The 288,358-nt window shown below is 44.5% G+C and overlaps 5 protein-coding genes, 1 long non-coding RNA gene and 2 pseudogenes across 8 annotated transcripts; 3 read left to right on the top strand and 5 right to left on the bottom strand.

The window, feature by feature from the left end:
• Nucleotides 1-18,213: 18,213 nt before the first annotated feature.
• Nucleotides 18,214-19,886, bottom strand: LOC122440481. The gene is made up of 3 exons (XR_006269113.1): nucleotides 19,499-19,886; nucleotides 18,876-19,000; nucleotides 18,214-18,518 (listed from the first exon to the last, which is right to left on the bottom strand). It is a non-coding gene; the product is annotated as an uncharacterized LOC122440481 (long non-coding RNA).
• A 705-nt stretch (nucleotides 19,887-20,591) lies between these two features.
• Nucleotides 20,592-21,474, bottom strand: LOC122440480 (60S ribosomal protein L17-like). 2 transcript variants are annotated; one of them, XM_043466780.1, is made up of 2 exons: nucleotides 21,133-21,178; nucleotides 20,592-21,094 (listed from the first exon to the last, which is right to left on the bottom strand). In XM_043466780.1, the coding sequence occupies exon 2, from the start codon at nucleotides 21,059-21,061 to the stop codon at nucleotides 20,621-20,623; it is 441 nt and encodes a 146-aa protein (XP_043322715.1). In that variant the 5' UTR covers nucleotides 21,062-21,094; nucleotides 21,133-21,178; the 3' UTR covers nucleotides 20,592-20,620. The 2 variants fall into 2 exon arrangements, with proteins under 2 accessions (XP_043322715.1, XP_043322714.1); XM_043466779.1 differs by having other exon boundaries at nucleotides 20,592-21,474.
• An 11,818-nt stretch (nucleotides 21,475-33,292) lies between these two features.
• Nucleotides 33,293-45,265, bottom strand: LOC122440466 (zinc finger protein 709-like). 2 transcript variants are annotated; one of them, XM_043466763.1, is made up of 4 exons: nucleotides 45,104-45,265; nucleotides 36,884-37,010; nucleotides 36,491-36,551; nucleotides 33,293-36,113 (listed from the first exon to the last, which is right to left on the bottom strand). In XM_043466763.1, exons 1-4 carry the CDS (start codon nucleotides 45,248-45,250, stop codon nucleotides 35,144-35,146), a joined length of 1,305 nt encoding a protein of 434 aa, XP_043322698.1. In that variant the 5' UTR covers nucleotides 45,251-45,265; the 3' UTR covers nucleotides 33,293-35,143. The 2 variants fall into 2 exon arrangements, with proteins under 2 accessions (XP_043322698.1, XP_043322699.1); XM_043466764.1 differs by lacking the exon at nucleotides 45,104-45,265 and adding an exon at nucleotides 42,990-43,196.
• Nucleotides 45,266-45,534: 269 nt separating this feature from the next.
• LOC122440951 lies at nucleotides 45,535-48,600 on the top strand (annotated as a pseudogene).
• A 9,495-nt stretch (nucleotides 48,601-58,095) lies between these two features.
• On the top strand, nucleotides 58,096-72,222 carry LOC122440479 (zinc finger protein 564-like). Its single transcript, XM_043466778.1, has 4 exons — nucleotides 58,096-58,270; nucleotides 68,472-68,598; nucleotides 68,799-68,859; nucleotides 70,474-72,222. The coding sequence occupies exons 1-4, from the start codon at nucleotides 58,268-58,270 to the stop codon at nucleotides 70,532-70,534; spliced, it is 252 nt and encodes an 83-aa protein (XP_043322713.1). The 5' UTR covers nucleotides 58,096-58,267; the 3' UTR covers nucleotides 70,535-72,222.
• On the top strand, nucleotides 71,425-72,215 carry LOC122440473 (annotated as a pseudogene).
• Nucleotides 72,223-76,493: 4,271 nt separating the features above from the next.
• On the bottom strand, nucleotides 76,494-191,571 carry LOC122440464 (mucin-16-like). Its single transcript, XM_043466761.1, is given in 53 exon segments — nucleotides 76,494-78,115; nucleotides 80,988-81,067; nucleotides 81,288-81,329; nucleotides 84,069-84,235; nucleotides 85,711-85,778; nucleotides 86,716-86,879; nucleotides 89,611-89,759; nucleotides 90,772-90,839; nucleotides 91,560-91,690; nucleotides 93,794-93,966; nucleotides 94,127-94,194; nucleotides 94,296-94,417; nucleotides 95,527-95,592; nucleotides 96,531-96,566; nucleotides 98,396-98,568; nucleotides 101,597-101,664; nucleotides 101,759-101,883; nucleotides 104,620-104,655; nucleotides 106,280-106,452; nucleotides 107,340-107,407; nucleotides 107,499-107,623; nucleotides 111,060-111,095; nucleotides 112,300-112,472; nucleotides 113,204-113,271; nucleotides 113,425-113,549; nucleotides 115,148-115,183; nucleotides 116,701-116,873; nucleotides 118,120-118,190; nucleotides 118,368-118,492; nucleotides 123,090-123,155; nucleotides 123,378-123,413; nucleotides 126,625-126,797; nucleotides 128,743-128,810; nucleotides 128,893-129,017; nucleotides 131,373-131,438; nucleotides 132,089-132,124; nucleotides 135,259-135,431; nucleotides 136,520-136,587; nucleotides 136,683-136,813; nucleotides 139,020-139,085; nucleotides 139,307-139,342; nucleotides 141,810-141,982; nucleotides 144,366-144,433; nucleotides 144,530-144,654; nucleotides 146,297-148,732; nucleotides 148,735-150,234; nucleotides 150,237-151,745; nucleotides 153,837-153,941; nucleotides 155,901-163,643; nucleotides 165,035-165,145; nucleotides 170,400-170,498; nucleotides 175,229-179,128; nucleotides 191,441-191,571. Coding segments are annotated over 53 exon segments (21,921 nt in total). The 5' UTR covers nucleotides 191,532-191,571; the 3' UTR covers nucleotides 76,494-78,007.
• Nucleotides 191,572-283,314: 91,743 nt separating this feature from the next.
• LOC122440468 (olfactory receptor 24) lies at nucleotides 283,315-284,256 on the bottom strand. The gene has a single exon (XM_043466766.1). It carries the CDS (start codon nucleotides 284,254-284,256, stop codon nucleotides 283,315-283,317), a length of 942 nt encoding a protein of 313 aa, XP_043322701.1.
• Between the last annotated feature and the right edge of the window lie 4,102 nt (nucleotides 284,257-288,358).

Genomic DNA, 288,358 nt, shown 5'->3' with positions numbered 1-288,358 from the left:
CTGTCCATCACCAACTCCCGGAGTTTACTCAAATCTGTGTCCATCGAGTCGGTGATGCCATCCAGCCATCTCATCCTCTGTAGTCCCCTTCTCCTCCTGCCCCCAATCCCTCCCAGCATCAGGGTCTTTTCCAATGAGTCAACTCATCACATGAGGTGGCCAAAGTATTGGAGTTTCAGCCTCAGCATCAGTCCTTCCAGTGAGCACCCAGGACTGATCTCCTTTAGGATGGACTGGTTGGATCTCCTTGCAGTCCAAGGGACTCTCAAGAGTCTTCTCCAACACCTCAGTTCAAAAGCATCAATTTTTTGGTGTTCAGCTTTCTTCACAGTCCAACTCTCACATCCATACATGACCACTGGAAAAACCATAGCCTTGACTAGACAGACCTTTGTTGGCAAAGTAATGTCTCTGCTTTTTAATATGCTGTCTAGGTTGGTCATAACTTTCCTTCCAAGGAGTAAGCATCTTTGAATTTCATGGCTGCAGTCACCATCTTCAGTGATTTTGGAGCCCCAAAAAATAAAGTCTGACACTGTTTCCCCTGTCTCCCCATCTATTTCCCATGAAGTGATGGGACCAGATGCCATGATCTTAGTTTTCTGAATGTTAAGCTTTAAGCCAACTTTTTCACTCTCCTCTTTCACTTTCATCAAGAGACTTTTTAATTCATCTTCACTTTCTGCCATAATGGTGGTGTCATCTGCATATCTGAGGTTATTGATATTTCTCCTGGCAATCTTGATTCCAGATTGTGCTTCTTCCAGCCCAGCGTTTCTCATGATGTACTCTGCATAGAAGTTAAATAAGCAAGGTGACAATATACAGCCTTGGCATACTCCTTTTCCTATTTGGAACCAGTCTGTTTTTCCATGTCCAGTTCTAACGGTTGCTTCCTGACCTGCACACAGGTTTCTCAAGAGGCGGTCAGGTGGTCTGGTATTCCCATCTCTTTCAGAATTTTCCACAGTTTATTGTGATCCACACAGTTGAAGGCTTTGACGTAGTCAATAAAGCAGAAATAGATGTTTTTCTGGAACTTTCTTGCTTTTTCAATGATCCAGCAGATGTTGGCAATTTGATCTCTGGTTCCTCGCCTTTTCTACAACCAGCTTGAACATCTGGAAGTTCACGGTTCACGTATTGCTGAAGCCTGGCTTGGAGAATTTTGAGCAATACTTAACTAGCGTATGAGATGAGTGCAATTGTGCGGTAGTTTGAGCATTCTTTGGGATTGCCTTTCTTTGGCATTGGAATGAAAACTGACCTTTTCCAGTTCTGTGGCCACTGCTGAGTTTTCCAGATTTGCTACATATTCTTAATTCACCATACAAGTTCTGGATTCACAGTACAGGGGGAATAGGCTTCATTAAAATAGTGCAAGGACTCAGTGAACAAATAAATAAGCACATAACAATAAAAATCCCTAGAAGGAATGGGCCCAGTGTATACAGTTGCTACTTAGATGTCCTAAGATGTCTAGTTTATAACCAAAATATGAGACATGTGAACAAACAGGAAGGTGGAAACCATAGGGTTATAATAAACAGCAATTGAAAAGTGAACCAACTCTTACAGTAAAACCACAGTAAAATTACCAGATTATGCCTCAGGAAGCCAGAAGGGAAACATTCAAAATGCACCAGGAAAAAAAAAACAAAACGCTGTGAACCAACAAACCTATACTCACCAAAACTAGCTTCTGAGAATTGAATTCAAAAATAAAGACTCAGATCAACAAAAAGTGAAAGAATATACTGATAGCCGATTACCTAACAGGAATTACTAGAGGATTTCTTCAGGCTAACAGCATGGGATTCCAGATGAGAATTCATGGTAATGTTTTTTAAAAAATGATAAATTCTGGAGATTTAAGCCAAGAACCTACTAGGCAAGAAATGGAATAAAATGTATGCAGATTGGTCAGGAAGCTATAAGTGTCTCGGCTTGCAATCTGGTATGTTATATACAGAAAACTCTAGGGGCCAGTAGGAAAACCAAAGAAACTGATAATTGAATTCACCAAGGTTGAAAAGAAATACAAATTATAACCAATGAATTCTATTTCTGTACACTTGTAATGAACATTGTTATATTGAAATGAAGAAAAGAAATGCATTTATAATAGAATCCAATGCCAGCAAGCAGGAATATATGTCGTAAAGTATAAAGCGAATACTCTGAAAACTACAAACATGTTCAAAAGAAATTAAATGTGTGTAAACCAATGGGAAACATGCTAGTTTCACAGATCAGAAGACATATTATAGATGTGGCACTACTGCCAGTAATGATCTAAGATATAATGTAATATTATAATGCCAATTGTAAGTTTCATTGGCAAAACGTTTTATCAACTTTTCAGGAATTGCAAGGAAGCCAGAATGGACAAACCATTCTTGCAGAAGAAAAAAATTAGTGAGACTAACATGACTTGATTTCAAAACTTTGTACTAAGGAAAAGTAGTCAAGACATTGTGGTACTTACAGCAAGACAGACAATGTTTTTAAGTCAGTGATAACCTCAAAAAGTGGGTAGGGGAGGGAGAAGAGTTTCCAGGTGAATCCCAATTTATAGAAAGATTGAATGTGTTACTTCTACCAGAAAAAAAACAGGAATCAATTTCCTTAGAGACACTATAATCATTTATTATAGTGTCAGTTTTCACTAGGGTTTGAAACAAAACATGACCCAAAATAAATTTCCTTCCAGTATGAAATGTACTCGAGTGTTTAATGAAATGTCTCATACCGTGTTTGAGGAGAACCCTTGCATCCATCTGGGGCTACAGGGTTCAAACTTCTCACCAGGGTGAAGTGTTTTCAGATTTTTACCTTAAGTACCAAATGAGTGAGGATTGGGAAGGGATGAGGAAAGGCTCAAACCTGGGAAAGATTGAAACGGATTTAGACTGGGATTTCCCTGGTGGTCTAGTGTTTTAAAATGCACACTTCCAAATCAGGGGGCACAGGTTCTATCCCTTGTCAGGGAAGGTCTGTATGCTGCATGGCAATGCAAAAAAAAACAAAAACAAAAACAAAAAAAGATGATTCAGGTGTGGAATGGAGTGGGGGGTGGGAGGAGGTCAAGAGGCAAGGGACATATGTATACCTATGACTGATTCATGTTGATATATGGCAGAAACCCCCACAACATCGTAAAGCAATTTCCCTCCAATGAAACTAAATTTTAAAAATTAGGATTCAGACTGTGTTATGGATAATGGAGAGGTCTCAAGTATGGTGTTGGGGCTACAGCATCTGAGGAATGTATGTCTTCTTTGCATTTACTTTTAAATCACATCAAGTGAGCTATTTTTGAATGCTGAAATGGAACCAGAAAGGGAATAGATTCTAGAAAATCTATGTCTAATACACACACAGGCAGGATATTTTCAGCTAGAATTTTTTGTATTATCACGTCTCATAGTCTATTCAACAAATACCAGTCAGAAGGAAAGGCAAATCATATTTTCCATAACAGTATACACTTTGATATCCTTGCCAAAGGTAAAATATATTCCAAGTATTTAATAGAATGGAAAATGAAAAAAGGCTCCCATACTTATCACAGCCAAAATGTATCTTTCTCAATGAAAAGGGTATTTATATATATATATAAACACACACACACACACACACACACATATATATATAAACACACACACACATATATATATATATATATATATATATAAACACACACACACACATATACACAAAGCTACTAGGAAAATCCCATTAAATACCAAACTGCCCGAACTTCCCTGGTGGTCCAGTGGCTAAGACTCGGGGCTCCCAGTGCAGAGGGTTCCTGTTCCATCCTTGGTCAGGGAACTAGAAATATCAAACTGTAATGTTTTCAATGGCCCATTAACTGATAATGAATAGAACATTATAAACCTTTCATTTCACTCTAATTTCACTTAACCCCACTCCAGGATCCAACAGGCTTCAAACAGGAAGAGAAAAAAACTCATTATCTGATTAAAAGAAAAAATAACTACCTTTAAGTCTTAAGTTGAATGCCTCCTAGTGTTGAAGACCTCCAGGTGGCAGCGGTAAAGGATCTGCCTGCCAATGCAGGAGATGCAAGCGACATGGATTCCCTGGCTGTGGAAGATTCGCTGATGTAGGAAATGGCAACCCACTCCAGTATTCTTGCCTGGAAAACCCCATGGACAGAGGGGCCTGGTGGGCTACAGTCCATGGGGTCACAAAGACTCAGATAAAAGTGAGCCACTGAACACACACACACACACACACACACTTTAGTGTTGAAAGTCAGCTTATAGAATTTGCTCATTTTAGTATTAATTTCTAAAATTTCTAAAACTAGTAGAATTCCAGCATTCAAGGATGCACTTGAAGAAAGATCCTTAGTAAACACAACATAATTGTAAACTTTAAAAACAACTCTTTCATATTGAAGGTTTCCTGTAACATGAGGCATCAATTACTTTCCACCAAATTATCTAATGTTGGGAATTCCCTGTGGTCCAGGGGCTAAGACACTGAGCCTCCCAATGCAGAGGACCCGTTCCTGTTCGGGTCCATCCCACATTGTGCAACTAAGTGTTCCCGTGCCACAAGTAAGACCTGACTCAGCCAAATAAATAAATCTTTTTTAAACAATTATTTTTTGAAATGTTGATTTGGCTACATCTGGTAGTCGTTGTGGCACACTCTCTTGCAGCATAGCAGGATTTGCACCCCATAGGCTTCTCTCTAGTTGTGGTGGGAGGGCTTAGTTCCCCTAGGAGTAGGTAGGATCTTAGTTCACAGACCAGGAACTGAACCCTAGCCACCTGCTTTGGAATTGTAATGTTCAGTCACTAAGTCATGTTGACTCTTTGTGACCCTGTGAACTGCACCACACCAGGCTTCCCTGTCCTGCACTATCTCCCATACTTTGGTCCAAGTCATGTCCATTGAGTCAGTGATGCCATCCAACTATCTCTTCTTCTGTTGCCACCTTCTCCTTCTGCCCTCCATCTTCTGCATTGGAACTGGATTCTTAACCTGTAGACCACAAGAGAAGTCCCTAAGTAAATATTTTTTTTAAATTGACTGTGATGATGATTGCATGTACCTATAAATATCCTTAAATTTATAAAATGTACTCTTCATGAGAGCCTTCTGCATTATGTGTGATACACATCAATAAAGCTGTTCAAATAAACTAATGCATTGAAGTGTTTTTTACAATGGAAAAGAGTTTTTCAATGCAGTCTTTTGGGCACTTAAGGTTACTTAATACTACTGCCTCTCTACTTGAAAGTGAAAGTGTTAGTCACTCAGCTGGGTGTCCTACTTTTTGCAACCCCAGGGGCTGTAGCCCATCTGGCTCCTCTGTCCATGGAATTTTCAAGGCAAGAATACTGGAGTGGTTTGCCATTCCCTTCTCCAGGGGATCTTCCTGACCCAGGGTTTGAACACGGATCTCTTGCATTCCAGGCAGATTCTTTACTGTCTGAACCACCAGGGAAGCCCAAAACTACACTGAGGTACCCACCTCAGTGGCCATGGTCAGAATGGCCATTGTTAAAAGTCTGCAAATAACATACTGGGGAGGGTGTGGAAAAGGAGAACACTTTTATATTGTTAGTGGGCATGTAAATTGGTTATCCACTTTGGAAAACAGTATGGAGGTTCCCCAACATCTAGAGTTGACATATGATCCACCAGTCCCACTCCTGGTATATATACAGAAAAAACTCATACTCGAAATATTCTAGGCACCCCTCTGTTCATAGCAGCACTATCAATAATACCACCAAGGCATGGAAACAAAAAACATGTTAATTGACAGATAAAGGGATTTAAAAAATGCAGCACATATATACATTGGAATATTACTGAGACATAAAACATGAAATAATACTCTTTGCAACAACGAAGGTTGGCTTTCAGATTACCATCACTTATATGTGGTATCTAAAATATGACAGGAAACGAGGTGGGGAGGGATAAATTAGAAGTTGTACATTAGCAGATACAAACTACTGTACATAAAATAAAGGACAAGGTCCTTGTGTATACCACGGGATAATGTAATCAACATCTTCTAAAAAACCATATTGGAAAATAAAGTAAAAAAGGATACATGTGTATGTATATATACTTAAGGGCTTCCCTGGTGGCTCAGATGGTAAAGAATCTGCCTGCAGTGTGGGAGACCCGGGTTCAATCCCTGGGTTGGGAAGATCCCCTGGAGGAGGGCATGGCAACCCATTCCAGTATTCTTGCCTGGTAAATCCCATGGACAGAGGAGCCTGGAGAGCTACAGTCCATGAGGTCGCAAAGAGTCGGACACGACTGAGCGATACTTACAGGCTTCCCTGGTGGCTTAGTGGTAAAGAATCCACCTGCCAATGCAGGAGACATGGGTTTGATGCCTGGGTCGACAAGATCCCCTGGAGAAAGAAATGGCAACCCACTCATGTATTCTTGCCTGGTAAATCCCATGGACAGTGGAGCCTGGAGAGCTACAGTTCATGGGGTCTCAAAGAGTCAGACACAACTTAGCAACGGAGCGTGCACCAATATATACATATATACATAACTGAGTAACTTTTCTGTATACCAGAACCTAATGATAGCTTATGGTGAATGATGTTGGATTCGTGATCTTCGAAGATTTAGCTTCCGGACCAGGGACCGGGCTTGATCACTCACGAGCTTTTGTGTAGCAGAGTTTTATTAAAGTAAGAAAAGGGACAAAGCTTCTGACACAGATATCAGAAGGGAGACAGAGTGCCCCCCTCACTAGTGTTAGCAAGGGAGTTATATACTTTTTTAGTTATTACAATAAATCAAAAGAATGTCTCAAGTTTGGAAATTTTACCAGACCCTCTCCTACAATTTACATTTTAGGGTAACAGGATTAGAATTTAACAATAGAAAGATCCTACCAGACCCACTCTCATAATATGCATTCTAAGATGTCAGGATTAGTCAGAAGGTTTTCAGGAAGGAGAAACTGTCCTCAAGCAGGATACATTGTTGTTATATAACTCCTAGTACAGAGTTTAAACTGAGTTGTGTAATCATCAGTTCCAGGCTTAAAGATAAAAACCGTTTTATGTGACTAAGGAATGTAGCGGGAAAAAGTTTATACTCTCCCTCTCCTTGAGAACCCCAGACCCCTCTCTCCTCCTTGGGGACCATGGACTTCTTATCAACCTGCCTAGGAATTGACTCTCTCATTCCCCGCTTTTCTTTTAGGAGAATTATGTTGCCAAGGGAAAGGGGCGTCATTTTCGTTCCATAACTACTTCTTGCTGTGATGGGGCACTGTCCTTAAATTGTTGAGGCAACATATTCTCCTAACCCTCATACTGAGGGTCTCTGATGCAGGAGCCCCAGGTCATAGTTGGAGGAGGTTGTGGCACTCGCAGGAGCTTGGACAACCATTTGTAACTTTAAAGCTTTCAGACGGTTAGAAACAAACCCCATTTTACAGGTGTAAGGCAAAATAGTCATTAAACCAAGTTAAAACCTAACCGAAATTAAAAGTCACACTATGTCCATAGTTAAGGCACAACATGTTGAAATGTTGTTGCTGAACGATAAGACGCCAGGATTATTGGCCTCCGGAGGAGACGAATTCAGTCCGGGGCCAGAGACGAGGCTGGATCGCTCAGAGCTTTTGTATAATAAAGTTTTATTAAAGTATAAAGGAGATAGAGAAAGCTTCTGACATAGGCATCAGAAGGGGGCAGAAAGAGTACCCCCCTGCTAGTCTTCAGCTGCAGGTTATATAGTCACTGGCAGTCTGTTAATGAAAAGAAAGGAATGTCTTAAAACTCAGAATGGCACCAGATAATTCATCCCAGGCCATAAAATGATTGACTTGAATCTTGTAGAAGGGCAGATTACCACACAAATAGTTTCGTTTACATAGATTAGGGGAATAATATCTGAGTATAACATACTGGTCTGTCAAGTAGTTTCTGAGCCATTTGGCGGAACCAACTTGAAGACAGAGTCTGGGGTACATTAACATAGCTTAAGACAAACATTTCCGTAAGAAAAAATGTATTGGTTAACTCAAGATTTGAGAATAGTTAGCTTCAGGTGAAACCAGGTGTCATGGCAACACAGCATTTTAAGAGAAGCCTCCTTTTAAATTTGTATAGAGAAGGAAAAAAAATATCGCTAGTTTGTTTCCTCCTGCCACTTAAGAGAGATTAAAAATGTCTGGCACTTGCAGCCTATTTCCTCCGTTTGGCGACCCCTGGCCTTCCTGCCTGTTACCCTCTCAATGTTATACCAGTCCATTTTAGGATTGTTAGATGTCATCATAGAGTTGAAAAAAGTCCTTTCCTTAGAGCGGAGAAACCCACCATGGGAAGTCTTCAATTGATGAGGAACAGAATGCTCTGCAGACCCAGCAATTAGATAGATTGTGGATTGCGGCATAGGAATGAGTCCAGGACAGAAAGGCGTTGTCTTGAGAGTCAAAGGCAGGCTTAGGATTCTGGGGGTCAGCAGAAGCAAGCTCACCTAGGTTCTCAGGCCCTTGGTGGTTCCTGGCTCAAACAGCGGCTTGTTTGACTCAGAGGCTGGGTCAGGAGTTAACCTCCCTGAATTAACCTCCGGTAATGTCTGTTGAAAAGCTAAAAGCTGAGTCACATAGTTAATTTTAAGGCTTCAGGATCTATAACAATATCTGTGCACAAAAACAGTCTGTCATAGAGACAGTCCCTTCTTAGGGGCAGTTTGAGCCCTCATTAAAGCTGAAGAAGGAATTCATAGGGCCTGGACTCCATCTCAGGCCTGTCTGTGCTGATCGTGCTTGGCCACCTCTCCAGTGGACTCTGAACTCTCTGCTTAGTGCCTGTGGGAATGACAATGGAAGGATAAGACCCTCTCCAGACAGGGGAACCTTGAAGATCATATCCAGGTTACTCATCAGCTAAGAGAAAACAGACACTAATCACCCCTGCCTCTGGACAGTATCTATCGGAATGGAACCACAGGCTTATCGGTTATTAACTGGTTGGAATGTAACCTCGGGCTTATTGATTATTAACTCTTTGAACACATAACACGTGAATGATGGGGTTATTGTGGTTGTATTTACCCTTCCTTTGTAAGCCTCAAGGGATTTGGGGTGGTGGGTTTGGACACGTACACATGGGATATAAAAGATTTTCACAAATGCTGATCGGGGTCCTTGGCTAAGAGGAGACTCTGCATTGGGCCCGCTGGTGTAATAAACTGCACTCCGCTATCTGCATTGTCCTTCTGAGTGAGTTTGTTTCCCAGAAAGCGTGGCTATAACAAAAATATTGTGGTTTCAGCTTCAGCATCAGTCCTTCCAATGAATATTCAGGGTTGATTTCCTTTAGGATTGACTGGTTTCCTTTATGATAGATCTCCATGCAGTCCAAGGGACTCTCATAAGAGTTTCAAAGGTAGTGATTTTTTCCTTTAATCAGATAATGAGGTGTTTTGTTTTTTTTCCCCCCATTTGAAGCCTTTTGGATCCAGGGGTGCATTTAACTGTATTTGTAGTATGCAGTTAGATTTAAATGTTTATGATGTTCTCTTCAGTCTCTGTTTATGGGCCATTGAGAAAAATGATAGTTTGGTATTTTATTTTAATATTTATTTCTGTTTATTTGACTGTGGCACTTGGGATCTCTGATCTTTTTGGGGAGCAGGAGCAGTATTTTTGTTGCAGCATGCAAACTGTCAGTTGTGCCATGTGGGATCTAATTCCCTGACCAAGGATAGAATCAGGGGCCTCTGCACTGGGAACACCAAGTCTTAGCCACTGGATCACCAGGGCAGTCTTGGCAGTTTGGTATTTGATGAGATTTTCCTAGTAGACTTATGTGGTAGTTCCTGGATAGTCATAACCTATTATATATATTGTACCCTTTTCAGTGAGAAAGATACATGTTGTTTGTGTTGAGAATGGGAACCTTTTTAAATTTTCCATTGTATTAAATACTTGGAATACATTTTATGTTTGACAAGGATATCAGTGTATACTGTTATATAAAGTATGATATGTCTTTCCTTCTGACTGGTATTTGTTGAGTAGACTATGAAATAATACAAAATATGTGATAATACAAAAAAATCTAGAGTTGGAGAGGTCCTGTCTGAAAATAGAAAGGTTTTCTAGAATCTATCCCCTTTCCGCTTCCATTTTAGCATTCACAGATAGCTCACCTGTACATGATTTAAAAGCAAAATGCAAAGGAAACGTGCATTTCTCAGATTCTAGAGCCCCAACACCATGCTTGAGACCACTCTATCTTCTGTAACACAATCTGAGTCCTAATTTTAAAAATTTAATTGGAGGATGATTGCTGTGCCATGTTGTGCTGGTTTCTGTCATACACCAACATGAATCAGCCATAGGTATACATATGTCGCCTCCCTCTTCAACCTCCCTCCCACCCCCTTGTACCCTTGAATCCTATATATATATATATATATATATATATATATATATATTTTTTTTTTTTTTTTTTGTGGCATTATCATGCAGCACGTGGATCTTCCCCGACCAGGGGTAGAACTCATGCTCCCTGGTGGCTCAGACAGTGAAGAATCTGCCTGCATTACAGGAGACCCAGGTTCCACCCCTGGGTCAGGATTATCCCCTGGTGTAGGGACTGACTACCCACTCGAGTATTCTTGCCTGGCGAATTCCATTGACAGAGGAGCCTGGTGAACTACAGTCCATGGGGTCGCAAAGAGTCAGACATGACCGAGAGACTTTCACTTTTGTTCATACACACTAGAGCACCAGGGAAATCTCAGTCTAATCTAATCTAATCCATTTTAAACTTTGATCTTTCACAGCACTGAGCCTTCCCTCCTCCCTTTCTAGCCCCTACTCATTTGGTACTTAAGGTAAATAATCCCAGAACAGGTGGCCCTACTGAGAAGTTTGAACCCCATAACCCTAGCTGAGTGCAAGGGTTCTGATAAGTTTAACAACAGGGTGTGAGAAGTTTCATTAAGCTCTCCTGTGTACATTTCATATAGGAAGGAAATTTATTTTTGGTCAGTTATTGCTGCAAACCCTACTGAACTTTTAAATGTAAATGACTATAGTGTCCATAAGGCAATTGATTTTTTTTTTTCTGGTAGAAGAAACACATTAACTCTTCTCCCTTCTCCCTCCTTCTGTTAGGACCACAGTGTCTTGATTAATTTTTCTTAGAAGGCAGTTTTGAAATCAAGTCATGTTAGTCTTACTAGGTTATTTTTTTCTTTAAGAATGGTTTGTCCATTCTGCCTTCCTTGTATTTCCTGATAAATTTATGAAACAGATTGTGTATAACTGTTGTGACTGTGGTAGACATTACATTGTCTTTTAGATCATTATGTACAGTAGTGCCACATGAGCAACAGAAAACCACCTATCTGCGAAACTGGCATGTTTTCTTCTTGGTTTACATACTTAATTTTTTGAACATGTTTATAGTTTTCTTTCTTTTGTTACATGTGTTTCTCTTTGTTTTCTTGCATTTATTCTATTGTAAATACATTTCTTAATTTCATTATCAGAATGTTCATTATAAGTGTACAGAAATAGAATTATTTTTGTCTTGATCTTGTATCTTACAAACCTGTTGAATTCAAATTATCCATTCCTTTAGTTTTTCTGGTAGGCCCTAGATTTTCTCTATATAATATACTGGACTGAAAGTAGAGATGGTTTTAAAGCTCCCTAACCAATCTGCATATATTTTATTCCCTTTCTTGCTGAGTGGGTTCTTGGCCCAATTCTCTAATAAACTGTCAAATATAAGGAAGATATATAGTTTATTAGTTATGGCTTGGGAAAACATTCACTTTTTCACCTTTAAACATAATATTTGGTGTTTTCCATAGCTGTTCAATATGAGGTTAGAAAATTTCAGTCTGCTTTTGGTATGCTGAGTGTTTTAATCATGCAGGACTATTGGATACTGTTAATTACTTCTTTGAGTCTGTTGCCACTTTTTTTTTCTCTAAAGGCCTTAGAGACCTTTTTTTTCCCCATAGATTTTTTTTAGTAATTTATTTATTTTGGGCTGTACTGGGTCTTTGTTGCTGGGCGGGCTTTTCTCTAATTGCACTGAGCAGGGGCTGCTCTTCGTTACAGCACACTTCATTGCAGTATCTTCTCTTGTTGCAGAGCACGGGCTCGCGGGCACACAGACTTCAGTAGTTGCAGCACATCCTTACCCACCACGCCTGAAGTGTCTGTAAACAAATACCCCTGTCCTAGCCAAGGAGTCAAGAAAGTCCCCCTCCCCATTTTATTTTTCACTTTTTTCCCAAACTTTAAACTTTTAATTTTGTATTGGTGTATAGCTGATTCGCTCTTTTTTTTTTTTTAAAAAAAAGGGATCCAGTTCCTTGAACAGGGAATGAACTCAGGCCCCCTGCATTGGGAACATGGAGTCTTAACCACTGGACAACTAGGGAAGTCCCTCCCCCCAAATTTTTAAAAAACTATTTGGCTGCACCTTGCAGCATGTGGGATCTTAGTTTCCCAATGAGAAACGAAGATCATTCTTTAAAAAAAATTTTTTTATTGAAATATAGTTGATTTATAATATTGCATTAATTTTGCTGTGCAGTGATTCAGTTATGCATTGTATATACACTTTAAAAATATTTTCTCCATTATAATTTATTACAGGATATTGAACAGTTTCCTGTGCTATATGGTAGGACCTTATTTACCTGTAATCATTCTTAATGGAATTGATTTTATCCCAGTAGTTGACTAGAGATGTGATCTTATGAATAACTGGTAAGACAGCATTGATAATACCTATGATTTAACTGTTGCAGATAAGAATGAGTAAGAAATTATTTTTTTGACAAAAACTGATGCATGAGACAAGTGCTCGGGCCTGGTGCACTGGGAAGAGCCAGAGGGATCGGGTAGAGAGGGAGGTGGGAGGGGTGATCGGGACGGGGAATACATGTAAATCCATGGCTGATTCATGTCAGTGTATGACGAAAACCACTACAATATTGTAAAGTAATTAGCCTCCAAAAAAAAAATTTTTTTAAGAAATTGGTCTAAGGATAATGTAGCTGACATCCTATTTACAGGATATAACTGACTGATATTGTAGAATAATTAAATGAAGAAAACTGCAAAGATTTCAGAATATTCATAAATAAAATGGGTAATTTATTCTTTGAGGTAATGAAAAACAAAATGTGTTATCTAACAAATGCTTCAAAAAATAGTTGGTAAAGCATTTGAAATGAGTACAAAAATGACTGCTTCAGAAAAAATTCAGTTTTAGTCATAGAAAATAAAATACAATTAAAAAAACACATTGAAGGATTATGTTCAACTACAATTGGAAATAGCCACAGTCTTCCTGACAGAAGGAAGGTGGTTTTCACAAGGAAACAATGGGTCAAGGATGGCCCTGCACGATGCACTGGAGAAGCAAACTGATATGCAGGAGAGAAGCAAGGACATAATCCAGAGAAGAGGAGCATCCGAGAGTATTCCCAACCATAAAGCACTGAAATATTGTCATAGTAGACACAAGAGGCCTTATAGAAATTCAGACTCTGCTGGATCTTTGATGTGGAAGCTGTGAAGACATACTTCTTATGAATGGAAATCAAACATCGGTTGCTGGTGTTGAGGCTACTCTTGACTGCTGCTGCTGCTGCTGCTAAGTCACTTCAGTCGTGTCCGACTCTGTGCGACCCCATGGACAGAAGCCCACCAGGCTCCTCTGTCCCTGGGATTCTCCAGGCAAGAACACTGGAGTGGGTTGCCATTTCCTTCTCCAACGCATGCATGCATGCTAAGTCACTTCAGTTGTGTCCGACTCTGTGCGACCCTATGGACAGCCCACCAGGCTCCTCTGGCCACGGGATTCTCTAGGCAAGAATACTGGAGTGGGTTGCCATTTCCTTCTCCAACTCTTGACTATAAAGACATATAATCTTGATGGAAGATGGTGCCCTTGAAGCTCTTAGCTATCTATCTTTCTCCCATTGTGGGAGCTCCAATACCTGAAGAATGTCCTCTTTGCATCTGGTTTTAAATCACACACAGGTGAGCTACTGGTGAATGCTGAAATAGAATCACAAAGGGGATCGATTCTGGAAAGTTCGGGTCCTAATACTACTCAGAGGCAATGTATCTCCAACTCTAGATTTTTTGTATTATCACGAGTCCCATAGTCTATTCAACAAATACGAGTCAGAAGGAAACACAAAAATAGGAAAAATAGGAAAAATCATAATTTACATAACAGTATACTCTTTGACACCCAGTCATACATAAAATTTATTCCAAGGAATTAATAGAATGGAAAATGACAAAAGGCTCCTATATGCACCACCACCAAAAGGGATCTTTCTCAGTAAAAAGCATATATGTAATTATAAATATCTAGGAACTGCCACATATACTACTAGGAAAACCCCTACAAATATCAAACTGCCATGTTTCAATAGCCCATTAACAGAGAATGAATAGAACATTATAAAAATTTAAGCCTCACTGCATACTAGAAATACATCTAAATTCATCCATGACTCCAATAGGGTTCAAATGTGAGAGAAAAAATTACTAACTGATTAAAGGACAAATTACTACCTTTAAACCTTACGTACTATTGCTGAAAGACAGCTTACAGAATTACCTAACTTGTTTCTGAAATTAGTAGGAATCTATAATTTAAAGACATGCTTGAAGAAAGATCTTTAAAATCACAATATAGTAATAAAATCCCCGCCCCCCCCCCCCCCGAACTGAGCTGTGTCTTAGTTGTGGCACTCACAATTTTCATTGCAGCATACAGGGTTTTTTTTAGTTTTGGCATGTAGTGTCTATTTCCCTGACCAGGTATCAAACTCAGTTTCTCTGTGTTGTGGAATTCAAACTGCTGGACCACCAGGGAAGTGCCTGTGAACTCCTTTAACACTGACTCCAGAACAGATCAACTCAGTAGTTGTAGCACAGGGGCTTAGTTGCCCGGCGGCATGTGGCATCTTAGTATCCCAAATAAAGACCAAACCCACAACACCCCTGCCCCCACCACTGGAAGGTGGATTCTTTTTTTTTTTTTTTTGCAGTGTAAACTCATGTTCAACTTAACATAGGCACAGATGTGTAAACATAGTAATCTATGCAGTTATATGTATATAAGTTTAGAGTACATACATACATACAACTCTGCTGTGTCAGTTGACCTAAAAGATATTACGCCTCCCAGTAGCAATGAGCACACTAGTGCCCTGTGATTTCTAATACCACTATCCAATGAAAGGGCTCCTTGGAGCAATTCTAGTGTTGAGGAAGGAAATATGCTGGATGGATCTGGAGCATCTTACAGTGCCAGATAATAAGGAAGTGCTTAAAAACAAAGCAAAATGAAACATAACAATGATACTGATATGCCTGAAGGACATAGGAACCAACTGAAAGCACTTCCAATGGCCAAATCTGTAACAGCCTGAGCCACAAAATCAATAAAAAGTAGTATTAGATTATAAGCCAGAGTGAAATATTACTATTTGTGAGCTTATAAGAAGGCGGATTCTTAACCACAGGCTGCTGCCGCTTCTTGGTTGCTCAGTTGTGTCTGATTCTGTGTGACCCATTGGGGTGTAGCCCACCAGGCTCCTCTGTTCATGGAGATTCTCCAGACAAGAATACTGGAGTTGGTTGCCATGCCTTCCTCCAGGGGATCATCCTAATCCAGGAATTGAACCCGGGTCTCCTGCATTATAGGCAGATTCTTCACCACTGAGCCACCCAGGAAGCCCTTAACCATTGGACCACCAGGGAAGGCCCAGTCCCAGTCCCTATAAACTTTAAAACAACTCAGGACAACCCTTGCTAACCAGTGGTTTAGACTCCAAGCTTCCACTGCAGTGGGCATGGGTTTAATCCCTGCTCAGGGAATTAAGAACCCTTATGCCACATAGGATGGCCAGAAAATAAATAATTATTATTATAAATAAAAACAAAATCTTTCATGTTGAAGGTTTTCTGCAACATTATGCATGGATTGCTTTCCATCAAGTTTCTCATATTACTTACATTTCCTCTCCATGGGAGTTTTCACATGTATTAATGGCCAACTGAATTGTTTCCCTGGCTGTTTACAAAGGTTTATCTAGTAAATCCTTTTATGTTTTCATATACTACTAAGATCAGAAAAGTACTTCCCACATTTTTCACACTTTATATGATTTCTGTCTGGTGAGTACTCTGTCTTTGAATGATTGAGAGAAAAAAGGAAGATTTCCCACATTCCTGTCATTCATAGTGTTTCTATCCAGTGTGAATTCTTTCATCTATGTGAACGTAAGTGGAAGGTTTTCCCACATATTTTACATTCTTAAGGTTTTTCTCTACTATGGATTCTTTCGTGAACTTTCAAAACATTTGGAGTTCTAAAAGTTTTACCATATTGGTGACATTCATATGGTTTCTCTACAGTGTGACTACTTTCATGTATTTTAAGAGAATTGGGATTAATGATGTTCTCTCACATTCTTTATATTTATAAGGTCCACCTCTAGTGTGTGTTATCATGTGTTGCTGAAGGGTTATATTCACTGTAAAGGATTTCTCACATTTCTTACATTTATAGGGTTTTTCTCCAGTGTGGATTCTTTCATGGTTTTTAAGAGAGCAGGCACTACTCAATACTTTAGAACATGTTTTACATACATATGGTGTCTCTCCTGTGTGATGTCTTTTGTGGACCTGGAAGTCATTGAAATAATTGAAGACTTTACCACATCACTTACATTCATAGCATTTATCGCCTCTGTGAATTCTTTCATGTATTCGGACACTTTTAGGACATTTAAAGGTTTTTCCACATTGTTTACACTGATAGGGCTTCTCTCCATTGTGAATGCTTTCATGCATTCAAAGATGACTGGGATAAAAAAATGCTTTCTCACATTTCTGACATTTATATGGTAAATATCCAGAGTGTGTTACCATGTTTTCAAAAAGCTGAATATCACAGGAAGCTTTTCCCACATTCTTTACATTCATACGGTTTCTCTCCAGTGTGACTCCTTTCATGTATTCAAAGAAAACTGGGATAAAGAAATGCTTTCTCACATTTCTGACATTTATAAGGTAGATCTCCAGTGTGTGTTACCATGGATTTTTGAAGTTATATGCCAAGTGAAGGTTTTCCCACATTCTTTACATTCATAGGGTTTCTCACCTATATGCATTCTTTTGTGTTGTTGGAAGGATTTTTGATATCAAAAGACTTTTCCACACTGTTCACATTCATCGGGTTTCTCTCCAGTGTGACTCTTTCATGTATTTTAAGAAAACTGCGATCAATGAAAACTCTTTTACATTCTTTACATTTATAAGGTCCATCTCCAGTATGTGTGTTATCATGTGTTGCTTAAGGGTTTTTTTCAATGTGAAGGCTTTCCCACATTCCTACACTTGTAGGGTTTTATTCCAGTGTGAATTCTTTCATGATCTCTAAGAGACCAGGCATTACTGAATACTTTAAAACATGTTTTACATACATACGCTGTCTCTCCTGTGTGATGTCTTTTCTGTCCCTGGAAGGATCTGAAATGTTTGAAGCCTTTACCACACTGTTTACATTCATAGGGTTTCTCTCCTCTTGAATTCTTTCAGGTATTTCAACAGTTTCAAGACTTTCAAAGCTTTTTCTATTTTGTTTACATTGATAGGGTTTATCTCCCTTATGAGTGCTTTCATGCATCTGAAGATAACTGGAATAAATGAATACTTTCTCACATATCTGACATTCATAGGTTTTCTCCCCTGCGTGTCTCCTTTCATGTGTTTTAAGAGAACTAGGATGAATGAATGCTAACCCACATTCTTGACATTTATATACCTTCTCATGGTACTTTTGATGCTCTCCTGGTCTGTTTTCAGCATGATATTTCATGTATCTAGTAAGGGATGAATAATACATGAAGACTTTCCCACATGCTCTGCATTCCCATGGTTTTAAATCAAGAGTTCTCTTTACATTGGGAGTTAGAAAAGTTTGATGCTTTCTCCACAGGAATTAATATCTTTCTTTTCAGAGATTCTATCATAGGACTTCTGTAAATCATGAGAAAACATTGTTAATTATTTCTTTATTATTCTCCATTTACTGAATTTATAGGAATAGTGAAATTTTCTATCTTGTGTGAATTGGTACAAGTTGAATATACTGAATGCTGTACAATGGAAATTCAACCAACCTTTCAATTAAAAAGTGATAATCAAATATAGGCTTTATGAATACTGATTGCACATGAACTATATTGCAAACACTGAATATTACTATTACCTTTAAGAAAACATTTTTGGTAGATATTTTCAAAAAATAACTATATTTGAAAATGGGACTATTTGTTTTGTTTGCCTCTTTTAAAATTTTCACAGTAGACCACAATTCTCATATGAGAAATGCTTTTAATTTTGAGTATGACTCACCTTAATTTACTCCCCTGGTTTCTGGACTGACTTTCAATGCCATGATGTTTCCATTCTGCTTCTGAAATGCAAACCCAGAATAATGATCCCAAAGAATTAGAAATTACAGAACAATTACTGAATTTTAGGTCCATGATGAGCTCTGACACAGGCCAGTTTCTGTTTCTTTCTTGTTTTATTTTTATTTTCCTCCATGCTGTGCAGTTTGTTGGATATTAATTCCCTGACCAGGTACTGAAGCTGAGGAATGGTACTGAAAGCTCCGAGTCCTAACCACTGAACCATTGAGAATGCCCTTCCCCCCACCCCCACATTCTTAACCAGTGTCCTTCCTTTCCACATTCTACATCTCTGAACAGCACAGACAGGTAAAAAACACTTGTTCTCTGACGAATGGAGGTAATTTCTTCATTCTTACCTACTGAGACAATGTTTCTGAAGTCTTCCAACATCACATCTCTGTAGTTTCTTCTGTGAGGAATCTAGTGAAACCCACTCCTCCCAGGTGAAGTTCACAGCCACATCCTCAAAGACCAGTGAATCCTAAAACACGCAAAATGTGTGCCAAATAAGATGCCTGAGACTGACAGCACAGACAATCACACATCACTAGTAGGAATATTATATATGATTCTGTTGACAATTTGGGACCTTATGTGACCAGGTGGCTCACTGGTAAAGAATTTGCCTGCCAATGCAGGAGACGGGGGTTCAATCCCTGGATCAGGAAAATCCTCTGGGGGAGGCAATGGCAATCTACTCCAGTGTCCTTGCCTGAAAAAAATCCCATGGACAGAGGAGTCTGGTGGGGTACAGTCCATGGGGTCGCAAAGAACCAGATATGACTGAGCACACACATTCTATGACTTGATCATGAGAATCTTACTCTCCACACTTCCTCTCTAAGGTAATAGTATCATGAAGAAACAAAAATTATTTATACATCATTTCTGTGGTCACAGTATTACTTATAGCACAGTCATGGCAGAGCCCCAAGAATGTAGGGAAATAACAAGAATGTTTTACAAATGAAACAAATACCATTTGAGGAACATCCAGTTCTTGTCAAAAAAAATTCTTTCATCTTCTTCCTTATGATTCACAATTTGCAGTATACTGTAAGGCAGAGAATTGAGATTGAATGAGGTTTCAATGAACAGACACACAGTGAAGAACTGGAAACTTTCTCCTACTCCTATCCTCTAACATCAGAGGCTGGGTGACCTGTAGAAATCAAACTTTTAACAAAACTCAGAAAGCCCCACAGTCCCAAGGTTCTTCTGTCTTCTAGAAGAAACCACATGCAGTTCCCTGAATATACATATTCTTCTTCAAGAGCACTGCCTTTCAGTTGTGTAATAATTACCACAGATTCTGCTTTTTTTTCTCTCTGTATATGTAATTAGATGCAGTTAGAAAATTAATTCAAACTTAGACCTTAGACTGAGGAAGAGGCAATAATATTTTAGACCACAAAATTCCTATACTCGGGTGACTTGGGGCTGCTTTCAGCCAAATTTTAGAAGACACTGTGCAATTACGTGCCACAAAAGCTCTTTCTCATCACACCCTAACAGTACACCCTGGGCCTTACTGCCCTTAAGGGACAGGTTAAGAGCACAGTTTACAAGAAAGTTCACCACGTCCATAAAACTCTGATGGTGATTCTTCCCAGATTATGAAATATGTAAGGGTTTCATCACTGGCTTCCTCCAAAAAAACATAAAGTCTCCATCCTGCAATTTCAGGAGTAAGTCTTCCAAGTAACCACTATGGCTACTGACAGGCAAAAACTTAGTCTGTGATTTATTAATCTAGAACTTGTGATTCTCGATCTCACAAGAACAAAAATACTCAAAATAAACAAATCTCCAAAACCATCAGAGCAGAACTTCAAAGGGCAAACTGGTGTCTTAAAACTGGGAAAGAGAAAAGAGAGATGTTTTAAAAACATGACTGACTAACAAACACATGAAAAGATGCTCAACATCACTCATTATCAGAGAAATACAAATGAAAACCACAATGAGGTACTATCTCATGCCAGTCAGAATGGCTGCTATCAAAAAGTCTACAAACAATAAATGCTGGAGAGCGTTCAGAGAAAAAGGAACCTTTTTTTTTTTTTTTTTTACTTTTATTTGCATTTATTTTCTGCGGCATTTATTCCCGGGCCATAAGTTTTTGTTTCTTCAGTTTCTTCTGGGATATCTTTTTCTTCTGTGCAACCTCCTCTTCTGGTTTAGGAACAATCTGTTCTTTTTCAGTAAGGATCATCTCAATGTGGCAGGGAGAGCTCATGTAGGGGTTGATCCGACCGTGAGCTCTGTAAGTCCTGCGCCTCATCTTGGGGGCTTTGTTCACTTGGATGTGCTCAATGACCAGAGAATCTACATCTAAGCCCTTAAGTTCAGCATTACTCTCTGCATTTTTGAGCATGTGTAGTAAAAATTCAGCACTCTTTTTGGGCCACCGACCCTGTGTCCAGCCCCACTGTTTGGCCTGTGCACACCTACCAACTCCACCATTGTAACAACGGAATGGCACACATTGCTTCTTTAAAGTGACATCCTTCAGATACTTGGTGGCTTTTCGGATATGCATACCCTTTATGGCCTGGGCAGTCTCATGAGTGTTCTTAAAGTGAACACGAAGATTTGAACCTCTTGATTTGCATGCTTTTGTGGGGTTCTCTGGGTCGAGTGAATAGCGCACCATTTTTAAGGGTCAGCGCGAGACACTGGCCCTCAGGAGTCGGCACCGACCACAGCCGGCTTCTAACCTCGTCACCCCCATTCTCGCCCATTGAGCCCCGTTGTGGCCTGTAGAGGCCCGGCAGCAGAGGGGCGCCGAGCCGGGGCCTCCGACACATCCCCGCGCACAGGACTGCTCCACCAGGGAGGAATCAGTAGCCGCTAGAGTCCTCCTCCTGAGGGTCTCGAAATCGGCGCCGAGAAAGCCAGGATGGCACGGATTACCAGAGGATTCATCACTAGACAAAGATGCCGAAGACACACACTCCAAAAGGAACCCTCTTACACTGTTGGTGGGAATGCAAACTAGTACAGCCACTATGGAGAACAGTGTGGAGATTCCTTAAAAACCTGGAAATAGAACTGCCATACAACCCAGCAATCCCACTCCTGGGCATACACACCAAGGAAACCAGAAATGAAAGAGACACGTGTACTCCAGTGTTCATCACAGCACTGTTTACAATAGCCAGGACATGGAAGCAACCTAGATGTCCATCTGCAGACGAATGGATAAGAAAGCTGTGGTACATATACATAATGGAATATTACTAAGCTATTAAAAAGAATGCATTTGAATCAGTTCTAATGAGGTGGATGAAACTGGAGCCTATTATACAGAGCAAAGTAAGTCAGAAAGAAAAACACCAATACAGTATATTAACGCATATATATGGAATTTAGAAAGATGGTAACAATGACCCTATATGTGAGACAGTGAAAGAGACACAGATGTAAAGAACAGACTTTTGGACTCTGTGGGAGAAGGCGAGGGTGGGATGAATTGAGAGAATAGCACTGAAACATGTATATTATCATATGTGAAATAGATCGCCAGTCCAGGTTCGATGCATGAGACAGGGTGCCCAGGGCTGGTGCACTGGGATGACCCGGAGGGATGGGATGGGGAGGGAAGTGGGAGGGAGGTTCAGGATAGGGGACACATGTACACCCATGGCTGATTCATGTCACTGGATGGCAAAAACCACCACAATATTATAAAGTAATTAGCCTCCAATTAAAATAAAAAAAAATAAAAACAAGCCTGAAATATGATGTTCTTAACTCCTGTACCAAAAACACTCTGTTTCACCAGAGTCTGACATGACAAAAAAAGATAAAAAAATCCATGAATCCTGGCATGACCTTCTTTAACAGGAAATTTCAAGTATATACAATGAAAATAAATGACAGAAAACAGAGATAGAAATACCAAATGGTCTAAAATACCTAAAGTTTTGAAATTAAAAGGAAACAACTTTCCTAGAACTTTATATTAATAGCAAGCATGTGTGCTTAGTCGCTCAGTTGTGTCCGACTCTTTGCAGCCCTATGGACTGTAGCCTGCCAGGCTCCTCTGTCCAAGGGGATTCTCCAGGCAAGAATACTGGAGTGGGTTGCCATGCCCTCCTTAAGGAGATCTTCCCAACCCAGGGATTGAACCCATGTCTCTTGCATTGCAGGCAAATTCTTTACCATCTGAGCCACCAGGGAAGCCCAAGAATACTGGAGTGTGTAGCCTATTCCTTCTCCAGGGGATCTGCGGATTCTTTACCAGCTGAGCTACCAAAGAAGCCCTAATAGCAAGCATATAAATTCCTTCCATTTTTGTCTCAGAATGGCCTTATTTTTTCTTAATTTTTAATAGCAAGTGTAATCACCCTTAAAACTTAAGAAAAAGTAAGGCCATTCTGCCATCTATGGGGTCACACAGAGTCAGACACGACTGAAGTGATGTAGCAGCTGAAACAAAAATGGAAGGAATTTGTCACTAGTATACCAACTTTGAAAGACCCGTTAAAAAATTCACCAGTAAGTAGTGACCCACATGAGAAAAGAATCTAAAGAGAAGTGTACATGTATAACTTACTCACTTTGCTGTGTACACTTGAAACTAACATAACACTGTAAATCAACTGTACTCCAATTGTTTTTGTTATTTTTGTTGTTCAGTCACCAAGATGTGTCCAACTCTTTGCAACCCCATGAACTGCAGCATGCCAGACTTCTCTTAACAGTACAGCCTTGACATACTCCTTTCCAATTTTGAACCAGTCCATTGTTCCATGTCTGATTCTAATTGTGGCTTCTTGTCCTGCATACAGGTTTCTCACAAGATAGGTAAGGTGGTCTGGTATTCCTATCTCTTTAAGAATTTTTCAGTTTGCTATGATCCATACAGTCAAATGCTTTCATGTAGTTAATGAAGTAGAAGTAGATATTTTTTGAATTTCCCATACTTTTTCTATGATCCAATGCATGTTGTCAATTTGATCTCTGGTCCAAAAATCCTACTTGTACATCTGGAAGAGTTCTTGGTTCAGGTACTGTTGAAGCCTAGCTTGAAGGATTTGGAGCAGTACCTTGCTAGCATATGAAATGAGTGCAACTATACAGTAGATTGAACATTCTTTGGCATTGCCTTTCTTTGGAATTGGAATGAAAACTGACCTTTTCCAGTCCTGTGGCCCCTGCTGAATTTTCCAAATTTGCAGGCATACTGAGTGCAGCACTTTAACAGCATCATTTTTAAGGATTTGAAATAGTTCAGCTGGAATTCCATTACCTCCACTAGCTTTGTAGGAATGAAAAGTGGTGTGTCCACTTTAGAAAGCAGTGTGACTATTCCCCAACCAACTAGACTTGCCATATGATGCAGCAATCTTACTCCTGGGTATGTATCGAGAGAGAACTCTAATTTGAAATGATACAGGCACCCAGTGTTCTAGTAGCACTGTTTACAAGAGCCGAGACATGGAAACAACCTACATGTCCATCAACAAATAAATGGAAAAAGATGTAGTACAGATATACAATGGAATATTACTCAGCCATAAAAATTGAAATAATGCCATTTGCATTATTTCAGCAAAATAGATAGACCTACAACTATTCATACTAAGTGAGGTAAGTTACACTGAGAAAGACAAATACTGTATGGTCACTGACTTACATGTGGTATCTCAAATATATTACAAATAAACTTATTTTCAAAACAGAAACAGACTCACAAAGATATGAATAAATGACTGGTATTCAAAATAGCCAAGAACTATTAAAACCCAACAGTAGGAAGACAATCCAATTAACAATGGGCAAAAGATCTCAAAGAACCATTGACCAAAAATGATAGGCAGAGGGAAACTGGAAATATGAAAACATGCTCAACATCAAATGTCAATGGGAAATTGCAAAGAAAACAAAGAGCTAACACCATACAATTATTTAAAGACTAAAAAGCAAAACACTCAGAACACCATATAGAGGTGAAGATCATCTTCATTCACTGCTGCTGCTGTTGTTGTCCGGACACTGGGTCCTGTCTGACTCTTCATGACCTCATGGACTGTAGTCCACCAGGCTATAGCCCCCCAGGTCGGTAGGCGTCCATCCAATATGCTATTAGGGAAGAGAAGAGAAATAGGTCCAGAAAGAATGAAGAGGCCGGGTCAGAGCAGAAATGATGCCCAATTGTGGATGTGTCTGGTGGTAAACATAAAGTCTGATGCTGTAAAGAACAATGTTGCATGGGAACCTAGATTGTTAGGTAAATTGGACAAGGTTAGGTAGGAGATGGCAAGAGTCAACATCGATGTTTTAGGAATCAGCGAACTAAAATGGATGGGAATGGGTAAATTTAATTCAGATGACCATTATATGTACTACTGTGGGCAAGAATCACTTAGAAGAAATGGATTGGCCCTTATAGTTAACAAGAGTCCGAAATGCAGTACTTGGGTGCAGACTCAAAAATGGCAGAATGATCTCAGTTCATTTCCAAGGCAAAACATTCAACATCATAGTAATTCAAGTCTATGCTCTAACTGTTAACACTGAAGAAGCTGAAGTTGAGCAGTTCTATAAAGACCTATGAGACCTTCTGGAACTAACACCCAAAAAAGATGTACTTTCATCAGGGTGGACTGGAATATGAAAGTAGGAAGTCAAGAGATACCTGGAGCAAGTTTGGCCTTGGAGTACAAAATGAAGCTGGGCAAAGGCTACAGGTCATAGCAAACACCTTCTTCCAACAACACAAGAGACGACCCTACACATGACATCACTGGATGATCAATACTGAAATCAGCTTGATTATATTCCTTGCAGCCAAAGATGGAGAAGCTCTACACAGACAGCAAAAACAAGACCTGGAGCTGACTGTGGCTCAGATCATGAACTCCTCATTGCCAAATTCAGGCTTAAATTCAAGAAAGTAGAGAAAACCACTAGACCATTCAGGTATGACCTAAATCAAATTCCTTATTCCACCATCCAGTGGAGGTGACCAACAGATTCAAGAGATTAGATCTGGTAGACAGAGTGTCTGAAGAACTATGGACAGAGGTGGTGACCAAAAGCAACCCCAGTAAAGAGAAATTCAAGAAGGCAAAATGGTTGTCTGCGGAGGCCTTACAAATAGCTAAGAAAAGAAAAGAAAAGTGAAAGGCAAAGGAGAAAGGGAAAGATGTACCCAACTGAATGCAGTTTCAGAGAATAGCAAGGAGAGATAAGAAAGCCTTCTTAAGTGAACAATGCAAAGAAATAGAGGAAAACAATAGAATGGGAAAGACTAGAGGTTTCTTCAATGACCTTGGAGATACCAAAGGACATTTTATGCAAAGACGGGCACAATAAAGGACAGAAATGGTATGGACCTAATAGAAGCTGAAGATATTAAGAAGAGGTGGCAAGAATACACAGAACTATACAGAAAAGGTCTTAATGGCTGGAATAACCACGATGGTGTGGTCACTCACTTAGAGCCAGACATACTGGAGTGTGAAGTCAAGTGGGCCTTAGGAAGCATTCCTATGAACAAAGCTAGTGGAGGTGATGGAATTACAGTTGAGTTATTTCAAATCCTAAAAGATGATGCTGTTAGTGATGCAATCAATAGGTCAGCAAATTTGGAAAACTCAGCAGGGACCACAGGACTGGAAAAGGGTTAGTTTTCATTCCAATCCCAAAGAAAGGCAATGCCAAAGGATGTTGAAACTACCATATGATTGCCCTCATTTCATGCGCTAGCAAGTTTATGTTCAAAACCCTTCAAGCTAGGCTTCAGCAGTAGGTGAACCAAGAACTTTCAGATGTTCAAGCTGGATTTAGAAAAGGCAGAGTAACCAGAGATCAAACTGCCAACATCTGTTGGATCATAGAAAAAGCAAGGGAATTCTAGAAAAACATCTACTTCTGCTTCATTGACTATGCTAGAGCCTTTGACTGTGTGGATCACAACAAAGTGTGGAAAATTCTTCAAGAGATGGGAATAGCAGACCACCTACCAATCTCCTGAGAAACCTGTATGCAGTTCAAAAGGCAATAGTTAGAACTGGATATGAAACAAGGACTGGTTCAAAATTAGGAAAGGAGTACGTCAAGGCTGTATATTGTCACCTGCTCATTTAAATTATATGCAGAGTACATCATGAAAAGTGTTGGACTGGATGAATTACAAACTGGAATCAAGACTGCTGGGAGAAATATTATATCAACAACCTCAGATATGCAGATAATAGCACTCTAATGGCAGAAGGTGAAGAGGAACTAAAGAGCTTCTTGATGAGGGTGAAAGAGGAGGGTGAAAAGCTGGCTTAAAACTCAACAATCAAAAAACTAAGATCATGGCATCTGGTCCCATCACTTCATCGCAAATATAAGGAGAAAGAGTGGAAGCAGTGACAGACTCTATTTTCTTGGGCTCCAAAATCACTGCGGATGGTGACTACAGCCATGAAATTAAAAGATGCTTGCTCCTTAGAAGGAAAGTTATGACAAACCTAGACAGCATACTAAAAAGAAGAGACATTACTTTGCTGACAAAGGTCCATATAGTCAAAGCTGTGGTTTTTCCAGTAGTCATGTTCGGATGTGAGAGCTGGACATAAAGAAGGCTGAGCACCAAAGAACTGATGCTTTCGAATTCTGCTGGAGAAACTCTTGAGAGTCCCTTGGATGGCAAGAAAATCAAACCAGTCAATCCTAAAGAAAATCAACCCTGAATAATCATTGGATGGATTGATGCTAAAGCTGAAGCTCCAGTACTCTGGCCACCTGATGGGAAGATCAGACTCACTGGAAAAGACCCTGATGTTGCGAAACATTGAGGGCAGGAGGAAATGGGGGCAACAGAGGATGAGATGGTTGGATAGCATCATTGACTCAACAGACATGAGTTCGAGACTACTCTGGGAGATAGTAAAGGACAGGGAAGTCTGGCAAGCTGCAATCCAAGGGGTCACAAAGAGTCGAATATGACTTAGTGACTGAATAACAACAACAAATGTATATTAAGACCCAGCAGTACCACTCTGTGTTATTTGTCCAAATGAGGGCAACTCTTGTAGTCACGCAAAACTCATACAAATACTTGTATGGATTTAATTCACAACTACCATTAGTTAACAGGTAAGCAACAAACCTGACTCAAACAATCAGTGTTAAATCCATCCATAAGATCAAATACAGTTCACAGTAAAAATAAATGAAGTATCAAGCTATGAAAACACATGATGGAAAGCATAAAAGTGTATTGCTACCTGAAAGAACCCAATCTGACAAAGCTATAAACCATATGATTCCAAGTACATGAGGGCCTTCAAGTACTTCTCCCTTCCCCTAAACTCCAAGGCAGCCTTAGCCTGAAGACCCTGAAGGTGCTCTTGACCATCACTGAAATTTTAAATACACAAATCCTGTTTGACCAATTCAGGAAAATCACTCAAATCCAGTGTTTCTGTGGAAATGAAAGAAGAAAATTATAAACCATTTCTACTAGTTCTCCCAGAAAACCCCTCTTATCTATTCCCTTCAGAAAAAATGTCAATCATTATTTCCAAGGCAAGTTTATTACTACACAATTAATCATACTAGAATACTTGTCTGCAAGTCTAAATCCTGGAATACCAAAACAAGTGTCCAGAAGAACTCTTCATATTCACTCAGGGAATGAAAAGAGGTGAAACAAAAATTCCTCACAGCACAAAAATGTAATACTTCGTATTTTTTTCCTGTGAAATTCACCTCTCTTACCTCTTGGCAAATATTGTATACGGTATTTCAAGCTCTAGTAATTAAATACATCTTACAGTGATGAATAAACTTAAATAAGTGAGTAAATCTTTTGAAGGGGACTAACGTAGGAACGGGCAGGGTAGATCGTCAGGAATAAGTTAAAAAAAAAAAAAAACTCCACAAAAAGATTTCCTATGGAATATCTGTTCCCAGTAAAATATCGAGAGGATAAACGATTTCATACAACCTATTTCCAAGGGGTTATTCCCGGCTTTCCGGACAGGTTAGGTATCTACGGTTGCCCATCCCCCCCACCCACCAACCTGCGCCCCGGAAAAATGCCATCTAGGACTCCGAACAAATAGGATAAAAAATTAAAATATTGAGTTTCTTTGAAAAGCACCGCAGAGATGAACAGTTGATAGATAACTTGAATCGGAGAGGCGAAACTGATTTTGGAAATGAGGGGAGAGATCTGGGAATTTAATTATTTATGGCCAGTCCTACAAAGGGCTTCTCGGTGGCTAAGCGGTAAAGCATCCGCTTGCCAAAGCAGGCGCTGCGGATTCGATCCCAATCTCGGAATATCCCCTGGAGAAGGAAATGGCATCCCACTCCAGTATTCCTGCCTGGGAAACCCCATGGACAGAGGTGCCTGGCGGGCTGTCCATGGGGTCGCAAAGACTCAGACACAACTGAGTGACGAAATAACTGGGGTGGAAACCCCCAACTAGAATACCAACCCCCATTTAGAATAACAACTTTCTGCCTCTGTTATCTTGCTTAAACAGCTTTTGCTCACCACCTCCACTTCTGTAGTCTTGCTTGCTCATTGCATCGGCGGGAAGCTAAGTTGCCTGAGGAGGGGGTATCTGAGTTGCTTGAAAGAGAAAATCCTGAAGACCCTCAAGTCTGTGCTGAATAAAAGATACCCACAACAAAGTCCGGGCGCTCAGCCTCTGGAGGCGACTCCGCTGAGCCCGCACCTGTGCTGAATAAACCCTGTTGTTCTGCATCTTCCAGTGCCGCGTGTCTCTTTCTGGAGCCACCGTTTCTACAACACGACGACAGCAAAGAGCTACTAATGGGGGCTAAGGTCTTCGATTTGAGATTCCGCTTCCCCAAGTCTTTGGAAAACTTAGAGGAAACCAGGTGCCCGCGGCATAGAAATGACAGGCTGGGACCCCTCAACCGACACCTAATCTCACCGCTGGACCCTCTGGAACGAGTCTCGATTGTCTACCGAAAACAGTGAACGTGGTCAGGACACAATCTGGGGGAGAAGAGGGGCTGTGGGAGCAGAGCCGCCGGGAAAGGCTCTGGGGAGGAGGTTCCTGCGCGAAGTGACCAGACCGGACGCCCGGGGTCCCGGCTGCCTGGCCAACACCCCTGCTGCGAGCCAGCGGGGACTGAGGTCCTGGTGGCGCCCCAGACCCTGGGTATCCCTAGACTCCGGGGATGACCGCGGTGCTGGGTCAAAAAGTGGCTGGTTTCCGCTAGTTCCGATCAGTCCCTCTCCGGCGTCCGTAACCTGGGTCAGCAAATTCATCATTTCGAGTTCCCTCCCAAGAACTCCAACGACCAGTGCAGATCACAGGGCTACTGAACGTTGAGAGTAACCAGGTTACGGAATCAGGAAAAACACTAGACCTCCCGCTCAGAGAAAGGAAGTCCCCGCCAGGGGTTGTTGCCCCGCCCACCTGCCTCACCGGACTCCTGGTTGGACAAACTCCAATGCCCCGCCCCTCGCGCCTGAGTGACAACCTGTGGTAGGTGGGATGGGTCTTGTCCCTGCCTGGCACTTTTGCTAGGTTAAGACAATTGTTTCCTGGCCTGAGATCGACTCTGCAGCTCTGCAGTAGTTTGTTTCTTTACAGCACAGAACTTTACTTCCATCACCAGTCACATCCACCCACAACTGGGCGTTGTTTTCGCTTTGGCTCCATCTCTTCATTCTTTCTGGTGTTATTTCTCCACTCTTTTCCAGTAGCATACTTGGCACCTACCATCCTGGGGAGTTCATCTTTCAGTGTCCTATCTTTTTGCTTTTTCATACTGTTCATGGGGTTCTCAAGGTAAAAATACTCAAGTGGTTTGCCATTCCCTTCTCCAGTGGACATTTTGCTTATTTAACTTATATACAGAGTATATCACACGAAATACCAGGCTGGATGAAGCACAAGCTGGAATCAAGATTGGCAGCAGACATATCAATAACCTCAGATATGCAGATGACACCACCCTTATGGCAGAAAGTGAAGAACTAAAGAGACTCTTGATGAAAGTGAAAGAGGAGAGTGAAAAAGCTGGCTCAAAACTCAACCTTCAGAAAACTAAGATCATGACATCCAGTCCCATCACTTCATGGCAAATAGATGGGGAAACAATGGAAAAAGTGACAGACTTTATTTTTTGGGGCTCTAAAATCACTGAAGATAGTGATTGCTGCCATGAAATTAAAACATGCTTGCTCCTTGGAAGAAAAGCTACGACCAAACTAGACAGAATATTAAAAAGCAGAGATTACTTTGCCAACAAAATTCCATCTAATCAAAGCTATGGTTTTTCCAGTAGTCATGTATGGATGTGAAAGTTGGGCTATAAAGAAAGCTGAGTACCAAATAACTGATGCTTTTGAACTGTGGTGTTGGAGAAGAGTCTTGAGAGTCCCTTGGACTGCAAGATCCAACCAGTCCATCCTAAAGGAAATCAGTCCTGAATATTCATTCAAAGGACTGATGCTGAAGCTCAAACTCCAATCCTTTGGCCACCTCATGTGAAGAACTGACTCATTAGAAAGACCCTGATGCTGGGAAAGATTGAAGCCAAAGGGGACAGCAGAGGATGAGATGGCTGGATGGCATCACCAACTTGATGGACAATGAGTTTGATGAGGAAGCTCTAGGAGTTGGTGATGGACAGGGAAGCCTGGTGTGCTGCAGTCCATGCGGTTGCAAAGAATTGGACATGACTGAGCGACTGAACAGAGTTTGTTTCTTCTAAGGAATTTTTGCATTTCCTCTAACTTATCTTTTAAAATATAGTTTATTTATATCTGGCTGTGCTGGGTCTTTGTTGCTGCACAGACTTTTTTCTAGTTGCAGGGAGCAGGGGCAACTCTAGTTGTGGTGTGCGGGCTCTCCTTGCAGTGGCTTCTCTCATTGCTGAGCAAGGGCTCTAGGGTACTCAGGCTCAGTAGTTGTGGCCCATGGCCTTAGTTGCTCCAAGGCATGTAGGATTTTTCCTGACCAGGGATTGAACCCATATCTCCTGTATTGGCAGGTGAATTCTTTACCACTGAGCCACCAGAGAGGTCCTGTAATCACTTTTTTTTTAACCCTATAATTCTACTTTTTAAAAACATTTAATTGAAGGACAATTGCTTTACAGAATTTTGTTTTCTGTCAAACCTCAACATGAATCAGCCATAGGTATACATATGTCCCCACCCTCTTGAACCTCTCTCCCAACCCCACTCCTCCAGGTTGATACAGACCTCTTGTCTGAGTTTCCTAAGACCTACAGCAATTCCCATTGTCTATTTTACATATGGTAATGTAAGTTTCCATGTTACTCTTAATAGGATTTATCAATAGAATTTACTTCACCCTAGAATCTGACTAGAGCTATGATCTTAGAGGTCACAGGCAAGATGGGCACTGAAACTTTTAACTTCTGCAGATAAGAAGAAATGAGGGACTTCCTTGGTGGTCCAGTGGTTGGGAATCTGCCTGCCAGTGCAGAGGACACAGGTTCTGTCCCTGGTTGGGTAGGATTCCACATGCCACGGGGCAACTGGGCCCGTGTGTCACAAATACTGAAGCCCACGCACCCTAGAGCCTGTGCTCCACAAGAGAAACCACCACAATGAGATGTGTGCTCACCGCAACTAGACAGTAGCCCAGCTCACCACAACTAGAGAAAGCCCAGGTGCAACAACAAAGACCCAGCACAGCCAAAAGTAAAATAAATAAAACTTAAAAAAAAAAAAAAAGAGTAAGAAATTAGTTTCATGAGGAAAACTGTAACTAAAAGCAAGAAAATGGCCCAAAGATAAAGTAGCTGACTTTGCACTCACTCACAGGATAAAACTGACAAGACTGTATAAATGATTTAATGAAGAGTAATGCACAGTTTTTCTGAATGGGTACTTTAATATATTCTCTGAGGACATGAAAAGCAAACTTGTTGGCTAATGAACAGTTCAGAATATTGGTAAAATATTTGATACAACAAAACCTTCTGTTTTGCAGCAAATTCAAAGTTTTTTTTTTTTTCAAATTCAAAGTTTTAATCATGTAACAGAAAATACAATAAAAAAACACATTGAAGGATTATGTTCAGCTACAAGTAACAGGAAACACAGCCTTCTTGACAGAAGGAAGGTGATTCTTCTCACATGGAAACAATGGGTCAAGGATAGCAGTGCACAGTGCACCAGAGAAGCAAACTGACATGTAGGAGAGGAAACAAAGATATAATCCAGAGAAGAGTGGAATGAGGATATTCCCAACCACAAAACTCTGAAATACTTTCCTTGTGGACACAGGAAGCCTAACAGAAAAAATTCAAACTCTGCTGGATCTTTGATGTGGAAGCTATGAAGACATTGGGGGAAACTATACATCTATAAAAATGGAAATCAAACACTGGTTGCTGGTGTTGATGATACTCTTCACTACAAGTTCACGGAGTTTGGAAAATATGCTGGAAGATGCCGTCCTTGAAGCTCCTGTGTAACTGTCTGTCTCCCAGGGTGGAGGCTCTAATATCTGAACAACGTCTTTTTTACATCTGCTTTTAAGTCACACACAGGTGAGCTACTGGTGAATGCTAACAAGGAACTACAAAGAGGATGGATTCTAGAAAGTCTGGGTCCTACCTCTAACTTGACATCTTTAGGATTAACACAAGTCTCATAGTCTATTCAGGCTTCCCAGGTGGCGCAGTGGTAAAGAATCCACCTGCCAATGCAGGAGACGGGTTCCATCTCTGGTTCAGAAAGATCCCCTGGAATAGGAAATAGCAACCCACTCCAGTATTCTTGCCTGGAAGAATTCCATGGACAGAGGAACCTGGTGGGCTACAATCCAAAAGGTTGCAAAGAGATATGACTGAGCAACCACACACACATGCAAAGAAGCAGTCTGTTCAATTATTAGCCAGAAATAGAAAAAAAAAATAGGAAAAAGCATAATTTAGCTAGTAGTATACTGTTTGACATCCTAGCCATACATGATATTAATTCCAAGTGATTAATAGAATGGAAATGGAAAAAGGCTCCTACACTCACCACCACCAACTGGAGAGGGTTGCCATGCCCTCCTCCAGGGGATCATCCCAACCTAGGGATGGAACCCGGGTCTCCTGCATTGCAGGCGGATTCTTGACTGTCTGAGCCACCAGGGAAGCCCAAGAATACTGGAGTAGGTGGCTTATCCTTTCTCCAGGGGATCTCCCTGACCCAGGAACTGAACAGGGGTTTCCTGCATTGCAGGCAGATTCTTCATAAGTTGAGCTACCAAGGAAGCCCATAAAAAAGGGTAGAATGTATATAATAGGTTATACATCTAGGAACTGCCACACTGATACTGAGCCGGACCCTGTGGGGCTCCTGGGGACTAGGCCTTTCTGTGTCCCTCTCTCTGATTACAGGAAACAGCCTTCACTCAGCTTCCATGAGCTTCCCTGAGTTCCAGTGGGCTGAGGCAAGCAGCTGTTAATCAGGGAAGGGATGGGGTGCAAGACCAGGGAGAAAGAGTCAAGAGCATCGTTGGGGCAAGGTCCTGATTCCCCATCAATGAACACACACAACAATATCTTTGAGTTATTTTGCAGAAACTGAAACTCCCTCAGGTGGGAGAAGTTAATGATTAAGGAGGGTATGCTGCCCACAAACAGGTAGACCCCAGACCAGCTGGACCTCAGGTTGATGATGCTGACTCCAACTTGCCTCACCATCCACCCCCATCAGAAGAATGTCCATGAAGTGAACCTCTTTGAACAATTATTATAAAACTTTCTCACTCTCTTCCCCAAGAACACATGGTTTTGAGGGCATTAGCCCACTGTGGCCCCCTTTGCCTAGCAAAGAAACAAAGTTATCCTTTTCTATTACATCCAAAGAGGAAAAAAAAAATCACTGAGTAAAGGAAAAATTACTACCTTTAAATCTCATGTACTGTGGTTGAAAGATAACTTACAGAAACAACTGACATTAACATTCCTTTCTGAAATGAGTAGAAATCCACCATTTGAGGTTAAACTTGAAGGAAGATCTTTAGAAAACACAATGCATTTATAAATTTTTAAAATTTTTAAAACAATTCCTTTGGGACTTCCCCAGCGGTCCAGTGGTTAAGACAATGTGCCTCCACTGCAGGGGCAAGGCTTCCATCACTGGTTGGGGAACTAAGATCCTACATGTCCCAAGTTGAGGTCAAAAGAAAATACTAATAAATAAAAATAAAACAACTCTTTCATGCTGAAGGTTTTCTGGAACATTAAGCATGGATTACTTTCCATCAATTTATCTCATGTTATTTACATTTACACATCTTCTCCATGGGAGTTTTCCATATAATGATATCAGCCAATTGAAGTATTTGAGGCTGTTTACAAACAAGGTTTTACCTAGTAAATCCTTTTATGGTTCCAGAAATTACTAAGATCGGAAAAGCCTTTTCCACATTCTTCACATTTTATATGATTTCCGTCCAGCGTGTAGTCTCGTGGGTCTTTGAATGACTGAGACACAAATGGAAGATTCCTGACATTTCCATCAAATTGACAGGTTTCTGTCCAGTGTGAATTCTTTCATGCGTATCAACGTAAGTGGAACAGAACATTTCCCTTTCATTTCCCATTCCCATACATTTCATTCCCATTTTATTCCCATACATTCAAAGTGTCCCCCCTGTCAACTATGGGTCCTTCGATGTATTTTTAAAAATGATGGATACCGGTACCATTTACCACACTGGTCACATTGATATGGTTTCTCTCCAGTGTGACTCCTTTCATGTACTTTAAAAGAACTGGGATGAATGAACACTCTCTCACATTCTTTACATTTATAAGGTCCATCCCCAGTGTGTGTTATCATGTGTTTCTGAAGGGTTACATTTAATAAGAAGGCTTTCCCACATTCCTTACACTTGTATGGTTTTTCTCCAGTGTGGATTCTTTCATGATTTCGTAGCGACCAGGCAGTATTCAATACTTTAGAGCATGTTTTACATACAAACGGTGTTTCTCCTGTGTGATGTCTTTTGTGTGCCTGGAAGGACCTCAAACGTTTGAAAGCTTTACCACACTGCTTACATTCATAAGGTTTCTCTCCCCTGTGAATCCTTTCATGTATTTCAATAGTTTCAGGACTTTCAAAGGTTTTCCCACATTCTGTACATTTATAAGGTTTATGTCCTTTATGAGTGCTTTCATGCATTCGTAGGTGACTGGGATAAATGAATGCTTTCTCACATTTCTGACACTTGTAAGGTAAATCTCCAGTGTGTGTTCCCATGTGTTTTCGAAAAGTTGTGTGCCACGTGAAGGCTTTGCCACATTCCTTACATTCATAGGGTTTCTCCCCTGTGTGACTCCTTTCATGGGTCTTCAGAGCACTAGGAAAAATGAATGCTATTCCACATTCTTTACATTTATATACCTTCTCACGGTACTTTCGGCGATCTCCTGATCTGTTTTCAATGTGACATTTCATGTGTCTAGTAAGGGATGAATGATACATGAAGACTTTCCCACATGCTCTGCATTCCCATGGTTTTATATCACGAGTTCTCTTCACATTGGGAGTTGGAATAAGGTTGAAGCTTTCTTCAGAGGAATTAATGTCTTTCTTTTCAGAGTGTCTCTCTGCTTTGGGATTTCTGTAAATCATGAGAATACTATCAATGATTTTTTTCCCTTAATTACATTATATTTACTGTCTTTATTATGATTTATAGCAATAGTGAGGTTTTCTATCTTGTGTGACTTGGTAGAAGTCAAATAAACTGAACACTATTAACAGGACTTTCCCTTTTCTATTAAAAAGTGATATTCAAATATAGGCTTTATGAATACCGACTGCACACAAACTATATTTCAAACACAGAACATTTATATCACATTTAAGAAAATTTGAGGGAGACATTTTCTAAAAGCAACTAAATTTGAAGAGAGAGCTATTTATTTTGTTTGCTTCCTTTAAGGTTTTCATAAGATTCTCATATGAGACATGCTTTGTACTATACATATGGCTCACCGTAATTTTCTCTCCTGGTTTTTGTCCTGATCTTCAATGTCATGGTCTTCCTGTTTTGCTTCTGAAATGCAGACCCAGAAAAAAGATCCCAAAGTATTAGACATTACAGAATGTTATGTCCATAATGAACTCTGACACTGCCCAGTTTCTTTTTTTTTTTCACCTCCCTGTACATTTTGTGGGATCTTAGTTCCTTGACCAGGGATTGAACCAGGGCCAAGGCAGTGAAAGTGCTGATACTTAACCTCTGGACTGCCAGGGAATTCCTTTTTTTTTTTTCCTACATTCTTTATCAGTGTCCCCCCTTTCCATATTCCACACCTCTGAACAGTACAGATGGATAAGAAACACTTGCTCTCTAATTGACAAAGGGAAGGAATTCTTCATTCTTACCTACTGAGACTACATTCCTGAAGTTTTCCCGCATCACGTCTCTGTAGAGCTTCCTCTGTGAGGAATCCAGTAAAACCCACTCATCCAGGGTGAAGTTTACAGCCACATCCTCAAAGGCCAATGAGTCCTAAAACACCCAAAATATGTACACAGTAAGATGCATGAGGCTGACAGCACTAGATACCCACACTCCATTTATAACAAAATACAACTATTTTGTTGTATAAAGAGTTATTCTATGACTTGATCATGAAAAACTTACTCTCTACATTTCCTCAATAATTTGACAGGATCATGAAGAAATGAAACCATTTACACATCATTTCTGTGGTCACAGTGTCACTCATATCACGATCATGGCAGAGCCAGAGAATGTAGGGAAACATTAGAAATCCTATGCAGATGAAATAAATACCATTTTAGGAACCATTTAGTTCTTGTGAAAAAATTCTTTCATATTCTTCCTTATGGTCTACCATTTACAGTACCCCATGGGGCAGAGGATCCAGACTGCATGAGGTTTCAATGAATAAAAATGCAGCAATAAACTGGATGGTATTTTCTAGTCTTATCACCTAACATCAATGCCCAGGTAGCCTGCAGAACTCAAACTTTTAACAAAGGCCAGCCACCCATACTGTCCCAAGGTCCTCCAGGTATTTAGAAGAAATCACATGCAGTTGCCTGAATATAAACACTCTTCTGCAGAGGCACTGCCTTTAAGTTGTGTAATAATTATCACAGAATCTGTTTTTCCTTTTTTTCTGTAAAAAAACTTGATGCATGTAGGAAGCGATTTCAAACTTAGACCTCACTTATGGAGAAGAAGCAATGACACATTAAGGACATTCCTGGTTCCTAAATTATATTTTTTTAAAAAAGTGATATTCCAATACAGGGTTTATGAATACTGGTGATTCACTATTTAGGAATCCGCCTGCCAACGCAGGAGTGCTATTCACTCAGTCGTGTCTGACTCTTTGCGACCCCTTGGACTGTAGCCCACCACATTCCTCTGTCCATGGAATTCTCCAGGCAAGAATACTGGAGTGGGTTGCCACTTCCGTCTCCAGGGTTCCTTCCCAACCCAGGGATTGAACCCACATCTCCTGCATTGCAGGCAGACTCTTTAGTGTCTCAGCTACCAGGGAAGCCCCCAGGGCAGGAGACAAAAGTTCAATCCCTGGTCAGAGAAGATCTCACACGCCCCAGGGCAACTAAGCCCGTGGGCCACAACTACTGAGCCTGTGTTCTAGAGTCCCGTGCTCTCTGCAACAAGAGAACTAACCACTACAGCAAGAAGCCACAGAGAAAACCTGTGCGCAGAGCAAAAATCCAGTAAGTTAATAAAATAAGAAATCTAGACCACAAAATTCCTATACTCAGGTGCCTCAGGGCTGCTTCCAGCCAAATTTTAGAACATACAGGGAATTATGTGCTGGAAAATCTCTTTTTCAGCACACTCTTTAACAGTACACCCTGAACCTTACTGCTCTTAAGTAATAGATTACGAGCTACAGTTTACAAGAGAGTTCACCAAGGTCCATAATACTCTGATGGTGAATTTTCTTGTAATTATAAAAGATATAAGACTTTCATCATTGGCTTCCTTCAAAAGGACATGAAGTCTCCATCCTGCAATTTCAGGAATAAGTGTTTCCCAAGCAGCCACTACAGCCACTGCCAGAATGAAAATCTAGTCTGGGATTTGTGAATTTAGAAGTTATAATTCTCCATGTCACAAGAAGAGAATAAAAAACTTGAAATAAACAAGTCCTCCCAGAGTCATGAAAGCACTGATTCAAAGGGCAAACTGGTGTCCTGAAAATGGAAAAAAGAAAAGACTTTTAAAAAATGCCCCAAATATTCTGTTCTTAGGGCCTGTTACCAAAAACCTGTTTCACCAGGGTCTCACATAAAGACAGAAAAAATATAGAACACAATATCCATGACCCTCACATGACCTTCTTTAACAGAAGACTTAGATACATATGATGAAAATAACTGAAGAAGAGAGACAAAAATAAGTAATAACTGGTAAGATTTTCCTAATACTAATGATGAAGAATCTCAGTTGAACAAGAAAAATGAAAACACCTAAAATGGAGATGAAAGTGTATTATAATCAAATAGAGGGAAAAACAAACAAACAAAAAAAACAAAAAACAAAGGCAAAGAGACTATACTGTCAGAAGGTAGAAATATACTTTTGATATAGAGAAAAAATGACTAGAATCAACTTGGAGTTCTTTTCAGGAAAACAAAAAAATACAAGCAAGAACCAAATGGACTGAAGTATTTAAAGACCAACAGACACACAGAGGTTAGAAGGAAACTGACAAAACGATAAAAAGGTCCATTCTCCAAAGAAGTGTCTTTCACATGTACATACATAGCAACAAAGCGGCAAACTATATAAGGCAAGAGCTGAAAAATGCAGGGAGGACTCCTGGGCATATATATCTGGAGAAAAACATGATCAGAAAAGATACATGTGCCCCAATGTTCACTGCAGCACTGTTTAACAACAGCCAAGACATGGAAGCAACCTAAATGTTCATCGACAGAGGAACAGATAAAGAAGATGTGGTACATACATACAATGGAATATTACTCAGCCATTAAAAAGAATGAAATACTGCCATCTGCAGCAACATGGATGGACCTAGAGAGTGTCATACTGAGTGAAGTCAGACAGAGGAGAAATGTCTTATGATATCTCTTACATGTGTAAGGGATGATGATAGAAATGAACTTACTTACAGAACAGAAACAGACTCTCAGAATGAGTTTATGGTTGAGGGTGGGAGGAGGAGACAGAGAGTTAGGAGAGGAACATGTACACACTGTTATATTTAAAATGGATAACCAACAAAGACCTACTGTACAGCACGTAAAACTGCTCAATGTTATGTAGCAGCCTGGATGGGAGGGGAGTTTAGAAGAGAATAGGTACATGTATATGTATGACTCAGCCCCTTCCTTGTTCACCTGAAACTATCACAACATTGTTACATTGTTAATTGGCTATATCCCAGTACAAAATAAAAAACTGAAAAAAAAAAGAGAACTGAACAGCACCATGAAACAACTCAATTTAATTGGAATCTAAGAAATGATCAATGCAGCGAAAGCAAAATTGACATTCTTTTCAAATACACATGGAACATTCAACAAGACAGAACACTTTCTGAACCATAAAACTAACTTAAGGGGCTTCCCTGATGGTCTAGCGGTTGAGAAACCACCTGCCAATGAAGAGGACGCAGGTTTGATCCCTGGTACAGGAAGATCCCACATGATGACGGGGCAACTCAGCCTGTGCACCACCATAACTAACTAAAACTCACCCACACCTACAGCCTGAGCTCCACAAGAGAAGACACCGCAGTGAGAAGCCTGCACACTGCAACTGGAGAGTAGCCCCCGCTCACCGCAAGTAGAGAAAGTCCATGCTGCAAGGAAGGCCCAGCACAGCCAAAAACAAATAACTAATATTAAAAGAAAAAAATTACCTTAACAAATCTGAAAGAACAAAAATCATATAAACTATGTTCTTAGAACTCAAAGGCATTCCTCTAGCAATCAATACAAGCAAGAGTTGGAAACTCCCCTAACACACAGAGATTCAACAACATATCTCTAAACAATAAATGGGATGAAAGAAGTCTCAAGACAAATTAAACTTTACGTTGAGCTAAACTGTGGGATGCTGCAAACGCAGTATCTACAGAGAAAATTATGCCATCATCAAATACATTCAGAAGAAACAAAGATCTGTAAACAATAATGCAAGCATTTATCTTAGGGAACAACAAAGAGAAGAGCACAAATCACAAAGAGAGCAGAATAAATTATAAAAATCAGAAAGGAAATTAATATAATTGAAGGAGAAAAAAATTTAAGCCAGATCTTTGAAAAGATTAATAACACCCCCAACTAATAAAAATGAAAAAAAAAATAAAAAAATAAACCTCAAAAAAAGATTAATAACACTGATAAACATCTAGTCAATAGGACTACAAGGGTAGATATAAATTATCAGTATCAGAAAGGAACAGAGAGGGAAATGAAAATTTAAAAGGATTTTGTAAAATCCAGCACTCACTTATAATCACAAATAAGTAACAGAGGGAATATCTACTCCTGTTGAAAGAAGATATTCATGAATCCTGTAGGTAAAAGCAAATATTTATTCTCTAGGAGATAATTGGGCTTCCCAGGCAGCTCAGATGGTAAAAAAATCAGCCAGCCAATGCAGGAGATGTGGGTTCAATCCCGGGGTCAGGAAGATTTCCCTGGAAAAGGAAATGGTTACCCTCTCCAATATTATTGCCTGGGGAATCCCATGGACAGAAGAGCCTGGTGGGCTACAGTCACAAACAGCTGGACACGACTGAGTGACCACACTTACTTTCTACAGTTCTAGGACAATTATCTCTGTGAAACAACTGAAAGTTTCTCCAATAATAGATAATTGGAGTTCCCAAGACTGAAAGAAAATCAATTGTTTTCCTATAGATCCACAGTGAACTTGGACAAGGAAGGAAAGGCAATTCAAACAAAATCTTTTAAACAAATATGGATGGAAATAATGGATATTCACAAAAACACACAAACAAAACAAATGTAGACACAGGACTTAATACATCTCACCAAAAAACCCTGAAAACATATCACGGATCTAAATGTAAAATGTGTAAGTGGGACTTCCCTCGTGGTCCAGTGACTAAGACTTCATGTTCCCAAATGCAGAGGGCTCAAATTCAATTCCTGGTCAGGGAACAGGATTCCACATGTCAAAACTAAGACTTGGCACAGCCAAATAATACGTAAAGAAATGAGAAAATGTTTTTTAAGATGCAAAAGTAACAAACTTCTGGAACATATCATAGGATGAAATCTAGGTCACCTTGGGTTTGGTGATGAATTTTCAAATATAACAACAACAAACACAAGGTCTGTAAAAGAAAAAAGGAGAATTTCACACCATTAAAATAAAAAAAACAAGTCTCTTCTATGGAGGTGATATATGTGCACATATAGCTGATTCATGTTGTTGTACGGCAGAATTGTAACAATGAAAAGCAATTATGAAAGTGAAAGTGTAGTCACTCAAGTGAGTCCAACTCTTTGTGACCCCACGGACTGTAGCATTCCAGGCTCCTCTGTCCATGGAATTCTCTAGGCAAGAATACTGGAGAGCATTGCCATTTCCTACTCCAAGGGATCTTCCTGACCCAGGGATTGAACCTGGGTCCCCTGCATTGGCAGGTGGGTTCTTTACCACTGAGCCACCAGCGATGCCCTGAGATGGGGGGAATGGTATTTGGTACCCTTTCCATGGAAGACAGGAGATTTCTTTCAAAACAAAATACACTCTTACTATGTACGGGTAATAGATGGAGAAACAGTGGAAACAGTGTTGGACTTTATTTTTGGGGGGCTCCAAAATCACTGCAGATGGTGATTGCAGCCATGAAATTAAAAGACGCTTACTCCTTGGAAGCAACCTAGACAGCATATTAAAAAGCAGAGACATTACTTTGTCAACAAAGGTCTGTCTGGTCAAGGCTATGGTTTTCCCGGTGGTCATGTATGGATGTGAGAATTGGACTGTGAAGAAAGCTGAGCACCGAAAAATTGATGCTTTTGAACTGTGGTGTTGGAGAAGACTCTTGAGAGTCCCTTGCACTGCAAGGAGATCCAACCAGTCCATCCTAAAGGAGATCAGTCCTGGGTGTCATTGAAAGGACTGATGCTGAAGCTGCAACTCCAATACTTTGGCCACCTCATGTGAAGAGTTGACTCATTGGAAAAGACCCTAATGCTGGGAGGGATTGGGGGCAGGAGGGGAAGGGGACGACAGAGGATGAGATGGCTGGATGGCATCACCGACTCGACGGGCATGAGTTTGAGTAAACTCCGGGAGTTTGTGATGGACAGGGAGGCCTGGTGTGCTGCGATTCATGGGGTCCCAAAGAGTCGGACACGACTGAGCGACTGAACTGAACTGAACTGAACTGATATATTAAGGCCCACAGTCACACTGTTATTTGTCCCAATAAGGTCGACTCATAGTCACGCAGAACCCGCACATAAATACCTGAAGGGTATTTATTCACAATTGTCACGAATTGAGGTAAGCAAGATATCTTGCAAGAGTCAAATAATCAGCAGTATATCCACATGATGAAATTGTTGTTGGATTGCTCAGTCGTGTCGGACTCTTTGTGACCCCATGGACTGCAGCACACCAGGCTCCCCTGTCCTTCAGCATCTCCTCCAAAGTCGTCCCCTTCTCCTCCCGCCTTCAATCTTTGGCAGGTGGATTCTTTACCACTGAGCCACCAGGGAAGAAATCAAGCTATGAAAACACACCAAGAAAGCTCAAAAGTATATATAGCTAACTGAAAGAAGTCAATATGACAAAGCTATAAACTGCATGATTCCAAGTATATGAGTGCCTTCAAGTACTTTCCCTTGAAGGCTCCAAGGGGGCCTTAGTCTGACAACACTGACCTCAGGCTCTGCTCTCCATTTAAAGGGCTTTCTACCACCACTGAAATTTTAAGTATACAAACCCTGTCTGCCTAATTCAGGAAAATCACTCAAATCCAATGTTTATGTGGAAATGAGAGAAGAAAATTACAAGTAACTTTTACTACTCCACCCAGAAAACCCCAAGTATCTATTCCTTTCAGAATAGATATTGAAAATATCTATCAATTAATATTTCCAGGGCAAGTTTATTTTCTACATAATTAATCATACTTGAATACTTTTAGTTTGCAAGTCTAAATCCTATAATGCCATTTGAAATCAACCAATAGTACAGTCCAAAATAAACCACCATACTCATTCAGGGAATAAAAAATAGTCAAACAAAAATTCTTCACAAATGGAATGTAATACTATAATTTATTCCCCCCTGAAATTAACCTCTCTTAGCACTTACCAGGTTCTATTAATTAAATACATTTCACACTACTGAAAAAAAAAAGAAACTTAAATTAAGGAGTAAATCTTTTGAAGGGGAGTAACATAGTGACTGGCAGGGCAGATCCAGAAAAGTTTTCAAAAAATCCTCTAGGTAGGCTAACCCGGTGGCTCAGTGGTAAAGACAGGAGATATGGGTTCCATTCCTATTCCGGGACGATTCCACATGCGAGGGAGCTACTAAGACAGTGCTCTAGAGACCGGAGCCAACTACTGAGCTCACCTGCCCTGGGACCCCTGCTCCGAGGCGGCAGGGGTGACCACTGCAGTGAGAAGCTCGAGCAATGCAGCCAAGAAAGGCCCCCGCTTTCCGCGACTGGAGAAGGGTCCGCGCAGAGGCAAAGGCCCAGCACAGCCAAAAATAAATAAATAGATTAATTTAAAAAAAATCCTCCACGAAAGAACTTCTTCTAGGATATCTGTTCTCAGTTAAATTAAAAAAAAAAAAAAAATCGGGAACGGAAAGGATTTCATACAACCTACTTCCCAGTGGTTATTTTCCCGGCTTGCGGCTCAGGTAAAATATCCACAGACCGCCCCCCTCCGCCCCGCCCCTTGCAAATATGCCATCCACGACTCCGCGCCAAGACTGTGCAAACAGGATGAACAGTTAGAACATTGCTTGTGTTTAAAGGCACCGCAGAGACAAACAGCTGATAAATAATTTGAATCGGAGAGGCGAAATCGACTTTGAGAATAAAGGGAGCGATCTGGAAATTTAATGATTCACTGCCAGTCCTACATAGCTGCTCTAGACGGCTAAGGTGTTCAGTTTTGAGTCCACTTCCCAAATATTCAGAAAACGCAGAGCAAGCCCGGCGCTCCCGCTCTCCTTCCTGCAGAAAAGATGGTCTGGGACCCCTCAGACAACAGCTAATCCCACGACAGAACCCTGGACAAGTCCCGATTGTCCCCTGAAGACCTTGCACGTGGTCAGCGCACAATCTAGGGGAGAAGAGGGGCTGAAGGCGCAGAGCCAGCGGGCAGAGACTCCGCGGCGGAAGTTCCTTCCGGAAGTGACAAGATTGGACGCCCGGGGACCCGGCTGCCGGCCAACAACCCCGCTGAGAACCCGAGGAGACTGAGATCCGAGCGGAGCCCCAGACAACGCGTATCTGCGCACTCCGAGGGTGAACACGAGGGGCCAGGTCAAAATGGCGGGTTTCCGCCGATCCCCACTAGTCCCACCGCGGCGTCCGATGCCCTGGTCAGCACACTCACCATTTCCAGGTCTCCTGGGACTGTCTGAGTCCCTCCCAGAGACAACCACCAGAGCGAAGATGCAGGAGAATGACCAGGCCAGGGAACCACACAGAACACGAAACCTGCGTAATGCGAAAAAGAAAGGAAGTCCACGTAGCGGGACATCGCCCCGCCCACCTGCCTCAGCGTCCTCCTGGTTGGACGGATCCCAAAGCCCCGCCCCTTGTGCCTAAGTGACAACTAGCAGGAGGTGAGGTGGGATCAGACCCCCGAGCCAGTCACTTTCGCTTCGCTGTTGTTGTGCTTAGTCACTCAGTCGTGTCCGACTCTTTGCGACCCCATGATACAAGACTTTTTACTGGCTAAGACTGCTTTTAGTGTCTTCTGCAGCTCCTCCTGCACTGGGATTCCTGACTCAGTTTGAAGAAGGAGCAATCACAAATAAGAGGATGGCCCAGGCCAGACCTTCCAGGAAAAAGGTTTTTGAGTCCACCAGGGGTCAAGGGCTTGGTGTAAGGCTCTGTGGCCAGGCATGGAATGTGCTTCCTTTAAAGAAAAGCAGACACTTAAATGTGAACTCCCCTCTGCAGTAAAGGGGCCTGGTGCATTTTCATCTTTGGTCCTTGACTGCTCTGAGCCTTCTATCCATCCCTGCACTACCCCCACTCATTAGGTACTTAAGCTGAAGAATCCTAGAGCACTTGGCTCTCTGTTAGGAGGTCTGAATCACTCAACCTTTGCTGGTGCCAATGTTGCAGGAGAAACCAATTCTGACTCCATGTTAAAACTGTTTCTTTGACTTGCTTTTCATTGCTTTTGTTATTATAGTCATACATAATGACAAGCCCTTGACCCCTGGTGGACTCAAAAACCTTGTTCCTGACAGGTCTGGCCTGAGCCATCCTCATACCTGTACTTGCTCTTTCTTCAAACTGATACATAAGCTTCCCTGATGGCTCAGTTGGTAAACAGTCTGCCTGCAATGTCAGAGACCCAGGTTTGATCCTTGGGTGGGGAAGATCCCCTGGAGAAGGAAATGGCAACCAACTCCAGTATTCTTGCTTGGAGAATTCCATGGACAGAGGAGCCTGGTTGGCTGCAGTCCATGGGGTGACAAAGAGTTGGACACTGAGTGACTAACACTTTCACTTTCAATGACCTGCCTCAGAGGACCCTGCCAAAGGGCGTTTGTTCAGATCACAGGGAGATAATCTGACTCTGCCCCTTGTGAAAAGAAGAGATTGATACATCTTTTCTGAAGGCTAGCCATTCCCTGAGATGTTTTGCAAGACTGATGGCCCTTTTTGCTTTACTTCCTCATTGCTTCTCTTGCTCTATTCTGACCTTTTGTTGTTTTTTTTTTTTTTGAAATTTTAATTGGAGGATAATTGCTTTACAGTATTGTGCTGGTTTCTGCCATACATCAACATGAATCAGCCACAGGTATACATATGTGCCCTCCCTCTTGAACCTTCCTCCCATCTCTCACCCCCATCTCACCCCTCTAGGTTGTCACAGGACACTGGATTGAGCTCCCTGTATCACACAGCAAATTCCCACTGGCTATCTATTTTACATATTGTTGTTCAGTTACTAAATCGTGTCCAACTCTTTGCGAACCCATTGGCTGCAGCATAGCCAGGCTTCCCTGTCCTTCACTATCTCTGGGAGTTTGCTCAAACTCATGTTCATTGAATCAGTGATGCCATCCAACCATCTCATCCTTTGTCACCCCCTTCTCCTCTTGCCCTCACTTTTTCCCAGCACCGGGATCTTTTCCAATGAGTCCAATCTTTGCATCAGGTGGCCAAAGTATTGGAGCTTCAGTTTCAGCATCAGTCCTTCCAGTGAATATTCAGGGTTGATTTCCTTTAGGATTGACTGGTTTGATCTCTTTGCTGTCCAAGGGACTCTCAAGAGGCTTCTTCAGCGGGCCGGGCTGTGGGCTGTCTGGGGGTGAGGGGCTCCTGGGCTGGCGGCCGGCCTGGGCGCATCCCTGCGGTGGCAGCGGCGGTGCCCGGGTGGCCTGAGCGCCTGAGCCTTTCTCACCGGCTGGGGCCTGCCCCTGACCCGCCTCTCCCCTTGCCCCTTCCTTCCCCCGCCCTGTCTCCCGCGGCACCCGCCACCGCAACGGAGGGCGGGGCAGCCGTGCTCCCGTCCCGCCTCTGGGGTCTGTCCCTCTCCCCCGGACTCGCCGGTGACGTTTCGCACACGTGCGTGGAGGACGCGCTTGTGACTGGGGAGGAGGCGGCGGCGGGGGCGGCGGGAGGAGGCGCTGGAGGGGGAGAGGGGGCACCCACTTCATCCTGCTCGCCGGCTCCCTGGCCTGAGACCGTCCCGGCGTCCTCGCACCCGCCCCCAGCGCGGCCACCCTCCCTCTCCTCTTCCCAGCACCCCCGCCCCGCTCCGCGGGCGCCGGTCCTCGCCCGGTGCCGCAGGTCCGCTCGGCCCTCCAGGCCACCTCTCCAGCCGGCACCTCCCACCTCCCCACCGGAGCCAGGCTGGTTTCGGAAACGCCCTTACAGCAGCAGGCAGAGCACAGGCTGGAGCTAGAAAAAGCGGTCAGCAGTACGCTCACATGGTTAAAAACCCCCCAAGGGCCAAGGAAGAGCTGCACTCCGAGGTCCAGGTAGCCCCCAAACTCCAAAATCTCCCTCAGAAAAAACACGATATGATACATCCCTTGGTCTGCTCACCAAGGAGTTCATTCAACTACTGAGGCAATCACCTGATGGGGTCTCAGATTTGAACAAGGCAGCAGAGGTGCTGAAGGTGCGAAAGAGAAGCATCTATGACATCACCAACGTCCTGGAAGGCATCCACCTCATTAAGAAGTCTAAAAACAACATTCAGTGGATGGGCTGCAGTCTATCTGAGGACAGGGCCATACTGGCCCAGTGCCTGTCAAAAGTGACCGAGCTAGTCAGGAAGAGAGGAAATTAGATGAACTGACAAGCTGCTCCCTGGATCTCAAACTGTTAAACGAGGATTCAGAGAATCAAAGGTTAGCTTATGTTACATATCAAGATATTAAAAAAATTAGTGGCCTTGAAGACCAACCCGTTAATAGTCAAAGCCCCTCCAGAAACATGACTTGAAGTGCCTGACTCAATAGAGAGCCTATAAATACATTTGGCAGGTACCCAAGGATGCATTGAGGTTTATTTGTGTCCAGAAGAGACTAAAACACGCAGTCCAGTGAAAGCAAACAACCAGGACCACAAAGGGAATATCCCTAAGCCCACGTCCAAAGACTTGGCTTCAAGCAACTCAAGACATAGTGATTGCTTGATTTCTATGACAAACCTTTCTCCTCTGGCCTCCCTGGCCAACCTTTTACAGCAGACTGAGGACCGAATTCTTTCCAACCTAGAAGGACCATTTGTGAACTTACTGTCTCCCTTGCTCCAAGAAGACTATCTCCTAAGCCTCAGGGAGGAAGAAGGCACCAACGATCTCTTTGATGCTTACTATTTGAAAAGCTTCTGCTGGGGGAAGACTTTATGTGTAGTTGATTATCCTTTGTCTGAACTCCCTTTATAAACCAATACTTTTTTATTATGAAACCAGAACATGTGTCATGCAGCAATGTCCCTCCTTTCTTCCTCCAAGATAGTATCTTGAAGTAACTACAGACTTCAGAACAAAGCTGACATTTTAATGAATTAAAAAACAACAACAACAACAACAAAACTGCCTTATCAACAACGCACAGTTACAGGCTCCCTTGGGAAAACCCTGCCTTGCCCCAGGCTCCAAAATCTCCTGGATGAGTCAGCAAGTGAGAAAATGTGCAGTCAGGTGTCTCTCACCTGTCCTCTGCCTCCCTCCGGCCCTCCCTCCTGGATTGACTTGCTGTGTCTGAGGGATGATGGGCTGTAGAATGGGGTCTGGCCACCTGGCCCATTCAAAAACAGCAATTTTCCTTAATACCATTTCAAGTCGTGCCTTCTCCGCAGAATGCATGTCTTTGGGGTCTGCTAATTTGGGATGGAAACTGCAGGAACTATAAACTTTAAGTCATGCAAAAGTATGAAATGGATTTCTTCAGCTCTTCTTCGGAATATTTAAATTACTCTCATACTCAGTTTAAGCCATGGACTGCGTGTACCACTCTGAGGCCAAGAGATCTTCCACATCCTTTCGGATGAAGAAACTGTTCTCAAATATTCCTTGCAGATACAGAGTTCTGCCCCTCTAAACTGTTGTGCAATTTCCTGTCTCCATAAACCCCTCCCACTCTCTTGCCCCTGTCAGGGGAGTTTGTTATTTCCTGGGGTCTGTCTTGTCACAACAAAAATTTGAAGCAACAGAGGGCCCAGTGTTACAGCTCCATATTACAATTCAGTTTTATGTTACAACTCAGTTTTATTTAGAAAGTAAAGGAAAATACATCCTTCAGTCATGAGGGCAAGCCAACTCAAAAGACCCGAAGAGAAGAAAGGCCCCCTGGCCCGATTTTGGCTTCCCTTTTTATATGTTTTTTTCTCCTCCCCCTGAGCCTGCCCTATGTAAATTGGTCTAGCCTGGAGGGCTGTTTTACCTGAGGTTCTCTCTCCGATCTTCCAACCTTGCTTTGTTCTATTTCAGCGGGCTTTTCTCTCCCTTGTCTTTTAGCCACTGCTATTCTGGACTCCTTTTTCCTATTCTGACTACCTAACACCCCTAATGTATTTGTATTACTTTTGTTAGGTGAGTGTATGCTCCTCGGTTTTTTGTCTTGTCACAACAAAGATTTGGAGTGACGGACATTAAAGCCCCTTGGCAGGTCACAGCTCTCGGAGGACAGACCGTGTTATAGCTCTTAAATAAATCACTGTTACAGCTCAGTGTTACAGCTCTATTTATTTAGATGATAGCAGGAAAATCCATCTTCGAGGTGTGAGGGCACTTCGATCCAAAGACTAGAAGAGCACCCCATCGAGAGAGAGAGAGAGAAGAGAAACAGGAAAAACCATAGTCTTGACTAGATGGACCTTTGTTGGCAAAGTAATGTCTCTGCTTTTTAATATGCTGTCTAAGCTGGTCATAACTTTTCTTCCAAGGAGTAAGCATCTTTTAACTTCATGGTAGAAACTAGGCACACCATTTTACATTTCCACCAATAGTGAGTGAGGGTTCCTGTTACTGTACATCTTCTCTACTGTTCGGTGTTTGTTCTTGATGATTTGATTTGAGCCATAATAGTAAGTATCTAGTCATATCTTATTCTTCTTTTATTTGCAGAGACATTACTTTGCCAACAACAAAGGTCTGTCTAGTCAAGGCTATGGTTTTTCCAGTGGTCATGTATGGATGTGAGAGTTGGACTATAAAGAAAGCTGAGCGTCGAAGAATTGATGCTTTTGAACTGTGGTGTTGGAGAAGACTCTTGAGAATCCCTTGGACTGCAAGGAGATCCAACCAGTCCATCCTGAAGGAAATCAGTCCTGGGTGTTCATTGGAAGGACTGATGTTGAAGCTTGAAACTCCAATACTTAGGCCACCTGATGCGAAGAGGGATTGGGGGCAGGGGGAGAAGGGGATGACAGAGGATGAGATGGTTGGATGGCATCACCGCCTTGATGGACATGGGTTTGGGTGGACTCCGGGAGTTGGTGATGGACAGGGAGGCCTGGAATGCTTCGGTTCATGGGGTCGCAAAGAGTCAGACACGACTGAGTGAATGAACTGAACTGAACTGAACTGAACTGACATATGATGTTGAGCATCTTTTCTTATGCTTCTTTATCATTCGTATATCTCCTTCGGTGAGGTGTGTGTTCAGAAACGTTGTCCATTTTTGTTTGTTTGATTTATTGATTTGTTTTCTCCCAGACTTCAGCTTGTGTTTTTAATCTCTTAACATTGGGTTTCACAGAACAAGTTTTCGTTTTAGTGAAGTCAAACTTAACAATTTTTTTCTTTCCTTGAGCTTGCTCTTGGTGTTGTTTCCAAAAATTAATCACCAAAGCCAAGGTCACCTAGATTTTCTCCTATATTATGTTCTAGGACTTTTGTAGTTTTTCATCTTACATAAGATCTATAATTCACTTCAGTTAATTCCTTTGGAAGGTTTATGATTTGTGTCAGTACATTGATTATGTGGTAGGTTTTTTGTTGTTATCTTTGTTCCTGGAAAGTGGCTTTCTAGTTTTTCCCGGCACTATTTGTTGAAAAGACTGTTTTTTTTTTTTTTCCCCATTAAATTGCTTTTGCTCCTTTGTCAATGATCAGTTGAGTATATATGTTTGGATCTATAGCAAAACACAAACTTTTATATATTAACTGTTTATGATTTGTGGGAAAGTATTGACTTTTGTGTGGTAACCATTTATCCTTCAACCTTAATCTACTCTCATTTTAGTTCAAAGAGTTTTCTTTGTTATTGTTGATTCTTTGAGTTTTTCCTCCATAATCATGTTGTATGTGACAAAAGACAGTTTTATTTACTACTTCACATTCTGTACACCTTTTATTTCCTTTCCTTGTATTTCCTTTTATTGGATTAGCTTAGACTTGTGGTACAGGGTTGACTAGGCCTGGAGAGAAAGGGGACATCATTGCCTTCTTCCTAATCTTACCAGGAAAGTATTTAGTTTCTCACCATTACACTTAATGTTGACCACAGGTTTCTTTTTTTTTTTTGCTTTCTTTTTTTTTTCCATTTATTTTTATTAGTTGGAGGCTTACAATATTGTAGTGGTTTTTGCCATACATTGACATGAATCAGCCATGGATTTACATGTGTTCCCCATCCCGATCCCCCCTCCCACCTCCCTCTCCACCCCATCCCTCTGGGTCTTCCCAGTGCACCAGCCCCGAGCACTTGTCTCATGCATCCAACCTGGGTTGGTGATCTGTTTCACCCTTGATAATATACATGTTTCGATGATGTTCTCTCAAAATATCCCACCCTGGCCTTCTCCCACAGAGTCCAAAAGTCTGTTCTGTACATCTGGACCACAGGTTTCTTGTAGGTAGTCTTTCCCAGGAAGAGGAACTTACCTTCTGTTTGTAGTTTGCTGTTATGAATGTATTTTGTCAAGTGCTTTTACAGTTTTATTTTCTCCCTTTTTATTCCTGATATTAATATTCTCTATTTTCCCCTCAACTTGCATTGATGTACCTCAATTTTATTAATATTCTCAAAGAGCTAGTTTTTGGTTTTGTTAATTTTTCTCCATTGGTTTCCTGTAATTGCATTGATTTCTTCTTCAATTTTTATTATTTTTCTTCTTGTGCTTAGTTTTGGTGTAATTTGTTCTTCTTTTTCTAGTTTTGTAAGATTGAGGCTTAGATAATTGATTACTGATCTCTTTTCATGTGTATGCCTTCAGTGTTACAAATTTCCTGTAAGCACTGTTTTTGCTAGAGCCCACAAATTTGATAAATTGTATTTTCATTTTGTTTAATTAAAAATAATTTTTAATTGCTCTTGAGTCTCTTTTGATCTATGAATTATTTAGAAGTGTGTTGTTGGGACTTCTCTGGTGGTCCAGTGGCAAAGACGCTGCACTCTCAAAGCAGGGAGTCCAGGTTCAATCCTTAGTCAGGGAACTAGATCTCATATGCTGTAGCTAAGACCTGGCACAGCCAAATAAATTAATACATTAAAAGAAAAAAGTGTTGCTTAATCTCCAAATATTTGAGGAGTTCCCAAGGCCTATTGTTTATTTCTAGATTAATGCCTTTTTGGTCTGAAAGCATATATGATTTCTCTTCCTTCAGATTTGTTAAACTGTGTTTTATGTTCAACAATGTGTATTGTCTTCATGAATTTTCTGTATGTACTTGGGAAGAATGTATATTCTGTTGTTGTTTAATGGAGTTATTCCATTAAATTAAATGGTTTTCAGTTAAATCCAGTTGTTTGAGAATGCTGTATAATTCAACTGAGGCTTTCCTGATTTTCTCCCTGCTGGTTCTCATAATTATTGATAGAGGAGTGTTTAGGTCTGAAGTAATAATAGTGGAGCCATCTGTTTCTCCTTGCAGTTCTATCTATTTTCCCCTAATGTATTTTGCCACTTTATTGTGTACAAAAGCACAGGGATTGCCTTGTCTCCTTAGAGATTTGACCCCTTTGTCGTTATGTAATGCCTCATTTTATCCCTGTGCTTTATCTGAAATTAGATATTTGAACTATTTGTTAATGTTTACATGATATATCTTTCCATATCTTAGTCTTATTCCACCTGTCTTTGATGCTAATGTTGGTTTGTTACAGACAACACATAGTTTTGGATGTTGTTTTTTTATTCACTTTGACTGTACCTGTCTTTCAGTTGTTGTATTTAGACCATTGACTTTTTTTTCGGGATGTATTTGATATGCTGCTTTTTTAAAATTTATTTTTAATTGGAGGATAATTGCTTTACAATACTGTGTTGGTCTCCCCCATACCTCAACATGAATCATCAATGTTGTGCTTAATCTCTCGGTCGTGTCTGACTCTTTGAGACCCCATGGACTGTAGCTCACCAGGCTCCTCTGTCCATGGGGATTCTCCAGGCAAGAATACTGGAGTGGGTAGCCTATCCCTTCTCCTGGTGATCTTCCTGACCCAGGAATCAACCCGGGGTCTCCTGCATTGCTGGGGGAATCTTTACCAACTGAGCTACCAGGGAAGCCATTAGGTATACTTATGTCCCCTCCCTCTTGAACCTCCATCCCACCTCCCACCCCTTCCCACCCTTCTACATTGTCACAGAGCACCTGATTTGAGCTCCTTGCATCATACAGAAAATGTCCACTGGCTATCTTTTTGCATATGGTAATATATACATTCTGAATATTCATTGGAAGGACTGAGGCTGAAGCCTAAGCTCCAATACTTTGGCCACCTGAGGCAAAGAGTGGACTCATTGGAGAAGACCCTGATGCTGGCAAAGAGTGAGGGCAAGAGAAGGGGACGACAGAGGATGGTGGGATGGCATCAATGACTCAGTGGACATGAGTTTGAGGAGACTCAAGGAGATGGTGAATGACAGAGAAGCCTGGCGCTGCAGTTTGTGGGGTCACAGGGAGTCCAGTGGCTGAATAACAACAATAGCAACAATGTATACATTTCCTTGCTACTTTCTCAACTGGTCCCACCCTGTCCTTCCCCAACTGTGTCCACAAGTCCGTTTTCTATGTTTGCGTCTCCACTGCTGCGATAGATCATTGGCTTTCAAGATGATTATTGATACAGTTGCATTAATATCTATCATAATTTTTTTAGACTCATTTTTTCTATGTGGCCCACTTTTAAAGTCTTTATTGAATTTGTTTCTGTTTTATGTTTTGTTTTTTTGACCAAGAGGCATGTGGGATCTTAGCTCCTAGACCAGGGATTGAACCCATACTCCCTGCATTGGAAGGTGAAGTCTTAACCACTGGACCAGCAGGGAAGTCCCCCATCATAATTTTTGTGGTTTTTATTTGTTGCCTTTTTTTTTTAAAATCCCCTTTTGTCTTCTGCCTCCCCACCAGCCCCCGCCCCACCCCCCCCACCATCTTCTCTAGCTTTGAGAATCTTACCTGATCTTATTTTTCTTCTCCTAGCATATCAGTTGTCCTCTATCTACTTTATTATTGGTTGCTCTTGAATTTGTAGTATACATTTACAGTTAACCCAAGTTGACCTTCAAGTATCACTAAACTACTTCACTGGTTGTATAAATTCCTCCTGACAGAGTATTCCCAGTTTCTCTCTCCCTGTCCCTTTCAATGTTGCTGTCGTTCATTTCACTTCTGCATAAGTTATAATTACCAAATGAATTATTTCTGTTATTATTTTGAACCAGTGTTATCTGTCAAATTATTTAAGAACTTTAAAAAGTGATATTTTCGCTTCACTTTTTCTCCAAAGCTTTCCCTTTATCGTTTGCCTCCCTTTGGAAGAATTTCCTTTAATATTTCTTGCAAAGCCAGTGTACTGGTGACAAATTCCCTAATGCGTTTGTCTCAAAGTCTTTATCTCTCCCCTACCCTGGAAGGATAATTTTGCTCAACACAGAATTCTAGTTAGATCCTTTTTAAAAAAATCAACACTTTAAATATTTGATTCACAATTAGTGCAGCCACTTGGTTACTGTCCGGCAGTTTCTCAAAAATTAAACATAATTATCATATGACCCCACAGTTCCTTTCTCAGCGATATGCCTATGAAAAATGAAAACATATGGTTGAACAGAAATTTGTAGATGAAAGTTTCATCAATATTACTCACAGTAGCCAAAAAATGAAAATAATCTTAATGTCTGTTAATAGATGAGAGATTAGAGGATAAACAAAACATTTTATCCATCTGGTGAAGTATTATTTGGCCATAAAATGAAGTATTGATCAATGCTACCACATGGATGTCCCATGGAAAAATAATAAATGAAACCAATCACAAAAACCATATGTTACATAATTTTATTCATTTGCAAGCCCTGAATAAGGACATCTATAGAGACAGATAGTAGATTAAGATTTTCTAAGGCTGGGCACTGTAGGATGAAAATGGGATATTTAGAGTGAAAAAGTATAGAGACATTTCTTTTTGAGATGGTGAAAATCTTCAAATATTGACTGTGGGAGTCATTGCATATATCTGGGAATATACTGAAACCTTTGAATTGTTTAATGTGATGCATTGTATGGTATGTATGTTATGTCTCAATAAAGGTGTTCATATAAATTAAATACAGAAGAGTTCTGTGATTCAATCTTGTAGGGATCTTAGAGTTTCAAGATTAATTAACACATCCATCACCACACATGGTTACTTTTTGTGTGTGTGGTGATATCAATTAATCCAGTGGTCCCCAACCCTTTAGGCACCAGGGATACATTTAATTTCTATTATTATTACCATCAGCTCCAGCTCAGATCATCAGGCATTAGATCCTGCAGTTTGGGGATTAAGTGTTACTCTACTGTCTTGACTGATTTCAAGTATACAATGTAGAATTGCATATATTAAATCACCACATTGTAATCTTTAAATACAGACAGTTTTATTAGTCATACCTCAGTAAAGCTGGTGGGGGCGGATTTCCAGATATTTCCTGTTTACATAAAGTCTGTTTTTCTTCTATCAGAGAAAATCAGAATTAGTTGCCTTAGGGACATTAGAGTCATTTATGTTTTGAAGTTTTCTAGAAGTGCAGGCAAAATCTGATCTAAAATAGATTTCTTTCCATGGGAAGGGAGTTTGGGGGAGACTAGATACACATATGTATGGCTGAGTCCCTTTGCTGTCCACCTGAAAGTATCACAGCATTGTTAATTGGCTATGTTTGTGTTAGTTGCTCAGTCATGTCCGACTCTTTGTGACTCCATGGACTATAGCCCATCAGACTTATCTGTCCATGGAATTCTCCAGGCAAGAATACTGGCATGGGTAAACCATTCCCTTCTCCAGGGGATCTTCTCAACCCAGGGTTCAAACCAAGGTCTCGCGCACTGTAGGCAGATTGTTTACTGTCTGAGCCACCAGGGAAGCCTGTTCCAATATAAAATAAGAAGTTAAAAAAATAAAATTTCCTTCCCATGTTAAGTGTAATTTTAGTGAAAGCTGTGTTGATGAAAAAATTCATCTAAGAAAGAAATGGATAATTTTATTTGAGCCACATTGAGGCTTATAACCTGGGAACAGCCCCTTAGAAAGCTCCAAGGACATAATATAAGCCTATTAGATGTCAAAGCACAGTTATATAAGATTTTGAGACAGAGGACTGTACATTAAATGATGGATTACTGACAGTTTACACAGTCCAGGTCTATATGCACAAACTAAGTACTAATATGGATCATGGGTATTCGTGGCCCCTTACAAGATTAAGCAAGAAGGCTAGCTCTTATGGAGTTATCTGGAGACTAGGAGGATATTGCTCTATGATTGATCAGGTATTTCTGCCGGTGGGGAGGTTTGGCTGATACACAGTACAGAGTAGAGGGGACAGAGGAGGCCAAAGGGCAGAGAAAAATTTTTATGTTTAAGTTCTCCTTGACTTACCTTAGAGTACAGATTTTTATTTCATCACCTGACAGTTTAATGAAGCATCTCACACACTGTGCTTAGACTGAGCCCTTGCAGCCAGGTTGAGGCTTCCTGGGTTCAGACTTTCTGCAGATCCAAATGCCCCGGGGTTTCTTTCATTTAAGTACCAAATAAGTGGGGGTGCATTGGAAGGACTGATGCTGAAGCTGAAACTCCAATACCTGGCCACCTGATTCGAAGAGCTGACTCCTTGGAACAGACCCTGAAGCTGGGAAAGACTGAAGGCAGGAGGAATAGGGGGGAAGACAGAGGATGAGATAGTTGGATGGCATCATCGACTCAATGGACATGAGTTTGAGCAAGCTCTGGGAGATGGTGAAGGACAGGGTGTGTTGCGGTCCCCGGGGTCTCGAAGAGTCAAACCAGACTGAGGGACGGAATAACAACAGATGGAGGTGGGAAGCGGATGGGTGGAAAGCTCAACCCTTGCAAGGATCAAAGAGCAAATGCAGCCGGGTTCTTTCTTATAAACTGTGAGGTCACATTTAGTGTCTCGTGTTCCTGAACAAGGCTCACAGTTCCCTGAGGGGCCTGACAGCCCCATGCAAGCCTTTGACCCCTAGAGACATAAGATCCTCTCCTTCCAGTGCAGTCTGGGCCATCCTCATTGCTGTGTGCTTGTTTCACAGAAACTCAGTGAAGAATTCCCTGTAGGGACTTCCTTGGGGATCCAGTGGTTAAGACTCCGTGCTACAGTGCAGGGGGCCCGAGTTCCATCCCTGGTCAGGGAACTAGGCTTCCATATGCCTCAGAACAAGGTCAAAAAGTAAATTAGTTTAAAAAGAGTCCCTGTAAACTGTGCCCACATGTTCGCAAAGAGCTGGCAGAAAACTGTAAAGGCTCAATGCAAATAATCGTGGCTGGGTCGTGTTCCTACCGACTGGCGGAAGTTGGTTTGCCTAAGCCTGGCTTCCTTCCTCCAGATGTCACTCAAACTGAGGGGCGTGCCCTCTGAACTATCCAATCAGAGGGCGCCGCTGTGCAGGTGGGTGGAGCGACACACCGCTCAGGTGAAGACCACCCTACTTTCGCCCGCCTCACTGGGGAATGGTGTGTCTGTGGTTCATGCTTCCTGGTGGAGTCGGCCCTGGTGTGTGTTGCGCTCTGACTCAGCACTGGTCGTGGGAGCCGTGGGAAGGCCTCAGGGGGACCCGGGAAGCCTAAAAATGGTGAGTATGCTGCCCCTCGGTACGGAATCGGGGCGGAGCGTCTCTCGGATCTCATTCGCCTCTGGCGCGCAGCTTGGGCGGTGGACCAGCGACCGGACCCCGGGCGTCCTCTCCATCACTTCGCGCGGCTTTTAGTCCCGGCCCGGGAGCTTCCCTGGGCAGCGCTGAGCCGGCATTCCGGCGTATCCCCTGATTGTGCGGTAACCAGCGGGCGGGTCATTTAGTGACAGTCAGGCCTGGGTTGCTGGGGTTCGTGAGTGGGAGGAGCTGTAGACTGTGGTATGCCCTGTCCCTCCTTTCTCCCAGGGGTTCATCTGTTTTCTCCAGAGTTTTCCAGATATTTGGGAAGCAGAGTCTCAAATCCAAGCTCCTGTCCCCTTCACTTCCTGGGATGATAGTAGATCCCTAAATGTTCAGATCCCTCACCTCCTCCCCCACGCCAACTTCTAATTCATAGCGTTATAATCAATTAACTATTTGCGTTCCGGCTGCATGTCAAACAGACCCAATATTTTTATCTTTTTTTTTGCCAGAGCCATGGAATGCTGTTTTTAAAAGATTTATATTTGTCTGTTTTCATGAGAGGAAAGTGAGAATAACCACTTAGAATTAGGTTGCATCAAATCTCTAGTCTCTCCCCCTAATCTTTCCTGGATACAACATCCTATGGGAAGTGCTTTGGGTGGAGGGTCTTTTTGGAAATTTTCCTGGGCGTTTTGTACTGTCAGCATGGCCCCTCCCTGGATTTGTCACCTTGGAAAGATTTTTTTCACTTGTCTTGGTTTTTCAATAGAGGTAAAATGTAGTTAATCAATAGAGCTTAAAAGACAGTATAAACTAGTTTCAAAGAGGCAAGCAAGAAGGTGCATTTTAGAAGAAAATAATATATTCCAGTATTTCACATTCTGTTTGTATAGGATTCTTTCACTCTTTATTCCCGAGCGTGTACAGGAAGTTTTTGAGGTCTGTTCTGTACTTTGGGATGTTTCCAGTAAATTTCCAGGGCTTAGATTTTGCAGAGCAGAAGTGAGTGTTCCAGTATGATTAGTTATTTATGAACCAGTTTCTTTCCCTGGAAACAATTACCTGACACCTTTTTCTGAAAGGAATAGATATTTGCGGTTTTCTGTTTGAACTCGTCAAGTAAAAGTTGCTCAGTCGCGTTCAACTCTTTGCGACCCCATGACCACACAGTCCATGGAATTCTCCAGGCCAAAATACTGGAGTGGGTAGCCTTTACCTTCTCCAGGGGATCTTCCCAAACCAGGGATGGAACCCAAGTCTCCCGCATTGCAGGTGGATTCTTTACCAGCTGAGCCTCAAGGGAAGGCAGTCAAATGCCTTACAATTTTTTCCCCCTCCTTTCTATGTAAATGCTGGGTTTGAGTGACCTTCTGGACTGTTCCCACACTGGGTTTGTGACAATTAAAGTAATATCAACCCTTTTCCAAAGCAACTGCAGCATGCAGCAGAGGCCTGTGATTGCTGAGCCAAGCTATGGCTCCCTGTGCCTGCACAGGGAAGTACTTCAAGGCCTGTTGGATCCTTCCTAGAGAACCTCCTTCTTCTGGTGTCCACACCCACCACAGGACTTTATGCTGAGAAAAGCTACCGAACCCTGGAACGCTGGGGACATGTGAGCACACGGATTGGAGGTGGGTGGGGCATGATGGAGTTCCTGAGTTTGTAGTTGTGCCTCCTGAGGTCTAGACATTTTTGAGTTCTATGTTGAAGTTTTGCCTAATTGATGGCATGCTAAGAAAGTCTGAAGGTCAGGTGTTCTGTCTCCTGGACAAAGGGTTGATGAATTTGGGAGTTCATTTGTGTGAGAACCTTAAACAGAATCAGGCTCACCATTTCCTCACTTGTGAGAATAAAAGCCTGAGGGAAGGGGACCCTCCATGCTTCCGGGGAAGGAGAGGGCGTGTGGCCGCTCAGTTGTCCCTGCCCTTCTCCACCAGGGACTGACACGCTGTAGATGTGACACATGCATCTCAACCAAGAGTGTTTAGAACCTTTCTGAATGTGGGGTGTGGTGTTTTTTTTTAAGTTTTTTTTTTTTTTTTAAATAATATGGACCATAAAAGCCTTTATTGAATTTATTACAATATTGCTTCTGTTTTAGGTTTTTAATTTTTAGCCTTGGCATGGGGGATCTTAGCTGCCTGACCAGGAATTGAACCCACACCCCCTGCATTGGAAGATGAAGTCAGTGGCCCACCAGGGGAGTCCTGGGGGGGACAGTGTGGTTTTTGTTTTTTTCTTTCTGAATTGTAGGAAAGCATGCTACATATCTGTGTTGATTCCAGTATTTGTGTATCTTTCCTTTTGATTCCTTTATCATTGAATTTTGCAGCTTTTGAAACTACTTTGTATTGGCTTTTGGGGTTATACAATGTAAGTTGATTGACACTTACAGTGTAAAATAAGAAAATTGTGGAACCAAATAGAATTTTGGTTCCATTTAGGCAAGAGAACCTCAAGATGTGAGAGATATGGGTGTTTTAAAGTTCTCAGGTACTTTTTCCATTTTTAGGTCAGTGTTTATCCTTGTCTCTGGAGAACTTTGACTTCTAAGAGGCTATACTATTCCTAAGGCAAATGAATTCCTATTTTAATGGATGTGGGGAAAAGGCAGTTGAATTTCTGTTTTCACTGATACGAGGAAAACACCTCAGAACTTATGGAAATCTTTGAAATTCCTAATATATTTCAGGGCTTAATTGAAACCTCTAATGTATTATAATATACTACTCATTCTGTAAAATATTCGTGTTAAATATAGTGGAAGGAAGGCTTCCTTGGTGGTGCAGTGGTAAAGAATCCACCTGCCAATCCAGGAGACTCGGGTTCGATCCCTGGCTGGAAATACTCCTTGGAGGAGGAAACCCGCTGCAATATTCTTGCCTGGAAAATCCTATAGACAGAGGAGGAGGCTGGCAGGCTACAGGTCATGCAGGGTGTCAGACACAACTGAGCAACTGAGTATGCATCATAAAACATATCCCTCTCCTTGGAAAAGATCAAAATTCAAACTTTAAAGTATGATTTCTACTTAATTCATATTGTTTTCATACCATTGTAAAGTTGAAAAATTACAAGTTAAAGCATCATTAGTTGGGGGCAGTTGATAGAAGCCTTTCTTCCCCGCCCCCCTTGTTTTTGTTAGAAAGGAATTTGTAAATTTTTTTATGGTCTGTGGTTTTATATCTGTTAAATGTTTAAAGGATTAACTCTTGAAGTGATTTCCTCTGTAGAAAAGTTTAATTTCAAAAAGCAAAAACTAGGGACTTCCCTAGTAATCCAGGGGCTTTGAGTTCCCAATGCAGGGGCCAGGGTTCAAGCCCAGGTCAGGGAACTAGATTGCATATGCCACAACTAAGACCCAGTGCAGCAAAATAAATAAATATTTTTAAAAATTAAAATAAAAAGCAAAAGCTAATTAAAAATAATGATTAATCATAGGAAAATACAGCATATGTAAATTTCTCTTCTTATTTTCACTAAGTAATGCATGGGAAGGTTGAATCAAAAAAAATTTTATTTTTAATTCCTAAGATAGGAAACTTGTGGTGTTGGAGAAGACTCTTGAGAGTCCCTTGGACTGCAAGGAGATTCAACCAGTCCATCCTAAAGGAAATCAGTCCTGAATATTCATTGGAAGGACTGATGCTGAAGCTGAAACTCCAATACTCTGGCTACCTGATGCGAAGAACTGACTCATTTGAAAAGAGCCTGATGTTGGGAAAGATTGAAGGTGGGAGAAGGGGATGACAGAGGATGAGATGGTTGGATGGCATCACCGACTCAATGGACATAAGTAAACTCCAGGAGTTGGTGATGGACAGTGGGGCCTGGCATGCTGTAGTCCATGCAAAGAGTCGGACACGACTGAACTGAGCTGAAGATAGGAAACTAACCTACATATCCTGCTCTACTTTGCTCTTATTCCAGCCACCCTGGAGTAGTAAATGGCAGCCCACTCCAATCTTCTTGCCTGGAGAATTCCATGTACAGAGGATCCTGGTGGGCTACAGTCCATGGGGTCGCAAAGAGTTGGAGACTACTGAGTGAATAAACCTTTGAAATAAGCAGTTTTGATTACTTCCTGATTTCATTTTGTTAATGTTTCTTTGTATAAAAACAAACCAGTGTGAATGCTTACGGGGTTTGTTCTTATAATGGGCTGTCTGGGGTTCACGTATTTGATGTTAGCCTAGTACTAAAAGTTAAGCCTCATCCCTCCCTCTTACCCTAGTGCTTCTTACCTGGACAGGCTGATGAGAAAGCCTGGAGGCTCTTGCCTTGTGAGCTGTTGTTTGCTGGGGAGCTTTTCCTATGCCCTGAGCTGGCTGCCCCTGTGTAGCATGGTTGACCCCACCAAGCCTGAGTTCTATATACAGAGGACACAGAGTTGGAAGTTTTGGTAATTCCTTATCTTTTCTGAGTAGGAGTATGGGAATTAAGCCTTTGTTAAAATGGTGCTCAGTCGACGTGTTGGCTGGAACCTGCCTGTGTCTTTAAGTAAAAATGTAACTGAGGCTGGGATTGCCTGCTGTTAGGAGAGGAAAAGCCTGTTTACACCCTGTGAATGAGGTGAGCCCTTCAGATGGTCACTGCTTAAAGAGCAGTTATTTCAGAGAAAAAGCAATTGGAAAAGGTGGCCACTAGGTGGCAGGCTGAGTCCACGCCTAATAGCAGAGGGCTCAGTCAGTCAATCAGTCACCGTCACTGTCGTGTCCGATTCTTTGTGACCTCATAGACTGTAGCCCACTAGGCTCCTCTGTCCATGAGATTCTCCAGACAAGAATACTGGAGTGGATTGCCATTCCTGCTCCAGGGAATCTTGCTGAGCCAGGAATTGTACCTGCATCTCCCGTGTCTCCTGCTTTGCAGGCAGATTCTTTACCTTTGAGCCACTGGGGAAGCCCTTCACCAGGACCTTTAGTAACTCTGCTGCTGCCCCTGCCTCCACTGCGACAAAGCTCCCGACCCTCTGAGTTAGGGGGACAAGACACATACACAGCAAAGGGATTAGTTCAAACCAGTTTAAGCCTGGGGTCCTTAAACTCTGTAAAATAACCAGTTATCGTGGAGGAGGTCTCTGATCCCGATGACACTAGTGTGCACCTCTCTGGAAGCAAACATTTAGGAATGCCAGGGTAGAGAGGACACACTCTTTTCTAAGTATATCTTGGGACTTAACACATTATTGAGGCTTCCCTGGTACCTCAGCTGGTAAAGAATCTGCCTGCAACGCGGGAGCCCTGGGTTCGATCCCTGGGTTGGGAAGATCCCCTGGAGGAGGGCATGGGAACCCACTCTAGTATTCTTGCTTGGAGAATCCCCATGGACAGGGGAGCCCAGCAGGCTATAGTCCATTGGGTCGCAAAGCGTCGGACATGACTGAGCAACTAAGTACGGCTGCACATACAGCACAACACATTATCGACCAGGGTATTCTTGCAGAAACCAACACTTGGGGCGTTAATACTTCTCCAGTCAATAATGTGTTAAAATGTAATCTAGGGAAGAATAGGAGAGAAGGAACAAAAGGAAAAAGATATTTAAAAAGGTCCACAATTTTCCAGTTGGAAATACAAAACGCACTAAAAGAATTTACAGGAGTTTCCTTGGTGGCACAGTGGTTAAGACCACGCTCCCAGTATGTGTGTGTGTACTGGGGAGGGGTGGGCTGGGTTTGACCCCTGGTCAGAGAACTAGATCCTGCATGCCACAACTAGGACTCTGCATAGTCAAACAGATTTTTTTTTTTTTTTAAATAAGAATTTACATAGCTAAAAAGATAAAAAGGACAGTCCTTGCCCTTTGGACCTCTAGAATGTAGGGGGGGTTTTGGTTTTTTTTTTCCCTTTGTTTGTTTGGTTTTATTATGTTTTTTAGCTGCAGCCTGCAGGATCTTAGTTCCCCCACAAGGGATCAAACCCATATCCCTGCCCTGGGATCACATCCTTAACGACTGGACCACCAGGCAAGTCCCTATAGCTTAGGTTTAAAATCAGTGTTACTGTCTCCTATAATGAAAGAATTTACAGACCTTCCTACAGTTACTCACTGCAAGGCCTCGTATTTGTTGTACTTAAATTTAAGCAAGATACTGCATGATCTTAGAGGAATTGTTGAATATAATATAGAGGACATATTGGTATACTTCAGAACTCTGCTTGTCCTTATGATCACAGCGCCCACTGTTGTAAAATATCCAGTAGTGAGCAGGAAAGCTCTGAACCAGTAAGTCATACAAATTAAGTTCTTGCTACTTCCAAATTGCCTTCACAAAATGAAATTCCATGGACCTTATGCCTTAGTTAAATTAGTGGTATGGTCCAGTACAAGTTAAAAAGGGCCTTTGAGGATTGAAGACTGTTGTTAGAAACCTTTAATTTTAGGATTATATAAATTTGCAATTATCCCCAGTGCTTCTACTTCGAACAGCCTAATTTGACCTGTTCTTAAGCCTAGAAAGAGTTACAGACAGCTCACAGTGGAATGCCACAGACTTGAGGCTGTTGTCCTACCAAGTAAAGCCCTTATTCCCAGTCTCCAACGTTGTGGAAAGACTCAGCAGCTGCTGAACATTCTGCTTTCACAGATTTGGCTAAGTCTGTTCTGTTCAGTGTCTATTTCAGCAGCCCCTCATCTGCATTTGGCCTTCTCCTCTGAAGGGACATAGATAGCTTTACCTGGTTACCCTGGGGGAACCTCAGCACCATTGCCACTGCATGCAGTCTCAGCAGGCAGGGTCTGTCCTGCATCCACTTTGTGCCAGGAGCAGAGGGGTGACTTGGCATTAATGACATCTCTTCTGAGGAAGTTCATTTGACATTTAGGACATACAATATTGAAAAAGGGGGATTTGTAAAAAGTGGATGGGCATTGCTCCAAACATATGAGGCCTGGACATCCTTTAATGGATGCATTAAAAAAAATAATAAAAAGAAGGCCACCCCCTTCCTGATACCATGAAGAAATAGCAGTAGTCTCTCTCAGCACCCACATCATTGTCTAAATTTCCTCGATGTTTTGGAGGCAACAAATCCCTTGTTTACAAGTTAATTGGAGAGCATTTATGTTGTTACTTGCAAATTGGGCCACCTTAAACCAAAATCCCCTACTACAGAAGTCTCTAGACTGTTTAATTTGCCTTACAAAAGGCACACCACAGGGGCTTCAGTACCTACCTCATATACCTCCTGGTTACCCATGATGCCTTACATTGTAATTTCCGTCTCTCTTTTTTAAATTTTATGTATTTATTTTTGGCTGCACTGGGTCTTCATTGCTGCATGTACTCTCTAGTTGCAGTGGTCAGGTTTCTCACTGCAGTGCCTTCTCTTGTTGTGGAGCACAGTCTCTAGGGTGCGTGGCTTCAGGAATTGTGGTGCAGGGGCTTAGTTACTCTGTGGCATGTGGAATCTTCCCAAACCAGGGATCGAACCTGTGTCCCTTGCATTGGCAGGCAGATTCTTAACCTACTGGACCACCCGAGAAGTCCTCTCTCTTATCTCAGTAATGATCACAAGATATTTATCAGTTTCATTAATCATGTCAGAGTACCGGAGAACCAACTCTCTAATTGCAATGCACAGGCTTCTCATTGTGGTGGCTTCTCTTGTTGCAGAGCATGGGATCTAGGTGCAGGGGCTTCAGTAGTCATGGTGAAGAAGGAATTCATAGGGCCTGGGCTCCATCTCAGGCCTGTCTGTGCTGATTGGGCTCAGTCGCCTCTCCATGGACTCTAAACTCTCTGCTTAGTGCCTGTGGGAATGACAATGGAAGGATAAGACCCTCTCTGGGCAGGGGAATCTTGAAGATCACATCCAGGTTACTCATCGCCTAAGAGAAAACAGACACTAATCACCCCTGCCTCCAGACAGTATCTATCGGAATGTAACCACAGGCTTATCGGTTACTAACTGGTTGGAATGTAACCGTGGGCTTATTGATTACTAACTGTTTGAACACATAACACGTGAATGATGGGGTTATTGTGATTGTATTTACCCTTCCTTTGTACGTCTCAAGAAATTTAGGGTGGTGGGTTTGGACACGTACACATGGGGTATAAAAGATTTTCACAAATGCTGGTCGGGGTCCTTGGCTAAGAGGAGACTCTGCCTTGGGCCCGCCGGTGTAATAAACTGCCCTCCACTATCTGCATTGTCCTTCTGAGTGAGTTTGTTTCCCGGAACGCGTGGCTATAACAATGGCTCATGGGCTTCATTACTCCGTATTATGTGGAGATTCCTGTTTTGGAGGAGTAAACCTTTTCATAGTCTACTGGGAACATGTGATGTCATCAGCTGAGGGATTCCTGTGCTCAGGGATTTAGCTGCTGTGCTGCACTCAGTCACTCAGCGTCCAACTCTTTGTGACCTAGTGGACTGTAGCCCGCCAGGCTCCTCTGTCCATGGGATTTCCAGGCAAGAACACTGGAGTGGGTTGCCATTTCCTTCTCCAGGGGATTTTCCTGACCCAGGGATTGAATCCAAATCTGTGTCTCCTGCATTGCAGGTGGATTCTTTACCACTGAGCCATCAGGGAAACCCAGGGACTGAGCTGTCATGCTCCTTTACTCCCTAGGGGAGCTTGGATGCCACTGTAGGTAGGAGGGCAGCCTCTAGAGTGGCTACTCAGGAAACAACTTCCTCCTGATTGGAAAATGATTTTTTGTTCTTTTGGAGGAAAGTACTGCTGACACTTTTATATAATGTTTCACGGACAAATCCACCATCTGACCATTATGGACTAGAAGATCCCTTGCAATCTTCAGCTTCTTAACTTTAAAAAAAAAATGGCTGCATCGGGTCTCAGATGCGGCATTTGAGACCCTCGAGTCATGCAGGACGCTTCGTTGCCATGCATGGGCTCTCTTGTGGCGTTTGGGCTCCAGAGCACACAGGTTCAGTAGTTATAGTGAGCCCAGTTGCTTCGCAGCATGTGGGATCCTAGTTCCCTGACCAGGGATTGAACCCTCATCCCTTGCATTGCAAGACGGACTCTCAATCACTGGACCACCAGGGGAGTCTCATTAACTTTTGAAAAAGTGTCAGCAGGGCCCAGGAGAGATTATTGTGGTTCTGTGGGAAAACACTTTTTTGGTATGTTATTATCTGTGTGTGTATGTGTGTGTACACCAAAAATTGGCTGAAAACAGTCTTGATGTACACAGACATAGGGAATTTATAATATTAAGTTTTTATGCCTTCTTCCTCATGTCTGAGCTCTAAATTACAAATAACTTTCCAACCTGTCAAATTGAACAGAGAAAAAAAAGAAAGAACTGGGTTTGTGATAAATATTACACAAAGTGGAAGCTGTGCTTTTCTGCAAGAATATTTTCATTCTAAGTTAGCAGCATCCGATTACTTCTAAGGGCTTGGAATACTTTAGGACAAAATGGCCAGCTGGACCTTGTTAAAAATTGGATGCCACAGGCCTCCTGAACTCTCATTTTCGATGATGGGAATAGAACGCTATGTTTTTATTCATTTTACCCTCATGAGCCTCTCTCATGGAATGTGTAAATAGTGGGTAGTAAAGGAGAGGAAGGAGTTTTTCTCTCGAGAAGTGGGTGATCTTGAATTGATAATATGTTTCATTTGTATAGCATTTCTGCCATTTCTCAACATACTGTGGACACTGCCAGTAGATAGCAATAGATTTGTAATGCGGGGCTTCCCTGGTGGCTCAGTGGTAAAGAATCCGGCTGCCAAAGCAGGAGACATAAGTTTGATCTCTGATGCAGGAAGATCCCACATGCCTTGGAGCAGCTAAGCCCATGTGCAGCAACTACTGAAGCCATGGCCCCAGAACCTGTGCTCCACAACAAGAGAAGGCACCGCAGTGAGAAGCCCGAGCACTGCAACTAGAGAGTAGCCCCCACTTGCCACAACTAGAGAAAAGCCCACACAGCAATGAAGACCTAGTGTAGGCAAAAATAAATAAAACAGACTTGTAATGTGATCACAGTAAAACTATGTAAGTAATTTTCACATGTTTGTGATGCTGTTAAATTTATGAGGAAGTAAGCATGGACAGAGAGTTTCTGATGAACAAGTCAAAAAATAAGTAAATGGGGAATAACAGAGTCGTAAGTAACCCTCCTATACGTGGAGTATGGATGTACAGAGCTGTCAGCCTCACTCATCCTACTGTACACATATTTGGGATGTTTTAGGACTCAGTGGTCTTTGAGGATGTGACTGTGAACTTCACCCTGGAAGAGTGGGCTTTACTGGATTTTTCACAGAAGAAACTCTACAGTGATGTGATGGGGGAAACCTTCAGGAACCTGGCCTCAGTAGGTAAGGATGACAACTGACCTTCACCTTGTCAAAGGACAAGTTTTTCTGCCCATCAGTATTTTTCTAAGAGGTGGACTGTATAAAGGGAGGACATTGGTAAATAAATAAATTAGATATTGTCACAGCTCATTGTAGATCTAGAGTCTACTGATTTTTCTATAACTTCTAATACTTTGGGATCATTTTTATGTGTATTTTAGGAACAACATGGGAAGATCATGACATTGAAGATCAGTACAGAAACCAGGGGGGAAAACTAAGGTGAGTGACATTCACAGTAGAAAGCAGTATTTCACATGAGAATTATGTTATTGTACCAGATTTTAAAAAGAAACAAGGTAACCCATGCTTCAAATGTATTGCTTCTCAAAATTTTCACCAAATTACTTTCTTATATATGACATAATGTTCAGTGTTTGCAAATTAGTTCACATGGAAGCAGTGTTAACAAGCCCCATATATAAATATCACCATTTTGGTGAGTCCTCTTGTGGAGTACTTGGTATATTGAATTTCGAACAATTCACACGTGATAGAAAAAAAAAAAAACTATGCTTTTGCTATAAATTGTAAAAGTGTTCAGTTCAGTTCAGTTCAGTCGCTCAGTCGTGTCCGACTCTTTGGGACCCCATGAATCGCAGCACGCCAGGCCTCCTTGTCCATCACCAATTCCTGGAGTTCACTCAGACTCATCTCCATCGAGTCGGTGATGCCATCCAGCCATCTCATCCTCTGTCATCCCCTTCTCCTCCTGCCCCCAATCCCTCCCAGCATCAGGGTCTTTCCCAGTGGGTCAACTCTTCGTATGAGGTAGCCAAAATATTGGAGTTTCAGCTTCAGCATCAGTTCTTCCAATGAACACCCAGGACTGATCTCCTTTAGGATGGACTGGTTGAATCTCCTTGCAGTCCAAGGAACTCTCAAGAGTCTTCTCCAACATCACAGTTCCAAAGCATCAATTCTTTGGTGCTCAGCTTTCTTCACAGCCCAACTCTTTTTTTTTTTTTTTTTAAATTTTTTTATTAGTTGGAGGCTAATTACTTCACAACATTTCAGTGGGTTTTGTCATACATTGATATGAATCAGCCATAGATTTACACGTATTCCCCATCCCGATCCCCCCTCCCACCTCCCTCTCCACCCGATTCTTCTGGGTCTTCCCAGTGCACCAGGCCCGAGCACTTGTCTCATGCATCCCACCTGGACAGCCCAACTCTTAACATCCACACATGACCAGTGGAAAAACCACAGCCTTGACTAGACAGACCTTTGTTGGCAAAGTAATGTCTCTCCTTTTTAATATGCTATCTAGGTTGGTCATAACTTTCCTTCTGAGGAGTAAGCGTCTTTTAATTTCATGGCTGCAATCACCATCTGCAGTGATTTTGGAGCCCAAAAAATAAAGTCTGACACTGTTTCCACTGTTTCCCCATGTATTTCCCATGAAGTGATGGGACCAGATGCCATGATCTTGGTTTTCTGAATGTTGAGCTTTAAGCCAACTTTTTCACTCTCCTCTTTCACTTTTATCAAGGCTTTTTAGTTTCTCTTCACTTTCTACCATAAGGGTGGTGTCATCTGCATATCTGAGGTTATTGATATTTCTCCCAGCAATCTTGATTCCAGCTTGTGCTTCTTCCAGCCCAGAGTTTCTCATGATGTACTCTGCATTTAAGTTAAATAAGCAAGGTGACAATATACAGCCTTGACGTACTCCTTTTCCTATTTGGAACCAGTCTGTTGTTCTATGTCCAGTTCTAACATTTGCTTCCTGACCTGCACATAGGTTTCTCAAGAGTGTAGCTGAAGCATTTTTAATAAATATGAAATCATTAACAAAGAGATTATTAATATTCCCTTTTTGTTTTTTTGCAGAAGTCATAGGCAGAGAGACTCTGTGAAGGTAAAGAGGATAGTCCTTGAGGAGAAAACGTAAACCTTATTCCAAATCACAATCCGAAGAAGAAAACTCTTCCCAGAGTAAGACCATGGGGACACAAAGTATGTGGAAAAGACCTCATGCTTCATTCCTCCCATAATAGGTCCACCAGAAGTCACATTGGACACAAGCCATAGGAGTATCAGGCAAATGGAGAGAATAAATGCAAAGTATGCGGGAAAGCCTTTAGTTACCTGCAGTGTTTTGAAAAACGTAAAAGAAATCACAGTGGAGAAAAAAACCTATAAATGTAAGAAATGTGGGAAAGCCTTCATATGGCTCAAAACTTTGCAAAGGCACAGGCTAACACATATTGGGGGTGCCTCTTTGTAAGTGTAAAGGCTGTGGGAAAACTTATAGTTCTTCAGCTTCACTTCAGATACATGAAAGAACCCACACTGGGGAGAAATCTTATAAATGTAAACATTGTGGAAAAGCCTATAGATATAATCAACCTTTCTGAACACAAAAGAGGACTCACACAAGAGAAAAATTGTGTGAACATAGAAAATGTAGTAAAGCATTCAGTTGTCCCAGTTCACTCTGGACACATGAAAAGACTCATGCCAGAAAGAAACCTTATGACTGTAAACAATGTGGTAAAACCTTCAGATATTACCTCTCCTTCAAAACACAAAAGAGTTCACACTGGAGAGAAACCCTATGAATGTAAGTCATGTGGTAAGACTTTCAGTTCTAACATAGGTTTCTAAATACATAAAAGAAATCACAATGGAGAAAAACCCTACCAATGCAAAAAATGTGGTAAAGCCCTCAGTTGTCCCAGTTCTTTTCAGAAACATCAAAGAATTCATACTGGGGAAGAACCTTATGAATGTAAGGAATATGAAAAAGCCTTTAGAGCTCTTGCAAGCCTTCACGTGCACATGATCACTCACACTAGAGTTGAACCTTATAAGTGTAAGCAGTGTGGGAAAGTGTTGAGTTCCCCCAGTTCATTTCAAATACACCAGAGAAGTCACACTGGAGAGACACCCCATGAATGTAAACAGTGTGGCAAAACCTTCAGGTATCACCCCTCCTTTCAAAAACATAAAAGAACCCACACTGGAGAGAAACCCTATGAATATAGGAAATGTAGAGGAACTTTTAGTTATTCAACTTCACTTCAAATTCATGAAAGAACACACACTAGAGAGAAACTCTATGAATGTAACCAGTGTGGAAAAACCTGCAGAAAATACACTTCCTTAGAAACTCACAGAAGAATTCATATTGGAGAGAAACCCTATGAATGTAAACAATGTGGAAAAGCCCTCAGATGTTGTCAAAGTTTTCGAAGACATGAGAGAAATCACACTGGAGAAAAACCCTAAGAGTATAAAAAATGTCATAAAGTGTTCAGGTGTCCCAGTTATCTTCAAACACATGAAAGAACTCACGCTAGAGAAAAACCCTATGAATGTAAACAATGAGGTAAAGCCTACAGAGGTTACAATTCCTTACAAACCCATGAAAGGACTCACACAGGAGAGAAATCCTATGAATGTAAAGAATGCGGGAAAGTCTTCAATCATCCCACTTCCTTCCGAAGGCATGAAAGGACTCACCTCATGGGGTAAAACCTTTTGACTGTAAAGAGTGTGGGAAAGACTTCAGTTGGTCTTCATCGTTAAATGTTAAAACTCTCACCAGAAATAATTACAAATGTGAGTAACATGAGAACTCATAGCTTGATGAAAATTAATCTGGGTATAATATTCCAGAAAACTTTCAACCACAAAATAACTGTTTTTAACAGGTTGTAAATATATTGGGTTTATCAAGCCTCTTTCTTTTTTTTTTTCCATTTATTTTTATTAGTTGGAGGCTAATTACTTTACAATATTGTAGTGGTTTTTGCCATACATTGACATGAATCAGCCATGGATTTACATGTATTCCCCATCCCCATCCCCCCTCCCACCTCCCTCTCCACGCAATCCCTCTGGGTCTTCCCAGTGCACCAGGCCCGAGCACTTGTCTCATTGCATCCAACCTGGGCTGGTGATCTGTTTCACACTTGATAATATACATGTTTTCGATGCTGTTCTCTCAAAACATCCCACCCTTGCCTTCTCCCACAGAGTCCAAAAGTCTGTTCTGTACATCTGTGTCTCTTTTTCTGTTTTGCATATAGGGTTATCATACATATCATTCTATATGTATGTGTTAGTATACTCTATTGGTCTTTATCTTTCTGGCTTACTTCACTGTGTATAATGGGCTCCAGTTTCATCCATCTCATTAGAACTGATTCAAATGAATTATTTTTAATGGCTGAGTAATATTCCATGGTGTATATGTACCACAGCTTCCTTATCCATTCGTCTGCTGATGGACATCTAGGTTGCTTCCATGTGCTGGCCATTATAAACAGTGCTGCGATGAACATTGGGGTGCACATGTCTCTTTCATTTCTGGTTTCCTCGGTGTGTATGCCCAGAAGTGGGATTGCTGGGTCACATGGCAGTTCTATTTCCAGTTTTTTAAGGAATCTCCACACTGTTCTCCATAGCGGCTGTACTAGTTTGCATTCTCACCAACAGTGTAAGAGGGTTCCCTTTACTCCACACCTTCTCCAGCATTTATTGTTTGTAGACCTTTGGATAGCAGCCATCCTGACTAGCGTGTAATGGTACCTCATTGTGGTTTTGATTTGCATTTCTCTGATAATGAGTGATGTTGAGCATCTTTTCATTTGTTTGTTCGGCATCTGTGTGTCTTCTTTGGAGAAGTGTCTGTTTAGTTCTTTGGCCCATTTTTTTATTGGATCATTTGTTTTTCTGGAATTGAGCTTCAGGAGTTGCTTGTATATTTTTGAGATTAATCCTTTGTTGCTTTGTTTGCTATTATTTTCTCCCAATCTGAGGGCTGTCTTTTCACCTTGCTTATAGTTTCCTTTGTTGTGCAAAAGCCTTTAAATTTCATTAGGTCCCATTTGTTTATTTTTGCTTTTATTTCCAATATTCTGGGAGGTGGGTCATAGAGGATCTTGCTGTGATTTATGTCAGAGGGTGTTTTGCCTGTGTTCTTCTCTAGGGGTTTTATAGTTTCTGGTCTTATATTTAGATCTTTAATCCATTTTGAGTTTATTTTTTGTGTATGGTGTTAGAAAGTGTTCTAGTTTCATTCTTTTACAAGTGGTTGACCAGTTTTCCCAGCACCACTTGTTAAAGAGGTTGTCTTTTTTCCATTGTATATTCTTGCCCCTTTGTCAAAGATAAGGTGTCCATAGGTTTGTGGATTTATCTCTGGGCTTTCTATTCTGTTCCATTGATCTATATTTCTGTCTTTGTGCCAGTACCATACTGTCTTGATGACTGTGGCTTTGTAGTAGAGTCTGAAGTCAGGCAGGTTGATTCCTCCAGTTCCATTCTTCTTTCTCAAGATTACTTTGGCTATTCAAGGTTTTTTGTATTTCCATACAAATTGTGAAATTATTTGTTCTAGTTCTGTGAAAAAATACCGTTGGTAGCTTGATAGGGATTGCATTGAATCTATAGATTGCTTTGGGTAGTATAGCCATTTTGACAATATTGATTCTTCCAATCCATGAACACGGTATGTTTCTCCATCTGTTTGTGTCCTCTTTGATTTCTTTCATCAGTGTTTTATAGTTTTCTATGTATAGGTCTTTTGTTTCTTTAGGTAGATATACTCCTAAGTATTTTATTCTTTTGTTGCAATGGTGAATGGTATTGTTTCCTTAATTTCTCTTTCTGTTTTCTCATTGTTAGTGTATAGGAATGCAAAGGATTTCTGTGTGTTAATTTTATATTCTGCAACTTTACTATATTCATTGATTAGCTCTAGTAATTTTCTGGTAGAGTCTTTAGGGTTTTCTATGTAGAGGATCATGTCATCTGCAAACAGCGAGAGTTTCACTTCTTTTCCTATCTGGATTCCTTTTACTTCTTTTTCTGCTCTGATTTCTGTGGCCAAAACTTCCAACACTATGTTGAATAGTAGTGGTGAGAGTGGGCACCCTTGTCTTGTTCCTGATTTTAGGGGACATGCTTTCAAGTTTTCACCATTGAGGGTAATGTCAAGCCTCTTTCTTAAACTACATCACTGGAGTATGAGTTTCTACTAGTTAGTTTTATACATGAGTATTGGGGTGATATCATTCTGCAAGATTGCAGCCATGAAATTAAAAGATGCTTACTCCTTGGAAGGAAAGTTATGACCAACCTAGACAGCATATTAAAAAGCAGAGACATTACTTTGCCAACAAAGGTCTGTCTAGTCAAGGCTGTGGTTTTTCCAGTGGTGATGTATGGATGTGAGAGTTGGACTGTGAAGAAAGCTGAGTGCCAAAGAATTGATGCTTTTGAATGGTGGTGTTGGAGAAGACTCTTGAGAGTCCCTTGGACTGCAAGGAGATCCAACCAGTCCATCCTAAAGGAGATCAGTCCTGGGTATTCATTGGAAGGACTGATGCTGAAGCTGAAACTCCAATACTTTGGCCACCTCATGGGAAGAGTTGACTCATTGGAAAAGACCCTGATGCTGGGAGGGATTGGGGGCAGGAGGAGAAGGGGATGACAGAGGATGAGATGGCTGGATGGCATCACCGACTCGATGGAGATGAGTTTGAGTAAACTCCAGGAGTTGGTGATGGACAGGGAGGCCTGGCGTGCTGCGATCCATGGGGTCACAAAGAGTCGGACACGACCGAGCGACTGAACTGAACTGAACTGAATTCTGCAAGTCATCTTTCAACAGTAGTTGTTCAGTTCTTCAGTCATGTCCAATTCTTTGTGACTGTAGCCCACTAGGCTCCTCTGTCCTTGGAATTTCCTAGGCAAGAATACCAGAGCGTGTTGCTACTTCTTCCTCCAGGGGATCTTCCTGACCCAGTGATCGAACCCGTATATCCTGTGACTCCAGCATTGGCAGGTGTATTCTTTACCACTGGGCCACCAGGGAAGCCAGTCAACCGTAGTACATAAGATTAAAAGGTAGTGCTTTTCCTTTGAATCAGTTAATATTTTCTCTCTCCATTTGGAAATCTATTGGATCCATGGGTGAATTGAAATGTATATCTGATGTGTGTGTAGTCAGATTTCATTTTTTAAAATTTTATAATTTTTAAAATTTTATAATTTTTATTCTGTATTAAGCAATTGGAAAATGTGGTCATTTGTTGGGATTTTCCTACTGGATATCTGGATTCTGGACAATTCCTGGATGTCTTTATAGTCTGTTTTCGGTGTTTTATCTTTAATAACAAAGCTCCTTTTTGGAGACTTTCATGTGAATAATTGTTTTTATATTTGGACCTTTGCTTGTTGTCCTTCCTCTGACTGGTGTTTGGTGAATAGATTTTGAGAAGAGAGACCTGTGATGGGATAGATATCTGAATCTCTGTGTAATGTTAAAAACAAAATTTTCTAGCATCCATCCCATTTATGGTTCCATGTTAGAATCCACTGATAGCCTTACTTGCATGGGATTTGGAAAGCAGAAGCAAACAAGGCATTATTCAGAGTTTGGAGGCACCATACATGAAGAGAGATGCCCATATATGGGCTCCCCTGTGGCTCAGCTGGTAAAGAATCCTCCCGCAATGCGGGAGACCTGGGTTCAATCCCTGGGTTGGGAAGATCCCCTGGGGAAGGGAATGGCTACCCACTCCAGTATTCTGGCCTGGAGAATTCCATGGACTGTATAGTCCATGGGGCTGCAAAGAGTCAGACACAACGGAGTGACTTTCACTTAAGGATACCATCTTTTACCCCATCAGCTTGGATTCTTTGACCTTCCAATCAAGAGTACCTCAAAACCACCACCAGTGTTTGGTTTCCATTTTTGTAGAGCTGTAGGTTTCCACTGATGTCTTCCCAAGATCCACATCAAAGATCCACTGGAGTTGGGATTTTTCTGTCAGGCCTATTGTGTCCACCAAGAAGCTACTTTGGATTTTACTGTTTGGGAGTATTGTCTGATTCCCCTCTTCTCTAGATTATATCCATTTAAAGTCTAAATGGTGCTAGTGAGTGTGTTTTCCTGATTCACCATGACACCTACAGTGATGTAGTAAGAAAACAAGGGAGTTTGTTTCTCTACTGCATTGTACACTGGCTGCCTCACCTGATCTTTTATTTCTGAAAATAAACTCCTTCCTTGTGTTGGTGTGTCCTGTTCTTGTAGTTGATTACAATCTCTCAATATGTTTTAAATTATGTTTGTATGTAAGAAGCATGTGAGTTTTTTTTGCCACAGGAATGCTTTGGTAGTTGTTTCATAGAAACATTTTATTAACTATTCTCTAAACCATCACGTGCTAACAAACACTGTGTTTTTCATTTCTTGAGAGGATATATGAAAATGACCCATTATAATGATCAATTTTCAGGTAAACTTTGTAATTTTATTCCTTTGTTCATTATATTTTATGAGTCAAGATTATGTGCCTATGAATCCAGGTGTTTTTTCTGCCAGGAAATTTTTCTTTCTTTTTTTTTTTTAGTTTTAATTTTGGTCATGTAGCTAATTTCTTAATTGTTCTTAATACCCAGAAGTTAAATAATGTGGGGGTTTTTTTGTTTGTTTTTTGGCTGTGCTGTCCAGCATGCAGGATCTTAGTTCCTGGACCAGGGATCAAACCTGGGCCTTCTGCACTGGGAGCATGGAGTCCTTGTCACTGGACCACCAGGCAGGTCTGGGATTTACAGTTTCTGAGAGTGAGGTATTAAACAGTAACAGAGCATCTACAGTGTTAGCATCATGCCTGGGATGCTTCGAGCTGCATGTTGGGGAGTCTCTGCTTTAACCATTCAGTTAGATTCAGTGCAGAAAAAAATGAAAAAAGGGACTGTCTTTATTTTTTCTCTCAGATCTTTCCCCTGAGTTTTATTCATCTTTAAATCCAATGTAGGCTCTATCTCTCTAGAGTTTGCTGCCACTCTGAGATTCAGTCTTCCCAGATACCAAGTCCCAGGGCTGACTGCAGAATCGTGGCTGACCCACTAACTCCTCTTAGTCTATTTCCTACCTTGGAGGACCTGTGATGAAAGAGAGGAGTCAGTGAACATCCTGGTGAATCTGAACATCAGAGAATAAAGTAGTTCACAAGGAACTTGAGACTGCCAGGGCTTCGGGGAAGAGGGTGTAGAACATGGAAGAATAGTGATGGGGTGATGGCTGCCCAGGAGTCAAGGAGAGAGGTGTTCAGGGGGTGACTAGGAAGGTAAACCTCACTTAAGTGGGATGTCGATTTTGTTCGTTAGCCACGTCTGTGCCTATCTCACTAGTCCTGGTGTCCCTGAGGGTGTGAAACCATCAGACAGAAGTTGCAGCTGTCTTCAGGACAACAAAGGGGAGACCTCTTCTCTCAGTCCACTGTGAACCAGGTAGGGGCCAGGCCAAGAAAGGCCTGGAGGTTGTGTCCAACCAACGTGGTTTATTTCTGTTCCAGCCAACCTCCTTTGGAACCTGTCTGGGAAAAGGGGACTTGGGCAGGTGTCACTGCAGCTTCCTCAGGTCCAGGTGTGGCAGGTAATGGCCCATGCTATTGGGCTGCTGTTGCTGAACCTCATAGTCTGCCTCCTTCTTCCGCCGGTGGACAGTGACCTGCGAGGGTGAACAGAGGGCTCAGAATGGACCAGTCATCTACCCAAGTATGCGAGGCTACGGGTGAAGGAGATGGCCACAGCCACAGAGACCTGCTGTTCCTGTGTGTCTCTCTTCCCGTTTTCTCTTAATTTTCTCTCAGCCTCTCCTTTCCCCCTCTTTCACCTCTTTTTCTTCTTTCTTCCCTTTAACTCTCCATTTTTTCACTACCATTTTCTCTGATAGCCCCTTCACTTTTTATCTTTTAAAAAATTTTGGTTTTTTGTTTCTTTTTTCTGATATCCCCTTCATATCTTATCTCCTTCCCCTCACCCCAGCTTAACTGATATACAGTAAACTGCATATATTTATTTTTTTTTAATGTTTAAAGTTTATCAGAATTAGACATCTTTCGAAGAATGAGTATGTAGTGTTTTTTTTTTTTTTGCATTTACTTGAAATGTGACCAGTAGTGTGCACGGTGGGTTCATTAGCTTTCAGCATCTGCTTGTAAACTTGGAATCAAACAACAGAAGGAATATATATTCCAAGTTATATATATATACATTTTAAATTATTGGATCATGGTGGTCTAGCTGCTAAGTCGTGTCTGACTCTTGTGACCCCATGCACTGTAGCCTGCCAGACTCCTCTGTCCGTGGTATTCTCCAGGCAAGAATACTGGAGTGGGTTGCCATTTCCTTCTCCAGGGGATCTTCCTGACCCAGGGATCGAACCTCGGTCTCCTGCATTGTAGGCAGATTCCTTACTGACTGAGCTACAGGGGAAGCCTCTATTGGACCATAATTGTTAACAAATACTGGTTGTCTATATATTAGTTATTTTATCAATCAGTTTTAGTAGTATTATGTCTTTAAACATGCCCTTTACCTTTTTTCATACTCTGATCATTAGTAATATGTGACAGTACTTTAAAAAGTTATTTATTTATGGCTATGCTTGTTCTTTGTTGCCGTGCATGGGGTTTCTCTAGTTTCGGTGAGTGGGAGTTAGGGCTGCTCTCTAATTGTAGTGCATGGGCTTCTCATTGCAGTGGCTTCTCATTGTAGCTCTTGAGCTCTAGAGTGCAGACTGTGTAGTTGCGGTCCATGGGCTTAGTTGCTCTGCGGTGTGTGGGATCTTCCCTGACCGGGGGTTGGACCCATGTCCCCTGCCTTGGCAGGCGGATTCTTAACCACTGGACCACCAGGAAAAGTCCTGCAGCATTGCTTTTTTAATCAACTCACTTTACTAAAGAAAATTAAAATGCTAAATATTTTAGCTTTTGAACAAAATCATGTAGGCTTTTACATTATTATGAAAAATTGTATTATTCAATATTTTCTATTATTGTAAAGATTATATAGACTTCAGCTTCTAGTAATACATCACCAAGTAACTTGGACTAAATTTCTTATAAAGATAGCTAGAAAACTTAGACAGAATGAAAAAATACCTATTTGAAACCTTTGGAGAACAAATGTTACTAGACTGGGATATATAAGATGATGGAGACCCTGAGAAGGATCCTATTCTTAGGTAAACTGCATGCATTTAAAGTGAATGACTTGATAAGTTTGGATTATAAACTTATTGAACCATCCCTGTAATCAAAATAAGGAATGCTCATTATTCTCCCAGTTTCCCTCATGTTCTTTTGTAATTCTTCCTCCCCTGCTGTTTACAAACACATTCTTATTTCCAGACAACCACTGATCTGGCTTCTATCCTCAGAGATTAATTAGTATTTTCCAGAGTTTGTTTATAAATGGAATCCTACAATAAGTATTCTTTTTCATCTAGCTTCTTTCATTCAGCATATTCAAATTCAAATTATTTTGAGATTTATCATTGTATCTGTTAATAATCCAGTATTATTGTTAAATAGTATTGAATTCTGTGAATATACCACACTTTGTTTACCCATTCACCTGTTGATGGACTGCTTGGTTTGTTTTTTAGTTTTTGGCTAGTGCAAATATTATTATGAACATTTGTGTACAAGTCTTTGTATAGATAGGCGTTTTAATTTCTCTTAAACAAATTCCTAGGAGGGAATGGTTGCACAGATATATGTAACTTTGAAAATTTATTTTTAATTGAAGTATAGTTGATTTATAATGTGTTTGTTTCTACTGTACAGCAAAGTCACTTAGTTATACACATATATATATACTTTAAAAATATTCTTTTCTATGTTATGGTTTATCCCAGGATACTGGGTATAGTTCCCTGGTTAAACAGTAGGATTTTGTTGTTTATCCATTCTGTATGTAGTACTGTGTGACTACTAATCCCAATGTGACATTTACTTATTTTTACTGTAATTGCTCTACAGTGTTATGTTAGTTTCAGGCATGCGGCAAAGTGAATCAACTGTATGTATACATATATCCACTCTTTTTTAGATTTCCTTCCCATTTAGTGGAGAAGGGAATGGCAACCCACTCCAGTATTCTTGCCTGGAGAATTCCATGGACAGAGGAGCTTGGCGGGGCTACAGTCCATGGGGTCACAAAGAGTGGGACATGACTGAAGCGACTAACACTTTCACTTTCCCATTTAGGTCACCACAGAGCACCCAATGTAACTTTTAAAGATGCATGCAAACTATTTTTCACCAGCACTATAGGAGAGTTCCAGTTGCTTCATATCTTCACTGACACTTGTTATCGTCATTTGATTTTAACCATTCTCATGCATAGTGGTATCTCATTATAACTTTTATTTACATTTCCCCAATGACAAATGTTGTTAAGAAAAGGAAAAGGCAAACCTCTCACAGACTAGGAGAAAATATCTGCAAAACACATCCCCAGCAGAGGACATGTCCTTATAGTATATAAAAAGCTCTTACAACCTGATAGTAAGATGACAACACCTCCTTGCTTACCAGGAAAAAGCTGATCAGGACCATGATGAGCAACAGGAGTCCCGCCAGGCAGATGAGGATGATGGCCCAGAAGGGGAGGTCTGGGGAGACAAGTCCTGGTGTGAGACATCATCTATCATTTCTCCAGGGCCCCTGCCTCCCCCCGACATCCACTGACCCCAACTGTGCCTTAGAAATCCCAGTCTTGGGTCGACCAACTTTCATCATCATCCAGTACCCTGGGTATGTGGTTCTTTTCAATGAGGCAGAGAACCAGAATATTCCCTCTCCACCCTATGCTACAGCAGCTTTGAGGCTTACCAGAATTCTCAGTCACGACTTCGTTTCTGTTGGGAGAATACCCTGAAAGTGAATGAAATGGAGAACACATGTGAGTGTGTTTTACTTTTTTAAATAAAACTTTTCAAATATACAAATAGAACCACGTCATAAACATCCATCATCTGGAAGTAACAATGTTTATTTCACCCAGTTGAAACAATATTATTTGTTTTTATTCACTAAGTCGTGTCTGACTCTTTGTGACCCCATGGACTGTAGCCCGCCAGGCTCCTGTGGACAGAGAAGCCTGGTGGGCTACAGTCCGTGGGATTTTCTAGGCGAGAATACTGGAGTGGGTTGCCATTTCCTTCTCCAGGGGATCTTCCCCACCCAGGGATTGAACCTGAGTCTCTTCCATTGGCAGACGGATTCTTTACCACTAAGCTACCAAGGAAGCCCCAAACAGTATCATACCTAGTGTATAACTATTTGGCTTCCCAGGTGACACTAGTGGTGAAGAACCTGCCTGCCAATGCAGAAGATGGAAGTGATGGGGATTTGATTCCTGGGTCAGGAAGATCTCCTGGAGAGGGGTATGACAACCCACTCCAGTATTCTTGGCTGGAGAATCCCATTGACAGAGGAGCCTGGGGGGCTATAATCCACAGAGTCGCAGAGTCGGACATGACTGAAATGACTTAATATGCATGCACATATGTATAACTTATTAACACTTGCCACCCTTGTTTCATCCCATAATTCCATTGAAATATTAAAGTCATGTAGACATAATAATGTTTCACCCCATTGTAGTTTGCATCACTGGAAAATGAGGATACTTTACTACATATAACAAAGGCACAATCACACTACAGGAGTGTGATATTTCAAATCATACCTCTGGGAATGGATGGATGACTGGTGATGGACGGAACTATCTTATGCTAGTGGAGGGGAGAATGGGTCATAGGAGTTGACAAGACCATGGGATCTCTCTAAATTTATAAATTCCTACTCAAAAGCCCTCTGCCTATGAACACATTCACTCCCTTTTCCCTTTACTGAGTTTTTTTTAATACTTATTTTCCAGGATTCACCTAGACTGTAATTTCCTCGGAAGCCTCCTGATTACCACTCCTAAGTGTGGATTTGTTCACATCAAATAATTCATTGTTTTCAACTGCCTATTCTTTTTTTTTTTCAGTTTTATTTATTTATTTATTTTACTTTACAATATTGTAGTGGTTTTGCCATACACTGACATGAATCTGCCATGGGTGTACATGGTTCCCCATCCTGAACTCCGCTCCCACTTCCCTCCCATCCTATCCCTCTGCGTCATCCCAGTGCTCCAGCCCCGAGCACCTGTATCATGCATCGAACCTGGACTGGTGATTCATTTCACATATGATAATATACATGTTTCAATGCCATTCTCCCATATCATCCTGCCCTCGCCCTCTCCCACAGAGTCTGAAAGACTGTTCTATACATCTTTGTCTCTTTTGCTGTCTCGCATACAGGGTTATCATTACCATCTTTCTAAATTCCATATATATGTGTTAGTATACTGGATTGGTGTTTTTATTTCTGGCTTACTTCACTCTGTATAATAGGCTCCAGTTTCATCCACCTCATTAGAACTGATTCAAATGTATTCTTTTTAATGGCTGAGTAATATTCCATTGTGTATATATACCACAGCTTTCTTATCCATTCGTCTGCTGATGGACATCTAGGTTGCTTCCATGTCCTGGCTATTATAAACAGTGCTGTGATGAACATTGGGGTACACGCGTCTCTTTCAATTCTGGTTTCCTTGGTGTGTATGCCCAGCAGTGGGATTGCTGGGTCATATGTCAACTGCCTATTCTTGTTATTTCCAACTGCAACATAAACTTTATGAGAACTGATTAGCACTGATTGGGGGAGGGTTGTAGGCCCCCCTTGCTTGTACAACCTCTCTCTAGCCAAAATCTTTTTTCCTTTTTAATTTTATTTATTTCTGATTTTAATTGGAGTATTTTTTTTTAATTGGAGTAAAATTGCTTTACAATGTTGTATTAGTTTCTGCCTTACAACGAAATGAATCAACCATAAATATATGTATACGGCCCCCTCCCTCTTGCCTCTTCCTTCCCATCTCTCCTCCCCAGGCAAATTCTTAAGATGTGCTGTGTGATATAAGCAGCAACAAGTGCCTTTTTAAATTAAAATTAATTTTAATGAAGTAAAGTTTAAAAAAATCTGGTACTCTGTACTATTAAAATTCAGTAATCATAAAAGCCAGTCACAATAAGTGAAAGTGAAAGTGAAAGTCAGTGGTGTCTGACTCTTTGTGACTCTGTGGCCTATATAGTCCATGGAATTCTCCAGGCCAGAATACGAGAGAGGGTAGCCTTTTCCTTCTCCAAGGGATCTTCCCAACCCAGGGACTGAACCCAGGTCTCCTGCATTGCAGGTGGATTCTTTACCAGCTGAGCTATCAGGGAAGTCCTCAGTCACAATAACCATACTTCAAATATACTCAGGAGTCTCATGTGATGTATGCTCTGGGCAGCACAGATATAGGATACTTCCATCATTAAGAGACTTCTACTGCATTATGCTGTCTAGGAGAGATGGCAAGTGTCTCCTGAGTCCCACTGGGTATTGTTTCTTCTCCCTCAGTGATGGGTAAAGTCTGGGAGACTGTGCCACCTCTGCCAGCCTGGGAAAGTTCAATGCTGACTCATCCTCAGGTCTCCAGACTCCCAGGAAAGCCCCCATGTGAGGAAGTTGGAAGCCCTCACTCCTGCCCCAATGATCAGGGAGTCTTACCATCCACAAGGAGACTGTTCCTGTCCAGGGTGAAATTCTGCAGCTGAGTACCATTCTTGGTCAGACGCAGGAATTCCTCATAGATGACAACTTGGTACGGACTCCGAGTCAGAAGCATGAAGTTACACTCAGCGTTTACCCCAGTGTGGTTGCTTGGAGGGACAGACCTGGAAGGACACCAGGGATGAACAAGGTATCTGCAGCTCTACCCCAATTCTAGGTTCTCTGCTGGTCCTGTCCAGGAGAACTTTCTGCAATGATGTAAACATTTGTGTCTGTAGTATCCAGTGCAGTCATTATTTGCCCCTTGTTACCGAGCACTTAAAATATGGCTAGTGTGGGACTTCCCTGATGGTCCAGTGGCTAAGATTCTGTGCTCCCAATGCAGGGGGCCTGAGTTCAATCCCCGGTCAGGGAGTCAGATCCCATATGCCACAACTCAGAGTCTGCATGCCACAACTAAAACAGATTCCGCATGCTGCAATTAAGACACGGCAGTGGCTCAGACGGTAAAGAGTCTGCCTGCAATGTGGGAGACCCAGGTTCAACCCCTGGGTCGGGAAGATACCCTGGAGAAGGGAATGGCAACCCACTCTAGTATTCTTGCCTGGAGAATTCCATGGACAGTCAAATAATAAATATTAAAAAAAGAAAAGGGTTAATCTGCATATTGTGAAAGCAAACCAGAAAGAAAAATCAAATTTGCCTCAAAAAGAAACATGACTAGAGTTGAGTGAGAAACTGAATGTCTCGTTTTATTTAATTGGATTAATTTATAAATAAATAAGCACAAGGAGAACATTTTGAAATGCTGGAGTAAGGACTCCCGAAAATCTGTAAAAACAACGAGAACACTGGTAAACATGGCCAAAATCAACTTTTGCAGAAGTCAAGAAATGAACCAAAGGCTGGCAACAAGCCAAGCAGCATTCAGGTAAGAAAAAAATGTTTGTATCTTGGTAAATGGAGTCAACTTTATGGCATGATAGCTTGCACAGTTCTCATTCTACTCTCACAAAGGACTCAGTAACTGTGAAAACCGTCAGGTTAGAACCAGTTGACTCATTAGCATGGGTCCTCCTCATTCTTCCCTCACCCCCATCCCCTAGAAAAACAATTTCCTTTCTCCCTCTGGGGATTTACTCTTCTGGACAATAGGCATTCCATTTATATGAAATGTATATAAATAGAATCACACATTGTGTGGTCTTTTGTGACTGATCTCTTTCATTAGAATAGTGTTCTTAAGAGGGAGGTGACATAGGTATAATTATGACTGATTTGCATTGTTATAGGGCAGAAAACTGAAAGCATTAGTCACTCAGTCATGTCCAACTCTTTGCAACACCATGGACTGTAGCTCACCACGCTCCTCTGCCCACGGGATTTCCCAGGGAAGAATACTGGAGCGGGTTGCCATTTCCTCCTCCAGAGATCAAATGGGTGTCTCCTACAGCTCCTGCATTGGTAGGCAGATTCTTGACCACTGAGCCACCAGGGAAGCCCCAGTGTTTGGGTAACGGCTCTGTTTTCCTAGGGCTCTCTTCCACAACAGCTGGGAACCGAGAGACTACAGCCTTGGGGACACTTTTAAAGGACAGTACGAGTCTCCAAAGTGGTCAGGTCCTGAGCTGCAACTCACCTGAATGCTGAAACTTCACAGCCAGAAAAATGAGTCTTGATGCTGCTGTTTCGGAAGAGCTGGTTGAGCTGAAAGATAGGGCAACATTTCCTAGGTCAGAATCCATGACTCTGTGGCACTGGAGAGTGCCAATTAGCCAATGAGTACACTGCCCCATTTATTTATTTACTTATTTATTTTTGCCCCATTTATTTATTTATTTTTCTGTCGGTCAAATGGTAAAGAATCCCCACTCCCACTGCAGAGGGCACGGGTTCAATCCCTGGTCAGGGAACAAAGATCCTGCATGCTGCAGAGCGCAACCAAGAAAACAAAAAAGAAAAGAAAAACCAGCCCAGGTATGTACACCAAAGCATGCCCTGTTCTAGGACATTACTTGGGTTAGTAATCGAACCCTTCTATGGCTGTCTCTTCATTTGTAAAATGCAAGTAAGAGTCTGTCTTTATGAACTATTAAAAAAAGAAGTCACTTTCTGGATAACCAACAAGGATCTACTGCATAGCACAGGGAACTATACATACTTTATAATAACCTACAATTGAAGATAATCTGAAGAAGGATATATATAAATATATATATATGAATTGCTATGCTGTACATCTGGAACTAACCCAATATTGTAAATCAACTATACTTCAATTAAAAAAAAATGTCCAGGGGACTTCCCCTGGTGGTCCAGTGGTTAAGAATTGCCTTCCAATGCGGGGGATACAGTTTTGATCCCTGGCTGGGGAACTAAGATCCCATATGCTGCAGGGCAACAAAACCCACAGGCTGCAACCACTGAGCCCATGCACTTTGGAGCCCATGTGCCACAGTTAGAGACGTCTGTGTGCTGCAACGAAGATCCAGCACCACCAAAATAAAATAATAAAAAATAAGTAAAATTTAAAAATGTCCAGATGCTAAACTGAAAAAAAAAAAAAAAAAGGTAAATGTGCACACTAAAAAAAATAGGTCACCCTCTGCAGAGGAACAGAGTGGGCACAGAAGCCCATTCTTACCGCATCCTCAATATTTTTCTTGTTTCTCTGGTATTTGGGAGTGTCTGGCTGTTTCATGTCCTGAGAATAGAATAGGTTGGTGATAGTGAAATTTAGCTGGACTTTCTGGAAACTGGGACTGATCATTGGTTGGTCCGTTGGTGGGTGAATTGATGGCTCCGCTTCTAGAATAAAAGGAAAGTGAAAGTTCCCATCAGGGGAAGTTTTCAACAAAGAAGTCATTAGAGTCAGTCTACTTATTCCTGACACTGTGGACTGAGCTGGGTTTTTAAAAGTGGGTTACAGGGACTTCTCTGGTCCCCCAGTGGTTAAAGATCTGCCTTGCAATGCAGGGGATGGGGATTTGACCCCTGGTCTGGGAACTAAGATCTCACATACCATGGGGCAACTAAGCCCACTTGATGCAAAAGAGAAGCCAATATGTTGCAACTAGAGAAAGCCTGTGTGTGCAATGAAGAAGACCCAGGGCAGAAGACCCCCCAAAAAGTAGGCTACAATCAAAAAGAATGAAATGATACCGTTTGCAGCAACATGGATGGACATAGAGATTATCATACTAAGTGAGGTAAGTCAGAAAAAGAAAAATGCCATATGATATTACTTATATGTGGAATCTAAAATGTGATATAAATCAACATATCTGTTAAACAAAATCAGACTCACAGACATAGAAAAGAGACTAGTAGCTGCCAAGGGGGAAAGGAAATAGAGGAGGGAGGGAATGGGAGTTTGGGATTAGCAGAGGCAAGCTATTATATATAAAGTGGATAAACCACAAGGTCCTACTGTATAACACAGGGAACTATTAATATATTCAATGGTCTGTGACAGACTCTAATGGAAAAGAATATGAAAAAGAAAAATACATATGTGTGTATGTTCTTGTTGTTTAATCGCTGTGTCATGTCCGATTCTTCTGTGACACCATGGACTGCAGCCTTCCAGGCTCCTCTGTCCATGGGATATCCCAGGCAGGAATGCTGGAGTGGGTTTTCATTTCCTTCTCCAGGGGATCTTCCTAACCTAGGGAGCAAACCCGTGTCTCCTGCATTGGCAGGCAGATTCTTTACCACTGAGCCACCTGGAAAGCCCATATATATGTATAACTGAATCATTTTACTAGATTGAAGAGGGTAACACAACATTGTAAATCAACTGCACTTCAAGGAAAATTTTTTAAAAAATTGGCTACTGAAGACCATCTGTCCACCTTGAATCCATTCATCTGTCTGCCTGTCCAGCTGTCCACTAAGCATTGTGAGCGTTCACTAGGTTGTGGGGAAGAGGAGATTGGATTTCTCTGGGGAAGTCGGCAGGTGCTGACCATTCCAGTGGGCATCCATCATCTTTGCTGATCTAGGTCCCTAATGTGTCTTTCTCCCCCTCCCCAGTCATTGTCCTGGTAGAGGACAATCACCAGAGGATGAGCTTTCTAAAGTAGAACTCTGAGTGTGCCATATTCCTCCCCAAATGCTTCCAGTGCCCAGGGAAGTCTCTGCCCACATCTTTAGCCACAGTTGTCACCCATCTTATGTCAAGGTGTATGCTCCAGCCACACCAAACTCCTTATAGCCCCCTTCAATGACATGTTCTATCTTCTAGGTTACAGACACATGTGGCTCAACTCCCTATCTCTTCCCTTCAACTAAGTCCTAGTCTCCTTCAGATCTGTTTCTTCATCACTTCCTCTAGAAAACTTGCCAAGAGAGAGCGGTGTAATACCTCTTTGGAATTCCCACAGACTTTTGAAATTCCTCTGTCATAGCAGCAATCACAGTGTATCATCAGTGCCTATTTATTTTCAAGGCATAAACATTTCATGAATAAATGAATGAATCAACCAATGTATGACTCATAACTGCAGCCTAAGAAGGAAACCCAGGGTCCTTCCCATTCTGGGTTAGAAAAACTGACATGTAAAATAACCATTTTGCTGGTTGCAACCACTGGATTTTCTGTTCCTATCTCCTGTTGGATGACATTGCCATGAATCATCACCATGGGCTTCCAGAAAGCCTCTCCTTTTTCCTCTGCAGCCTCTATCCATGTCGCTCATACCCAGAAGCCCTATCCTTCATAAAACCATCTTTTGGACTTCCCTCATGGTCCAGTGGTTAAGATTCTGCCTGCCAATGCAGAGACCCCCTGGTCTGGGAAGATCCCACATGCCATGGGGCAACTAAGCCCACACACACATCACAACTACTGAGCCCATGCTCTGGAGCCTGACAGCTACAACTACTGAAGTCCAAGTGCCTAGAGCATGTGCTTCACAACAAGAGAAGTCACCACAATGAGAAGCCTGAACATTGCCACTAGAGGGTAGCCCCCGCTCGCTGCAACTAGAGAAAGCCCACTTAGCAATGAAGACCCAGCACAGCCAAAAATAAATAAAATTTTTTAAAAGACCAAGTGCGGATAGAAGAATTGGATCATAAGGAAGGCTGAGCACAAACGAATTGATGCTTTTGAACTGTGATGCTGGAGAACTCTTGAGAGTCTCCTGGACAGCAAGGAAACCAAGCCAGTCAACCCTAAAGGAAATCAACCCTGAATATTCATTGGAAGAATTGATGCTGAAGCTGAAGCTCCAATACTTTGGCCACCTGACGTGAAGAGCAGACTCATTGTAAGAGACCCTGATGCTGGGAAAGATTGAGGGCAAGAGGAGAAGGGGGCAACAGAGGATGAGATGGTTGGATGGCATCATTGACTCAATGAACATGAGTTTGAGCAAACTCCGGGAGGTAGTGAAGGATAGGAAAGCCTGGCATGCTGCCATTTATGGGGTCATAAAGAGTCAGTTGGACATGACTTAGTGACTAAACAACAACAAAAGAATTTTTAAAAAACACCTTTTCTGGCCACGAACGTATCCCCCACTCTGTGTCCCACCTGTCACGTGCACATCTGTCAGCTGGTAGGTGGCACCCAGCCAGTGGGATGAGGCGTTCAGGGTCTTGTCTAGAAATACTTGCTTCACCATGCTGGAGTCCACACTGGAGGAGAACCGGGCCTTGATGGTGACCAGTACGGGATTCAACCTGGGAACAGAGACCATGGGATCTCAGCCAACACTCAATACCAGCAGTGTGTCCTGAGTTCCTGCTTTGTAGAGTCAAAGACCTAAGGGTAAACACCTCAATATCTGACTGCCTTCTTGCTCCGGGCAAGAGAAGAGACCCTGACCAAAAAGGGAAAAGCTTCTAGGAGTTAGGAACAGAAGCAATAACAGTAACAATAATGAATGTCTATTGTGGACCTCTAAGAAGTGACTTCCACAGTCCTTCCCTATCACTCTGGTAGAAGCTATAATTACAATCTGTTGTTTAGTCACTAAGTCCTGTCCAACTCTTTGTGACCCCGTGGATTGCAGCCCAATAGGCTCCTCTGTGGGATATTCCAGGCAAGAATACTGGAATGGGTTGCCATTTCCTTCTCCAGGGACTCTTCCTGACCCAGAGATCGAACCCAAGTCTCCTGCATTGGCAGGTGGATTCTTTACCACTGAGCCACCAGGGAAGCCTATTTTTATAATTATCCCCATGTTAAAGACAAGGGAACTGAAACTACTAACTTTCAAAGTCAGCAGCATGTCCCATGATTCTCCCTCTCTCTCGTATAGATGTCCTAGGCCTCTACTCATCCTTCAGAGATGTGGGTTCAAACCCAGCTTCTGTGCCTCAGTATTCCCATGTGAACATGGGGGATGCACATATTGCATCTCTCATGTGAGAATGTTATGAAAATGAAATGAGATAATCATGCATGAAAGTACTCAACAGGAAGCCTGGACATGGTAAATATTATTAGATTACTATTAACTGAAAGTTGTATTTCCCAAGAAGGGGGTGGGTGCAGGGAGATGGTGTGTCCATGAGGGTAACCCTTTTCCTGTCCCCCAAAGACCTATGGAAGGAAATGGTAAGATTAGCTGTCAGGGATGTGGGGAAGCATGGGCACCAGGTCAATGACTTCCAGTCCAAGGATGTGCCAACCAGTGCTCAGAGCCTTGAGCTGCCATCTCAGCCAATGCTTCCAGTCTCCTCAACTTACGTCAAGTTGGTGACCAGGCAGTAGAGGAATACGTCTTGTAGCCGGCTGCTTCTGTAGAGTTTGGTGACCTAGAATAAAGGGGAGGGAGGCTGGGTGAGATGGAGGTCTCTTGGGGCTGGAGGGGGCCACTGGAGCCAGAGAGGAACAAACATAGGTCTTGAAGCAAGGGAGACCTGAGTTCTGATCCTGGTTCTGTCCTTAACTCCACTGTGTGCCCTTAGGCACAATGTGCCCTTTTCTGAGCCTCAATTTTCCCATCTGAAAAGTGGGGAGGCAGCTGGGGTACCAACTCTGGAATCTGAAATAACCTAGAACATGTAGGTAAAGGGAAGAGTTGAAACAATCACTTAATAGATGCAGGGCAAGACTTCTCTGGTGGTACATTGGATAAGAATTCACCTGCCAATGCAAGTGATATGGATTCGATCCCTGGTTAGGGAAGATTCCACATGCTGCAGAGCAGCTAAGACTACGCCACAACTACTAAATCTGTGCTCTGGAGCCCAGGAGCCACAACCACTGAAGCCTGTACACCGAGAGCCTGTGCTCCACAAGAGAAGCCACCGCAATGAGAAGCCCGTGCACCACGACAAAGAGTTATCCCCACTTGCTGCAACTAGAGAAAGCCTGAGTAAAGCAATGAAGACCTAGCACAACCAAAAATAAAATATAATAATAATAATAAAAATGAAAGGGGAATAGCTTAGAAAAATAGATGCATGTCAGACTGAGGAATGAGAGGGGCACTCAGGGTAGGGAGAGATGGGAGGGGCGAGAAAGATCCCTACCTTGTCGTTGACGTCCCACAGCAGGGCGATGTACTCTGAGGACATGGGGTCTGGGTTGCTGAGATTCCAGTTGATGATGTGGAAATTTAGCTGGTATTCCCTCTGGATAGATAAACTCTGGGGTGCATAGCCTGGAGCCACAGAGAGGAAGAAAAGACAGACAAAGACTCAGATTTTAGCATAGAGACATGGTGGCCCAGGGGACACCCTACCTACCATCATAATCAAAATCAGGCCCATGTGTTGGAGACTTTAGGGGCTCTTGAATGGAAAATCACCCCATAGAGGAGGAAAACTGGAATTTTATAAGAAATCTGAGCTGAGCTTTTCTGCTTGAGCTTATGCAATTCCTGCTTCCTGGAATGCTCTTCCACCCTCCTCTTTTCCAGGAAAACTCCTATTCCTACTTCAGGAGCCCACTGAAATGGAGCTCAATTAGAGCAGGCACTCATCTGTCTTGTTCTTGTCATGTCCAGTGCCTAGTATAGTTTTAGGCACATAATATCCTCCTCCAGGAAGCACTCCTTGACTTGCCCTGCCTCTGCGCTCCCATGGCACCCTGTTAATAATAGTGTCTCTGCCTTTTCTGTGTCCCCAAGTAGTATTTTTTTAAGTTTATTTTATTGAAGTGTAGTTGACTTGACAATATTGTGCTAATTTCTACTGTGCATGAACAGTGCGTGCTCAGTCGTCTCAATTGTGTCTGACTTTTTGCGACCCTGTGAACTGTAGCCCACTAGGCTCCTCTGTCCATGGGATTCTCCAAGGCAAGAATACTGGGCTGCCATGCCCTCCTCCGGAGGATCTTCCTGACCCAGGGCTCGAACCCAGGTCTCCCACATAGCTGGCAGATTCTTTACTGCTGAGCCACCAGGGAAGCCCAATTTCTACTGTACAGCACAGTAATTCAGTTATATATGTATATCTTTCATATTCTTTTCCATTATGGTTTATCCCAGGATATTGAATATAGTTCCCTGTGGTATAAATTAGGACCTTGTTGTTTACCCGTTCTATGTACGATAGTTTGCATCTGCTAACCAAACTCCCACTGGATCTCTCCCCCATTCTCCTCCCTCCTGGCGGCCACAAGTCTGTTCTCTGTGAGTCTGTTTCTGTTTCATAGATAGTTTCATTTGTGTCCTATTTTAGATTTCACATATAAGTTATATCATATGGTATTTGCCTTTGTCTTTCTGACTTACTTTACTTGTGTCCCTACGTAATCTTTAATTCCCTTGATTATGACTTTTTCAGGAATAGAACTTGTGTATTCTATCTCCATGCCCAGAATATGGCTTGGTATAGAATGGTCACACATGAGTTTGTTGAATGAATGAATGTGAATTGCAATGGATCTCCAAATATTAGGGCTGAGATACTCAACTTTCATTTCTTCACTCATTCATTGGGTATTACAGTGTACCAACATATTAAGAACAAGATCCAATGCCATGTTAAACAAACACTAATTCTGTAGAGTTGGACCATTAAATAATTGCTGTGAAGTGTGATAAGTGTTGGGCTTCCCAGGTGGTGCTAGTCAAAGAACCCGCCTGCCAATGCATAAGAGACCTGGGTTCAATCCCTGAGTCGGGAAGATCCCCTGGAGGAGTGCATGGCAACCCACTCCAGTATTCTTGCCAGGAGAATCCCATGGATAGAGGAGCCTGGCTACAGTCCATAGGGTTGCAAAGAGTCGGACATAATTGAAGCAAATTAGCATGCACGCATGTGATAAGTGTTGGTCTGGTGCTCAGCAGGGCTTCTCATCCTCAGAACTACTGAAATTTGAGGCTATATAATTCTTGGTGGTGAGGGTCTCCTGTGGATTGAAGGATATTGGTTACATTTTTGGCCTTTATCCACTAGACACCAGGAGCACCCTCCCCTACTGTGATAATAAAAAATGTCTCCAGACACCGCTGAGTATCTCTCAGTGAGGCAGAAATCACTCCCAGGTAAGAACCACTGCCATAGAAGAACCTTGCATTGAACTTCAGTCCCAAGAGATCCCATGGGTTAGACATTTTGGTTTTGAATGAAAATTCATTGACATTCATTTGGTCAAAGAATTTCATGCTATTTTCCTGAACTGACAAGAAAGACCAATCCCATGGAGGTTTGGAAGGTGCTCCCCAAGTAGAACTTGGACTGACTTGTTCAAGAGGAAATAAAATAGAACAGGGGCAAGTAGTGATCACTGTTAATCCAAGTTCAGCATAAACACTCACCATTGATGAAGAGGCTGTCCTTGACCAGAGTGTAGAAGCCTAGCTGGGTGACACCATGGGTCAGTTGGCTCAGCTCCCAGTAAAGCTGCTCTATGTCCAGCCTGTGGCTCATGGGGTCAGGGTGGTAGGTGCAGACAACATCCACGCTGGTGGTTGCACCATCCTTCTCAGGTCTAGGGAGAAAGAGAGTGGGAACTCAAGAGAGAGGTCTTGAAACCACCGGGCGTGGGGCCAAGAAGAGGGAGAAGCAAATGAGAGGTCAGTGGGAAGACTGAGAAACGGGTGGACACCAAAAGTGGTCTTTACCGGCAAATGCTCAGAAAAAGGTCTTACTTGAGGGAGATCAGTCTGCAAGCTGAGTAGAAGGGGCCCAGACTGCTCTTCTGGAACAAGGATCCAAGCTGGGGAGGTAGGAGAAAGATGATGAGCAGAAAGGTCAGGCACTGGGGCAGAGGATACATGGGAATGATCCCACCAGTGGTTGCTGGGACCAGCACCTCACCAGGCGATGCAGGATCATCTTGGTGGAGTTGAACATGGCAGAGCCATTGCTCATGTCTGCTGAGTATGGAAGGTTGGAGATGGTGAAGTTAAGTGTGAGGGTCTTCAGGTTGTATCCCATAGCTGCAATAAGACAGGGCGATAGATGGTTATCACTGAGAGCTGACCTAGAATCACATCAGAGTTCCATATTCATTGTAACTGGTTGTCTTCCAGTAACACTACCACCCACCAAGTCAAAACCAGTGTTATCTGTTCAGCTCCTCCTCCCTCATCTCCAGTTAATACCAGCTGTACTTGCAGAATGCTTCCTACATACATCCCCTCTATCCATCCCTGTCACGTGCAGGTCTTATCTTCTCTGACCTGGACTGACACCCCAGCAGCCTCACTGGATGCCCTTACTAAGGGATGTTCTCTACACTGAACACTAGAATAAATTTTCTTAAATTAAAAACTGACTATTGTCACCACTGTTCTAGGACCACCTGTGGCTCCTTATGGCCTTCAGCACTAAGTTCAACTTTTTTGATCTGGGACTCAAAGTCCTTCTTAATCTGGTTCTTGCCAATCTTTTAGCTTAATGTGTCCATTTACTTCACCTACACCAGGGTTTCCCTGGTGGCTCAGACAGTAAAGGATCTGCCTGCAATGCAGGAAACCCAGGTTCAGTCCTTGAGTCTGGAATAACTCCTGGAGAAGGGATAGCTACCCACTCCAGTATTCTTGTCTGGAGAATTCAATGGGTCACAGAGTCAGACATGACTGAGCAACTAAGGGATCCATCTACTCCAGGTTAAGCTTTAAACTTCATGCAAACCAAATTCCTCTCAGTTCTTCCCACACGCTATGCTGTTTTTGACCAGTGACATTTTTGCTCATGGAATCCCACCAGCCAGGAAAACTTTTCATTCCCTATTTGCCTGGATGGCTCTTACTTTTACTTAAAGACTCGGGTCATATGAAAGTTTCTCCAGAAAGCCTTTCCCTTCTAAATGGTGCCAGGTGCCTTTCCCCAAGACATACATTATAATAGTCTGTTAGTCTCACAAGAGTGGGGGCTCCATGAGGGCCAGCATCAGATTGAATTGTTGGTATAATCTTTGAGACAAGCATGATTGCCCTAAAACCAGAACTGCACACCCTGGCTTCCCAGCTCCTATGTTACAATTGGCTGGTGGATGTGTGAGGCTGGAGAGCTGCTCTTGGGAAGGAAAAGGGGCCTCCAATACCTGTGGTGGATTCTGGCTGCACAGGTGATGGTGAAGTAGGAAGGAACGTGGTAGCTGGTGTGGGAGCTGTGGAAAGGGGAGGTATTAGGGAGGAACAGAGCCCACCCCCAGACTTGGAGAAGCCCCCCAGGCTCACCTGGGCTGTATAAGTGGTTGTCCAAGGACAACCATTCATAGGTTTACCATTAATGAGTGAGAGCAAAGGAGTCATTGCGTAAGTAGAAGGATGAATAAACCTGTGAATGAAATGAACCCAAGAGAGTGGGTAAACACGAGAGAGACTGAATAAAGAGGACGGGCAGATGGAAGGGCAGAAATATGGACAGACAGATGGGATACCTGGATGGATCAGAAGAAGATGGACAAAAGGAGGGTCAAAGAGAAAGAAGGAAGGATAAACACAAGGAAGGAAAGTTGAGAGATAGATGAAAGTGCAGAAGGAAAGAAGGTAAAACAGGTGTATAGGCAGAAGGATGGTTGGATGGATGGATGGATGGATGGAAGGAAGAAAGGGAGGGAAGAGGGAAGGGAGGAAGAGGTCTGAGAGCAGGTGAAACTGGGTGGATGGAAGAAAGAATTGGTGAAAAGATAGGTAAAGTGATCATTACAAGCGTGAATAGACAAATATGGCCAAACCTCTGAGTAGCCACTAGAGCTTGCAACTTGACACCATGACCCCTTCTGCCTTGCCTATAAAAGACTTTGTTATCAGGAGGCAGAGACTACAAGGTCATTATATGACCTCAACCCTTATTACTGTAGGGAATGATTGTTCAAATTTCTTCCTCCAACCCAGAAGGGTGTGGAAAATTCAGAAAGCGAATACCATGGCTGTGGGTCCCAAAAAGAGACCAAGGACTCATCATCCTTTCTCCCACTGACACCTTGTCCGCACTCAGGAGACACAACCTGAGTTTGAGGCAAGTTCCCTCTGTCAGTGAGAAGAAAAGTTAGACTCAAGACCACTGGAGGCTGAAATGGACAGTGGATGAAAAGATACCTACTTGTAGGAGGCTCATCTGGACCATGTTCATTATAACCTGGAAGCAAAAAAGCCACACATTAAGGGGAGGTGGAGGAACAAGCTCAGATATCCCTGCCTTTGTCCACGTGGGGTTCCTCTCTGGATGCCATTCCCTCTGTACCAGGGAATGTATCTATCTCTGTATCTATGCATCTTTTAGGATCAGACTCAAATGTTGTCTCCACGATTAAGGCTTTCCTGACTTTTGGATTAGAAATTAACTGTGGGACTTCCCTGGTGGTCCAGTGGGTAAGACTCCATGCTTCCAATGCAGGGGGTGCAGGTTTGATTCCTGGTTGGGGAACCAAGATCCCACATACTGCACAGTATGGCCAAAAATAAAAGAATAAAATGGGCATCATAAAGGACCAGGCTGTCTCCCTGCCTACCTGATGGGGCAATGGTGATAAGAAAGTGTGAGTTGTCAAACTCTATTCCCAGGCTGGGGACAGATAAGGGAACCAGAGTATAATTTCAGTCAACTTCATCACAGCTGTGCACTGACCATCAGGGACCCCCTTAAGGGTCACCCTTTCAAATGCTGTTTCTTTCTGGATTTGAGGCTCATTCCCAGTGTGTCTGAAGCTTGGACCTCCTAGATGCTCAGAGTGCCAGCCTTCCTTCATGGCTAGAGGCCCCATCCAAGAGAGAGGCCCATCCTGGTCAAAAGCGAGGAGTGGGACTCAGGAAACTCTACTCAATACTCTGGAATGGTCTATATGGGAAAAGAATTTTTTAAAAAGTGGACACATGTTTATATAAAAAATATAAGCAAAAATTTTAATCATTCTTTGCCCGTTTAAATAAAATGATGGTGTTTTAAATCACTAAATAAAAGGAAGAAATAAAGGAGGTCAATGACTTAAAAAAAATTACCCCAAACTGATGTAGAATTTAGAATTAGATGCTAGTCATTTGTGAGTAGTGATGGTTTTGCTTCTTCCTTGCTGGTTTGTATGTCTTTTATTTCTTTTTCTTGTCTGATTGCTGTGGCCAGGAATTCCAATGTTCTGTTGGCTACAGGTGGCGAGGGTGGGCATCCTTGCCTTGTTTCTGGTATTCAGCTTTTCACCATTGAGTGTGATGTTGGCTATGGGTTAGTCATAGATGGGTTTGTTGTGTTGGGATGTGTTCCCTCTGTACCACCTTTGATGGGTTCCTCAGTTGTGAATGGGCATCAAATTTTGTTGAATGCCTTTTCTGCATCTATGATCATGAATTGACCATGTGATTTTTATCCCTCCTTTTTTGGTATGTTGTATTCTATTAATGGATTTGTATATGTTGGACCATCTTTGTATTCCTGGAATTGACCTTACTTAAGCATGGTGTATTAAAAAGAAAGTGAGAAGTGGGGAAAGGAGAGAAATATGAGCTATTCTTTCCCTAAGTCTCCCCTAGAAAGATTTGTTTTTTGGCCATGCCCCTCAGCATGTGGGATCTTAGTTCCCTGACCAGGGATGGAACCCATGCCCCCTGCTTTGGAAGCATGGAGTCTTAACCACTGGACCACCAGGGAAGTCCCTAGAAAGATTCTTCTATGAGTTAAATGCATAGAATGGAGCACAATGTTGGATCCTGAAAACAGTCTTGTACCCTGACTCTGCCACTCTCAAGCCACACCCACTTGGGCAAATTACATAATCTTTCAGAACCTCAGTTTGTTTGTTTGTAAAATGGGTTTGATCAAGGACCAGCTTTGCAGGGTGGCTGTGTGAGTTCAGTGTGGAGTCGAGATTCACACCTGAGTCTGTCTCAAGGTTTCCCCGAGAGAACTGACTAGCTAATAGAGACTCTTCTGGAGTTAGGATGTGGACCCAGTGAGGTGGGCTGAGAACCACTCACCATTGAGGTAGAGACTGTCCTTGTCCAGAGAATAGGGACCCAGCCGGGTGATGCCGTGGGTCTGTCTGCTCAGCTCATGGAACACCTGCTTGGCCAGCAGACTGGGGCCGCTCGGGGACTGCCGGTAGGTGCAGAGGATGTTCACACGTGTCTTGGCGCCATTCTTCACAGACCTGGGGAAGGAGAGGTTGATCTTTGGGAGATGCAGTCCGCTTGGCACTTCTTTACCTGTGGTCACCACATATACCTCACTTCATGTGTTCCACCCTTACTGAACCATTCTTAGTTTCTTCACCTATTCATACTCTCTCACCCTAGGATTTTGCACATGTAGTCACTTCTGCCTGTAAGTTTCTCCCCTTCTTTCTTTACTTGTATAAGTTCCTGATCATCCTTCAGGTCGCCACTTACACACTTCATCCTCCTCCTCCAAGAAGTCTCCCAGGCTGGGTCAGGTTCCATTCAGGTTCCCACAATATCCCATGCTTGTCAAATCACAAGCCTGGTTATCTTCTGTGTTAGCATATGTTATTTGTCCCTGTTCCCTCTGGATGGTGACCTCCATGAGGCCAGGGAATAGGACAGTCTAGTTCACTGTTGTCATGTGGAACCCCCCATACTTAGCACACTGCCTGCTCTGTGTGAAAATCCAAGTCCTGCTGAATGGATTTTAAAATGTGGTTCATCCATACAGTGGGATGTTCTTTGGCCTTAAAAAAGAAGGAAATTACGGCAAAGGCTGCAGCACAGATGGACCTTGAGAACATCATGTTAAATGAATTAAGCCAGTCACACACACAAAAATACTGTATAATGTACACTTCTATGAGGTACCCAGAGTTGTCAAGTTCATAGAGACAGAATATAGAATGGTGGTTGTCAGCATTTAGGGGTAGATGGAAACGAGAAGCTGTTGTTTAATGTTTAATGGGCATAATTTCAGTTTTGTGAGTTCTGGAGCCTGGTTGCGCAGCAAAGTGAATGCATGTAACACCACTGAGCTATATGGGCTTCCCGGTGGCTGAGCAGTTAAGAATCCCCCTGCCAATGCAGGAGATGCAGGTTCAACCCCTGGTTTGGGAAGAGCCCCTGGAGAAGGAAATGGCAACCCACTCCAGTATTCTTGCCTGGGAAATCCCACGGGCAAAGGAGCCTGGTGGGCTGCAGTCTATGGGGTCGCAGAAGAGTCGGACATGACTTATCAACTAAACAACAACGACTGAACTATCCACTTAAAAATGGTTCAGATGTAAGTTTCATGTGGTGTGTATTTTACAATTAAAAAAAATCAATTTGACACATGGTAGATATTCATTTAATAGGAACTCTATGGTATGGAGAGATTAGAAGGGTTTAGAGTTGTTTAGCCCCTGAATCCCTTGATCCTTGATGAGACCAATGCTACAAAATGTGATACAATAGACCATAAAAAAGGTTCTTGCAAAACCAGCACTTCAAAAATGCATGCATGTATACATGGAACCTAGAAAGATGGTACTCATGAACCTATTTGCAGGACAGCAGTGGAGATGCAGACATAGAGAACAGACCTGTGGACATAGGGCAGGAAGGAGAGGGTGGGATGACTGGAAAGAGTAGCGTGGAAACATACACATTACAATATGCAAAACAGATAGCCAGTGGAAGTTTACTGTGGACTCAGGGAGCTCAAACCAGTGCTCTGCTAGAAGGGACATATGTATACCTATATACATATGTATACCTATACCTATGTATGTATACATATGTATACCTATACCTATGTATGTATACATATATATGTGTATACTTATGTATGGCTGATTCATGTTGATGCATGGCAGAAACCAACACAATATTGTAAAGCAATTATCCTTCAATTAAAAACAAACTTTTTTTTAAAAAAATGAATGCCTGCAGTGGCATTTACACCTCCACAAATGCTGAGAAGAACTAGGTGTCTAGTGCTAAAGAAAGAGATGCTAAAAAAATGTTCCCATTACAAGAAAAAAATGTAATTATGTGTTGATGGGTGTTAACTAAATGTATTGTGATAATCATTTTACCATATACAAATATATCAAATCATTATGTTGTACACTTTAATAATACAATGCTATATGTTAATTACAACTCAATAAAACTAGAAAAGATGAAAATAAAATGACACACAAAAGTAAAAAAGGAAAGGAAAAAATTCATCTTCCTTAAAAGGACAGTATAAATTCAAGTGTGTGCGTGTGTGCCAAGTTGCTTTAGTCGTGTCAGACTCTTTGTGACCCTATGGATCACAGCCTGCCAGACTCCTCTGTCCATGGGATTTTCCAGGCAAGAATACTGGAGTGGGTTGCCATTTCCTGCTCCAGGGGATCTTCCCAACCCAGGAATTGAACCTGTGTCTCCTGCATTGGCAGGAGGACTCTTTACCACTGAGCCACCTGGGGAACTGCTCTCCCATTTCTATTTCTTTGTGCCCTCACTGCCTTTGAAATCACTTTACTTAGATATTTATTCTGCTACTAGGTATCAGTTTTATTGACTAGATGTGGGCAGGTCTACTGCCTGCCACCCAGAGCACCACCTGCCTCAGAGGCTGTACCATCAGCGTCAGTTGAATGAAAATATGAATGAAAAGTGCTTCACCCATACCAAGAGTTCACAGACTGACCAGGAGAAGTGAGATTACTGCTCTGTGGACACGGAGTTTCTGCTCAGGGTGATGAGAAGTTTTGGGAGTAGACGGTGATGATGTTAGCACACTATTGTGCATATAATCAATATCTCTGAATTGTACACTTAAAGATGGCTAAAAAGGCTAATTTTACATCTATATTATTTATGTTATTGGGCTTCCCTGGTGGCTCAGTGGTAAAGAACCTGCCTGCCAACGCACGAGACATGGGTTCCATCCCTGGGTCGGGAGGATCCCCTGGGGAAGGAAATGGCAACCCACTCCAGTATTCTTGCCTGGAGAATCCCATAGACAGAGGAGCCTGGAGGGCTATGGTCCATGAGGTCACAAAAGAGCTGGACATGACTTAGGGACTAAAACAATAAGAACAACAACAAACAAAATTATGTTATCACAATTTAAAAAAATTAATACTGTGAAAAAAATGGATGTAGAATAGGACCCTCCAAGGAGAGCCTGCTGCCTCTGGGGGCAGCTCCCACAGCCAGGAGTCCACGTCCTTAGGTGTGCCGGTGGGGAGGTGTTCTCACCTTAGGGAGATGACCCTGCAGCCGGCATACCGGGCACCCAGGCTGCTCCTCTGGAACAACGGGCTGAGCTGGAGAGGAAGGAGAGAGCCACCGGTGGTCACGTGTGGGCGTCGGCCCACAGGAGGGACACGGCGGGGTGAGCGGGGGAAGCAGGCATCTCACCAGGTGCTGCATGAGGGTATCTGTGATGTTGAACTTGTGGGAACCTGGGTGACCCATGTCTGATGAGTAGCGCAGGTTGTCGATGGTGAAGTTCAGTGTGAAGGGCTCCTCACTGACCTCCCCAGCTGCAGTAGGTAGAGAGAGAGTCCAGGTTCACTGGGAGCGTGGGTCCCAGTGCCCACCCAGGTGGGGCTTCCAAGGGTCCTGTGTCTTCTTCCCAATCAACCTGAAGGTCACTTGCTGATGTGACGGCTCCAGCAACCAGTGAGGGTTGGCTTAATGATTTGGGGACTCATTTTTCGCGCCCTGATGTAGGCGTGGAGGGCTCTGTGAAAACACTGGTGGCTCTGTCCATTCCCAGGAGAAGAGGGCACTGATGACCCCAGACATCTGTCATAGTCTCTCTGCCCTCCATCTCTCTGTCTCTGTCTCTCTCTATGCACATATATTTATATTTAAATATAAATTTATAAGTGAATATATACTATATAAACATGTAATTTATATATTATATATTATGTAATGTATAAATAAATATAGATATAAATATAAATATATGTGTGTGAGTGTGTGTGTCTATTTCTTTCTCTTTCTCCTCCCCTTACAGCCAGATGTGCCGATCTTTTATGCACTGGTTAAAAAAACCCAACAATCTAGCAGCTATATAACCAACTTTTCAGCATCTTGGTGAATTGATGTGTAAGATAATATAATAATGACTCCTGCTTCAAAGGTTGTTATGAAGTTTCAACAAGTTAATTTTTCTAAGACACTTAAGCACAGTGCTGGGAACAGATGGATCAATAGCTGGGGTGACTTTTACAGACCCCAAGAGAAGTAGAATAAATGAATGTACGATGCAAGTGAGACCAGAGACCCCTTGACTTGACTCTGGGCTAGATAAGCACAGCAGGAGCTAAGTGATTAAGCAAAAGCTTTTCTCTGGGATAAAAGTTTACCTCCTCTCTCTCCTCCTCTCCCATCACTCCTTTCTGTCTTTCACTACCTTCCAGGCTCCCTTCTGTTCACCTTTCCTTCCATCCTTCCATATTTCTTCCCAAACATTTGTCCTTTCTTCTTCCTTCTATCCTTTCTTCCTTTTTTTCACCCACCTATCTATACATCTATCCATTTATCCTTCCTTTCTTCTATCCACCCACTTATCCATCCATCCACTCATCCATCCTTCTTTCTTACCTCACTCTTTCCCTTCTTCCCATTAGTCTCTCTTTCTATGATCCTTCTGTCCCTCTTTCCTTCATTCCCTGCTTTCTTTCATCCATCTTTCCTTGCTCCCTCCCTCCATCGTTTCCTTTCTTCCATCCATCCATCCTCCTTTCACTCCATTCATTCCTATTTCCCTCCTTGCATCTGTTTATACATCCTCCCTCCTTCCCTTCACTTTCCCTTCTTCCATTCATCTTTCTGCCATTCACTAGCTCATCCATCTTCTCTCTCTCTCTCCTTCCACTCATCATTTCTTTGATCAGTGACAGACCCAAGGACAGTTTGAGGGTGTTGAAATAACACACTCCTAAGGCAGGGGTGAGTTTCCCTGATGCATTAATGGTAAAGAATCTGCCTGCCAGGCAGGAGATGCAGGAGATGCAGGATACGTGGGTTTGATCCCTGGGTTGGGAAGATCCCCTGGAGGAGAAAATGACAATCCACTCTGGTATTCTTGCCTGGACAATCTCATGGACAGAGGAGGCTGGCAGGCTACCGTCCATGGGGCACAAAAATTTGGATGTGACTTAGTGACTGAGAAAGACAAGGGTGGTAGATTCTTGAAAACCTACAAGGTTCTCATTACAGGATTTGCTGGGAATGCATTTTGGTGAATACCTATTATGTCTGGTCTATGAACTAAAACATAATAGGTGTGCACCAAAAATCAGCATGTCTTTTGAGATAAACTCACTATAAATAACAAGAAGTGACAATATGAGTTTTGGAATTGCATGAACTCTTGGTTTCCTTATTTATCTGCTGTGTAGCTTGGTATTCTGAGTCTGAGTTTCCTCAACTGTAAAATGGAGCAAAATCACATAACTGTATGGAGAATTAAGGTATAGAGTGTATATACTTTAATGAATTGTCCCCCCATTCATATGTTGAAACCCCAGTCTCAGTTCCTCAGAAGGTGACTGGAGACCTCCCTGTTGGTTCCGTGGCTAAGATTCCCAATGCATGGGACCTGGGTTCGAGCCTTTGTCAGGGAACTAAGATCTCACATGCCGAAACTAGGAGTCTGCATGCCAACTAAAAAAAAGATCCTGCATATGCAACTTAAAAAAAGGTCCTGAATGCCACAACTAAAGATCTTGCATGCCATAACCAGCACCCGAAGCAGTCAAATAAATAAATAAATAAAATATTTAAAGAGTACTAAGGACACGGTTTCAGGAGAATTAAAATGCAAGCCATATGAAGGTCAGAATACAGTGGGATAATTTTGTTGTTGTTTTTCAGTCCTTCAGTCATGTCCGACTCTTTGTCACCCCATGGACTGTAACCCATCAGGCTCCTCTGTCCATGGAATTCTCCAGCAAAGAATACTGAAGTGGGTTGCCGTTTCCTTCTCCAGGGGATATTTCTGACCCAGGGATTGAATTCATGAGTCCTGCATTGTGGGCAGATTCTTTGCTGCTGAGCCACCAGGGAAGCCGGGTGGGAGAACATAAATGTGTCTAAAATCTCCTGGGCGGGAACGTCCCACCAGGATCCAGGAGAGAGAGAGAAGGGATGAGGTAGGGATCTTCCAGAAGCTTCCCTCATGGAGGACAGAGGGTGAAGGAGAAAAACTGCTTTCCAACCCCAAAGTGGAGGCGGGTCAGGAAATCCAGGCCGGGCATACTCACGGGTGGTAGGGGGGGCCAGGGCTGCATAGGTGTAACCTGCCGAGAGAAGATGAGAGAAGCTGAATCAGCATTGGGGTGAACATAAAAGATTAAGGGATATACAGCATTTGTTCTTCTCTTTCAGACCGTCATACAGAATTAAGTAAGTCAAAAGAGAAAAACAAATATTGTATACAAATGCATATATGGGGAGTCTAGCAAATGGTCCTGATAAACCTATCTGCAGGGCAGGAATAGACCCTGTGTGTGTGTGCTGAATTGCTTCAGTTGCATCTGACTCTGTGCGACCCTATGGACTGTAGCCCGCCAGGTTCTTCTGCCCATGGGATTCTCCAGGCAAGAATACTGGAGTGGGTTGCCATGCCCTCCTCCAGGAGATCTTTGTGACTCAGTGATTGAACCCACATCTCATGTCTTCTGCATTGGCAGGCAGGTTCTTTACCACTAGCACCACCTGGGAAGCCCTTATATACTCTGCTATGTGTAAAATAGCTAGCTAGCAAGCTCCGAGAGTTGGTGATGGACAGGGAAGCCTGGCATGCTGCAGTCCATGGGGTCGCAAAGAGTCAGACACGACTGAGTGACTGAACTGAACTGGGAAGCTACTGTATAGCATAGGGAGCTCAACTCAGGGCTCTGTGATGACCGAGATGGGTGGGATGGGGGCAGGGTGGGGGGCTCAGGCAGGAGGAGGGGTGAGTATGCTTACAGCTGACTCACACTGTTGTAGAGCAGAAACTAACGCAACATCGTAAAGCAATTATGTGCACGCATGCTCAGTTATATCTGGCTCTCTGTGACCCCATGGACTGTAGCCTGCCAGGCCCCTCCGGGATTTTACAGCCTGCCAGACCCCTCTGGGATTTGCCAGGCCTCTATGGGGTTTTATAGGCGAGAATACTGGAGTCGGTTGCCATCCCCTTCTCCAGGGAATCTTCCTGACCCAAGGATCAAACCCTCTCTCCTGTATCTCCTGCATTGGCAAGCAGATTCTTTATCACTGAACCACCAGGGAAACCCCAATTAAAAAAAAAAAACAATGAAGGAAGTTATTTCAAGGAAAAATTGAAAACATGTTATTGAGAATTTGAAGCATTTTAATGGGTTAATGTTATTATTGCTATTAGAACAATAAAATTAAGCAAAAGTAGTGGCTCAGATGGTAAAGAATCTGCCTTCAATGCAGGAGACTTGGGTTCAATCCCTAGGTTCAATCCCTGGGTTCTGCAGGGGATCCTAAAGAAGAGAATGGCAACCCACTCCAGTATTCTTGCCTGGAGAATTCCATGGACAGAGGAGCCTGGCAGGCTACAGTCCATGGGGTTGCAAAGAGCTGGACATGACTGAACAACTGACACTTTCACTTTCATACAAAAAATAAAATAAAAAATATTATACATAAAAAAAAAGATTAAAGAAGAGGGAGGATTTAGGGACCTATGTGGGGAAAGCAGAGAAGAAGAGGTAGTGGAGGGATGTTCAAGAAGAAGCAAGCAGGCAACAAGATTGGGCGGAACCAAGTTATTACTTCATCATAATGAAGACAACCCAGACCAGAAGGAGAAAAAGACGGATCAGAGCTCCTTTCAGAAGAATGAAAACAATGGCAACTCAAGTCCCCCTCCTTTTGAGAGACCATGGCTGTAACGTAGTCCCTCACCATTCACGTAGAGGCTATTTCTGTCCAAACTGAAGGAGCCCAGCTGGGTGATGCCATCCGTCCCACGGCTCAGTTCCCAGTACAGCTGCTGTTTGTTCAGTGCGGGTCTTGCAGGGTCAGAGTGGAGTCTGCAGACCACATTCACTCCAGTGGCTGCTCCCCTCTTTTCAGGCCTAGAGAAGAAAAGATGCAGGAACGTGGAATACTAAGGAAGAGTCCGTCTAGGTGTGAAAGGGAGGAGGCTAAGGGAGATGCTGAAGGCATTAGCTTGGAAGCCTTCAGCGGTTCTCCTAAGTGTCTTTCATCTGAGACCAACCCCTGGAAACTCAGGACAGAAAACATTTTAATTAGAAATTTGCAGGGGCGTTCCCTGGTGGTCCAGGGGTTAGGGCTAGTTGCTTTCACTGCCCTGCTTGGGTTCAATCCCTGGTGGAGGAACTAAAATCACGCGTGCGATGTGACCAAAAGAAAAAAAAAAAGAGGGACTTCTCTGGTGTTCCAGTGGTTAAGAATCTGCCTGCCAATGCAGCGGACATGGGTTTGATCCCTGGTCTCGGAAGATCTCACATGCTGCAGAGCAACAAAGCCTGTGTGTCGCAACTACCCAAGCCAGCGCACCCTAGAGCCGGAGCTCCACAGCCAGAGAAGCCAGCACAAAGAGAAGCCTGTGCACCACCACTAGAAAGTAGCTAGCCACAACTAGAGAAAGCCCACACAGCAACAAAGACCCAGCACAACCAAAAATAAATGAAAGCATAAATAAATAAATTGATTTCTTTAAAAAAAGGAATTTGCAGATAGGAATTTGCACTGATTATCCCACTTCTTTGCAGGGGAGAGCTTTCATTTGAGACAAAATATACAGAATTCTGTAAATAACAACATGATGCCTTGTTTCCAAGCATTGAGCATAGCACCATCTGGGCATGAAGAAGGCATGAGGGGTCACAGTGGGCCCTGGAGCTCAGTACTTCCAGGGACATGCCTAGCCACTGAATCCAGCACCCGATGCAAGAGGGTCCAGTGACCGGATGAATCATTCCATCTGGGGGAGTCTCACCTGAGCGACTCCAGGCTGCAGCCAGCATAGAGGGGGCCGACACTGGTCTTACTGAGCAAGACCCTGAGCTGGTGGGGAAAGAGAGGGAGGTGAGCAGAAGGGATGAGAGGATACACAGGGACAAGGTGGACCTAACAGAGGCCGATCAAGGGCTCTCACTCGCTGCTGTAAGATCCTTTCGGTGGCGCTGAACTTCTGAGAAGATGGGCGACCCATGTCCTCCGTGTACTGCATGTTGGTGATGGTGAAGTTCAGGGTGAAGGACACCAGGTGAAGGTCAGTGGCTGCAGTGGGGGAGGAAGAGAAGGATGCCCAGTTTGGGCCACAGTCATGGCCAAGGTTTCCTGGGAGACTGGGACTGACCAATACACGCTGTCTTGTGCTAATTGCTTCTGTCGAGTCTAATTCTTTGAGACCCTATGGGCCGTAGCCCGCCAGAATCCTCTGTCCATGGGATCCTCCATGTAAGAACACTGGAGTGGGTTGCCATGCCCTCCTCCAGGAGATCTTCCTGACCCAGGGATCAAACCTACATCTCTTACATCTCCCTCATTGGCAGGCGGGTTCTTTACCACTAGTGCTACCTGGGAAGCCCATATATACACTACTGCGTATAAAACAGATAATTAACGAGAACCAACTGTACAGCAGAGGGAACTCTACTCAAGGCACCAGAAGCAGGTTAAGGAAAGCTGTAGGCTTCTCAAGCTGAAACAGAGAACATTCTGGAATTGCCAAGACATCAGGAACCTTCGTGCATTCATTCCGTGAGCACTTATTGAATACCTAGTATGTGTGAGGTTCTGTGTTGGACTCTGCGAGCCCAAAGATGAAAAGGGCATGGGACTTTCCAGGTGGTCTAGTCATTAAGATTCCACACTACCGATGCAGGGGGACCGGGTTCAATCCCTGGTCAGGAAACTAGATCTGGTGTGCCACAACTGAGAGTTCATATGGTACAACTAAGACTTGATGCAGCCAAATAAATAAAACATTAAAAAAAAAAGATGAATAGGGCATAGTCTGTCAATGTGGCCAGTGGAGTGATCAGGTCATTATGCTGCAGGGGAAGCTGGTGGGGGATGGTGTGCAATTCCAGGATGGGCACCCAGTCAGTGACTGAGGAAAGATTCTTAGAGGAAGCATCATTTTAAGTGTAACCAAACCTATGAGTAAGAGTTAGGTGAATAGGAACAGAGCAAGCGTTAAGCAGAGGGAACAACGTGGCTATAGTCCTGGCAGGAGGGCAGAATAGTTACACTCAGAATGAGGTGCATTGGCCATGGGGGAGGGTAGATGTGAAACTGGAGGGATCCTCTGAGCCCAGAAAACTGAGGCAGTGACTCTGCAGGACAAGGGTCTGGACTTGATTTGTAGACCAGATGGGGTCATCCAAAGATTGTCCACAAGAGAGGAATTAGGGCTCCCCTGGTGGTCCAGTGGTTAAAAGTCCGCCTGCCAATGCAGGGGACAGGGGTTTGATCCCTTGCCCAGGAAGATTCCTCATGCCACAGAGCAAATAAGCCCAGGCGCCTCAACTACTGAGCCTGTGTGCTGCAACTCCTGAAGCCCGAGCACCCAAAGTCGATGTTCCACAACAGAAGCCACTACAATGAGAGGCCTGTGCACCGCAACTAGAGAGGAGCCCCTGCTCGCTGCAACTAGATAAAGCCTGCAAGTGGCAAGGAAGACCCAGCACAGCCAAAAATAAATAAATAAAAGAGAGGAATTATATGGACAGAGGCACATTAGGAGGGACCCTGCAGGTGCCGTGGGGAAAACTGTAGGAAGCCAGTGTGGAAATTACTGCAGTAGTCCAAATGCTGGTGGCCCAAATAAAGATGAAGCAATGCAGATGCAGGGAAAGGAAAGACTCTCAAGACATTCCAAAAGGAGATGATTTTGTGACGGACAGATGTGGGTGGTGAGCAAGAGGGAGGGCTTAAGCTGGCACTCATGTCTCTGCCTTTGGTGATGGGGAGAAGGAACAAGTTTGGGAGAGGATGATGATGTTAAGGGTCATAGACCAAGAGGTTGTTTGATGTCTGGCAGCTGGGTGGTGGGGGCTGGACTCAGGGTTTAGATGCTGAACAACTGGACCCTAAGCAGCCAGATGGCCCTTAAGATCCATGGAAATGGATGTGTTCACTCAGGGAAGGTGAGTAAGCAATGAAGGAAGAAGTGATCTTGTGGGAATGATTTTGTAAAAATGGTTTGGGTACCAGTAAGAGCCTTCCTACTTGTGGGCTTGGAGGATGGAGCCAGAGAAGACACTGGGAAGAATGTGGAGGTCCCAGCAGCTGAGGAAAAAGACACCAGAAATGAAATTGAGAGTGGCACATCTGTAAAGAAACAGTGGCAGTGGTGGTGGTTCTAGTTATAAAAATGTGCCTCTTTTCAGTTCAGTTCAGTCACTCAGTCATGTCTGACTCTTTGTGACCCCATGAACTGCAGCATGCCAGGACTCCCTGTCCATCACCAACTGCCAGAGTCCACCCAAACCCATGTCCATTGTGTCGGTGATGCCATCCAACCATCTCATCCTCTGTTGTCCCCTTCTCCTCCTGCCCCCAATCCTCCCCAGCATCAGGGTCTTTTCCAGTGAGTCAGCTCTTTGCATCAGGTGGCCAAAGTATTGGAGTTTCAGCTTCAACATCAGTCCTTCCAGTGAACACCCAGGACTGATCTCCTTTAGGATGGACTGGTTGGATCTCCTTGCAGTCCAAGGGACTCTGAAGAGTCTTCTCCAACACCACAGTTCAAAAGCATCAATTCTTTGGCACTCAGCTTTCTTTATAGTCCAACTCTCACATCCATACATGACTACTGGAAAAACCATAGCGTTGACCAGACAGACCTTTGTTGGTAAAGTAATGTCTCTGCTTTTTAATATGCTGTCTAGGTTGATCATAACTTCCCTTCCTCTTTTAGCAGTGGATAAAGAAGATGTGTGTATACACACAGACAGACAGACACACACACACATCGGAATATTACTCATCCATGAAAAAGAATGAAACAATGCCATTTGCAGTAACATGAATCGACCTAGAGATTGTCATACAGAATGAAGTAAGTCAGACAGAGAAGGAGAAATATGACATCCATTACACGTGGAATCTAAAAAGACATGATACAAATGAACTAACTTACAAAACAGAAAGAGACTCACAGACTTAGAGGACAAACCTAATGGTTTCAGGGGTTGGGGGGAAGGTTGGGGGAAGGGATAGTTAGGGAGTTTGGGACAGACACATACACACTGCTATATTTAAAATGGATAACCAACAATGACCTACTGTATAGCACAGGGAGCTCTGCTCAATGTTATGTGGCAGCCTGGATGGGAGGGGAGTTTGGGGGAGAATGTATATATGTATGGCTGAGTCCCTTTGCTGCCCACCTGAAACTATCACAACATTGTTAATCGGCTATACTCCAATATAAAATAAAAAGTTTTAAAAAATAAAAACAAAGAAACAAAACATGTGTCTTTCTCTGCCCCGTTTAGCCTGCAGTCAGGGCACCATCCTCGGTTGTGTGTATCCGGGAGGGGAGGAGAGGTGATTCCTGCCACCTGCAATTCAGTCCACATTTGCTATGCATGTCCTCTGGACCCCTACCATCCAGAGGGGTATAACAGGAGGAAGGGTTGGCTGGTTAAACAACTCCTATGTTTCAGGGGAAGGGAGGTGGTCACAGGCACATAGAAATACTCACTGTTGGCAGTGGTGGCTGAGGTCCGATGGGAGTAACCTGTAAAGAGGGGGTGAGACGGTGAGGAAGGGGAGGGAGAGATGTTTAACGAAGAGACAGCTTGGCCACTGGAGAGATGGCAGCTGGACCAATGTGGCTCTGAGTCATTACAAAGCAGACCGAGTGCTCACCGGGAAGGGATCAAAGTCTGCTACTGCCCTCCGTCTCCGGAGAGACAAAAGATGCGCTCTGTTTTTTAGTCGGTAAGACATGTTGGACTTTTTGTGATCCCACAGACTGTAGCCTGCCAGGCTTCTCTGTCTGTGGGATTTCCCAGTCAAGAATACTGGAGAGGGTTGCCACTTCCTCCTCCAGGGGGTCTTCCCGAGCCAGCGATTGAAACCGAGTCTCCTGAATTGCAGATGGATTCCTTACCACTGAGCCACCCGGGAAGACCAAGGTGAGCCCTAAGCACCTTGAAATATGAGTCCCCAGTGGAAGTACAGAACCCTTCTGTAGCAGAGCCCACCCACTGGGGATGAAGAGACCCACCCCCAACATAGCCCCTCACCATTGATGGAGGCACTGTCATCACAGAAGCTGGGAGAAAACATCCCAAGTGCTTGGGTTGGGGACCTCATCATCTTGGGGAATACAGGAAGGAAGGGGCTACGCCTGGGACTTTAGTGGGTATTGGTCTCTGTTTTCCCAAGGTTGGAGGGAGATGGGAGTAGGGAGAGGAGGCAGTGGGCTCCTGGACTCTTCTGTTCCTAAGGGGTGGGATTCAGACAGAGGGTTATAGAGACTTCTGAGGCCTCTTAATACTCACTGCTAGGGGTGGTGGTCTGAGTTTGGTGGTTGTATCCTACACACGTAGGGGGAGGAAGGGAGAAGAGGGGGAAAGATGGGTCAAAGTGAAGAAAGGATAGGGAGAATGCGGGGCCTCTTGAAATGCAAACATTAAAAAAATGATGGTGGTCTTCCCTAGTGGTCCAGTGGTTAAGAATTTGCCTGTCAATGCAGGGGACATGGGTTCAGTCTCTGGTCCAGGAAAATTCCACATGCTGAGGAGCAACTAAGTCCATGCACCACAACTCCTGAAATCCACATGCTCTAGAACCCATGCTCCGCAACAAGAGAAGCCACCACAATGAGACGCCTACACACCACAACTAGAGAGTAGCTCCCCTCACTGCAACTAGAGATTGCACGGCAACAAAACCCAGCAGAAACAAAATAAACAAAAAGGATGGCAGACCCTCACCATTGACGTAGAGACTGTCCTGGTCCAGGGTGTAGGGGCCCAGCCGGGTGACACCATGTGTCAGCTGACTCAGCTCCCAATACAGCTGCTCTCTGTCCAGCCCAGGGCCCGCTGGATCAGGGCGGTGTGTGCAGACAACATCCACTCCAGTGGCTGCTCCATTCTTTTCAGGCCTGGGAAGAGCAGCAGGAGAGGAGGATGACAATAAGTGGAAACTCTAAGAGTAAAGGAGGGTATCAACATCTCTGGGGACAGGACAGGAAGGGGCCAGGGGAAATGGGAAGGCTGGTAGAGAGGTGAGAAGTCAGACTTAGATTTTCTGAGAGCACAGACTTCCAACCAACCTGGGACTGTGAGCAGAGTTGGTGGGGGGGTGGGGTGGGAGGAAGTATTTCAATTAAATTGCAAATCTGAAGCCTGCTTCTTTCTGGGCTGGGGACAAGAGAGCTCACACTTGAGACAGATGAAGAGCTGGATAGGTGAACAGCTGGAATTTGGGATTAAAGGAGGTGAAGAAGGCATGCTTCGCTTGGGAGAAATCATCAGGATAGAACTGAAAACCTAAATGAAGGTGAACAACTGGAATTTGGGATTAAAGGAGGTGAAGAAGGCATGCTTCGCTTGAGAGAAATCATCAGGATAGAAATGAAAACCTAAGTGAAATGCCCTCATTGGTCAAGGAGAGGGAAGGGGGAAATTCAGAAGGATGACCAGGCTAGGGGCTCAATCCTGCTGATAGTCTGCAGAATCTGGGGACTGTTGGGGGAAGTCTTTGGTCCTTAAGTCGGTGACTCCTGAATGCCACCTCAGTTGAGGATACAGGGAAGACAGGAAGGAGGAAGGTCAAACTCCTTGGGTCTGGGAACACTTGAGGCAGCTCTGGCAGCCTATGCCAAGGTCTTACCTGAGCGATGTCAGTCTGCAGCCTGAGTATATGTGGCCCAACCGGGTGTTATTGAACAAGAGTCTGAGCTATAGAGGAGGGAGAGGGAGAACAGAAAATGTGAGGGTTGGGAGAAGGGCAGATGTGATATGGGTGTGGCTGGCATCCGTGGGAGCAAGGGTGAGGTAGGTGGGGCTTGTGTTTGGTGGGCGGGGCAGGAGTGAAGTGGGCGGGGCTCTCACCAGATCCTGCAGGACTCTCTCTGTGTTGTTGAACTTCCAGGAACCAGGGCGATGCATGTCCTCCACATAGTGCAAGTTATTGATGGTGAAGTTGAGGGTGAATGGCACCAGGGCAGGGCTGGCTACTGTAGTAGGAGTTTGCGAGAGATATCCACTGAGCTTACCCTATGCTCAATAAGCTGGGGCACGGGTCATCCCCTCTGCATGTCTTCAAGATTGGGGAGGGTCTTCCTCCAGCACGGGTAGTTTCCACAGGGAGGAGACCCCAGACATCACCCTCACTGAAAGCACTGGGGATAGTTATGAAAAAGTGCACTAAAGAGTAAACATTGGGTTGGCCCGAAAGCTCCTTTGGGTCTGTCTATGTGCTATAACAGAAGAACCCAAACAATTTTTGGACCAACCCAATAAATCCACAGGCAGGAAGCAAGCATATCTGACCCTTCAGTTAGCTAAAATTCCAGACAGATATCCTGTTTTCTTTCTTTCTTTTTTTTTGAGATTTTTTTAAAAAAAAAATTATTTTTCTGAGATTCACCTACTTATTGTTTTTAAAATTTTGTTTGAAGAAATGCTTGCATTGCATTTTTATGAGTAAGGCTCTGTTTTAAGTACCTTCCTTACATTTTAACTCATTTACTTCTTGAGGCAAAACCTTTGGAGGGAGATAGTATTCTTATCCCCATTTTACAGATGTAAAAACTCAAGGGAGGCTAAGTAATTTGCCCCAAGCCATTTAATCTGTAAGTGGCAGAGCATAGAATGAATCCAGGTGTGTGGTCCAGGAGTCTGTGCTCCTAACCCCTCCACTTAGGACCACTGGCAAGTCCCACCTGTAGTCACCACTCACTCTGGCCTGAGTGGTCAGTGGTGAGATCTCCTTTGGAGGCTCTAACTGATGAGTACCTAGAGATTCAAGCAAGCCAGTGATAATGATATCTCAGACCCTCAGTCGGGTCAATGGGTGGTATTGAAATCTACTCTGGGCCAGTTGGAGGCCAGGAATGGGAAGCTGGCCTCTAATTGAGCCAGAGTCTGCCTAAGTCCCTGACCAGGACCTGTGAGACAGCTATACTTGTAGCTCATGCTATTCCTTTCTTTTCTGGAAATAAAAACTAAATTCCCTGAAAGAAACAGCCCTTCTCACCACCAAATCTCACCCATGATAATGCTAATTCCATATTTACTTGTACATTCACATCTTTAGTCTCTGTCTTTCATGTTGGACTAAGACTAGCCTTTTCTATTCTCTTTGCTGCTGTATCACCAGGGCCTTTTATATAGTATGTGCTAAATAAATACTTATCAAGTGAATGAATGAATGAGTATGATGATCTCCAATGACCAAGTGCACAAGATCTTTGCAGAAGAAAAGTGCAAAGAGGAAGCTCCTACCTGTAGAGACCGAGACTGGGGCCATAGAAGTCGCTGGGAAGATGGTAGAGGTCATAGCAATTGGGAAGAGAACACAGTGAGGCAAATATAGTGGAAGAGAGGGCTTCTCTGATCAAGGAGGGACCATCATGGAACCCTGAGATCCTCCTCCTGTTCAGTCTAAGGTCTGTGCCAGGCTTGTCTTTTCCCAGCCCAGAGTGGAAGCAGGGAAAGCGAAGTGCAGAGGTTTCCCGGCTCCTCCCCCCTCTGGGTGCATGGACTGAGGATAACAGGGAGGAAGGTTGGGCCCCGAACAATGGAGCATTAGGGCCCACAGATTGCTACTCACTGCTGGGGGTGGAGTTCAGGGCCTGATGGGTGTAGCCTGCAGAAAGAGAAGGAGAGAAAAGATGAAGGTATAAGGATGGGGGGTGGGAGTGGCAAGAATCTGGGGCCCTTTGAGTTTCTAGGAATCTATTTATTTAATAGATTTAATTTATTTAATACCCAGTGGTAAAGAATCTGCCTGCCAAGCAGGAGACACAGGTTCAATCCCTGGAGGAGAGGATCCCCTGGAGAAGAAAATGGCAACCCATTCCAGTATTCTTGCTTGGGAAATCCCATGGACAGAGGAACCTGGAAGGCTATAGTCCATGGGGTTGCAAAAAAGGTGGACATGACTTAGTGACTGAGTTACTATAACAGCGATTTATTTAAGTAGTGTTCATGGGGCACCCTCAAAGTGCAGACTGTATAGACAAACCTTAGAGAATGCAATGAAAACAGAGAGAAGATTTTTTAATAGACTTTTTTAATGTAGACCATTTTTAAAGTCTTTAATTGAGTTTGTTATAGAATTGTTTCTGTTTTATATTTTGGCTTCTTGGCCACAAGGCATGCAGGATCTTAGCTCCCTGACCAGGGACCGAACCCTCAACTCCTGCCTTAGAAGGTGAAGTCTTAACCATTGGATCAGCAGAACAGTCCCAGGGAGGACTCTCTGAATCAGGTCATCTGTTGTCTATCCCTCTGCCATCTCTCCCCCTCACCCTCTCTGAGTGTCTGATCCCTCAGTGTATATCCAGAAACGCTGTGAATGAGGGAACAAACCAAAGGTGCAGGCTAGTTTGAGACAAGCTCAAACCCTCCCCATGCCTGAGAGGAGGACAGGTGATCTGAAATGTGTGTCATGAGCCCAGCGCACACGGTGTGAGCCCCGTGAGGAACCAGGAAGAGGTCCTGAATGTAGCTCACGGTACAGTGAAAGGTGGGGAGGAGCAGTTAGTGCATCAGGGTTAAGGGAGATGTGGGGACCCAATATGAGTCAAAGATACTCTGGTGCAATACAAGGGGTTTCAGGGGGGTAGAGGCCATCAAGGATTCCCCATCAGCATCCTCTCATCAGGAGAGAAGGCCTTAAGGGTGGAGTCACTTCAAGATTGAAAAGTAACCATGAGAGGCTTCCCTGGTGTCTCAGTGATACAGAATCCCCCTGCCAGTGCAGGGGACATGGGTTCGACCTTTGGTCTGGGAAGATCCCACGTGTTTTGGAGCAACTAAACCTGTGCACCACAGCTATTGAGGCTGTGCCCTAAAGCCTGGGAGCCACAACTATTGAGCCCAAGTGCTGCAACTAGTGAAGTCCGTGTGCCCTAGAGCCTGTGCTCTATAACAAGAGAAGCCACTGCAATGAGAAGCCTCAGCTAGAGAGTAGCCCCCACTCAACTCAACTCGAGAGGGCCCACACAGCAAAGAAGACCCAGCATAGGCAATAGATAAATATATTTTCTTTTTAAAAAGGAAGAAACCATGAAGCCAAGATCTGAGTCAACGCACCCACAGCACACAGCCAAGCCTCTAAGGGCAAGAGAGGGAGCGTGATCTCAAGTCTGAGCTGCTCACCGTTGACGTAGAGACTGTCCCTGTCCAGGGTGTAGGGGCCCAGCAGGGTGATGCCATGGGTCAGGTGGCTCAGCTCCCAGTACAGCTGCTGTCTGTCCAATCCAGGGCCTCTGGGGTCAGGGCGATGCATGCAGATGGCGTCCACTCTGGTGGCTGCCCCGTCCTTCTCAGGCCTGTGCAAAAATCTCCACGTGGTTGGTCCAACTAGCTCTCCATCTGTCCATCCGGCCCTCCCTCTCTTTGCCACCCCTAAGGCAGAAACCTCAGAAGCCTGATTTAACAAGAAAACTGGTGGGATCACCCTCTATGTCTTTTCAGTCTTCTAATTTTACTGAGACTTTCAATGGCTAAGTCAAAGATCTCTCTTGGTAAATGCCACATTGCACTTGAACATATTTGGATTATTTTCAAATATCTTCTGATATTGATTTCTACAACAATTCCACAGTGATAAGAGAACAGACTCTGTATGAGTTCAATACCTTTAGGCTATGAAATTTTTGCACCTTGTTTTATGTCCCTGGATATGTTCCAGTGTCTCCCAGTCTATAGTCTGTGGGAATTTGAATAGCATTTGTATCCTACTGTTGTGTGAAAACTGTATAAATCTTAATATCACATTCCTATATGTAATTATTCCCTGGAGAAGGGCATGTCAACCCACCCCAGTATTCTTGCCTGGAGAATCCCACGGACAGAGGAGCCTGGTGGGCTACAGTCTATGGGGTCACAAAGAGTCAGATACAACTGAAGTGACTTAGCACACACGCACGCACCTGTAATTACTATACCTACACCATATATAATGTAATATAATATGTAATATAATATATACTGGGCTTCTCAGGTGACATAGTGATAAAGAAGGTTCTTTATTATGTCTCCTGCCGGTGCAGTCAACATCAGAGGTGCAGGTTCAATCCCTGGGTGGGGAAGATCCCCTGGAGTAGAAAATGGCAACCCCTCCAATATTCTTGCCTGAAAAACTCCAGGGACAGAGAGCCTGGCAGGCTATAGTCCATGGGGTTGCAAAGAGTCAGACACGACTAAGGGACTCTGCACACACCTTGCAAGGACGTGATGAAGGCAGTGGGGCAGTGCTGTTTAAGGGCTAGGAGTTTGGCTCTAGAACCTGAAATGCGGGGCTTGTTCTGTGTGACCTTCACAAATTACTTAATCCCCCTGAGCCTCAGTTTCTCCTTTTGTTCTTGCTTCCTGAGTCTGTGGAGACTCTGATGATTAAATATAAAGTAACAGCACACTGCCTTGGGTCTTAGCGCTTGTGAGTTGCTGGTATTATCGTTGTCGTTAATACTTAGTATCCATGAACAGGAGTCATCCTAAGCGTGAGTGAAGTCAGGGAGCTGGTAGATTATGGTCCCATTAACCTGTTGGCTGTGTTGTTGGGGAGGGTCTTACCTGAGCAAGGCTAGTCTGCAGCCTGAATAGAGGGATCCCAGACTGCTGGTATTCTTGAACATGTGTCTGAGCTATTAAAAAGGAGAGGGGAGTTGAGAAGGAACCGCTGAGAGAGGCCAGGAGGAGCTGGGACATAGGTGGGCTAATAGGTCGGGTGGTGGGGGCTGGCACTAGTGGGCGGAGCTGGGGCAAAGTGGGTGGGACTAGTGTTAGAGGGTGAGGCTGGCATCAGTGGGCGGGGCTCTCACCAGACCCTGCAGGATCAACTCGGTGGCGTTGAATTTCCAGGAGACAGGGTGCTGCATGTCCTCCTCGAAGGTTAGGTTGGTGATGGTGAAGTTGAGGGTGAAAGGCATCAGAAGAGGGACTCCTGCTGCAGCAGGGGAAGGAAAAAGACCACTCCTGAGTCAGACCTGGGCTGAGCTCTAAAATAACTTCCAGGGACAGAAATGGAAGACCCAGATCTGAGGAAGCAAAGATTCCTAGCTGGTAGGACCAGAGACAAAAGGCTAAATAAGGAGCAAAGCAAAATGCTGTTAAATGCAGTAGGGTGCACATTCATTAGGATGGCTATTATCTTTTAAAAAAGAAAGAAAAAGAAAAAGAAGTGTTGGGAATTCCCTGGCAGTTCAGTGGTTAGGATTCCACCTAGTCTTTCACTGCTGAGGGCCCAGGTTCAATTCCTGGTTAGGGAACTAAGATCCTGCAAGTCATGCCATGTTAAAAAAAAGATACTGTTAGTGAGGATATGGAGAAATTGAATCTTCATGTTGGTGGAAACGCTGGTGGAGTTGCTATAGAGAACAGTTTGGTGGTTCCTTATAAAGGTAATTCACTCCTAGGTGTATACACCCAAAGAACTGAAAACAGGGACTTGGAGATTTGAAAACAAATGTTCACAGTAGCAGCATTTACAGTAGCCAACAAGTGGAAGAAACTAAGTATCCATTAACAGATGAATGGATAAAGGAAATGTGGTATATACAATGGAATAGTATTCAGCTATAAAAGGAATTTAGGAAGTCAAGAGATACCTGGAGTAACAGGCAAATTTGGCCTTGGAGTACAGAATGAAGCAGGGCAAAGGCTAACAGAGCTTTGCCAAGAGAACACACTGGTCATAGCAAACACCCTCTTCCAACAACACAAGAGATGACTCTACACATGGACATCATCAAATGTCCAACACCAAAATCAGATTGATTATATTCTTTGCAGCCAAAGATGGAGAAGCTCTATAGAACAAGACCAGGAGCTGACTGTGGCTCAGATCATGAACTCCTTATTGCCAAATTCAGGCTTAAATTGAAGAAAGTAGGGAAAAACCACTAGACCATTCAGGTATGACCTCAATCAAATCCCTTACAATTATACAGTGAAAGTGACAAATAGATTCAAGGGATTAGATCCAATAGACAGACAGAGTTCCTAAAGAACTATGGATAGAGGTTCATGACATTGTACAGGAGGCAGTGATCAAGACCATCCCCAAGAAAAAGAAATGCAAAAAGGCAAAATGGTTGTCTGAGGAGGCCTTACAAATAGCTGATTCGTGTCAATGTATGGCAAAAGCCACTACAATATTGTAAAGTAATTACCCTCCAGAAAAACAAAACAAATAGCTGAGGAAAGAAGAGAAGCCAAAGGCAAAGGAGAAAAGGAAAGATATATCCATTTGAATGCAGAGTTCCAAAGATTAGCAAGGAGAGATAAGAAAGCCTTCCTCAGTGGTCAATGCAAAGACATAGAGGGAAACAATAGAATGGAAAACACTGGAGATCTCTTCAAGAAAATTAGTGATACCAAGCGAACATGTCATGCAAAGATGGGCACAATAAAGGACAGAAATGATATGGACCTAACAGAAGCAGAAGATAAAGAGGTGGCAAGAATACACAGAAGAACTATACAAAAAAGATCATCATGACCCAGATAACCACGATAGTGTGATCACTCACCTAGAGCCAGACATCCTGGAATGCGAAGGCATGTGGGCCTTAGGAAGAATCACTACGAACAAAGCTAGTGGAGGTGATAGAATTCCAATGGAACTATTTCAAATCCTAAAAGATGATGCTGTTACAGTGCTGCACTCAATATGGCAGCAAATTTGGGAAACTCAGCAGTGGCCACAGGACTGGAAAAGGTCAGTTTTCATTCTAATCCCAAAGAAAGGCAATGCCAAAGAATGCTCAAACTACCACACAATTGCACTCATCTCACACGCTAGTAAAGTAATGCTCAAAATTCTCCAAGTGAGGCTTCAACAGTATGTGAACTGAGAACTTCCAGATATTCAAGCTGGATTTAGAAAAAGCAGGGGAGCCAGAGATCAAATTGCCAGCATCTGTTGGATCATCAAAAAAGCAAGAGAGTTCCAGAAAAACATCTACTTCTGCTTTATTGACTATGCCAAAGTCTTTGACTGTGTAGATCACAACAAACTGTGGAAAATTCTTAAAGAGATAGGAGTACCAGACCACCTTACCTGCCTCCTGAGAAATCTGTGCATGTCAAGAACCAACAGTTAGAACAGGACATGTAACAACAGACTGGTTCCAAATAGGGAAAGGAATATGTTAAGGTTGTATATTGTCACCCTGCTCATTTAACTTATATGCAGAGTATATCATGCAAAATGCTGGGCTGGATGAAACACAAGCTGGAATCAAGACTGCTGGGAGAAATATCAATAACCTCAGATACGCAGATAACACCACCCTTATGGAAGAAAGCTAAGAACTAAAGAGCCTCTTGATGAAAGTGAAAGAGGAGAGTGAAAAAGTTGGCTTAAAACTCAACATTCAGAAAACTAAGATCATGGCATCCGGTCCCATCACTTCATGGCAAATAGATGGGGTAACAGTGGAAACAGTGTAAGACTTTATTTTTTTGTGCTCCAAAATCACTGCAGATGGTGACTGCAGCCATGAAATTAAAAGATGCTTGCTCCTTGGAAGGAAAGCTATGACCAACCTAGACAACATATTAAAAAGCAGAGACATTACTTTGCCAACAAAGGTCTGTCTAGTCAAAGCTATAATTTTTCCATTGGTCATGTATGGATGTGAGAGTTGGACTACAAAGAAAGCTGAGCACTGAAGAATTGATGCTTTTGAACTGCAGTGTTAGAGAAGACGCTTGAGAGTTCCTTGGACTGAAAGGAGATCTAGTCAGTCCATCCTAAAGGAAATCAGTCCTGAATATTCATTGGAAGGACTGATGCTGAAGCTGAAGCTCCAATACTTTGGCCACCTGATGCGAAGAGCTGACTCATTGGAAAAGACCCTGATGCTGGGAAAGATTGAAGACAGGAGGAGAAGGGGATGACAGAGGATGCGATGGTTGGATGGCATCACCGACTCGACGGACAGGAGTTTGAGCAAGCTCTGGGAATTTGTGATGGACAGTGGGGCCTGGCGTGCTGCAGTCCATGGAGTTATAAAGAGTCGGACATGACTGAGGGACTGAAATGAACTGAACTGATAAAAGGAATGAACTTCTAATACTTCTACAACATGGATGAATCTTAAAAACATTATGCTAAGTGAAATAAATCAAACATGAAAAGACAAATCCCCCTCACATAAAGTTACCTAGATTTAGGTAAATTCACAGAGACAGAAGAGAGAATTGAGGTTACCAGGGCTGAGCATGGGGGTTAAGGGGATTTAATGTTTAACGGGTTTGGAGTTTTTGTTTGGGATGCTGCAAATTTTCTGGAAAGGGATGGTGGTGATGACTGTACAACATTGTGAATAAGCACTTAAAAATGGTAAATAAAAAAAATTTTAAATAGTAAATTCTATTGGTTCTATAGTAAAATCTCTCAGCCCCTCACCAGTCATGTGAGCAGGGGCATGTTACTTATCTTGTCTGCCTATCTCCATTTCTTTATCTGTAAAATGGGGAGAATTATGCATTGTAGAGAAATTATGAAGGTTAAGTGACTGTTAAAAGAGTCAGTACATTTCAAGGACATTATGCTGAATGAAAGGAGCCAATCCGCAACGGTTACATGTACTTATCTAACATTCTCAAAATAACAAAATCATAGAGATGGAAAACAGATTAGTAGTTGCCAAGGGTTCGATTGGGAAAGATTGTTGTTTGTCGTGTCTGACTGTTTGAGACTCCATGGACTGTAGTCCGCCAGGCTCCTCTGTCCTTGGGATTCTCCAGGCAAGAGTACTGGAGTGGGCAGCCATTTCGGTCTCCAGGGGAGCCTCCTGACCCAGGGATCAAACCCAGGTTTCCTGCATTGCAGGCAGATTCTTTACCGTCAGAGCCACAAGGGAAGCCTTTAGTGGAGAGGGCGGGGGACTAACATCTTATCCCCTCTGCCTAGCACAGAACACATATCCAAGAAATATTTGTCACACTAAAATCCTTGGTACGCCCTGTGGTAGGTGTTTTACGCACATTTTCTTTCTTTTTAAATTAATTTTTTTATTGGCATATAGTTGATTTACTCACATTTTCATTTCACTTTCACAACGACTACCGAGTGTTATTATTCTTGCTTGGCAGGTGAGGAAACTGAGGCACTGAGAGGATACGTAAATTACCCATGGTCAACAGAACTGGATGGATGAAGAAATCGTATTTCATGCCCTTGAGGAATTTAGAGCAGTGCCGGGGCAGCCCATGGTAGTTTTCATTGTTTCACAGCAGCTTGTCTCTGAAACCCATGGGGCCTAGCTTTGAGGCCTCCTAGAAGGATCTGGGGGCTTCCTTGGTGTCTCAGACAGTAAGGAATTCACCTGCAATGCGGGAGACCTGAGTTTGATCCCCGGGGTGGGAAAATCCCTGGAGGAAGGCATGGTCACCCACTCCAGTCTTCTTGCCGGAGAATCCCATGGACAGAGGAGCCTGGTGGGCTACAGTCCATGGGGTCGCAGAGAGTCAGACATGACTGAGTGACTGAGCGCACACAGCAACAGAAAGATCTGGAGAAAGAAGTCACCTACCTGTGGAGCTGGGGAAGTGGGTTGGCACCATGGAGGTCCCTGGGAAGGGTGGGGAGGTCCCAGCAGCTGAGGAGAAATGGTCTGGAGTAAGAATAGGGATTCCAAGCGGGGCATGGATGCCACCACGTGCATCTTTCCTGTCCAATTGGAGCCACTGTACGTAGCGGGCATTGGATGAGACACCCAGGTCCTCCCATATCTCTGCTCCCTGAGGCTCTGGAAGGAGGGGATCACTGTCTGTCCACCAGGGGCCTGGAGCACATGGTTACCAAGGTCTTGAGTACTCACCACTGGGGGTGGAGGCTGAGGTCCGTTGGGTGTAACCTGCAATGAGAAACGGAGACAGGGTTGGAATGCAAGCAGGAAAGAGATTGCCAAGATAGAGCTCAAGGACCAACAACCCCACCCTCAACTGAGACTTCAAGTTGCAAAACAACAGTTATGATGGAGGAACAACTGTATCTTGTTCTTAAAAAGCTTGTGACCCCATGGACTATAGTTCACCAGGCTGAGAAATCAAAGACCCAGTATATGTCTTCATGGGTTCACAATTTACAGTTGTGTTTTAGCCACTAAGTCATGTCGAATTCTTTGCAACCCCATGGACTGTAGTCCGCCAAGCTCCTCTGTCCATGGGATTTCCCAAGCTAGAATATGAGAGTGAGTTGCCATTTCCTGCTCCAGGGGATCTTCCTGATAGAGATGATGAAACCTGCGTCTCCTGCCTTGACAGGTGGATTCTTTACCGCTGAGCCACAAAGGGAGCCCTTGCAATTTATTTGGGAAGATAAATACACTGACATTTCTAGAACATGGGCCCTAAATTTGTGCTTTTCTAGAGGAGATTTTGAAATATTGCCAGGGGGAAGATGAATGGCCAGACTCTTGGGTCCCCATTGGCTACAGGCAGATTGATAGTATCTTTTATCTTCTTTTTTTAAAATTTATTTATTTGGTTGCACCAGGTTTTAGTTGTAGCATGTGGGATGAAGTTCCTTGTTAGGAGCAGTGTCAGTTGCTCTGTTGTATCCAACTCTTTGCAATTCCCATGGACTGTAGCCAGCCAGGCTCCTCTGTCCATGGGATTCTCCAGGCAAGAATACAGGAGTGGGTTGCCATTTCCTTCTCCAGGGGATCTTCCCAACCCAGAGATGGAAGCTGGGTCTCCTGCATTGCAGGCAGTTTCTTTAGCATCTGAGCCACCAGGGAAGTTTCCTGACCAGGGATCAAACCTGGGGCCCTTGCATTGGGAATGCAGAGTCGCAGCCACTGTGTCGTCAGGGAAGTTCCAAGTCTCTTTCATCTTCTGGAGAAAGGCTCTGTGCCTCAGACAAGTTTATAAATCAAAGTCCTGGAATGCAGGAATGCAAACGGAAGAGCCCATGGGCTTTCTTGAGTAATCGAGGGAGATTGCTCAAGTGGGAAATGATACACAGGATGGGTTCTGTGGCAAACTGGAGAATCCCATCCCTTATGGGAGGGCAGAGACTCAGCTTCAATGTGTGGTTACAAAAAGGACACTCAGTGTCTGTCCTCTATTATGTCTAAGATGGAGAAAATGATTCTTTCTGGAGTTTTGATCATTAAATGGCAGGACACATGGCATACAGTTAGAATGCAAAGGCACTCCATAAGTGATCTATGTGTATGTATAAGGTATTTTTAAATTTTTATTTTATGTTGGTGTGAAAATGTGAAGTTGCTCAGTCATGTCCGACTCTTTGTGACCCCATGGGCTATACAGTCCATGGAATTCTCCAGGCCAGAATACTGGAGTGGGTAGCCTTTCCCTTCTCCAGGGGATCTTCCCAACCCAGGGATCGAACCCAGGTCCCCCACATTGCAGGCAGATGCTTTAACCTCTGAGCCACCAGGGAAGCCCAGAGATCAGCTAGGGAAAAGCTGTTTTCTAGGAGGTGGTGTCTGAGCAAGAACATGCTGAGATGAGATTCTTTACCAGCTGAGCCACCAGGGAAGCCCACCTGAGTGTATTTATTTGCAATGTTGTGTTGGTTTTGGGTGTGCAGTGGGGGGTGATTCAGTTACACACACACACACACACACACATATCTCTCTCCACTCTTTTTTAGATTCTTTTCCCATGTGGGACATTACAGAGTATTGAGTGGAGTTCCCTGGACTGGACAGTGGGTCCTTGTTGACTTTCTATTTTTTTTTTTAAATTATTATTATTATTTTTATTTTTTTCCCCTTTATTTATTTATTTATTTTTTCAGTGGGTTTTGTCATACATTGATATGAATCAGCCATAGATTTACACGTATTCCCCATCCCGATCCCCCCTCCCACCTCCTTCTCCACCCGATTCCTCTGGGTCTTCCCAGTGCACCAGGCCCGAGCACTTGTCTCATGCATCCCACCTGGGCTGGTGATCTGTTTCACCATAGATAATATACATGCTGTTCTTTCGAAACATCCCACCCTCACCTTCTCCCACAGAGTTCAAAAGTCTGTTCTGTACTTCTGTGTCTCTTTTTCTGTTTTGCATATAGGGTTGTCGTTACCATCTTTCTAAATTCCATATATATGTGTTAGTATGCTGTAATGTTCTTTATCTTTCTGGCTTACTTCACTCTATTTTTTTATATAGTAGCATGCGTATGTTAACTCCAGACTTCTAATTTATCCATCCTCCCCCCCCACCCCTTTTTTTTGCACAAGTGTTTAACTGGATATTTTCTGTGTGCAAAATTTAATCCCTCTATATGAAACGTTTATCCCAATTTTACTGACAAAGAAACTGAGGCTTAGAGGAATTAAATAAATTATCCTAAGTCACAAGCCTGATTTTATCCCAAATCTGTGGAGTTCCATTCCTTCTTTCACACCATCCTTTACCTTAGAACTACTCAGTCGTGTCCGACTCTTTGCGACCCCATGGATTGTACAGTCCGTGGAATTCTCCAGGCCAGAATACTGGAAAGGGTAGCCTTTCCCTTCTCCAGGGGATCTTCCCAACCTAGGGATCGAAACCAGGTCTCCCACATTGCAGGCGGATTCTTTACCAGCTGAAACACCAGGGAAGCCCAAGAATACTGGAGTGGGTCCTCTCCAGTTGATCTTCCCGATCCAGGAATTGAACCAGGGTCTCCTGCATTGCAGGCAGATTCTTTACCAGCTGAGCTGTCAGGGAAGCCCACTTAGAACTATTCATAAAAACCTAAGAAGGGCTTCCCAGGTGGCTCAGTGGTAAAGAATCCTCCTGCCAATGCAGGAGACGAGGGTTCGATCCCTGGGTTGGGAAGATCCCTGGAGGAGGAAATGGAAACCCACTCCAGTATTCTTGCTTGGGAAATCCTATGGACAGAGGAGCCTGGCAGGCTACATACAGTCCATGGGGTTGCAAACAGTCCGACACAACTTAAGTGACTAAAATAACAATAACAACCTAAGAAAGATAACACTGTTGGAAATATCTGATATGCATTAAAACAAAAAACCTTTAAAATATGTTAACATTATTTAGATGGAATAAAACATTGGTTTGTCTTCTAAAAAAAAAAAAGATGCTCACCATTGACATAGAGGCTGTCCTTGTCCAAAGTGAAGAATCCCAGCTGGGTGACTCCATGAGTCTCGTGGCTCAGTTCCTGGTACAGCCTCTCTCGGTCTAGTTTAAGGCCCATGGGGTCAGGTCGGTGAGTACAGACAGCATCAACTCCAGTGGCTCTTCTGTTTTTTTCAGGCCTGAGGAGGGTAGGACACAGGCATAGGGAGGTGGGAATTCCAGAAAAGGGCTCTGAAAAGCCTCACTGAGGGAAGGAACTGAGAAGGGAAAACTGGAATGGTTTTGGTATTGGGGGAGAATTGGAAATGTCTATGCCAGCCAAGGTCCCTGAACACAGAGGATGTAGCATCTAGAAATGCTGATATCTGTGCTAAGCTGGCACTCATAACAAGGCATCACACACTGTAACAACAAAAGCAGGACAGAGGGGATGGAAGGAAGGAACCTGAGGGTTCAACAAGGTTAAAAAAGGCAATGTCAAATTCCTTAAATTCCAGCCTTGCCACTCAACTGCTGAGTGACTCTGGCTAAGTCTCTCAACCTCTCCGTGGCTCAATTTTTTTCATTCATTAAATGAGGCAATGAGTAGAGACCTCACAGTACTTAGCACTTAGCTCAATAAAAGGCAGCCAAGTTTACTACACATTAATAGGGCCAGTGTTCTTGGTGAATGGACCCTATGATGGGAGAGACTGAGTTTTTTGACAGAAACAGTGAGGTCAAGCTGCCAGTCTAGGGTGGAGGTGGGATGGGGGACGGTATCACAGAGCCAAAAATATCTCAGTGGATCAGCGGAATCAGTGGAAATGGGAAGACCTAGAACCATGTCTGGAGGGCAAGAGTGACTATCTTCGGAGCTGGGGGCATTCCTTTCTCTGAGAAAAGGTCAGTGACTGGGAGATTTCACACAAGGGAGTAGGGTACCGTGAGTATACATATGGGGGTCTCCACATGCTGAATTTACTCTCAGTACTTGAATCTATAAAAGACTGTAGGGCTTCCCTGGTGACTCAGGAGTAAGGAATCTGCCTGCTAATGCAGGAGACAAGGTTCGTTTGATCCCTGATACAGTAAGATTCCACACGCCATGAAGCGACTAAGTCTGTGCACCCCAGCTACTGAGCCTGTGCTCTAGAGAGAAGCCCCCACTTGCCACAACCAGAGAAAGCCCATACACAGCAACAAAGATCCAGCATAGCCAAAAATAAATAAATACAATGATTAAAAAAAGATTGTGAATAATTTATTACATGCATAGATATAATGATGCACCCTCTACAGCAAGCTTTCTTAAGCTTGGCACCATGAGCAATTCAGATCAGGTAATTCTTTGCCTTGGGAGACTGTCCTGTGCATTGTAGGCTATTGAGCAGCATCCTTGGCCTCATTCACTAGATACCCCCAGGAGTAACCTCCACTCTTGAATTGTGACAATCAAAAAATGTCTTGGACTTCCCTGGTGGCACAGTGGATAGGAATCTGCCCGCCAATGCAGGGGACGTGGGTCTGATCCCTGGTTCGGAAAGATTTCACCTATTGCAGGGCACCTAAACCCGTGGACTGCAACTGCTGAGCCTGTGCCCTAGAGCCCAAGAGCCAAAACTACTGAGTCTGAGCGCTGCAACTACTGAAACCCTTGCACAAAGAGCCCGTGCTCCACAACAAGAGAAGCCACTTCAACGAGAAGCCTTTGCACTACCATTAGAGAGTAGCCCCCACTCACCGCCGCTAGAGAAAAGCTTGCACAAAACAACAAAGACCCAGCACAGCCAAAAAGAAATAAATAAGCAACATGATTTTTAAAATCTCTCCAGATAGAGCCAGATATCCCCTGGGAGCGATATCACGCTTGGTTGAAAACTACTGCCCTCTAGTGGTGAAGCTGACGTGATTCTTTGTTTCCTTGATGAGATCCAGAAGAAAGGTCTTTCTGAAAAGTTCTACCTTATCTCCTGGGAAGGAGAAGCTAAGAGGATTTCGCATTTTCTGGTCAGAAACACAGTGTGAGGCAGGGTGAGAGCTGGTCCCTGGGGTAGTGGGTATAAGATATATGAAGGTCTAGGTCTTGGTCATCACCCCACCCCCTTCCCCGCATTACCCGGGTGTCTACTCTGGGGTTCTCACCTGAGCAAGATCAGTCGGCAGCCAGAATACAGGAGTCCAATACTGCTATTCTGGAACAAGGGTTTGAGCTGGGGATGAAAGAAAGGGAAGTGAGCATATGATGCTCAAGGGTCTGGGCAGGACACGGGTAGGCACTGGAGAGGTTCTCACCAGGCGATTCAAGATCCTTTCCATGGTGCTGAATAGCTCAGATCCTGGGGGACTCATGTCCTCTGTGTAGCTCAGGTTGGTGATGGTGAAGCTGAGGGTGAAAGGCACCAGAGAAGGGCTCATGCCTGCAGTGGGAAGGGAGAGAGAGGCTCATTATGACTTCTGGCTGGGATGGCTGTAAACGGGGTCCAGCGTTGTCACCGTAGCCTCAGCATCCAGTGAGTCAGGCTTAAGATATCCAACAGGTGTCACCCTTAAATCCAGCCAGACCTAGAGAAGGCGAGGGGCCTGCATACCAGAAGGATAATTTTAGCTGGAAAAAGAACCTCAACTCTTTTCAGCCTGATGTGTTTAAAGATAAACAGCTATTAGATATTTCTGTGGGAGGAAGAGAAGCAAAGTCACTCGACCAGCCTCAGCGGCAGAGACCTCCCATAGTCTCTGACATGATCAGGAGAGAATGTGCAGCTACTGAGTGGTCAAGACTGTTCCCCCCATGAAAGTGACCCCTCCTTCTTTGTCAATAACCATCGTTGAAGAGTGCATTTTATTTTATTTTTTAATTTATATTTTCAAGCTGAAGTAGTTATTCACAATGTTGTGTGAATTTCTGCTATACAGCAAAGTGAAAAAGTTGAAGCCATGGTGGCTGAAACTTTCCCAAACTTCTTTAAAACATACATTTTCAGATTCAAGAAATTTTATAAAATCCCAAAGAGGAGGACTTCAAAGAAAATCATGCTCAGATGCTTCAAAGATGAAGAACAAATTGTGGATACATCTAGAGACAAATGACAGCCTCAGTCATGGAGTGACTTGATTTATAACACACATCAGATTTTTAAAAGGCTGCAGAACTAGACATGTTATGTAAACAGTTAAGTTGATCAGGGTGGAGCAGTGAGGAAGTGGAAAGTATGCATCCTGCCTAAAATGTGTAAAAAGTTGGCAGTGCCTTGACTTGCAAAACACAGAATTCCTGAAGGCAGAATTCAAATTACGAACCACTAGTTTGTATCTCATAACTCTGGATTCACATGATGGGATTAAAGTTTAAGGATGCTCACCCTCTACCATGACCCGTATAGTCAAAGCTATGGTTTTGTCATGTATAGATGTGAGAGTTGGACCAAAGAAGGCTGAGTGCCGAAGAATTGATGCTTTCAAACTGTGGTGCTAGATAAGACTCTTGAGAGTCCCTTGGACAGCAAGGAGATGCTTGCAGAGACTCAAAACAGTCCATCCTAAAGGAAATCAGTCCTGAATATTCATTGGAAGGACTGATACTGAAACTGAAGCTCCAATACTTCAGCCGCCTGATGCGAAGTGCTGACTCATTGGAAAAGACCCTGATCCTGGGACAGATTGAAGGCAGGAGGAGAAGTGGGCAACAGAGGATGAGATGGTTGGATGGCACTACTGACTCAGTGGACATGAGTTTGAGGAAACTCTGGGAGGTGGTGAAGGACAGGGAAGCCTGGTGTGCTGCAGTCCTTGGGGTTGCAAAGAGTCAGACACTACTTAGCGACTGAACAACAATGCTCACCCTGGGCCATGATGTAAGCATGATAAAGACCGGAAGACTCAAAAAAAAAAAAAAAAAAAAAACTTGGGACTTTCCTGGTTTAAGAATCCACCTGTCAGTGTAGGGGACACAGGTTCCATCCCTGGTCTGAGAAGATTCCACATGCCTTGGAGCAACTAAGCCTGTGTGCCACAACTACTGAGCCCACGCACCTAGAGCTTTTACTCTGCAACAAGAGAAGCCATTGCAATGAGAAGCCATTGCACTGCAACGCAAGAAAGCCCACATGTAGCAATGAAGATCCACAGCAGTGAAAAAAAAACCCCCGAAAACTTAAGGGCTGGGGTAAGACAGGTTTTATGGTATAAACCAAAGTCTCTGTACCAGGTACCTGGAGATTCAGGGGCCCTCAGACGAGGATATGGAGCAAGAATCAACTCGGGACTAAGATCCTAAATGATTTTCTGGATGTTCAAATACAATCCACAAATTTGAACCTATACAGAGATTGCTCCATTCATCCAATCAATAAATATAAAGTGAATCCTGATCAGGTGTTAAGCTCCAGGGTGACAAATACACAAAGACTGAATAAAGCAAGCTGGAGTAAATTCCGTGAAAGAAATACTAAGGTGATATGATACAGAAAAACCCGTGAGCCAGGTATGGATTCAGGAGAAATGTTGTATCGTTTAAGTGTTTATGGAAGGTCTTTCGGTGAAGGTGTGGTGATCAAGCTGAGATGTGAAAGTTAAATAAGTTGCTAGGCATACCTGATCTCCAGAAAGGGCTATTAAAAAGGCAAGACAGAGGTTAGGACAGTAGAACAATCCTCTGATGTGGCCAAAGCTTAGAAAGTGTGAGAGAAAAACTGGGACAGGATGAGGCTGGGTGGCCAATAGGGACCAGACAGTGCAGAGTCGAAGTTTCCTAGGTCCCAGAGAGCAGGTCCTACCTGTAGAGCTGAGGATGGGGGACAGAGATGTGGAAGATTCCAGAGAGAATGTAGAAGTCACTGGAGCTGAGGAAAAAAAAAAAATGGGGAAAATGACTGAGTTCCATCTGGAACAGATTGTAGAAGCAGAAATTTTTCATTGGAATTTGGATTTCTATCTTAAAAATTTTTTTGATGTGGGCTACTTTTGAAGTCTTTACTGAATTTGTTACAGTATTGCTTCTGCTTTAGTATTTTGGTCATGAGGCATGTGGGATCTTCTACAGGTGGCTCAGTGATAAAGAATCCACTTGCCAGTGCCGGAAACGAAGGAGATGCATGTTCAGTCCTTGGGTTGGGAAGATCCCCTGGAGAAGGGCATGGCAACCCACTCCAGTGTCCTTGCCTAGAGAATCCCGTGGACAGAGGAGCCTGGTGGGCTATAATCCACAGGGTCACAAAGAGTTGAACACAACTGAGCAAGCATGCAGTCTCTCCAACCAGGGATCAAACCGACACCCCCTACATTGGAAGGTGAAGTCTTACCCACTGGACCAAGAGGGAAGTCCCTGTGTTTCTATCTTGACTCAGAACAAGAACTTGGGTAGGTTAGGAGCTGCTCTGAGGCCACGGCTGGGCATTTAGGGAGAAGGCATTGGGAACTTCTCTGCTGAAAGATGTGCTCTGGGGAATAAGGGTCCAGTGGGCATTGAAGAAGCACGGTTTGAAATACTCACTGCTGGTGGTGGGCCTCCCGTACTGACGGTTATAACCTGCACAAAGGGAGAAAAGAGTACAGAAGGACTGTTACGATGGGTCACAGTTAAGGAGTTGGATGGCAGACCTAGAAATGAAATTAACAAATTTTCTGAGATCCACATGAACAATAATGGTTACGTCTTATTCTGTGTCCTTCTGTACCTTGTCCTTTGAAAATAACAATGAACATCATCACTATTGTTATTGCCAAAGTGTTTTAATTTTTATTGGAATATAGTTGCTTTGCAATGTTGTGTTAGCTTCTACTCTATACAGATGCAGAAAGCAAACGTATAGATGTTATTGTTCAGTCACTAAGTTGTGTCTGACTCTTTGCAGCCGCACAGACTGCAGCACATTAGGCTTTCCTGTCCTTCACTATCTCCCAGAGTTTGCTCAAACTCACATCCATTAAGTCAGTAATGCCATCCAACCAATGTATGGACACCAAGGGGGGAAGGCAGAGTGGGTGGAATTGGGAGATAGGGATTGACCTGTATACACTATTGATACTGTGTATAAAATAGATTAATGAGAACCTACTTTATAGCACAGAGAACTCTACCCAAGGTGCTGCGGTGACCTGAATGGGGAGGAAGTCCAAAAGGCGGGGATGTATGAATATGTATGGCTGATTCATTTGGCTGCACAGTAGAAATTATTGCCAAAATTAAAATGCATTAGTAGTATCTGGCTCTATTTATTGGGAATGCATCAGAAACAATGCTAAACACTACAAAGGTAATGGGGCAAATTTATGAATGAGTGTGTGTGTGCTCCAGGCCTTGTCCATGCTCTCTCAGTCTCTAAACACAATTTTATCCTTGCTCTTTCACCTTCTCTCCCACCACAAAATTTTTATGATAGTATGATCTTTGCTGACTTAGTTTCTGGTTTTTTTCTTTGTGTGTGTGTGTGTGTGTGTATGTGTGTGTGATGTAGAACTGAAAAATTGTGGCAGGTGGGGAGAGTGGTATGTGGAGATAAAGGTACAATGAGATGGAAGAAGGGGGATGCATGAGGTTTAAAACAGAGAAAATTTGGATCTGGGGTTGGGTAGTGAGAAAGAGAATAGACTCGAAGTTCAGATGAATGGTATAAAGATTGGAGCCTGAAAGAAACTGGGGAAAAGATCATTTCTTTTTTGTTTTTTCAATGATGATGATGCATTTTATTACTTTTTTAACTTTTTATTTTGTATTGGGGTATATTGCATTAACAATGTTATGATAGTTTCAGGCAAGCAGTGAAGGGACTCAGCCATACATACACATGTATCCATTCTCCCCCAAACTCCCCTCCCATCTAGGCTGCTACATAACATCGAGCAGAGTTCCCTGTGCTATACAGTAGGTCTCTGTTGGTTATCCATTTTAAATATAGCAGTGTGTACATGTCCATCCCCAACTCCCTAGCTGTCCCTTTCACCCATCCTCTGACCCCGCCCCGGCAACCATAAGTTCATTCTCTAAGTCTGTGAGTCGAGAAGAGAATTTTTTACGATGTTCTTTCCATAATGGATTGCATGTCTTTGATACTCTGAGGGATGTGAGTGAAGGCTGGACTAAGGGGAGCTCTGTGATTTACTTGGATTGTTACAATCCTGTGTGGTATGTGTGTTTAGTCCATTCTGTAGATGGGACCTTAGAGCCCGGCGAGGTCACATGGCTTGTCCAGCATCACATAGAACAGGGATCTGTCACTCATCAATCTCCATATTATTAATATGCTTTCAGTTAGTCCCAATCCTGGAGTTAAACCTTCTACAGACACCAAACAGGATGTGCCATTGTCAATCCAGTAAAATATATATTCCAAACCACATATAAAGGACATGTCCAAGCTGACATAGAAGGAAATAACTAACCAAGCATCAGGTTGGATTGTTGGCTCGAGATCGTCAAACCCTCTCTCTTCCTGTACTGACAGGCTTGCACTGGGTGGTCTACAGTGTTGCCTTGTGGTTCAGAACTTGGGATTTAGACTTGACCTTCCATTTGAGTCTTGACTCTCCCTTGCATTATGGATGGATTATCTGGGGCAAATGATTTCCTGCCTGAATGTATGATGGCTGTCTGTAAAAATGAGTGGAATAAGTCACAGAGTTTGGGATAAAATTAACATAAGATCACATAAATAAAGTCCTTATCATAATTCCTGGCACGTAAGAAACTTTTGGTAAGAATTAGCTGCTGCTGCTGCTGCTAGGTCGCTTCAGTTGTGTCCGACTCTGTGCGACCCCATAGACGGCAGCCCATCAGGCTCCCCCTTCCCTGGGATTCTACGGATGCGGTTATCAGTCTTGGTGGGGCACTGTTGCCAATGATGCTGTGGTGTGTTGTGTGTGTGCATGTTCCATCATGTTCTACTCTTTGCAACCCCACAGACTGTAGCCCACCAGGCTCCTCTGTCCATGGAATTTTCCAGGCAAGAATACTGGAGTGGGTTGCCATTTCCTCCTCCAGGGGACCTTCCCAACCCAGGAATCAAACTCGAATCTCCTGCATTAGCAGGCAGCTTCTTTACCACTGAGCTACCTGGGAAGCTCAGGTATATATTTCATTACATATCACAATTAATAGAAATAAAGTACACAATAAATGTAATGTGCTTGAATCGTTCCCAAACCATGCCCCCTCCACCTCCACTCTGGTTCGTGGAAACATTTCCTTCCACAAAACCAGCCCCAGGTGTCAAAAAGGCTGAGGACCACTGGCCTAAAGAGTTCTTCATGGTGGGGAGGCTGCCTTTTGCATTGTGGGATGTTTAGTAAGACCCTGATGCTGGGAAAGATTTGAGGCAGAAGAGGGCAACAGAGAATGAGATGGTTGGATGGCATCACCGATTCAATGGACATGAACTTGGGCAAACTCCAGAAGATGGTGATGGACAGGAAAGCCTGGCGTGTGGCAGTCCATGGGGTTGCAAAGAGTCAGACACGACTTGGCGACTGAACAAGAAATCTTTAGTAGCACTTCTGGCCTCTAACCACTAGATGTCACTAGCACCCCTTCAGTGATGACTTGAAAATGTCTCCGGACATTGTCAAATATCCCCTGGGATGATGCAGAGTCTTTCCAGGTTGAGAACTATTGGTATAGACAGACATGGGACTGTAGGGGACCCTGGCTGCAACACGGACACTCACCATTGACATAGAGGCTGTTACTGTCCAAAGTGTAGTTGCCCATCCTGGTGACACCATGAGTCAGCTGGCTCAGCTCCTGGTACAACTTTTCTCTGTCCAGCCCAGGACGTGTGGGGTCAGGATGGTAGGTGCAGATGGCATCCACTCCAGTTGCTGCTCCATCCTTTTCAGCCCTAGGATGGCAGGAACAGAGGAATAGAGGCATTTAGAGACGTGGGGGAGTTATATACTTTGTTCATCTTGAAATAGGCTGGGACCTGGGATGTAAGACTCTTTGATGCAGGGCTTGCACTTGGACAAATGTCTCCTCCAGCAATAAAATATGAAGAAAATATAATGGGCTAAAAATAACTGAGCGTATGTGTGCGTGTGCTCACTTGCTCAGTTGTGTCTGACTACTTGTGACCCCATGGATTGTAGCCCGCCAGGCTCCTCTGTCCATGGGATTTCTCAGGCAAGAATACTGGAGTGGGTTGTCATTTCCTTCTTCAGGGGATCTTCTCAACCCAGGGATTGAACCCATGTCTCTTGCATCTCCTACATTGGCAGGCAAGCTCTTTACCGCTGCCCCAGCTGTTGGGGCAAGTTATGGACAACAAAATACAAAGAGAACAACAACAACAAAAAACCCAACTGCCACTTAACAAAAACAGAGGCTTGGGAGCAAAAATAGGGTGCTACGGATGCACCTTGCACACAGCACCACCAAACAGGTGGGCAGACCACCCAAGTCACCCCTCTGGCCTGACCCCCTGGAAGCACCCCTATCCTCACCCCACATAAGGGACCAGTTTGCTCTGTCCCTCAGGAGCAAACAAACAAGGGAACCGCTGCTCACTCTCACTCCCCCACTGCTTCAGCAGGAACTCCAAGAAAGCCTTGCCTGGATTTCCTGTCTGGCATCTGATCAATTTCTATGTAGAAGGACAAGAACCCTGGTTGGTAACAGTCTCTCTCTTAATGAATCCTCCTGCCTGTGCAGGAGACAGAGGAGGTGCAGATTCAATCCCTGGGTTGGGAAGATCCCCCGGAGGAGGAAATGGCAACCCATTCCGGTATTCTCATCTGGAGACGCCCATGGACAGAGGGGCCTGGCAGGTTACTGTCCATGGGGTCTCAAAGAGTCGGATCCAACTGAGCGGCCAGACAACAGCTGTCCCACCACATCATGAACCACAGGTCTTCCCCTCCAGGTGGGCTGGCCTGTAACAGTGCCGCCCTTCAGGTGGTGTGTGTGGGGCGGGGGGGAGCCGTGCCTTACCTGAGCAGGGTCAGTCTGCAGTTAGAGTGGAGCGGGCCGACACTGGTGTTCCTGAGCAGAGGACCAAGCTGAGGAGGAGTTGAGAGGGGGATGAGCGGGAGGGGCCGAGGTGCTGGGTGGGGTGAGGACGGGGCAGGCCAGCGCAGGGACTGAGGGCGCTCACCAGGTGATTCAGAACCTTCTCAGTGACGTTGAACTTCTCGGATCCTCGGCGCCCCATGTCTGGGGTATAGAACAGGTTGGTGATGGTGAAATTAAGGGTGAATGGCACCAGGGCTGGGCCCGTGTCTGCAACTGGAGGGAGAAAGAGAGAGAGGAGACCTGTCAGTCTTAGGTCTGAGCTGTTCAAGGCGGAGGGGGGAAGGGACTAGGGGCATCTCTCTGGGCATCACTGTACAGTAGGTGAGTCAGACTGAGATAGCCCACTGGGATACCCTCCCACTCCTCAGCCAGCCAGAGGAGGAGAAGGGACCTTTGTCTTAGAAGTGTGACATCAACTTGAAAGGGAACCTCAACTCCCTTATCCCAGAGTGTCCAAAAGGCTGACGTGTTGTGGGCAATTTTGTAGGAACAGGAGGTACCAAGACCTTTTGAGCTCAAGCTTTAAGCCACAAATACTTGAAAAAATTCAAGAAAATCAAAATAGCAGTAACTTTTTTTTTCTGTGTTAAGTATTTTCTTTTTTTTCATTTATTTTTATTAGTTGGAGACTAATTACCTTACAATATTGTAGTGGTTTTTGCCATACATTGACATGAATCAACCAAGGATTTACATGCGTTCCCCATCCTGAACCCCTTCCCACCTCCCTCTCCATCCCATCCCTCTGGGTCTTCCCAGTGCACCAGCCCTGAGCACTTGTCTCATGCATCCAACCTGGGCTGAGCAGTAACTTTTTAAAATGTGCATTTTATATGTTCTATTAATCCTAACTTATGGTTACCAGAGGGGGAAGGAGGGAGGGAGGAATAAACTGGGAGATTGAAATTGACATATATACAGTACTATATATAAAATAGATCACTAATAAGGACCTGCTGTATATCACAGGGAACTCAACACTCTGTAATGACCTATATGCGTCATTACATGGTCTATATGGGAAAATAATCTAAAAAAAGAGTGGATATAGATATGTGTAGAACTTTGCTATACACCTGAAACTAACACAACATATCCTAATAAAAATTGAAAAAAAAGTGCACCTTATATATTTCATTGACAAGTCTACATTTATTAAAAATTTTTTGAATGATTTAAAAAATTTTATACAGTTTTAAATTTGCAACTATTTCCATTTGCAGCTATTACAAAATATTGGCTACATTCCCTGTGTTGTACAATACATCCTTGAATCTGTCTTACACCCAATAGTTTGTATCTCCCCCTCCCCACCTCTGTATTGCCCCTTCCCCAACTCCCACTGATAACCACTACTTTGTTCTCTATACCTGTGAGTCAGCTTCTTTATTGTTATATTAACTAGCTTGTATTTTTTTAGATTCCACATATAAGTGATATCATACAGTACTTGTCTTTCTCTGTCTGATTTATTTTACTAAGCATAATGCCCTTCAAGTCCATCCAGGTTGCTAACAAATGGCGAAATTTCATTCTTTTTTAAGATGGAGTAGTATTCCATGGCGTGTGTTTGTGTTGTCAGATCTTTATTCACTCATCTGTCGATGGACACTTAGGTTGCCGATGAAGGCAACTAAACAATTGACAATTATAAATAGTGCTGTTCTGAACATTGGGGGTGCAGTGTCTTTTCGAATCAGTGTTTTTGTTTTCTTTGGCTATATATACCCAAGAGTTAAACTGCTGGATCAACTACTTTTAGTTTTTTGAGAAACCTCCATACTGTTTTGCTCAGTGGCTACATCGATTTACATTCCCACTAACAGTGTACAAGGGTTCCCTTTGCTCCACGTTCCCAGTAACAGAATAGTAGTAATTTCCAGGAGGGAACTGTTCACAGAAATAGAGATCAGCTGAAAGTGAAGTCGCTCAGTCGTGTCGACTCCCCGTGGACCATAGCCCATCAGGCTCCTCCATCCATGGGATTCTCCAGACAAGAGTAATGGAGTGGGTTGCCATTTCCTTCTCCAGGGGATCTTCCCAACCCAGGGATCGAACTCAAGTCTCCCGCATTGCAGGCAGATGCTTTAACCTCTGAGCCACCAGGGAAGCCCAGAGATCAGCTAGAGAAAAGCTGTTTTCTAGGAGGTGGTGTCTGAGCAAGAACATGCTGAGATGAGATCCAGAGAACAAGCGAGAACCAAGCATAGCTGAGTTCCTAGAACAGTCAGTTCCAAGAACAGTAAGGATGGACAGCTGTTTGGGCCCTGCAGGAACAGAAATGAGGCTGGACTAGGCAGCAGGGTAGACAGTGGGATGGGCTGAGGCTCTGTGGGCATCAGGGTCCAGACCATGCAAGTATCCATCAGCCATTGAATGGAAGTTGAAGTTTCATGAGATCCAAAGGTTAGATTCCTACCTGTAGAGCTGGGGATGGAAGTTGGAGATGCTGGAGGTCCTGGGGAGAAGGTGGAGGTCACTGGAGCTGAAAGAATAAAATTGTTGGGGCCTTTCATAAAGCTATGAGAGGCAACAGTGGTTGATGGAAACTTGCATCTGTTCCTTGGTTTAACCTGAAACTTTTGCTGGTCTGAGGCTATTGTGGGGCTGAGGATTTGGGGGATGGGGCATGCCTTCCTCCCAGGGAGCACACTTAGGGTGGAAGGGTCCCAGGGTCATGGAAACATTTGAGCCCTCATTACTCACTGCTGGTGGTGGGGATCCAGTCCCGATGGTTGTAACCTGCAAGGAGAGGCAGAAAGAAAGCATAAGATGATGGGAGAACATTAAGAAAGGAGTGAAGTGTAGAACTAGAAACACAAACTCACAAACCTTCCTGAGTATTTTCTTTGAGATTCACCAATAAATAATGATGGTTCTTCTTTGTTTTTATTTTTTGGCCACCCAGTGCAGCATGTGGGATCTTAGGTCCCTGACTAGAGATCAAACCTGTGCCCCCTGCATTGGGAGGGCAGAGTCTTAATCACTTGACCACTGGGGCGGTCCTGATGGTTACTCTTTTTGAGTGAACTGCCTCTTACTCTGGTCCTTCTGATTAATTTCATCCACGTAACCATTAACCTCAAAGAAAACAATGATCAAATCACTCTTAGTATTGTTGGGAATTTACCAGCTGCCTGGAATATTATCAACCTCACCAAGTAAATGTGTTAGTCTCTCAGTCATGTCCAACTCTTTGCAACCCCATGGACCTGTCCATGGAATTTTCTAGGCAAGAAAACTGGAGTGGGTTGCCATTCCCTTCTCCAGGAGATCTTCCCAACTCAGGGATTGAACCCATGTCTCCTGCATAGGTAGATGGGTTCTTTACCACTGAACCACCAAAGAGGACCCTATCCATGATCCAGAACCATTCTTATTCAAATCCTCTTTCCCCGATTTTCTCTTATTCTCCTACGTTATACTCTGTGGCTGACCCCCAAGTCTCTCTTTCTCTCCCTTTCTGTCACTATCTCAATGGTGTGGATTGCCATTCCATTCTCCTGACCGAGGGACTGAACCCAGGTCTCCCACATTGCAGGCATCTTCTTTACATCTGAGCCACTTGGGCTTTATCAAGTGAACAATAAGGACGACAATTTCCTGTGAGTGTTTTCAGCCTTATTTGTGTTTCTTCATCCATGATATATAATTTTGTCCTTGCTCTTTGAATTTCTCTCACTCCCCAACTCTCCAAAGACAAAGCTTGAGCTTTGACAGCATAGTTCTTAGACTTCTGTGATGTTGGGATTGAGATAGTGAGAGAGAGGAAGAGAGAGAGAGACTTGGGGATCAGCCAGAGAGTATAAAGTTGGAGAATAAGAGAAAATCGGGGAAAGAGGATTTGAATAAGTATGGTTTTGGATCATGGCTAGGATCCTCTTTGGTGACTCAATGGTTAAGAACCTGTCTACTACAAGGAGATCCAACCAGTCCATCCCAAAGGAGATCAGTCCTGGGTGTTCATTGGAAGGACTGATGTTGAAGCTGAAACTCCAATACTTGGGCCACCTGATGCGAAGAGCTGACTCATTTGAAAAGACCCTGATGCTGGGAAAGATTGAGGGCAGGAGGAGAAGGGGACGACAGAGGATGAGATAGTTGGATGGCATCACCGACTCAATGGACATGGGTTTGGGTGGACTCCGGGAGTTGGTGATGGACAGGGAGGTCTGGCGTGCTGCAGTTCATGGGGTCACAAAGTGTCGGACACGACTGAGTGACTGAACTGAACCGACCTATGCAGGAGACATGGGCATGTGAACTCTTAATTGTAGCATGTGGGATCTAGTTCCCTGACCAGGGATTGAACCTGGGTCCCCTGTATTGAGAGTCTTAGCCACTGGATCAGCAGAGAAGTCCCTAGAAGTCCTTTAATATGCTATTCCATCCTAATATTGAGCTTGTTATTTAGCTGGGTTAGTCTGCAGTGTAGCCTAGTAATTAGGTGGGCTTAGTTTTTAGAGTCAGTTTAGGTTTGAGTCTCAATTCTACCACTTGTATTAGTTCCTCTGGTCTTGGAAAAATGGATTTCTCTTCCTGAGCCTTGTTTGTTCCTCTGTAAAATATACAAAAAACTCCAAAAATATATGTAAAACTGCAAAATATACATAAAATTCCAAATATTCATAAAACTCCATGTTGGGCAGGATTACCAAGGCATAATACATATAACGCTCTAGAACATGGGTCCCTCAATAAATACTAGCCTTTAGCACAGGTGTTATTGTAGGTATTGTTGCTAAGAGCATTATTGCAAAGGAATTTGTTGCTAAAAACACTATTAACAGTTTTGTTGTTTGTTTCTTGGGTGGGGTGGTGTTCCAGCAGGCCCTTGGAGAGTGAGTAAAGGACCACAAGCTGGTTGGGAAAAATAAAGACATGAGGATTAGTCACTGCATTGCAAACCCATTGTTTCTCGGGGAAGAGTTAACCCTAGTGACCTCCATGGGCTTGCTTTCTTCCTAGATGTCTGTGTGTCCATTTGGGCTTCTGTGAAAGGTCATTGGAATGAAGAAGACTTTGGAGGGAACGTTTATTTCCAGACCTGAAAAGTTCCTTTTAAGCTGTTCTGAGGGGGAGAGAACTGAGTCCCTATGGAAATTCTAGGTTGTTCCAGAACTATGAAAGTGGGTACAGAGAAATTACACTGCAAGGAGACCCCATCTGGGGAGCAGGAGGAGACCCCAGCTAGCACAGAGCTACTCACCATTGACGTAGAGACTGTTCCTGTCCAGGGTGTAGTGGTCCAGCCGAGTGACACCCTGGGTCTGCTGGCTTAGTTCCCAATACAGACGTTCCGTGTCCAGCCTGAAGCCTGTGGGATCTGAGCGGTAGGTGCAGACCGCATCCATCCTGGTGCTTCTTTCATCCTTATCAGCCCTGGGGAAGAAGGGACACAGAACAGGAACGTGAAGGACACTTAAAGGTTGGATGCTCTTGACAATGCTTCCCCTTCAATTGCACTCCTTGGTTTTTTTTTTTTTTAAATTCTTATTGGAGGATAGTTGATTTACGGTATTGTGTTAGTTTCTGTTGTACAGCAAAGTGAATTAGTTAGACATGTATCCACTCTTCTTAAGATTCATTTCCCATATAGACCTAGGCCATAACAGAGTATTGAGTAGAGTTCCCTGTGGTATAGAGTAGGTCCTTAGTTATCTATATAAATGAGTTATCTGTTCTGTATGATGAAGTGAAGTCACTCAGTCGTGTCTGACTCTGCGACCCCAGGGACTGTAGCCTACCAGGCTTCTCCGTACATGGGATTTTCCAGGCAAGTGTACTGGAGTGGGTTGCCATTTCCTTCTCCAGGAGATCTTCCCCACCCAGGGATTGAACCCGGGTCTTCTGCATTGCAGGCAGATTCTTAACCATCTGAGCCACCAGGGAAGCCCTTGTTTTGTATAGAGTAGTGTGTATATATCAATCTCAGTCTCCCAATTTATCCCTTCCTGCACTTTACCTGCTGGTAACTATAAGTTTGTTCTCCACATCTGTAACTCTGTTTTCATTTTGTAGATAAGTTCATTTTTACCCTTTTTAGGATCACTTCCCTGTTTTTTAAAAAAATATTTATGTTTTATTTTATTGTTTTGGCTATGCCAGGTCTTCACTGCGACATGTGTGGGCTCTAGTTCCCTGACCAGGGATGGAACCCAGCCCCCCCTGCATTGGGAGTGTGGAGTCTTAGCCACTGGACCACCAGGGAAGTCCCTAGTTCAGCACTCTTCCCTGGGTTTCATCTGCTTTTTCAAACACATCTTTTTCCGTCTTATGTGGGGCTCCAGATCCCTCCAGCTCCTAAGTGCAGTTCTCTGCAGGGCCACTCCTCAGCTCAGTTTCTTTCTTTTGTCCCCATTCTTTTTATTAAGTTTTAATTTTTTAAAATTAATTTTTATTGGAGTATAGCTGCTTTACAATGTTTGTTAGTTTCTACCATAGAGAAGAGCGAATTAGCCATATATTTACATATGCACCCTCCCCTTTGGACTTCCTTCTCATTCAGGTCCCAGAGTGCATTAAGTAGAGTTCCCTGTTCTATACAGTATGTTCCCCTCAGTTGTCTATTTTATACATAGCAAATCAGTAGTGTATATATGTCACTCAGAATCTTCCAATTCCTTCCATCCCCCCTTCTGTCTTGACATCCATTGATTTGTTCTTTACATCTGTGTCTCCATTTCTGTTTTGCAAATAAAATCATCTATACCATTTCTCTAGATTCAATTATGTGTTAATTTATGATATTTGTTTTTCTCTCTCTGAATTATCCACTCTGTATGATGCTCTCAAAGTCCATCCACATGTCTGCAAATGACCCAATTTTGTTCCTTTTTATGGCTCAGTAATAAGGAAATGGCACCCCACTCCAGTACTCTTGCCTGGAAAATCCCATGGACTGAGGATCCTGGTTGGCTACAGTCCATGGGGTCGCAAAGAGTTGGACATGACTGAGCGACTTCACTTCACTTCACTTCAATATTATTCTCACTCTTTTTATTAATAGATTCAAGCTCATTGTTTCACCTACCAGCCCCTAGTACACTCCCTGTCTACTTTTCTAGGCAAGAAAACTGGAGTGGGTTGCCATTTCCTACTGCAAAAGCAATTATACTCCAATTTAAAAATGTTATATATAAAAAGAACTAGTTCCATGAAAACATATTTTAAATAAATAAATCAAGGAAAAAAATATCTTTGTCTTGAATTTAAGCTGACCCTATGGTGATTCACCCAAAGCAGCGGCTTTTTCAGGAGGGAAGAAAGATGCCGTTCCTCTCTTGTCTGGGAATTCGGCTTGCTGTTATCCATGCTCTTCAAAGTATTCCCATCACATGTCCCTATAGCATAGTACATAGTTCTCAAAGTGCAGCCCAGACACCCCTAGAGTTCCTTAACCTTACAGGGCATCCACCAAGTGAAAACTATTTTCATAGTAATACTAAGATATTATTTTCACTTTTACTCTTTCTAGAGTATACAAAGATTTTTTTTCTCCAGAGGCCACAAGGTGAAATATTGTAAAATATGGAATGCAGAAGCATATATTTTGCTGTGTCTTCCACTAAAGCCAGATAGTAATATTGTGGAAAAATAGAAACAATGACCCCCTTCCTCATTATGCTTTTCTTTTGGCGGGGGGTGGGGGTAGGAGAGATACGGTTATTATGCACTCATTCTTCTTCTTTTTTAATCTTTTGGCCATGCCACGTAGCATGTGGGATCTTAGTTCCCTGGGAAGTGGTTTTGGAAGACGTCTCACCTGAGCAAGGTCAGTCTACAGCCGGCGTACCGGGAACCAATGCTGCTGTTTCTGAACAAAGGCCTGAGCTGGAAAGAATGAGAAGGAGAGGAGTGAGAGGGAACAGACAGCAGGGTGTTTGTTGGGAGGTCGAGGCAAGGTGGGCATTGGTGCGGGTCTCTCACCAGCAGCTGCAGGTCTCTCTCAGTGGCTTTGTATATCTTAGAGTCTGAGTTTCCCAGGTTTTCTGTGTAGTTCAGGTTGGTGATGGTGAAGTTGACAGTAAAAGGCATCAAGAAAGGAATTGCAGCTGCAATGGCAAGGACAGTAAAATGAGGCCAGTCCTGAGTCAAGCCTGGGCTAAGGGCGGAAGCTAAGGCTCTGAGGACACACCTCAACTCCATTGCCCAAGTGGGGGTCTGGCAGAGGCTGTCCCACCTGAGACACCTCATGCAGCAGTCCTTGTCCAAGATCCTCCCGTATCAGCTGACCAACCATCCCAGTTTGCTTGGGATTACGTGGATTCTAAGGGCATCCCTGGTGGCTCAGTGGTAAAGAACCTGCCTGCCAATGCAGGAGACACAGGTTCAATCCCTGGGTTGGGAAGATTCCCTGGAGAAGGATATGGCAACCCACTCCGGTATTTTTGCCTGGGAAATCTCATGGACAGAGGAGACTGGTGGGCTATAGTCCATGGGATTGCGAAAAGTCGGACATGACCTAGTGACTGCAAAAGCAACAACAACAACATGTAGGTTCTTGGGATGCAGAATTGATCACCTTATTCCCACTTCCTCTTTGCTCTTACCATTTCAGCACGTACCAGCACCTGCATCTCTTTGTCTTAGGGGACTTAGGCCCAGGGAGCATCCCTGTAGCAATGATTCTTGGGAGTTGGTGGATAAATATCTTAGCTCCCTCCCCACCCAAGATGGGTTAATTTCACAGTTCATATTCTGTGCATTCTCCCAGGGTCCCCCTCCAGCCTCCAGACCTGTGAGACAATACATTTCTGTTGCTTAAGCCACTCAGTTTGTTGTACTTTGTGAAGGCAGCCCTAACAAGCTAATTCACCAAATGACTTAGCAATTTCTATTCTAGGTATATACCCAAGAGGGACTCAGACAGATTGGTGCACACCCAAGTTCATAGCAGCATTATTCATCATAGCCAAAAGATGGACACAGCTTGAGTGTCCAACAGATGACCGGACAAAATGTGGTCCATCCATACAAATGGAATATTACTCTTCCAATGCAGAAGATGCGAGTTCGATCCTTGGGTCAAGGAGATCCCTGGAGAAGGAAATGGCAACCCACTCCAATATTCTTGCCTGGAAAATCCCATGGACAGAGGAGCCTGGAGTGCTACAGTCCACGGGGTCTCAAAAGAATCTGACATGACTTAGTGACTAAACAGCAACAACAAACAGAAATGAAGTTCTGATAAACACTACAACATGGATGAACCTTGAAGATATCATGCTTAACAAAATAAGCCAGACACAGAAGGAAACATATGTTGTATGATCCCTCTTATATGAAATACCTATAATAGGCAAATTCATATAGACTGTGAATAGATTAGATGTTAACATGGGCTGGAAGGAGTGGGAAAGGGGGAATTTTTGCCTAATGAGTTCACAGACCCTGTTCAGGGTGATAAAAAAATTTTGAAAACAGGTAGTGGAAATGTTTGCACAACAGTGCCAATGTAATTCATGCTGCTGAATTACCCATTTACATATGATTGGTAAATGTATATACTATTTCATATATGCTGAGTTGCTTAGTCGTGTCCAGCTCTTTGAAACTCTATGGACAATAGTCTGCCAGGCTCCTCTGCCTATGGGATTTTCCAGGCAAGAATACTGGAGTGGGTAATAATATTCCAATTATTTCATATATATACATATATATTGTATTTTATCACAATAAAAACATTATTCTTACTTGTTCCTGAAGTCACAGTCACAGAGGCCAAGGTGGATGTTGCAGGTGTGGTCACATGGGCAAAAGGACTTCCAGCCAGTGTGTTGAAGGTGGTTGTGGTCTCGGCCACAGTGGGGCCTGAACCTGTGGCAGCTAAATGAGTGGTCTCAACAGTGGTGGTTTTCAGGATAGTGGTTGTACTTAATCCTTCCACATGACTGGTTTTAGGTCGCATCGTGGTCTCTGATGGTCTCAAGGTCACAGTGTCCCCTGTTACAGTTTTGGGAAATTCTGAGTGTTCAACTGAGGTTGCAGGTGGTGAGGTTTCTGTGTTCCCAGAAGTTACAGTATAAAGCTCAATGGTTGTTGCAGGGGTCCTGGAAGGCCCAAGACCACCAGGGGAAAGAATCAGAGCAGGGAGGCTTGTACCAGCCTTGGCTTCAGGACTGGTGGCCAGTAAACCTGTGGTCTCTGGTAAACCATGGGAAATAGCTGACATTGCAATAGTTGTGCTGATTTCTGTCTCCTCAGTGGAGACTGAGGCTGTTTCTGTGGGAACACCAAGTGAAACAGTTGGATTTAAATCAACTCTGGCTGTCGTGGTCACAGGTATGGTGAAGAGAGAGAATGTTTTTGGTGGACTGAGAGAAACAGTCTGAGATGGAAGAGCTGTACTAGTCTCCAACTCAGGCCAGATGGATGGTGAGGCTGTGGTTTCTGATAAATGAGGAGAAACAGTTGAAGCAGGAGAATTTGTGCTTGTCTCTGCACTGGAAGAGGTGACTAATAAGGCTGTGGTTGCTGGTTCACCAGGTGAAAGAGTCAGAGGTAGAACAGCCCTAGTGGTGTCTGTCTCAGAGTTCACTGTATCTGGTAAACTAGGGGAGACAGTTGTAGCTGGGACAGCTGAACTGGTTTCTGTCCCAGGTCTGGTGGCCATTAAGGGTGTGGTGTCAGATTCACTATGGGAAACACTGGGGGTTGTCCTGGGAACAGTTGGACTGGTTTCTTCAGGATGGGTGACAAGTGAGACTGTTATATCTGGCTTCCCATTGGAAACAGCCATAGTTTGAACAGTTGAACTGGCTTTTGTCTCAGAACGGGTGACCCATGAAGTTGTGGTCTTTGGTTCATGTAGGGAACCAGTCAGAGCTGGAAAAGCTGTACTGGTCTCTGTCCCAGAACTGGTAACTGGGGAAGTCACCATCCCTGGCACACCAGGTGAGACAGTTGTAGCTGGGACAGCTGAACTGGTTTCTGCCCTAGGACTGGTGGCTGTTGAGGGTATGGTGTCTGCTTCACTCTGGGAAACATTGGAGGTTATCCTGGGAACAGTTGGGCTGATCTCTTCAGGATGAGTAACCAGTGAAACTGTTGTATCTGGCTTCCCATGGGAAACAGCCATAGTTGGAACAGCTGAACTTGTTTCTGTGTGGGTGACCTCTGAGGCTATAGTCTCTGGTTTGTTCATGGAATCAGTTACAGTTGGAAAAACTATACTGGTCTCTGCCATGGAACTGGTAACCAGTGAGGTCACCAACCCTGGAACCCCAAGTGAGACAGTTGTAGCTGGGACAGTTGAACTGGTTTCTGCCTCAGGACTAGTGTTTGTTGAGGGTGTTGTGTTTGATTCACTATGGGAAACACTGAAGGTTGTCCTGGGAACAGTTGGACTGGTCTCTTCAGGATGGGTAACAAGTGAGATGGTTGTATTTGGCTTTCCAGGAGAGAAAATCAGAACAGTTGTAGCTGGGACAGCTGAACTGGTTTCTGCCCCAGGACTGGTGGCTGTTGAAGGTGTGGTGTCTGATTCACTCTGGGAAACTTTGGAGGTTGTCCTGGGAACAGTTGGGCTGGTCTCTTCAGGATGGGTGACCACTGAGACTGTTGTATCTGGCTTCCCAGCAGAAACAGTCATAGTTGGAATAACTGAACTTGTTTCTTTCCCAGAATGGGTGACCTCTGAGGCTGTTGTCTCTAGTTTGTGAGAATAAGAAGTCAGGGTTGGAAAAGGTGGAACAGCTGAATTGGCTTTTGTCTCAGAATGGGTGACCCATGAGGCTGTGGTCTTTGATTCATAGAAGGAATCAGTCAAAGTTGGAAAAGCGGTACTGGTCTCTGCCTCAGAACTGGTAACCAGTGAGGTCACCATTTCTGGTATACTGGGTGAGACAGTCATAGCTGGGACAGCTGAACTGACTTCTGCGGCAGGACTGGTGGTCGTTGAGGGTGTGGTGTCCGACTCACCCTGGGAAACATTGGAGGTTGTCCTTGGAACAGTGTGGCTGGTCTCTTCAGAATGGGTGACCAGTGAGACTGTTTTATCTGGCTTCCCAGGGGAAACAGTCATAGTTAGAATAGCTGAATTTGTTTTTGTCCCAGAGTGGGTGACTGCTAAGGCTGTTGTCTCTGGTTTGTGTGCAGAATCAGTCATAGTTCTAAAAGTTGTGCTGATCTTGCTCTAGAACTAGTGATCAGAGATGTCATAACATCTGGTACACTAGGGGAGATGGTTGTAGCTAAAATGGCTGAACTGGCTTCTACCTCAGAACTTGTAGCCATTGAGGGTGTGATGTCTGATTTACTATGAGGAAAACTTGGAATTGTTCTAGAAATAGGAGTATTTGTCTCCGTAGAATGCATGACCCATGAGGCTGTTGTCTCTGGTTTATGTGAAGAATCAGTTGGAATTGTAAAAGCTGTACTTGTCTCTGTCCCAGAACTTGTGAAAAGTGAGGTCACCAACCCTGGCATAGTAGAGAGGACAACTGAAGTAGCTGAACTGGCCTGCACCCCAGGATGAGTGACCAATGAGGCTGTGGTCTTTGGCTCAACAGGAGAAAGTGTCAGAGCTGGAATAGCCATACTAGCATTTATCTCAGAACTGGTGGCTTGTGGGTTCACTGTATGTGGTACACTAGTGGAAAGAGTTGGAGTTGAAATAGCTGGACTGACTTTTGGCTCAGGATGAGTCACCCATGAGGCTGTGATTTCCACTTGACCTGGAGAAGCAGTCAGTGTTGGAAGAGTGGTACTAATTTCTTCCCCAGAACTAGTAACCAGAGAGGCCACCAACTTGGATACACTAGGTGAGACAGTTGTAGCTGGGACTGCTGAACTAGATTCCGTCCCAGGACTGGTGGCTGTTGAGAATGTGGTGTCTGTTTCAGTATGGGAAACATTGGGGGTTGTCCTGGGTAAAGTTGGGCTTGTCTCTTCAGGATGGGTGGCAGCCGAGACTGTTGTATTTGGCTTCCCAGGTGAAACAGTCATAGTTGGAACCACTGGAATTGTTTCAGTCCCAGAATGGATGATCCCTGAGGCTGTTGTCTCTGGTTTGTGTGTGGAATCAGTCAGAGTTGGATAAGTTGTACTAGCCTCTACAACAGAACTGGTAATCAACGAGGTCATCATCTCTGGTACACCAGGTGAGATAGTCATAGCTGGGACAGCTGAACTGCCTTCTGCCCCAGGACTAGTGGCTATTGAAGGTGTTGTGTCAAATTCACCCTGGGAAACACTGGGGGTTGTCCTGGGAATACTTCGGCTGGTCTCTTCAGGATGGATGACCAGTGAGATTGTTGTGTCTGGCTTCCCAGGGGGACTAGTCATAGTTGGAATTGCTGAACTTGCTTCTGTCTCAGTATGGGTGACCCCTGAGGCTGTTGTCTCTGATTTGTACATAGAACCAGTCACAGTTGGAAAAGTTGTGCTGGTCTGTGCCACAGAACTGGTAACCTGTGAGGTCACTATCCCTGATACAGCAGGTGAGACAGTTGTAGCTGGGACAGCTGAACTGAATTCTTCCCCAGGACTTGTAGCCACTGAGAATGTGGTGTCTGATTCACTATGGGAAACACTGGAGATTTTCCTGGGAACAGTTGGGCTGGTCTTTTCAGGGTGGGTGACCAAAGAGACTGCTGTATCTGACTTCTCAGGGAAAACAGTCATAGTTGGAACGTTGAACTGACTTTTGTCTCAGAATGAGTGACCCATGAGGCTGTGGTCTTTGATTCATGTAGGAAATCAGTCAGAGTTGTAGAAGTTGAACTAGTCTCTGCTGTGGAACTGGTAACCAGTGAGGTCACCATTCCTGATACACCAGGTGAGACAGTTGTAGTTGGGACAGCAGAGCTGACTTTGGCCCCAAGACTGGTGACCACTGAGAGCATGGTACCTGATTCATTCTGGGAAATAGGCATTGTCTTGGGAACAGTTGGGTGGGACTCTGGAGGCTGGGTGACCAAGGACACGGTTGACTCTGATTCACGCAGGAACCCAGTCAAAGTTGGAAGGGTTGTACTGGTGTCTGTCCCAGAACTAATGGCCAGTGAGGTCACCATCACTGGTTTGCTAGGTGAGACAGTCATCACTGGAGTGGCTGAACTGGCTTCTGCCCCTGGACTGGTGGTTGCTGAAGATGTGCTGTCTGATTCTTTAGGGGAAAAATTCAGAGTTGTTTTGGAATCAGGTGTGCTGGTCTCTGTGGAATGGAGCCATGAGGCTGTTGTATCTTGTTCATCAGGGGAGACAGTCAAAGTTGAAAAAATGGAACTGGCTTCTGTCCCATGATTGGTGACCCATGAGGCTGTTGTCTCTTGTCCATGTGGGAAATTAGTCATAGTTGGAAAAGTCGTGCTGGTCTCTGCCCCAGAAATGGTGGTTGGTGAGATTTCCACCCTTGATACATCAGGGGAGACAGTTGGAGTTGGAACACTTAAATTGGCCTGTGCCCCAGGATGGGTAATCAAGGAAACTGTCGTTTCTGGCTTACCAGGGGAAACAGCCAGAGTTTGATCAGCTGAGCTGGTCTCTGTCCCAGGACTAGCAACCACTGAGGTCACCATCCCCAGTACCTCAGGGGAGACAGTAGGAGTTGGAACAGCTGTACTGACTTCTTTCCCAGAACTTGTAGTTGTTGGGGGTGTGCTGTCTGATTCACTATGAGAAACATTCAAGATTGCCCTGGGAACAGTTGGACTGGTCTCTGCAGGATGGGTGACCCATGAGGTTGTGGTCTCTGGTTCATCCGAGGAAATAGTCAGAGTTGGAACAGCTGCACTGGTTTCTGCCCCAGAACTAGAGGCCAGTGAGGGTATAGTCTCTGGTCCTCTACTGAAAATAGATGAGGTGGTCATGGGAACTGCAGTGCTGGTCTCTACCCCAGAACTAGGGACCAGTGAGGGCGTAGTCTCTGGTCCTCTACTGAAAATAGATGAGGTTGTCATGGGAACTGCAGTGCTGGTCTCATCTCCAGATCTGGTGGTCAAAGAGGCTGTCATCTTTGGACTATCTGGGGTTGTGACGATCGTTCCTATTGTGCTTGTGCTGGCCTTTTTATCTGATGTCCTGAGGAGAGGCAGCATTCCTGAAGTGGGAATAGACACTCTGGTAGTCAGTGTCACTGTGGCGGTGGTCTTCAGAGCTGTGGCAGTGGTCTCTGTCCCCTCTGTCCCTCCTGTTGATAATCCTGTGAAGTGTAGGATGGACACAAAATTGGGACAACATGATTACTATTTACTGGGTTGGCTATTGCTTATTTTGTCTCCACGTCAAGAAAGGGAGAGAAATGTCTCTGCCTGGTATGTGCTGAGATCCTTCTGGAATGGGAAAATGCCTTCACCTTACCTGGGGCTTCCCAGGTGGTGCTAGTGGTAAAGAACCTGGCTGCCAATGTAGGAGATGTAAGAGGTGCAGGTTTGATTCCTGGGTCCGGAAGATCCCCTGGAGGAGTGCATGGCAACCCACTCCAGTATTCTTGCCTGGAGAAACCCATGGACAGATGACCCTGGCGGGCTTCAGTCCATTGGGTCACAGAGTTGGTCATGACTGAATCGACTTAGCATGCATGTTCCTTGCCTGACTCACCTTGGGCTGCACCTCCTCCATGAATTCTTTTTTTGTTGTTGTGGGTTTGTTTGAAAGTATTTATTTAAAATAGGAACAGAATTTTAAAAGATCAGTTTCTGAGTTCATTACAAATATTAAGGGTGTGAAAATAAAAAGAGAACAATGAAAAATTGAAAATGGAAACCAACATAAGTTTTTTCCCCCCAAGTAGAAATCAGAAAAATAACAGAAACAAAATTTAAAAACATAATGAAGTAAAACTCTCTGTAACAAATAACCATGCACATAAAATGAAAGAGCTCTCTGAAAGCCAAATAAATCTAATTGCTCTTTTTATTAAATATAGAAACAGGTGGCAGCTATGTTGCCCAAATTCCAGAGAGTATAAATAACTCAGGACCATATTGGAATAATCTCTAATCTAAAATGAGTGAAAGTAGAAAAAGGAAAAGAGAAAAGGTGTGAAAATTAGATCATTGCTTTTTTCTTTTTTTGACTGGGCCTTGTAGCTGTGGTTAAGATGTTGCACTTCCAATGCTGGGGATGTGGGTTTGATCACTGATTGGGGAACTAAGATCCCACATGCTACATGGCACGGCCAGAAAACTCCTAATGAGGACTTATTTTATAGCAGAGGACACTCTAGTCAATACTATGTAATGGCCTATATGGAAAAAGAATCTGAAAAAGAGTGGCTAGGGACTTCCCTGGTGTTCCAATGGCTGAGACTCCATGCTCCCAATGCAGAGGACCTGGGTTTGATCTTTAGTCAGGAACTAGATCCCATGTGCCACAAATAAGAGTTTGCATGCTGCAACTAAGACCCGATACAGATAAACAGTTTTTTAAAAAGTGGATATATGTATATGATACATGAAACATTCACTTTGCTTTATGAAGCTAACAACATTGTAAACCAACTATCCTCCAACAAAAGTTGAAAAAAAGTTACATCATCATTATTTTGTTCCTTTGCTGTCTCCTCTACTGGACTGAGAGAGCTCCATGGATGCAATGCCAAAGTATTTTCATCTATGTATCCTCAGTTTATGTCACAGTCTCTAACACACAGTAAATTAATAATAAGCATTTTTAGAATTAAGTGAATATGTGAAGCTGACACATTCAGTCTTGAACTAAACTCACTCCATGTTAGGAGGGAAGAAAAAGTAACACCTACCTGGTAACTACTTGACAAAGATCCAACTGGGACAGGGAAGCCCATGACAACTCCATATAATTCTTTGTCCAAAGAAACAGGGCTTTCCCGGTGGCCCAGTGGTGAAGAGTCCACCTGTCAGTGCAGGAGACACAGCTTCCATCCCTGATCTGGGAAGATCCTGCATGCTGCGGAGCAACTAAGCCTTTGTGCCACTAAGCCTCTTGAGCCTGTGCTCTAGAGCCTGGGAACCACGACGAGTGAGCCCCCATGCTGCAACGACTGAAGCCTGCCTGCCCTAAAGCCAGTACTCCATTACAAGAGAAGCCACCGCGATGAGAAGCCCAAGAACCACAACTAGAGAGTATCCCCTGCTCTCTGCAACTCGAGAGAACAGCGTGCACAGTAACGAAGACCCAACACAGCCAAAAATAAATGAATAAAAGAAATAAATACAAAATTTTAATTTTTTAAAAAAGAAACATTTCATCCGTCTCAAGCAAGAAATAAAAGCATAAGTCAGATTATTGGGAAATAAAATGTTGAACCTACCTGTAAGACTAGCAGATGTGGATGCCTGGGGAATATGGATGGTGGTGCCTCCATGGGCTGCTTCGTTGGGTATCTTTGTGATATGCTTCACAGTGCCATCAGTCGCTGTAGGAGAAGGTAGGGAAGAAACCTAAGGTAACTCATCTCTTCCAAAAGGAGAACATGATCTAAATGGACCCACTTAATTTGACTACACAACTCAATTCTTCTCAACCATCTGTATGGACTGGAACCAGGGCTATATGTCTTGAGTGGCCACACCCGTTCATAGATCCATCCACTCACCCAGAGATTCATCCATCCATCTACCCCTATATCTACCCATTTATTATTTCATCCATCCATCCTTTTATCCTTTCTTCCTACCATGCATCTTTCTTTTCATATTTCTCTCTTCTTTCTTTGCAACTTTTCATCCCTATTTCTTCAATCTCTATTTCCTTTGATCTTTCCTTCCATCCATCTTCCTTATTTTCATCCTTCCCACTATATATTCATCCCTCCTTCTATACACCCATCTTTTCTTCATTCATCTCTCTCTTCATTCTCCTTTTCTTCCTTCCTCACACCCAACCATAGTTCTACCTTTTTACCATTCCATTCATCACTTGCTTTCTGAACATCCATCACTCAACTACCAAGCCATGTTTTAAGAATGCATCAATCCCATTCAATGTGTTTAACTTGGTTGTGAATTGTTAAAGCTAGTTTGAGAAATAAATCACCCTCCTGTACCTATTGCCTAGTGAACAGGTGCTGGAGTAGTTGGAGGGCCTCACTGGATTTGTGTCCAGAACAAAATCTGTGGTTGAACTCAATTTATCCATGGAATGAAATCCCCTTAAGTTCCCTCCCTCATCTGCTGTTCTTTTGAATGTGGTATTTCTCCTCCTAGGTCTTAAGGTCCTCCCATATTCACAGATACTTTTTCCCTCAGTTTTCATTCACTCCTTTCTCTTTTCCTTGCTGATTCTGTTCTCAATATAGAAACAGGCTCAGTTTAAAGGGGGAAATCTCTCCTTTTATTTATGTATTATTTTACCTGTTGTTTCAGTCCTCTAAAACTCAGTGATGCTCCTTTCATTAGAATCTTTGAGGACCACATGTTGTCAAAGAACTTCTCACCTTATTTCAACTTGGCTCTTCTGCAGCATTTGACAGAACTAACCATTACTTCTTAAAACTCTCCCTTCTGGCTTCTAGGAATCTGCTTCTTCTCCTACCTCTCTGATCATTCTTAGCCTAATGGTTAAGAGCATGGTTCCTAGTGCCATGCTTTTGCTTATATAGTCTGAGTTCTTACTACTTACCAGCTTTAATGATCTTGAACAAATTACTCAACTTCTCTCTATATCTATATAACTCATTTGTAAACCGGGTTTATAATAATTCCCTCTCAAACTGTGTTCCAATGGGAATTAAACAACTTTCTAGAATAGCATTTGACCCAGAAGAAGTGTTCTATAAACATTGGTTGCTGTTATTATTATTGCCATCATTAGCATTAGCAGTAATCTTAGAACATCCATCACAGTACTCGAATTACTCAACTGCTTGCTTACTTAGTTTTGTTTCCCCAGTGCCCATCTCAGTGCCTGGAAATGGAAACAGATCAACATATAGTTTTTCTAAAGGAATTTCTGGTGCAGTAATAGACTCCTAGGGCTTCCCTGGTGACTCAATGGTAAAGAATCTGCCTGCCAATGCAGGAGGCGTGGGTTCAATCCCTGGGTTGGGAAGATCCCTTGGAAAAGAAAATGGCAACCCACTTGAGTATTCTTGCCTGGGAAATCCCATGGACAGAGGAGCCTGGTGGGCTATAGTCCATGGGGTCACAAAAAAGTTAGACATGATTTAGCGACTAAACATCAACAATCAGACTCTTAATTAATGCCATTTCCTTCTCCAGGGGATCTTCCTGACCCAGGAATCAAACCTGGGTCTCCCACATTACAGGCAGATTCTTAACCATCTGACCCACCAGGGAAGCCCAACTCCTTTTTTACCTCTCAGGAAAGAAATCAAGCCCCATATAATCAGAGTGTAGGAGCTGTGGGTCCTTACTTGTTGACTGTGTTGAGTGTGGAATAACTTGAAAAGAACTTGTCACTGTTCCCAAACCGACACTCTCTGTCATTCTAGAGTCCATAATGGGTGGTAAAGATGTCCTGTGTGGCTGGTTCCAAGTCGGCAGAGTACTGGTTGTAACCAAGGGTAATTCGCTAGTCCTTCTGCTCTCTGTGTCAAGGTTGCTGTCTACTGTGCTTGGGGTGGCTGGGGAGGAAGTAATCCAATGAGAAGGGGAGCTCACTGAAAGATCAGTAGTATGTAAGGTTGAAGAGGGGAATGGTGTTGAAGCTGAAAAAGGTAGACTGCCTGCAGCGGTGGACCTGGTATCCTCCTTGGGGTCTGATTCTGTCCTAGAAAATGGACCATCTGAGGAGGTAGCTGAGATGGCAACAGGAACTCCAGATGTGGCAAAGGAAGCCATGGTCTCTGACACGGGAGATGTCAATGTGCTAGCAAGAATGGTCTCAGCTGAAGACAGCATATCTGTGTGTAGGTGATGAGTACTTGCTGATACAGGCAAAGAAATACTGGATTCTGGGAGAGTTATGCCAGCAGACCCTATTACGGACGGAGTAGCATAAAAGTGTGTGACTGTTTCCACTGGAATGTCAGTCTCCTGTGTAGACAGAGACTGAACTGGGGCTGATGATGTCACAGAAGAGGTAACATCTGTCTTGGGACTCTTCAAACCATGAGTGGACAGAGCCGATGAAGGTGTGTTTGTGAGTGTGCTGGAGCTGAAACCCAGGGTCATGCTTGTCTCCTTCAGTCCAGGCGTCAGATGGGAAAGTTTCTTGGTCTCAAATGCTGTGGTCTCAAAGGAGGAAGGCTTTGATGTGGAAAGGGTGGTCCCATCCACGGAGGAAGCAGGATGTGTGATCCTGGAGGACTCAGAGACAACTGAGCCAGAGGAACTAAGTGCATGGCCGGAACTGCTGGAACCCTCAGTGGTCATTGTGGTGTGTATGGAAGGAAGAATTTTCACTGTATCTATGGAGAATTCAGAAGTGGAAAGTGTCTCCATGGTGGGACTACTCAAAGGTGGAGGTAAAGTGGTCACTGGTTCAAATATGGTGCCCACTTTCTCTGTGGTCTTCACGAGACTACTGTTGAGAAGTGAGGTCGCAGAGGTGGGTGTGGAGGGGCTCTTCCCTGGTACTATGGGGGGCTGAGGGGAGGGTGACGTCATGGCAGCTGAAGGCACTGAGGAAGATGGAGAGCTGGTTGATGTGTCCAAGGTAAGTGTGCCCTGTGATGTAGCCTCAGGGAGACCTGTCTGGCTGGTGATGGTCATTTCTGCAGATTCTGTGGTCATGGGGGATGTGGAGAGGCTGGTGATGATGCCTGCAGAGGTGTCTGGGGACACTGTGGATTGAGTGGGGCCAGGGATAAACGTGCTGCTGGAGGAGATGGGTTGTGTCTTATAGAGCTCAGTAGTTGTATCAGTGGGCACTTTGGATAGAAGAGTGATTTTCTCTGTGGTTGAACTGTTCTGCTGGATGGTGCTGGTCTCTCTCAGTTCAGGACTCAGAGAGGATGTGGAGTTTGTCTCAATTGTCGTAGTTTCAGTAGAGTGAGGCACTGGTGTGGAAACAGCAGTCTCTCTAGAGGAAAGAGGAATGATTGGAGACGTGACATCGGATGGCTCTGAGTCAGCTAGGGCAGAGGAATGAGCTTCAGGTCCAGAACTTGTGTTGACCCCATGGGTCCCGGCTATGTTTTCAGAAGGCTGAATCACCTCTGTACTTGTGGAGACTCCAGAAGTGGACAGTATCTCAATGGTGGAGCTGATCTCAATTGAAGGTGAACTGGTCACAGGTCCCAAGCCAGTACCCAATGTGTCTGTGGTCTTCACCAGACCATGGGTGAAAAGTGAAGTCACAGGGGTAGGAGAGGAGGGGCTCCTCCCTGGTAATGTGGGAGACTCAGGGGAGGGTGATGTCATGGCAGATAAAGTCACTGGGGAAGATGGGGAACTGGTTTCTTCCACAGAGGCAGGGCTTGTCCGAGACACATCCTGGGGACCCCTGCTCATGAGAGTGCTCATCTCTGAGTGTGTAAAGCTCTGAGTCACAACTGGGTGAGTCCCTGCCCCAGAGGTTTCAGTCACTGTGTTCAAGGTAAGTGTGCCCTGTGATGTAGCCTCAGAGGGACCTGTGTGGTTGGTGATGGCCATTTCTGCAGATTTGGTGGTCACAGGGGAGGTAGAGAGGCTGGTGATGATGCCTTTGGGAGTGTCTGGTGACACGGTGGACTGAGTGGGGCCAGGGACGGATGTGCTGGTGGAGAAGATGGGTTGTATGCTAGAGATCTCAGTGGTCGTATCAGTGGGCACTTTGGAAAGAAGAGTGATTTTCTCTGTGGTTGAACTGTTCTGCTGGATGGTGCTGGTTTCTCTCAATTCAGGGCTCAGAGAGGATGTGGAGTCTGTCTCAACTGTTGTAGTTTCAGTAGAGTGAGGCATTGGTGTGGAAACAGCAGTCTCTCTAGAGGTGGAAAGAGGGATGACTGGAGACGTGATATTGGATGGCGCTGAGTCAGCTAGGGCAGAGGAATGAGCTTTAGGTCCAGAACTTGTGTTGACCCCATGGGTCCTGGCTGTGCTTTTGGAAGGCTGAATCACCTCTGTACTTGTGGAGACTCCAGAAGTGGACAGTATCTCAATGGTGGAGCTGATCTCAATTGAAGGTGAACTGGTCACAGGTCCCAAGCCAGTACCCAATGTGTCTGTGGTCTTCACCAGACCATGGGTGAAAAGTGAAGTCACAGGGGTAGGAGAGGAGGGGCTCCTCCTTGGTAATGTGGGAGACTCAGGGGAGGGTGATGTCATGGCAGATAAAGTCACTGGGGAAGATGGAGAGCTGGTTTCTTCCACAGAGGCAGGGCTTGTCCCACCTGTGCTCATGGGAGTCATCAGCGCTGTGTTTAGAAGTCCCTGAGTCATGGCTGTGTGGGTCCCCACCATGGATGTTGTGGTTGATGTGTCCCAATCAAGGGTACTCTGTGATGTAGCTGCAGGATGACCTTGTTCAATGGTGACAGTTATTTCTGTTGATTCTGTCATTGTGGGGAAAGTAGAAAGTCTTGTGCTAGTTTCTGTGGAGATTACTGGTGACACGGTAGAAATGGCAGGGCTTGGACTGAGCCTACCACTAGAGGAGATGTCTTCCGTCCCTGTCACCTCAGTAACAGAACCAGTGTTCATATCAGGAAGGATAGTTTTCTCCATGGATGAGCTGGTTTCCTTGGAGGTGCTGGTTTCCCTCATTTCAAACATCCAGGAGGAACTTGTCTCAGCTTCAATTCTTGGAGTCTCAGAGAAGCTAGACATTGGGGTGGAAACAGTGGTTTTCCCTATGGTGATGGCTGTATTCATTGGGAATACAGTTTTGGATGGTTCTGAGTCAGTTGAGACAAAGGAACGTGATTTGTGTTCATCATCGGTGGTTCTCATATTGGTTACTGCTGTGTTTTTGGAAGGATCTCTACTTAACCTTTCCTCCTGATGGGTGCTGGTATCCCTCAGTCCAGCGGTCAAGGAGGATGTTGGCCCTGTCTCAATCTGTGCCATTTTGGAAGAGTCTGGAGTTGATGTGGAGACACTGGTGTCTCTTATGGTAGAAGAGATAACCATTGCAGATGTGGCTTTGGGTGACTCTGTGTTGGCTGGGACTGTGAATTGTGATTTGTGTGCTGAACTAGTGATCCCCATATCAGTTACTGCTGTGATTCTTGAAGAATGAGTTGTTTCTGTATCGCTGGTGGCTTCTGAAGAGGTTAGTATCTCCTGTGAGATGTTGTTCACACTTTCAGGTGTACTGGTCACAGGTTCCAAGCTTGTGCCCAACACTTCTCTGGTTTTTCCCAAGTCAGAGGTGAGGACTGAGGTTTTGGACACAGGAGAGAAGGTACTGTTCCCTTGTAACATGAAAGGTGCAGAAGGTGAGGTTGTGGTGAAAATAGGTTCTAGGGAAGATGGAGAGTTGGTCTCCCCCATGGAGGTAGGACTTGTCCAAGACATATCTTCAGGACTTTTGCTCATGACAGTGGTCATCTCTGATAGTGGAAATTTCTGAGTCACAGCTAAGTGGGTTCCTTCCCTGGAGGCCGGAGTTGATGTGTCCAAGGTCAGGGTACTTTGTGTTGTCATGCTTGGAGGACCTGTTTGGGTGGTGATCGTCATTTCTGAAGATTCTGTCATGAGCATGGATGTGGAGGGGCTGGTTCTGCTTTCTGTAGGTGTGTTTGGAAAAGTTTTGAAGTGAGGACTTGGAATGGATATCCTGCTAGATGAGGTAGCTTGTGTCCTCGTGACCTCAGTAGTAGCATCATTTGTAGACACATTAGAAATGGCAGTGCTTATCTCTGTAGCAGAGATGGTCTTCTGGTAGGTACTTGTCTCCCTAAGCCCAGTATTCAGAGAGGGCGCTGACTCTCTCTCAATCTTTATAGTCTCAGATGAGCCAGACATCGATGTGAAAGCAGTTATGTCCCCCGTGGAGGAGGAGGTAACCACTAAAGATGTAGCTTTGGGTGGCTGTGTGGGGGCCAGGACAGGAGAGTGTGATTCACGTCCAGAACTGGTATCCCCAACAGGTGTCACTGCTGTGTTTCTGGAAGGACCCATTGCTTTTGTTTCTGTGGTGACCGGCGTCTCAAGTGAGCTGCTGCTCAAATTTGGTGGCAAACTGGTGTCAGGTTCCAGGCTGGGCCTCAATGTGTCTGTGATCTTTCCCAGGCCAGAGTTCTCAGGCAAGAGATGTGAGGTCACAGGTAGAGGAGAGGAGGTACTTTGCCCTTGTAATGTCAACGCAACATGAGAAGATGAGGTTGTGGCAGAGATGGGTGTCACAGAAGACAAAGAGGTGGTTTCTTCCACAGAAGGAGGAATTGTTCGCGATACATCTTCAGGACCTTGGCTCGCTAGAGCAGTCATCTTTGAGTGTGGAAATCCCTGAGTCACAGCCAAGTGAGTCCCTGATGAGGAAGCTGTGGCTAATGTGTCCAAGGTAGGTGTACCCAGTGATGTAGCCCTAGAAAGACTTGTTTGCATGGTGATGGGCCTTCTTTCAGATTCCGTCATGTCAGGGAAGGTAGAGGGCCTGGTGATGCCTGACGACCTTGTGGACTGAGTTAGATCTGGGCTGAAAATTCTGTCAGAGGTAGTGACTTCTGTCCTGGACCCCCCAGTAGTAGCAAAATGACTTGGGGAATGGACAGTGCCGATCTCTGTGGTTGAGTTGGTATCCATGTAAGTATTGGACTCCCTCAGTTCAGTGGTCAGAGGGTAATCAAGCTCTCTTCCAGCCCCTGTGGATTCTGGCCAGGTGGTTGCTGGTGCTGAAACAATGGTATTCCCCATGATGGAGGTAGTGTTCATTAGGTATGTGCCCATGGATGACTCTGAGTGAGTGGGGACAGTGGAATGAAGATCATGCTCAGAACTCGAGGGCCATACTGTTGTATCTACTGTGTTTGTAGATGGGTGAATTACTTCTTTGTCAGTGGTAGGTTCAGAAGTTGCTCTTCTCTCAGATGGGCTGTTTTTCCAAAATGGAGATGAAGTAGTCCCAGATTCCACGCTTATGCCCAGTAGATTCGTGATGCTTAAGGAGCCTGGGGAGTCACTAACCTCCTTGATAGTCCCTCCTGAGACAAAAGAGACCTTGGGGGTCAGAGATGTGCTTGAGCTTTGTTCTTTCACTGTCCAGGTGGAAACACTTGCATCCATTGTAGAAGTCCTTATTTCATTCTCCTGGGGAGTTGGAGATGGTGTTCTTATTGTGTGTGGGATTAAATCCTGAGTTGTTGCTTCTGGTATAGACATATGTCCTGGATCTGCAGCAGCTGTGGTGGAAAGCTGGGGAGAACTGTTCTCTGCTTCCTTCCTAGCAAGATCTGGCCTCCCTGATAAAGTGACTTTAGGGCTACTTACTATTGTAGCAGGAGTGACACTACTTGTAATGTCCCCTATGGAGGTTGCTGGCTGCGAGGTAGCTGTGTTGATCATGTTCTCCAAAGGGAATTTGGGAGGAGTTGTGACCCCTTGATGAGCTGAGGTAGTGGTTACAGCTGATGACACAGAACTCCTGCTGACCCAGTCAAGAGTGGACAGAGAATCAGGCAGAGGAGTGGATGGGAGGACCTTGGGGGTAATCTTTGTATCTGGATGGTCCATAGAGGCCATTGAGACATGCATGGCTTCCGTTTGTCTTCTACTGGGAGTCCAACTGGTGCTTAAAATGTCAGCAAATGAGGTGCTCATCTTCTCAACAACAGAAGTTGAGATGGGCACAGATGCAGTTTTGTCTAAAGGACTCAATGTTCTTACACTCGTGCTGGCTTCTGTCTTTTCAGCTGAAGCATGGGAGGATGGGATGGTTAGGCTGGTTCTGACAACAGTCACAAGGTCAGGGTGGGTAGACTCAGAGCCTGACTCAGTGCTTGATGCTAAGGATGAAGTTGTACCCATTGCAGAAATTGCTGTAGGAGAACCTGTGGCTTCCAAGCTTGAAGTCATGTTTGTGATGGTCCAGGGACCAAATGCTGGGGCTGGTGAAGCTGTAGATGACCATGTGAGTGGGTGCTCAAGAGCAGATGTGCTGGTCTCTGTGGCCAGGGTGCTGTCCATGGTGCTCACACTCTCCTTCGGGTTAGGCATGGTAGTCAGGACTGAGTTGGTTTCCATGGTGGTGATGGTACTTGGAGTGGGGGCTGTGGTTACATCCATGGTGCTCACTGCTGCAGGAGATGAGGTCTGTGATAGTTGCCCAAGATTAGAGGCAACATCACTGGTCACTACACTTGTGATGGCCGCCAGCGTCTTAGACCCCATTGAGGGGAATGTGACAGATGGTGAAGAGGTTGTTTTTCCTTCTGAGGCATTAGTGAGGCTGGTCATGGCTTGGCTTTCAGAGGTCAGAGTTGCTAATATGGTTGGTTCTATGGAGGTTTTAGGCAACGTGTCTGTGGCCCCAGGAGATCCACCAAGAGTCAGGTCCCTCCCAGTTGTCTGCTCTGACCTCAGGCTGGCAGATGAATAAGCCTCACTCATGGATATGCTCGACTGCTGTTCATCTGTTATTGTCTTTTTACTCAGGACGGTGGAAGGAATGACTGTGGGGCCGACCTTTGTCTGGGTTATAAGTTCAGGTCTATCTGTCTCTGAGCTCATGGTTACTGTCTGGGTTGTCACAGAGTCTGGGATGGCTGCAGAGTCTTTAGGACTAGTGGAAGATGTGCTCAGAGAGACACGTGTGTCCACTGTGGTCCCTCTAGCAGAGCCAAGCCATGTAGGGAAACTCATTCCAGTTGTCCTTGGAATCTGAGTTGGGCTGCTTTGTGGACTAGTCCCTATGGTGAATTTAGGAACTGACCCTAGGGGGATAGAGGACACTGTGCCCAGTGACTTCTTGGTCCCTTCTGGAGTCCCAAGGTGGGTGTTGGTCCAATCCTCAGATGGGGAGGATGAGACCCATTCTGTAGCTGCTCTCCCTTTTGCTGGCGGCTTGGCTGCTGTCACGAATCCTGTGGGTGAGTGAGGGAGGCTGCTGCGGCCACTCCCTGTGGCCATGGACTGAAGGGTGGCTGGTTCCACAGTGGTCACCATAGGGACAGCTGCTGTTGAAGTCTTCTGAGAATTTTCCAGAGTGTACCTGGTCTCTGGGCTGATGCTGGGCTCCTGGGAGCTTATGATTTTCAAAGCTGTAGCCATTTCTGGGCTTCTTGTGGACATACCTGTGATTAGAAAGCGAGTTGGTAGGAGATATGCAAACGGTACAGAAAGGGTGTCCTCCTGGTTGACAGTATAATTTGTCCCTTCCTGTGATTTCAATTCAAAATATTTCCTTCTTCTCCAGAAAGGAATGTTTACCCTTTCCTACCACACTTAAAGAGTCTGGACACCAGGGAACATACTGACCATCCCAAAGATGGATCAAAGTGGGTTGGGGTTAGGGTGAGTGGGGTGAAGGCTTTGACTCATGTTGTTTGCTCAGGAGAAACTGTTACCTGGAACCCAGTGTACTGCATACCCTACAAAGACTCTGTACAAGGAAGGGCATGCTGAATCTGGACTCTACCCATGCTAGAGACTTTCCCTACTGTTTTTACCTTTCTCCTTGGTGCCTGCTCTTGCTGAACCAGTTTCAACTTACAACTTGCAGCCTCCTCTAGATGTCCTAAATCTCAGTTCACTGAAAAGCCACATAAGGATTTCTATTTGAGAAGCAAGAGACTAGAAGGGCAGTAGAATTCTTTTTCTTTACCTTCAACCTCTTTCAAATTCATCTGTCTCCCTGAATGCTTTTCCCATCCTTAAGAAGAAGGACATGTAACTGCCACAGGGGTGAGAAAAGCTTAACCTTCTAAGAGCACTCTTCCTGGGGACCACTTTTGCAGATTATTCTCACTATGTTGGCATGGCCAAAGACCATGATCCCTTCTTCTACTGCAACAAAAGAAATCTATATTACCTTAAGTCTGTCTGTGTCCTTCCTGTCAACACAAGATTCCAGTGATGATCTCTGATTTAGAAACAGAAAGTGTGCAGAGAACTGGCCCTGTGACATTTTCTGTTGAATTGATTGGCTACTATTAAGAACTATACAAATAACTAGGGTGAAGCAATAAACGTGTTCCATGAATACAATCTCTAGGAAAAAAACAATCAACATCCTCAGAGGGGCAAAAAGCCAAAGAAATCGATTTCAAACCTTGTCATTTTACTTCCTTAAACAATCCAACTTTTGACCCCAGAGATGAGGGGAAAGGACCCAAATGGGATAGCCTTGAAGGAAATAGAGATGATGGGCTTCCCTGGTGGCTCATGGATAAGAATCCATCTGCCAGTGCAAGAGACATGGGTTTGATCCCTGGTCTGGGAGGATCCCACATTCCTTGGAGTAACTAAGCTGGTGAGCCACAACTACTGAAGCCCTCACACTCCAGAGCCCATGCTCTGCAACAAGAGAAGTCACCTCAGTGAGAAGCCCGTGTATCGAAAGTACAGAGTAGCTCCTGCTCGCCACAACTAGAGAAAAGCCCCTGTGTCAACAAAGACCCAGCAGATCCAAATGTAAATAAATAAAATGGTTAAAAAAAGAGATAGAGATGGTGCTCCTACTTACCCACACTGATCGTAGTCATAAGAGATGCAGGATTACTGGTTGGCCGAGCGGTACCTCCACGTTCTCCTTGACTTGGCTCCCTGGTGATAGCACCCACAGACTCATCTGGCCCTGAAGTAGAAGACAGAGGTGTTACCTTCGAATTCCCTAAGAATATAGATCTGTGAGGACCATTCCTACTAGACACTGGATTAGCAATGCCCTCATTTATCTCTCAGAAGGGATTTAAGGAATAACTGTCTCTTTTACATTAAATTTTATATTAAATCAAACCCTCAAGATGGTCATAAGGGATGAAAAGCTTTTTGTTAATTGTGGGGACTTCTCATCTGATTGGTTTCAAGAAAATAATTTTCTGACCAAAAAAAGAACATAATTTTTTCCTTTTTTTAAAAAAAAATTGTTGATGTTCAATTTACAATGTTGTATTAATTTGTTATACAGCAAAATTATTCAGTTATACATATTATATATTCCTTTTCATATTCTTTTCCATTATGTTTTATCACAGCATATTGAATAGTTACCTGCGCTGTACAGTAGAACCTTGTTGTTTATCCATCCTATATATAGTAGTTTGTATCTGCTAATCCCAAACTCCTCTCAATCCTTCCCTCCCCACTCCTGGCCCACTTGGCAACCACAGTCTGTTCTCTATGTGTGTAAGTCTGATTCTGTTTCATAGGTATGCTCATTTGTGTTGTATTTTAGATTCCACATATAAGTGATATTATATGCTATTTGATAGCAAGTCTGTGCACTGAAATGAAAAATCCCACATGACTCAATGAAGATCCCACATGCTGCTACTAAGACCCAACACAGCTAAATACATAAATATTGTTTAAGGTAGATTTTGCCTAGGAGGTATTAAAGCAGATCCCTGACAGCCATCTTCTCCCATTCAGTCACATCCACAAAAGCTTAGAATTCCAATGCAAAGGAATTCAGGGTTCTTACTTGTAAATGGGGTGGAACTGTCAGGTACTGGAGCAGATCTGAACTCTGCACCAGAAGAGCTCTCCTTGGTAAGTGTGGTCTCAGCTATGCCAGATATGGGGACATTTGATGGTTCATCCTTAGCCACTGAAGGGGTGATGTCCGCAGTGGTCATCCCAGGGGTCCTGTCCTCTCCTGTAGCAGTGCTCAGGGACCAGCAGGAATCTTCTGGGGATCCAGTACTTGGGAAAGTGTTGGTTTTCTGAGACTGAATGTTTGTGGATAATGTGACTGGTGTCGGTTCTGAAGCAGGAGGAAGTGACATGAGGACTGTGGGTTCCCGTGCTTCAGAGGAACTGGAGGAAGGTAAGATGAAGCTGGGAAAAGAGACTGGGGAAAAGAGAAACCTGGTTTCTTCTTTAGAGAAAAAGCTTCTCCATGATAGTGTCCCTGGACCTCTGCTCACAGGAGCAGTCATCTTAGTCATATCCAACGGTATCCCTTCCCAGAAATCTGTGATTGTTTTGTCCAGAACAACTGCATCCCCAGGCTTCATCCTAGTGGGACCTGTTGATGTTGTAAAGGTAATATGTAAAGATTCTGTTGTAGAACTGTTGGAAGAGGAGGTAGAACTGTAGGCATTGGTTCCTTTGAAGATACTGGATATCCCCAAGGACTGAGTAGGGCCTGGGCTACATATTCTGTCCAGAGGTGTGAACACATTCCTGGTGACATCAGTAGTAGCAGCACCATACATCTGAGAAGCGATCATGCTTCTCTCTATGACTGAGCAGGTCTCCCTTGGCCCAGAGGTTTCAGTGGAAACACGTTCTTCCTGAGTCATGGTAGACACAGGATAAGTGGAAAATGTCTGAGACAGGTTGCTGGTCTCCACAGTGGATGTAGTAACCACTGAAGAAATGGTCTTGTGAGATGCTGAGTGTGCAAGGGCAGAGGAACATGGCTCAGAACCAGAACTGATAGCCTGATGAGCGGTCACTGCTGCTTCTGTCAAATGATTCATCTCTGTGTCTGGGGTGGTCTTGGAAATGGCCAGTCTATCATGTGAACTACTGATCAAAATTGGAGATTTCTTGATCCCAGATTCCGTGCTTGTGCCCACAAGCTCTGTGGCCTTCAGCGGTCCAGGAAAGTGAGAGAACTCCTTGATTGTCTCCAGGGAGATGGAAGAGATTGATGCTATTTCTGTGGTCAGTTGTGTGGTCAAAGTTGTCTGTACTTCACTTCTAGAGATGGATGGATCTGTCATCTCCAATATAGGAGCCCCTAGACTCTGTCCCTGGGCACTTGAATTGAAGGTTAGGGTTCTCACTGGAGATGTGATCTCTCCAGGAAGAGTCACTGAAACTGTGGGCTTCTGTCTCGAAGATATAGAAGTCATGATGGGAGAGAGCATGGAGCTCTGCTCTGGCTCTCCCCTGGTGAGCACAAGATCTCCGGTGATGGACACTTCGGTGCTACTGTTTGTCTGAGGCAATGTGACCCCATCTGTCATGGTCCTTGGAGGGAATGGCAGCAATGAGACAGATGAGTTATCACTGGACCCTGAGGTGACTCCTTGAGATCTTGTGGTTCCAACAAGAACTGAACCTATTATAGACGCTGAAGACACTGATCTTCTAGGGGCCAAATCCAAAGTGGAGACATCAGGCATAAAGGCTGGAGGGGAGCCATTATGTCAGTCTGTGCGCTTGGCAGCTCAAGAGAAGTAATGAAAACAGGGAGGGCTGTTATTTCAGATCCTTAGGGAGTCGAGTTTGTACCTGAAATCTCAGAGCGCTCACCTCCTGGTCATCAGGAAAAATTGCAGTGGGAGCAGATGTGCTTATGTTCCTTGGACTTAAGGCTTCTAGTCTTGTGCTGAGGTCAGTGATTTTTATCTGAACGAGGGGACTATAGAGCAGCCAGAATCATTCCAGTGAAAATTGAAGAATGATGGGTAGATCCTGTTACTGTGGCCGTTGCTAAGGATGATGTTCTTCCTGTATTATTGACCTCAGGAAAATCATGTAAGTGGCCAGCTGTGCCTGTGGAAGTCCATGGAAAAGTCCCTGGTGCTTGGGTGCTGTGTGTGGTTTTGAAGCCTCCTCTGTGGGGTAGGCATTAAAGGTGAAACTGACCTCGCTCCCTTGGGACTGGAGGTGATGACCTCCTGAGTGAGGTCCCCACCCTTGATTGTTAGCTCTGCAGGAAATGATGTCACAGAAAGGGCCCCAGGTGGAGATGTAGTTTCAATGGTCTCCTGTCCTGTGATGGACTCAGACTTTGGCCCCATTGAAGAGAAGGTAGCCAGTAGTCTCTCTCACAACACTGATAAGGCTGATAGTGGTTGAGTCTTCTGGTCTACCTGAAGTCTAAGGTTGAAATAATGTAGGCTCTGGAGGTGGTAATAGCTGTGTCTGTATCCACTCAGTGTCAGGTCACTTCCGGCTATCTGCTCTGACCTTGGGCTAGCAGAGGAATAAGCGTCACCCACAGGTCTATGTATTATAACTGCTATTTAGCTGTCATTGTCTTTTTACTCAGGGCAATGGAAGGAATGACTCTGGAGCTGACCCATATCATGGTTCTGAGTTCAGATTTATCTGTCACTGAACATTTGGTTACCTTTTTTTTGGCCACACTGCTCAGCATGTGGGATCTTAATTCCCTGACCAGGAATCAAACCCATGACCCTTGCAGTGGAAGCGTGGAGTCTCAACCACTGGACTGCCAGGGAAGGCCCAACTTGGGGTTACTTTGGTGATCATAACAAAGCTGGTTGCAGAGTCTTGAAGGCTGGTGGGACATGTGCTCAAAAGGGCATACATGTTCATTATGGTCCTTCCTATGGAGCCAAGCTATGTGGATAAGTCCATTTCAATTGTCTTAAGAATCAGAATTGAGCTGACTCATTGAATATTCCCTATGGAACAAGGGAGGATATTGCTCCTCTTTTTTAAACTTTTATTTCCTTCCTTATACTTTGAGTTTATTCTGTTCTTTTTCTTTATTTATTTAAATATATTTTGGCTATGGTGGGTCTTCGTTGCTGTATGTAAGCGTTCTCTCGTTGCAGCAAGCAGGGGCTACTCTCTAGTTATGGTGCCTAGGCTTCTCATTGCAGTGAGTTCTCTTGTGGAGCATGAGCTCTAGGGTGTGTGGGCTTCAGCAGTTGTGGTGCACAGGCTTAATTGCCCCATGGTGTGTGAAATTTTCCTGGACCAGGGATTGAACTTGTGTCTCCTGCCTTAGCAGGTTGATTCTTAACTACTGTACCCCCAAGAAAGTCCCCTTCTTCCTATATATTTTTATACACTTTCACTTCTCTCATCAAAAAAGAACAGAAATCTTTTATCTTCTAGCACAGAGGGACATGTCAAATTATTATCATATATTTATACTTTTATTAGAATTCTTCAGAACTGTAAACAATTAGACAATATATCAGGAAAAAACATGGAACATCAACATTCTTTAAACTTGTACCACTTATATATTTACATGTAACATTACTGTATATATAAAAAATATTTTCAAAGACTCATGGGCTTGGGGATATTTAAAAGACACTATTGCCACATTTGAATATTTACTAAAAAAAAATTCCACAAAATAATTTCAAACATTAAGCTACTTCAAAGAAACAGCACATGTAAAAAAAATGATAAAAGTATAAACTTTCAAGAATGTCCTAGACAAACTCTCAGTGAAGTTTTGCATCATTCTAAGCATTTTAAGTGAATACCTCCTCTCAACTACAAGCCATGTATCGAAAGCTGTAACAGTGGACAAGAATTCTTTCACTTTATGTTATAATCATCTTAGTAACTAATTGTCCTATAAAATAAACCTATGGCATCTCATTTTATGTTTCCTGCTCATGGCACCCCCTGATCTATAAGATAGATAGTGCCTGTTTTAGGAAAGCCCTTCATACTTGTCCACTGACTTGTAGAGTCACTATATTCATTCCTAAGTGGAAGCAATTGGGTCTTGTGGATATAAACAACCAAACAGAAGCAATTCATGTTAGAGGTCAGATTAGAAATCTCCCTAAAAATGAGTATCAATAGCCTCTGAGTACAAAAGTAGAAAGTTGTGATTATCTACTAGAATCTGGAACATAGACAATCAATTATCTTACTTCAAAGTGAAACTGTTAGTCACTCAGTCACGTCCGACTCTTTGCAACCCCATGGACTATAGCCCACTAGGCTCCTCTGTCCATGGAATTCCCCAGGCAAGAATACTGGAGTGGGTTGCCATTTCCTACTCCAGAGGATCTTGCTGACTGAGGGATCAAATCTGCATCTCCTATATTGGCAGGAAGATTCTTTACTGCTCAGCCATCAGGGAAGCCTGTTACTCCAAAGACCAGGAGAAAAGACTCAAGCATTATGTACCAAAATATGATCACACATACCCAGACTGATGGTCTCCAGGGATGTGAAGCTCCCCTTTGGCAGTGTGGTGCCTCCAGGTTCCGTGTCCCTCAGATCCACGGTGGTGGTTGCCACTGACCCTGAGGAAAAAGGGGACAGAAGTGTCAGTCTCCCATTCCCTAAGATGCACATCCACAAGAAATGCTCTTGCTAGATCCTGGCTCAGTATCCGAGCCTCATCTGCCTCTGAGAAGGCACTCTGGAAGGAATGATTCTCTTATTGGCATGAAATCAAACCCACAATATGACCTGGGTCTTAATTGTGGAAAATAGTGGGACTGCTGAATGTATTGGCCTCAAGCAAAAACATTTGTGATAGTATGTCTCCATCACTTAAAAAAACATATTGAGGGCTTCCCTGGTGCTGCAGTAGTTAAGAGTCTGCAATCCAATGCAAGACATGGACATAAGTTTGATCCCTGGTCTGGGAATTTCCCACGTGCCATGGAGCAACTAAGTCCATGTATCACAACTACTGAGCCTGTGCTCTAAAGCCTGGGAGCTGCAACTACTGAAGCCTGCATGCCTAGAGCCTGTGCTTCACAACAAGAGAAGCCACCACAATGAGAAGCCCATTTACTGCAACTAGAGAGTAACCCCCACTTGCTGCAACTAGAGAAAGCCAGCACACAGCAACGAAGACCCAGCACAGCCAAAAATAAACCACTGAATAAGTAAAATTAAAAAACACCAGATTCTCCTTTATTATTTATTTATGGCCACACTGTGGCATGTGGAATCCTAGTTTCCCAACCAGAGATTGAACCTGCACCCTTGGCTCAACTACTGGATAATCAGGGAAGTGCCTCCATCACTTATAATGTGTGAATTCACCATTGTTTAATTTTTCACTCCTATGGTTTGGACTCCACATAAGTAAAATCAGAATAATATCTGGAGTTATTATATCTGGTTAGTTAACATGTAAAAATATTTCTTGATTACTCATTTTGTCATTTTATTTTATCATTCTTTTATAATTATTATCACACACACTCTACTGCTGGGGAGGGAAAAGCTAGGCTCTGGCTGGCAGGACCTGAATCTGGGCTCAAGGATGCTAAAAATGTCACTAGTTGCATATAGATAGTAGAATGAACCTATGAGATAAGTGGAAACTGAAAGGGGAGGTGAAGGATACTGCAGAGACTTTGTGTGAGCAGGGGAGATGAGCACAAAACAAGGAGCTGGCTGCTTCTAGCAGAGCCGGGCGCAGGAGATGAGGTTGGTGGTTCTGGCATTCTTGGAGCTGGTATGTGAAGGCTGTGGATGTGTGGATGTGAAGTTGGATGTGTTAGTTGATTAAAAGTTAGGTTCTGTGGGTGGGGATTTCTCTGGTGGTCTAGTGGCTAAGACTCAGAGCTCCCAATGCAGGGTGCAGGGGTTCGATCCCTGCTCAGGGAACTAGATCCCACACGCTGCAACTAAGAGTTCGCATGCTGTAACTAGGAGTTCGCATGCTGCAACTAAGACACACCTCAGCCAAATAAATAAATAAAATTAAAATTAGGTGGATGCTATGGGTATAGACTCTCCCTTCTGACAACTCCATTGAGGGAATGAGGTGGAATACCCATGGGGACCAGAGGTATGCTTCCGTATATCAACACTTGTGGGGATATGCCTTGATGATAAGGAAGTCATAGAAGGTAACTTGAACTGTTCCCATTTACTAGTTTCAGTTTTATCCTTTAACATGCTTGTGGTGACTCTCCTACTGAAAAATATGGTCACTGTGACTTTGTAAATGAGAACTGAAGGAGATGAGGATGAAATACAGAGCCGGTTGCTTCTAGCAGAGCCAGGCGCAGGAGATGAGTGAATTGCAACTGTTTGTGGAGCCAGAGGTGGGCTGGTTCCAATCCCAGAAAGTGTAATCCCACTAGGGGTCAAATGATAGAGTGCATCAGAAAATGTGCCAACTGGGAATTCCCTGGTGGTCCAGGGGTTAGGACTCACTTTCACTGCCAGGGGTGCAGGCGGGATCCTTGGTTGGGGAACTAAGATCCTACAAGCCAGACCCATGGCAAAAAAAGGAAAGAAAGAAAAAGGTGGTACATATATACAATGGAATATTACTCAGTCATTAAAAAGAATTAAATAATGCCATTTGAAATATCATATGATATCCCTTATATGTAGAATCTAAAAATAAATGATTCAAATGAACTTACAGAACAGAAAGAGACTCAGACTTAAAAATGAACTTATGGTTGCCAGGGGAAGGGATAGTTAGGGACACTGGGAAGGTCATGTACACACTGCTATATTTAAAATGGATAACCAACAAAGAGCTATTGTATAGCATATGGAACTCTGCTCAATGTTAAGTGGCAGCCTGGATGGGAGGGGAGTTTGGGGGAGAATGGGCACATGTATATGTGTGGCTGGGTCCCTTTGCTGTTCACCTGAAACTATCACAACATTGTTAATCCAGCTATATCCCGACACAAAATGTTTTTGGTGTTAAAAAAAATAAAAATTAAAAAATAAGTTGACAAAATGGATAACTAGCAAGGACCTACTGTATAGCACAGGGATCTCTGCTCAATGTTACACGGCAGCCTGGAGGGGAGGGTAGTTTAGGAGAGAATGGACACATGTATATGTATGGCTGAGTCCCGTCACTGTTCCCCTAAGCTATCACAACATTTTAGTTGGCTATATACCAATACAAAATGGGCTTCCCTGGTAACTCAGCTGGTAAAGAATCTGCCTGCGATACAGGAGACCCTGGTTTGATTCCTGGGTCGGGAAGATCCTCTGGAGAAGGGATAGGCTACCCACTCCAGTATTCTTGGGCTTCCCTTGTGGCTCAGCTGGTAAAGAATCCACCTGCAATGCAGGAGACCTGGATTCGATCCCTGGGTTGGGAAGATCCCCTGGAGGAGGGCACGGCAACCCACTCCAGTATTCTGGCCTGGAGAATTCCATGGAATATTCCATGGGGTCACAAAGGGTTGGACGTGACGAGTGACTTTCACTTTCAATACAAAATAAAAAGTTCAAAAAATAAATAAAATTAAAAAAAAAAAAGAAAATGTGCCAACTAATTGGCTTGAGGGCTGGAGCTAGAAGCACCCACTGACTGAAATGGAGACATTGAGTTTAGGACACTGTTCTTGGCCAAGAAAAATCTGTAGATGTCTCACAGGGAGATGTGGTTCCAATGGGCAAGTGGCTTGTTCCCATCTTTCTTTCACACTCAGAGCCCCTTGTGGATTTTACATTGGTGGGAGCTAGAGAATGAACAGTGAGTGGGCCACTTGTGTCTCTGCTGTGAGTGTGGCTATGGGTGCTTCCCTAAGAGAAGTCCTTTCCATGGAGGTCGTTGTTGGAGAATTAAGTTTAGGGACCACCACAGAAGCAAGGAGAGAAAAGGCAGAGGCTGAAATAGTGGTTGGTGTGAAACATCATCTTGAAAGTGTTGAAATGAAATTGTTAGTCGCTCAGTTATGTCTGACTCTGAGACACCATGGACTGTAGTCTATTAGGCTCCTCTGTCCATGGAATTTTCCAAGCAAGAATACAGGAGCGGGTTGCCATGCCCTCCTCCAGGGGATCGTCCCAACTCAGGGATTCAATCTGGGTCTTCCACATTGCAGACGGAGTCTTTACCATCTGAGTCAGCAGGGAAGCCCAAACGTTATCTTGTCTGAAGTTCAAAACTTGGTCTCTGGGGCTTCCCTGGTGGCCTAGTGATTAAGAATCCACCTGACAATGCAGGCAACACAGGTTTGATTTCTGGTCCAGGAAGATCCCATGTGCCTGGGAGCAACTAAGCCCCTGCAACACAAATATTGAGCCTGTGATCCAGAGCCCAGGAACTGCAAACGTGCACATACTAGAGTCTGTGCTCCGCAAAGAGAGAAGCCACAGCAACGAGAAGCCCGAGCACTGCTATTAGAGAGTAGCGTCTGCTCCCCACAACTAGAGAAGTGCCCTTGCAGCAACAAAGACCCAGCATAGTCAGAAATAAATAAATAAATTATTAAATAAAAAATTAAACTGGTCGCTGGCCAGATTCTTTAGACATACAGTGAAATATGTTTAGACATACAGTGAAATAAATAAAAGTGCCATTGTTGGATATCACTGCTGCAGAAGCAAATCAGAAGTCCTAGATGGGCGAGAAGGGCTGTCCTGGTGGAGTCTGTAACTGAGGCACTGCTTGTGTCTCTGAGCTAACTCCCTAGGTGGGATGAAGAAAACTGAGTTGAATGTGTGCTGTGTTTCCATGGTGAGGAAGCGGTGGGTAGGGGGCAGAGGTGATGACCTAGGTGGTGGTTAAACTGCAAGTAGGGGGTCTCAGGTTGAGACACGGATAGATTCAAAATTTCCCTTGCTTTCCTCTCCAGTAGGTGGGGCTTCCCAGCTGGCTCAGTGGTAAAGAATCCGCCTGCCAATGCAGGAGACACAGGTTCGATCCCTGGGTCAGAAAGATCATCTGAAGAAGGAACTGGCAACCCATTCCAGCATTCTTGCCTGGAGAAGGCCATGGACAGAGGAGCCTGGTGGGTACAGTCCATGGGATCACAAAAGAGTCGGACACGACTTAGCGACTCAACAGTGTTAACAATAAATAGGTGGCTGTTGGTCTTGCTGAGGAAGAAGGGGTGAAGAGAGAAAGTGGATTTCTTTTGAGAAATACTGACAAGGTTGAGGGGACGAGGATTAGCTGACCCCTCTGGAGCCAAGGGGGTGTGTGTGGGGAGGGTGGGTGAACCTGTGATATCAAGAGAGATGCCAAGCCTGAGGACACGTTTGTCTCTTTGCCCAATAGAGAAGAGAAGCAGAGTGGAAGTCATACCTCTGACTCTTCCAGTACCTGTTTCTGCATTACTGAGCGTACTGGAGGGAGGGAAGGCCGAGCTGGTCTCTGTCTTCGCTGTGGTCTCAGGGGTCTCTGTGTGCACAGAGGAGGTGAATTTAAGACCTGAGGATATGCCGAGCCCTGATGCTGTATCATCAGGAATTGAAGTGGACATCAACAGAGGAGGGATGGTGCTTTTTGTGATATCTCCTGCAGGGCTGGTTTCAGGAGAGGAAAAATGGTGTCTGGAGGTTGATGGGGTCAGACCCCAGCTGCTTGGCTCCCCAGAATCAGGATTCCCTGTAGATAAGACTTCTGGAATTGCAGAAGAAACCTTGGTAGATGTGGGGGTTGTCCCTGCTGGAGCACTTGAGCCAGGAGCCCCTATGGTCACTGCTGTAGCCGTGGACACTGGGGCACTGCTGACGGCCGGGGTCAAATGTGTAGCTCTTTCAGAGGAAGCTGTGTCTCTGCTAGTTAGGTAGGTTGTATCCTGGCTGGTCCTTGTGTCGCTGTCACCTGTCTGAGCGATCTCAGTGGGAGACGTAAACTCCTCGGTGGTTTGTCCGGTTGGGGCTTCTAGGGTGGGTGTGTCTGAAGCAGTTTCTCCAGGTGATGCTGTTTCAGTGAAGCTTATACTTGGCTCAGTGGACTCAGAATCCACCCAGGTATCATAGGAGGTGCTGATACGGCCTGTCTCATTGGTCAGTGTCTCCTCTCCAGAACTTGTCTCTGTCTTCCAAGTGGGCTGGGGTTCAGTTGAGGGTTCACTTGTACCTGCATTGGTCCATGATGCTTCTCTTGGGGTGCTGGAATCAAGTGTCCTGGAGGTGTCTGAGCTCTCAGGGGCAGTTGTGCTGGGGCTGTGTCTTTCAGAAGTGGTGTGTGGTGTTCTGAGCTCCCATCCTGGATGGGATTTTGAGACCTGAATTGAGCTTGTCCCCCTGCCGTCCACAGAACTGGAGCTTGGGGAGGGGGCAGAGGTGGTGGCCGAATTATTCTCCCTTCCAGGAGCAGAGGTCACAGATGGAGCCACAGGTGCTGTCAAAGTTTCTCTGGTATGTTTCTCAGTCATAGATGGATGAGTGCTGGTCTCTTCTGAGACGGAGGTGGTGGGAGGGGATGTGGTTTTCACTCCTGGAAACTGGGTGATGCTGAGGGTGGCCAGACCAGCTGAAACTTCCGAAACCAAGGTGCTGGCTGTTGTGATGCTAGGTGAGTCTGTGGCATCAGGGGACGTACTAAGCATGAAGACAGTCCTTGCTGTCCCTTCCCCTGATGGAGATGGGTGGCCCAGAAGGAAAGTGGTACCTCTGACTCTTTTGGCACTAGTTTCTGCATCAGTTAGTGTTTGGAAAATAGGGAAAGCTGAGCTGGGCTCTGTCTTTGCTGTGGTTTCTGTGTGCATGGAGGAGGTGACTGTGTGGTCTGAAGCTGTGCCGATCCGTGCTGTATCACCAGGACCTGAGGTGGACAACAGCAGAGGAGGGCTGGTGGGTATCACGCTGTCTCCTACAGGGGTGCCATTGGGAGAGGAGAAGTGATGTCCAGGGTTGGATGGAGTCAGAAGCTGGCTGGTTTCCTCCCTAGAATCTGGCTTCCCTGTAGACAACATCTCAGGTATTTTGGAAAAAACCTTGCTTGATGTGGGGGTTGTCCCTGCTGGAGCACTTGAGCCAAGAGCACCTGTGATCACTGCTGTAGCCGTGGACACTGGGGCACTGCTGACGGCTGGGGTCAAATGTGTAGCTGTTTCAGAGGAAGCTGTGTCTCTGCTAGTTAGGTAGGTTGTACCCTGGCTGGTCCTTGTATCACTGTCACCTGTCCGTGAGATCTCGGTTAGAGACGTAAACTCCTTAGCTGTTTGTCTGGTTGTGGCTTCTGGGATGGGAGTGTCTGAAGATGTTTCTCTGGGTGATGCTGTTTCAGTGGAGCTTGACCTTGGGGTGGTGGAGCCAACAACCCCCCAGGTACCAGGGGAAATGGTGACAGGACCAGTTTCACTGGTCACTATCTTTATTCCAGGGCTTGTCTCTGTCCACCTGGTGAGCTGGGATCCAGGTAAGTGTTGACCTGTACCTGCACTGCTCCATGATGCTTTGGCTGAGGTGCTGGAAACAGGAGTCCTGGAGAAGTCAGAGCTCTCAGGGTGAGCTGTGCTGGGGATATGCCTTTCAGAAATGGTGTGGGGGCTTCTGAGCACCCTCCCTGGGTGTAATGGAGAGACCTGAGCTGTACTTGTCTCTCTGCTGTTAGTGGTGCTCAAATTTGGGGAAGGGGCAGAGGTGGTCATCCAATTACTCTCCCTTCCAGGAACAGAGACCTCAGGTGGAGCTGTAGATCCACTGAAGGTTTCCTTGGTCTCATTTCCAGTTAATGATGGATGGATATTGGTCTCCTCTGAGACAGAGGTGGTGGAAGGGGATGTGGTTTTCACTCTTGGAACCTGGGTGATGCTGGGGGTGCCTGGTCCAGATGACCCTTCCCAAGCCAAGGTGCTGACTGTGGAGATGCTGGGTGAGTCTGTGGCATCAGGGGATGTGCTAAGTGTGAAGACACTCCTTGTTGTCCCTTCCCCTGAGGGAGATGGGTGGCCCAGAGGGGAAGTCGTACCTCTGACTCTTTCAGCACTGGTTTCTGTATGACTTGATGCTCTGGAAAGAGGAAAAGCTGAGTTTGGCTCTGTCCTTCCTGTGCTCCCAGGGGTCTCTGTGTCCTTGGAGGAGGCGACCATGTGGTCTGAAGATGGGCTGGATCCTGTAGGATCAGTAATGGAAGTGGACAAGAACAGAGCAACGCTGGTGGGGGTCATGAGGTCTCCTGGTGGGCTGGTGTCAGGAGAGGAGAAGTGATGCTCAGCGTTGGATACAGTCAGAACCCCGCTGGTTCTTTCCTTAGAATCCGGCTTCCCAGGCATTTTGGAAGAAGTCTTGCTTGATATTGGGGTTGTCCCTCCTGGAGCACTTGAGCCAGGATCCAGCATGGTCACTGTTGTCAACATGGACACAGGGGCAGAACCGAAGCCTGGAGTCAAATCTGTAGCTGTTTCAGATGGAGCTGTGGCTCCTGTAGGTAGGGATGTCGTATCCTGACTGATACCTGTGTCACGGTCTCCTGTCCATGTGATCTCAGTGGAAGGTGTAACCTCTTCAGGGGTTGGGCTAGCTGTGGCTTCTAGGGTGGGTGTGTCTGAAGATGTTTCTCCAGGTGATGCTGTTTCAGGGAAGCTTATGCTTGGCTCGGTGGACTCAGAAACCACCCAGTTATTAAGGGAGGTGTGGATAGGGTCTGTCTCAATAGCCAGTGTTTCCTCTATAGGACTTGTCTCTGTCCCCCAGGTGGACTGCAGTTCACTTGTACCTGCGCCGGTCCACATTTCTTCTGATGGGGTGCTGGAATCTAGTGTCCTGGAGACGTCAGAGCTCCTGGGGGCAGTTGTGCTGGGGCTGTTTCCATCAGCAGTGGTGTCAGGACTTCTGAGCTCCCCTGCTGTGTGTGATGGAGAGACCTGAGTAAAACTTTCTTGCTGGCTGTCAACAGTGCTCAAATCTGAGGTGTTAGAGGTGGTACCCCAACTGTTTCTTCTTTCAGTCACAGAGGTCTCAGGTGGAGCTATAGAGGCACTCAAATTTCCCTTGGTCTCGTTTTCAGCCATTGTTGGATGGTTGATGGTGTTCCTTGGGACAAAGATGGTAGAAGGAGATGTGGTTGTCACTCCTGAAACACTGGTAAGGTTGATGTTCTCAGGACTCCTTTGTTCTCCAGAAGTTAAAGTACTGGTTTTGCTGATGCTGGTTGAATCTGTGGTTCCTGTGGGTCTAGAATTCTCCCATGTGATGTGGATGTTGCTGCCTGGGCTTGTCAAGGACTGGGTAGACGTCGTTGATGCAGTGGGGCCTGTGGGTTCAATTAGGGATGGATCATCGTTATCTCTTGGTGTTCAAGTTTAAGACTAGTCCTCTGGAACTTCCCTTGTGGTAAAGAATCCACCTGCCAATAAAGGGGACATGGGTTCGATCCTCGGTTCTGGGAAGATCCCACATGCCAAGGGGCAACTAAGCCTGTGTGCTACAACTACTGAGCCAGTGTTCTAGAACCCATGTTCCACAGTGAGAAGCCCGAGCACAGCAAAGAAGAGTAGCCCCACTTTCTGCAACTAGAGAAAGCCCTCGGACAGCAACAAAGATCCAGAGCGGTCAAAAATAAATAAATAATGTTTTAAAAGAAAAAACAATAGTTTTCTGAGTGGAGTTGGCTGCTACAGACCTACTTTGCTTTGCATGTGTGCTCAGTCATATGAGACTCTTTGTGACTCCATGGTCTGTAGCCCTCCACGCTCCTCTATTCATGGGGTCTTCCAGGCAAGAATACTGGAATGAGTTGCCATTTCCTCCTCTAAGGAATCTTCCCGACCTAGGGATGGAACCCAGGTCTCCCACACTGCAGGTGGATTCTTTATCATGGTGCCATCTGGGAAGCCTACTGCTGAGCTCCTGAAGTTTTATTTTGTGGGGTGAGATTTAGGTAGAATCTCTGGGCTCTGCTGGACAAACCTGGGTCTGTATGAACTGTTATATCGTGGAGGCTGGAGGAAACATGGGCAACTCTTCTGACCAAGAATACATAAGTTTGGGTGGAATGAACTGGGAGGTTGAGATTGACATATATACACTTCTATGTATAAAACAGATGGCTAATGAGAACCTACATATAGGCCAAGGAACCCTCCTCAGTGCTCTGTGGTGACCTAAATGGGAAAGAAATCCAAAAAAGAGGGGCTATATACATGATTTGTAGCCTCCGATCTGTTCTGGACTATCTTTGGTTTGTGTGCTGTTATGTGAAACATACCTGATAATATGGCTAGATCTGGGCTTCCCTGTTGGTGCAGTGGTAAAGAACCCACCTGCCAATGCAGGAAACACAGGTTTGATTCCTGGGTCGGAAAGATTCCCCCAGAGAAGGAAATGGCAACCCACTCCAGTATTCTTGGCCTGGGAGAATCCCCATGGACAGAGGAGCCTGGTGGGCTACACAGTCCATGGGGATCTTGAAAAGGTCGGACTTGACTGAGCGACTAAACAACAAATATATATATATATATATATATATATTATATATATATATATATAGGCATAGCTGATTCACTTTACTGTAGAGAAGAAATTAACAAATTGTAATGCAGCTATACTGCAATAAAATTTTTTTTAAAGAAAAGTAAATTTGGGCAGGAGAAACAGGAGGGTGTTGCACCCACAGAAATTTCTTGAAGATGAAAAGCTAACCACTTCTCAGTTCCCTTTCTGAAATCTTTCAATGGATCCTCACTGCCTACAGGATAGAGTTCCTTAGTGTGTCATGGTCCTTAATGATCCATCCCCTTGTGTCTCTTGACATGGTGCTTCTCATCTCGGTGTGATTGTTCTTCCAGAGAACAGGTATTATCTATGCACTTTTAGCTGTCACAGCTAGTGATCTACTTCCACCTAGTCGTCAGAAGCTAGGGATGCTTCTAACAACTGTAATGCATAGCCCCCACTGCAAAGAATTACTTGGCCTCAATCTCAACAGTGGGGTCCCTGGTGGCTTAGAGTAAAGAATCTGCCTGCCAATGCAGGAGATGCAGGAGACACGGATTCAACCCCTGGGTCATCAAGATACTCTGGACAAGGGCATGGCAGTCCACTCCAGTATTCGTGCCTGGAGAATCCCATGGATAGAGGAGCCTGGTGGGCTACAGTCCATGGGGTCACAGAGAGTTGGACACAACTGAGTGACTAAACAACAACATCAATAGCGCTGAGGGTGAGGCTCTCTGCTCTGTCCTTATATCCCACAAAACCAGTCCTCTCATCTTCTTTAAACCGCAGCTATGTTCTCACAGTTCCCCAGCCCAATAGCATAATCCTTCACTCATCTTTCCAATGATCACCATGCCCTTTACACAAATTAACACCTATTCATTATTTAAGATTCAGCTTCTGTTATTGTATTCACTCTTCTGTCTTTACTGAATTGTCTTTTTTCTTTCTTTCTTTTTTATTGGCCTCACCTGCAGCTTGTGAGATCTCAGTTCCCCAACTAGGAATGGAACCCATGCCCCCTGCATGGAGGGGAGTTGGAAGTGTGGAGTCTTAACCATTATTATTGTTGTTGTGTCTTGACTCTTTTGTGACCCTATGGACTGTAGCCCATGAGGTTCCTCTGTCCATGGGATTTCCCAGACAAGAGTACTATTACTGATTTAACTTTTATGCAGAATACATCATGTGAAATGCTGGGCTGGATGACTCATGAGGTAGAATCAAGATTCCTGGGAGAAATATCAACAACCTCAGATATGCAGATGATACCACTCTAATGGAAGAAAACTAAGAGGAACTAAAGAGCCTCTTGATGAGGGTGAAAGAGGAGAGTGAAAAATCTGGCTTAAAACTCAACATTAAAAAAACTAAGATCATGGCATCTGGACCCATCACTTCATGGCAAATAGATGAGGAAAAAATGGGAACAGTGACAGACTTTATTTTCTTGGGCTCCAAAATCACTGCAGATGGTGACTGCAGCCAAGAAATTAAAATATGCTTGTTCCTTGGAAGAAGAGCTATGACAAACCTAGACAGTGTATTAAAAAGCAGAGACGTCACTTTGCTAACAGAGGTCTATATAGTCAAAGCTATGGTTTTTCCAATAGTCATGTATGGGTGTGAGAGTTGGACCATAAAGAGGACTGTGTCGGATCATAAAGAAATGATGCTTTTGAACTGTGGTGCTGGAGAATAGTCTTGAGAGTTCCTTAGACAGCAAGGAGATCAAACCAGTCAATCCTAAAGGAAAACCAGCCCTGAATATTCATTGAAAGGACTGATGCTGAAGCTGAAGCTCCAGTACTTTGGCCACCTGGTGGGAAGAGTGGACTCATTGGAAAAGACCTTGATGCTGGGAAAGATAGAGGGCAAGAGGAGAAGGGAGCAACAGAGGTTGAGATGTTTGGATGGTATCACCGACTCAACAGACATGAGTTTGAGTAAACTCGGGGAGATGGTGACGGACAGGGAAGCCTGGCATGCTTCCCAGTTCACATGTTTGCAAAGAGTTGGACACGACTTTGTGACTGAACAACAAATAACTGATTCACCTTGTCGCACACCTGAAACTAACACAGCCTTGTACCGGGTTGGCCAAAAAGTTCATCTGGTTTTTCTGTAACATCTCATGGAAAAATCTTTACAAACTTTTAGGACAATCCAATAAATCAACTATGTGTATGCTTAGTCACTCAGTTGTATCTGACTCTTTTTGACCCCATGGACTGGAGCCCGCCAGGTCCCTCTGTCCATGGGCTTTTCCAGGCAAGAATACTGGAGTGGGTTGCCATGCATCAACTATACTCCAAAACAGAATTTTTTTTTTTAGAGAAACAGTCCTTTGTCTCTGAAGCATCCTCCAAAGTTCATGTCCCAGATGAGCCACGCTTTCAGAGACACAACTGTGAAGGAAACAGGGCCTCAAAAAGATAGGTTGAACATTGTCCCCAAGGATGTCCCCAAAGCAGGACTCATGACAGGACTGGGGACCGAACCCTGGCTGAAGAAGAGATATCTGTGGGTACCACTTGATACAAACCCAGAGGTTTCTTCAGAAGGCCCTGCGGTGATAGAGAAAGGATGCCGAGGGAGAGGAGGCAGGCTGGAGGCTTCTGTCAGAGCCTGGGGAGCGCTCAGGACTGAGCTTGTCCTGGGGCTCTCAGCGAAGCCGCAACTGTCGGAAAAGATGCTCTGCTTGTCTTCCTGTCAGTGCTGCAACACCTGAGCTTGGGTTCTGCTTTGGACAGAGCAGATGAACTAGCATCCCCTTAGGCTATCAGAGCAGCTGTCATGACTGGGGAATGAGGCTGTAGACCAGTAAGTCTCATCAAGTGAGATTTTTTTGCCTTTATTATTCATGCAGCAAATATTTCCTGCATACTTACTATTTCCAGGTACTATGACAGGCTGCATTTGGCAATGTCTGGAGGCACTTTGGGGATTCCCAGGTGGCTTCCCAGAGTGACTCAGTGGTACAGAATCTGCCTGCCAGAACAGGAGACGCAGGAGACTTGGCTTCCATCTCTGGGTCGGGAAGATCCCTGGGAGAAAGTAATGGCAACCCACTCCAGTATTCTTGCCTGGGAAATCCAATGGGCAGAGGAGCCTGGCGGGCTACAGTCCATGGGGTTGCCAAGTATCAGACATGACTGAGCATGTACTCATGGAGACATTTTTGGTTGTCATGACTTGAGGGTCGGTTGCTATTGGTATCTTGTGGGTAGAGACCAGGGATGCTGCTTAATACCTTCCAATGCACAGGAAAGTGCTCCCACAACAAAGAATGATCCAGACCCAGATATACTGACCTCTGTGCCCAATTGAGAGACTGTTCTAGTGCACTTGGTCCAAGTTTATAGCTGTTCCATAGAAAAAGCAGATAGAAACCCAATTTAGTGGGTTGTCAACAGCATCAAAAATGTAAGAGGATTACAGAATAAAGCATCAGGGCACAGTGGGTGCAGCAGGGGTAAATGACTTTACAAAAGTGTTTTTATATATACACACACCTAAGCACATAGCTAGTCACAGTGTACAATGTATTTCTTTTTTATTCCCTCATAACTCAGTTGGTAAAGAATCTGCCTGCAATGCAGGAGTTAAAGTGAGTCACTCAGTCATGTCTGACACTTTGTGATCCTGTGGACTATGCAGTCCATGGAATTCTCCAGGCCAGAACACTGGAGTGGGTAGCCTTTCCCTTCTCCAGGGGATCTTCCCAACCCAGGGATCGAACCCAGGTGTCCCACATTGCAGGCAGATTCTTTACCAGCTGAGCCACAAGGGAAGCAATATAGGAGACCCCAGTTTGGTTCCTGGGTTGGGAAGATCCGCTGGAGAAGGGATTAGGCTACCCACTCCAGTATTCTTGGGCTTCTGGAATGGGAAGCCCAACTACTGGAGTGGGTTGCCATGCCCTCCTCCAGAAGACCTTCCTGACCCAGAGATCAAACCCAGGTCTCATGTCTTCTGCATGACAGGCAGGTTCTAGCGCCACCTGGGAAGCCCTAGTGTATATATGTCAGTTCTAATCTCTCAATTCATCCCCCCTTCCGTTCCCCCCACCATGTCCACATGTCTGATCTCTATGTCTGCTTCTCTATTCCTGCCCTGCAAATAGATTCCTCACAATTTTTTTTAAAGATTCCACATATATGTATTAATAAACAATATTTGTTTTTCTCTCTCTGACAGTTGACTCTGTCCTGCAGACTCTAGGCCCACCCACATCTCTACAGATGTATTTCTTATTATGGATCCCAGTCAAAAAGTCTGCCCGATGTTCCTGCATCAGCTCATCCTCTGCTATCTAGCTCCACCTGGCTTCCTTCCCCGTCTCATCTCTTCTCTCACACTGTCTCTCACACTGGAAGGGAGCTGGTGTCAGCATCACTGGGCATTTACAGAGCCAGGCTGCCTGAAACAGAGGCCCAGCTCTCCCGTGGACCAGCGGCATGACCTTGGGCAAGTCACATAAACTAATAGTGCCTCCATTTCAATTTCCTTATCTGCAATGTGGAAGTGATAAGGGTATGTACATCATCAGGCCACTAAGAGGATTAAATGAAATAATCTATGTAAAGGGCTTAAAATAGTGTCTGGGACTTCCCTGGTGGTCCAGTGGTTAAGAGTCTGCCTACCAATGCCGGAGACACAGGTTCGATCCCTGGTCGGGGAAGATTCCATATGCTGTTGGGCAACTAAACCCGTGTGCCAGACTACTGAGCCCACACATCCTAGAGCTTGTGGGTGGCTTCAAGAGAAGCCACTGCAATGAGAATCCCATACACCACAACTAGAGAGTAGCCCCCACTTGCCACAGCTAGAAAAAGCCTGTGCCCAGCTTTAAATAAATACATTTATTAAATAAATAAAAAATCCCATTGTCTGGCATATATTGCTTTTGATTGTTGTATGAGTATAATTTGTCAAAATTCACCAAAGACAGTGGACTGGATGTGAATTAAAATTTAAAAATGTAAAATAAAATAGAATCATAAAAATAATGGAAAACTATTATTATTACCATGACTCATTTTAGCACAGCACTTATCAGAATGTTGTTATTATTATTGTTAGGAGGAGGATGTAAATGGGATCAGAGTACTGTTAGGGAGTGGGTCAGAACCAGAGAAGTGGGAATCAGAATAAGAATCAATGATGGGCAGCTTCCCTGGTTGCCTAGTGATCAGGAATCTGCCTGCCAATGCAGGGGACACAGGCAAGGAAGTTCCCACATGCCTCAGAGCAACTAAGCCTGTGTGTCACAACTACTGAAGCCCGCACATCTAGAGCTTATACTCTGCAACAAGAGAAGACACTGCAATGAGAAGCCTGAGCACCCCAACTAGAGAAAGTCCTTGAGAAGCAACAAAGACCCAGTGCAGCCAAAAATGAATAACTAAAGTTAAAAAAAAGAATCAGTGATGGGGAGCAGGGGTCAGATTCACTGTATCTTGTTGCTTAGTTGCTAAATCATGTGCAACTCTGGGACCCCATGGACTGCAGCACTCCAGGCTTCCCTATCCTTCACCATCTCTTGGAGCTTGCTGAAACTTAAGTCCATTGAATTGGTCATGCCATCCATCCATCTTGCCCTCTTTTCCTCCTTCCCTCAATCTTTCCCAGCATCAGGGTCTTTTCCAATGAAATGGCTCTTTGCATCAGATGGCCACAGCATTGGAATTTGAGCTTCAGCATCAGTCTTTCCAATGAACATTCAGGACTGATTTCCTTTAGGATGGACTGGTTTGATCTCCTTGCTGTCCAAGGGACTCTCAAGAGTCTTCTCCACCACCACATTTCAAAAGCATCCATTCTTTGGCCCTCAGCCTTCTTTATGGCCCAGCTCTCTTGGGGAGTCCCAAAACTGGGTGCCCAAAGGATGGCTGTCCCAGAACAGATATTGCAAGTGGCTGGCTGGTCCAATGGAGATGAATGAGACTGGTCAGGATGACCTGCTCAACTTCAGTGTCTGTTCCCTTGACTGTTGAGAGGTCTGGCTCCACAAATGTATGGGGCCACACCAGCCAGGGCAGCTTCTAGGATGTCTCCTCCCGGGCAAGGACCCAAGGTGGGGGCACAAGGAGGTGAAGCCCAGCCTGGAGAGCAGAGGAAATGCCAAGCCCAGCCCTACCCTCAGGAGGGGCCTCAGGTAGTGGCCTGAGTTCCTTGGTCCTACCCTGCCTTGCTGGCCTACCCTGCACCCCCAAGGGACTGCTGGTTGGGTAGGGGTCCTTTGGGGGTTTCAGCGCCAACTGAAGTCCTACCTTCCCTGGGAGGAGAGATCTAAGGGCTCCTCTCCCTCCCTGAGAAAAGTCAGGACATGCTGTCAGAAGAGAAAGAAGAGGACCCATCAGGGCTCCCACCTGGTAAAGAATCCACCTGCCAGTGTCAGGGCCACAGGTTCAATCCCTGGTCTGGGAAGATCCCCAGGTGCCACAACCACTGAGCCTGTGCTCTAGAGCCCAGGAGCCATAACTACTAAAGCCCATGCTCCCTACAGCTTGTGCTCCACAATGAGAGAAGGCACTGCAATGAGAAGTCTGCACAACACACTAGAGAAAAGCTCTTGCAGCTATGAAGACCCAGCCTAGGCAAAAATAAATAAATAACTTGCTTTTTTTTTTTAAAAAAAAAGGAGAGGACCCCTCATAAGAAAAAAGAGCTTGTTTGGCTCTCTCCCTGACTCACACACACTGTCTCACATACATATCACACTTACACAAGTGCACACACACAGCCAGAACTCAAGTCCTGGAGTTCTGGATTTCATGCTGGTCCTGCCCCACTCACTCCATGGAGCCTCAGTTTCCCCCTTTTTAAAGCACAAATAACATCAGAGCCCACCTGCCTCTGGGTTGCACAGAGTTTTACTGGGATCCGTTAGTTCATTGACCCACAGGAGGCTTCCCCTCACCTTGCCCTACTGATGAAAGCAACCCACCCCAACACACTCCAGCACCCCAGATTCTCTGTCCAAAATCTCTTTTCCTTATCACCATTTTAATACTTGTGTGTGACTAGTTGCTCATCACGTCCAACTCTTTGCCACCCTTTGGACGGCAGGCTTCCAGGCTCCTCAGTCCATGGGATTCTCCAGGCAAGAATACTGGAGTGGGTTGCCATTTCCATCTCCAAGGGATCTTCCTGACCCAGGAATCAAATCCTTATCTCCTGTGTGTCCTGCATGGCAGGCAGATTCTTTATTCACTGAGCCATTGGGAAAGCCCCTCTTAATACTTAAATACATGATTTATTTACTGTTGTTATGGGTTTTGATCTGTCTCCCTTGCTGGAATGTCTACTGAGCAGGGATCTTTGTGTTGCTCACAACTGCATCCCCAAGGCCAGAACAGTGCCTGGCACACAGTAGGTGTTCAATAAATTGTCATCGAACAAATGAATGAATGAATCACTGTGTAATAGTGTTGAGTAAAGAGGTGAGGACCTCCCCAATAGAGTGAAGACGCACAGGGACCCTTAATGTGAGGGAAAGGGGGACCTCTCAGACTGAGGAGAATGAAGACCCCCTCTCATGGGGAGAGTGAGGATACCCCTAGAAACCAGACATGAAAGAAAAGGGTGAAAACTCCATCTAGGCGGGCTGGTGGGATGTACAGTTGTTGTTGTTTAGTCACTAAGTTGTGTCCGACTCTTTGTGACCCCATGGACTGTAGCCCACCAGGCTCCTCTGTCTATGGGATTTCTAAAGCAAAAATACTGGAGTGGGTTGCCATGCCCTCCTCCAGGGGACCTTCCTGACCTAGGTATCAGACCCATATCTGCTGCATCTCCTGCATTGGCAGGTGGATTCTCTACCATCGCACCACCTGGGAAGCCAGGATATTGGCCCCTAGACAGCTGAGGTGCATATGAAAGGAACAATTTCATTGAATCCAGACTCTTGCATCTTCCTGTACTTAGAAAGGCACTAAATTCCTTAACTTGGGCTATCTGGTTTTCCTTCTGTATTTCTATCTTTGTTTTGTGGCTGTCCCTTGCAACATGTGGGATCCTACTTCCCTGACCAGGGATGGAACCCATACCCACTACACTGGGAATGTGGGGTCTCAATCCCCGGACCACCAGAGACACTGGTTTTCTTTAATTAACAATCATCTTTTGATGTTCAGACTACCTGCTCTTTGTTGCAAAACGTTTATATAACCTGGCTCCTCCCCTCGCTTCTCAGGGTTACTTGAGATACTGACTCCTGGGCTAGAAGTCCTAAAAGTTTCCACCAAATAAAACGTAATTCTCAACTTTTAAATTGTGAGTATTTTTTACATTGACAGAGGGGTGGTGAAGGGCAGTTGCTGTTTACCCTATGGGATGGGGGGACCCAAGGGCCAGGAAATAGCCAGAAGAGGAGACTCCTCACCCTCAGTCTTTTCCAGGCAGGGGGTGAAGTACAGGGCTTAGGAATCATCCAGAAATGGGGGTTCGGATCCCTTCCCTCACTTGTTAAAAAAATTTTTTTAACCTGATGCAAAGAGCCAACTCATTGGAAAGACCCTGATGCTGGAAAATATTGAGGGCAATAGGAGAAGGGAGTGACAGGGAACAGATGGTTAGACAGCATCATCGACTCAGTGGACATGAAATTGAGCAAACTCTGGAAGACTGTGAAGGACAGGGAAGCCTGGTGTGCTGCAGTCCATGGGGTCACAAAGAGTTGGCCATGACTTAGTGACTGAACAACAACAAAATACTTGCTTTATCATGCCATGCTAGTTACCATCGTACAGCAAAATGAATCAGCTGTGCATATACATATGTGTGCGTGCGTGCTAAGTCACTTCAGTTGTGCCTGACTCTCTGCAACCCCATGGACTGTAGCCTGCCAGGCTCCTCTGTCCAGGGGATTCTCCAGGCAGGAATACTGGAGTGGGTTGCCATTCCCTTCTCCAGGGGACCTTCCCCGACCCAGGGATCAAACCCAGGTCTCCTGGGTTTCCTGCATTGGCAGGCAGGTTCTCTATCACCAGCACCACCTGGGAAGCCCATACATACACATATATCCCCTTTTTTGGATTTCCTTCCCATTTAGGTTGCCACGGAGCACTGAGTGCTTGCTGTGTGGCTTTAAACAAAGGGCTCAATCTCTCTGAGCCTGTTTTCTCTTCCGTAAAATGGGAGGCAATGTGCCCCTACTCTCACCCATGCAAGCTCAATCCAGAGAACGCAGGTGAAAGCCCTGGCACACAGTAGGTCCACAATAGAAAATGATGATTACTGTGGGCCTCTGGGATCTTGTCAGGTTTCAGCCACATGGTCAAGGAGGGGAAATGTATAGGATGAAGATGTTGAAGAAGATTCATCATATGGGGTCTAGGGTGGAGGGAGAGGTGAGAGGAGAATGGATCTCCACCAGCTCTGGAATTTTTAAAATTACCCTTTAGGGAGATAGAAACTCAGAGAGGTTAGGCATCAGGCCCAAGGACACATAGCCTGTCAGTGCCGGATTTACATTTCATTTCATCTCTGCCCAGGAATCGAGGGAGTCTTTTCCAGAATTAAAGTGAAGAGTCCTGAAAGGTGTCTGAATTGACCTGCCAGGGGAACCCCTCCCCAACAGATTTCCTGTTTACCGTGGAATTGATGGGTAATTGGGGAGGGATGTCAACCCTTAGTCCAGGCAACCAGCCCTCCTTGGGGTGGGAGCAAGAGCCCGCTGCATTCACAGGGTCCTCAGCATCTGACTCTGAGGGAGCCTCGGGGTCAAAAACAGTTAAACAGCTTCTGTTTGTGGTGACGTGCTTTGGGGACAGCTCAAGGGGACACGCCCCATCAGAGGTGGTGGAATTGTCCAGTACAAACCCGCCCACCATTCAGGCCATTGTGTGGGTGCCTTTCAATGGCGTCCAACCGCAAAGCTTTTCCGGGGCCCAGAGCTGCCCTGGGTGACTCAGGGCTGGGGGCTGGGGCGCCCTCTCCACCTGGTCCAGAAGCTGTAGAGAGTGAGGCTTGAGTCGGGGAGGAATTAGGAGGTGGCCCACCCACCCTGGATGGCTTCCAGGCTGCCATTGTCTGGGGACTGAGCCCCTGAGAATGGGGGAAAAAGGATGCCCCCACTCCTCACAAAGTTGGCAAAGCTCTTGCTCAACTTTGTACCAAGAGAGACTGGGCATCCCTCTGTCTTGCCCACCAGCCTGGAGTTCCTGCAAACCTGGGGCTGTGACTTGCTCATTTCCTATCTGAGAGCTGAGCACAGGTGCTGAAATCAGAGGTGTCAATAAAACAACAACAACAAAAAAAAACAAAAAAATTGGAACTTCCCTTGCTGCCCAGTGCTTAAGACTCCAGGTTCCCAATGCACGGGGCATGGGTTTGATCCCTGATCGGGGAACTAAGATCCCCGAATACTACGTGGCTCTGTCAGAAAATATAAAATAAAATAAAACTCATCATAAAAAAAGAAACAAAAACCCAGATGTATAACCAATAAGGACCTACTATACAGCACACGGAACTCTACTCTATATTCTGTGATAACCTGTATGAGAAAATCTAAAAAAAGAAGGAATATATGTACATATATTACTGAATCAGTTTGCTTACATCTGACACTAACACAACATTTCAAATCCACTATCTGCTTAGCTGTTCAGTAGTGTCTGACTTCTTGGGACCCCATGGACTGCAGCCAACCAGGCTCCTCTGTCTATGGGGATTCTCCAGGCAAGAATACTGGAGTGGGTTGCCCTGCCCTCCTCCAGGGGATCTTCCCAACTCAGGGACTGAACCCAGGCCTCCCGCATTGCAGGCAGATTCTTCACCATCTGAGCTACCAGGGAAACCTGTAAATCAACTATACTCCAATAAAAAAAAAATGCCCTAGGAAATGAACGTGTCAGTGAGCCAGTGAAAGGAGGAATACCTGGCCATCTCTGACCCTGCAATATTTAATTCCCACTGTAGCCATTCTGTGACGTCTCCTTCAGTCAGCGTGGAAAACCAGCCCCACCTGGCTGAGTGTGATGGAGGCCTTTGCCAAAAAAGCAGAAGCCCTCTGCGGACTGCCCCCGAGGGGGCTCGGGAAGGCACCTGTCACATCTCTCCCTCTCTCCTCCAGGTGTGTATCTGCCTCCTCCGCTGACCCCAACCCAGCCCGGCTTACCTGGCCAGCAGGTGAGGAAGAGGCTCACGGTCAGAGCCACCAGGTGCCCTCGCCGATGGCGCCCTGGGCGTGCAGGGTCTTCCCTGCCCATGCTCCTGTCCACCCTCCTGCCCACCCGCCTGGGCAGTGCTCCTCACACCCCGAACGAGCCCCAGTGACTGAACCCAGCCCAGCCCGGCCAGGCTCCTGGGAGGATGGTGAGGACACGCCTTGCTGAACTTCCCAAGAGGGGCAGGGCTTGCCCTAGGGGGAAGCAGTGGTTCTGTGGTTGGCAAAGGTCAGCTGGCTTTATTCAGCGCCCTCGTGATGACTAACGCCTGCAGACTGATACTGATATTGTGCAAGGCCCTGTGGGGCTCCTGGGCACAAGCTCGTTCTGTGTCCCACACCTCTATTTCTTTAATTATAGGAAACTAACCATTCAGCCGCTAAGACCTTCCCTGAGTTCCAAGGGGGGCAGATTCAAGCAGTTGTTAATTAGGGAAGGGATGGGGTGTAAGACCAGGGAGAAACTAACAGTCAAGAGCAGCCTTGGGGCAAGGTCCTGATTCCCCATTAATGAATACACACAATATCTTTGAGCTCTTTTGCAGAAACTGAAAGCCCCTCCAGGTGGGAGAAGCTAATGATTAATAATGGTATGCTGCCCACAAGCATGTAGACCTCAGACCTGTTGAACTTGAACGTTGATGATGCTGACTCCTACTTACCTCACCACGGACCCCTCAGAAGAATATCCACAAGCTGATCATGCCCTCTTTGAACAATTACTATAAAACCTCTCCCTTCTGGTGGCTCAGAGATAAAGAATCCACCAGCCAAAGCTGGAGATGCGGGCTCCATCTCTGGGTCATGAAGATCCCCTGGAGGAGGGCATGGCAACCCACTGCAGTATTCTTGCCTGGAGAATTCCATGGACAGAGGAGCCTGGTCCGCTACAGTCCATAGGGTTGCAAAACGTCGGATACAACTGACTAACACACAGCACAATCTTCCCCAAGAGAGAACACGTGGTTTTTGAGGGCATGTGCCCGCTGTGTCCCCCTTTGCTTGGCAAAGCAATAAAAATCTGCTTTTCTACTTCCCCCTGAACTCGTCTCTGATATTTGATTCAACACTGGTGTACAGAGAAGCTGAGGTTTTGGCATCAGTACCCTCTGTGAAGAGGGGCACATGGGCCCTCCATACACCAGACAAAGCCTGGCTCCTGAAAAGCCTGCTGCCAAACCAAGAGATGTCCTGAAGTGGCCATCTGGCTGGGCTTAAAGGCAAACAGAGGTCTGGGCATAGGTCTGTCCTAATCTTTCAAGCCCCCTGGGTTTTACCTGGCTGACAACTTCCTGCTCAGAAGCTGGCACTACCAGACTGAGCCGGGTGGACCTTCCCCGGGGGAGGCACGGCTGGCTCAAACGGTTTTGGAATGTGTGGGAGTGGACGGGAGATTGCATTCCCATGTGAGAACACTCTGGCTGCTGGGGGAGTGGAGGGCTGGACTTGGTGTACCCTTGGGGAGCCCTGCAGAACCGCCCTGTGCCACTCCTGGACCCCTCTAGGACCCACACGGCCAGCAAGGAGGCTGTAGCTAAGCCATTCAGCAGCCCCCAGGGGCAGAGAAAACCAGCAGGGGCTGGCCTGGGATTATTCTGCCCTTTCCTTGAAAACCATGTGGGCTTGAAGGTTACTTATCACTGCAAGCCTGGACTGTTACAACAGCTGCCCCTAAAAACTGCCTCTCCCCCACTGTCCGCCAAACACAGACTGTGCCAGGGGCATCCTCCTTAGGTACGTGATCCTCCATGGCCCCCATGCTCCCACCTCATCCAGGGGCTCAGGACATCCCCATCCTCCCTCCTGGCCCACCCCTCAAGCCTCTCACAGCCAGACAGGTGGGTTTATCTTCTCATCCAGGGATGACACAGGAAGGCACCTAGTGTGAAGGTGACAGGTAGGGGCTACCCCACAAAACCTCACATCTCTCCTGCATCTGGTTGTTGTTGTTGTTTAGATGCCCTGGTACCCAGAGCCAAACTCCATGGATCTGTAGCCAAGGCGAGCTTATCAGAACACTCCCACACTCAGGTCCTTCATGCTCAATGCAACTTCCTGCTAACCTATTCTCCCTTTTTGCCCTGATGATCTCAGTCCACTAGTTCTCAGCTCAGACACACTCGGAGCCCTGAATACCCTTCAGGCATGCAGCCTGGCCAAGATGCACAAGTGATCAAGATGGGTTGACAGAAGCACTGTAGTGGCCCAGTGGTTAAGATTCCGAGCTCCCAATGCAGGGGGCCCAAGTTAGAGATCCCTGGTCAGGGAACTAGATCCCACATGCCGCAACGAAGACCTGACACAGTCAAATAAATAAATAAATAAGAAGTCCATTGGAGATATCAGTCCCAGACTGGGAAAGGGCAGGGGAATCAAGGAAGGCTTCCTGGAGGAGGTGCCACATACACCAAGTCCTGAAGCTGGAGCCAGCTGGGCCAGGGTAGTTGGGGAATGAAGAAAGGAGTGTTTCAGGGAGAAGACACAGCGATAGCAAAGACTGGAGGCAGCAGGAAGCAGGAAGTGGAGCCTGGCTTTTGTCCAAATCCTCTCCCTTGGTTGTCTGCCTGGGCACCCCCTTCCTTCCTTAAGAAAACAATCACAGAGAAGCAGAGGCCAAGCCAGAGGGTCCAGCGGGAGATTACAGGGTTCGGCTCCCCCTACCCCACAGAGGGGAAAATTGGGTACTGGAAAAGCACCAGGACCAACAAGATCTGTGACAGAGGGGCAGCAGACCCCAGACCCCTAGATTCTTCAAACTCTTCCTGATTAGGCAATTTATTTATTTATTTATTTTTGTCTGTGCTGGGTCTTCATTGCTTTGTGCCAGCTTTCTCTAGTTGCGGCAGGTGGGGCCTACTCTTCGTTGCAGCGTGCGAGCTTCTCATTGCTGTGGCTTTTCTTGTTGCGGAGCACTGGCTCTAGACACTCGGGTTTCAGTATTTGTGGCGCACGGGCTTCGTTGCTCTGAGGCATGTGGAATCTTCCTGGACCAGGGATCAAACCCATGTCCCGTGCACTAGCCGATGGATTCTTATCCACTGCACCAGCAGGGAAGTCCTGTTTAAACGACTTAAATCCTCTGTCTCTCCAGGACACGACAACAAGCACTCCCGAGCACCATCTGGGAGGCCTCAGGGTCCAGGAACTGCCCTGTTCTTCAAGGGGTGCACAGGGGTTTATGGGTTTAGGTTCACGATGGGTAACCACAACTATACTGTTTATTGAACACCTACTACATGCTGGGCATGGCTTCCAGTCATCACCAAGACCCTGAAGCTAGGTGTCACTCCCACAGCAGTTCCCTAAGGTGTTTGCTACTCATTGGCCCCATTGCAGAGATGAGAAGCTGAGGCTTAGGGATTTGCCCCAAATCATGCATCTAGCACATAACAAAGCTAGGGCTTGACCTCTGTTTTCATCAAGAACGGTGCTCCTTACCTAAGGGCTATTCCCCTCCCTCGACTCCCCACTCCCTCCACCCCCTACCCACCCACCAAGGACATTTGGCAATGCCTAGAGTCATCTTGTGGGACTTTCCTGATAGCTTAGTGGTAAAGAAACTGCCTGCCAATGCAGGAGACGCAGATTCGATCCTTGGGTCAGGAAGCTCCCCTGGAGAAGAAAATGACAACCCACTCCAGTATTCTTGCTTGGGAAATGCTATGAACAGAGGAGCCTGTCGGGCTACAGTCAAAGGGGCAAAGAGACCGACACGACTGAGTGACTGGACAACATTAAATGGTCGTCTTTGGTTGTCATGAGGCAAAGAGGAGCCACTCCTGGTATCTACTGTTGGTGACTATCCTACAGTGCCCTGGACAATAAATTATCCAACCCCAGATGTCAACAGTGACACTGATTAAAAAACAGCAACAAAACAAAAACAAAAAGCAAAGAAGCCTCATCTAAAGTCACACTGTCGTCCAGTGGAACTTTCTGGATAATGTTCATTTTCTATTTGCTGCACAACAGGGTCATTCACCACGAGCTACATGTGGCCACCAAGCACTTGAAATGTGACTAATAGGACTGAGGAACCGAATTTTTGGTTTTGTTCAACCTGAATTAAAAACAATAATCCTCAGTTCAGTTATCAGAAAATTTATGAGTAGGTTGGAATAGCACAGACGTGTGCATTTTTCTTTTTTTAAATTTATTTTATTGAAATGTAGTTGATTTACAATGTCTTGTTAATGTGTACTGTACAGCAAAGTGATTCAGATATATAGATAGTTAGATATACATATGTATGTATATCTATCTGTATCTATATCTATGAATTTCTATCTATAGATATGTGTATGTATCTATATAGAATGGTGATTCTAAAGTGATTCAGATATATATTTAGACATATGTGTATATCTATATATGTATATCTATCTATAGATCTATCTATATATATTTTGATACATAGGTATATATATAGAGAGAGACGTATACATATTTAGAGAGAGGTATACATATATAGAGAGGTATACATATGTATATAGAGAGGTTTGCATACATATATAGAGGTATACATGGACTATACGGGTATAGTCCATGGAATTCTCTAGGTCAGAATACTGGAGTGGGTAGCCATTCCCTTCTTCAGGGGATTTTCCCAACCCAGGGATTGAACTGAAGTCTCCCACATTGCAGGCGGATTCTTTACCAGCTGAGCCACAAGGGAAGCCCAGGTATACATAGACATATACATACATATATATATTCAGATGTTAATGTTCTTTTCCATTATGGTTTATCCCAAGCTACTGAATATAGTTCCCTATGCCATACGGCAGGAATTTGTTGTTTATCCGTGCTATATACAATGTAACAGTTTGCATCTGCTAATCCTCATCTCCCAATCCACCCCTCCCCCACCCCTTCCCCTTGACAACTATAAGTCTGTTTTCTATGTCTGTGTGTCTGTTTCTGTTTTGTAGATAAATTCATTTGTGTCATGTTTTAGATTCCACATATAAGTGATACATAGTATTTGTCTTTCTTTTTTATTTACTTCACTTAGTATGGTAATCTCTAGGTCTATCCATATTGCTGTAAATTGCATTATTTCATCCTTTTTATGGGTGAGTAGTATTCCATTGTGTATATGTACCACACCTTTATCCATTCAGCAGTTGATGGATCACTAAACTGTCTCCCCTAAGTTAGCGATTCCTGCACCCATGACAAGAATGGAGTGGGATCCATATTCCCCTCTCTGCCCCTGACGATGTGTAACTACGTCAGCAGGGCCACTTGGGAGCAGGGAAAGATGAGGGCAGGTCTCTGGACTCTCTTCTCTCAGAGGTCTGCCTGCCCTCTGTGGGCACGTACTGCACCTGTGGCGCCCAGGTACTCTGGAGTCCATGTGCCGCAACTAGAACTGGTGCATCACAACAGAAGGTCTCTCATGATGCAACAAAGATCCTGTGTGCTGCAACTAAGACTCAATACAGCCAAATAAATAAATAAATGTTTTAAAAGTTCTATGACTCACACAAGACTGTGCAGTGACACAGTTTGCGTTTCCATTCATAATGTGTTTAAGAACATGCAAGACTAACGGATGGGGATGGAAGTCAATGATGTTCTGAGGATGGAGACACTGTTTGGAAAAGCAGTATGAAGGAAACTTCTAGAGCAGCAGTTCTCAATCGAGGGCAACTATGCCCCCCAGGGGACATTTGGCACTGTCTGGGGGACATTCTGGGCTGTCCAAAGTAAGACGCACTCTCAAAGAAGACATACAGATGGTCAACAGGTACAAGAAAAGGTGCTGAACATCACTAATCATCAGAAAAATGCAAATCAAAACCATAAGGAGATGCCACCTCAACCTCTTATGATGGCTGTTATTGAAAAGACAAGAGATAGTTCATAGCAGCGCTGTTCACAATACACAAGGCATGGAAGCAACCTAAACATCCATCAACAGAGGGACGGATAGAGAAGATGTGGTCCATGAATACAGTGGAATACTACTGAGCCATAACAAAGAATGAAATAATGCCATTTGCAACAACATGGATAGACCTAGAGATAATCATACTAAATGAAGTAAGCTAGGCAAAGACAAATATTGTATGATATCCTTTTTATGTGGAATCTAAAAAAAAAAATTACAAATGAACTTACATACAAAACAAAGAGACTCACAGAAAACAAACTTAGGGCTATCAGAGTGGAAAGAAAGAGGGGCAAGGATAAATTAGGAGGTTGGTATTAACAGACACACACTACTATATATAACACAGAAAACTAACAAAGATCTACTGTTTAGCACTGGGAACTATACTCAGCATTTTGTAATAACCTATAAGGGAACCTATAAGGGAAAAATAGCTTCCCTGATAGCTCAGACTGTAAAGAATCTGCCTCTGAGGCAGAAGACCTGGATTCGATCCCTGGATGGGAAGATCATCTGGGGAAGATCCCCTGGAGAAGGAAATGGCAACCCATTCCAGTATTCTTGCCTGGAAAATCCCATGGACAGAGGAGCCTGGTAGGCCACAGTCCATGGGGTCACAAAGAGTCAGACATGACTGAGTGACTTTCATAAGGGAAAATAATCTGAAAAAGAATATATATATATACATACATATATATATGAATCGCTGTTCTATATAACTGAAGCTAACATGATATTGTAAAATGATTATACTTTGATAAAAAATAAAGAGTTTAGCACCTTAAGAAAATCATATATATAATATATACATACATGCATACACACACATATATATGTATATACAAACTGCTATAAAAAAGAAAAGAGATAAAAAATGCTAGTGTGAACATGGAGAAAAGGGAATCCTCATGCACTCTTGGTGAGAATGTAAATTGGTGCATTATAATATTTAATCTAAAATATTAAAAATATTAAAAATATTTAATTTAAAATATTTAAAATAGAACTACTATAGAATCCAGGAATCTCACTTATGGGTATTTATCAAAAGGAAACAAAATCACTATCAGAGAAATATCTACACCTCCACTTTCATTGCACCATTATTCACAATAGCCAAGACATGGAAACAACTTAAGTGTCTATCAACGGATGAATGGATTAACAAAAGCATCACACAGACAGTGGAGTATCACTCAGTCATAAACAGGAGAAATCTTGTCATTTGTGATACCATGGATGCACCTGAAGGGTATCATGTTACATGAAATGTCAGGCAGAGAAAGACAAGCACTGTATGATCTCACACAAAATCTAAGCAAACCATATTCAGTAATACAGAGAACAGGACTTCCCTTGTGATCCAGTGGTTAAGACTCTGCCCTTCCACTGCAGGGGGCATGGGTTCAATCCTTGGTCAGGGAAGTTCCACATGCTGTGTGGTGTGGTCAAAAACAACAACAACAACAAAAAAAACTGAAACAAAACAAAGCAAAAAAAAAAAAAAAATAGAGAATAGATTGGTAGTTGCCAGAGATGGGGAATGCGGTGTGAAGGAAATGGGTGAACATAGTCAAGAGGTGTGAACATCGAAGGAACAGAACAAGTGAGAGGTGATGTGTGGGTGCTACTGACAGCCAGTGGGTGGTGGCTGGGGTCAGGGTTAACCGCCTGCAATGCGCAAGAGAGCCCCTCCCAACAAAGAAACGTCCCACTCCAAATGTCAGTGCGGTAGAGAGTGAGAAACTATGTCTTTGCAGAAAGGAATGTTCTATACCTTGTGCGGGGAGAAGGTTACACATAAGTAAAAATTCATTGAGTCATGCGCTTATGACCAGGGCATTGTGCACTTTTCAGGGTAGCTGTTATACCTCAACAAAAAGGTGTTTTTTAGGGACTTCCCTGGTGGTTCGGTGGTTGACACAGCCTTCTTATTCAGGGGGTGTGGGTTCGATACCTGGTAGGGGAGCTAAGATCCCACATGCCTCGAGGCGAGAAAAACCAAAATATTAAGAAAAAAACAAATAATGTTGTAACAAATTCAATAAAGACTTTTTAAAATGTTTTTTTAATTTTAAAATTTAATTTAATTTTTATTTTCTATTGGAGTACAGTTGGTCTGGGCTTCCCAGGTGGCACTAGTGGTAAAGAACCTGCCTGCCAATGCAGGAGATATAAGAGACCTGGGTTCGATCCCTGGGTTGGGAAGATCCCCTGGAGGAGGGCATGGCAATCCACTCCAGTATTCTTGCCTGGAAAATCCCGTGGTCAGAGGAGCCTGGTGGGCTACAGTCCATAGCAAAGATTTGGACAGGACTGAAGGAATTTAGCTCACATGCACAATTGATTTACAATGTTGTGTTAGTTTCAAGCGTACAGCAAAGTGATTCAGTTATACATATACATATACCTATTCTTTTTCAGATTCTTTTATATGATTATTATAGAATACAGTGGAGTTCCCTGTTCTATGCAGTAGGGTCTTGTAGATTATCTATTTTATGTACAGTAACCTATATACATTAATCCCAAATTTCTAATTTATCCCTCCCCACTTTTCCCCTCTGGTAAGTTTGTTTTTGAAATCTGAGTCTGTTTCCGCTTAGCAAATAAGTTCATTTATATCATTATTTTGTAGATTCCCCATATAAGTGATATCACATAACATTTAAAATATTTTATATGCAATTGGCAGAAGGCAATGTTGAACCAAAGTCTGTCTGAATAATACTGGGTTGGCCAAAAAGTTCATTCCGATATTTCCAATGGAAAAACCAGAACTAGCTTTTTGGCCAACCCACAGTTTTTCACCTGAACAACAAAGACATGTTGCTCCTTGACTCCCTGCTTGCCTTCCTGCTCCACTCCAAATCATTCTCTACAGCACCTCTGTTCAAACTCTTCAATGTCCTCCATGTACCACACTTGGAGCAGTCTCAATTCCTCATCAAGACCTTCACAGCCCTCAGGTCTGACTTCAGCCATCTCTTAGTCTTTTTCTGCCCCCTCTTCTCTCCACCGCCCCCCCCACCCCCGCTCTCTCTCACACATCTACCACACTGGTTTCCTTGCTGGGAGTTGCACATGTGAAAGCCGTGCAACCTCAGGGCCTTTGCACATGCTGTTTCAGCTGCCTGACTCTACATAACTGGCATCTATCTGCTCATCCCTTTAGCCTCCACTGATATCACCTCCCCAGACAGGTCTGCTAGTCACCCCCCAACTCCCAACTGTCCTGGCCTTACCCGTCACTTGCCACCTCATCCTCCTCTTTTATCTCCCCACCCCATTCCAGGGGTTCCCTGATGGCTCAGATAGTAAAGAATCTGCCTGCAATGCAGGATACATGGCTTTGATCCCTGGGTCCGGAAGATCCCCTGGAGGAGGAAATGGCTACCCATTCTGGTATTCTTGCCTGGAGTATCCCATGGACAGAGGAGCCTGGCAGGCTACAGTCCATGGGGTCGCAAAGAGTGGGACAGGCTGAAGAACTATCACATCACCCCCAGTCCAATTTTCTAAATTATATTATCCATTTGTTTGCTTGTCTATTATCTCTATTTGCTCCTGGTGGGCGGGGCTGAGTCTACCTTAGATATGGCTGTATCCACCCCCCTAAGCCCCGGATGGGACAAAATAAGCCCTCAAATATTTGTTGAATAAAAAAATAAAGTCCTAGGATTTCCTCAGTGGACTTGAGAAGGAAACCCTGTTCTATTTACTGTATGAGGACCTAGTAGCCTAGAAATCAGCCTTCAAGGGATGCTCCACATGGAACCCAGTTCTGGACCACCCTTCCCTTCCATCCTCAGAATATTCTATGTTATTCTTTTTTGCTATTATTATTTTTTAATTTTTTTGTCTGTGCTACCACAGCATGTAAGGGCTCTTAGTTCAATTGCCCAGCGAGGGATCGAGCCTGCACTCCTCGCAGTGGAAGCGCAGAGTCTTAATCACTGGACCGCCAGGGAATCACCCGCCCCTTCTGCCTCATTCTTGCCTCTCTGCCCCCATCCCCACCTGAGTTCAAGCCTTCCTCATCTCTGACTTTTTGAAACTTGGCCTCTTTACTCATGCTCTTCCTCCAGCTCCACTCACCCTGTTCCCCTCCACCCAGCCGACAGAATGACTTTCCAAAAATGCAAAATGACCCATGCCCCGCCCCTGGTCTGAATTCTTCAGTGCCTCCTCATTGCCCTCAAATCCAAACTCTCCAGCCTAGCTCTTAAGGCTGCTTCTGATCTGGGGCCAGCCCCCCACACCCGCCACCCCATTCCCCTCCCTCCGCCCCTCTGCATCCGCTTGAGCAGTTTCCCCATGAACCAGTGCTTTACTCACGCTCAGAGCACCCACCCACCCACTACCCCAACGTTTGGCCTGATCTCTCCCCTTCAAGCCTCTGCCCTGACTGTTCCCTCCGCCAGGATTCCCCTCCCAGCTTTCACCTGATGCATTCTTTCAAAGGCTTTGTTTGTAGGTCCTGTCATTCATGAAGGGCTCCTCCCACCTCTCCCCCGCCTCCGCCTCCCCTCAATGTTTAGCTCCTCTCCGGTTATCAGAGATTCCTTCCTGAAAGAGCTTGACCCCATGAGCACACATCTATGTTTGCATCTCTGACAGTCCCGAGATCAGTGAATACCACAAAGGGTACCCGACACACGGAAGGTGTGCAAAAAAACAAAAATAAAATAAAGGAATTTGCTGACTGATTCATTCATTTACGTACCCATCACCAGGCACCAAGCCATAGACACAAATAAAGAGATGAATGAAACAGACTCACTGCACCTCCTCTGTGTTCTCTGTACCTCTCTGGGGCTTTATTCCCCTCCCCCCACCTTTAAAGACATTTATTATTATTATTATTATTTTATTTTTTGGCATAAGGGATCTTAGTTCCCCAACCAGAGATCGAATAGGTGCGCCCTGCAGTGGAAGGGTGGAGTCAGCCACTGGGCCACCACCCACGTGCCTGCCTCATTGCTTCTGTTCATTTCGGTTCAGTGCTCAGTCGTGTCTGACACTTTGTGACCCCATGAACCGCAGCACAGCAGGCCTCCCTGTACATCACCGACTCCCGGAGTCCACCCAAACCCATGTCCATCGAGTTGGTGGTGCCATCCAACCGTCTCATCCTCTGTCGTCCCCTTCTCCTCCTGCCCTCAATCTTTCCCAGCATCAGGGTCTTTTCCAATGAGTCAGCTCTTCGAATCAGGTGGCCCAAGTATTGGAGTTTCAGCTTCAGTATCAGTACTTCCAGTGAACACCCGGGACTAATCTCCTTTAGGATGGAGGGTTGGATTTCCTTGCAGTCCAAGGAACTCTCAAGAGTCTTCTCCAACACAACAGTTCAAAAGCATCAATTCTTTGGCGCTCAGATTTCTTTATAGTCCCACTCTCACATCCATACATGACCACTGGAAAAACCATAGCCTTGACTAGACGGACCTTTGTTGGCAAAGTAATGTCTCTGCTTTTCAATATGCTGTCTAGGTTGGTCATAACTTTCCTTCCAGGGAGTAAGCGTCTTTTAATTTCATGACTGCAATCACCATCTGCAGTGATTTTGAAGCCCAGAAAAATAAAGTCAGCCACTGTTTCCCCATCTATTTCCCATGAAGTGATGGGACCGGATGCCATGATCTTAATTTTCTGAATGTTGAGCTTTAAGCCAAATTTTTCTTTCACTTTCTTCTTTCACTTTCATCAAGAGGCTCTGTAGTTCTTCTTCACTTTCTGCCATAAGGGTGGTGTCATCTGCATATCTGAGGTTATTGATATTTCTCCTGGCAATCTTGATTCCAGCTTGTGCTTCCTCCAGCCCAGCATTTCTCGTGATGTATTCTGTGTATAAGTTAAATAGGCAGGGTGACAATATACAGCCTTGATGTACTCCTTTTCCTATTTGGAGCCAGTCTGTTGTTCCATGTCCAGTTCTAACTGTTGCTTCCTGACCTGCATACAGGTTTCTCAAGAAGCAGGTCAGGTGGTCTGGTATTACCATCTTTTTCAGAATTTTCTGCAGTTTATTGTGATCCACACAGTCAAAGGCTTTGGCATAGTCAATAAAGCAGAAATAGATGTTTTTCTGGAACTCTCTTGCTCTTTTCGATGATCCAGGGGATGTTGGCAATTTGACCTCTGGTTTTTGTGCCTTTTCTAAAACCAGCTTGAACATCTGGAAGTTCATGGTTCACGTATTACTGAAGCCTGGCTTGGAGAATTTTAAACATTACTTTACTAGTGTGTGCGATGAGTGTTAACTGTGTGGTAGTTTGAGCATTATTTGGCATTGCCTTTCTTAGGGATTGGAATGAAAACTGACCTTTTCCAGTCCTGTGGTCATTGCTGGGTATCCAAATTTGCTGGCATATTGAGTGCAGCACTTTCACAGCATCATCTTTCAGGATTTGAAATAGCTCAACTGGAATTCCATCACCTCCACTAGCTTTGTTCATAGTGATGCTTCCTAAGGCCCACTTGACTTCACATTCCAGGATGTCTGGCTCTAGGTAAGTGATCACACCATCATGATTATCTGAGTCATGAAGATCTTTTTTGTACAGTTCTTCTGTGTATTCTTGCCACCTCTTCTTAATATCTTTTGCTTCTGGTAGGTCCCTACCATTTCTGTCCTTTTTGAGCCCATCTCTGCATGAAATGTTCCCTTGGTATTTCTAATTTTCTTGAAGAGATTTCTAGTCTTTCCCATTCTGTTGTTTTCCTCTATTTCTTTGCATTGATCACTGACGAAGGCTTTCTTATCTCTCCTGGCTATTCTTTGGAACTCTGCATTCAGATGGGAATATCTTTCCTTCTCTCCTTTGCTTTTTGCTTCCCTTCTTTTCACAGCTATTTGTAGGCCTCCTCAGAAAGCCATTTTGCCTTTTTGCATTTTTTTTTTCTTGGGGATGGTCTTGATTTCTGTCTCCTGTACAATGTCACGAACCTCTGTCCATAGTTCATCAGGCACTTTGTCTATCAGATCTAGTCCCTTGAATCTATTTCTCCCTTCCACTGTATAGTCATAAGGGATTTGATTTAGGTCATACCTGAATGGTTTAGTGGTTTTCTCCACTTTCTTCAATTTCAGTCTGAATTTGGCAATAAGGAGTTCATGATCTGAGCCACAGTCAGCTCCCAGTCTTGTTTTTGCTGACTTTTGAGCTTCTCCATCTTTGGCTGCAAAGAATATAATCAATCTGATTTTGGTGTTGACCATCTGGTGATGTCCATGTGTAGAGTCTTCTCTTGTGTTGTTGGAAGAGGGTGTTTGCTATGACCAGTGCGTTCTCTTGGCTGAACTCTATTAGCCTTTGCCCTGCTTCATGCTGTACTCCGAGGCCAAATTTGCGTGTTACTCCAGGTGTTTCTTGACTTCCTACTTTTGCATTCCAGTCCCCTATAATGAAAAGGACATCTTTTTTGGATGTTAGTTCTAAAAGATCTTGTAGGTCTTCATAGAACCGTTCAACTTTAGCTTCTTCAGCTTTATTGGTCGGGGCATAGACTTGGATTACTGTGATATTGAATGGTTTACCTTGGAAATGAACAGAGATCATTCTGTCGTTTTTGAGATTGCATCCAAGTACTGCATTTCAGACTCTTTTGTTGACTATGAGGGCTACTCCATTTCTTCTAAGGGATTCCTGCCCACAGTAGTAGATATAATGGGCATCTGAGTTAAATCCACCCACTCCAGTCCATCTTAGCTCGCTGATTTCTATAATGTCGATGTTCACTTTTGCCATCTCCTGTTTGACCACTTTCAATTTGCCTTGATTCATGGACCTAACATTCCAGGTTCCTATGCAATATTGTTCTTTACAGCATCAAACCTTGCTTCTACCCCACTCTTTGCGACCCCATGGACTTTAGCCCACCAGGCTCCTCTGTACATGGGATTCTCCAGGCAAGAATACTGGAGGGGGTAACCCTCCTCCAGGGGATCTTCCCAACCCAGGGATCAAACCCAAGTCTCTTACATCTCCTGCCTTGGCAGGCAGTTTCTTTACCACTAGGTCCACCTGGGAAGCCCACTGATGTTTAGAATCAGATAATCCTTGGCTGTGGCAGGGGGGCTGTCCTGTGGGGTGTTCGTAGGGTGTTTGTAGGGTGTTTAGCAGCTTCCTCGACCCTTACCTACAAATGTCAGCAGCCCCTCCCCAGTAGTGACAATGAAAATGGCTCCGGATATCACCACCTGTCCTCTAGAGGCAAGCTGAGAGTAAAAGTCGCTCCGTCGTGTCCGACTCTTTGCGACCCCGTGGACTATAGAGTCCATGGAACTCTCCAGGCCAGAACTCTGGAGTGGGCAGCCTTTCCCTTCTCCAGGGCATCTTCCCAACCCAGGGATCGAACCCAGGTCTCCCATATTGCAGGCGGCTTCTTTACCAGTTGAGCCACCAGGGAAGCCCTGGGGGGTAAAATCACTCCTCATGGAGAACCTAATTGATTTATAGTAATATCAAAGAATCTGGCCCGAAGACAAAATCCAGTTATGAGGAAGAAAAGTAACTCCAAGTCCAGCCCAGTGGTTAAAGCTTCGAGTCCACATAAAAATTCACTGAGTGATACACTTAGGATTTGTGGATTTTACTGAGCATAAATTATACTTCCATAAGAAGAATAAAAGGGAGGATAATGTGCTGTATCTCTGGGATGAGGCTGGTGATATTTCATAGCTCAATAGAAATGCACGTTATACCAATGTATGCATTTGTTCAAAGTTAGCAAATTACACCTGAGGTCTATGCATTTCTGTAAATGTAAATTAGATCTCAAAGGATAAAAATCTACACATAAATACCGAGGTCTAGTTAATACTCCACATGATTAACTACTCGGAGGGGGTGGTGGTACTGATAATTCAACTTCTTTGGAATGTATCAAAATTAAGATGGTTAGATAAGATGGATAGAGGGATGAAGGAATGAATGGACGGATCGATGATGTATGGATGGATGGATAGATGGACAGATAGACAGATGTGTATCGTAAAATGACAAAAAATGTGAAAGTGGAATCCAGGTGGTAGGTATATGAGAGTTCAAAGCAACATTCTTTCAACTTTGCTGTATATTTGAAGTTTTTCAAAATAAGGTGTTGGAAAACAGTGCCTTGGGCTATGTATATTTTTGTGCATAAGCTTTCATTCCTTAAGTAAGGAAAATATAATAGTAGGTTCTATGGCTGTAGGTTCAGATCCACCTCTGACCAACCTGTGCCCTTTGTTCCTCTGAACCTGCTTTCTCTCCCATCAACTAGGGGTTGTGATTTACTGAGGCAGGGTTAGGGGCACAAGCCCTGGAGTCAGACACACTGGGTTCACATCAGGACTTTACATCAAAAGTAAGCAGCCTTGGACAACGACCTCACACTCTGAGCATCTCACACTGGATAATGGCATTTGTAGCAACATGAATGGACTTAGAGATTGTCATACTAAGTGAAGTAAGCCAGAGAAAGACAAATAAATGATCGCTCTTATATGTGGAATCTAAGTAGAAGGATGCAAATTAGCTTATTTACCAAACAGGAAGAGACTCACAGACATAGAAAACGAACTTACTGAGAGTAGCACTGACATAAACACACTGCCTTGTATAAAGTAGGCAGTCAGTGGGAAGCGGCTATTTAGCACAGCAAGCTCGGCTTCGTGCCTTGATGACCTAAGGGTGGGATGGGAGGGGTGGGAGCGAGGCTCAAGGAGGGCATATGTGTATACATACGGTGGTTTCACAACGTCGTACAACAGAAACTAACACGACCTTGTCAAGCAACTATACTCCAATAATAAAATAAATTACAAAAAAAGAAAACAAGCTATGGTTATCTAAGAGGAAAGAGGGGAGGGGGTAAAATAGGAGGTTGGGATTAACAGATACACATTATTCCATATAAAATAGGCTTCCTAGGTGGCACAGTGGTAAAGAATCTGCCTGCAAATGTGAGAGATGTAAGCGACTCGAGTTTGATTCCTGGGTCAGGCAGATCCCTGGAAGGAGTAAATGGGAACCCGCTCCAGTATTCTTGCCTGGAGAATCCCCATGGGCAGAGGAGCCTGGCGGGCTACAGTCCATGGGGTAGCAAAGAGTCGGACATGGCTGTGCTACTGAGCATGAACACATATATAAAATAGATAACCAACAAGGACCTACTGTATAGCATAGGGAACTACAGTCAATACAGTAACCGATATTATATTTGTAATCACCTATAAGGGAAAAAAAATGTAAAAAAGAGTTATATAACTGAATCACTGTGATGTACATCTGAAACCAACACAACATTGTAGATCAACTATAAGTCAATAAAAAAATGAATCAAGGGGTTAGGGAAAACACTGGGTAATGGCAATACCTACCTATTTTGCAACACTGCCAATGGGGCTGAGATGAGAAACCTTGTACTTATGTAGCAAAACTAGTGGTGACAAGAGGTGGCAGTGAGCACAGTAATCTGGAAGTGTGGGTGAAGCACCTCACTGCCATCCACCTGGGGGAAAACTTGAGGGACTTTAGAAAAGTAGAAGAGGATGGCAGGGAAGGGCTAAGCCAAGGGAATATTTTCCTGTCATTATTTGCAATAAATAAATAAGTAATAAAATCTATTCATTCTCATTCCCCCTGGTGATGCAGCCTGAGAAACAGAAATTCCAAAGGCACATTTGCTCTTCTTCACTTGCAGATCTTGAAAACAGGATTCAGATGCCTTCCAGGGACTTCCTTGGTGGCCCAGTGGTTACGACTCCATGCTTCCACTGCAGGGCGCACGAGCTCCATCCCTGGTCAGGGAACTAAGATCCCGAATATCATGGGATAAGGTAAAAAAAAAAGAAAAAAGACACCTTCTAGGACTGGTTATGGAGTCTCCAGCCCTCAGCTTAAGGGTTTATTTTACTAAGTCCCTCTACTCATATTTCCTGAATTATGTGAAAGTGGAGGCAAAGATGATTGAGGTTTCAAGAGTGGGTGCCTGAGGGCAGAAGCCTCGTGTTTATGGGTTAAATTGTGTCCTATCCCCAAAAAAGATATTAAAGTCCTCACAGCCCCCAGTGCCTGTGCGTGGAACCTTATTTGAAATATGATCTTTCCAGATGATCAAGTTAAAATGAGGTCATAAGGGTGGTCTCTAATCCAATATGACTGTGTCCTTATAAAAGGAGGAAACTTGGACACAGATAGACACGCCCAGGGAGAAGGCACGTGAAGATGGAGGCAGAGATCAGGGCGATGTATCTGTAAGACAAACAATGCCAGAAGCTACCAGCAGGGACTTCCCTGGTGGTCAAGGGGTTAAGAATCCACCTGTTAATGCAGGAGACACAGGCTCCATCCCTGGTCCGGGAATATCCCACTTGCCGTGGGGCAACTAAGCCCATGTGCTACAACTACTGAGCCCACATGCTGCAACTACTGAAGCCTGCAAGTAGAGCCCGTGCTCTGCAACAAGAGAAGCCACTGCAATGAGGAGAAGCCCGCGCACCACAACTAGAGAGGAGCCCCCGCTTGCCACAGCTAGAGAAAAGTCCAGGCAGCAGCGAAGACCCAGCATAGCCAAAAATAAATACCTAGATAAATAAATTTAAAAGCAAGATTTCCAGCAAAGCACCATGATCTAGCAGAGAGGAATGGACCAAACTCTGCCCTAAAACCATCAAATGAAGCCAACCCTGACAACACATTTATCATGGACTTTCATCCTCCAGAACTCTGAGACAGTCCATTTCTGCCATTGAAGCCACTCGGCTTGTGATGTTCTGTTAACAGCAGCCCTAGGAAACAGATACACCTGTATCCAGTAACAAGGAAGCCAGCCCTCGGGCGGGAGGAGAAAGGGCAATGAGTCAGATCAAGCTGACCAGGTGTTTCCAGGGGCCGCTGTGAAGGAGTCTTTTGGGCCTAGAAAAGAGAACAACAGTCTCAAAGGCCCCTTGCTGAATCATCTAACTTCGGAGAAAACAAAGCATAACTTTAGTTCCATCCTGATGCTCCAGGCCAGCTGCATCTATCTGGAACTTATCACCCCCTGTCCGGAAACCTATCACCCCCTACACCTGCCCAGAAGACTTATCACCCCCTGCCCAACTACAAGTGTCATCTCAACAAAAGAATACTCAAAATATCCCGCCTGATTGACGTTTCCCTTATCGCTTCCACAAACCTCCCTATAAGCATGAAGCCTCCCTGATCCCTTTCGGCGCTCAGCCTGGTCGTTAGGCCGACTGTCGCCCCTCCTTGCCTGAATAAGGTAACCTACTTCTGTTGAGGTGGTCTTTCCTTTTCTGCCTCGCTGGAACTGTACCTTACATTTTTGGTGCCGAAACCCGGGAGGGGGCGAGGCACTCGTCTCACTCTCTCTCACTCTCCCTCCCTCTCACTGTTTTCCCCTTTTCCCTGGAGTCTGGGAGCGCAAACATCCTCCGAGCTCACTTCTCTGCCAGGGCTCTTAAGTTCCCCTCGGGGATGCGGTGCAAGTCTTGTGCTAAGGCTTTATTGATGATTTGCGTACCCCCAGGCCTCGGCTTTACCCTCTTTTCTCTCTCTGACGACCTCCAGAATAGGGACCTCTTGCCATTCGACCGCTCTACATGCAACACTCCACTCCAGCCGGCCCCTAGATTAAGGTAAGATCCGATCCGGATGGAGTTCTAGAGGCGCCCTAGAATTCAGTCCTCTCTGGGTCCCAGGGACCCCTGGCCCAGGGCCACTCTGTGGGCGATGGTGGGGGACGCTCCACCTCGACACAGAGCTCTCTTCTCGTAACTCCTATTGTGACCGCGGGTGACGACTCGAGTTCCCAATAGGAGCCTCTGCTTGCCTTTCAATTATGGGGTCTGGCCACTCTGTCCCAAAAGATTCCCCTCTGGCCTGTGTTCTCAAAAATCTCAAACCACTCTCACTCACTGAACTCAAAGCCAACCGCTTAAAGCAACTCTGTACACAGATTTGGCCTCAATATCAATTAGGCAATCAAGACCGCTGGCCTGAGGTCGGCACATTTGACTTTAACATTCTCCAAAATCTCACTGACTTCCTTAAACGGAATGGCAAGTGGTCGGAGATCCCCTATGCCCAAGCCTTTTGGGCTCTTCGGAGGAGGCCCTCCCTATGCCAGGCCTGCTCCACCCACGAAGTCCTTCTATGCACCTTGCCTCCCAAGCAAAAGGGCTCTTCTTCCTCAACTAACCGCAGACCGCAACCTTCTGCACCCCCAGAGTTCGACCCCGCTGACGAGCCCCCTCCCTACCCGCCACCCCGCCGCCCCTCTCCTTCCCCTTCATCCAACTCACCTACTGACACTGAAACCTCTCCTGACTCCCCCTTGGCCCCGCTACCCCATCTCCCTGACTCCCCCTCCCCGCTTCCTTCCCCCCCTGCCACACGGTCACGTACCCAGCACATGTTTCCCCTAAGAGAGGTCGCAGGACCAGAGGGCCCCACCCGGGTCCATGTGCCATTTTCATTGTCAGATTTGAGCCAGATAGAAGAAAAGTTAGGATCATTTTCTGAAAATCCTACCAGATACAGAAAAGAATTCCTGAGACTCTCCCAGTCCTATAACCTCACATGGAGTGACGTATATTATATCCTAAATGCCACTCTCACCCCAGATGAAAAAGACCTTATCTGGCAAGCGGCAAAAGCCCATGCTGATCATTTACATAACCAAGACCGGGACAGCCCAGTTGCTGATGAGGCCGTGCCTCAGTTAGATCCCCACTGGACTTACCAGCCCGGTGACCCAGGTATCGGGAGACTCAATCATATGATCACCTGCATTCTAGAAGGAATGCAGAAAAATACTCATATCCATGTCAGTTATGATAGAGTCAGGGAAGTCACCCAAGGGGCAGACGAAAATCCAGCCTTATTCTTGGCACGCCTCACAGAGGCAGTCCAAAACTATACCAACCTAGATATCACTACCCCTGCTGGGTTACTGTACCTTCATGTTCAGTTCATCAGCCAATCTGCCCCTGACATCAGACGCAAGCTTTGCCAACTAGAAAAGGGCCCTGAGACCCCCCAGAGAGACCTTCTAGAAGTAGCCTTCAAGGTGTTCAATAATAGAGAAGAGGAGGCTAAGAGAGAAAAAGAACGTGAGAGAAAAGCTAAATATGCTCTTTTGGCAGCAGCAATTAAAGAAAGAGATCAGCCTGGCCCAAGTCATCCCAGAACGGGTCTTAAGACTCCCCCCGGACCCTGCTTCTGATGCAACCAGTCAGGACACTGGACAAAGGCATGCCCAAACCCGCGGCCCCCCACAAAAGCATGCCCAACCTGTGGCCAATGGGGACACTGGAAGATGGACTGTCCTCGGGGATGCCCTGGCACCCCTGGGGAGGTCCCCACCTCCCAGACCTGGAGAGTGGAATGTCCACAGGGACGCCCTGGCGCATCTGAGGAGATCCCCACTTCTCCCTGGAACCCCAGCCCAACTCTACAAGAATTGTTCCAATGATGGGGCCCGGGTTCCAGCCCCCCGGCCCGTGTCTTGAACGCAAGCTCGGAACTTAGGGTAGACGGGGTAGTGGCTGGAAAAAGGACCTCTTTTATAATAGACACTGGAGCCACTTTCTCTCTCTTAACTTCCTACTCTGGACCAACTCAAGACTCAAAAATCACAATCAAGGGAGTCTCTGGAGTTCCCCTAAGGCCAAAAATCAGCCCTCCATTACTCCATCAATTTGGAAAATCAACCCTTATACAGTCATTCCTTATAATGCCTCAGTGCCCAATGGCACTTCTAGGGAGAGATTTGTTATCCAAATTGGGGGTCTTTATTACCATACCCCCCCTCGATACAGTCTCTATATTCTGCATGCAAATGGCACCTGGACAGTCCCTATCGCTCACCCCTGACCTTCCCTTAGATCTACCTGCCTTAGACCCCCAAGTCTGGGACACTGATCACCCATCAGTAGCCAAACATCATCCCCCAGTCCACATTACCCTAAAAGACCCCTCAACTATAATCACCCAACAACAGTATTCTCTCACCCCAGAGGCCCACAAGGGACTTAAGCCTATCATAGACCGTCTTCTTCAAGCCTCTATCCTAATTCCTACCCATTCACCACACAACACCCCTATTCTGGCAGTAAGAAAGGGACCAAACTCTTAGAGACTGGTCCAGGACCTGAGAAAAATCAATGAGGCTATTATGCCGACATTCCCAGTAGTCCCTAACCCTTACACCCTTCTGTCTACCATACCCTCGACTGCAGCCCACTTCACAGTATTAGATCTCAAAGACGCTTTTTTCACCATCCCCCTCCACCCCCTCTCCCAACCTCTTTTCGCCTTCACCTGGCAAGACCTTGAGACTCACGTTTCCCAACAGCTAACATGGACAGTTCTCCCCCAGGGGTTTAGAGACAGTCCCCACTTTTTTGGACAGGCTTTACAAAAGGACCTACAGACTCTCAACCTAGCCCCGAGTCATCTCCTCCAATATGTAGATGACCTCCTCCTTTGTAGCTCAACCCGAAAACTCTGCCTCCAACATACTGCCAAACTCCTTGGGGCCCTGGGATCCTGGGGTTATCAGGTATCCCAATCTAAGGCCCAAATAGTCCAGACAAAAGTCACCTACCTGGGACTTTCCATATCCCATCAACAAAGAACTATTCCCCCAGATAAAATCCAGGCCTTAATTAACTGTCCACTTCCAAAAACAAAAAGGGAACTCCTGTCTATCCTCGGCCTCCTAAATTTTTTCCGTATCTGGATCCCCAACTTCTCCCTCATTGCAAAGCCGCTCTATGAGGCAACTAAAGGATGTCTAGATGAGCCCCTCTTTAATCATTCCTCACTGGCCAATCCTCTTCACCAACTCACCCAGAGCCTCCTCCGAGTGCCAACTCTCCACCTGCCAGATCACACCAGACCATTCTTTCTCTTTGCACATTCCAACCAAGGACAGGCCCTGGGGCTTCTATGTCAGCGGGCTGGAGACAGCTGGGCTCCCACAGCCTATCTATCAAAACAGCTGGACATGGTGACCAAGGGGTGGCCTCCCTGCATACAGGCCATGGCTGCTATCGCAGCCCTTGTACCCAAAGCAAATAAACTCTCTAGACATGCCCCTTTAACAGTCTGTTCTCCACACACCTTCCGAGACTTGCTGTCACATCGGGCTTTCCTCTCCCTTCCCCCTTCCAGGGTACAGGTCCTACATGCCTTTCTCCTCGACCCTCAGCTCTCATTCTCCCCCCACTCTCCCCTTAACCCTGCCAGCTTATTACCCATGTCCCCTACAACAGACTCCCTCCTACATAGCTGCAGCCTAACAGTAGATCTTACCCAAAACCCCTTCCAACATGTAACAGATCAGCCCATCCTAGACCCAGACACCCCACACTGGTTCGTTGATGGCAGCTCTCAAAAATCCCCACCGTTTGCAGCAGGATATGCCATCATCCAGGGGGACCTTCGTCACAATCATAAAACACAAACAATTGAAGCTTCACCGCTGCCACCTCACACCACCTCCCAACAGGCAGAACTGATAGCTCTCACCAGAGCTTTAACTCTGGCTAAAAATCTAAGGGTTAACATCCACACAGACTCCAAATATGCCTATAACATACTTCACTCAAACATCCTAATATGGAGAGAAAGAGGTTTCCTAACCCAAAAGGGATCCCCTATTATTAATTCAGACCTGATTCACAAACTTCTAGAGGCAGCACTCTTACCAAACAAAGCCGCTGTCCTCCACTGTAGGGGACATCAAAAGGGAAGTCTCATATCAGCCTACAACAATGCTGCAGACCAAAAGGCAAAAGAGATAGCCCTGTCCCATCCTTCCCTCCAGTCCCCTGTCATCTTATCTTTGACTCCACCCGACCCTCCCACCACCAGAGAAATCCTCTCTTATCTACACTCACTTCTTCACCCCTCATCCAAGACACTCCAGCAGTTCCTCCGTAACCACTTCCCCATATCCAATGCTGACCAACAATATTTAGATAACCTTACCCGCTCCTGTCAAACATGTCAACGTACTAACCCCAATTCCAACCTTAAACCGACATCCTTTCCAACCCATCAAATGCGAGGCAGCCTCCCAGCACAAGATTGGCAGATAGACTTTACTCATATGCCCCGGGTCCGGAGAGTCAGATACCTACTAGTCCTTGTAGACACCTTTTCGGGATGGGTAGAAGCATTTCCCACTACAAACAAAAGAGCCCACACAGTGGCCCAAATCCTCCTCACAGAAATTATCCCCAGGTTTGGGCTGCCTTCATCCCTACAGTCTGATAATGGCCCAGAATTTACATCCAAGGTCACCCAACAACTTGTCCAATTCTTACAGATACCCTGGAAATTTCACATTCCATACCGTCCCCAGTCCTCAGGAAAGGTAGAAAGGATGAATAGAATAATCAAAGAAACCCTTACCAAATTAACCCTCGAGGTACATCTGGATTGGACTAAACTTTTACCAATTGTTCTCCTCAGAATACGGGCTTTGCCCAGAAAGCCCCTGGGGCTGAGCCCCTTGGAGGTGATGTGTGGAAGGCCCACGCTCCCTCCTGGACTCCCCCCTAAACCTCCTCCCAAACCAAGCTTCCTACACTCCCCTCTGCTGGAGCAACTCCGCAATGCCCTCTGGAGATACGTCAACCACAATCTGCCTGCCCCTGACCCCCAAGCCTCCCTGCCCCCTTTACAAATTGGGGACATGGTCTATCTGTCTGATAATCCCCAGGGTGACCTAACCCCAAAGTGGCAGGGACCATTCAAAGTCATCCTCCTTACCCCAACTGCAGCTAAACTCGAAAAGGTCACCTCCTGGGTACACCTCTCTCGTCTAAAACGGGTCACCTCTAATCCTGCACTGCCCTCCTTAAATGACACCTATCAGGTCTCCCTCACAGGACCCACCTCCTTAAAATTCACCCGGCGACAACCCCTGTCAACCATCGGAGAGGACACTGAATGACCTGGACTCTCTTCAACCTACAACTGTTCCTGACCCAACTACTACAAGACCTCTGGATCAGCGCCCCAACAGGAACCTCCTTCAAAGACCTGACTACACTGGTGTCTCAACTGTGGCTCCAGGGAACCTTCTACAACCTGACTCCAGACGAAATTGATTTCTTTACTCTCATTCTCTACATCATTCTATATCCTAATGAGCACTGTTCCTCCTCAGATTCAAACAACCACCAACTTGGGGCCTTCTGCCCCTCGCCCTGACTGGCCTCTCCCTGTCTCTCTAACTATAACTGCACTCCTAATCTTAATCCTTGCTATAGGCCTAGTAACTGTCTTTCCTCAGGACCTTCTCACCGCAGAAAAGGAAAGGACCTGCCTTTTCCTAGGAGAGAACTGCTGCTATTTTGTTAATGAAACGGGCATAGTCCAGGGCCGAGTCAAAGAACTTAGAGACAGAATTGAACCCCGCAGGAAAGAGTTACAAAACCTTTACATTCCCCAAAACCTGTTCCAACAGATACTCCCTTGGTTGCTCCCTTTCCTGGGACCATTGGTACTTATCATTCTATTCCTCTTATTTGGACCCTGTCTCTTTAATCTCTTTCAAAGGTTTCTCCAAGAACGGATTTGGGCCATCTCTAGAGATCAGGTCAAGACCATTCTTCTTCTCGAGAGCCTCACCTCAAGCTCAGAAAAAGGAGACTGTGGGCCCTAGGACGATCCTCCATTCCAGACCCAAAACCGTCGCCCCCATCCAGCAGGAAGTAGCCAGAGAGATACGGCGCCCTTTTTCCCTTTTTCTTATGATTTCAGGGTCTGGAATGAAGGAGTCTTTTGGGCCTAGAAAAGAGAACAACAGTCTCAAAGGCCCCTTGCTGAATCATCTAACTTCGGAGAAAACAAAGCATAACTTTAGTTCCATCCTGATGCTCCAGGCCAGTTGCATCTATCTGGGACTTATCACCCCCTGTCCAGAAACCTACCACCCCCTACACCCGCCCAAAAGACTTATCACCCCCTGCCCAACTACAAGTGTCATCTCAACAAAAGAATACTCAAAATATCCCGCCTGATTGACGTTTCCCTTATCGCTTCCACAAACCTCCCTATAAGTATGAAGCCTCCCTGATCCCTTTCCGCGCTCAGCCTGGTCGTTAGGCCGACTGTCGCCCCTCCTTGCCTGAATAAAGGTAACCTACTTCTGTTGAGGTCGTCTTTCCTTTTCTGCCTCGCCAGAACTGTACCTTACATAATGAATCAGTTCAAATGAATAGCATATGGCAAAAGTGATGGTATGCCACCTTGATGAGAGGTTACAAAAGACTGATGCTTTCATCTTGTCAGAACTCTGTTGCCTTCCGGGCTAGCATGCATTGATGAAGCAAATAGCCACGTGGGAGAGGATCATGTGGCAAAGAATTGAGGGTGGTCTCTGGTCAAGAGCCAGCAAGAGGGATTTATTTCCCTGGCAGTCCAGTGGTTAAGGCTTAGTCTTCAGTGTAGGGGTTATGGGTTCGATCCCTGGTGGAGGAGCTAAGATCCCACACGCTTCTTGGCCAAAAAACCAAAACATGAAACGGAAAGATTATTGTTCCAAATTCAATAAAGACTTAAAAAATGGTCCACATCAAAAAAAAAAAAAAAAAAGGAAACTCAGAAGAAGCTGGGAGTCCTTAATCCAACAGCCTCTGGGAATTGAATCCTATCAACAGTGAACTTGGAAGGCAAGTTCTTCCCCAGTGGATCTTTGAGATGACTGAAGCCACAAATATCACCTTGACTGCAGCTTGTGAGAGAACTTGAGGCAAATGATCCAGTTAAGCCCACCCAGATGCCTCACCCACAGAAACTGTGACATAGCAAATGTTGTTTTAAATTTTTACATTTTGGGGGGCAATTTGTTACACAGCAACAGATGACTAATACAAATGCCCCACCTAAGCTGGTGCCTGCCCACCCTCTTGACTTCATCTCACAGAACTCTCTTCTTATTCACAACACCCCAGGCACTCCAGCCCTATTAAAGCCCCCCAGACCCTTGAGACACATTCTCTCCTTAGAGCATTCACAAAGGCTGTTCCATCTGCCTGAAATGCCTTTCTCTTTGCAGGATCTCTCTTACCATTGAAACTTGGCTCAAATGTCACCTCTTCAGAGAAGCTTTCCCTGATCACCTTGTCTGAGGTCGCCACCAGTGCCTTGTTCACCCAGTTCTATGTTCACTTCTTTTTTTTTTTTTAACACCCTTCTCGATTTTCTGCCTCCATGAGAGGAGGGGCCTTAATAGCTTTGCTTGCTGTGCACAGCTTGTGTTCGGCACCAGCGTAGCCACAGGCTGGTATGCTGGGCTATGCTCAGTCTTGTCTGACTCTTTGTGACCCTATGGACTGTAGCCCACCACACTCCTCTGTCCATGGGATTTCCAGGCAGGAATACCAGAATGGGTTGTCATTTCCTCTTCCAGGGATCTTCCCCACCCAGGGATCAAACCCACGTCTCCTGTGTCTCCTGCATTGGCGGGCAGATTCTTTACCACTGAGCCACCTGGGAAGCCCATGAGAGCGGAGGCCTTGAGCATTTTGCTTTCTGTACATCACTGGTGCTCAGCACCAGCGTGGCCACAAAGCAGGTGCTCAATAAATATTTGCCAAACTAGTGAGTGAATGAAGCATGCCAATGAGACACGTTGGCTTGATGCTTTGAGCTGGAAAACAAAGCAGGGGTAGGAACTGGTGCCACATTCATCCCCAGATGTCCAGCACCACCCTGCGCCCAGCTCTTGCTGGCTGGTCATGCAGGGGTCAGCCTTGCACTTCCTCCATCATTAGCAGAGGCTGTGTGGCATTTCCCAGCTGCCAAGAGGACTCGCTTTGGTTGCAAAATTGGTCTAGTGACCGTCACGCCCTACTGACCTCTGTGGTCTCCTGGCCACACCTGTGGGTGTCAGCCAGCTCAGGTAAAACCATGATGGGCTGCTAATCACAAGTGTCCACAAAAGCAGCTGGACAAGGGCTGTAAGGAAGGGTTCAGGTGGGGCCACACCAGGAGGCCCCTGGCTAAAGTGCGCTGGCTGTCCTGAAATATACAAAGAACAGGTTCAGCCCCAGGGAGGTGGTGACTTAGAGGGTCCCTGGCCAATGGATTTAAGGAGCTTTCCTCCTGCAGTTGATTTCCATGAGGCAGACTCTGTGCTAAGCCTTTGTCATATGTTATTACGTGTTCTCAGACACCCAGAGGAGAGGCATTGCTCTTACATCCACATTAATAGATGAGGGTGCTGAGGGTCAGTGGGTAAGAAATGTGTCCAGGGCTTCCCTGGTGGCTCAGTGGTAACAAAATCCACCTGCCAATGCAGGAGGCTTGGGTTTGATCCCTGGTCTTGTAAGATCCCACATGCCGTGGGGCAGTTAAGGCCATGAGCCACAACTACTGATCCTGTGCGCTAGAGCCTGGAAGCTGCAACTACTGAGTCTGCACCCTAGAGCCCATCTCCGTAACAAGAGAAGCCACTGCATTGAGAAGCCTTTGCACTGCAACTAGAGATTAGCCCCGGATCGCCCCAAATAGAGAAAGTTCAAGCACAGCAACGAAGACTCAACACAAATAAATGAATAAATGAAATATTAAAAAAAAAAAAGATACAGGTGGAAATAAAATGGCAAATTTTGTAAAGGGATCTATTTTAGCTTTCATAAGCTGCACTCTCGTGGGCTCTGTTGCATATTCCTATTTGTTCTGAATTTTGGCGGGGAGAGGAGGGAGCAGGTTAGGATTGTTTTGTTTGTTTTGTCCCAGCCCTTTAAACATGCAAAAACCATTCTGAGCTTGAGGTCTGCACAAAGGAAGAGCCACAGGGCCTTTGTCCATGACGTGAAGGACTCAAGAAGTGAATGGTAATCAGTTTTGAAATAATCAAAGGAGAAAGAAGAGGGGGAAAGAGGAGAAGGCAACTGAGGTGAGCAGAGAAGGAGAAGATGGAAAGGGGAAGAAAGAAAGAGACTGGGGCTTCCCTGGTAGCTCAGGGGTTAGGAATCTGCCTGCTAATGCAGGGGACATGGGTTCTATCCCTGGTCTGGGAAGATCACACACGCTGAGCAACTAAACCCGTGCTCCACAGCTACTGAGCCTGTGCTTTAGAGCCTACGAGCTGTAGCTGCTGAAGCCCACGTACCCTACAGCCCAAGCTCTACAACAAGAGAAGCCCTTGTACTGCAACTAGAGAGTAGCTCCTGCTCACCTCAACTAGAGAAAAGCCTGAGCAGCAGCAAAGGCCAAGCACAGCTAAAGATAAATAAATAAATAAGAAGAAAGGAAGAGACTGTTAGGGGAAGCACACTGACTGAAACCGCCCACCCTGCCCAGGCACCATAGTAACCATTTGCATGAGTTGTTTTAAGACAAGAGGTCCCAGTAAGGAACATGGAACTAATAAGCCACCACAAACCGGAAGAGTTCGGGAAAGGTCAAAAGGAGACACCGCGTGTCCTAGCACCTCCCAGAATCCTCCTTGCTGGTCTCCATCTTGGCTGAGCAAGGCATGCGCCACCAGGAAGGACTCTGAGTCAGAATGATGGGCCACAGACAAGCTGGAAACTAATCCCATCACCATAAATCTCGAGACTGTGAGCAGCTTTCCTGGGTTCCCCTACCCCACTGCTCTCTGCCTGTTCGTCCCTTGCCAATAAAGTCTCTTGCTTTGTCAGCACATGTGTCTCCTCAGACAATTCATTTCTGAGTGTTAGACAAGAACCTACTTTTGGGCCCTGGAAGGGGTCCCTTCATGCAATAAGACTAGGAGGAAGGAGAAGAGACATCGGTTAGATCTTTTTGTCTTTCCCTCTCCTCCCCATCTCTCACCTTGCAGGTGAACCCCTTCTCCTCCAGGTTTAATTTCAGTGCCTGATGAAAGGAATCCAGATTATCTAACCCAGGTTAGACCCCCTTGCCAGGATCCCAGGTCCTTCTCCTCACCTCCAGCACATCACACTCTATTCAGTTCAGTTGCTCAGTTGTGTCCGACTCTTTGCAATCCCATGGACTACAGCATGCCAGGCTTCCCTGTCCTTCACCAACTCCTGGAGCTCATCACACTCTATTGGGACAACTTATCTGAAGTCTACCTTCACTGCTTACCTCTGAGCTGTGTGATGCCTGGAAGGATCTGGCTGCCGTGACCTTGACACTTGGCATTAAGCAAACCTCAACATCTGTCAAACCAATGAACACAGGGACTTCCTTGGGGGTCCAGAGGCTAAGACTCCAAGCTTCCATTGCAGGGGTCGCATGTTCGATCCCTGGTCAGAGAATTAGATCCCACCTGCCGCAACTGAGAGTCCATATACCACAACTAAAAAAATGATCCTGCCTGCCACAATGAAGATTGATGATCCCAAGTGCTACAACTAAGACCTGGCACAGCCAAATAAATTAAAAAAAAAAAAGAAAACAACGAATACAGACCCAAAGGTGGTAAAACATTTGAATGACCAATGTCAGCTTGGAAGATTAAAACAGCAAAAGGACTTACCATCTCTGATCCATGAGTGGGAGGCTGGCGGGTGCCTCCGCTCTGAGTGAGGAGGGTGTGGCTGTTCAGGGGACCCTGGATTCACTGGGACCTTGGAGCCTCCCGGATCCCATCCTTGGTTTCTGGCGCCTGGCCTCTGGGAACTCAGAGGACCCGAGGAGACTGGGCCGGATGCTTTCCTTCTGATCAGCTTTCTCTCGTTCATTTGTCTCTTGGCATCGGTGGAAGAATCACTTGTGTTCCTGACTCTGGACAGTGAGCGTGTCCCTGGAGGTCTCCCAGGGGAGACAGGCATGTCTGGGCACTGCCCCTCTGCAGAAGGCTGAGATGTGGGCACATGGTGATCGCCCAGAATCCCTGTGGTTGCCTCTGGGCTAGGCAGAGCTCTGGTGCCCAGGTGAGTAATTCCTCCTGGAGAGAAGACAGAGAGGACAAGTGTTACCTCTTGGGCAGTTTAGAAAATCCCGAACCACAAATGCACTTTAAAAGAGGCATTTCTTCAGGGTGTAGAGAAAAGGGAACCCTCTTACGCCACTGGTGGAAACCTAACTTGGTGCATCCACTGTGGAGAAAAGTATGGAGGGTCCTCAGAAAGCTAAAAATAGAGTTGCCATGTGATTCAGTCATCCCACTCCTGGACGCATACCTGCACAAAACTACAATTCAAAAAGATGCATGCACCTTTATGCTCATACCAAGAGTATTTGCAATAGCCAAGACATAGAAACAACTTAGATGTCCATTGACAGAAAGATGAATAAAGAAGCTGTGGTACATAAATACAATGGGATACTACTCAGGCATTAAAAAAACCCAGAATAATGCCATTTGCAGCAACATGGATGGACCTGGAGATGATCATACTGAATGAGGTAAGTCAGACAGAGAAAGACAATTGCCATATGATATCACTTACATGTGGAATCTAAAATATGACATGAATCCATCTACAAACAGAAATAGGCTCACAGACACAGAGGACAGACTTGTGATTGCTCAGAGGGAGGACAGTTGGGGAGGGAAGGACTGGGAGTTTGAGGCTAGTAGATGCAAACTATTACACGTAAAATGAATCAGCAGCAAGATCCTACTGTATAGCACAGGGAATTGTATCCAGTCTCTTGGGATAAACCATAATGGAAAAGAGTACAAAAAAAAAGAATGTATATATGTGAATAACTGAGTCCCTTTACTCTAAGAAGAAATTAGCACAACATTGTAAATCAACTATACCTCAATTAAAAAAAATTAAAAAAAAATTTTTTTAAAGAGGTATTCTGGGCTTCCCTGGTGGCTCAGTGGTAAAGAATCTGCCTGCCAATGCAGGAGACACGGGTTTGATCCCTGGTCCGGGAAGATCCCACATGCCAAGAAGCAACTAGGCCTGTGCACCCTAACTACTGAGCCTGTGCTCTAGAGCCTGAGAGCCACAACTACTGAGCCCGTGTGCCCTAGAGGCCGTGCTCTGCGACAAGAGATGCCACCACAATGAGAAGCCTGGGCACTACAATTAGAGTGGCCCCTGCTCCCCACAACTAGAGAAAAGCCTGTGCGGCAACAAAGACCCAGCACAGCCCAAAATAGATAAATATAAATTATTTTAAGGAAGAAATGCACTTAAAAAAAAAGAGGCATTCCTCTGTAAACATGCCCTGAATACCAAATACTCATCATTACCAATGAATTTTGCAAATAGCTACCCCTTCAGAAGCAGCCAGAATTGCAGCCCAATTCTGGAAGCTGTAATAATCCAAATTTTAAAAATGGCAGCACTTTCTCTTTGAAATTTAATCCACTTAGAAATCACATGTTTAGTTGCAGATTCTGATATGGTAGGTCCTGCTGAGATTCTTCATGTCTAACAAGCCCCCAGATGCTGCTGTTGCTACACAGTCCTTACAGAGATTTAAAACATAAGCATTTGGGCAAAACTGATATTCAGTGACTTTGCTGGGTGAATGAATGGATGAATGCCAAGACAATCACTAGCTCTAAACAATTGCCAAGTCTCTGTTTTCTCTGTATCTGCTTTGCCCTCTACAACACATCCTTCTTACAGGTATTTCTTAACTTTCTGTCTCCAGGAATAGATCAAAACCTTGCCACAGTCGGCCAGGCTATATGATCTGGCTTCCTTCTATCTTCTTAGCTTTTTATACTACTTACGTTCTCACTCTCAAGGCTCCCACAACTCTGGTAGCCAGCGAGTCTTTCAAACTGTAGTGTTCCTTCTTACCCCAGAACCTTTGCACAGACCATTCTCTCTGTGCCCAAGTAACTCTTTCTCTCTTAATTATACATTATGTAGCTCATTTAGTGTCTGTCTTCCCACTGGAGTGAAAGCTTCAAGATGGGGACTGTATCCATTTTGCTTACTGCTTGTCCCCAGAGCCCAAACAGTGGTTGGCAATGGACAGGCAAGCACTAAATACTTGTTGAATGAACAAATACCCTATATCTAGAAATTGCAGTCATGCTTCTGTAATAGGGAAAAACATATCTAACTCCACATTAGATCTGTTTCTTATACTTTAACCTTTGTATTCCATCGCTTTTGCTCTGAGTTAAGAATGCTGCCTATAGCCTGAAATATATAGGACATACCATTTTCAAGGCTGTGACCATCTAGGGTAAAACACTTTCCCATTCATACAGAGATAAAAAGTTTCAGAACAGAGAATAACATTTGATCATAGGTTTACCGGAACATCGTGACCTGATCTATGAGGACAGCTACAAAAATAAAGGATTCCTATGCCAAGAAGTTTGCAGCAACCAATCCCGCCCCTCCCTCACCTTGCCTTTAAAAATGCTTTGCTGAAACCCTTCCGGGAGCCTGGGAGGTTTTCAGAACACGAGCTCCCTGTCCAGCCCCACGCCCCCACCCTGTTCTTGGTGTTGCTCAGCCCTGCAATAAACCTTTGTTTGTTTCAAATTCAGACTTTTCACTTTGGAGAGCCGAAGCTTAGGTTGATGCTGATTTTGAAAGAAATTTCTCAGCTGGATCATTGCAGTTGGGTCAAATGGGGTGCTGAGTGATGCCTAACGGATTGTGTGCCCACAAAGACATTGGTACTATAAAAGCAATGTTGACTTTCAAGCTGTTAACTCCTGTAACACCCCTGGCTACAAGCCAGGAGTGAGGTTTCAACAGACGATGTCATTCGAGCTGGGTTTCTCAACCTTGCACCATGGATATTTTGAACTTACTGGATAATTCTTTGTTGTGAGGGGTTGTCCTATGTACTGTAAGATGCTCAGCAGCATCTCTGGCCTCTCCCTATGAGTTGCCATGGCATCCGCCCCTCTCCCCGGGTGTGTCGAGCAGAAATGTCTCCAGCCATTACCCAGTTTTCCCTGGGTCAGAATCACCCCAGCTTGACCCCAGTGGATTAAAGCTTGCTGATGGATGGTGGGCCTCTCCAATGAGAGATACAAGTTCCTTTCTTGTGGTCTGGCTTGATCCAGGAGTTACCTTTATACTACCTACAGCAGAGGGCTTCCCTGGTGGCTCAGTGGTAAAGAAACTGCCTGTCAGGAGACTCGAGTTTGACTCCTGGGTTGGGAAAATCCTCTAGAGAAGGAAATGGCAACCTACTCCAGTAGTCTTGCCTGGGGAATCCCATGGACAAAGGAGTCTGGTGGGCTATAGTCCTTGGGCCTGCAGAGTTGGGGTCACCTTAGCGACTAAGCACGCACACACAACAGAGGTGAATAATATTTGTGGGGTCATGAATCCATGTGAGAATCTGATGAAATCTATTAATTCTCTGAGAAGGGATGCACAGATGCTCAAAGCCCACTTCCTAAATATTCAGGAAGATTACTGAACATCTGAAGTCTACTAATGCCCTACTCAGGAGTTTATGGACTTCAGTCTAAAAAACCCTCATTAAAAAAAAATTGGATAGTCAATGTATCTTTCAGGTATTTTTTCATTAATATAGTATTTATGCGTGGAGGGCCTTCTCTGGTGGCTCAGTCGGTTAAGAAATCGCCTGCAATGTGGGAGACCCGGGTTAGATCCCTCGGTCGGGAAGATCCCCTGGAGGAGGGCATGGCAACTCACTCCAGGATTCTTGCCTGGAGAATCCCAAGAACTGAGGAGCCTGGCAGGCTATGGTCCACAGGGTCACAAAGAGTCAGACAGGACTGAAGTGACTGAGCTTTCACTATGCATTAGACTCCTCCACATTCCTTGAAGAAAGAAATATAAATCTACACACAGCCAGTTAAGTTTTAAGGGACGAGATCAGAGGGAAAGAAAAATGAAGCAATGTCTAAAAACTTTGGTGCCTGTTTTTTTAAGTTAATAAAGTGCCTTATATTAAGTCAACATTGGGTATACAACTGACTTTGATTGGGTGTAAAGGGGAAAACGTAACCAGCTCATATGTTCCATTGTCATAAGGGAATGCCCCGAGACAGGGTCAATATTTTCCCTTTTATTTTTTTTTCTCTCTCCCTTTCTCTTTTTCACTTCAATAATTTCCTCAGAATACAAATAGGCTCACTAAGGACCCTGTGATTGAGCCTATAGAGAATTTGTTGAAATGGTTTTGTTACTGACCAGGGTTCTTGGACTCTCTAATCAATAGAAACTGATGAGGCCAGTCAAGAAATTCAGGCAAGACTTCTCTGGTGGCCCAGTGGCTAAGACTCTGAGCTCCCAATGTAGGGGAACCATGTTCAATCCCTGGTCAGGGAACTAGATCCCACTAAGAGCTCAAATGCCGAAACTAAAGGCCCCGCATGCCACAACGAAGATCAAAGACCTTGCATGCTGTAACTAAGACCCAGTGCAGCCAAATACATAAAAATAAAAATTAAATATTAAAAAGCAGAGACGTTACTTTGCTGACAAAAGTCCATCTAGTCAAAGCTGTGGTTTTTCCAGTAGTCAAGTATGGATGTGAGAGTTGGACTACAAGGAAAGCTGAGCGCCAAAGAATCAATGGTTTTGAACTGCGGTGTTGGAGAAGGCTCTAGAGAGTCCCTTGGACTGCAAGGAGATCCAACCAGTTCATCCTAAAGGAAATCAGCCCTGAACATTCATTGAAAGGACTGATGCTGAAGCTGAAACTCCAACCCAATCCAGTATTCTTGCCTGGAGAATCCCGAGAAACGGGGAGCCTGGCAGGCTATGGTCCATAGGGTCAAAGTCAAGAAATTATTGACTGGTAAAATATCCATCTGGTAAAGAATTTCTTGACTGGCTTAGTTGGTAAAGGGTCCGTCTGAATACTGTGACTCCGCTGGTAAAGAATCCACCTGCAGTGTGGGAAATCTGGGTTCGATCCCTGGGTTGGGAAGATCCTGTGAAGAAAGGAAAGACTACCCACTCCAGTATTCTGGCCTGGAGAATTCCATGGACTGTATAGTCCATGGGTTCACAAAGAGTCGGACACCACTGAGTGACTTTCACTTTCCAGGAAGATTCCACATGTGGAGGGGCAACTAAGCCCTCAGGCCCTAAAGTCCATGCTATGCAGCAAGCCACTACATTGAGAAGCCTGCTCACACCACAACTAGAGAGTGGCCCCCACTTGCTGCAACTAGAGAAAGCCCACACACAGCAATAAGGACCCACTGCAATCAAAAATATAAATGAATGAAAGTTAAAATATCTGTTTTAAAACAAACCAAAAATTAAAAAAAGAAATGCAGGCAAGGCTTTACTGGGACTTGTGCTACAGGTTGAGGGACAGGTTTCCTTGCTCAATCCTTGATGGGGGAGAGAGCTAGTCCTTTATATAGGAAGAGGGTAGGGGATGGGTCCAGAGGTTGGGCCAGAGGGGTGGCTTGGGTGGTCTGCCCTCCCACTGATGGTGTTGAATGCAGGGGGCATGCACAGGACCCTGTGCATGCCCCAACTCCTCAGGAATAGCAGTTAGATTTTTTGGTCTTTTTGTATTTTGTTCATAATTTGCCCCAGCTGAGCATGGGTGCAGTTATTTTTAGTCCCTTATAATTTGGGCTTCCCTGGTGGCTCAGTGGTGAAGAATTACCTGCAATGCAGGGGACTCCCTGCGTTTGATCCCTGGGTCAAGAAGATCCCCTGGAGAAGGAAATGGCAACCTGGGAAATCCCATGGACAGAGGAACCTGGCAGCCTCAGTCCATGGGGTCACAGAAGAGTTGGTCACGACTTGGTGACTAAACCACACCACCAGTTTCTTTGTATTCCATTGCTGGAGGACACCTTTGTCCAGGCGCAAGCACTGCAGCAGAAGGTCTCAGGTTCCAAGTTTCAGGTCCCGCCCCATCTCAGTTTCAGCCTAGTCAAAAAAGTTTTTTTTTTAAATACAGGAATTTCTAAATGCCAGTTAGTAAATGCCAGCATGGATTTGAAAAGCTTTTTTGCCTGTTGCCTGCTACATAGCAGGATCTGTCTAAAGATCATTCTTACTATTTTATTATTATAATTGTCACAGCCATCCAGTAAGGTGGGTGTTACCCTGAGACACCTTGTCATTGGTTAGTTGCTCAGTCGTATCTGACTCTTTTCGACTCCATGGACTGTAGCCCACCAGGCTCCTCTGTCCATGAAATTCTCCAGGCAATACTGTAGTGGGTTACCATTTCCTTCTCCAGGGGACCTTCCTAACCCAGGGATTGAATTCACATCTCCTGCATTGGCAGGAGACTTCTTTACTGCTGAGGCATCAGGGAAGCCCCTTACAGGTAGGAAGACTGAGGCTCAAGGAGATGTTGCAGGGTGGTGTTCACAGAGCCGGCAAGTGTCAGGGTGCTGTTTGTAACATAATAATATCCTCAGCCCACCTGATGTGAAGAACTGACTCATTTGAGAAGACCCTGATGCTGGAAAAGATTGAAGGCAGGAGGAGAAGGGGACGGCAGAGGATGAGATGGTTGGATGGCATCACCAACTCAATGGACATGAGTTTGAGCAAGCTCCGAAAGTTGGTGATGGACTGGGAAGCCTAGCATGCTGCAGTCCATGGGGTCACAAAGAGTTGGACACAACTGATCGACTGAACTGAACTGAACTGAACTGAATATTCTCAGGAAAGTGTGGACATTGCAGATCAGTCTGGTACATCCCAGGAAACAAGCCAGACTCCAAACTGATGACACGTGAATATATGAAGAATAGATACAGTGTCCATCTCTCAGAGTTAGCTAGACTCATTTCCCTGCCACCAGAGGAAAGGTGTTTCTCAGACAGGTAGTCATAGACCTCACAAAGTTCTGGCATGACACCCAAGGGGGAGGAAACAACAGGTGTGAGAGCCTGGAATAAAAGAACTTATTCTAGGACAAAGCATCTCGAGAGGGCTTGGCCCCTCTTGACGTGGGGCTGACTCACCTCTTTTCTCTTCAGATGAGTGACCGGGGTCACGCACACATACGTGGGGAGGGGTAGGGTAATGGGCTCAGCAGACACTGAGAAGCCTGATGTGAAGTGGAAAGCTTTGAAAAAGTTAAACATTGGAAGTACATTTCCAGGAAGACCATGGCCCCCCACCCCACCCTGCCCCCCCCCGGTCCTTGAGAAAGTCACAGGGATGGGCCAGCTAATGTTCCCTGAAGGATAAGATCTCAAGCGAGCATCCTTGCCAATACTTGTGATCTCTGAGATCAGCCATTCTAAAGTGTGAAAGAGGAGGACTTTGCTGGTGGCCCACTGGTTAAGACTCTGTGCTTCCATTGCAGAGGGGGCGGGTTAGATCTGTGGTCAGGGAACTAAGGTCCTGAATGCTGTGAAGCCATAAATAAATAAAAATGAAAGTAAGTTTTTTAAAAAATAACAAAGTGTGAAGGAATATCTCACTGTATTTTGTTTGTTTGTTTGTTTTTAATTTAGCTGTTCCGGGTCTTAGTTATAGCATATGGGATATAGTTGGGATCTAGTTCCCTGACCAGGGATGGATCCCAGGCTCCCTGCATTGAGAGAATGGAGTCCTAGCCACTAGACCACCAGGGAAATCCGTCACTTTGGCTTTGATTTGCATTTTCCCAATGATTAATGATGTCCAGCCCCTGTCAGTCATTCATTTGTCCTCTTTGGGAAATGTCTATTCAGTTCCTCTGTTTGTTTTTTTTGGCTAGAGTAGAAACCATAGCCTTGACTAGACGGACCTTTGTTGGCAAAGTAATGTCTCTGCTTTTTAATATGCCATCTAGGTTGGTCATAACTTTCCTTCCAAGGAGTCAAGGCTATGGTTCTTCCAGTGGTCATGTATGGATGTAAGAGCTGGACTGTGAAGAAAGCTGAGCACCGAAAAACTGATGCTTTTGAACTGTGGTGTTGGAGAAGACTCTTGAGAGTCCCTTGGACTGCAAGGAGATCCAACTAGTCCATCCTAAATGAGATCAGTCCTGGGTGTTCATTGGAAAGACTGATGCTGAAGCTGAAACTCCAATACTTTGGCCACCTGATGTGAAGAACTGACTCATTGGAAAAGACCCTGATGCTGGGAGGGATTGGGGGCAGCAGTAGAAGGGGACGACAGAGGATGAGATGGCTGGATGGCATCACTGACTCGATGGACGTGGGTTTGGGTGGACTCCAGGAGTTGGTGATAGACGGGGAGGCCTGGCGTGCTGAGATTCATGGAGTTGCAAAGAGTCGGACACGACTGAGCGACTGAACTGAACTGAACTGAACTGAGAGTAGAAACATTCTGGCTAAATGTTTTCAACATACACACACAAAGAAATGGTAATTATACGATGTGATGGAGGTGTTAGCTAAACTCTGAGGGTGATCATTTTGCAATATAATAGTGTATCAAATCACTACATTGTACACCTTAAATGTTCTCAGTGTTATATGTCCACTGTAATGCAAGAAGCTAGAGGGAAAAAAGGAAAGAAAAAGAAAAGAAAAGATCTCAGGTGTGCAACTGAGAAATGGGAAACTCCTGGGGGGATATTTTTCTCTAGAGCAAACAGATGCATGACACTCTGAGCAGTGAATAGCCTAGCGTTGACCAAGTCTTTCTCCAGGGGCAACTAGCAAGGCCCAGGCTGGGGTTTCAGGTGACAGTGAAACCCCTTGAGTTATCTAGGAGACCCCCAGGATGGTCCCTTCTGTGGAAGAAAATCTCTTTTTCTTCCTAGAAGCTGTGGGCATATAGGCCATGGAGACAGGCAAATTTGGGCTTTAAAAATCAGTCAAATCTGAGCTGAAACCCTGGTCTCTCTCCTCGCCGAAATTCTGCAGATTTTACCAGGTCACCTAAAATCTAAGACTCAGTTTCCTTGTCTTTATTTTTTTATTTAAAATTTTTTTTGTTTGCTCCTTTCTCTTCATTGAAAGAAATGGCCTGCCCTAGATACTGACAACGGAGAATGCAATGGCAACCCACTCCAGTACTCTTGCCTGGAAAATCCCATGGACAGAGGAGCCTGGTAGGCTGCAGTCCATGGGGTTGCTAAGAGTCGGACACGACTGAGCGACTTCACTTTCACTTTTTACTTTCATGTATTGGAGAAGGAAATGGCAACCCACTCCAGTGTTCTTGCCTGGAGAATCCCAGGGACGGGGGAACCTGGTGGGCTGCCGTCTATGGGGTCGCACAGAGTCGGACACGACTGAAGCGACTTAGCAGCAGCAGCAGCAGCAGATACTGACAAACACTTTGGTTCAGTCCTCACTTTCTATCTTCTACTCTTTTTCTTTCCTTATCTTTAAAAAGAGGGGAACTTCCCTAGCCGTCCAGGGGTTAAGACTCTGCACTTCCAATGTAAGGAGGGGGGGTACACAAGTTCCATCTCTGGTCAGGGAACTAAGATCCCACATGCTGTGGGTCATGGCCAAAAAAACAAATAAATAAATAAAATAACCTATTCCCAAGCTCTCTTAAAAATATAAAAAGAATTAAAAACAGATAAAATGAGGGTAGTAAAAAGTGGAAACATTAAATTGCCATTCTTGTGGTTGAAAACCAATGTCGACATTTTCCTGTGATTTGAGGTGTCTGCAGGGATTGACAAAAATCATATACAAGGTATCTAGTCACTGCTCAATACAGCAAAATATTAAAATATTTTGTTAATTATTTTTCAATGTTTTATTTATTGTGTTTATTTAAAAATACATGTAATTAAAAATATACATAGTGAATTTGCTATCTTAACCTTTTTTAAGTGTACATTTATTGGTATTAAACATATTCATATTATTGCACAACCATACCCACCATCCATCTCCAGAACTCTTCATTTTGCAAAACTGAAACTGTCCCCATTAAACACTAACTCCTCATGCCCCTATAACCCCCATGCTACTTAAAAAAAAATCTTTTCCCCATCCCCAGCTTCTGATAACAACCTGTCTATTCTCCATTGCTATGAGTTCAGCTTTTGTTTTGTTTTTTAAAGATTACAAAACTCAGGGAATTTCCTGGTGGCCCGTGGTCAGGACTTCACACTTGCACTCTCTGGTCAGGGAACTAAGATCCCAAAAGCTGCATGTTGAATGGCACAGCCAAAAAAAAAAAAAAAGTCCACAACTCAGTGGTAAGAGAACCAAACATTTCAATTGAAAAAATGGGCAGAGGAACTGAATAGACATTTTTACAAAGAAGATATACAAATGGCCAACAGGTATATATAAAGGTGCTCAAGATCACTAATCACCAGGGAAGTGCCAATCAAAACCAAAGGTGAGTTATGACCTCAAGCCTGGTAGATGGCTATTCTCAAACAGGCAAGCAATAACAAGTGTTAACGAAAATGTGGAGAAAAGGGAACCCTCTTGCACTGTTGGTGGGAATGTCAATTGATACAGCCACTATGGAAAACAGTATGGCAGTTTCTCAAAAAATTAAGAAATAGAACTACCATAAGATCCAACAATCCCATACTTTGGATACATAGCCAAGGGAAATAAAATCAGTATTTGCTCAGTTATTCCAGCTCATGATAGATTGAATTTGCCTTCATTCAGGAGGAACCGGATGATCAGCCATCAGAGCAGTTGAAGGCTCACTGTCCTGTATTTGAGAGGAGCAGGGGAAAAGGTCAAAGCTGCTAATTAATTTTATTTGCTAATTAATATTTTAATTGAAGTAGCTGTTTTACAATATTGTGTTAATTTCTACTGTACAGCAGAGAGATTCAGCTGTACATATATATAGTTTTTTAATATTCTTTTCCATTATGGTTTATCATAGATATTGAATATAGTTTCCTGTGCTATACAGTAAGACCTTGTTTTTTATTCTATGTACAATAATTTGCATCTGCTAACTTCAAATTCCTGCTCCATCCTCCCCTCACCTTCCCTCCCCATTGGCAACCATGGTTGTTTAATTTTTAGTTAGAAAGAACTAAAATTTACCTTACATCTCTGATGAGAAATTTGAGAAGTTGTGTCATGTAAATAGAAAATGCAAATGGAAGTGTCAATGTAAACAGAAAAAACACAAAATGATTTCTATAATAGGATCACAAGTATGTAAATGTTTTTGTAAAAAAAAAAAAAGATAAGACAAATATCCAAAAGATATAAATACTCACAAAAGAACAATATCAATAGGGAAAAACCGTCAATTGCATTTTTATGATGTGGTTACGATTTTTTTCCTTTCTTTTAGCTTTTAGATTTTCAGTTGCATAAACTCCTTGAAGGTGAGCATACCCTAGGTATAGATCAGAGACTGGTGCTGTTTGCTAAATGAATAAATGAATCAGTTCACTCAGTATTCAGTACCTGTTTGCTGAGTGAATAATTGAAAATACTTTTAGTGTTGTATAGTTAAACATAGATATCTATTCTACAGGTGAATAAAAATAGTCCAGATGAGCCTGTGTAACTGACCCAGATAAATTTTCTTCCTCCTCTGAATTATATTGGCAATTTGCATGGAGTGAAAAATCTCCTTATCTGAGAGCCCTGGGTCTCCTAACCTGTGTGACTTTAGAGAAGTGAAGATATTGTAAAATAATAAGAAAGTGATGAGTTTTGAGTATGGATTACTTCTAATGTAACAACTATAATCATTTTTAATAATGGTTGTTTATCAACTTGCTTCCAAGGTTATGGAGAATTTCACAACAGTCTCTTGCTAGCTGGACCAACACTGCAAGAATTTTAATCTCATCTTTTCTGAGTGAGGTAGAAGATAGATGGGCCGCTGGACTGAGCAGCTGGGGTTTGTCAAGTGGAATAAATTGGAGCTTCCTTTTCACTAGACACTCTAAGGACAAAGTTAATGGCATGAGCTGAGTTCTGCTAGGGTAAAGAGATAAGAAGCCCACTTCTATCAATGCTGAGGTCACAGAAAATTCCCTGATTGCAAATGGCAGGAAGGCTTCTTGAGGATCAAAAAGGTAGGGGTTGTCATCCCATAATAGGTGTTGTCAAACTTCCTGTTAGCCTCTGCACTGGAATTCATCATGGCAAAAAATGTGCACACAAATTGGGGAGAGCCCTAGGACAGATCAGGTATAGAAAAAGGAGCAAGATAATTTGCCAGAGAAAAACAAAGACCTAGTGGAATTCCCCTATATAAATAATTTAATTGCCACTTTACTGTGCTCTTCCTCATCAGGAAGGACACCACACACTTGCCTTGCTTCTGTCTTAAATAAATCACCTCCTTCTCTGTGTGTTGCGCTGGGATAATAATAATAACCAACTTTGTACCTGTTTTAACAGTTTTTGCCTCCTGGAAACATTCCTGCTTTCAAACCAGCCAAGAGCCTGGGCAACTTTGCTTCTAGCCTCTAGCCCCTGGTGGATTAGCTGCTAAGATTCCTGGTTTTCATCCATCAGGGAACTAAGATCTCCAAGACTGCTCACTGCTGTGTCTCTGAGATGATGATCATGTCACACCAAACACTCTCCCAGGCTTCATGGGATGCCTTCGATGACCACTCATTCACTCAGCATCCTCACATTCTAATGCCAGTCCCGCTACTGCTGTTTAATTGCAGAGTTGTGTCTGACTCTTTTGTGACCCTGTGGACTGTAGCCCACTCAGCTCCTCTGTCCATGGGATTTTCCAGGCAAGAACCTACTGGAGTAGGTTGCCATTTCCCCTCAAGCGGATCTTCCTGACCCAGGGATTGGACCTGGATCTCCTGCATTGGCAGGTGAATTCTTGACCACTATGCCGCCAGGGTGGATATATGTATATGTATAACTGATCCACTTTGCTGCAGAGCAGCAACTAACACGACATTGCAAATGAACTGTACTCAGTGGTAAAGCCCCGGCCTGCCAGTTCAGGAGACATAAGAGATTCGGGTTAGATCCCGGGGTGGGGAAGATCCCCTGGAGGAGGGCATGGCAATCCACGCTAGTATTCTCGCTGGAAGAATTCCATGGACAGAGGAGCCTCACGGGCTACAGTCCACATGGTTTGCAAAAAGTCAGAAGTGACTTAACACACACACACCAATAAGAATTTTTTTAAAAAGAGGAAAGAACAGTTGGTTCCAAAGTCAGTGCACTTAGGCACGCTCATGGCCCCCAAGTTCCTCATACATCAGTAGGGGGAAGTCTATGGGAAAGGGGATATCTGAGGTTCAGAGACCCCTACCCCTATTCACCCTAGGAGGGAGGCCTTGCACTAAGATTGTCTGAACTGGAGAAAGCCAAGAGTTCAACAACATGTTTGAACTTGTCTTTTCTCCCCGACAGATTGATGGCCAGGGTGGATCTTCTGCTTCCTCGTGTGGAGTCCTGTCACATAGCAAGAGGGAAATATTTGCAAACAAGGGGAAGAAAAAGGGAGTTGTAGAACAAAGCATGATTGTGTTTCTGGATGATTGTAAATGAAACTCTCTCTCTCTGAGTGCAGTTGGCCCCAGAGACAGAGCTGAGGCCACCACCCAGCTTCCAGGGACACCTGTATCAGCGGAAGTGTCCTCAGCGGGTCAGGGTGGAGACCTTCCCTGGGACTTCAGGGCTCAGCCCGCCAAGAAAATGAGAGAAGAGGAATGTCAACTCTTTTCCTGGGGAGTCTCCCTGTTTAAAGTCGCCCTCAACTTTCGCTAAAGCCAAACTGACCTGCAGTCAGAGATATTCACACCCAGATTCACTCACCCCAAATCTGCACTACCTGCCCAGACACAGCTGCTCACAGGCCCTCACCCCCCAGTGGCATGCTCACTCAGGGACACGTAGACACAGAAACATCCTTCCATGAGCTTTTCACTACGGGGATAGGTTTTCATCCCCTTAGAAATATGCTAAACGGTTATTTATCTCTACTACTGCCTCTTTTCAAAGAAGCACATAACCAGAAAGGCTTCCCAGGTGGCTCAGTGGTAAAGAATCCACCTGCCAAGGCAGGAGATGTGGGTTCGATCCCTGGGTCAGGGAGATCTCTGGAGAAGGGAATGGCAACCCACTCCAGTATTCTTGCCTGGGAAATCCCATGGACAGAGGAGCATTGACTACAGTCCATGGGGTTGCAAAATAGTCAGACACGACGTAGCGAATAAACAACAACACAACCAGAAACAGACCAGCAGTTTCCTCTGTAATTTTTAAATCTACCCTGCCAGATCACAAGATGTCTGCACTCCATGGTAATCGTAGCATTATTTACAATAGCCAAAATGTGGAAGAAATTCATCCATTGATGGATGATGGATCGAGAAAAAAAAAATGTACCCAATGGAATATTATGTGTGTTAGTTGCTCAGTCGTGTCCAACTCTTTGCGACCCCATAGACTGTAGCCCACCAGGTTTCTCTGTCCATGGAATTCTCCAGGCAAGAATACTGGAGTGGGTAGCCATTCCCTTCTCCAGGGGCTCTTTCTGACCCAGGGATCAAACCCGGGTCTCCCACATTGCAGGAAGACTTTACTGTCTCAGCCACCAGGGAAGAAATGGAATATTATTCAGCCATAAGAAGAATAAAATCTTGCCATTTGCAACAACATGGATGGATGTTGAGGGCATTAGGCTAAGTGCAATAACTCGGACAAAGACAAATATCATATGATCTCACTTATACTTGGAACCTGAAAACAAAAAACAATAACTCAGAGATATAGAGAACAAACTGATAATTGCCAGAGGTAAGGGGTAGGAGATGGGCAAAATGGGTGAAAGGGATCAAAAGGTACAATCTTCCAGTTATAAAAAGTCCTGTGAATGTAATGTACAGCACAGCAACTGTAGTTAATAACACTAGATTGTATTTTGAAAGTTGCTAAGAGACTAGATCCTAGAACTTCTCATCACAAGGAAAAAATTGTAACTATGTGTAGTTATGGGTGTTAACTGGGCTTCTCTAGTGGTTCAGACCATAAAGAATCTGCCTGCAATGCAGGAGATCTGGGTTGGGAAGATCCCCTGGAGGAGGACATGGCAACCCACTCCAGTATTCTTGCCTGAAGAATCCCAGGGACAGAGGAGACCGGTGGGCTACAGTTCATAGGGTTGCAAAGAGTCGGACACGACTGAGTGACTAAGCACATTACATGTGTTAACTATGTGTTAACTTCTCATGGTGATCCTTTGCAACATATACAAATATTGAACCATTATGTTCTACACCTGAAACAAATATAATGTTATATGTCAACTACATTGCAATTAAAACATTTTTTAAAAATAAGCAAGTTCTTATGCTCAAATATATTCACAGACATTCAGTCCCCTCAGCCAAAACACAGTTTTCTAACAGATTCTCCACACAGGCACCTGGAGCTCCCTGAATGTACACGCACAAATATGCAACACCAGGAACTGACCCCAAGATGTTGAAAGACATTCAGCCAAACAGCAGAATCACTCACCAACTCATCAGCACACTCTAACCACAAAGAAAACAGAAGGGTGTGTATTGACGCATACCAGGTCACGGACTTACCACACACACCCTTAATGACCTACAGGTATATCCAGAGGTTAGGGAGGAGACAAATATACATGAGGCCAGGGCATTGATCGAGAAGCCAGGGGTGTTCTGATACCTCTCAAGCCCTAGCAGTGACATTTCATTCATTTATTCATTCAACAAACATGTATTGAGTGCTTTCTGTGTGAGAGGCACTGTTATAAGCAGTTAGGAAAGGTCAATGAACAAAACAAAGATTTTAAACTGTTCTAAACATTTAGGAAAAGTCAATGAACAAAGCAAAGATTCCTGTTTGGGAAGGTGTCAGAATTAAAAAGTCCCGGGATATCTTGTACCAGAAAGTAAGGAAGGGTTCAAAGATTAATGGGGATAGGGACTTCACCAGCTGCCCAGTGGTCAAGACTCCATGCTTCCAATGCAAGGCACACGGGTTCAATCCCTTGACAGGGAACGAAGATGCCCCATGTCATGTGGCTCAACCAAGAAAAAAAAATTAATGGGGACATATTGATAAGACAAAGGAGGCAGCCTAGAAGAGCTCCCATTGGCCAAAGCTGAGATCATTTGAGCACCAGCAGAAGTAATGATAGTAACCAAGGACACTCCATTGAATGCAATAAGAATCAAGAGTTTATGCCAACATAAATTAATAATGAATAATACCTAAATGAGGGAAAAGAGAAAGTTTCCTCACAGTAGAATGGCAACCAGCAAATGTAGAAGAAATGTAGACCTAGAAAACCAACATTTTGCAACCATCATAGGAATAACTGATTCAGCAAGAATCAACAATGGATTCTGTGATGCTTAAGTGCATGGGTCAATTTGACTTAGCCAGGGATGTCCACACATTTGGCCAGCATTATTTGGATATTTGGATAGTATATTGGGTATTTCTGGATATTTCTGTGAGGGTGTTTTTTTTTTTTTTTGATGATATTTAGACTTGAAATGGGCTTTCCAGATGGCTCAGTGGTAAAGAATCTACCTGCCAGTGCCGGAGACACAGTTCAATCCCTGGGTCAGGAAGATCCCCTGGAGGAGGAAATGGCAACTCACTCCAATATTCTTGCCTGGGAAATCCCATGGATAGAGGAGCCCGGCTGGTTACAGTCGCATCTCTTGCATTGCAGGTGGATTCTTTACCTCTGAACCATCTAGGAAGCCCTAAAATTCATATATTGAGGCTCTAACAGTCAGTGTGATGGTATTCGGAGATGAGACCATTGGGATCCAATTAGGATTAGATTAGGTCATGAGAGTGGGGTCCTCGTCATGGGATTAAGAGCCTTAAAGGAAGAGATTCTCTCTTCTCTATGAAGGCACAGAGGAAAGGCCTTATGACAACTCGGTGGGAGGTCAGCCAAGAAGACAGTCACCTACAACCCAGGGAGAAAGCTCTCTCACCAGGCACCACACCGCCAGTACCTTGATTTTGGACTTCCAGCCTCCAGTAGTACTGTTAATCACTCAGTTGTGTCTGACTCTTTGTGACCCCATGGGCTGTAACCCACCAGCCTCCTCTGTCCATGGAATTCTCCAGGTGAGAATACTGGAGTGGGTTGTCATGGCCTTCTCCAGGGGATCTTCCAGACCCAGGGATCAAACCTGGGTCTCCCACATTACCGGCAGATTCTTTACTGTCTGAGCCACCTGGGAAGTCCAACCTCCTGAGCTATGAGAAAATAAATTATAATTGTTTAAGCCACCCAGTCCATTTTGTTCTGGCAGTCCGACAAGATGAAGGCATTCAGATTCTCTATTGCCACTGAAAATTGCCTCTCCTCTCAGCCCCAAAGTCACAATTTTCTCCTGAGCGTATGAAGCCATGCTGGGACACAGTCAAGTGCTTCTTTCAAGGAGTGGTGAAATCCCAGATCTCAGTGTAAAGCCTGGCAGATAGAAGGTCTTTTGGCATTCTGAGACTCATTTCCAGAGTGGTGGGGGTATGGGCTGATGTCCCCCCTCTCCAAGAAGAGATTCTCAGGCACCAGATTTCAACTTGGTTCAGCTCAGTTCTGATACTGTCTCCGCAGAGGTAGCATCAGGTTACCTGGGTTAAGAGTTCAGTCCTACAAGACGGCCCCACGCTCACCCCAAACACTGCTGTTATCTATGCTTCCGACTAACAGGCTATAAATCAGAGGTTCCCACAACTTTCTTTTGGGATTTTATTAATTTGGAAGAAATGGCTCACAGATATCAAAGAAGCTATACTTATCAGATTACTGTTGCTGTTTAGTCATTAAGTCATGTCTGACTCTTTTGTGACCCCATGGATTGTAGCCTGCCAGGCTCCTCTGTTCTTGGGATTTCCCAGGCAAGAATACTGGAGTGGGTTGCCATTTCCTTCTCTAGGGGATCTTCCTAACCCAGGGATTGAACCCCCATCTCCTGTGTTGGTAGGTGGATTCTTTACCATAGAGTCACCTGGAAAGCCCAACCAGATTACAAGTTTATTATAAAAAGGTAAAACTCAGGGACAGCCAGATGGAAGAGACACAGAGGGCAAGGCATTGGGAAAGGATCGAGCCTCCATGCCCTCTCCAGACTTCCTAATCTTTCCAAATTTGCATTGACCTGGAAGCTGTCCAAACCCTGTCCTTTTGGGTTTTTATGGAGACTTCATTATATAGGCATTGTTGATTAAATCATTGACCATTGGAGACTGATTCAACCTCCAGCCTCTTTCCCTTCCCCTTCTAATGACGGGATTGGTTGGGTCTCCTAGCAACCAGCCCCCATCCTTAGATGAGGTCCAAAATTCACCTCATTAATGTAACAAAAGACAACTTGATCATTCTTGACATTTAGAAAATTCCGAGGGTTTTAGGAGCTCTGTGCTAGAAGCGAAGACCAAATATATACTTATTATAAATTATATATCACAGAAGGCTAGCTGGGTGATTGGCTGGTGACCAAGATTCTTTGCTTGATCAAACTTTATTTCTACTTTTCTAAAAAAAAATTTTGGCCACCCCAGCTGACTTTTGGGGATCTTAGTTTCCTGACTAGGAATTGAATCTGTGCCCTTGGCCTTAAAGCACAGAGTTCTAACCACTGGGTCACTAGGGAATTCCCAAGCTTGACCAAACTTTAGTCAGATTTCAGAAAGTTCTCCTAGCTGCATCTGTGCACTTCCTGGTAAACTTAAATTTTAGCAAGAACACTCCCCTACCCTGATCACTCTCAATAGCTCATATTTAATATAGTAATAAATAATATCAACTATCGAGTTGGGCTTCTCAGGTGGTGCAGCGGTAAAGAACCTGCCTGCCAATGCAAGAAATTCAAGAGACACTGCAGTGGGAGATAGATGGGCTCCAGGTTGGACATTTACAATCAGCCAGCTTCCTCTTTGCATTTCCTGATCCAAGAGATAGGTGGGCTCCAGTTGAGGAATTTACAACCAGCCCTCTGTTTGGTCTTGGAAATGGAAGTAACAGAGGAAACAGGGTGAATAGCGTCTTTGTCTCTTCTAAACATCTCCAGTCAAATCCTAAAGAAAATCAATCCTGAATATTCATTGGAAGGACTGATGCTGAAGCTGAAGCTGTAGGGTATAGTTCCAGTGAGGCAGAAAAGGAAAGATGACCTCAACAGAGGTAGGTTACCTTTATTCTGGCAAAGAGAATTGACAGTCGGCCTGACGACCAGGCTGAGCGCCGAGAGGGATCAGGGAGGCTTCATACTTATAGGGAGGTTTGTGGAAGCGATAAGGGAAACGTTAATCAGGCGGGATATTTTGAGTGTTCTTTTGTTGAGATGACATTTGTAGTTGGGCAGGGGATGATAAGTCTTCTGGGCAGGTGTAGGGGGTGCAAAGTTCCCGGACATGGGTGATAAGTCTTTTGGGCAGGTGTAGGGGGTGGAAGGTTTCTGGACAGGGGTTGATAAGTCCCAGATAGATGCAACCAGCCTGGAGCATCAGGGTGGAACTAAAATTCTGTTTTGTTTTCTCCGAAGTTAGATGATTCAGCAAGGGGCCTTTGAGACTGTTGTTCTCTTTTCTAGGCCCAAAAGACTCCTTCAGAAGCTCTAATACTTTGGCCACCTGATGCGAAGAACCAACTCATTAGAAAAGACCCTGAGGCTGGGAAAGATTGAAGGCAGGAGGAGAAGGGGATGACAGAGGACAAGATGGTTGGATGGCATCACCAACTCAATGGACATGAGTTTGAGCAAGCTCCAGGAGATGGTGAAGGACAGAGAAGCCTGGGGTGCTGCAGTCCATGGGGTTGCAAAGAGTCAGACAGGAGAGAGTGACTGGAAAACAACAACAACAGCCAACAAACATCTCTAGGGAATGGTCATGGCAAGGACAAAGAGAGGCAAAAACCCTGTCTGAGTAACGGATAAGGGAGATACTACACATGTGCACAAGGGCTCCTTGGAGTCAAAATAATTCCAGGCCACAGTGAGTCTTGCTTCTCCCAGAAGCCTTCACTTCAAGGTCTATCTTGGCTGATGGGTACACGCAAACCCCAGGGGAGGGTCCCAGGGTAGGTCGGGTGTGGAAAAAGAAACCAGATAATTGGCCCAAAGAAAGATGACCCAGAAGAACTGACCTGTGTAAATGACTTATCCGCCTCTTTACCAGGGGAATGCCCACACCTTTTCTCTGTGGGTGTGCGTCTCTGCCTTGCTTCTGTCTCAACTAGGGAAACTGTTTCTCCCTTTGCTCTCCCACTTGTTGTTGTGCTATGTCTCTAATAATAAACTTTGTATCTGCATTTACTGTTTCAGCCTCCGAGATAAATGCGTTTTTCAGTGGGGGCAAAAACCCAGGGAAAATTAGCTGCTAGTGTCTAGCCCTTGCTGGTTTGGTGGCTAGGGTTCCTGGTTCTTATCCAGGCTATGCAGGTTCAATTCCTGGGTAGGAAACTAAGATCTTACTTCATGCCACCACTCACTGCTGCCTTGCTGAGATCAACATGGGTTTGATCTCAGGGTTAGGAAGATCCCCTGGAGGAGGAAATGGCAACCTGCTCCAGTATTCTTGCCTGGGAAACCTCATGGACAGAGGAGCTACGTGGGCTACAGTTCATGGCATCTCAAAGAGCCGGACACGACTGAGCCCACTCCCCCACAAATTATCTAGTTAGTTTCACCAAAATCCTCCTTATCTTTGATGCTTCCTCTTAGTAATTTCTCATTTGTTGATTCCTACTCTCCCAACCCTACTCTTTAGCTATAGATTCCCACTTGCCCATGTTGTTTATGGAATTAATACCAAGCAAGACCCTGTGGGCCCCCCGGGCACAAGGCCTTTCTGTCCCCCATTTCTCTGATTATAGGAGCAGCCTTCACTCAGCCTCCATGACTTTCCCTGAGTTCCAAGGGGCAAACTCAAGCTATTGTTAATTAGGGAAGGGAGGGGATGCAAGGCAGTCAAGAGCAGCCTTGGAACAGGGTCCTATTTCCCCATCAACAGATACACACAATATTTTTGAGCTATTTGAAAATACTGAAACCAAAAAAAAGAAAATACTGAAACCTCCTCCAGGTGGGAGAAGTTAATGATTAACGATGGTTTGTTGCCCACAAGCATGTAGATCCCAGACCTGTAGGATCTCAAGGTTGATGGTGCTGACTCTTGTTGCAATGAAAAGGAAAAAATGAGTTTTTCTCTTTCCCTTTCCTGAGAACAAAGAATATAAAGAGAACAGTGAGCAGGCCTGAACATTCCTAGCTTTCTTTACTTTTAACTGTTCCTAACTGTTCATTGGAGGGACTGATGCTGAAGCTGAAACTCCAATACTTTGGCCACCTGATGCGAAGAACTGACTCATTGGAAAAGACCCTGATGCTGGGAGGGATTGGGGGCAGGAGGAGAAGGGGATGACAGAGGATGAGATGGCTGGATGGCATCACCAACTTATTGGGCATGAGTTTGAGCAAACTCCGAGAGTTGGTGATGGACAGGGAGGTCTGGTGTGCTGCAATTGATGGGGTCGCAAAGAGTCGGACATGACTGAGCGACTGAACTGAACTCAACCAAACTCTGAATGTCTGTAACTAAGTGTCCTTCTCTGCCCCTAACTCTGTAGGAGCTAACTATTTTCCTTTGACTTTATGCTAAATACATCCCCCATCAGGTGTTTATAATTACAACACCCTTCTCCTTGTAGTTACACATCAGAAGGAAGGCCACAGAGCCACGGAACTGCCCGACTCAATTACTGGGTTACTGATGCCAGTTTATGACTGTTTTTGAAGCAACACAAGAGGAAGAAATCAAGGTCTTATCACCTTTGTTCCTCATCACCTACTCCTGACTGCAAGGCCTTGCCTTATATAAGCCCCTAGACCCTCATAGATGGGGGTCACAGTTCTTGAGGGCTACTATGTTTCATTCTCCATGGGCTGAGAATAAAAGCCACCTTTCGATCGCCTCCAAGCTCCGTCTCCAATTCTTCATTCAGCTTCGGTGGGCAGAGGCCAAGATTTTGGCTGGCAACACTCACATTTACCTCACCACCAACCCATCAGAAGAATGTTCAAGAACTGGTCATGCCCTCTCTGAACAATTATTATAAAACTTCTCTTCCTCAAGGGGAGGATGTGCGGTTTTGAGGGCATGAGGCCGTTGTGGCCCTTTTGCTGGGGAAGCTTTTCTACTTCACCCTAAACTCTTGTCTCCAAGATTTGATTTCGTACTGGTGCACAAAGAAGCTAAGCTTTTGGCATCAACATTAAGCCCAATCTGTCTTCTCCAGTGGAGAATTCCATCACACTGATCCCTATACCTGAGATTTCGCCTTGAATAAAGTCTTTCTTACCATGTTTTAATAATGTCATTAAGCATTTTTTAAAAACACTGGCAGAATAAATGAAGGGAGGAACAAATGAATGAATGAGTAACGTTTCAAAAACAGGTGTGCCAGCCATTACCATTACCAAGGGATGCTAAGCAGACTGGAGAGGTATATTGATAAGTGGAAATGAGAAACTAAAGCTCACAGTCAGCAATGAAAGTAGGTCTGGGAAAATCTGCCTGAGGATAAGATTCAAGGCAGTGCTGTTCTCTAGAAATATGAGCCACAAATGCAAGCCACAATGATAACTTAAAATCTCCTACTGTTAAAAGAAAAAATATTCTAACAGTTGATAAAATGGTGAAGACTGAGACTTCCTTGGTGGTCTAGTGCTTAAGAGTCCATCTTGCAAAGCAGGGGATGACGGTTCGATCCCTGGTCAGGGAACTAGGATCCCACATTCTGTGGAGCAATTAAGCTTATGTGCTATGTTGACTAAAAAATATAGTCACAACCCGAAAGTAGAGAATTATTTTATTAGGTGGGAATGTTTAGGATTCCGAGCCTGCGAGACAGCATCTCTGTAGCTCTGAGAAAATTGCTCCAAGGAGGGAGGAGGGGAAGTCAGGATAGTTTGCAACAAAGGGAGAAGACAGTCTGATCATCAAAGATCCGGTATCAAGTGAAGGAATTTAGCATTTTATGTATGGGAAGATGTAAGCCTCTGGGTTCACTGAATTCATTCCTTTCATATGCACCTCAGCTATCTGGGACCAAGCCTGTTTCCTTGTTCACCTTGCTTCTTGCTTTCTCCCAGCTCCTCAGCAATCACCGTTGGAGGCTGGCAACATCTGCTGGATCACAGTTTTGGGAGCGCTCATTCACTTTTGGAGGCCAGAGAGCATTGATGGCTGCGACACTGATTGGTTAATATGTTGATTAATATGGCAGGAGATATTTTCATTTCACAGCTGCAACTACTGAGCCTGCATGCTCTGAGCCCTTGAGATACAACCAGAAAGTCTATGTGCTGCAACAAAAGATCCCGCATGACACAATGAAGATCCTGTGTGCTACAACTAAGACAGGAGGCAGCCAAATAAGCAAATAAATATTTTTTTAAAAGAGAAAAAGAAATTGTGAGAGTAGATTTTTTTTAAATGATGAGGACTACTTTATTTAAAACTGTTGCCATGGAAGAATTACAATAGAGGTGAGAGATCAGAGATCAGGATGAGATGGTTAGACGGCATCATCAACTCCATAAACAGGAATCTGAGCAAACTCTGGGAGAGAGTGGAAGGCAGAGCAGCCTGGCATCTTCAGTCCATGGGGTCTCAAAGAGTCGGACATGACATAGCGACTGAACAACAACAAGAGAGATCAGTGTTAACTCAAAATACACTTAGGACAAGTGGGGATTTATACCCAAGGAGCAGGGTGAGGGGGGATCCATGCATGAAAAATCACTGAAGAGACATCAGAGTTTGGGGGTTTCTCGTTTAACTGATTTACCAGGATTCTTGCTAAAGGTAGATCAAAGATTTGTACAATGAAAGTGGGGGATCAGGAAGTTGACCAGATGTTCAGGAATGATCAGTTATAATGGATGAGGGGATTTTTGGTAAATTGCCTTAGCCAGAGTTTTGCCAAGACTGGGCTAGGCAGCCTTGACAAGGATAGAATGGAAACAGAAAGCCAAGTTCAAGGCCTACTCAATAAGAACACTCAGATAAGAATCCGCCTGCCAATGCAGGGGACACAGGTTTGATCCCTGGGCTGGGAAGATCCCACTTGTTGCAGGGCAACTAGCACAGATGTGCCACAACTATTGAGCCCACATGCCACAAGAACCGAAGCCCCTGCACCTTAGAGCCTGTTCTCTGCAACAAGAGAAGTCACCACAATGAGAAGCCTATGTGTCTCTGCTAGGGTATAGGCCCTGTTCTCCACAACTAGAGAAAGCCCAGGCACAGCAATGAAGACCCAGGGCAACCAAAAATAAAATGAAAAAAATTATTAAAAAAAAAAAAATAGAATGACTTTGGGACTTCCCTAATGGTCCAGTGGATAACACCACCCACTCCCAATGCAGGAGACTGAAGTTCAAGCCCTCATCAGGGAACTAGATCCCACACCCCACAGCTAAGAGTTTGCAGGCTGAAACTAAAGATCCCACGTGCTGCAACTAAGACCCGAAGCAGTCAGATAAATTAATTAATTACAAAAAGACTCAAAAGAGCCTTACTAAAGTTTGCTTAAGGCGAGAACCTTCATCACTATCATCTATGCCTTAAAACAAAAGTAAAAAAAACAGATGGGGACTTCCCTGGGGGTCCAGCAGCTAAGACTCTGCACCCCCAATGCAGGGGCCCCACGTTCCATCCCCGGTCAGGGAGCTAGATAGCACACGCCACAACTCAAAGCTCCTCCGTGCCACAACTAAGACCCAGGGCAGCCAAAAAATTAAAAAATAAATAGTTTTAAAGAAGAAACAGATGATATTAGTCCTGTGTGTTTTATTGAACCCAACATTTTTGACTTGTAATCAATGTCGAAAAGCAGTAATGAGAAATCTTGCATTCTCTTATTCTATTTTATTGTTAAACTAAGGCTTCATCTTACGTTCATTTTGGACCAACTACATTTCAAGTGCTCAGTAGCCACGGAAAACTAGCAGCTACCTTAGTGGACTACACGGCTCTGGCAAATGGATCCACGTTGCAGATGCATCTGCGAAAAAACAAGATCCATCAGAGAGGAGCCTGGGGCTGCCAGCAAGCTGTCAAGAGAGAAAGAGAGAGAGCTGCCCCCACCAAGCTGAGAAGTTGGTCCAGGACTGGAAAGAAAGGATATTTCAATTTCAGATACCTCAGTGAAGGTACCCAGGCGGAGAACAGCCTTCACTCTAAGGACTAGATCCATCGTTTTCTCCCTCCGGGAGCTTGAACCCACCAACAGAAGACTTTAAGGCAAGAGAGACCAGAAATCCAATGACTCTGTGATTCTGTTTCCAACCCATCTGCTTCAAATACATTCCCAGTTGGTTTCATCCCAGTTTTTTCCTGTTACCCAGAAAAAAAGTTCTACCTGCTATTCTATATTTTGCATCTTTTAAAAATATTTGTTTATTTGGCTGTGCCAGGCCTTCGTCGTGGCCCGTGTGATCTTTAGTTGCAGCATGTGAACTCTCAGTTGTGGCATGCGGGATCTAGTTCCCTGACCAAGGATCGAACATGGGCCCCGGGCACTGGGGGCACAGGAGTCTTAGCTACTGGACCAGAAATTCCAGAATTTCAGCTCCAGGAACATGAAGATCGTGTCTGTTTCGTTGAACCAGAAAGACGCTGTTAACTTGGGTGCATTTCTGATGTGCTCTGACTCAGTTAACTCATCTGGAAAATGCGGGTAAGCATGGCCACCACACTGTTGGGCTACAGAGGGCATTACATGCGTTAATATCTTCCTGTCCACGGCCCAACCGTAATGAACACTCAGTAAAGGGGAGCTGTGGTTATCTTTCTCACTTTCCAGACTCACTTCTGCCTCAGGGCCCTTGCGTTTGTTGTTCCCACTGCCTGGAACATCGTTTTTGCCAAATATCTACATTGTGGAGACCTATACCAAGGTCTTGGGCTTCCCAGGTGGTGCTAGTGGTAAAGAAACTGCCTGCCAATGCAAGTTAGATGTAAGAGATGAGGGTTTGATCCCTGGGTCTGGAAGAACCCCTGGAGGAGGGCTCAGTCACCCACTCCAGTATTCTTGCCTGGAGAATCCCATGGACAGAGGAGCTTGGTGGGCTATAGTCCATAAGGTCACACAGTCAGACACAGCTGAAGTGACTTAGCACGCACCCATGCACACCAAGGTCACAGGTGGAGTCCTGTATCAAGGTCATCTCCAGAACCGACAGAGTCCCATAACAGGCAATGACATGAGCCCCCCAACCCAAAACCAGCCAGCTCCCTGACTCCATACATATTAACCACCCTATAATGGGCTTCCCAGGTGGCACTAGCAGTAAAGAATCCACCTGCCATTGTAGGAGACACAAGAGATGTGGCTTAGATCCCTGGGCCGGGAAGATCCCCTGGAGAAGGAAATGGCAACCCACTCCAGTATTCTTGCCTGGAAAATTCCTTAGGCAGAGGAGCCTGACTGGCTACAGTCCAAGAGACTGCAATCAGATAGAACTGAGCGCGCACACACACACGACCCTACAATATCCTAACCAATCACCTAATGCCACCGTTCCAGCAGGAATTCTGTCTTAAGGCTATAAAAATTGGCTACTGGCCCACGAAAGAGGTTGACTCTCCCTGAGCTGGCCCGCTGTTCTAACATCATCTCCTGTACTAACAAACTCTATTCTCTGCTCGTTCTGTCTCATGTCTGGAAATTCTTTTCCATCCCACACACAGACCACAACATGTATGACCCCATTCTCACCCCAGTCAGGCCTCCTGTCAGATGTCGCCTCTTCAGGAACCACCCCTGCCCCACAATACGTGTCACCTACCATCTCCTCTCTTTTTTCTCACAGCATTAGTACCACGAGATGTGATACATTTCCTTGCTTCTTTGTCCCGGCCCTTTCTCAACTCTAGGACTGCCCTTGCAAGGTCCCTTTTGCTTATCACTGTATTTCCAATGCAGTGCCTACCACACAGTAGGTGCTCAGCGAATGTATGTGACGTGAATAAATGATGGGAAAAAGCGTCTTCCCAAATTCTTCTCTCCTGTCCTCTCTCTCCCCCTCACCTCAGACATATATTCCCCTTCCTTTTCTTCTTGTGTAGTCGCTAAGTCATGTCTGACTCTTGCCACCTCACACACTGAAGCCCGCCAGGCTCCTCTGTCCATGGGGTTTTCTAGGCAAGAATACTGGAGTGGGTTGTCATTTCCTTCTCCAGGGGAGTCTTCCCGACCCAGGGATCAAACCCGCATCAACTGCATTGGCAGGCGGATTCTTTACCACTGAGCCACATGCGAAGCCCTTCCCCTCCTCTTAGCCCTCCCCCAATGTCCTCCCTTATCTTTCGTCTCCTGCGGAAGAGGGCTGTGGACCCGGAACCCCTGCCTCACCACCCCAGGACCTTCAGACCCTACCTTTGTCACCTATTGGTTGTGTCTCTTGGCAAGATGTTTAATCCTTCTGAGCCTCGGTGACCTCAACTACCAAACCCACACGGGTAGAAATTCTGCTATCATGTGGCTGTTGAGAGGATTAAGTGAGATTATTAATGTAAAGCTCTCAACACAATGAGTCACACTGTAAATATCAAGCAAATGGGGAAATGAACTATTGCAATAATAATTCTTTTCTATTAATAGGGACATCCCTGGTGGTCCAGTGGCTCAGAATCCACGCTCCCAATGCAGGGAGTCTGGGTTCCCTTCCTGCTCAGGCAATTAGATCCCACATGCCATAACTAAAGGTTTTCCACATGCTGCAGCAAATAGTGAAGACCCTGCATGTTGCAACTAAGACCTGGTGCAGCCAAATAAATAAACATAAATATGACTAATAATCATAATGATGTATATAATCAATAATCATAATAGCTATGCCATCTCAATTCTACCACCAGTCAGCTATGTGGGCTTCTCTGAGCCACAGTTTCTTCATCTGTAAAGTGGCAATGACGATAATAAAATCTTCCTGAAAACATTCTCATAAGGACTTTGTGAGAAAGACCGTGGGTGATGGTTCCAGCACATGGTTTTTGCTACATAGTTGTGGGCTGCTGTTTTGACTAGCATGGGTGCTTCTCAGCTGGCACAGTGGTGAAGAATCTGCCTGCTGATACAAGAGATGAGGGTTTCATCCCTGGGTTGGGAAGATTCCCTGGAGACAGGAAGGGTTACCCACTCCAGTATTCTTGCCTGAAGAACCCCTTGGACAGTGGAGTGAGGCAGGCTACAGTCCATGGTGTCGCAGAGTCCAATGTGACTGAGCATACACACACACACACACACACACACACACACACACACACACACACACACATGCATTTTGACTGGTTTAAGCCAAAGGGCAGGCTGTCTCAAATTAGATGCTTTTTAAAGAACTACATTGCCTCCTAAAGGAAGCCTCCAAATCCTCAGGCTGGTGCTTATTGCAATTTAACAGTTTTGGACTGTATCCCAGTTACACCTCTTGAATATTGTTGACCTGTTGAATGAGAAAATGACAAAACCTCTCTGAGCTTGTTTCTTCACATGTAGTACAGAGTGGATAACATGTACTTTACAAATGAGGTACTTTATAAATGAAGATTAAAAGGAGATGGGAAGCTTATCTGGACTAGGGAGGTCTAGTAACAATTATTATAGTAATAATATTTATGTTAATAATAGATGCTAATGTTATAATATATGTATATAATAGACTATATAATTATAATTATACATAATATGTTAAAAATAATATATAGCAATACACAATTGTTATAGTACAATAAACAAAATGTTAATGTTTTAAAAGATGTTAATTAATGTTATATTACATTATAATATAATTATAATAATAAATTTATAATATAATTCTATATAGTAATACAGAATTGTATAATATGGGACTTTGCCTTCTAATGCAGGGAGTGCCGGTTTGATCCCTGATAAGGTAGCTAAGATCCCACATGCTTTGAGGCCGAAAAACCAAAACATAAAAACATAAAACAGAAGCAATGTTGTAACAAATTCTATAAAAACTTTAAGAATGGTCCACATTAAAAAAAAAAAACTTTTAAAAAAAAGTGGCTACTATGGCTTAAGCACTTAACTGTTATTTTTATCTGAAGTGAAAAGTGAAAGTCACTCAGTCGTGTCCGACTCTTTCCATGGAATTCTCCAGGCCAGAATACTGAAGTGGGTAGCTGTTCCCTTCTCCAGGGGATCTTCCCAACCCAGGGATCAAACCCAGGTCTCCTGCATTGCAGGTGGATTCTTTATCTGCTGATCCACAAGGGAAGCCTGAGAATATTGGGGTGGGTAGCCTATTCCTTCTCCAGGGGATCTTCCCAACCCAGGAATTGAACTGGGGTTTCCTGCATTGCAGGCGGATTCTTTACCAACTGAGCTATCAGGGAAGCCCTAAACAGAACTGCTGAAATCTGGGATTTTTGTTAAATCAAATAAAAACATTGACATGTGACTAGAGGCCATCATGTTGAGAAGTACACTTTGGGACCCTATCCTCAACTACCACACTTTACCTCTTGGCATAGTGTCTGTGATGGAACAAACTGGCTGTAAGAAAAACATACTTTTTTTTTCCCTATGCTGCTCGGTTTACTGGGAATCTTAGTTCCCTGACCAGGGGTTGAACTTGGGCTCCGGCAGTGAAAGCACCGAGTCCTAACCACTGGACCTCCAGGGAACTCCCAAAAGCAGGGATCCCCAACCTCCAGGTCACAGACTGGTACTTCCAGTTACATCAGAGGCAGCATTGGATTAGAAATAAAGTGTACGATACATGTAATGAGCTTGAATCATCCCCAAACCATCCCCCCCCCATCCTCCCTGGCCCATGGAAAAATTGTCTTCCATGAAATCAGTCCCTGATGCCAAAAATGTTGGGAACAGCTGCCCCCAAACATGCTTTATATAACAAATGCAGAGGAATAATCTTGACTTCTGTAAAGAAATACTTCTTCCTGTATTCCTGGGAATATGAGACCCTCACTTCCCACCTGATTTGGAGATGCTAACTCTTAGATTAATGTATCACCTTCTGCCAAATTTTATTGAAAGAATCAGCAGTACAACTGTGAAAAGGAGAATTGGGTCCCTCAACTCAGCATCTTGGAAGCAACAGCAAGTGGTAGCGGTGTTGTTCAGTCACTCAGTCGTGTCCGACTGTTGGTGACCTCAGCATGCCAGGCTTCCGTGTCTTTCACCACCTTCCAAACTCATGTCCATTGAGTCGAGGATGCCACCCAACCATCTCATCTTCTGTTGTCCCCTTCTCCTCCTGCAAGTGGTGGGGACTCTAGCAAATTGAAAACCTCCTCCTGCTCCATTTAAAGGGACAGGTGTTGCTCTGCTTCTGCTGGGAGGTACATCTATGATGGCTGAAACTTCAAACTTTAAAAAAGAAAATTGGAAACCTGGAAACTTTATGAACTACTGGGTTTTGAAACATCAAGGAATGACAATATTTTTAAGACACTTTGCAGCAAAACAAACATGTCATCCTTGGGCTTGAGTCAAGCCCTAGGCCATCATTTCAAAACTTTTGGTTTTAATTCTCCGGTGGTTCAGTGGTTAGGACTCCCTGCTCTCAGTGCTGAGGGTCCGGATTCAATCGCTTGTCAGGGAACTAAAATCTCACAAGCAGTGTGGCTTTTTATTTCAATCGATTGTCCTCCATCTTTGCCATTCATTAACATCTCCTGTCAAAGCTTTTTTTTTTCCCCAACAGTGTGAAAATTATCCTTAAAAAAAAAAAAAAGGAGTATAATTGCTTTACAATGCTGTGTTCCTTTCTGCTGTACAAAGTGAATCAACTCTATGTACACATATATTTCCTTCCCCTTGAGCCTCCCTCCTACCTCCGCCCCCGCGCCCCGCCTGCCCCAACCAACTAGGTCTTCAAAGGGCACAGGGCTGAGTCCTGTGAAAGCATTTTTTTTTTTAAAAGAAAAATACCAATCTGGGGTGGAGCGATGATGTAGAATTGTTTTGAAAGCTTCCAGGCATTCAGATATGCTTGAGCACCCTCAATTTGAATGCCCCATTTCAAATGCCGATTTGATCCTTCATGCAATAAACATTTGTTGTGTGTCCATGTGCCCTGTATTGTGATGAAGAGGAAAAGTTAAACTTTTATATAACCTCCTGCTCCTTCTGTCTCTGTAACCTTGCAAAGTCTGGGTCACGTCGGTCACGTAGTCTCAGATAGTGGGGGACTTACAATACTAGGAGCTGGAGCTTATCTCACTTGCCCTTGTCCTGCTCTTTGCAATTGCCTGGCCCTGCAAACCTGCTTATTCATGCCTGTCCGTGTAAAGGTCAGGCATCGGCATCCCCCTCCCCATCCTGACTGCGTAGGAAACCCCTTGGTTTAAACCAGCCTGTTAACAGTCAGTGTTGCCCACTATGGTCTGTCTATAAAAACTCTGTAACCCCTTTGTTCTGGGCTCAGAGCTTGGAGTGATAAGTCCTCTGGGCCCGCCGGCACAATAAGCCTGAGCGCTCCAACTCTCTGAGAGTGATGCAACAGTGATGGGGACAAAGCAGGCACTTGATAGATGGGACAGAAATGTTACAGCGGGCCGGGAGCTAGGGATGGGCAGAGAAATGGGGGTAGGGGCCAGGTGGCAGGAAATCCCAAGTCTTATAAACAGTGGGGTCCACAGGCAGACAAAGGAAAGCAGGAACCTCCAGACTGACCGGAAACCACTCATTTTGGGTGATTAGCATTCCGATCCAGAAGCAGACAAAGACAGGTGGGGAAAGGCAGAAATCTCCTGCATCTGAAAGTAACCTCTTGTTCCTTATGCTCTCATTACGATAAAATTGTATGGGCTTCCCCGGTGGCTCAGAGGTAAAGAATCCGCCTGCCAACGCAGGAGATGCGGGTTTGAAGATCCCCTTGAGAAGAGAATAGCAATCCACTCCAGTCTTCTTGCCTGAGAAATCCCATGGACAAAGAAGCCTGGTGGGCTATACAGTCCATGGGCTCACAAAGAGTCGGACACAACTTGGCGATTAAACAACAATAAAATTAGCCTTGCAGACCATCAACCTTGGACGGCACGACACCTCTGATCTAAGCTAAATAAGGACAAAAATCCCTCCTCCCTGTGGGAAAATGGAGCTGGGATGAAATCCAGGGAAGACGACCCGCAAACTCTTCCTTCCCCTTCATTTGTATGCCCCTCATAATCGGCCTCCCCCCCAAAAAAAAACCAGGGCAGCAACTCCTCACCTGTCTGCCCGCTCTCCTTCTGAACCGATACTTGCTTAAATACTTAATTTTCTTAACCTCCTTGCTTGTTCCCAAATTCTTTCAACAAAGAAACATAAGTTCACTGGAACAGAAATGCAGAAAAACAGGCACCTCACTTTCTCTCTCTCTCCCCACCTCCTGCCTGCCATCTCTCTTTCTCTTTTTCTCACTCCATCTCTTCTTTTAAATCTTCCACTCCTCATGTGTGTTACCCTGAGTGGAAGGTAGGAAGGGGAAGATCATAAGTTCTCATTCACGCCCCTCTGTTCTCTCTTCATTTTCACTGACATTTGAGCTCTGAAACCGCTGGGAGGCCTAGAGTCTGTGAATGACTTCCTGGCAAGCCTTGGGAAGACTTGAACAGAGCAGTTCTGACATTCTTTAATCCTCACCAAACAGGATCCGTCACGAGGCTTACAGCACAGAAGGAAACCTCCAGATAACTTCCTTCTGTGAGAACACAAAAGCAACCCTGGGAGAAGAAACAATAAAGCAATATTGACAGGGGTGGGTGGGAGGTGTCCCCTGCTTTGCACGGCTAGGAGCATTCACTTTTCTTTCAAAAATTGCAGAGGCGCCAGCGGGGACGGGAGCAGGGGCGGGGGGGGCGGGGTGGGGGGAGAAGAGTTGGAACAAATAGAAACTTGAAGATAGAAATGTTCTGGCCTTGAGCCAAGGGCTGTGCTCTCCCCTGGGGCTACTTGGAACTGAGTTAAAAAGAAACTTGGGGGACTTCGCTGGTGGCTCAGATGGTAAAGAATCTGCCTGCAATGCGGGAGACCCAGGTTTGGTCCCTGGATTGGGAAGATCACCTGGAGAAGGGAATGGGGCCTCGTGGACTACAATCCATCAGATCGAAAAGAGTCAGGCAAAGAGACATGACTAAGTGACTACTTGAGGGATTTCCCTGGTGGTCCAGTGGTTAGGATTCCATGCTTTCAGTGCCGGGGGCATGGGTTCCATTCCTGGTCTGAAAACAAAATCCCACATACCACAGCTAGCCAAATAAATAAATAAAAATATTTTTAAAAATTAAAATGAAACTTGGTTTTAATGATTCCATCTCCTCAAAGACAGGCATGACCACATTTACTTATCTCATTTCTCTCCCATTTGTTTTATCTGACATTTGAGCTCCGAAAGGGGCTTCCCAGGTGGCACTAGTGGTAAAGAATCCACCTGCCAGTGCAGGAGATGTAAGAGATGTGGGTGTGATCCCTGGGTTGGGAAGATCCCCTGGAGAAGGGCATGCTAACCCACTCCAGTATTCTTGCCTGGAAAATCCCATGGACGGAGGAACCTGGCGGGTACAGTTCATGGGGCCCCAAAGAGTCAGACACTGTTGAGCACACATGCACGCAATGAGCTCTGAAGTAGGGAGCTTGGAGGCTGGGGGAATATGTTACCAGCCTCCAGCCAGGCTCTCTGTTTTGTTATAAGCCACATCTAGAGCTCAGAAAAAGCTTGTCACTTTTCTTCTCTGTTCAGAACCCTGCAGCCCATCTGTGTATCCATCCAATAAATATGTACTGTGTCTCGTGTAGGCTAAATTCTATGCTAGAACCTAAGGATTAAATTATTATTGCTATCATAACGCCAAAACCTGCAAACACTTGTACATATCGTCTCTATTCAGTGTCCCCTTCATGTTCTAAGAGTTATTTATTTAATCCTTACTGGAACTCTGCCTTGTTCCCCTTCTCATGGAGGAAGAAACAAAGGTTCAGAGAGTTACCACGTCACACATCTGAGCTGGAATTCCAATCTAGGCTGTGGGGCTTCCAGATGGGTGCCACTGTCATGAAACATATAGTCTAGGCAGGGAAACATAATTGTTCAGCAAACTATTTTCAGGAATTTCAATGCTCTGGGGATTCTAAAACAGAGTATTTCCTGATTTCTTTTTCTAAGAGGAGCTGGTCACACTGTGAATGATGAAAAGGAGCCAGCCTTGGGGATAGCAACAGAGAGGACACTCAGGTAGAGCAAATAGCAAGTGCAAAGGCCCTGGGGCCCCTACTTCTTCAGAAATAGCAGAGGCCAGTATAGCTGGAGGAAGGGGCTAAGAGGCAGGGGGCAGAAAGCAGTGGTTTTAGGCCACATGGGGAGTAAGGATTTTACCCTGAGGACAGGAGTCTGGGCACACAAGCAGGGGAATGGGAGATGGGCTTTCAGTCCCTCTGGGTCTTTATTCATACCTCAATCGCCCTCACCACAGACCTTTATCACTCTTGTTCCTATGAACACCCAGTTCTTGGACTTCCCTGGTGGTACAACAGATGAGAATCTGCCTGTCAATTCAGGAGAAGGCACATAGAATCTTGTGGGTCCGGGAAGATTCTACATGACTCGGAGCCAGTTAGCCCATGTGCCACAGCTACTGAAGCCCGTGCGTTCTAGAGTCTGTACTCTGCAACAAGAGATGCCACTGCGATGAGAAGCCTACACATTGCAACTAGTGAGCAGCCTCTGCTCGCCACAATTAGAGAAAGCCCCCGTGCAGCAAGGAAGACCGGCTCCTCTGTCCACGGAATTCTCCAGGCAATAATACCGGAGTGGGTAGACATTCCTTTCCCCAGGGGATCTTCTTGACACAAGGATTGAACCCTGGTCTCCTGCACTGCAGACAAATTCTTTATGGTCTGAGCCACTGGGGAAGCCCAAAGACAAAACTAAATAATCAAGCAAATAAAAAACCAATTATTGTGAATTCTTTGCAATCCTCTCAATAACAACAACAAAAAAACACCCCAACCTCTTCTCTCTGCTCCCTTTGACTTTATAGCCAGGGCTTGTCTGTGAAAGGACAAATAAAAATGAAAAAATTAGACTTAAATTTCCCAATCTCCCAGTTTCTGTGGGAGGGCAGGAGGCTAACTATAGCCAGGGCCTTGCTCTAAGTTGCAAAACTACCTCCATCACAGAGAGATGAGAAATTTGGTTTTGCTGTGAATAAAGCCAAATAGCCAACACCAATGGTCACTCCAATTACCAGGGTGAATCTCGGATACCTGGGTATAATAAATGGTGCTATCAAGTCCTCTGACTTGAGGATGAATTATCCTTTATCTTGTAAATATGTGTGTAATAGGTTGTAGCAGCTCCACTGTGGAAAAGGGTAAGGTTTCTTTCCGTCTTGCAATCTCTCAGCAAATTGCCTGTGAAGCGCACCATATTAATGCTTGTGGTTTCATGGTTTTTAATTATATTTCCCCAACATGTGCATGTCAATTCCTACTTTTTTTTCTAATTTACATAGCCAGTCTAAGAATTCCAGGAAGCCTGAGATGGTTCCATTTGTTGAGATAATTTTATAGTGACACAGCAAACTCTGCCAGGCTTCCCCACTGGCTCAGCAGGTAAAGAATCTACCTGCAGTGCAGGATATGTAGAAGACACAGGTTCAATCCCTGGGTCGGGAAGATCCCCCTGGAGGAGGAAATGGCAACCCACTTCAGTATTCTTGCCTGGAGAATTCTATAGACAGAGGAGCCTGGGGGGCTACAGTCTATGGGGTCGTACAGAACGCACACACAGGGGACTATGCTATCTATTCTGGGTGTGAATCTTGTGTGGCCTGGACAAAGCATTCAACATCTGTGTGTCTGAGTTTCCCTTTTGGTAAATTAGAGTTATGAATAACACCACTTATTTCAGAGGGTTGTTACCAGGACTTATGGGGCAAAAAGCTTAGCACAAATCCCAGCATAAAGCAAGTGATTTTAGTTTATAATCATCATCAGGGCTTCCTTGGTGGCTAGGTGGTAAAGAATCCGCCTGTGATGCAGGAGACCCAGGTTCAGTCCCTGGGTCAGGAAAACCCCCTGAAGAAGGGAATGGATACCCACTCCCGTGTTCTTGACTGGAGAATCCCATGGATAGGGGAGACTGATGGGCTGCAGTTCTTGGGATTGCAAAGAGTTGGACATGACTGAGCGGCTAACACACACACATAGTAACCAGCATGCTTTCAGGATGGTTCATACTCATTGGGTCAGCATCATGGCAAACCCAGGTGTTAATAACAAATGGTGTCCACATTCTCAATAAAAGCTAATATTTTGTCTTGACCAGGGCGCAGGCACTGGGTTTATTCCTTTTCATTTATTTATTTTTAAATTGTGGTAAAATCCATACAACATGAAATTTGCTGTCAATCTTTTTTAGGTACACAGTTCATGGCATTAAGTACATTCACGTAGCTATGCAACCATCACCACCATCAATCTCCAGCTGCTTGACATCTTTCCAAACTGAAACTCTGTCCCCATTAAACAGTAACTTTCCATACTCCTCCCCTAGCCCCTGGCACCCGCCCTCATACTTTTTAATCTCTGTGAATTTGACTCTTCTATGAACCTCCTATAATTTGAATTATATAATAGTTGTCCTTTCATGTCTGAATTATTTCACTCAGCATAATGTCTTCATGCTGTAGCCTGTGTCATAATTTTCTTCCTTTTACAGGACCGACTAATATTCCAGTTTGTATTTTGTGCATTGCGGGCTGTGACAGACCACGGAGAAGCGTGGCCGTGAGGAGCTACCCCTCACCCAAGGTCAGGGGTAGAGACCGAGAGTGCCAAGCTGCGACAGCGCAGGAGCGGCGGCCAAGAGGAGCTACCCCACCTCCGAGGTCAGGGGCGGCGGCCGAGAGGAGCAACCCCACCTCCAAGGAGCGGCTGCTGCCGGGCGCAGGAAGGCGGAGAGGAGCTACTCCAGGTTCAAGGTCAGGAGGGGCGGCCGTGAGAACATACCCCTCATCCAAGGTAAGCGGCAGCTGCTGCACTTTGCTGGAGCAGCCGCGAAGAGATACCCCATGTCCGAGGTAAGAGAAACCCAAGTAAGATGGTAGGTGTTGTGAGAGGGCATCAGAGAGCAGTCACACTGAAACCATAATCACAGAAAACTAGCCAATCTGATCACAGCACCACAGTCTTGTCTAACTCAGTGAAACTAAGCCATGCCGTGTGGGGCCACCCAAGATGGTCAGGTCATGGTGGAGAGGTCTGACAGAATGTGGTCCACTGGAGAAGAGAATGGCAAACCACTTCAGTATTCTTGCCGTGAGAGCCCCATGAACAGTACAAAAAGGCAAAATGATAGGATACTGAAAGAGGAACTCCCCAGGTCGGTAGGTGCCCAGTATGCTACAGGACATCAGTGGAGAAATATCTCCAGAAAGATTGAAGGGATGGAGCCAAAGCAAAAACAATACCCAGTTGTGGATGTGACTGGTGATAGAAGCAAGGTCTGATGCTGTAAAGAGCAATATTGCATAGGAACCTGGAATGTTAGGTCCATGAATCAAGGCAAATTGGAAGTGGTCAAACAGGAGATGGCAAGAGTGAATGTCGACATTCTAGGAATCAGCCAACTAAAATGGACTGGAATGGGTGAATTTAACTCAGATGACCATTATATCTACTACTGTGGGCAGGAATCCCTTAGAAGAAATGGAATAGCCATCATAGTCAACAAAAGAGTCTGAAATGCAGTACTCGGATGCAATCTCAAAAACGACAGAATGATCTCTGTTCGTTTCCAAGGCAAACCATTCAATATCACGGTAATCCAAGCCTATGCCCCAACCAGTAACACTGAAGAGACTGAAGTTGAACAGTTCTATGCAGACCTACAAGACCTTTTAGAACTAACATCCAAAAAAGATATCCTTTTCATTATAGGGGACTGGAATGCAAAAGTAGGAAGTCAAGAAACACCTGGAGTAACAGGGAAATTTGGCCTTGGAGTGCAGAATGAAGCAGGGCAAAAACCAATAGAGCTTTGCCAAGAGAACACACTGGTCATAGCAAACACCCTCTTCCAACAACACAAGAGAAGACCATGCACATGGACATCACCAGATGGTCAACACCGAAATCAGATTGATTATATTCTTTGCAGCCAAAGATAGAGAAGCTCTATACAGTCAGCAAAAACAAGACTGGGAGCTGACTGTGGCTCAGATCATGAACTCCTTATTGCCAAATTCAGACTTAAACTGAAGAAAGTAGGGAAAACCACAAGACCATTCAGGTATGACCTAAATCAAATCCCTTATGACTATACAGTGGAGGTGAGAAATAGATTTAAGGGACTAGATCTGATAGACAGAGAGCCTGATGAACTATGGATGGAGGTTCATGACACTGTACAGGAGACAGGGATCAAGACCATCCCCATGGAAAAGAAATGCAAAAAAGCAAAATGGTTGTCTGAGGAGGGCTTACAAATAGCTGTGAAAAGAAGAGAAGCAAAAAGCAAAGGAGAAAAGGAAAGATATTCCCATCTGAATGCAGAATTCCAAAGAATAGCCAGGAGAGATAAGAAAGCCTTCCTCAGTGATCAATGCAAAGAAATAGAGGAAAACAACAGAATGGGAAAGACTAGAAATCTCTTCAAGAAAATTAGAGATATCAAGGGAAAATTTCAGGAAAAGATGGGTTCGATAAAGGACAGAAATGGTATGGACCTAACAGAAGCAGAAAATGTTAAGAAGAGGTGGCAAGAATACACAGAAGAACTGTACAAAAAAGATCTTCATGACCCAGATAATCACAATGGTGTGATCACTCACCTAGAGCCAGACATCCTGGAATGTGAAGTCAAGTGGGCCTTAGAAAGCATCACTATGAACAAAGCTAGTGGAGGTGATGGAATTCCAGTTGAGCTATTTCAAATCCTGAAAGATGATGCTGTGAAAGTGCTGCACTCAATATGCCAGCAAATTTGGAAAACTCAGCAGTGGCCACAGGACTGGAAAAGGTCAGTTTTCATTCCAGTCCCTAAGAAAGGCAATCCGAAAGAATGCTCAAACTATCGCACAATTGCACTCATCTCACATGCTAGTAAAGTAATGCTCAAAATTCTCCAAGCCAGACTTCAGCAATACATAAACCGTGAACTTCCAGATGTTCAAGCTGGTTTTAGAAAACGCAGAGGAACCAGAGATCAAATTGCCAATATCCACTGGATCATCGATAAAGCAAGAGAGTTCCAGAAAAAACATCTATTTCTGCTTTATTGACTACACCAAAGCCTTCGACTGTGTGGATCACAATAAACTGTGGAAAATTCTGAAAGAGATGGCAATACCAGACCACCTGATCTACCTCTTGAGAAACCTGTATGCAGGTCAGGAAGCAACAGTTAGAACTGGACATGGAACAACAGACTGGTTCCAAATAGGAAAAGGAGTACGTCAAGGCTGTATATGGTCACTCTGCTTATTTAACTTATATGCAGAGTACATCATGAGAAACGCTGGGCTGGAAGAAGCACAAGCTGGAGTCAAGAATGCCAGAAGAAATATCAATAACCTCAGATATGCAGATGACACCACCCTTATGGCAGAGAGTGAAGAGGAACTAAAAAGCCTCTTGATGAAAATGAAAGAGGAGAGTGAAAAAGTTGGCTTAAAGCTTAACATTCAGAAAACTAAGATCATGGCATCCGGTCCCATCACCTCATGGGAAATAGATGGGGAGACAGTGGGAACAGTGTCAGACTTTATTTTTTTGGGCTCCAAAATCACTGCAGATGGTGACTGCAGCCATGAAATTAAAAGATGCTTACTCCTTGGAATGAAAGTTATGACCAACCTAGACAGCATATTAAAAAGCAGAGACATTACTTTGCCAACAAAGGTCTGTCTGGTTAAGGCTAAGGTTTTTCCAGTGGTCATGTATGGATGTGAGAGTTGGACTGTGAAGAAAGCTGAGCGCCGAAAAATTGATGCTTTTGAACTGTGGTGTTGGAGAAGACTCTTGAGAGTCCCTTGGACTGCAAGGAGATCCAACCCGTCCATCCTAAAGGAGATCAGTCCTGGGTGTTCATTGGAAGGACTGATGCTGAAGCTGAAACTCCAGTACTTTGGCCACTTCATGTGAAGAGCTGACTCACTGGAAAAGACCCTGAAGCTGGGAGGGATTGGGGGCAGGAGGAGAAGGGGACCACAGAGGATGAGATGGCTGGAGCTGGTGATGGACAGGGAGGCCTGGCATGCTGCGATTCATGGGATCGCAAAGAGTCGGACACGACTGAGCGACTGAACTGAGCTGAACTGAACTGAATCTTTTAATTGAAGGATAATTGCTTTGCAAAATTTTGTGGTTTTCTGTCAAACATCAACAAGTATCAGAGAGAGGTACACCCATGTCCCCTTCCTCCCGAACCTCCCTCCCATCTCACCCCCCTAGATTGTTATAGAGCCCCTGTTTGAGTTCCCTGAGTGATACAGCAAATTCCCTTTGGCTACCTATTTTATTTGGTGTTGTAAGTTTTCACGTTACTCTCCATACATCTCACCCTCTCCCTCCTCTCCTTCCCCCGTGTCCATAAGTCTGTTTTCTATGTCTCTTTCTCCATTGCTGACCTGCTAATATTTCACTCTGTATTTTATGCATTTTATACACATCCATTCATCTCATCTGTTAACAGACATTTGAGTTGGTTCCACCTTTTGGATATTATGAGTAATGTGCCGTGGATTCCACCATCCAGGTCCTGAGCTTGACTTGTCCTTCCAACACAGACTGCTTTTTACTCTTAGTCAATTTTGTCCAATAGTTTTCCAGAGCTGCAACTTTTTTTCTGGCTGTGTTGCAGGGCCCATGGGATCCCAGTTCCCTGACCAGGGATTGAACTCATGTCCCCTGCATTGGAGGCAGTGAGTCCCAATCACTGGACCACCAAAGTTCCAGGTTGCATCTTCTGATCCTGCTTGATCCTTAGAATCCCCAGGTGATGTTTCAATTATTAAATTCACAGAGTACCAGACACTGTTCTGCCAGCCTTTCAGAGCCTGTTGGTGGCATGCCATACATACACAGCCATGTCTGACTCTTTGCAGTCCCGTGGAATGTATCCTGCCGGGCTCTTCTAACCATGAGGTTTTTCAGGCAAGGATACTGGAGTGGGTAGCCATTCCCTTCTCTAAGGGGTCATCCCAATTCAGGGATCGAACCCAAATCTCCTGTATTGGCAGGCGGATTCTTTACCATCTGAGCCACCAGGGAAGTATTTTATATATAGTAGTTCATATATTTCAGTCCCAAACTCCAAGTTTATCCCTCCCTTCTTCCCTGGAAATTTGAGTTCAGTAAGTGGGAACCAAGAATCTGGATTTCAACACCTCTTTCTTACTCTCTACCCCCTCACACACAGGTATGATTCTTATGTGGGCAAGACCCTTAGAATCCTCAGGGGATGCTTTCATTATGAAACTCATAGAGTACCAGGCATTCTTCTGCCAGTGCCATGTCTCAGAGGAAGGCCTCTATGGGCTTTCTGGCTGGCATAAATTCATTGAGGTACTGGTTTTCATTTTCTGTTTTGTTTGCCGAGTTAAAATTGCTTCCATTTATAAAGCAGACATGGACCCAGGCTGTAAAACAGTGAACCTCAAAATGTGGTTTCCTGGACTAATTTGACCAGTTGTATCAGTACCACTCTTTCGTATCCATGTATTTGTTCTCCACGTCTTGTGTCTCTATTTCTTGCTTTAAATGACAGGGATGGACTTACAGAAAATTTAAAAAAATATTATTTATTTATTTGCTCTATTTTTGGCTGTGCTGGCTCTTATTTGCTGCACATTGGCTTTCTCTAGTTCTGGCATGAGGGCTTTTCACTGTGGTGGCTTCCCTTGCTGTGGAGCACCAGCTCTGGGGAGCACGGGCTTTAGTAGTTGTGGCCTGTGGGCTCAGTAGTTGCAGCACGCAGGCTCAGTTGCCCCTGGGCACGTGGGATCTTCTTGGACCAGGGATTGAACTGGTGTCCCTTGCATTCCAAGGTGGATTCTTAACCACTGGACCACCAGGGAAGCCCCATAAAATGTGTTTTAATAAGCCCTGTAGGTGATGTTGAGGTATCCTCCATCTGAGAACCACTGGAGTAAAGTTTCCTTCTTTATCTCACTTCACATTCCTCTGCAATGTGGGTATGGGGCTCATGAGTAGGCAGACTCCAACCTCACTCAGATATCTTTTGGCTTAAACCTTACCACCTGGGGCTGGGGTTCCTACCCCTTGACTCAGGTCAAGTCAGTGCAAGACCCTCTCTGACAACAGGGATCATCTGTAACCCTACCTTCTTGGAGAAAGTCCCCTTCCCACACCACACTCCCAGCTCAGCTACCTTTATTTCCCGACCCTTCTGTTATAAGTTGAATTGTCTCCCTTTGACATATGTCAAATTCCTATGGTGAGGTCCTAACCCTTAGTATACATCACATGGTGACATTATTTGGAAATAGGGTTGGCACTGATGTAATTAGTTAAGTCACAGTGAAGTCATGGGCTTTCCAGGTGGTGCTAGTGGTAAAGAACCCGCCAGCCAATGCAGGAGATGTAAGAGATGTGGGTTCGATCCCTGGGTCGGGAAGATATCCTGGAGGAGGGCATGGCAATCCACTCCGGTATTCTTGTCTGGAGAATCCCATGGACAGAGGAGCCTGGCGGGCTATAGTCCATGGGTCAGAAAGAGTTGGACACGACTGAAGTGTCTTGGCATGCATGCATGAAGTTATACTGTGGTAGGGTGGGTGTAACTGAGCAGAAACCTATGAGGCCTTTTCAGAATAGACCCCTACCCATGTCCTCCGCTTGTCTTTTGTCTGCAGAAAAACTTGAAAGAGTAAATTTAACCGGAGAAGTGAGAAAATGCAGAAAGAAAGGAAAACAGGCAAGACAAAATAATAATGCTTTAGCCACTGAACAAAGTCAAGGATCTTTAGTTCTTCCTCATAGACTATAGGCATTATTCTGAACTATGTCCTCTGAGTTGTTTTGCAGATACTGAAACCCCCACCAGGTGGAAAGTTAACTGTCTGCTGCCCATGTGCATGTAGACCATAGACCAGTTGGAACCAGAAGGCTGATGGTGCTGACCACCAGTTGCCTCATCACCAACCAATCAGAAGAATGTCTTCGAACTGATCACATCCTGGTCCTTAAAGATTCCTCACTGCTCCCTCCAGGGTGGGACACACAGTCTTGAGGGTATTAGCCTGCTGTGGCCCCCTTTGCCTGGCAAAGCAATAAAGCTATTTTCTTCCATGTGCTCAGACACTCTGTTGTGTCTGACTCTTTGTGATGCCATGGACTGTAGCCCACCGGGCTCCTCTGTCCATGGGGTTCTCCCGGCGAGAATACTGAAGTGGGTAGCCATTCCCTTCTCCAGGGGATCTTCCTGACCCAGGGATCAAACCGACATCTCTTACAGTTCCTGCATTGGCAGACAGATTCTCTTCTACTTCACCCAAAACTCTTTCTCCGAGATTTAATCCAGCATCAGTGTATAGACGCCGAATTTTGGCAACATGGGTCTGTAATCCAATGTGACTGGTGTCCTTATAGAAAGTAGAAATTTAGACGCAGGCAGACACACACAGAACTCCATGTGAAGATGAACGTAGAGATGGTAGTGAGGCTACCAGAATACAGGGAATGTCAAAGTTGCCAGCAAATCACCAGAAGCTAGGAGAGAGGCATGGAAAAGATTCCCTGGGACTTCCCTGGTGGTCCAGTGCTTAACAATCTGCCTTGCAATGCTGGGGACATGGGTTAGTTCCCCTGGAAGGAACTAAGATCTCATATGAAGTAAAAAGTGGAAGTGTTAGTCGCTCAGTTGTGTCCGACTCTTTGCAACCCCATGGACTGTATAGTCTGCCAGGCTCCTCTGTCCTTGGGATTCTCCAGGGAAGAATACTGGGGTAGGTAGCTGTTCCCTTCTCCAGGGGATCTTCCTGACCCAGGGATCAAACCCAGGTCTCCTGCATTGCAGGCAGATTCTTTACCATCTGAGCCACCAAGGAAGCCCCAAGATCCCATATGCTATGGGGCAACCAAACCCGAGAGCCACAGCCAGAGAATCCATGAGTCACAACGAAGATCCTGTGTGCCACAAGTAAGACCTGATGCAGCCAAGTAAATAAAATATTTTATAAAAAAGATTCCCTTTCACAGCACTCAGAAGGAACGAACCCTGCAGACATCTTGCTCTCAGACTTCCAGCCTCCAGAACTGTGTACAGCCTCCAGACTGTACATTTCTGTTGCTTAAGCCTCCAGTCAGTAGTACTTTGCTATTCGCCCCAGGAAATGAATGAAAACCCCTCATCTCCCCCTACTGTGCTTCTACTTTCCCTGTGAGTGCATCGTCAGAGCCTGCAGGGATAGGTGGCAGGGACTCAACACATAAGCTCCCTTTGAGTGACTGAGTGACCTTCCCAGGGGAGGCAGAAAGAATGTAGGACCAAGTTAAGAGAGAGGAGTCTGGGAGTAATATTCCACTGTGTATATGTATTGGAACTGGATCTGCCTCTCCTGCTGTATGGCCCTGGGAACACCCTGACCCTCTCTGAACCTCAGTTTTCTCCTCAATACAATGGAGTCTACAAGCAACTCACGCAGTTCAATATCAAAAAAACCAAATAACCCAATTTAAAAATGAGTGGAAGATCCAAACAGACATTTCTCCAAAAAGATTTAGAGATGGCCAAAGAGTACATGAAAAGATGCTCAACATCACTAATTATTAGAGAAATGCAAATCAAGCATATATTGAGATATCACTTTATCCTGGTCAGAATGGCCATCATCAAAAAAAAAATCTATAAACAATAAATGCTGGAAAAAGTGTGGAGAAAAGGACCCCTCCTACACTGTTCGTGTAAATGTTAAGTTGGTATAGCCACTACAGAGAACAGTATGAAGGTTCCTTAATAAACTAAAAATAGTACTACTATATGACCCAGCAATTTCACTCCTAGGCATATATTTGGAGAAAACCATAATTCAAAGATACACGCACCCCAGTGTTCATTGCAGCACTGTTTACAATAGTCAAGACATGGAAGCAATCTAAATGTCCATCAATAGAGGACAAGATAAAGAAGATGTGGTACATATATACAATGAATATTACTCAGCCATAAAAAGAATGAAACGATGCCATTTGCAGCAACATAGATAGACCTAGAGATTGTCACGCTGACTGAAGTAAGTCAGACAAAGAAAGATATATGATATCACTTATATGTGGAATCTAAAGAAAGGGTATAGATAAACTGTTTTGAAAAACAAAAGTAGAGTCACAGATGTAGAAACCAAACTCATGGTTATAAACCAAGCTTCATCTGACCAGATAGTAACGAATCTGCCTGCAATGCAGGAGACCTGGGTTGGATCCCTAGGCTGGGTGATCCCCTGGACGAGGGCATGGCAAGCCACTCCAGTATTCTTGCCTGGAGAATCCCCATGGACAGAGGAGCCTGGTGGGCTACAGTCTATGGGTCACAAAGAGTCAGACATGACTGAGGAGTAAGTACAGAGCAGTATAGGGTAAATTGGGAGATTGGAGTTGACATATACACCCTACTATAAATAGAGCACAGGGGACTCTACTCAATACTCTGAAATAGCCTGTATGGGAAAAGAATCTAACAAAAATGTGGCTATATGTACATGTACGACTGATTCATTTTTCTGTAAGCAGAAATGAACACAATGTTGTAAATCAACTACATGCCAATAAAAATTAAAACAAAAATGGGGCCATCAGATAAGCCAGTATCTCTAATCTCCTTGTTATCATAAATCCTACTTGCTGTCTCCCCTCAAGCCTGCATAGAAAATGTGGTTTCTTCTGGGTGCCAGGCAGAGACGGTCCCGTCCACGCCCCTCTGCCCACCTGTGTGTGCCCTTCCCACTTCCTACCAGTAATGGTCAGTGCTTACTGACCTTTAAAGCATGCTGGCCATTGTCTCCATGGTCCCATCAAATCCTCCCAACACGCCCTGCAAGCTTAGAGCTGTTCTCATCATGATGTTCATTCTGCATATAGGTAAAACTGAGCCTCAGAAGGCCAAGTCAAGTGGCTTCAGGAGTCACAATCAGTGACCGGGGAAGGTCAGATTCAACCTCCAAACTCAACCCTTAAGTGACTGCGTTTCCTACCCCCAGCCAGACTGGAACCAGGTTATAAGATAAATATTCAGAAGGCCTACAAGGGGCCAAGCCCTGTGTCTTTGGCATGGCCAAAGACAAATCTGTGAACAGTTCAAAGCATTTCACTGTTCTCAAGGGGCTCATGAGCTAGAGGGGGAGATAGACAAAAAATGGAATCAATGACAGTGGAAAGTGAAGTTAGGCGGAGTGAAGGAAAATAAAGAGGAGAAGCAGAGGAAGAGTGGTCTCTGTGGGTGAGATGTTTAGAAATGTGGAAGAAGTGATAGTTGGGTGGTGACCAAGTCAGAAAGGTAGATCCGGTGCAGCTGACCCTCAAAGCCATCCAAGAAAGAGCCTAGGCTCTCGAACACCCATATCCCCTCCCCCACTAGGAAGGCCAGCAAAGGCCCTTACCTGTGGGCAGCAGGTATCTCAGAGCCAGCAGCACCAGGAGCCACAGCCGGCCTCCAGGGGTGCCCTGCCATGGGCCGGCCATTCAAGGCATCAGGAAGATGTGGGGGGCCACTCCTTGGCCTTGGTGCAGCCTCTGAGTCGAGCTCACAAACGTGTCTGGCACCTCTTCTCCAGGGCCAGGAGGCCAGGTGGCCGAGATCCGGCAGGTATCAAATATACCCAGTTGGTCTAATCCTTGCAAGGCCGGGCAGGGCTGGGAAAGGCCCCCTCGCCTGTTCCCAGGCCCCGATTGGCTCCCTGGGTCCTTGGTTCAGTCCTCCTGATTCTCAGGAAGACAGGGACCCATGAGCGTGGAGGAGTCACCTGCCAGCCTTGGCCATGGGTGTCAGGGAAAGACTCTACCAGACAGGACCTCCCTGGCATGTCCCCTAGACCCAGGGCCACATCACAATTTTTATAAGCCACAGGCACTTTTGCTCCTTTATTGGAAAAGACCCTGATGCTGGGAAAGATTGAGGGCAGGAAGAGAAAGGGGCGACAGAGGATGAGATGGTTGGATGGCATCACCGACTCAATAGACTTGAGTTTGAGCATTCCAGAAAATAGTGAGGGACTGGGAAGCCTGGCATGCTGCAGTCCAAGGGGTTGCAAAGATTCCGACACGGATTAGCAACTGAACGACAGCAACACCAAGAGTATGGCCTCTTCTTAAGAGTCTCAGAGCATACATTAACAGCTCACAAAGGCATGGACCCCTGAAATCCAACACTTGCCAAACCTGTCTGGGCAAAGACTGGTTTTAAGAACAGAGAGGTTGAGTAAGTTGCCAAAGTCATACAGCCAATTTGAACATAGGTCTGTCGGATGCCACAGAACGTGTATTTCATCACTGTCCCGTGCCGCTACTTTCCTGTTGGAACAGAGCCAGAGTGTGGACATCCTGTATGATCTCAGGCATCTCAGATTTTTTTTTTTTTTTTACCACACTGCACAACTTGTGCGATTTTTAGTTCCCTGACCAGGGATTGAACCTTAGCCCTTGGCAGTGAAAGTGAACAGTCTTAACCACTGGACTGCCAGAGAATTCCCAGGAATCTTAAACTTTTTAAACCTCGGTTTCCTCACCAATTAAATGGGCCTAATAATAGTACCTACCTTTTAGAGCTCCCGTGAGGCTCTTTCTAAAACTTTTAGAATAACTCAGGATGCTCTAACAAGCACTATGACAAAGTACTCATTAAACCCTGAGATGAGGATTTCCCTGCTGGTCCAGTGGTTAAGAATCTGCTTGCCAATGCAGGGCAGATGAGTTTGATCCCTGGTCTGGGAAGATCTCACATCTTGCGGGGCAACTAAGCCTGCACGCCAGAGCTACTGAGCCAGGATTCTAGAGCCCGCAAGCCACAACTACTGAAGCCTGAGTGCCTAGAGTCTGTGCTTTGCAACAAGAGGAGCCACCACAATGAGAAACCCCTGGTCACCATAACTGGAGAAAGCCTGAGTGCAGCAATGAAGACCGGTGCAGCCAAAAATAAAAACATATATAAATATACATAAATTAAAAAACAACAACAACAGCAAAATGCTGAGATGTATAGTTCAGAAATATGTGTGGAGAAATATGAGTGTTGGCTGTGTGCTAGACTCAAGGCAAAGTCTTTGTATGATGTTCCTCTTTCAAGCCTTATCAGACCACGTCATGTAGATCAGTACTTCGCACATTTTTTTGGGCACTTGAGTCACGTAGGGACCCAAATTCACTTGTTGTTTTTGTTCATTTGCTCAGTCGTGTCCGACTCTTTACGACCCCATGGACTGTAGCACGCCAGGCTTCTCTGTCCTTCACCATCTCCTGGAGTTTGGTCAAACTCATGTCCATCGAGTCAGTGATGCCACTCAACCATCTCATCCTCTGTCATCCCCTTCTCCTCCTGCCTTCACTCTTTCTCAGCATCAGGGTCTTTCTAATAAGTCGGCTCTTTACATCAGGTGGCCAAAGTATTGGAGCTTCAGCTTCAACATCAGTCCTTCCAAAGAATCTGCATTTCTGACAAGTTCTCTAGTGATACTGATGCCACTGGACCAAAGATGATGCTTGAATTAGCCAGGAGTTATTCCCATTTTTCAGAGGAGGCAAACTGAGGCATAGAGAGATTAAGTGGCTTGCCATAGCTCACAGAGCCAATGAGGGTCAGGGCTTTTATGGACACCAGGATCTGATTGCAGGGTCTCTTGACAGCTGGGGTCTGAAGACTTGCTGCCTGGAGTCTGATCAGGAAGGACAAAACACCAGGCAGAAGAATCGCACCTTGTTTGAAGGTTCCTTCTGAAGGAAGAAACCTCAGGGTGAGGATGGGATTCTAGAAAAAGCCCCTGATGGTCTTGAAAAGAAAGATTTGGAAGGAGAGGCCCTGGAGGCAAAAGGGGGCCAATGAGGGTCTGCTGGCGTGAGTCAGGGAAGCACAATTTGAGTCATAGCGATGGGACCAGAACAGACAGTAGGTGGGTGGAACAGAGTAGGCTAGGAGAGTGATGGATGAGAGTGATGGTTGAGAGAGTAGACCAGGGGTCCAGGAGGGGAATTCTGTGTTCTCCTGTTTCTCCTGGATTCATCCCCACACAACCTTGGATGTGGTCACTTTGCCCAACTTAAAAACTCTTAATGGCTTCTCATGACCCCAGGACAGAGTCTGGTTCTTTAACTGGCAAATAAGACTGTGCAGGCAGGGGCGGCATGATTTAATGCTCTGCGGTCACTGTCTCACAATTCTTCATCATTTTCAAACAAGCAATCCCTCTTTTCATTTTGCACTGGGTCCTGAATATTATCCTTTCTATATATAATAGTTTGCACCTGTTAATCCCAAATCCCCAATCTATCCCTCCACAACTGCCCTTTCATCTTGGCAACCACAAGTCTGTTCTATATGTCTGTGAGTCTGTTTCTGTTTCATAGATAGGTTGATTCATGTCATATTTCAGATTTCACATATAAGTGACATCATATGGTGTTTGTCTTTCTCTCTCTAACTTACTTCACTCAGTATGATAATCTCTAGTTATATCCACGTTGCTGCAACTGACATTATCTTGTTCTTTTTAATGGCTGAGTAATATTCCATTGTATATATGTACCACATCTTCCTTATCCATTTATCTGTCCATGGACATTTAGGTTGTTGTCATGTCTTAGCTATTGCAGCACCTATGTGGGCTTCCCTGGTGGTTCAGATGGTAAAGAATCTGCCTGCAGTGCAGGAGACCTGGGTTCAATCCCTGGGTTGGGAAGATCCCCTGGAGAAGGAAATGGCAACCCACTCCAGTATTCCTGCCTGGGAAATCCCATAGACAGAGGAGCCTGGTGGGCTGCGGTCTCTGGAGCAAAGAGTCAGACATGACTGAGCGGCTAATACTTCTTACTTTCTTCTGTAGGCTTGCTGAATGAATAAATACACGAAAGAATTAATGGATAGATGGAAGAATGAAAAGATGAATGGATGAAAATCTTTGCTAATAATGGAGTTGACAAGGGTGGGGGGAAATCAGAGAGGGCCACCCAGAGGAGGCACTTGATTCCTTTGGGTTACAAGTTGCCCCAGAGGGTCCTCTTTTCAAATACAGCACTGGGGGCAGGAGCGATCAGTGTTCTTTAGCATGGATGCTTTTTGTGTTTTAGCTAAAGCAAACCCAGAGGGCAGTGAGTCTGAGCAGAAGTTATGGCTCCTGGGTTCTCCGACTCCCTTCAGCCCAGCAGGAAACTGTACTCCTCCCTGCCTGGGGAATGCAGACACCCTGCCCAGAAGTGGGATTAGTAATTGAGCTGTTCCATTGTCCCGGAATGGTGGCTCCATTGTCTCCTCCCAGGTGACCAAGGAAAATGTCGTGGAGGATGAGAGAGGGGCCTGACCCTGCTCAGCTCCTCAAGATATAAACACAGGATCTGAGTCTGGGTCCAACAGAACCAGGACTCCAGGGACAGGCTAAGAAAGAACAGATTTCTGGAATCTGGGTCTGTATCCCCCAGTTTAGGTGTATTTGCCACACACATCAACCCCCACATAAGCACAGTGGTTAAGTGTGAGGGCTCTGGAGCCTGGTGCCAAAGTTCAAATTTTGACCTGTCTCCCTGCTAACCGTGTGACTTTGGGCAGGTTATTCAACCTCTCTGGGCCTCCTGTCTCTTCACTTGTCAAATGGATATAAAGAAACCATATCACAGAGCAGTGCAAAGCGGTTAGGGCTGACTGATGCACAGGAGGCCCTCTCTGTGAGTTTTTCTTTTTGAAATATTTTATTTGGGACTTCCCTGGTGGTCCAGTGGTTAAGAACCTGCCTTGCAAGGCAGGGCACATGGATTTGACCCCTGGTCGGGGAACTAAGATCCCACATGCTGCAGAGCAACTAAACCATGCACTGCAGTAAAGAACCCCGGATGATGTAACTAAGATCTGAGGCAGCCAAGTAAATAAATAATAATCATTAAACACACACATATATATAATTTTTTACTATTACTTTTTTTTTCCTTCTACCATGCCTTCGGGCATGTAGAATCTTAGTTCCCTGACCAAGGATTGAACTGGCACCCCCTGCAGAGTCCTAACCACCGGATAGCCAGGTAAGTCTTGTGAGTGAGTTTTAATAAATGCAAGAAGTTACGTGGGAAACTTGAACCTGCCCTTCCTGCCCTTATTCCTGGGACTACAATTTGATTCTCATCACATTGTAGCCACTCGTTCTGGGAAACAAACTCACTCAGAAGGGCAATGCAGATAGTTGAGTGCAGTTTGTTACACCGGTGGACCCAAGGCAGAGTCTCCTCTTAGCCAAGGACCCTGACTGACTTTTGTGAAAACCTTGTATACCTTAAGTGTACTGCTCACGCCCACATCCCCAGATTCCTTAAACCTAGCCTGGAAAATGTTAAAGGGAGATACAATCAGGTTACAGCCATGATTCATAATCAGAAGGGTCAGCTGGTTATATATTGTAGCCTACACCAATGGATGCCATCAAGATTACAAAGGGGATTGACTCCACAGGGGATTATTACATTCTTTTTGGCGACAGGAAATCTTGGTGTGGAATCTGGTGTTTATCAGTCCGGGAGGCCAGTTCAGCCGTAGGTATGTTATCCTAATGGCTACCAGGCACATAGTCCAAAGCTTACTGAGAGTGCAAGACGGGGTTTCCTTCTTTTTCAAGATGGAGTCAGGTTGGCCTGTTCCTTTCCTCCCTCAGTCACGCCCAAAGGAATTCAGAGCCTAGTGAAAACTCATTTTGCGCATGAGAAAACTAATGCTCAGAGCTCATGGGCACAAGATTGTGAGTGCTGGTGTCTCCTGTCAACTTAAAAAGAATTCACAACCTAAAAGTTGAGAGTTATGTTTCATTCATTCAGGGGGAATTTTTAGGACTTCAAGCCCAAGAGACAGCATTTCAAGTAACCCTGATGAAACCTCTCCAAGGATGCGAGGAGAGGAGTGAGGTTGGAGTAAAGTGCATGTAGTCTGAACATGAAAAGACTAAAATTAATTAAGGAAAACTGGATCACAAAGAAGGTTAAGCACCAAAGAATCATTGATGCTTTCAAGTTGTGTTGAGGAAGACTCTTGAGAGTCCCTTGGACTGCAAGGACATCAAACCAGTCAATTCTAAAGGAAATCAACCCTGGATATTCATTGGAAGGACTGATGCTGAAGATGAAGCTCCAATACTTTGGCCACCTGATGGGGAAGGCAGATTCATTGGAAAAGATCCTGATGCTGGGAAAGATTGAAGGCAAAAAGAGAAGGGGGCAGCAGAGGATGAGATGGGCATCACCAACTCAATGGACTTCAATTTGAGCAAACTCTGGGAGATAGTAGAGAACCGAGAAGCCTGGGGTGCTGCAATCCACGGGGTCCCAAAGAGTCGGACACGACTGAGCGACTAAACAACAACAACAAAATAACTCAGGAAATGTGCATCAGATACTGTTGTCTAGGTTCTTCAGAGAGAAGCTAAAGCAGAGCATATAGGGGAAGGGCCTGTCTGAGGAAAACCCCATAAGGTCCTGCCCAGTTACACCCTCTCTATCCTAAAAGGAAATGCTTCTTCTCTTTCCCCTCACTCTGTTTTGGGTTCTCCTTGGAGAACAGTCCTTAGATTTGCTAAAACCTGATAGTTCAGGCTTATTCCTTGGACACTTTGGAGGACACCCTAGCCCCTTCACTGACCCCAAGGCAGTGAGATAGAAAGCTTGTCCATAGTGAACGCTCACTGTTCTCTAGATTTTCTGGGCACTGGAAACAAAGAGATGATTGGAACTGGGATTTCCCTGGCAGTATAGTGGTTAAGACCCTGCACTTTCAATGAAGCGGGCACGGATTGATTCCTAGTTGGGGAACTAAGATCCCACTTGGTGTGTGCTTTTTCTAAACCTCCCCACCTCAAACCCCTCTGTGATACACAACTCTGTAAATACACCAAAAATCATTGAATTGTGCAAGTAAAGCAAGTGAATTATATGGTATAGAAAATGTAACTTAATAATAATAAAACCAGACACAGATCTGCATGTTAGAGGTCAGTTAAAAAAAAGAAATGAGCCAGACAGACTGTGAGGTTCATCCCTCAAGGACATTGGGCCTGGCAGGGAAATCTGACATCTTTCACTGGACTCTCAGGTGGTTGGTTAGTGACCCCTGAGACTTGCCTGCTGCAGGAGGGGGCAGGGGCAGGGGTTGGGGGGGTGGGGTGGGGGCTGGGGCATCATCAGGGAAGCAGCCCTGTCAGCTCAGGCCTGAGCTGCTGGAGACTTGGAGGAGGAGGGTGGGTGGGTCACAGGGAGTCCCAGGCCTTTGCAGCATCAGTGTCAGCTACTAAAGTCCATGTCTGCCCCTTTCACGGCTGATATGGGCCCACCTGGCTGGCTCTGATCCCAGGGTAACATCTCCATCCGGCGGCCATTCACACTCCTGTGCTGGTGACTCACACCTTCCCCACCTCCACGCCTTTTCATTGTTCTGCATCTCTCTGCTCCCCACGCTCTCCCATACACTTTATCTCTGGAAAGTGCTTCAATTGTTGTGTGTGTGTGTGTGTGTGTGTGTGTGTGTGTGTGTGTGTGTGTGTGTGTATGTGTGTGAGTTGCTCAGTCGTGTCTGACCTTTTGCGACCCCATAGACTATAGCCGATCAGGCTTCTCTGTCCATGGGATTCTCCAGGCAAGGATACTGGAGTGGATAGCAGATTGTTTAACGTCTGAGCCACCAGTGACAAATTACCTTACCATTAAAAACCTGCTCATTGGGACTTCCCTGGAGGTTCTGTGGTTAAGACTCTGCCCTTCCACTGCAGGGAACGTGGGTTCAATCTCTGGTTGGGGAACTAAGATCCCACATGCTGCACGTTGTGGCCAGCAAAACAAAACAAAACTGTTTGTTATTTATTCTTAGAGTGATTCCTTGTACATGCCAGGGTGCTCTCTCTCACCTCAGGGCTTTTGCACTGGTTGTCCTCTGTGTCTGGCCATAGGGTTCCCTACTTCATTTTTTTCCTTACAGCTCAAGCAGACATATCTTTTATTAAACAGACAGCAGATAGTACACTCCCGAGATGTGGGAGTGGGCCAATCCCAAAGGAGTGATCCTTTCTTCAGTTTTTTAAAAAAATTAATTTAATCTTTAAATAAAATTTTATTGAAGCTTCCCTTGTAGCTCAGTGGGTAAAAAAATCTGCCTGTAATGCAGGAATCTGCCTGCAATGCAGGAGATGTGGGTTTGATTCCTGAGTCCAGAAGATTCCCTGGAGAAGGAAATGACAACCCACTCCAGTGGGCTGACAATCCCATGGGCAGAGGAGCCTGGCAGGTGACAGTCCACGGGGTCACAAATAGTCAGACATGACTTAGCAAATAACCGCAATAGTTGATTTACAATGCTGTGTTAGTTTCTGCAGCAAAGTGAATCAGTTATTCATATACATATATCTACTCTTTTTAAGATTCCTTCCCCATATAGGTTATTACAGAGTATTGAGCAAAGTTCCTTGTGCTGTAGGTCCTTATTAGTTCTCTGTCTTATGCAGGAATGGATAAAGAAGACGTGGTACTTTTATACAGTGGAATATTGCTCAGCCATAAAAGAGCAAAATATTGTCATTTGCAGCAGCATGAATGGACCTACAGATTTCATTCTGAGATGAAGTAAGTCAGAGAAAAACAGATATCCTATAATATTGCTTACATGTGGAATCTTAAGGAAATGGTGCGACTGAACTTATTTACCAAATAGAAATAGAGTCATAGCTATCAAAACAAATTTACAGTTACCAGGGAGGAAAGGTGGGGGGAGGGATAAATTAGAAGATTGGGCTTTGACACAAACACCTCCTTCACCTAAAAGATAATAATTTATTAATTAATTTTTGGCTGTGCTTAGTCTTCCTAGGTGCACATGCGGGCTTTCTCTAGTTGTGGTGAGCAGGGGTTACTCTCTAGGTGCGATGCATGGGCTTCTCATTGCGGTGGCTTCTCTGGTTGTGAGCGCCGGCTCTAGGCGCATGGGGTTCAGTAGTTGTGGCGCTGGACTTAGTTGCCCTAAGGCATGTGGGATCTTCCTGAACTTGTGTTCCCTGCCTTGGCAGGGCGACTCTCAACCACTGGCCCACCAGGGAAGTCCCCTTCCTTCACTTTTTGAGGTCCTTAAACCAAATGCCACCTTCTCAGAGAGATCTTTTCTGACTACAATTTAAAACTGCCATCCTATGTACAGCATGTTAGTTAATCATACGGTATTAACTGTAGTTCAGTTCAGTTCTGTCACTCAGTCGTGTCTGACTCTTTGTGACCCTATGGACTGCAGCATGCCAGGCCTCCTGGTCCATCACCAACCCACGGAGCCTACTCAAACTCATGTCCATTGAGTCAGGGATGCCATCCAATCACCTCATCCTCTGTCGTCCCTTCTCCTCCCACCTTCAATCTTTCCCAGCATCAGGGTTTTCTCCAATGAGTCAGTTCTTCGCATCAGGTGGCCAAAGTATTGGAGTTTCAGCTTCAGCATTAGTCCTTCCAATGAATATTCAGGACCAATTTCTTTTAGGATTGACTGGTTGGATCTCCTTGCAGTCAGTCCAAGGGACTCAACAGTTTTCTCCAACACCACAGTTCAAAAGCATCAATTTTTCAGCACTCAGCTTTCTTTATAGTCCAACTCTCACATTCATACATGACCAGTGGAAAAACCATAGCTTTGTCTAGATGGACCTTTGTTGGTAAAGTACTGTCTCTGCTTTTTAATATGCTGTCTAGGTTGGTCATAGCTTCTCTTCCAAGGAGCAAGCATCTTTTAATTTCATGGCTGCAGTCACCATCTGCAGTGATTTTGGAGCCTCCCAAAATAAAGTCTGTCACTGTTTCCATTATTTCCCCATCTATTTGCCATGAAGTGATGGAACCAGATGCCATGATCTTAGTTTTCTGAATGTTGAGTTTTAAGCCAACTTTTTCACTCTCCTCTTTCACTTTCATCAAGAGGCTCTTTAGTTCTTCTTCCCTTTCTGACATAAGTGTGGTGTCATCTGTGTATCTGAGGTTATTGATATTTCTCCTGGCAATCTTGATACCAGCTTGTGCTTCATCCAGTTCAGCATTTCGCATGATGTACTCTATGTAAGTTAAATAAGCAGGGTGGCAATATACAGTCTTGACGTACTCCTTTCCCTATTTGGAGCCAGTCTGTAGTTCCATGTCCAGTTCTAACTGTTGCTTCTTGACCTGCATACAGATTTCTCAAGAGGCAGGTCAGGTGGTCTGGTATTCCCATCTCTTGAAGAATTTTCCACAGTTTGTTGTGATCCACACAAAGTTAATACAGTATGAATACAGTATTGCATATTTGAAAGTTGCCTAGAAGTTCTCTTCATAAGAAAAATAAATTTGTAACTATGTGTGGTGACAGAAGTGAACTAGACTTATTTCGATCTTTTTGCAATATATACAAATGTTGAATCATCATGTTATATCCTTGAAACTGATAAATCAATTATACCTCTATAAAGGTAATAATAATTAAAAATTAAAATCTTATTTGTACAAAACTTCTATGTGAATGTTCACAATGGTATTATTCAAAAGAGGCAAAATGTGGAAACAACTCAAATGCCCATGAACTGATGAATGGATAAACAAAATGTGGTCTGTTAAAACATATACCCCAAATATATATATATATATATATATATATATTTATATTTATATATATATATTTTTTGTGGTTTAGTCGCTCAGCTGTGTCTGACTTTGCAATCCAATGGACTGTAGCTGGCCAGGCTCCTCTGTCGCTAGGATTTCCCAGGCAAGAATACTGGGGTGGGTTGACATTTCCTCCTCCAGGGGATCTTCCTTGTCCAAGGATCCAGCTGGTGTCGTCTACATCGGTGGGCAGATTCTTTAGCACTGAGCCACCAGGGGAAGTGGCCCCATAATCCATTGCTGTGTCAGTCTTGTCTCTTTACCTTCACCTTGACTTCTTCAAATTCTGTCGTGTTCCCCACCCCTCAGATGAAATGGACCCTACATCCTGTCTTGTTCCAAGGTCTCCTCTGGACTTATACATGCTTATTTTTGTTTTATTTTTTTAATTCATTGTATCTTCCCTTCTCTCTCTCCCACTGCCTCTCTCTCTGTCTCTCTTCTCTCTCCCTCCCTAATCCCTTCCTCTCTGCCCCCCTGCTGCCCTCCCTCTCTCCCTGCCTGGGAAAGAACTGGGCCCTGTGGACTCTCCCTATTTGGACCCCAGACAGTGCTGGTCTGGGGTGTGGTGGGAAGAGGGGGCTCAGATTCCTTGAATCCTGAGGGTGGGTGGAATGGATGAGAAATTCAGAACACTTAAGGCTACTTTCCTAAAGTGCCCCAACTTGGGGAGCCTTCGGGGAAGCTGTGAGTTTGTGGCTCCCCTGTGGTGAAGAACCTGAGGCGGGGATGGTGTAAGGACCCAAGATTTGCCAGCCTGTGTCTGGTACTAACAAGGCATTACATGGAAACTTGGAAACTGGTTTCAAGGACTTGAGGGGAGAGAGACGTCCTAGGTATGTGTATCTGCTGCCCCTGTGTGTCTCAATGTGGAACTGCATGAATTGAGTGTCTAGACCAGCACCAATGTCAGCTTTGGAGAACAGCCATCCTCAACCTCCCATTACACTGTGGGTCAATTCGTCTGAAAAGATGCCTCTAGGAGGATGTCAGGGCATCAGGCAGCCTCTAAGATGCTATGATCCCCAAATCCCTGTCCCCTGGTATTTACTTCGTGTATAATGCTCTTGCCTTGAATATGGGCTGGACATGTGACTTGCTTCAGACAAATGGAATACAGCAAAAATGATAAAAACTCATTCTGCTATTGGATTATAAAGATTGTCCGGTTGTACCCTCCTCCTCCTCACCTTCACTCATCCCTTCCCCCGCCCCCGCCTTCCTTTTCCCTCCCTTTCTCACTCTCTTTTTGTCTCCCTGTGTGTGTCTGTCTCTCACCCTCTTTCTCTCTCTGCACCATGAAAAGGTCTTTATGTCCAGGCACTGTTACCAATCAGCAGAGAACTGAGATCTGCTCAGTGTAAGACTGGAAAACAGATCCTCTATCCTCAGTCAAGCTATGAGATGACCACAGTCTTTGCTAGAATCATTTTTTTGTTGTTGTTGTTTTTTTGGCCACACTGTGTGGTTAGTTCCCTGACCAGGGACTGAACCCACACCTTTCACAGTAAAAGTGGGAGTCCTAACCACTGGACCGCCAGGGAATTCCCCTTTCTAGCATCTTGACTGCAACGTCATGAAAGATCCAGAACCAGTCACCCAGCTAAGCCACGCCCAGTTTTCTGACCTAACAAGACCGTAAGTTAATGACTGTTGGTTGTTTTAAGCTGAGTTCTATGTTGGGTTGATAATACTTGCAGGATTTTGTTCCAGGATTAAGAAGTGAACAAATCTAAATATATATTAAAAAGCATGGGGTCTTCCCTGGTAAAGAATCCGTGTAAAGAATCAGTGGTAAAGAATCTGCCTGCCAGTGCAGGAGACATGGGTTCAATCCGTGGTCTAGGAAGATTCTGCATGCCATGAAGCAACTAAGCCACAACTACTGAGCTTGCATTCTAGAGCCTGGAAACTGCAACTATTGAGCCCATGTGCTGCAACTACTGAAGCCCCAGTGTTCCAGAGCCCAGGCTCCTCAACAAGAGAGTAAAGCCTGCACGGCAATGAAGAACCAGCATGGGCTCGGTAGCTGCGGCCACTGGCTTGGCTGCTCTGGGCGTGGCATGCAGAATCTTCCTGGACTAGGGATTGAACCCGTGTCCACTGAGCCTCAAAGGAAGTCTGCTCTTAACTTCTTAACAAAAAGCAAGACAGAGATAGTTTGGCTGACAGAATCTTAAGAGATTTTTATTGAGGCATTAATGAGGTATTCCACATTGCACAGGAGAGGGAGGGAGGTAAGCAAGTGCCTCAATTCAAACAGGAAACAAAGGGAAAGGTTTGCACGAAATTCTCTGAGCCCCCGAGTTCTAATAATGTCCCGTCTCTGGTCATTCCAATCCTCTCCCAACCAGCATTGTAACGATTTGCATTCTTATGGCAGGAGGACAAAGGGAAATTTTGAGGAGCCCTGTGGACCAACTTTCACTTGATTTTTGGTTTTTCCAAAAAAGGACCCAACCAGACTGATGGGTTCCACCTCCTTCTCCAAACTCCGATATTCTGAAATTCTGGGTTTTATTTACCAGAAAATGGAGGATTTCACTGTCTTTCCAGTTTACCACAGGGCCAGGTCTGGAGGTCTGTTGTTTCAACTGAAAAAGTGTAATTTAATACTCTTGAAAAGAAAGCAACAGTGATGATCCTTAAAGATTATTTATGGTGATACTCAGTCCTTATAACAGTGAGGTCATGTCCCCAGGAATAATAATACATGTGCATTCAATCTATCTGCCTTCTTTTTTCAAAAAAAATAGAAAATAGGTCCAGCAAGTGACCTATATAAGCAATCCAGCTTTGAATGAGGTTGTGTCAAACTAATAAGCCTTTCTCAAATGGTAATTTATTTAAAAAATTAAGATATTGGAATAGATAAAGAAATGTGGTACATATATACAATAGAATATTACTCAGCCATAGAAGGAATGAAACTGGGTCATTTGCAGAGAGGTGGATGGACCTAGAAACTGTGGTACAGAGTGAAGTAAATCAGAAAGAGAAAAACAAATATATCTTAATGCTTATTTGTGGAATCTAGAAAAATAGTACAGATTAATTTATTTGCACAGCAGAAATAGAGAGGCAGATGTGCAGAACAAATGTGTGGACACCAAGGAAGGAAAGGGGGTGGGGTGGAATAAGAGATTAGGATTGACCCATATACACAACTGATACTATGTATAAAATAGACAACTAGTGAAAACAGCATATATAGCATAGGGAAAGGTCTGTTCCCTCAATGCTCTGTGATGACCTAAATGGGGAGGAAGTCCAAGGAAGAGGGGAATGTATGTACGCATAGTGGATTCATTTGCTGTGCAGCGAAAACTAACACAACATTGTAAAGCAACTATACTCCAATAAAAAAATTAAAACATTAAGTTGTTGAATACAAGAGTGGGAGAAGGAGATAAAATTGTAGATGAGGTAGGATTGGCCAGAGGTTGGTAGTTAAGTGGCTGAGGAAAGAGGTGTATGGGAGTTCATTAAACAATTATGGTAGCATTGTGTGTGTTAAAATTTTCTATTAGAAAAGGTTTAAATAAATAATTGAGAGATTGTAAGAAAAAAAACAAAGGAAAGCTACAAAAGCAAATTAGATGTAAGATTATGCAAAACCATTCTGCTTAAGATGGTGTCAGCCACTTAGCATCGTTTGAAAATTTCTGGCCCCATTCAAAGTCACCACTCTTTCCATTTTAGTTGTAAATCTCCGTATGAGAGGTGCAGTGCTAAAGAATCTGTCTGCCAATGCAGGAGACACACGAGATGCAGGTTCAACCCCTGGGCCAGGAAGATCTTCTGGAGTGGAAATGGCAACCCACTCCGGTATTCTTGCCTGGAAAATCCGATGGACAGAGGAGTCTGGTGGGTTACAGTCCATGGGGTTGCAAAGAGTCAAACACAACTGAGCACACACACACATGCACATACACTCCATGTGAGTATTAAGGTTACTCCACGATAGACATAAATATAATGTATCACCCTTATAGGAACTTTAGAGTGATGAAAAGAGCTCAGAGAAGCATGGTAAGATGGCAGAAATGTGCAGTGAATAGCTCTCATTTCTGGTATCAGCTGTGTTACTACTTATTGCAATGCATGGAATAAGTAATGCAATACGCACATAGGTATGTATTGAGAAGGAGACATACCTCGGCTTTCTTCTGGTTTAGAGGTTCGTCATCGCATTGACTAATGTTCTCCTCTTTGTCTATGAAGATAAATGCCACAAGTGATGGTTCTTCACTTTCGTAGTGTATGGTCTGAATCTCTTTCTCCCTTGGGCCTCTCACAACTTTTATCTAACACAAGCCATCTTGCTCCCCAAGAAGATAGGATAAGTGACAGGAAGGGTGGACAGCTCATTCAAAGTTGCTCCTTGATTTTGGCCCCTGCAAGTCAAATTAACTCTCTGGTTCTCAGGAGAAAGGCCATAGGCTTGGTCCTAAAGCCCTCAGGGACCTAGCATTCCCCAAGTCATTCACCATAACTGGACTTTTCACCTCACAAATGCATGTCTTTCTCTCTTTCGCTTGCTTTGTCACTTTTTCACAAGCTGTCAGTTTTCTGAGGCACTCGTTCTCCTCCTTTGGCCCGAATGACACCATCTTATACTTCAGGTTTCTGGCTCACATCTCCCAGGAGACCTTCCCTGATTCTCCCTTCCAGGCTCTGTTGGATATTCCTACTATATCTTTCCTCTTATGTTTATATTCCGTTTTACTATAACTGTCAAGGAACTTCTCCAACTCTCAGCTATAAACTTCAAACTATAAGGATTTTTGTTGCTCCTGTTCATGACTCTATGTTCAGCATCTAACATCAAACCCAGGATACATACTCAATAAATATTTGTTGAGTGCTCACTGATGGCTTATTTGGTAAAGAATCTACCTGCAATGCAGGAGACGTGGGTTCAATCCCTGAATCTGGAAGATCCCCTGGAGAAGGAAATGGCAATCCACTCCAGTATTCTTGCCTGGGCAATCCTATAGACAGAGGAGCCTAGCAGGCTACAGTCCATGGAGTCGCAAGAGAGTCGGACATTACTGACCGACAACACAGCAAAGTAGATTGTGAACCAGAATAAATCCAATCTGCTAGAACTAGACTGATCCTTGTAGAAATACAGCATGAGACATGCTCCAAAGGACCCTTAGTAGTCCCAATAATTGAGAGAATAGTTACAAGCTTATCTTGAGGTTACCTTTTAAACTTCTGCAATTCAAAATTTAAAGTGGTATTCTCCCAACCCATGCAATTCCAGATTTTTGCCCAAGGACCCAGCTGTTTACATCATAGCTCCCTGGAAGCTTCCAGGTGTCCTGGTGGTCAGGAGGATGAGGTGATTTTTCTGTTGACCAGCTTCATCAGGGCCCTCTTCAGGTCTCTGTTCCTCAGGCTGTAGATAAAGGGGTTCAGCATGGGGGTGACGGCAGTGTACATCACAGCAGAGGCTTTCTCCTTCACGGCTGTGCGGACAGATGAAGGACACAGGTAGACCCCAATGGTGGTCCCATAGAAGAGTACAACCACAGAGAGGTGGGAGCTGCAGGTGGAGAAGGTTCTCTTCCTGCCTCCCGCAGAGGGCACCTTCATGATGGCCACAATGATGCGAACATAGGAGGCCAGAATGCAGATGAAAGGCGTGGCTATGACCATCCCTGCCACAATGAGCACAAAAATCTTGTTCACAGAGGTGTCCATGCACGAAAGTCTGAGGAGCGGGGTGAGGTCACAGAAGTAGTGAGGCAACTCATTATTGCCACAGAAAACCAGTCGGGCCATCAGGAGGAGGTGGGTGAGGGAGATGAAGCCAGAAAACACCCATGGGCCACTGACCAGCAGGCCACAGAGGCGTGGGCTCATGATAGTGGTATAGTGTAAGGGGTGACATATAGCCGTGAACCTATCATAAGCCATCACGGCTATTAAGACACTGTCCATGATGCCAAAGAAATGGAAGAAGTACATTTGTGTCAGGCAGCAGGAATAAGAGATGGACTTGCTCTTGATTTGGATGTTCACCAGCATCTTGGGGACAGTGTCAGTGGCCAGGCAGAAATCAACCAAGGAGAGATTGGCCAAGAAGAAGTACATGGGGGTGTGGAGGTGGGAGTCTGTGCTGATGGCCAGGATGATCAACAGGTTTCCCACTACTGTGACCACATACATGCAGAGAAACAGGGCAAAGAGGAGAGTCTCCTGTTCTGGCTTTTCTGAAAGTCCCAGGAGGATAAACTCAGACGAGCTGGTTTGGTTGTCTGGTTCCATGGATATGATTCCTCTGGAAGTATTGAAAACGGTGAAGTTACGTGAATGCTATTGAGATGATTCTGGAAGATTTGAAGAGATTACCTTCAAGTTCCGTGCATGCCTGTGTTCAGTCATGTATGACTCTTTGCAAACCTCACCAGGTTCCTCTGTCCATGAGACTTCCCAGGCAAGAATCCTGGAGTGGGTTGTCATTTCCTCCTCTGGGGAATCCACCCTAAATTTCCAATCTGGACTAATTATAGTGTCAACTTATATATGTGTTCCATCTTGAACCACTGATGTAGTGTTTACATCTCTTATGTCAAGCTTTGGCTCAAGGTTGCTCCCTTGAATATCCCTGATTCATACAAAGACTGATAGTAAACCACGTGTGAACTCTGGCTGAGGAAACTACTAAGGGGTTTGCTGCTGCTGCTGCTGCTAAGTCGCTTCAGTCGTGTCCAACTCTGTGCGACCCCATAGACGGCAGCCCACCAGGCTCCGCCATCCCTGGGATTCTCCAGGCAAGAACGCTGGAGTGGGTTGCCATTTCCTTCTCCAGTGCATGAAAGTGAAAAGTGAAAGGGAAGTCGCTCAGTCGTGTCCGACTCTCTGTAACCCCATGGAATGCAGCCTACCAGGCTCCTCTGTCCATGGGATTTTCCAGGCAAGAGTACTGGAGTGGGTTGCCATTGCCTTCTCTGACTAAAGGGTTTACTTCATGAGAAAACAAACTGAATCTGAAAGAAAGTATTATCTGAGAACAATGATCAGCCAAGAAATCAGTAGTAATGTAGAAAAAATCTGAACAAAGCATTGTTTTAACATAGTAATAATACAGGTTTGCCTTAGCTCAGCTGGTAAAGAATACGTCTGCAATACATGAGACCCCAGTGCCATTCCTGGATGGGGGAGATCCCCTGGAGAAGGGACAGGCTACCCACTCCAGCATTCATAGGCTTTCCTAGTGGCTCAGACGATAAAGAATCCTCCTGCAATGCAGAAGACCTGGGTTTGATCCCTGGGTTAGGAAGATCCCCTGGAGGAGGATGTGGCAACCCACTCCAGTATTCTTGCCTGGAGAATCCCCTGGCAGGCTACAGTCCATGGGGTCACAAAGAGTCAGACCTGACTGAGAGACTAAACACACACACAATTTGTACCCGTGCTGTGCTCAATTGGGTCCAACCCTTTCAGACCCCATGGACTGTAGCCCGCCAGGCTCCTCTGTCCATGGGATTTCCCAGGCAAGGATGCTGGAGTGGGTTGCCATTTTCTCCTCCAGGGGATCTTTCCAACCTAGGGGTCAAACTTGCAAATCTTGCATCTCCTGCACTGCAGGTGGATTCTTTACCAGCTGAGCCATCTGGGAAGCCCATGCATGTAAATAAGAGGGATTAAAATACTATGCAAAGTAATATGAGACAAAATGGGGAATTAAATAAAATTGTTGTAATGTTTTTGTGTTGAGTTGCAGGAAAATAGAAACAGTGAACGTTTTGGACTTTCTACAAAAATACACATGATTAAAGTTTTAGTATAACCATTTAAATAATGGGTATAAAATATATAATTTTAAAATTACAAAAGGGGTATGACAGGCTTCCCTGATGGCTCAGCAGTAAAGAATCTTCCTGCCAATGCAGAAGACGGGGATTGGATCCTTGAGTGGGACCCCAACTCTGAAAAATCAAAAAAACCTTCTTGGTAGAAGTCTCATGGTTTTCAGAATTGATTTCCAGATTTATAACTCCAACTCCTCACTCCCAGACTCGAATTTCTGCCTGCCAACTCAATTTTTCTACCAGGATAATTTGCACGAATATAGTGTTTCTCAGAAGGTAAAGAATCTGCCTACAATGCAGAAGATCTGGGTTCCATCCCTGGGTGGGAAGATACCCCAGAGAAGGAAATGGCAAGGCACTCCAATATTCTTGCCTGGGAAAATCCCATGGACAGAGGAACCTGGCTGGCTACAGTCTGTGGGGTCACAAAGAGTTGGACACAACTGAGCAACTAACACTCACTCAGTGTAGAAAGATGGAAGCACTTAGATAACTGGATCAGACAGACCAGGATTCAAATTCTGGTTCCATTACTTGGTGACTACTAACCTCTCTTGGTGGCTCAGTGGTAAAGAATCCACGTGTCAGTTCAGGAGACATGGGTTCAAATTCTGAGTTGGGAAGATCCCCCGGAGAAGGAAATGGCAACCCACTCCAGTATGCTTGCCTGGGAAATCCCATAGGGTTGCAAAGAGTCAGACGCGACTGAGACACTAATGCTAACACCCACACCTCCCCCACCTCCAGCCTCTCTAAACTTCATTTTCTGTATCTTTATCCTTGGGAGTGATAATACCCACCTGGATTTTCTTAGAAGATGAAGTGATGTAGCCCATGGAAGGTGACTGAAATAGTGCCCCAAAATATAGTATGATCTCAGCCAACACTTGGCAGCATCATCTCAGGTCTAAGGAAGGGCTGTGAAAAGAGAAATACCTGGGTGTGATTCATGGGCTCACTGCTTACTGGCTAGATGATCTTTATTTGTTCTTATTTTTTTAAAATTGGAGCATAATTTGCTTTCCAATGTTGTGCTAGCTTCCGCTGTACGGCCATGTAAATCAGCTGTAAGTATACATCTATTCACTCCCTGTTGAGCCCCCCTCCTACCCCCATCCCTCCCACCCGTCTCGGTCTTCACAGAGCCCTGGGCTAAGCTCCCTGTTCTATAGAGCAGCTTCCCACTTAGCTAGGCTATCTTAAGTGAGTTACCTAACCACTAAAATCTCACTTTCTTGGTCAAAAGGGGATGAGAATAATGGTGTATGGATAATAGGGTTGCTTTGAGGATTAAATGAGATGTTGGTGTAAAGTTCTACACAGTATCTGTCAAAGAATAATATGATTATAAAAGTGGTGGTTTTCCTTTCTTTTTCTTCCTGGCACGACAAGTTTATCATGGCAAATACAAAGTCGATTTCTTTTCTGGTGACCTTATTTCCGTGAATAAAATCATCATCGCTTCAGACACCTATGACTGAAATTTTGACTTTTCCTCCCTTGTTGCTTTCACTGCCAAAGCCAATCTGTCAATGAGTTGCTACGTCTTCTACAAGCTGAACTGTCTATTCTTACATCTTTCCATCTACCTCCTCCCACCACCAACTCGCATGAAGGCTCTTCTTAGTTCTGGTTGTCAAGTATTAGTCTTGAATTAGTCCTCATGCATCCTTTCTGTCTCCTCCAAACCATCATGAAATCACTGGCAGAATAATCTTCCTGATAAGTCAGAAAGAAAGAAGCAAATATCATGCATTAACGCGTACATGTGGAATCTGGAAAAATGGTTTACAGAGGAATCTATTTGCAAAGCAGAAATAGAGACACAGGTATAGAGAGCAAATATATAGATACCAAGGGGGAAAAGGGGAGGGTGGGATGAATTGGGAGATCGGGATTGGCATCCACAGGCTACTAGCTATCACAGAGATAACTAATGAGAACCTACCGTATAGCACAGGGAACTCTACTCAATGCTCTGTGGTGACAAAGAGGGGATATATGCACTCACAAAGCTGAATCATTTAGCTATGCGGCAGAAATGAGCACATCGTTGTAAAGCAACTTACCTCCAACTATAAAAAGGGATAACTCTGATCATATCACTGTTATTCACTTATTTATGCACTCACTGTCTCCCCCCCGACCCCATAAACAATTATTGATGGCTGCATTACACCAGGATTTGGGGTGAGTGGTGCAGACAAAGACACAAATAGACACAAACCTTGTCCTCCAGACACTCTAAAGCAGGAACTGTGTGCCTTTGTTCATTTTTTAAAAGTTTATTTTTAATTGGAGGATAATTGATTTACAATGTTGTACTGATTTCTGCCATATGACAACCTGAATCAGCCATTAAGTATACATATTTTCCTTCCCTCTTGACCTCCCTCCCACTCCCCACACCATCCCAGCCCTCTAGGTCATCACAGAGCACACTGCTTGTGCTACACAGCTGCTTCCTACTAGCTATTTTACATGTGGTAAATATTTTACATATGGTAATGTACATGTTTCAACACTATGCTCTCAATTTGCCCCACACTCCTTCC

Source organism: Cervus canadensis, chromosome 4 (genome assembly GCF_019320065.1).
Source record: "Cervus canadensis isolate Bull #8, Minnesota chromosome 4, ASM1932006v1, whole genome shotgun sequence".
NCBI classification, from domain to species: domain Eukaryota; kingdom Metazoa; phylum Chordata; class Mammalia; order Artiodactyla; family Cervidae; genus Cervus; species Cervus canadensis.
The sequence above is the reverse complement of the archived record's forward strand: the minus strand, read 5'-3'. Positions and strand labels throughout refer to the sequence as shown.

Bases quoted from the DNA above. Each gene is read 5' to 3' on its own strand.
- LOC122440480 (XM_043466779.1), bottom strand. From the start codon at position 21,175: ATGGTGCGCTATTCACTCGACCCAGAGAACCCCACAAAAGCATGCAAA.
- LOC122440466 (XM_043466763.1), bottom strand. From the start codon at position 45,250: ATGTCCCGCTACGTGGACTTCCTTTCTTTTTCGCATTACGCAGGTTTC. The intron at 37,011-45,103 runs GTGAGTGTGCTG...TGGGTGTTTTAG, and splicing joins TCCCAGGAGACCTGGAAATG to GACTCATTGGCCTTTGAGGA. The intron at 36,552-36,883 runs GTAAGAATGAAG...TCTGCATTTCAG, and splicing joins CAGGAATGTAGTCTCAGTAG to AAGCAAAACAGGAAGACCAT.
- LOC122440479 (XM_043466778.1), top strand. The intron at 68,599-68,798 runs GTAAGGATGACA...TGTGTATTTTAG, and splicing joins CAGGAACCTGGCCTCAGTAG to GAACAACATGGGAAGATCAT. The intron at 68,860-70,473 runs GTGAGTGACATT...GTTTTTTTGCAG, and splicing joins AACCAGGGGGGAAAACTAAG to AAGTCATAGGCAGAGAGACT.
- LOC122440468 (XM_043466766.1), bottom strand. From the start codon at position 284,256: ATGGAACCAGACAACCAAACCAGCTCGTCTGAGTTTATCCTCCTGGGA.